We start from the raw sequence: 288358 nt of genomic DNA on the forward strand, positions 1-288358 counted from the left end.
TGCTAAAAATGTTAACACGTTTAAACATTTGTTTAAATAAGACCACCAACCATTATGAAACTAATTATTTCTTTAATGTGACAGTATTTTTTTGTTTTTCTGGGGGGGGGGCACACCCAACTGCACTCAGGGCTTACTCCTGGCTCTGCACTCAGTAATTATTCTTGCCAGAGCTGGGAAAATGTCAGGGGAGTCAGGGGGCCAAATAGGGTGTCATGGATCAAAACCAGGTGGGTTGCATGTAAGTCACATGCCTACACTCTGTACTATTTCCCAGGCCCTGACAATAAAATATTTTAAGTTCAAATATAGAAACCAGAGAGAAATAGAATGCATGTTCTGGAGACAGACAGGGAGGGGTGGAGGAGGAGAGAAATTGTGAAAATTGGTTGGTGGAGAAAAGTTACACTGGTGAAGAATGATGTACATTTGGTGACTAAAACCCAACTACAAACATTCTTGTAACCACAGTGCTTAAATAAAAAATTATTAGAAAAACTATAGAGACCAGAGAGATAACTTGATGTTCTGAGAGTATCTTTTGCATGGCAGAGGCCTGCACTTAAACCTGCACTACATGGTCCCCCAGAACCACCAGGAACAAATCAGGAAAAGAGTCGAGAGTAATCTTTGAGTGCACCTTTAGTGGCCTACAAAAAACAATGGAAGGAAGGAAGGAAGGAAGAAAGAAAGAAAGAAAGAAAGAAGAAAGAAAGAAAGAAAGACAGAAAGAAAGAAAGAAAGAAAGAAAGAAAGAAATGAAAGAAAGAAAGAAAGAAAGGAAGGGAAGGAAGGAAGGAAGGAAGGAAGGAAGGAAGGAAGGAAGGAAGGAAGGAAGGAAGGAAGGAAGGAAGGAAGGAAGGAAGGAAGGAAGGAAGAAGGAAGGAAGGAAGAAAGAAAAAGAAGGAAGGAAGGAAGGAAGAAAAAGAAGGAAAGGAGAAAGGAAGGAAGAAAGAAAAAAGGAAGGAAAGAAAGAAAGAGGAAAAGGAAAGAAAGAAAGAAAGAAAGAAAGAAAGAAAGAAAGAAAGAAAGAAAGAAAGAAAGAAAGAAAGAAAGAAAGAAAGAAAGAAAGAGAAAAAGAAAGAAAAAGAAAGAAGAAAGAAAGAAGAAGAGAGAAAGAATGAGAAAGAAAGAAGAAAGAAAGAAAGAAGAGAGAAAGAAAGAAAGAAGAGAGAGAAAGAAAGAAAAAGAAAGAAGAAAGAAAGAAGAAGAGAGAAAGAATAAGAAAGAAAGAAGAAAGAAGAAAGAAAAGAAAGAAGAAAGAAAGAAAGAAAGAAAGAAAGAAAGAAGAAAGAAAGAAAGAAAGAAAGAAAGAAAGAAAGAAAGAAAGAAAGAAAAGAAAGAAAGAAAAGAAAGAAAGAAAAAAAAGAAAGAAGAAAGAAAGAAAGAAAGAAAAGAAAGAAGAAAGAAAGAAAGAAAGAAAGAAAGAAAGAGACACTAATGTAGAAAGTTACAAAGTTGTGACTAAAACTTAGTTCTTTTACTTTTGGGAAGGCACAGTCCTCTCAAATAACCAAAGACCTGATAAAGATAACATAACACACAAGATATAATTTGGTCAGAACAAAATCTTTGTTTTATAGGCAGATTACTGAAAAAGAAAAAAAATCACAATCTCTTATCAAGGACAGAAAGGTCCAAAAATGTTTGGCTTCTTGATAGAGAGAAAAACAGGGGGCAGTTGAAGGCCCAGGAACCATTCCTGGGTTTACTCAACCAACTGGGCAACCAAGTGAGATTCCAAGAATGAAATGTTGCTTGTGTCCACAGTACCAGGCAACATCATGGCCATAACTAATGGGCCTCCAGAGCTTCATCTGACAGTGCTGGGGACAATTACCGTATTTTTCGGCGTATAAGATTATTGGGCATATAAGATGACCCCCTAAATTTTCAGTTAAAACATAGGTTTAGGCCTATATTCACTGTGTAAGCAACCGTATGTACCACAGTGAACCAACCAAAGCAAAGGTTCAACGGTTATACTGTAATAGACTTCCTCTCTGACTCCGGCCAATCTGAGCAGGCTTTTTACAGTGTAGATTCGGGTCCAAAACATTGTTTAATTTGCATGCATAAAAAGCCTGCTTGGATTGGCTGAGTTAGAGAGGCTGTCCGAGCAGCCTTGCAGTGATTGGTCCCTTATCATGAGCACCTTTTCTGGCAATTCCCTGGTGGTGTCAGTTAATCTCCCCACTACATGAACCAAACAACACCCCATCCTCGGACCCTAGCACTGAACCACCAACACGGTTAGCTGGGTTTTGCCAGAGGTGGCCCCCAGATCTCCTGAGTACTGTTTTGGAACCCCCAAGAAAGAGATTTGGAAACTCTGTGGCCTGATTTTTTTTTGTTTCTTTTAGTGGCATATTGAAACATTTTTTGGGATATACTCGGCGTATAAGACGACCCCCGATTTTCAGTTGACTTTTTTTTTGTTTCAAAAGTCGTCTTATACGCCAGAAAATACGGTACACAAAATGTTGGAAATTGAACCCTATCATGTAAAAGCATGTATCCCTGACCCCTGCACAATGTCCTGAAGCCCCAAATTCTAACTTTGTACTAAAGGATTATTAAACTAAATTTTAGTTGATATTCCCTTTTTAGTTGATATTATTGGAAGGGTTCACACATGGCTCTGACTTTTGCAAAATTAGTTGCAATGCTTTCTGGAGGTTGCTAACCTTATTTTTGCTCATATAGATCCTTGGTTTTGGTGAACTGTAAAGGCACATTTTGTGATGGTGCCAAGGAACACAAATTAAAATGCCACTGATTGAACTCAAGCCCTTATGACTGATGGTAGGTGTGGTCCTGAGACACAAGCCTGAACCCATAATTTTTGTTTGCTTTGTTATTGTTGTTGTTTGTTTTTATTTTTATAAAGATATATTTTTAAATGATGGGTTAGGGGCTGGAGAGACAGTAAGGCAGGTATGGTACCTGCATATAGTCGACCTAGGTTCCAGCTGTCAACACCATCAGGAGTGGCCCATGGGCATAGATCCAGGTGTAATTCTTGAGCACTACCAGATCTGGCCTCCTCAAAATACCAAAACACTATGTCTAGACTCGCAGGGGTCCTCAAACTTTTTAAACAGGGGGCCAGTTCACTGTCCTTCAGACTGTTGGAGGGCCAGATTATAGTAAAAACAAAAATTATGAACAAATTTCTATGCACACTGCATATATCTTATTTAGAAATGAAGAAACAAAATGGGAATAAATACAATATGTGGCCCGCGGGCCGTAGTTTGAAGACCCCTGGGAGAGATGGTCCAAGGGTCGCCTAGCATGTAACTGATCCTCATCCCCATCAGCTCATGGTCCCTCAAGCACCAAGGAGAGTGACCCCTGATCAAAGAGCTGGGAGTAGAAACAGTCACGATCCCACCATAGCCCTAAAAATACACTCATTTTTTATTTTAGTCAGCTTGACCTCACATAAAATACTTTTCTCAAGATTACTTTTCTAAAAATCTTCTACAACACTTAAATCTATACATTTGAGTACAAGAAATGGCAGAGGATTAAGGCAACTTAATTTGCATGTGAACAACCCTTGTTCTATCTTTGGAACCACATGTGGTCTCCTAAATAGTACTAGGAATGACTGCTTAACACTTTCAAGTGTTATCAAAACAAACAAACAAACAAACAAAAAATAATAGTATATACTTTCTAGTTTTGTTCTGTATTTTCCTATTTCTCATTCTGGAAAAATCAGTAATTCTAGTTTAAGACAAATGCCCACTTTTATTACTAATAAAATCATGTACTTTATATCTTCCTTAATTCAAAAATCACACCCTACTTTCCTTACCAACATTTATACAAATATAATCCCCTTCTACTTATTATCTCTAGTATTTTCGTAACATAAAATTCTTATTAGTTTATTCACCCTCTACCTTCTGTTGTTTCGATGTCTGGTGGTGACTATTGTGTGTGAACTGGTTGCTGCTACATTTGAGAGTTTAGCTGTAGTGCTTCAATACAGTGCTTACACACTTGCCTAGTGCTTGCCAATAATTGAAGTCCCTTAGTTCTAGTAATCACACATTATTCTGGCTGTAGTGCTCACTGAATAATATAGTGGTGTTCAGGGATGCACTCCTTAGTTGTAGTGCTTGCCAGAGGTCTCACATTTAGTTGTGATGATCACAAAAATCTAGCTGTGCTATGGCTGGAAACTGCTTTCAGTGTTAAGTATCACAGCAGAGCTGCTAGACAAAAACAGCAGATCTATCAGTATCATCCATTGAGCAAGTGGTAGCTGGCACCAAAGATCAAATCTTTGTCTAATCCTAACCAATTTAAGACACTGAGCTACCCCAGTGACAATCTAAGCCACTGATCTATCCCTAGACCCAATATTAGAATTCTTCATTTTTTAGTGCCTGGGATCAAGTATATATCACACATAGGCAAAACAAATGTTCCAGAAATTTTATGCTTAGAAAACTTAATTTCTAATGAAAACTAAGAATTAAGTTGCAATATATCTTACAATAACAAACTATGAATTACAAATGTATAAATTTCATAATTTTAGAATGTTCTTGTGAAAAATTTCAATATGCAAATATGTTTACTAACAGATCTAAAAATTTTCCCTTTATACTATGAAACCCAAAGTGGATAAGTCTATGAACAGTTATTAGCATTTCAATTGATAATATCTTTTAGAAGTGACTTTGAATATTCAACAAAGATTAACCATTAACAGTATAACTTTAAGTTTATGGAAACTATTTTTAAGTTGACGTGCCACAAAATGTAACTACTATTGAAAAGTTCATATATACATTTTACTTATAATTATACTATTAACTTGTTGACAATTATATTTAGGTTAAGTTTTCATGAGGCATTTAACAGCTAATCATATCATATTTTTCTTATTAACAAAAACTAAAATACAAAAATAATATTACTTGCCGAGAAAAAAGATCAGTGATAGAGTAAATGTCTCACATATATAAGGACCTGTATTATATTAGTAGCACCAGAACAAAACTAAACTAACATGACAGTAAATTACAATAAAAAGAATAGTTATTTATTTTACTATATAATGGTGATAACTATGAAGACCTACCTATATGTTAATAAAATCAATAGCTAACCCTTTACCTTAAGCAAATAAAGAAATGTTCAACTTTGCTTCTATCCCCTTGTTTTTTTGTTAAAGTTAGGTGAGGGGAGTCTTTAGCTGCCTGCCCCAAAGCCCCTACCACACCCACCCAAGGAGAGGTCAGTGGGAACTCTACCTTCCAAATCTCGCGGACAATTCAATTAATACCAGATGGTTCTAAGCAGATTGGTCCTAAAATTTCTTTCCCTTAGAAAATATAGAACCCCCAAACAAGAAAAACAACCCAACTAACTAGTTTGCAATATTTCTATCATACTTGGATAACCTCACTTACTTAGAATAAATAAACCCTAAAACAGATATACCTCTAACGATCTCTTATACAAACAGATAAATATACCACTTTTTAAACACCCTGAAACTCTAGTATTACAACTCACCAAACACAAAAAACAATGGGGGAAACTAAAGAAGACACCAGCATCTGGGGTTATGGAGAAAAATCCTAGTAAATATCCAAGTCCTCCAAAGTACAGGAGGCTTATAGATAGAAACTAAAATCAGCCTTTGATGTCTTAGCAATTGAAATCAAGGAATCACTAGCCAAAAAAAACCTGAGCAATCCATAGATGAACAAGTCAACCAATTCAAAGAAGTACTCTCTCAGAATATGAGAGAATCTATACAAATGGAACTAAGGGAATTAAAAAAACATTCCAGCAAGCCATAGTAGCAGAATTAGACACAAGAGAATTGCATGCATGCAGACGAAGAAAAGTACAAGCCAGCAACAACAAAGAAATCAATAAAGACTGAGGAAAGAAAAACATTGGAGTGGATATTGAAGATGTGATATATATACACCATGGAATACTACACAGTGGTAAGAAATGATACAATCATGCAATTTGCAGCAGCATAGATGGAGCTAGAAGATATTATGTTAAATGAAGTTAGCCAGAAAAAGGATAAATACAGAATGGCATCCCTTATATGTGATATTTAGAATAACTGCACTAAGAAACACAATGCTTTAAATGATAAGATCTTGAACAGTGTAGGTGCCAGGATATATCGAGGAGAAGGAAACAAATCAAGCAAAAGAGAAGAAACAGGGGCCGAAGAGATAGCATGGAGGTAAGGCGTTTTCCTTTCATGCAGAAGGTCTTTGGTTCGAATCCTGGCACCCATATGGTCCCCGAGCCTGCCAGGAGTGATTTCTGGGCATAGAGCCAGGAGTAACTCCTGAGCGTGCCTGGTGTGACCCAAAAATTAAAAAAAAGAGAGAGAGAGAAAGAAGAAACACAGGGACTGGAGAGATAACATGGAAGTAGGGCATTTGCCTTGCATGCAGAAGGACGGTGGTCAAATTCCGGCATCCCATGTGGTCCCCTGAGCCTGCCAGGAGCGATTTCTGAATGCAGAGCCAGGAGTAACTCCTGAGTGCTGCCGGGTGTGGCCCAAAAACCGGCTCCCAAAGAAAAAGGACAGCGTCCCACCCCCACCTCCCCATCTCTCACCCCAGGGAAGAAGCTGCAGCCACTGTTCCTGCTGACTCATTCTATGAGGCACTTTTCTTGCACCTGCCTTCATTGTGGACTGTTGCTTGCTATCGAATTCAGCTCCAGAGAGACCTACAGCTCAAGAACACTACCTAATCCATGACTGCTGCAAACCATTTCTCAGAGTCCACAAGACCACGATGTGGGATAAAATGTGCCCTTGTTCCCTAATATCCCCAATACTTAATGTGTCTATGCAGGAGGAAAAAGAAAAAAAAACACAAAATAATCATCTTTCCACACATTTATTTATTGATTGATCGATTTTTTGACGTATTTATTTTGGTGTAGATATTGAAGTTGATATCTCCAATTTTATTTTATTTCATTTCATTTCATTTCATTTTATCTTATCTTTCTCTTTCTTTTTGCACTCTGGCATGATTTGATTTCAGAACCGAGACTATTGTGTGGTGCTTGTCTTTATTGCTGTAGTGTTCACTGGATATTTAATTTGATATTTCTTTCTGTATTTTTGTGGTGTTTCAATTACCTTCTTCATGTCCTCTCTCAAACTGAGATTGAAAGCCTCTAGAAGGTCTCCGCCCATTTTCAAAGTATTTGACTTCTTTTTTTATTTATTTTTTATTTTTTCTTATTTTGTACCCCATTCTATTGTTTTTCTTTCCTTCAAACAAAACCACATAACTCGATGTATCTAGCTCCGCCTCTTAAATAGAGGGGGAAACAAGGGAGGGTACCAGGACCAGATATATGACCTCTAATAGTAAGCTAGACAAAGAGGGGTCCACCTACTCTAGCAGCCTTGGGGGGTGATGGTGGGGTATATGGGTTGCAGAATGGGAACTGGGATGGAGGAGGACAAATTTGGTGATGGGTATTCCCCTGATACAATGTTAATATGTACCTAAAATACTACTGTGAAAGATATGTAAGCCATTATTATCACAATAAAAATTTTTAAAAATGTGCCCTAAATTTTTATCTCCTCCTGACTATCTCAAAAGACTTAAAGGGGATATCTATATCCTTTATATATAGATATATGAATATCTATTTTTCCTTTGTATGTTTCTGTAGACTCATTTTCTTAATAGTTACAATTCTTAGTGTTTATTTCTATATGCAGAGGTAGCTTCGCCCATTCCTTTTTTGGATCCTCTTAGTAGGAAATTCTAATAAAAAAAAGTCTTGTTTGGGATACTTGCTCATTCTAATAAACAGTTCATAGAGATTATTTAGCTTGTTATTTTTACCCCAAATGCACCACTAATATCAAATGGCATTGTTCTTTTTTTGCATAGGCACACTAAAATGGAAAAACAATATATAGAAAGAAGTTTTAATCTAATAGAGAAAAGAACCCATGAATTTTATAGTGAAGGGGTGACTTTGATCCTGAACATTTGTCATGGGGGCTTGACTTGGGCCTCAATTGACTGGATATTGACCATCCAACACCTACCCTTGGATCCCATCCTCAAATCAGCAGTTTTCTGCACTAGCACCAGGAATCAAACACACCCCCCCACCTTGGGGAGGCTCTAATGCTGCCCTGGCACCAATTTGCTCAAGGATAGCTTCACCCTGACATCAGGACACCTTGACAAGGAAATAGCAACAACTTGATCTAAGGGCAGGTTTCCCTACCTCACCACCTACGGTGAGATGAAATCAAAAGATGCTCCATGACACACCGACTTTGACATAGAATCTGTGCAAAAATCAAGATTTCTAATTACAGAAAACTGACTGCAACAACCTCAACTGAATAGAACTTTTCCTGAGACCATAAAGAGATAACTTGGGGTTGGGCAATTAATATGCCAGAAGCCTGCAGTTGGTCTTCTGACAGTATGCTTCATGGGTAGAGACCCCCTGATTCTTTTAGGCCAAGGGAATTTTTTTAATTTCCCCAATGTTTACTGTGCCTATGCAAAAAAAATACAAACAAAATATCTGCCACACCTGCCCCCCTTTTAAAATTCATTTTCATCTCCTAGATAGGGCCCCAACCTTTTTCATAGAACCTTGGAACATAAATAACTTTGTTTTACCTCATGTTTCTATGCAGTTCTACAAATTGAGGAAAGAAAAAAGTGGATGGGGCCCAGAGGTCAAACGGTCTCAGGTGCATTAGTTGAAAAAAATGGTCAGAACTAAATACTCAAGCCAAAATTAATTACAATATTATCAAGAGACCCAGACTATAATAAGCTAAACACAAAATGGACTTGTTACACTGGTAGACCAGGGGGGATAAGAGTGGATTTATGGGAGGCATGGTGGGAACTCTGGTGGAGGGACGTCAACACTGGTGTTGGGAATGGCCTCAATTCCCTGTCACTACATGCCTGAAATAAAACTATGAAAGACTTGTAATTCACAATAGTCTCAGTAAAAAATGTGAAACAATAAAATAGTATGGTGGGTTCTCAATAAACTCAGAATTGAGCTGCCATAGGAACAGCAAACCCACTTTGGGGTATCTATCCTCATGACAGAAAAAAATGTTCTAAGAACTAGGTAGAAGAATATTATTGGGGATAATGTGTTTGCCTTGCTTACAGATGATTCTGGTTTTATCCAAAGCACTTCATGGTCCCCCAACCAAGCAATTTAAGGAGCCATGAGTGACCCCCAAACACAAAACAATGAGTAATCCCTGAGAAAAAGAGGGTGCAGCTCAACACCGTCCCCAAACAAAAAATGAGTTGGGCCAGGATGTCGTTTAGGGGTTAAACACATTTTACATGCATGAGATCTGAGTCCAGTGAACTCATGGAGTTAAAAAAAAAGACTAGGCTAGCACATAGCATAGCATAGGCCTGACAACAGATGAGTGCCTTAAGAAGTTGTGGTACATACACACAATGGAATCCTATGCAGCTGTCAGGAAAAATGAAGTCATGAAATTTTCCTATATGTGGATGGACATGGAAATTATTATTCTGAGTGAAATAAGTCAAAGGGAGAGAGACAGATACAGAATAGTCTCACTCATTTGTTTAAGAAAAAGAAAAAATATAAGAAAAATAAAAAATATTATTGTAGTACTCCCAGAGACAATAGAGATGAGGGCTGGAAGGACCAGCCCATGATATGAAGCTTACCACAAAGAGTGGTGAGTTCAGATAGAGAAATAACTAAATTAACAACTATTATGACAATGGTAATGAGTGAGAGAAATAGAATGTCTTGAAGACAGGCAGAAGATGGGGGAGGAGGGAGATGAGGGGCATTGGTGATGGGAAGATTACACTGGTGAAGGGGGATATTCTTATCTATAACTGAAACCCAACTACAAACATGTTTGTAATCATGGTGCTTAAATAAATATATAAAAATAAAAAATAGTCTCCTTTTGGGTTCCAGTGCCATCACTGTTCATCTGCCTTTTGGAGCCAGCCAGACTTCCTTACAGATTAGATCTAGCACTTATTTCAACAGCCTGAGAAATATAGCATTCCAAACCACCAAATGCAAAGTTCAATGGGTAAGCTTAAAAGGACATATATTGTGGAGAATACAGAGAAAAATCCTGGCAAATCTCCAAGTCCAGCAAAATGCCTGAACCTTATATATGCGGACCTAAAATAAACACTTAGTGGTTTAGCAATGGAAATCAAGGAGTCACTAGCCTATGAAATTGATAAATCTATAAATGAACAATTCAACCAACTCAAAGAAAAACTCTTTCAGAAGATGAGAGAATCCATATAAAGTAACTTGAGGAACTAAAAAGCATGTTAGCAAGCCATAATAGTAGAATCACACAGGTGGAGAGTTGCAGACAAACTTAAAGACAAATTACAAACCAGCTAGGATAACAAAGTCAAAAAAGAAAGGAAAGACAAAACCCCAGAAAAATGAATAAATATAGGAGAAATAGTCTTCGAATTATAGGAATTCAGGAAGGGGAAGAAAACGGGAAAGGGGGGAAGGACAAGTAGTGAGGAAGATAATAGCAGAGAACTACACCACCTTTGGGAAAGAGGTTTCTCTAAAACTCCCAGAGGCAAAAAGAGTGCCAAACAAAATAGACCATAACAGAACAAAACCAAGACATTTGGTAATCCAAATGGCAAAAAAACAAACAAACACACACACACACAAAAAAACAAAGAGAGAGATCGACTATTTAGATAAGTAAGGAAGAAAGAAATCTTAGGTGTAAAGGAAACAACATAAGAATCAAACTAGATCTTCCATTTGAAACAATCCAGGCAATAAAAGAGTGGAATGATATATTCAAACCACTAAATGAAAGAAACTTTTAACCTAGAGTCCACTACCCAGCAAAACTTTCATTTACATGGGAGGGAGGGTTAAAAATATTCCCAGACAAAAAGAAATCTCAATATTTGTGCTAACCAAATCAAACCTAAATGAACTACTGAAAGAGTAATTACATAAGCCAAATCCCCAATTGTAACAACTCTATACAATATAAAAGCACAACAGCCCTTTCTGTCAATAGCTTCATTAAATGTCAGTGAATTAAACTCTCCTATCAAGAATAGAAACAGCTGTTTAGTTTGAGCAGGCATCCAATCAACTGATCTTTATAATATCTACAATAATGTTCTAATGCCTTTTCTACAGAAACGGTACAAAATGCATCTGGAAGCATTTGGACTCCCATTACAGTGTTTGCTATAAGTATTTTTAATATCTTAACTTTACTATGTTTATAATAATTGCAAAATCTTTTTGTCCACAGTAGTACTTGGAGATACAGGTAGGTCACCCCAGTTCCACATCGCAATGGTATACTATATTAGACTTAGAAGACAGGGCTCATTATGATAATGTCATGGCAAAAATTCTAACCTATTCATTTTCTACTTGATTATTCTGCTAATATAATCTAATGCTTATGTCCACAGATAGCAATGGAATATGTAACTGCATGCCATGAACTCCTATTACAGAGCTCATTCACTATATATGTTATTGTAATCTGTTTTCAATTGTAAGTAGTTTACCATTATATCATAATGCTCATAATTTTAGATTGCTTTTAGGTAAGAAAACTGGGTGCTCAAGACCTCTAGACAATATTCCATGGTAATGAGATCTTACAGTGCTCATTACCATATCACTTAATTTTCTAGATTTGAAAATTATGATTGTTTGTAAGAATGCTCTATACACAATCTAAACCATGAAGCCTTTCTTCAGTAATGTTTACCCTCACCAATCATGATTGTCCTATAAAATGGAAAATCTTTCCATTTGACTTGTTGGCTTTATGTTTTTAAGCGTTCTGTCCCATTTCACCTGGGTAAGATGTTCAACTGTAACCCATGGATGGAGCCTCATTGTCTATGTGTGCACATGAGTATATGTGTTTGCAATCTCAATCTGTCTGTAATATATATCATGTCTATGTTGTATATTGTCCTTCTCCTGCCATATATAACCCATCCTTCCCCCATTTGCTTACCACCTAACAAATTTTTTCCTAGCCCCTCACTCTCTCGCCTCCCATTTGTTATTTTCCCCCATTTAACCCTTTTTAACCCTCAGTTCTTAACTCCCCACGAAGCAGAACATTCCCCCACCCAAGCTAGCTGCCAATCAGCTCCCAAAGTGAAAAGATAGATTCTCAGCCTGAGAAAAAGTTGATACCCCGCTGCTACTGATTTGTTCTCAGCAGCCCTCTTTCCCCCACCTCCCTTCACTGTGGATTTTTGCTCACTACCAGATTCGGTTTCTGAAAAGCCCCCAGCTTGAGGACATTTCCTGATATGTGACTGCTGGGAACCAATTTTTAGACTCCACAAGACCATTCACAGGCTGAAACTGTGCTCTGGATTTTACACACCCTGACTATTTCAAAAGACTTAAAGAATACATGTGTATCTCCTCTGAATATTTCTTTGGATGTATTTCCTTAATAGGTATAACCCATATTGAATATTTTCTTTCTTTCTTTTTTTTTCTTTTTTTGGTTTTTGGGCCACACCCGGCAATGCTCAGGGGTTACTCCTGGCTGTCTGCTCAGAAATAGCTCCTGGCAGGCACGGGGGACCATATGGGACACCGGGATTCGAACCAACCACCTTGGGTCCTGGATCGGCTGCTTGCAAGGCAAATGCCGCTGTGCTATCTCTCCGGGCCCAAATATTTTCTTATGTGGCAGAAAATTCCCCTATTTTTTAGAAAAAAAGAAAAAGAAAAAGAAAAACTAGGCCAGGGAGATATTTCAAGATGCTGAAATGCATACTTTGTATGAAGGAGTCCCAGGTTCAATAATGAGTAACACATGATCCTATGAGCACTTTGAGGAGTGACCCCCCAGGAACTGTACTAGGAGTAGACCCCCAAATACCAAGAGGTATAAGTAAATCCTCCACCCTACCTGATAAACAAGCAAAAGAAAGAAAACTCACAGTTGTTAGGCAGCTGAAAAAATCCCTTCCTGGAAGTAGCCTCATTGTTATATTCTTCATTTTTTAATAAACTTAGAAATCTACAAATACTGGGGCAGAGTGATAATGCAATGGATACGGCACTTGCCTTGTAAATTAACAACACAAATTTGATCCTTGTAATCCCATATGGTACCATGAGCACTGTCAGGGTTCATTTCTGAGTTCAGGAGTAACCCCTAAACTTTATCAGGTATGCACCCTCCCTTAAAAAAAGGAACTTGACAAATACTAGTTTTCTAAAACTCCACCTTGGACAAAACAGCTCTGAAGAGACTGTACAGTGGAGTCTTTCTTGACTCATAGTCACCTACTTCCTCACTACCATATTAAAAACACACTCTTGATAAATTTATTCTGTATTTTCTGGACATGTGATATATGAGTGAGTATATATGTTGTGTATGGGAAAAGTGGCTCTTTACAAAAGAAGGTTTCCTGGGTGGTTTGTGAATAACTTTTGGCTATATTAACAAGGGTTGTATGTAACTTGAGTAAAGCATAGTTTAAGGTTTTAAACTTAAAATGAGTACTGCCATATCCATATTCAACCTACCTGTCACCCAAAGGAGTCACCTCCAAACCTGGCATGGTTAAAGACTGGTAAAGTGTGCTATGATCACCTTATGAAGCAAGGATGCTAGTGTACCATCAGTACCAAAAGGCAGTTATCAAGATAAACTGATAATTCACTTGATTTTACATGACATGGGAATTCATGGGATCCTCAAACACAGTCTGAAGTAAGGAATTGTTCTTCATAGGAAAGCAAATTCAGTCCTAATTCCTGCTCAAGTTTCTAATAACCCTTATTTACAGAAAATTTCAGTGATCCAAAGTAGCCTTATTTAGAGAAATATGAAAGAGAAGAGAGAAATATTTTAAATTGAGATGCAAGCAAATCTGCAAGATAAAGTGCATCCCACATGCCTTTACAAAGTTGGTTTTAAAATAGGGCTTCTCCTAAACTGTCCCCATTTGAGATTTTTTAAGTAACCAGGGACATTGTTAAGGAGATTTGGACTATTAAAGATCTTTTCATATTTTCGGTTCTATTGAAGCTCCTCCTTTCCAAGGCCACCCTTCACTGGTAGTGCCTCAGTTTCTACATATGGTTGGCGTCTCATTTTTTACATATCTAAAGAGTTCAGTATTTGTGTCTTAAAGGATTATGATATTCATAGCTTAGGTTACTTTTAGGGCAAGTGACCAGGTCATTTCTTCTTGGTTTTATTATTTTTCAAAAATATCATCACTATTGCCTATTATAACTATGCATACATAAATATACATTTTTATAAAAAAACTATTAAATACATCTGTTATTTCACACCAAATCTATTTGCATAAATAAACAAGACCACACTTTTTCCTTTCTAAAGCTTGCTCTATAGTCTATGCTGGCCAGAATAGTTTCCCAACATACAAATTGTATTCTTACCTACAAAGCTCTTCTTCTCTTTTTATTTGCTCTGTGATTTTAGGATGATATATCTAAGGGCCCAGAGGAATAGCACAGTAGCTTAGAATGTCTGTCTTGCAAGTATTATTGGTGGAGTGAATCAGGTAGAAGTCTGTACAAGTTTTTGAATGACATAAGAATTAAAGTCCTTCCAGCCTCACTAATGCATACATCATGCTGTATTTGCAACCAACTTGAGCCCTTACATCCAAATTTTCAAGATCTTTGTGATGTAACAGATAAAAGATCACCATGAGTCATAGATAAGATAAGAGAACAGGTAAAGAAGAAAGAAAAGTATGGAGACAATGAGCATAAAGTGTACATAGATGTGAAGAGCATGAGAAATCATGGAGATTCTCCAGCTCCCAAGAAGATAGCTATGTAGGATTATTTATATACTCAGATAGTTTCAAAGGTTTTTTTCCAGAGATAAGTACTTTGAGAACAAATGAAAATAGTAAGAAATATTGAAAAAAGAAGTTTTTAGAGCCAGCCTTTTATTCTCCAGGTTGATAGTTGGAAGCTGGGTCAAAAATAAGCTAAATCTACAAGGTCACTTGAAGTTTTGAGCTGCCTGTTGAGTTGCTCTGCAAGATAGTGTCAGTGTTATCTCTAAAGGGGGGTTCACAGAGTGCTTTGTTTCAAAATCCTTGTTAAAAAAGTATATAAAATCAGGTTACAAAGCTATGTATACATGGATTTAAGTCTAATTCTGCCTCAGGCAGAATCATGTTTTTCACAGGAAAAGAAGCTAATTCCAATAATCAGATTTAGGCTTGTCTTTCAACATAGGGAAACATTTCCAGAGAAGATGAATGGTGAAATATATACCATTATTTAGTTAATACGAGCAAAAATAAAGGGAGGAAGAAAGAAAGGGAAAGAGGAATGAGTAATCCTATAAGTATCGGGAAACTGATTATATAGACCATTTCCAAACAATCATATGGTGGGGTATGTCAGATAAAAGTCCCAGGCAAGAACGTTGAATTCTGGTAGTCTTTTCATTCAGCGTCCTATAATGGCCCTTGTTACAGCCGCCTGAAAGTTTAAACTGACCAGCTTTAAATTGGAGTCTCAAAATGATCTTAAATTTTGGCTGGGTACCATTTTAGCAAGATAACTCCTTTTCAGGTACATCTTTATCTTTATGGTTTTCTGAAATTTATTGTCAAGGATATCCTTCCATAAGCACTTGTCTACTTTATGATTTTATGTCAAATCACCGGTGCCTATATATAGTAAGTGTAATACTGTCAGCTCTGCTATTTAAGCCTTGAGTTATGCCATCTGTAACTATTACCAGCCCTACAAGAGATTTCCAGCCACACCACTACCAGGTGAAAATAAACATCACAGAAGAGGTATGACCTTTGGAGAAGACTGCAACTGAAAATAAAGCTTGGGAATGCCAAAGCCAAGAAGTGCCATCCCTGAGTGAGCATATGTGTGAGTACCAAAGCAATCCCCATCAAGTGTTACAGCCATAATTCGTGGTGCCTCAACGAGAGTGACCTCTTCTGAGAACATGTGGCAGTGTTGAAGGAAGATAGATGGTGGGTGGGGGTGTGTATTGATAATAAATTTGGGGGAAAATAATAAAACTGATAAAAAAAACTGTCTAGTCCTGAAATAGCCAAAAATCCTCAGGGGCAAACCCCACAGAGATGAAAATATTGAGCTCCATGGAGATGAAGAAATGAGACAACCTCTCAGAAGAGTTGATCTAATCCCAAAATTGTTTTCTGTGGGGGAAGACTACTTTCTTGGGGCACGAGTACTGAGGTTAGGATTGATATCCCCATTCATGCAAAGAGAAATTCCTTGCTCTAGCCCAGTTCACAGGTTCCCAGAGAACTCAGGTGGTGGAGACCAATCCGCATGCTTGCAGAACAAGTGGATTTTAAGTGCACCTTGACAGCTGCCTCATGATCTTTTCCATGCCACATAAGTGCTAATAGCAGGTTTTCTTTTTTTTAATTTATTTTTTTATTTAAACAACTTTATTACATACATGAAGTCATGAAATTTTCCTATACATGGATGTACATGGAATCTATTATGCTGAGTGAAATAAGTCAGAGAGAGAAAGACGCAGAATGGTCTCACTCATCTATGGGTTTTAATAGCAGGTTTTCCAATACTATTTCACACTGGCATTGCCTGGGTGGCTGAAGTGTGTCAAGCAGAGATGGAAGCATGTTTCTCTAACTTCTTCACTCCACACTTCATCCAAGTCAGCCACATCATAAGCATAAAAACTAAAGAATGAAAACGTCAGTGAGTACTGAAGATGAGTGTGCCAACAACACAACCCGATGCAGTTCCTGAAAAAAAAAAGATCAAGTGTGTGTGTGTGTGAGAGAGAGAGAGAGAATGACATCACAGATAACAAACAAGGAAGGAGTAAATGAAGTAAATGAAAACAAAAGCCAAAACATATCCTATATTATGTGAATTTTAAAAATATTTGGGTTAATTTCTCTACTTTTCTGATATTTTTTTAGTTTTGTTATTTTGATCCACACAGGGCTTTGCTCAGGTCATACTCCTGGCTCTGAGCTCAGGGATCTTTATTGGCAGAGATTTGTCTTGGAACCAGATAGGATGCTGAGATTGACTTCATGCAAGGCAAATGCCCTACATACTGTGCTATCCATTTGGCCTCCAATATCTCTACTACTGAAAGAGCAGTTAATGTATATATACTCACATTTTGATTTAAGAATAAAATAGAACTCTATCAATAAAGTTTTAGTAATGCCATCTGCAAATAAAAATCTCACACATGTTTAATATGTATAGAGACATGCATAAACATATATACTCTACAAACACGAATATTATAATTTTGTTTTTTAATATGAGATAAATATGATAATATAATACTCATTGGTTTATAAAATAACTTAGATTCAAATTGAGCTTCTTGCATATAGAATAAGCTAATATTTTTCACACAAATAACTTACACTTTTACTAATTTTATTGTAGACATTTACCTACTTTTCAGATAACTTTTTATTTATTCCTTCGTATAAAATTAAATTCTTGAAGTTTTCAGTTGAGAGAAAGAACAGCCAATAAAACACAAATTAGAGTAGAAATCAGATATACTAAAATCTAGAAAATAAGACAAAGGTCAATGAAACGATAATTTTTAAATATAAAAACAATATGGGAAACCATTAACTAATTAACATGGGAAAAAGAGGGAGAAAACTTTCAAACAATATAAGAAATTAAAGAGAAGTTGTTAAAGAACTTTTAAGAAATGGATGGACTTTTAGAAAAATACAAATTCCAAAGTTTGCATTAAATCACAATGAAGTACAAAATCTGAAAAAAAAAAAAACTGAAATAGCAATCAAACTCCTTCCTGGGTTTGGATCCAGATCCTCCAGAGAACTGTAAGAACAGAATTACTTCTATTAATTTCAATGAAGCCAACATAACCCTAATATTAAAAGCAGAGAGGTTACTAAAATAGATTAATATAAATCAACATCACTTAATAACAATAAATATGAAGGTTATAAATATAATTTTAGTGAAATGAAATGAACAATTTATCAAAAGTAATCATATAATAGGGATGTTTTCCAGGGATGCAAGGATTATTTATTATGCACAAATCAATGAATATAATATGCTATATCAACAAATGTAAAGATAAAAATGTCTCATATCAATTGCATTTCCCTTATAAGTGATAGTGAGCACTTTTTCGTAGACCTGATTATTATTTATATTTATATTATATTTATTATTATTATAGACATATTGATCTGATTATTTTGGTTTGGGAATCACACCCCATGGTGTTCTGGGTTTACTCCTGGATTTACTACAAGAATCAATCCAGGAATCAATCCTGATGGGCATTGGGGACCATATGGGATGCCAGGGATCAAATCTAGGTCAGCTATATTAAATGCCCTACCCTCTGTATTATTGCTCAGCCCCACACTCTGATTTTTAAAGTTTTATTTTAACATTGTGATTTACGAAGTTGTTCATAATAGGTTAGTTGTTTCAGAAGTTAAATGTTGAAACACCAATACTAATAGCAGTATGACCTTGCCTTCATAAGTATTCCCAATTTCCCACCCACCACCATAGCCTGCTTCTGTGCAAGCACAAACAAATTCAGCATATATTACTTGTACAACAGCAAACACATGGAACTATCAAAACTTAACTCAACAAGAATCAATTTGAAATGATTGTTTAATCTCTCCATAGTGTTACTAAAGTCAGTGTCTAAGGATTTACTGGACTGTATTTGGTAATAATTGAGCCTTCTATGTCGGTGTTCAGGCTCACTGAGCTTGGTAGATTTAGATGTAACTTTCCCATCAGATTTCATGTTAAACTAATGGGCTGACACTAATTTAAATATTGTGCTGTCAAGGATCTGAAATAAATTTGGTGCCTTGACAGTTTGATAAGGTTAATTTGTGAGGAGCTGTAAAATTTCTGTCAGGGTGTAGGTTTGGTGTTGGGCTGCTGTAGTTCATTCATTAGAATGCCACAAAGGTAACTGCTTTGAGTGGGATACAGGGGAATTATCAGCAGACAATATTTTCCTTTGGAGTTCGTTGAAGAAACCAGATTATTTTTCTGCCTAATGCTCATATTATTTAATTTTAGTATCAGATCTGGACAAATTCTGTTGGCGAGTGTAGAATGCAGTTTTGGGATGTTGCAGTTCTTAAAGAAAGGGACATTTGCACCCTTTCTGAGAATGGCTGAAATTATTTTCTTCTAAAGAATGATGGAGGGCTTCAGAAAATTTACCTGAAAAAGTATATATTCAGTTATTTTCTTTATTTTGATTGGGTTCTTTTTGTTCATTAAGTTCACCTCACATGGGTGATATTGGCATACCAAAAAGAGTAGAAAAGAAAGAAGATAGGAGAAAATTAACCCTTAAGTATTATTGCTGGGAACAGTGGCTAGTTTAAATCTGTAGAAAACAATATTAAGATATTATGAAAATTAAGAACAGAGCTTCCATTTGACTCCTTATTTCCACTCCCTGATGTTTACATAAGGACCCAAATACAGTTACAATAAAACATTTACTTTCTGCAGATACTAATGCAAAAATTGCATATATTTATTGTAGCACTATTCACAATAGAGTTGAGCTGAAGTCTGTGAGACCAGGAAGAACAGCTATAGACCATGGTCAGAGTTTGGACTTAAAGAGCACCACTTATATTTGAGCTGAAGTGTGGGACCAGAAAGAGCAGTTGTAGTTATGGCCAAAGTTTAATCTTAAACAGCAACAGTTTGGATCAAAAGAGATATGTGCCTGACCCCAGCCCCAGCAGCCTGTCAATTGTAGGCCAGTTTGAATCCAGCTTCAGTGTGTAGGACTAGTTTGTATTGAGCTGAAGTGTGTGAATAACGGAGTGGCTATAGGTAGTTCTTACTCTACATTAATGTAATACTCCTGTAACACCACAATAGCACACAAAAAAAAAGTCATGCCCCTTAGGAAGAACCTTAAATAACTGACACTGGCTAGCAGTTGGCTGGGGATATAAAAACCCACCTAAAGTGAGGCTTAAGGAGGCAGTTGGGGAAGAGGTAGTTGTGGAAGTGACAGTCGTGGAGTAGTGGTCTGGTGAATTGTTTCTTCTGGACATGCTGCTGGATTTATACAATCTTTGTATATATTTTCTGAATGGTTTTATCCTTTTGCTCCTCTTGCCTGTTCATCATACTTGGCCCTCTATAAGACCTTACACTGGTCCCAAATCCATCCATCTCTGTCTCTGTCTCTGTCTCTGTCTCAGTCTTCTCTCAGCTTAGGGGTTTGTCATAAGGCCCTTTACCTCTGTACTTCCCTGTTTATTAAAATGGGCTTAAAGAAGCATCTTGTCAGAGTCTTGATTGCTTGGCCTACAGTAAGCACAAGACTACCAGATTCACACAATTGGTGTACCATACAAGATGACAGTTAAAACAGAAAAGTTAACCAAAAAAAGTAAAAAAAAAATCTTGGGGCCACAGTGGTAGGGTTTTTGCTTTGCACATGGCTGACCCAGGACAGATGCAGGTTTGGTCCTTGGTATCCCATATGCTCCCCCAAGCCAGGAGTGATTTCTGAGTGCAGAACCAGGAGTAACTCCTGACCACTACCGATTGTGATCCCAAACAAACAAACAAACAAAAAAATAAAACAGCAAAGTTATTTTTATCTGGATTCTACAATTAATTATAGAGTGGACCCAGGCAGTAATTTTTTCTTGCATTAGGACCCTGATCCCACTGTGAATAAAATCATTTTGGTGTCCTCGATATTAAATGACTTAGATATTAAGGCTATAATGATATAATAAATTATAATAATAATGATATGTTAAAATATATACCTCCAGTTTATCTAAGGAAAAATAATAGACTGATAATTGATTTACTGAAAAACACTCCACCAGTAATTGAGACCAGGTCAAAAACTGTAGTTAATGTCACTCTCTCAGTAATCCAAAATCCCAAACAAAAATACCTTTTCATGTACACATAAAAATCAAACCAGATGAAGGATCAAAGGAGGTTTCCATTGAATTGGTGTTAGCACAAGGTAGAGGAGTTTACCCATTAGAAAACAATGCACAGTCTCAAACTAAATCAAGGCCAGAATCTATAATAAGTATAAATGGAGGCAGCCCCAAAAGACCCGCATCTCCCAGGCCTGATAATAGTGCCCCTCTATGCCTCCCTTTCCCAGATCCTCAGTCTATCTCTGACTTAGAGGGGCGTGGCTCGTGTGCACCTGCCTCTGAATGCTCCTCTCTGTGGCCTGCTCCATCATCTCCCTGGGTCGCCCCTAACCAAGGTCTGACTTTTGACATGGGATGTAGTTTGGAGGATGTGCCTGCAGGCACCAGGGAGCACTGACCGGGTACAGGTGTGCCAAACCTCCCTTCCTGCCGTAGCCCCTGATCATGGCTTTGCCTTCCATTGCGCCTTCCTTCACTTCTGGTGCTGGTTGTTGCCGGCTGAAAGCTCCTGGGCCTTGACACTGGGACCCCGAGATTAATATGCCCCCTTGTTCCAGGGTGAGTTATGGCAAGTGCGAGGGGGGGGGAATGAAGCACGCAGGAGGCTTTTATGGTGTACATTGTCAGTCCCTGCTGGAAGTGATAGTGATAGTACCACAGATAGTGCTGTGATAATACCACAGATGATAATCCAGTCAGCATTTACTTGGAATCTGAATCAGAAAATACCCTTCCAATTAGATCAAAATTAGTCTATCAGATCTAGGCCTCATGATTTGACCTCCTATCAGGGATTGAAAATTAATTCACTAGGTAGCTTCAAGAAAGCCTGCGCAGCTTATGGGCCTAGATCTCCATAATGAACTGAATACATTTAAGGCTGGAGCAAGAACACACTTTGGACCCTAAGGACTAGTAAATGCCCTGTGGCCTAATTGATTCATAGGCTGGCTAGAAGACTAGAATACCAACAAAAAGATTATAGAGCCCAATGCTGCATTTTCAAGGTCACCACCTGATCTTTGCCCTAAATGTTGTAGAGACAATCAATGGGCAAGAGCCTACCGTTCTCTATGGAACATAAACAGAGGACAGCCGAAGACATTTCAAACATGGGTAGATGTTTTAGCTGTTGTAAATTTGGACATCATAGAGGAAATACAGGGCCCTTCTGTAGACTTCACTCAGACCATGCCTACGATGCAATAAAGAGAATCACTGAGCAAGGAACTGCCATACTAATAAAAAAAGTATCAGGAATATGGTCCAGGTTCTAAAAATTCTGGGATCCCAAGTCATGCAGGCCTATCACCCATAAGCTCATTGTAGCCAGCCACCACAGAAAGTGATGCCCTAGACATATCTTGCCCTAATAATATAACCATGACACCAGTGCAATACCTGTATAAATTGCATTTGTGCATTAATACCAGGCACAGTTGGTCTATTGTTAGGTAGACACAGCTTAACAATCAAGGTTGTTAATGTCCATGTATGTATAATATACCTGGACTATGACAGAGAACTGATAATTGTGATAATGGTCCCTATGATTTGGACATTTAAAAAAGGAGAACATATTGCACAACTGTTGCTTTTCCCATTTTTCATACCTGGCCAATATGATTGCACATGGATTGAATAATTTGGCAACACCAACCCAATAGCAGCTACTACAGATCTTCTGGTGGCATTCACCTGCAGCCTACATAAGAATGTAGTATCAGTTCTTAGAAATTTATGGTAAGCAATTCAGAGGTATGATAGATACAAAAGCAGATCTCTCTATTATATGTACCTAATACTGGCCCCATAATAGGGCTTGTCAGTATATACCTATGGCTTGCAGGGAATAAGCAATATGCTTTCTTTCTCTGTCCAACAGAGTGCTAGATTAATGAAAACCATTACCACCAAAGGAAATATAGCTGCATTCAAACCTTATGTGGCTCCTGTGTCCCTGAATTTATGGGCTCAGTATCTAAACAATCAATAGGATCATTTGGCCCATCCATGACCACAAAACTGTGCAACAATTACAGCTCTACACAACAAGTAGATATTTCCACCTTAATGTATCTACTAGCACATATGTCAGGCCTTTGTAATATTCAGCCTACATTGTTAGCCTTTTCCAGAAATTGTTATGACTTCAACAAATGCTCACAACCCTGTGGTACAATATTTACATCAACAACTGTAAGCCCTATTACAAAAGCCCTCAGAGCCTATCTTTATCATGCATGAAAGATCTCATTCTGGGGGCTGGAGAGATAGCACAGCGATAGGGCCTTTGCCTTGCATGCAGCCAACCTAAGACGGATAGTGGTTCAAATCCCAGCATCCCATATGGTCCCCTGTACCTGCCAGCGACAATTTCTGAGCTCAGAGCCAGGAGTAACTCCTGAGCGCTGCCCAGTGTGACCCCAAAACAAAAAAACAGATCTCATTCTTTTCTTCCTGTCTTTCCAATGACTAGAAAATGTATTATCTGATTGTTTGACAATGACAATGCTTACAACACAGGTGGAAGAACCTAATGATCTACACATAAATGCCCATGACCTTCATGTAAAATATCATATTCCACTAAGACAAGCCAGATATATTATTCAAAGCTGCTCAGTCTGTGTTCTTCTGCACTGCAAATTTCATATTGCAAGAACTAACCCTTGAGGTCTGAAGACAAATGAATAATGGCAAATGGATGTGACTCATATTTATTTCTTCCCAAACAATATGTTCATGTGGTTATTGACACATATTCTCATTATATATGGGCAGTCCCAATGACTTCAAAAAGAGCTAAAGCAGTCTGTTCATTTTGAATATGCATTTTTAATTATGAGAATTCCTAATACAAACAAGGCAAATAATGGACCGGAAAAACTTTCCAAGGTTTTGCAATGAGTGTCAAATAAAGCATATAATAGGAAGTCCATAAAATCCACGACAAGACTGGGTGGCGGGAAACTTAGTCATCAGAGGAAAAGGATATGCATACATTTCAACAGTAGATACTTCTTAAAAGAAGCTATGGATTCCAGTGCACCTTATAAGAACTTATCAAATTTAAAACACTGATAGGCTTTTAGCTCTTCATTATTTAAAACATATAAACATTTATTTTATTTTGAATTTTGAACAAATAAAATTTCAGTCTGTTGTTATTATCCCCTCTCCCATATTAGTTAGTGATTAAGAAGAAAAGCTCTGAAACCTCACAATGCCCCCATGTCAGCAGAAAGTAGCTAGAAAGATCACTCCATCATAATCTCTAATAGCAGAACTTACAACGTAGTTATAGTTTTAGAATTTATTTTTGTAATTTTTTATTTTTGTAAAATTTTAAATTTGTTGTAGTTTTTTGTAATTAGTTTCTTTATCTCTCAAATTTTCTCTTTTTCAGGTTGTTCTTATGCCTGCATTCAACATAGAGGAACAGGAGTCTAATTCTAGATAAGTAAGCACGTTGCTATGGCTACCTTTGCTAAACAAAGTTTATTTTCCCTTTCTGTTTCCTTGGCAATGGATCACAAAACCCCACCTGGAGCAAAAGAATAGCTACTTAAGTACAATCAGATGATGTAGTTTCTCTGAAGTCTACAAGCTCCTGATTTTCCAGTGCATATCTGATACCTTCATAAGATGAAACCCCTTGGCTACAGAAAGCAAGCAGTTCCTGAGTCATCTGTGCAGATGAAGATGCCAGTAAGCTGCAGCCTTTCAGATCTGATATACCTATAACTACCTACCATAAAATATTTTAATTATAAAGAGAAGGTGGAGGAGCCGGAGTGATAGCGCAGCAGTAGTGCATTTGCCTTGCACGTGGCTGACCCTAGACTGACCTCGTTTGGTCCCCAGCATCCCATATGGTCCCTCAAGCCAGGAACAATTTCTGGGAGCATAGCCAGAAGTAACTCCTGAGTGTCACCGGTTGTGGCCCCAAAACCAAAAAAAAATAAATAAACAAACAAATAAATAATAGAAGGTGGAAATATTCCCCCACATCATTGTGATACTACTTTAATGCCCTGGTAGCTCCATCCTTTGACCTGTGCAGATACCAAGAATCTCTAGATACAGAGGTCTGATTTTATTATCCATGATGGACCAGAAGGTTTCCATACACCACAAAAGGACCTAGGGAAGAGTAAATGAACATGTATGGAGGCGGTAGTTATTCCCATGACAGTATACTTCAAGGGTGGAAAAACCCTGTATCTCTTAGGCCAAGGAAATTCCCTTTCTAATCTCCCCAATATGTATTGTGCCTATGCAGAAAAAAAAAGAAGCAGCACAAAGTAATTTTTTTTGGTTTTGTTATTGTTCTTGTTGGGGTTTTTTTCCTATTTTTTTGTGTTTTGTTTTGTTTTTATTTCAGGACCGTGGTTATTGTGTGGTAGTTGTCTTTATTGCTGTGGTGCTTTTTGGATTTTTTGTTTGATTTTTCTTTTCTTTTCTTTTTTTTTTCTTTTTTCTTTTTTTTTTTTTTTTTGGTTTTTAGGCCACACCCGGCAGTGCTCAGGGGTTACTCCTGGCTGTCTGCTCAGAAATAGCTCCTGGCAGGCTCGGGGGACCATATGGGACACCGGGATTCGAACCAACCACCTTTGGTCCTGGATCAGCTGCTTGCAAGGCAAATGCCGCTGTGCTATCTCTCTGGGCCCTGATTTTTCTTTTTGTATTGTTGTTATGTTTCTCTTCTTTTTTCCCTTTCTTCTATAAAACTGATATTTATAGCCTCTAAAAGGACTCCTCCCTTTTTTTGCTTGTTTGATTTTTGCCCCATTTTATTTTTTTCTTTCCTTCAAACAGAACCACATAATTTGAGCCATCTTGTTCCGCCTCAGAAATTGAGGGATGGTGCAGCAGCAGTGTATTTGCCTTGCACGTGGCTGACCCAAGACTGACCAAGGTTTGGTCCCCAGCATCCCATATGGTCCCTCAAGCCAGGAGCGAAATAATGAAAATAAAGGAGGGTACCAAGACCAAACAGTTGTATGATCTCTAAGTAGTAATAAAAATGATCAGATGTAAACACCAAATCCAAACCCAAAAACAACAGAATCAATACTCAATCTACAACAAGCTAGACACAGAGGGAACCACTTATACTAGCAGCCTGGGGTTTAAAGGAAAGGAATATGGGAGGCATACTGGGAATAGGGGTGGAGGGAGGACAACTTTGGTGGTGGGAATTCCCCTGATTCAATGTCATTATGTACCTAAAATATTACTGTGAAAGATATGTAACACACATTGGTCAAAATAAAAATTAATACAAAAAGAGGTACAAGAAAAAGAAACTTATAAAAATGGTTTCATAAAAAAGGGCACAAAGAAATAGAAACATATACCTTGCTCATGGGTAAGGGGGATTAGCATTATTACAATTGCAATAATTCCCAAAGCATTGTACAAATTTAATGTAAACTCTTTAAAGGATATCCTTGCCATTTTACAAAGAAGTGGATCAAACACTCCTAAAATTCATTTGGAACAATAAACTCTCATGAATAGTTCAAGAAAACCTTGTGAAAAAGATGGGAGGCATCACTTTCCCCCAACTATAAAATGTAGTATAAAGGAATAGACATTAAAACAGCATGCTATTCCAACAAAGACATATCTTTAGATCAATGGAATAGATGAGTATTCTGAGACTGACCCCCAAGTATACAACCAATTAGTCTTCGATACATGGGAAAGGAATACAAAATGGAGCAAGGAAAGCGTCTTAAACAATAAGTGTTCAGATAACTGGTCAATTACCTGCAAAAAGTGAATTCAGACCTCGCTTTAATGCCATGCTAACGATTAAATCAAAGTAGATTAAAGACCTTGATATCAGACCTGAAACCATAACTTACATAGGCAAAATCTGAAGTTAAAGTGATCTTCAAGGAGGAAACATCACTGTCCATACAAGTGGAAGCAGCAATGAACAAATGGGATTACTTTAAACTGATAAGCGCTTGCACTTTAAAACAATAATTTGGATACAAAGGTTACCCATGGAATTGGAGAAACTATTCACCCTATAACCATCTAAGAACCATATGTTCAAAATTCCTACCACCAATAATGGTGAATAGGAGCTGTTCTTTTTATGACTGAAACCCAACTACAATTATGTTTATTATCATGCTGCTTAAATAAAAGATATTATTTGGAAAAATAACCGCATGCAAGATATATAAGGTACTGGCAGAACTTAACAAGAATAATATCTAACCCATCAAAAATGGGGATAAGAAATGAACATATATTTTCTCAAAGAGTAAGTACAGATGGGGGACCAGAGCAATAACACAGCGGTAGGTCATTTGCCTTGAAAGTGGCCAATCTAGGACAGACCCAGGTTTGGTTCCTGGCATCTCTTATGGCCCCTTGAGCCTGACAAGAGCTATTTCTGAGCATAGAGCCAGAGTAACCCCTGAGCACTGCCGGGTGTGGCCCCAAAACAAAAATAGTTACAGATGGCCAAAAGGCACATGAAAAATTCTCACATCACTAATTTTCAGGGCGATGTGATTCAAAACCTCAATGTGGTATCTTCTAATACCACAGAGAATAATATATATCACAAAGAACAAGAACAACCAGTTCTGGCCTGGGTGCAAGGATAAAGGGACTCTTATTCACTGCTGGTGGGAATCCATCTAGTCTAGCCTTTTTGGAAAACAATTTGGATATTCCGCCAAAAAAAAAAAAAACAACCTGAAAATTGAGCTTCCTTTCGATCCAGCAATACCACTCCTATGAATATACCCTAGGAACACAAAAACACACAATAAAAAGCCCTTTGCACTCCCATTATCATTGCAGCACTATTTACAATAGTCATAATCTGGAAGCAACTCAAGTGCCCAACGATAGATGAGTGGCTATAGAAACTGCGGTACATTGACACATGGAATGCTATGCAGCCATTAGGAAAATAAAGTCATGACATTTGCTTATATGTGGATGGACTTGGAGATTATTTTGCTGAGTGAAATGAGTCAGAGGGAGAGGGATAAACATAAAATAATTTCAATCATCTGTGGGATATAAGGAAAATAAAAGACTTTGTGGGGAGACAATAGAGATGAGGATTAGGAGAACACGATTATAGTATGAAGCTTGCCACAAAGTGTTGAGAATGTAGTTAGAGTAGATAAAAGACTATTATGAAAGTTATAGTTGACACTGATCACTCTGGACAAGAACTGAATTCTGAAATGTGATAAAGTGACATTTGTGGCACCCCTTCATTAACAGCACTGCAAACCAGAGTGTCAAAAAAAGAGAGAAAAACAATATGCTTGCCCCAGAGCATTCAGGGGTGAGTGGGTGGGAGAAAAGTGGGCATCAGGGAGGGTGAAAGGGAAACTGGGGACAATGGTGGAACGAAATTCATGCTGGTGAATGCTGTAATATTGTTTGACTGTAACTTAATTATGAACAACTTTATCTGTGAAAAACTATTATGAACAACCTTGTAACTATGGTATTTGGATATAAAAAATTTTAAAAACTATAGAATGATTTATGTCATCAGTAAAATAAAAGGAACATAATAAGAGTAAAATTATGTAAAAGTGATGCTGAAAAAAAGTGATGCTGAGAATTATACTTACAGAGAACTAAGTTTAACAGGAGTGTTAAAGTGTTTGATAGGGTAAATTGATATATTGATGAAGGAATGATGACACGATGGTGCTGGATGTGGTGTTGGAATACTGTGAGTAAATCTATAGGCCTTAATCCTTCAGGGAAAGAGGAAACAGATCTGCAGCAGGGCAACTGAAAAAAAATAATCCAAACCAGGTTGAAGAGGTATGAAATATGATTTCAAGGACATTTCCATCTCATGAAGTTACTGGAAGATGCCAGCCAGAACCACAGTATTTATTGGGAAGATAGGACAACCCCATTGGAGGGTAAGAGGTTAATGTAAAGAGCCTAACAGTCTTTTATTTTAAATGTTGTATTTTTTCCATTTTGTTTTTTCTTCGAAATAAGATATGTGCAGAGTGCATAGGAATTTGTTCATATTTTTAAACTATAGTCTGGCCCTCCAACAATCTGAGGGACAGTCAATTGGCCTCCTGTTTAAAAAGGTTGAGAATCCCTGATCTACACAATGGTATACTATGCAGTTACTAGGAAAGATGAAATCGTGAAATTTGTTTATTCATGTGTGGACATGGAGAATATTATTCCAAATGAAATAAGCCAGAGGGAGAGGTATATACATAGAATAATTTCACTCACTTATGAGATATAAGTAAAACGAAAAGTAATGTGGTATTAATATCCAGAGACCATGGAGAGGAGGACCAGGAAGACCAGACCATGGTTAGGTGTTGCTAGCTAGTTTCTGTCCAACAACGCCAGAGGATTTCATTGAATCCTGCTTCAGGGAAGTGAGAAACATGAACCAGCATATGAAAAAATATGAAGAAAATGAGACCATACAATGAATGTACGGAGAAACACATTCAGACAAGCATGTTCCAAATTTAATCTCCAAGATGGAGCTTTTAAGGATTAGATGCCAGTCTAATGCTCACATTTTGTTTCCTTGCAAAGTACAGAAACTTATCACTGTACATTGTTTGATCTTTAAGATAATATATATACACACATATGTACCACAAAGAAATCATATTCCTAAACATAGATACACCAATGTGGGGCCAGCAATATATTGAAATCAACTACTAACTTACTTGAAGTAAGACATCAATAGCAAACACAACAGTAGTTGGAAACTTTAACACTACTCTATAAATTTTTGATAGATCAACAAGGCTAAAACTGAACAAGCAGTTTTGAAGGAAGAAATGGAATAAAAGATAATAGATATTTAGAGGGCTTTATATCACCCAAAAGTTGAATATACATTCTTCAACAATGTACATGGGATGCTCTCTGAAAGACCATATTCTGTGCCACAAAACACATAGTCATAAAAGCATCATGGGGCACATCCTTGTCACAATGATCAAATACATACATACAGATATAATACTGAAAGCCACAAGATCAAGAAAAGAAATTACATAAAAAAGCAGTATCCTTAAGATTTATAGCAGATTATTCAAAAGTAAACCTTCAAGCCCAGAGGTAATAGTGGGATGTAGTGAAAAAAAATCAGGGAAATGAATGCATCACTAAGAATTATTCACCCAGCCATACATTCGAGTTTGAAAAAATACACAGCTTCATGAATAAAAAACAGCTAAGGAAATTCACAGAATCAAAACCAATCTTAAAAGAAGCAAAGTGTCTACTTTAAAATGAGATAAACATATGCAAAACCTTCTATAAAAAGATGGCATAAAATTCTGTGACTAAAATATCTCTCAATCTCTATAAACTAAATGTACCAATGAAGAGATATGCAGTGGCAAAATGGATAAGATCATTGAATCCAATATTTTGCTACCTACAAGAAATACATTTTAACAGTCAGAACAAACACAGACTCAATCTCAAAGGTTGGAAGACAATACTTCAAAAAACAAATCTCTTTAAGACTAGTGGCCACACTAATATCAAATGACATAAACTTCAGGCTCAAAGGGGCTGTAAGAGATAAGAGACAGTAATTTCTTAATAATCAAAGGATATATACATCAGGAATAACTTCTAAACATAAAACATCCAATGGCAGTCCAGAAAAATACTTAAAACTGCTAATATATATACATACATACATATATATACATACATATACATATATATATATTTGGTTTTTGGGCCACACTCAGTGGTACTCAGGGGTCACTCCTCGCTCTGCACACGGAAATCGCTCCTGAATTGGGGGACCATATGGGACACCAGGGATTGAATCCAGGTACTTCCTGGGTCCGCCGTGTGCAAGGCAAATGCCCTACCACTGGCCCTACCTCTGGCTCCTGATACTATATTTAAAGAAAGATATCTAGAGCAAGACAATAATACTTGGAGACTTCAACACCACTATGTCACATCTTAACAGATCAACCAGGCTAAAACTCATAAGGATATATGAGCTTTGAAGGAAGAAATGGAAGAAAGAGCTTAGTAGTTTCATATAGGCATTGCATACCCCAAAAGGGGCCAGGGGTCCTCAAACTTTTTAAACAGGGAGCCAGTTCACTGTCCTTCAGACAGTTGGAGGGCCAGATTATAGTAAAAACAAATATTATGAACAAATTTCTATGCACACTGCATATATCTTATTTCGAAGTGAAGAAACAAAATGGGAATAAATACAATATGTGGCCTGCGGGCTGTAGTTTGAAGACCCCAATGCACGTGGGACATTCTCCAAGGTAGACAAGAATTCTGGGCCACAAAACATACCTTCATTAAATCAAGAGGAGAGAAATTGTATCAACTATCTTCCCCGAGTATGATACACTGAAAATAAAAATAAATTAGAAAAACTGAAAAATAACTTTAATACCTGGAAATGAAAGAGCTCAGTACTAAACAACCAGTGGGTAAGAGATAAAATCAAAAAGTAAATTGAAATGGTAATCAAAAGGTTTCCCAAAAACAAAATCCCAAACCCAGATGTAAAGCAGAAAAACATCACCAAAAAAGAGAGTTACAGGCCAATATCCTTGATTAACAGATATGCAAACATCCTCAACAAAATATTAGAAAATAGTATCCAACAATTCACCATGAAGTTCATATACCAGGAATAAGTAGGATTCATCCCAGAAATTATGACATGAGAGGCTGGAGAGACAGCACAGTTGTAGAGTGTTTGCCTTGCACACAGTCGACCTGGGATGGACCTGGGTTCAATTCCCAGCATCCCATGTGGTCCCCCAAGCCTCCCAGGAGCTATTTCTGAGTGCAGAACCAGGAGTAACCCCTGAACACCTCCAAGTGTGCCCTCCCCGCAAAAAACAAAAACAAAAAATTAGAAATTATGACATGATACATATTTAGAAAATCCTAAAGACTATCAAAAAGCTTCTAGAAACAAAATATTTGTATAGTAAAATGACAGACTGTAAAATTTATATGCAAAATTTCATGGCTTCTGTATATACAAATAATGAAAAAGAAGAAAAAAAATATTAAACACACAGCCCATTCACAATTGTGCCTAAAAACATCAACTATGTTGAAATCAACTTAACTAAATAGGTGAAACTAAAATACACTGCTAAATAATAAACTAAAATAACTAAAACAAACTGCTTCAAGAAATAAAAGAGAAGAGGACATGGAAACACATCATCTGCTCATGGATTGGGGAGGATTAAAATATTTAAAATGGCAATATTTCCCAAAGCATTCTACAGATTTAAGGTAATCCCTATAAGGATATTATGACATTTTTCAAAAAAAATGATAATGCCTGAAATTCACATGTACAATAAACCTCCAATAATAGCTAAATTAATCCTGGTGAAAAGAACATGGGAGGCATCACTTTATCTAACTTCAAACTATATCATAAAGAAAAAGTAATTAAAACATCATGGTATTGAAATAAAGCTAGACCCTCAGAACAATGGAATAGACTTGAATATCCTGATATTGGCCCTCGGTTTCAGGATATTCAATGGCCAATTAATCTTTAATAAATACAGACCGGAGCAAGGACAGCCTCTTCAACAGTAACTTAGAAAATCTGGTCAGCTACATTCAAAAACGAATTCAAACTTCTTTTTAACAGTGCACACAAAAGTCAAATCAAAATTAATTAAAGACTTTGATTTCAGAACTGAAACCATATGGTAAAAGGAGGAAAATATTGGCAGCCCCCTTCAGGACAGTGAAGCTTAAAGCATCTTCAATGATAAAACACCACATTACAAGCAATTTGTAGGAAAGATAAACAAATAGAATTACATTAAACTATAAAGCTTCTGCACCTCAAATGAAATAACCAGAATACAAAGATTTCCCACAGAGTTTGAGAAATGATTCACTCAATACCCATCTGATATGGGGTTAATATTTAAGATATATAAGGCATTGGTTGAAGTTAGCAAGAAAAAATATCTGATCCTATCCAAAAATTGGGAGAAGAAATGAACAAACATTTCCTCAAAGAATAAATACAGATGGCCAAAAGGCACATAAAAAGTGTTCTACACTATTACTCATCAAGGAAATGCATATCTAAACAACAATGAGCTATCATCTCACACTACAGGGAATGGCACACATCAAAAAGTAAAGAACAAACAGCCCTTGGGTGGATTTGAGAAGAAAGGGACTTTCATTCATTTCTGGTGAGAATGTAGACTGGTCCAACATTTTTTTTTTGGAGGAGGGAGCACACCCGGTGATGCTCAGGGGTTACTTCTGGCTATGCACTCAGAAATTGCTCCTGATTTGGGGAACCATATGGGTCGCCAGGGTATCGAACCGTGGTCTGCTCTAGGTCAGCATCATGCAAGACAAATGCCCCACCACTGCACCACTGCTTCGGCCCCTGGTCCAACATTTTTTGGGAAAACAATATGAGCATTCTTTATTGAACTAGAAATTGAGCTCCAGTATGACATAGCAACACTGCTAGGTTCTGGAGTATGCCATAGGGGCACACACACACACAAAAAAAACCAATACAAAAGAGAACCAGTACTTCTACTATGATCATAGCAGCATTAATCACAACAGACAGTATCTGGAAACAACCATGATCCTGAGAACAGATGAGTGGATAAAGAAATCATACTACATCTACACAATGGAATACTAAGCAGCTGTTACAAAAAAAATGAAGTCATGAAATTTACTTATACAAAGATGGATATGGAGAGTATTAAGCTGAGAGAAATTGATCAGGGGGATAAGAATAGTCATAGAATCATCACACTCATTTTGGGATATAAAAAGATAGTATGGTTGTAATAAACAAAAACAATTAGAGGTGAGGGACAGATGACTGGTCTATGATAGGAAGCCTGCCACATATTTTGGGGGAGTACATTTAGGGAACAGAAAAAATCACAATGACAATGAGATTTTGAAATGACCTGTCTGGAGAAGAACTGGATGCTGAAACAGGTGAAGTGACATGCATGATTCCTCTTCAGTAACAATAGGGCAAGCTACAGTATCTTAAATGAAGAGCAGAAGAGAGAGAGCGCAAGTGAGAGTAAAGAGGAAAATGTCTGTCATAAAATAAGGCAGTGAGAGAGCAAGGAGGAGGACAGGAGGGCAACTGGGACATTGGTGGCAGGAAATGTACAGTGTAAGTGGATGGGTGTTGGGCATTTTATGACTAAAATTCAACCATCAACAACTTTGTAACCATTTATCTTACAGTGATTTGATTCAAATATATATAATGAAAACAACAACAACAACAACAAAGTCTTGACTATAAATATGTCCAAAGAAAACATAAACATGGGTGGCAAATGTGAAACAATGTTCACAATTTATTATTATTGTTAGGTGCATACAAATCAAAACTAAAAGGATTTACTCAAAACCTAGAGAAACTTCAATGGAGCGTCTTTTCAGCAAGCAAGCAGGAAAAACTGTAGCTGTGAGTAAAATAGGACTCCTCTTGTAAAGAAGTCATAAAAAATGAAGTCAAACTTGGAAGAAAAGAATAGATACAGGAATTGAAGAACTCAAAAGACCAATGTTTTATATGTGAGAGGTCTGGGTTCAAGCCCTGCCATGGTATGTTCTGTAGCAATATCAGGGCAGGTAGGGATTTTGCCTTGCAGGTAGCAGACCCAGGTTTGATCCTCGGCATCCCATATGGTCCCCAAGCATTGCCAGGAAAGGCCCCTGAGTGCAGAGCCAGAAGTAAGTCCTGAGCACCACAAGGTGTGCCCCTCCAAAATGCCCTGAGGTTCAAGTTGGGAGTAACCCTGAGCAACACCACATGTGGAAACAAGAAAAAAAAAAAAGAATAAAGACACAGTGAAACTTGGCTTGACAGACAAATTACTGAAAATTTTAAAGTAAAAACAGTTATGGAAAAGATATAAAGGTGAATTGATATGCATAATTTTATCTCGATAGAAAGTAAATTAGATGTTGAAGTGACAAAATGCATACAATAAGAAATTTCATAAAAGAATCATTACTTACAGTTTACTAGACAGTCTGGATTTAAAGAAAAATCTCAAAATCATGAGCTATGATGCCCACCTACCCTGAATATGTAGCAAATGCAGAAATGTATGTTATGCTTTCTGGAAAAGAAAAACAAACTGCATAACAAAGTAGCCCCTAGGCAGACTGAATAGGTTAGACTCAGGAATGAGGTTGAAAATCAAATATTAGATCAAAAAATAAATACTTGCAATAATAGTGGAATGTAGTAGCATGATTTTAATCCTAACTTTCAGTGTATGACCAACTGAATTGCTGCATGGTTTAGTACAGGATATCATTTGTGATATTTCATCAATTTTGTGTCCAATAATTCCACCACCCAAATATTTAGTTTTAACAAATATGATTCCTTCCTTCTTTCCCTCCTTCCCTTCTTCCTTCCCTTCTTCCCTCCCTCCCTCCCTCCCTCCCTCCCTTCCTTCCTTCCTTCCTTCCTTCCTTCCTTCCTTCCTTCCTTCCTCCCTTCCTTGCTTCCTTCCTTCCTTGCTTCCTTCCTTCCTTCCTTCCTTGCTTCCTTCCTTCCTTCCTTGCTTCCTCCCTCCCTCCCTCCCTCCCTCCCTCCCTTCCTTCCTTGCTTCCTTCCTTCCTTCCTTGCTCCCTCCCTCCCTCCCTCCCTCCCTCCCTCCCTTCCTTCCTTCCTTCCTTCCTTCCTTCCTTCCTTCCTTGCTTCCTTCCTTCCTTCCTTTTCTTCTGTTTGGGGCCACACCCAGTTACTCCTGGCTCAGAGCTCAGAAATCACTTCAGAAATCGCTCCTGGCAGGATTGGCACACCATATGGGATGCTGGGGATTAAACCCAGGTCAGCCACAAGCAAGGCAAATGTCCTAAGTTGCTGTGCAATCTGGCCCAACATGAAGTTTTTCAAACAGCAGAACCAAGAGGGTGGTTTAGAGTCCCATACAAATCTCTTGTAATATAAATAAAAACTACTAAATACTAGTATTGCAAACACATGCATGTCTACTATTTTGTTATATAGAAACTGAACCACAGAATGAAAAACAAATTATCCAGTACATCTCACAGATGTAAGAACCAGAACATTAAAGGAACAGAAAATACATTATTTTATATGTAGAAAACATGTTATGTATATTTTTAAAAAAATTATACAATAATGCTACACTCCACCAACAACCCCGTTTCATTGTTTTCAGATTATTTATACTCAGATGGAAAATGTATTTTGGTTTATGCAAATTGAAGTACTCAGTTTCTTTAGATTAATGCCTCTTATAAAACGTAACCCTTCTTGTTCTAAATCTGACTAGATCAGAGACTCAGTGATATGGGGTGTGCAAAGCATGCAATTCTGAAGTCACGGGTAAAGTTTATCTATCATGAAAATGACTATAACAGAAAACCATATTAGAGACCTAGATAGATGGATAGATAGACAGACAGACAGACAGACAGACAGACAGACAGGCAAGCAGGCAGGCAGGCAGGCAGGCAGGCAGGCAGGTGGGCAGATAGACAGATCGATAGGATGGAATTCTAGATTAGGCAAAGTAGTTGAATTAAAGGTAGGAGCTGAAGAAGGAGGGAAGAAGGGACAAATGAGAAAAGAATGCAGGCGGTTAGGGAGGATTCAGAGAAGCTCCCCAGAGCAAAAAGCAAGCACTCTCAAGACTAGAGAGACCTTCAGTGTGCAGTAACCAAGAAAAGAAAGCTATAAACTGAGGTCAGTAAAGATGCCTGTTGTTTTGGGAGTCAGAGCAACAAGGATAACAACAACTGCAGGTCCGCGGGTCAAAGTGCTAACTGGGGATCGGAGCTTGCAGTGACGCGGCCCCACGTGACCAGGCGCCTGTCTGCCCAAGTCCTGTCGTCCTGGTCCTCTGGCCCGTCTAAACACCGTCTGCCCATTGCCCTTCAGTCGAAGGGACAAGCAGAAGAAGTAAGTTCCCCGGGTCCTTTGAAATCGGCCTGAGCTGTCGGTGCCGCCTGGCGCTTGAAACCCGATAACGGAGAGTTCAGGCCTTTCCTTACTCCTGTCCTCGCCCCTCGCGTCCTCATTCTGGCCCCGAAAACGGTGGTCTTGGGGGGTAGGCGCGAGGTGAGCGGGTCTCTCCTCCAGAGCGCGAGACGGGAACTCTTGGAAATCTTTTCTAAGTCATCTTTGGCCTTCCCCCACCCCCACCCACGAAACAAAAGCTAGGGGCTATTTCTAGGAAAAGGGAGGAGAAAGTGAAGGGGTCCTAGCCCTAAGCGAGTCAAGCAAGCACTGAGCGGGAGAAGGGAAGAAGAAGGGGTCAGTCTCAGGGTGGGGGCCTTGTCCAGAATCGGGGCCTGTGTGACCATGAGCCCCAATATCTCTCCTCTCCCTTCGCCCTCCCGTCAATGCCTCTGTTTCTAGGTCTGCTGGCACCTGGAAGCGAGGATGCTTGCCAGCTCAAGAGAAAGGGTGGGCAGAGGCTCAGAGAAGGGAGCGGGAGGACAGAGGGGCGCGGAGTCCGCAGAAGCAGGTGGCAGTGCCAGCTGGGAAAATGGTGGGTTTGACAAGGGAGGGGCAAAGAGTGGGGCGGGTACAGGGGGGTCCCCAGGGCCAAAGAGTCTGGGGATCTTAGAGGGTGGAGGATCTGGTCTCCCAATAAAGCTCTGATGGCTAAGAGCTGGGTCCTGCCACCAAGTATTCTAATCTCGACTCTGTCCTTCTTGTTTCCGATGACAGACGGTGCTTAAAGGAGCCGGTGGTCAGCATGGACAAATCCTGCCTAGAAAACGAGCAGGCCCAGAGAACGGCCGCTCCGGAGGACGATCTGCCTCCCAAGGAGTCCTCTTCGGAAGAGCAATCCTCAGAGGAGGAGGAGGACGACGACGACGAGGAAGAGCTGGAGGAAGAGGAAAAGGAAGAAGAGGAAGAAGAATTCTCTCCCGAGGATCTCCTTCCGGAGCTCCTTCCAGAGATACTGGTCTCGGAGGAGCGCCCGGTTCTCGAGCGCCTTTCTAGGAAGGAACTTTTTGAGGCGCGCCCCCCCATGGAGCAGCCTCCGTGCCGAGTGGGGAAGCACAAGCTGGAAGAAGGCAATTTTAAAGAACGGTTGGCTCGCTCTCGCCCCCAGTTTTCGGGAGACATCCACGGTCGGCATTTAAGCAACGAGGAGATGATAAAGGTAGCCGAGGACATGGAAGAAATGAAAAGGGTGCGAAACAAAATGATGATCATGCATTGGAAGGCAAGACGGAACCGTCCTTACCCCATTTAATTGGTTGAGGTTCCTTGATTTCTGATTTGTTTCAGAGCAGTGTTAACACTTGACGTTGTTTTGTGTGGTCCAAAATCACTCCCCTTGCCCGGCCCCAGTCTCTTTCATTTAATGTTTTCTATTTGGCTGTGTCTTGGGTGTTTTGCTTGTTACTAGCATAAAAATGCACCATGACCAGACCATCCACACGTCTCTTTCAAACCACAGTTGCATGGAAAAGGTGTACAGTATATATTGTGAGGTGGGAAAAGATATAATTTTCAAAACGTATATGTACTTTATCATTTTTGTTAAAAAGTGTATATATAATGCAAAGAAAACACAAAAAGCATATATGTAAAAGGCTTAACAGTGGCTAACTGGTAAGCGAGTTTTACTTTATTTTTCACTTATGCTTTGTAAAGTTTTCTCCATATTTCAAGACACATTCTATTTGTGCTGTAAAAAAAACACGACAATGTGTTGTAAAAAAATACGACGAACAATGTAATTGGAAAATGTAAAACAAACAAAACTGTCAATTGGCTTATAAAAGTAATATTCTTAATAAATATCTACGGAAACTTAAAATTAGAAAGTTAAATATTATGTTTCTTCTGAATCTTTTTGTTATATAAGACAGCTATTAGTAAAGTGTTATTTTCCAATTTAAATAGGAATAATACTAGACTTACAGAGATGCAAGAGAGCCAATGCGATAAAGATCAAGTGAAATATATATGCTTCCCTTCACCTGTGCAAGCAGCGTGGAGAAATTGAACTCCTATATACTGCTTCCAAACACAGGGGATAGACCCAAAGGTTACACTTACTTTTTTCTTGGGGGGGGGGTCACACCCAACAGTGCTCAGGGGTTACTCCTGGCTCCACGCTCAGAAATCGCTCCTGGCAGGCTCGGGGGACCATATGGGATGCCAGGATTTGAACCAATGACCTTCTGCATGAAAGGCAAACGCCTTACCTCCATGTTATCTCTCCGGCCCCTACACTTACCTCTTAAAAAAATATTGATTGAGTTATTTGCAGTACTGTTAATGATGGTTTTCTGTGTACATACTTTCAACCCCACAACGCATCACAGGTGTATCCACCTCCCTTCCTCAAAGACCCCAATGTCCTTCCCTTTCAATACCCCTTTCCAAAACTAGATTGTGTGGATCCGTTTTGAATTTATGTTGCCTTTGACCCTTTGTTACTTACCTTGTAGTCTATTTTTCTATAGAGGTGGGTGAGGCACATTCTGTGGTACTCAGGGCTTACTTAGAGATCTATGCTCAGTGATCACTCCTGGAGGAGATCAGAGAATCATATGGGTTGCTGGGTATTAAACTTCAGTTCGCCATGTCCAAGGCAAGTGCCCAACTGACTATATTATCATTTAAAACCTTTGATGTTTATCCTTAATTCCCATATAGTGAGTGAGATCATTCTGTGTATAGACCTTTCCTTCTGACTCACTACACTTAGCATGATATTCTCTAGTTTCATCCATGTGGCAGCAAATTACACATTTTTGTTCTTTCTTAGAGTTGCATAGTGCAAATATATTGTGTATATATACCACAACTTCTTGATTCATCTATTCAAGTTGGGCATCTGGGTTGCTACCATATCTTGGCCATTGGACTTAATGCAATGAACATAATTGTGCATACGAAGTCATGTTTTGGGGGTTTGGAGTCAGTACAGCACATAGGATGCTTGCCCTCCTATGGCCAACCTAGAATTGAGTACCCCAGTACTCCAAAACTCTGTAAAAAAGACTTTTTTGTATTTGGAGAATAGATTCCCAAATGTCATCCCTAAGCCATAAAGAAGTTATATTCCTAAGTTTTTTTTGGATTTTTGCCAGAGGCTCCCAAGAGTTACTCCTGGCTGGCTCTGCATTCAGGAATTACTATTGGGAGTACTTGAGGTACCATATGGGATGCTTGTGATCCAACACTGCTCAACTACGTGCAAGATAAGTGTCCTACCTGCTGTATTACTTACCCAGTCCCATAAATTTTTGAGATATCTCCGTAGTGTTTTCCATAGAGACTGAACCAGACACCATTCTAACCAATTATGGGTGAGGATTCTTTTTCACTACAACCCCTCCAACAATGGCTATTTCCAGGCTTTTTGATATATGCCATTATCACAGAAGTAAGATGATATCTCAATGTTGTTTTGATTTGCAATTCTATAATCATGAGTGATGATAAACACTTCTTCATATGCCTATTGGACACTATATGTCTTCTTTGGGAAAGTGTTCATCTTTTCACGTGAGTTTTGGATGCTACGGTTGGATTTCTGTTGTTGAGTTTTGTAAGTGCTTTATAGATTGTGGATATCAACCTTTTAATGTAATATGTGCAAATATATTTTCCCATTCAATATGGTGTCTAAAATTTTTCATAGTTTGAATTTTTTCCTGTGAAGAACCTTTTTACTTTATGTAGTCCCATTAGTTTCTTTTGGATTTGGTTGTCTTGCCTCTGCATTCATCTTCTTGAAGCCACTTCTGTGAGCAATTTTCTTAAGAGTTCTGCCTATATTTTCTTCCATGTATTTTATGTACTCTAAATTTTATTTCTATTTTTGTTTTTATTTTCTGTTACATGCAGCTATGTATAAGGTTTGCTCCTGATCTTCACTCAGGAATCATATCACATACCAGGGATGAAACCCAGGTTGGCCACCTGCAAGTCAAGGACTCTACCTACTGTATTTTCACTCCAGTCCCCAAAATCTTGAAGCGTTTTCTCCACTTTGAGTTTATGCTTTTGTAAATGGTGTGAGAAACACTTCTAATTTCATTTTTCAGCATGTGGCTCTCCAATCTTCCCTTGTTAAGTTGATTCCTTAGGTATTTGATGTTTTGGGCATTATTTTGATAGTCTTAGTTTCTTTTAGTTGTTTTTTTTTTTTTTGTCTACAGGAATGACAAGGTTTTTGATGTATTAATTTTGTAACCTGCTGCTTTGTATTGGCATATTGTTAGAACCTGTATTGTTTTATTATTTTAATAGCTTATTATTTCTTTCTTTCTTGGGGGGCGGCACACCAGTAGCACTCAGGGGTTACTCCTGGCTATGGGTAAAATATCGCTCCTGGCTTGGACGCCATATGGGATGCTGGGGATTGAACCAATGTCCGTCCTGTATCAGCAGTGTGCAAGGCAAATGCCCTATCACTGTGCTATCACTCTACCCCCCTGGCTTATTATTTCTAAGATATTTTTGTGTGGTATATTTAGGGTTTTTATGTATAGTATCATGTCATCTGAAAATCGTGATTTTGGCTTCTTGTTTACAAGTTGGATACCTTTGATATCTCTTTCTTTATATAATTGCAGCATTGAGGACTTCCAAAACTATGTTGAATAAGAGTGGGAACAATGGACATTCTTGTCTTGTACCTGATCTCAGGTGAAATGTTTTCAGGTTTTCACTTTAATAGTCTGTGGGTTTGTTGTAGATGGCCTGTAGAAGGCCATTACTACCTTATTACATATAAGTTACTATAATTAAATACCATGAACCACATAGTTGATGATAATAAATGTTTTCAGGTAAGTAGAAACAAAATTATTTACAAAAAGAAAAAATAAGAAAGGCAACAAGAAAATTTGTTTATATAATTGTACCTAAGAAGATTTATTAAGCTCTTGTTGCTAACTGATTATTCTGTAACTTCTTTTGTTTCTGAACATCAGGTGACATCAAATACAAATTGTGTTCCTATGAAGATAACAGTATTAAAAAATTAGAGTTGCTGCACACCTGAGAATTTGACCATGTGGTTCAGAAATTCCAAGCACTATTACTGATACTGTGGCTTTTGTGGAGTGTGTTTTCAGCTGCTAGACCTCTCGGAAGTATGAGAGGGTTGGAGAGGGTGTCCTCACTCACTCCAAAAAAAATCCTGGTGAAGTCAGCCTATATACCATCATACCTGTAGTTTTAGTCAGATTTAAGTGATGGGTGTAGCTGGTATGGCATTGGGAGACCAAGGCCTTGGCCTACCACTCCTCCAGAGTTTCCCAGCTTTCAGCTGCATGGCCAATGTACCACTAATTTTTACAATTTGGTTTATATATCTTTTGATGAAAGAATGAATCTATGAAGCTAGCCAAATGCAGACATGATGACTGCATTTATAGGATGTGGATTTGGGTTTCAGGCCTTCTTGAAATATCCATTACTATCTTGAGTTGTTTCTCATATCCCTAATTTTGGAGGGTTTTATAATGAATATCCTGCTATTCCTCTCCCTTGGATACTGTCATGTCTGTTGATCACAGCTACTGCTTTGTGATTCTGCTCCTTCTGAGGACCCTATCACTGCCCAGTGCTGAATTCTCCAGATGTAAAGCTTCACCTATGCTTAACTTTATCTCTTACATGTATATGGAAAATGTCTATTGTTTTAGCTTTAATATTTATTATCTAGGTGAGTGCTACCTCAGTTCTACTTAAGCCTCAATGTATTAAAGATTATTAGAAAAAATCTTTTCTATATTTTCTGAAACTCTCCTGTCAAACAACTGACTCGAACATGAGTTCACTGTGACCTGAACTAGTAGAGAATTTGTGAATCATACACAAGACAGTGTACTCAGAATTATACTCCCAAATAATCTCCAAGAATAGGGGCTGGAGAAATATAACAATGGGTAAGGTGCTTGACATGCCCATGCCCAATCTGGGTTTAGGATCCAGCATCAATGATACCCTGAGCACTGTCAGTAATAATTCTTCAATTTCTGAATTCCTGAGTGCAGAGCAAAGAATAAGAAGCTCTTGAACATTGCCTGGTGTGACCTAAAAAAACCTGTAAAGAAAACTTAGGTTTTGTTTTATTTGGGAAAGGGGCTCTCATGCAGTTCTCAGGAGGAGCAGAAGCCCCACATTGTGGTTTTTGGCCAATGAGGCCTGAAGTTTCAGTGATATTATGGGAGTAATGTTCCAGGGACCATGTGGTGCCAGAGTTGGAGGGGATGGAACCAAGGTCAGCGGTATGCAAGGCATGTGCCTTGATTTCTATTTATCTCTCCAACCAAATAACTTTGGTTTTAATTGCCTAATATGCTTGGGAGAGTTCTCACTCAAGGGCTTATGGCAGCTTTTTCTAATCAATTCAGCTGACTTTCTTAGCTTGTACAAACTGAAGAGGAAATATTTAGAACAAGCTAAGACAATCCCCCTAAATGACACGCCACTTCAAAGAGAAATATGCCAGAGCTGGGAATGTGGTTCAAGTGGTTTTATGTGTGACACTTGGGTGCTTCAGAAATTCATGTCCCTCAAGCACCTCTGTATGTGGTTTTACTCACCTCAGTACCTCTAGGAGTGTAACTAGAACCTATAAAATGGGAGCAGGCCTCTCTGGACTCTGTTCTACAGGAAGTCAAAGGAAGAGCCTTCCTGTTTCTGCTAGAGAAGAGGAAGCCTCAGCAGGGTACAGGGATTCTTGGACCAGAAACCCACCTCTAAGCTTTTTCAGATTCTAGAGGTTAATGTCATAACAGCATCTGTCTAGGGCAGCCAGCCTTGCTCCTGGCCTGCCTGCCTGACCTGCCTGCCTTTTGATACTTTCAGTTTCTGCTACCTAAAGAGGCTTGTGATTCACCGAGCCCATTTTCCTGGGAGCATTTTTCTCTAAAAAAGAGACCATTTAGTATATTCTGAAAAACTCTGGAAGATGAGATGTAGAAAGTAAGTCCCTTCTATCCTACACAGACTGGTAAAGTAGTTTAATAGGAAATGCCAGGGGTCTAGGCAAACTTCTATATATCAACTCTTTTTGTTTTGTTTTGCAGACATAACTGACAGTGCTCAGTGCTCCTGTCTCTGCACTCAAGAGAACACTCTGACAGGTCTGAGAAGACCATATCAGGTACCAGGGATATATTCTGGGTCAGCTACCTGTAAGAAAAGCACTCTACTCATTGCACTATCTCTCTAATCCTAGGAACTCATATTTATTAAACTTCTAATCTTCTATTCTTTGTAAAGCATGTCTCTGTCAAGAACTTAGAAACATAGAGCAATAATTATTTTTCCACCACTATATCTGTGATTATGGTGTGGTCAAAGATCAGTGGTGTTGCTAGCCCATGTAACATAAGATGATTTTTAAACTGCCAGACCTATCAGCTCTCAGAATTTTATGCTAATGTTTTCAAACAGTGAAACTGAAAGAATGTGACTTCCTGGTGAGGACTACATAACATGTGTGATACTTAGTCATTAAAATAATCGAAACAAAGGAAGGGATGGGAAATCATTTTAATTTTTCTAATTTTTTTTTGGTTTTTGGGGCCACACCTGTTTGATGCTCAGGGGTTACTCCTGGCTAAGCACTCAGAAATTGCCCCTGGCTTGGGGGAACCATATGGGATGCCAGGGGATCAAACCGCAGTCCTTCCTTGGCTAGTGCTTGCAAGGCAGACACTTTACCTCTAGTGCCACCTCGCCGGCCCCATAATTTTTTATTTTATTAAAGCACCATGATTTACAAGTTATTTATAGTTGAGTTTTAGACACACAATATTCCAGCATTGACTCCACCACAAGTGTCAACTTCCCTCCATGTGTATTCTCAGGTTCCCTCCCATGCCCACCTTATAGCCTGACATCTTGATAAGAATCTTTTTAAGATTGGTTGTTAAAAATTTGGATCTCATGGTTTCAGTATTGCTGACTCTGTAGTCTGACTATTTTGCTTTAGTCTTCCTTAACATCACAGATGTACCTGAATCCTTTTTGTTTGTTTGTTTGCTTTGCTTTGTTTCGGGGGGCCACACTCGGTGATGCTCAGGAGTTACTTCTGGCTATGCACTTAGAAATCGTTCCTGGCTTGGGGGACCATATGGGATGCTGGGGGATCAAACCACAGTCCATCCTAGGCTAGCACCAGCAAGGAAGATGCCTTACCACTTGCGTGACTGCTCCAGCCCCCCTGAATTCTCTATTGTTTCTCATCAGTCTCTTCTTCCCCTCCCCACACTCTATTTCTTTCCTCCTCTTTTCCATACTCTGGGACCAAGAGTGATATAGGTGTTCCTTTTCTATACCATTGCATTTCATAATCCAGGTATTCTATGTCAGAAGAAGAAAAAACACAGATTATATCATTTATATGTGGTATTTAGAATAGCTGGATGAGGGGTAAATTTTAAAAGCTTGTGTGAAAAGGCAATAAATTAACATCATAATAAAGGGATGAAATAGGATAGGAGAAGAGATAAAAATATTGAATGTGTGGGCTGGAGAGATAGTACAGGAGTAAAGAGCTTGTCTTGTATGCAATCAACCCCAGATCACTGGCACCACTCTTAGTCCTACAAACACTGCCACAGGTGACTCCTGAGTACAAAGAAGTCAGGAAAAGCCCCTATGCAGTGTGTCCCCAAAACTATTCAAGAGAAACAAAAGAATATAAAGAGGGTAAAAAGAGATAGAAGAGCGGGAAGGGCACTTGCCTTGTATAGAGCTGACCAGGATTTGATTCCCAGTACCCTTATATGGTTTTCCATGCCCCACTAGAAATTATCCCCAAGTACAGAACCAAGAGCAAGCCCTGAGTGCTACTGGGTGAGGCCCAAACAACAAAAAAAATTGAAGAATTAAAGGGCCTAAGTTCTAAACTCTGCATGTGGAATGCCAGAGTTTGATATGAATAGTGTGCAACTAACCGTTGAACACCTCTCAGTTTGCTCCCCCACAAGAATGTCTGCTCTAAAGAGCATTTAATGTGAAAGAGATTCTATATTTACAAGAAGTGAAGAAATCAGATGTAGACTACAAACCAAACAATGGGTCTATGTTGTTTCTGTAGTGATGCCTTATTGACTAACAAGGGTTCTAAAATGATTCTTGTTTACTAATCTGACCTAAGTTATGTGTTCCCCTCTTAAAGGAACAGGACTATGCAATCTTTGCAATCATAGGCCTGACTACTTATAGTTTTAAACCCCTGTGGTATGTTTCTGTGCTCCTGCATTATCCCAAGTAGCAATACTTTTATAAGAAACAGCCCTTTATAGTACCAGACCTGAAAGAGATACTCATTTTAGGATAAAGTAAGAGCATCACCAATACTGATGTATAAAAGCTAAAACTGTAATAAAAGATTTTTGAGTAGCTTGTAGAAAGTACAGGAATTAGGGTATATGTCCCCAACCTGGGTTTGATCCCTGGAAATGCTGAGGTGGCCCTGGCTGTTCCCGTAAATCACCACAGGGCGAAAACACCATATTCTTGAGTCCTGGCATTGAGCTGCTGACCTAGTTGGACAGTATAGCCAGGAGAGGACCTTGCACTCCCTAAGACCTATTAGGAGGACCCTACTCCCAGAATACTTTTTAATTCTAATTAGCTGTGCAAAAAAAACCCAATGAAATTATCTTTTTTTTTCCTCTAGGAATTCTATTTTAAAATAGAATATTCAGGGGCCAGAGAGATAGCATGGAGGTAGGGCGTTTGCCTTTCATGCAGAAGGTCAGTGGTTCAAATCCCAGCATCCTATATAGTCCCCTGTGCCTGCCAGGGGTGATTTCTGAGCATAGAGCCAGAAGTAACCCCTGAGCACTGCCAGGTGTGACTCAAAAACCATATAAAAAATAGAATATTCATTGACTGTCAGAGTTTATAGCAAAAAATTGTATAAATAAAAAAGAATATCAGGCAACTAATGTTATTTGGGATACATTCTTTACATACTGAATGTCTGAATTTATCCCCAATACCAAATGGTTCTCTAATCACTGCCAGGAGTGATGCCAGGAGCATGAGGTAAGTGTAGGCCCTGAACATGCCAGAGATAGAAAAACCCCCAAAATATCATTTTGTACCCAAAGGAAAAGTTCAGTGGCTTCTAGTGCCTGCCTTGTAAGCATAAGACCATGAATTCAAATCCCCAGTGATACCAATATACTGAGAAACATTCTGGCAGCTCTGCTGTTAGTGGTTGGCAGCCCCACTATGTGTGACCCCTCAAGCTACAAGTGTGTGTGTATGTGTGTATGTGTGTGGTACTACAGTGAGCCTAGACCATACTTAACTATAAGCAAAGTATGATATGCTACCCCACAAGCATATACATTGCAGTAAAAAAGTACAACCCTCAGCAATCACCTTGAATGCCACCGTAAATGTGGTACCACAACTGTCACACATGTCTGTGACCCTTGACAATTGAAACAATGAAGGCAGGGGAGTTGTAAAATATACTACTTGTCTGAAATTTTTGTTTTATGTGTCAACTGTTAAAATTTTGTGATTTCGTTTCTCATTTTAAGTACATTTGGGATTTCACTACCTGCATTTTCCAGACCTTTTTAATATTCTTTTAAAAAATTGTCTTCCCTCAAGATCTTAGTTTCAAGTTCCATAAACTAGATTTAAACCTGGGTTGGTAAGCAGTAGAAGGAAATTTTTAGTTGCATTGGAAAAGGGTTAACAGGAACACGTGTTAGAGAACTGGAAAAATGAGCAATTGTTACAGTTGAATTAATTTTGAGAACACTGTCTCCTTAAATTCCTACAAGATCAAAGAAGAGATTATAAAATCTCAGATTTTATAAAACCCTGCCAGTCTCTGCAATTAGACTCTGCAATTGCTCTGTACATTTCAGAGTTATAAAAAAAAAAAGTGGCTGCAATGAGAATCTATATTCATTCATATTGTTACTAAGGAACAAAATCAGGTGACTAGGTTGTTTAGCAATCCCAGCCCCCAATCCCAGACCATTGAATACACTTCCTGCTTTCAAAATGACGATGTTAATTCTTTTCTATTTTTTAATGAGCAACAGGATGTAGATTGATAAACCATAAGAAACAGAATTGACAAATAATAGTTAGTGAAAATATCTTTCTCACCTCCAGTCTCATTTCTTGAGGCACATTTCAATTCTTTTATAGAATTTATTTGAGAGTAGGTGACCTCAGAGTCTTGGAAGAGGCTAGAGGGAGAGCCTAGGGAGTGAGATAAATGATTCATAACCCCCAAGAAGCTGTTCCTTCTTGAGACTCAGAAAGATAGTGAAATTCCAGGGAGGGGATATATATTTCAAGTTTCTGCCAAAACTGAGAATATGAACAACTGGTATACGGAGAACGGGGCTGGAAAGGATGAATGTGTTCTTGCTGCAGAGCTGCCCCGCTTCGGTCCATTTGAGGGTAAAAAAAAAGGTGAGGGAAATAGGAATAAGAGGCAGGACAGCAGTCAGATTTGCAAGCCAGCTCCTTAATAAACTGGGAGCTGGCTGGTTTCTGGCTCAGGGAAAAGAAATGCCCACTATCCTTGCAAGTCAGTGACGAGACACCTACAAAAATGGGCTAAGTGGACCTCAAAGGAAATTCTGCGCTGAAAATATCAAACCATAGTCATACTCTCTATCAAGTTTGATTCATAAAATGGTGGACAGTAGGGGATGCTGGGTCAGTGGGTGCATGGAGGCCCGCTTGTTATTGCAGAGGAAGCCTGCAGGACTTGTGGAAAACGAAGAAAGCCGATAGCTTGGATCCCTGCAGAGGGCTGATGCTTGTTGCCCTCAAGGATGGGAGCAGGCCCTGCCACAGGGAATCATTTCCAGGACCAGGGAGAGTGTAAATGAGCTAGCTAGAGAGAGAGAGAGAGAGAGAGAGAGAGAGAGAGAGAGAGAGAGAGAGAGAGAGACAGACAGACAGACAGACAGACAGACAGACAGACACAGACAGACAGACAGACAGAGACAGACAGACAGAGACAGACAGACAGACAGACAGACAGACAGACAGACAGAGACAGAGACAGAGAGAGACAGAGAGCGAGAGCAATAGTGCCACTGAAAAGCAAGTGAGAAAGCCAGAGCAAGTGTGAGTGAAAGAGAATTCTTGACAAAACATACTAGGAGGTTAAGTATATCTTTGCATATAGTGTATGTCTGTGTTTTAATATCTCCTGTTTGCTTTATCTTCTTGCTCTTTTCTAAATGTGATATCTGGGTAGTATATAATATTATTTTAAGAATAAAAGTATTTAAAGTATAAACTTCAAAATATATGTCAATCAGTGAAGAAATTGAGAACAATTATTGAATAATCCATGACAGTGCCCCAATATGATTTTGTCATCAATATGGCTTTCAGTGGTATTCTTATTTTGCTCTAAGAGCCATGGCTACATTGAGTTTAACACAGCAAAAGTATTTCTGGCACATAATAAATGCCAAACATGTGTTGCTGCAAGCTAGGATTGCAGGAATGCTGTTTAAACAGGTTCCTCGAACTGGAATATTTTGGGTCCCCTGTGACAGCAAAAAGAGGATTATGGAGGTCAATTACTCGGGATTGTTTCTTTGCTTTCATTTTCTGTTTGGGAGGATCACACCCAGTGGTGCTCAGGACTAAGTCCTGGCAATGCTGGGGGACCATATACAGTGCCGAGGGATCATACTTTACAGCCTATTCTTTCAAATACACTTCAAAAGTAAGTACCAAAGTAGTAACAGAAGTCATATCTAGCCACATGAGATCATCTAACAGCAAGAGACTGGGATTTAGGGGCACCATTGTTTAGTGTATGCTGTAAACCAGTGTTTCCCTACCAAAGACCATGTGAGCCAAAGGGGTCAAGGGGCCCCAGGTTAAAGTTTTGTAAATAGAGCTGAAGCATGAGACCAGGGGCTGAGCTGGTCAGATAGGCGAGGCACAGAAAGGAATCAAGGTTAAAAGGAACCACAGTTGGGAAAAGGCTAAGAAACACATATCTAAGGGAGGTAAAAGAAACTAGAAAATACAGAGATTTCAAGCAATTGGGGTCAGAGAAATAATACAGGGGTAAAGGTCTTGCTTGTGGTCATTGATGGGTTGATCCACAGAACCATATATGTGGTCCCCGAAGAACCTTTAAGAGTGATCACTGAGCACAAGTCAGTCCGGATTAAGCCCAGGACATCACCAGGTATGCCACCCCAAAATAAAAACCAAACAGCACAACAAAACAAAAAGAATTTAAGAGGAAATACGTTTTCTGAAAACACTGAAAATGTTAGTTCCAGAGCTGGTGCATGCATTGGTGCATAGTTCTCTGAGCTCCTCCTACAGGAGTGACCCCTAGCACAGTGCTAAGATTAAGTCCTAAGCACTGCCAAGAGTGGACATAACCTCCCATCCAAAGTGCCCTATTGTAGAAAGCGATAAGTGTAGTATTAGAAAATTAAATTTCTATGAAGAAAAATAAGAATGAGAACTTTTCTTGTTCTGGAAAGCCAGAGGCTTTTTGCCGGCATGAGGGACTGAGAGGCTTCAAGCCGGATGCCTTCTACCAAGCTTAAATGGAATTGCGGGACCTCTGCTCCTCCAACAGCCTCCCCTCATTCTACCCCTGGAATCCAAGACCATGGGGGGGCAGCGAGATGGGGGCGGGGGAAGACTTTAAAGAGGATCTCAGGCATTCCTCACCTCCCACCCGGCACAGGAGGGGCAGGCTTGGGGAAATCACTGGCAACTTTCCTTCCCATAAGTCTCCATTCTCAAAACTGTAAAGTTTAGATAGTTTAACAGGATTTCATAGGGCTCATAATCTTAGAATGCTTTTAGGAAAGGAAACAATATTCTCAAAATACACTGGACAGTATTTCATGGTAGAAACTCCACATACAGGGCCTACTACCATATTACTTAGCTTTATAGACATAAAAATTATGATTGTTTTTAAAAAATGCTCGATACACAATCTAATCCATGAAACCTTTCTTTAGTAAAGTTTACCATCACTAACCATGTTTTGTCTAGAAAACAGAAAACCAGACTAGCCGGCTTTATGCATATATTTAGATATTTTCTTTCTTTTTATTTTATTTTAGTATATCTTGTTTACTCTTTTCTTTTAAAAAGAGCATCCTTTCTCACTGTACCTGGGTCAGTTTTTCAACTGTAACCCATGGATTTATCCTCAGTGTATGCCGATATAAGCGCATGAGTATATGTGTTTGCCATATCAATATCTGTCCAATGTCCTCTGTGACATATGTCTATTTCATGGTATTCACTCCACATAAGTGTTCATTACCATTTTACTTAGCTTTCTAAACTCGAATACTATGATTTTTTCTAGAAAGGCACTATACACAATCTAATCACGAAGCCTCTCTTCATTATAGTCTATACTCACCAAGCATGATTGATCTAGAAAATGGAAAACCTCTATATCAGACTTGCCATCTTTTTCTTATTTTATTTTTTAAGCATTCTGTCCCATTTCATTTGGGTCAGCTTTTCTACTGTAACCCATGGGTCGATCATTAGGGTCTGATGATGTATGCGCATGAGTGTACAGGTCCGCTATACCTATGACTGTTTAATGTGTATTTGCAATATACAGAATGCCTATTATGTATACTGTCTTTCCCCCCTTGGCTCACCACCTTATAAGCTCATTTCTAGTCCTTCTCTACCTCACCCCCACCAGCTATTACCCCACATTTTTACCCTCTGTTCTTGGCTCCTCAATAAGCTGATTATTATCCCCATTCAAGCCAGGTGCCAACCAGCTCCCAAATTGAGAAGATAGACTCTAAGCCTGAGAAGAAACCAATACTCTGTTGCTATTGATCTACTTTCAGTGGCCCCCTTTCCTCCACCTCCTTTCACTGTGGACCTTTGCTTGCTACCAGATTCGGTATCTGAGAAGTCCCTGCTCAAGGACATTTCCTGATATGGGACTGCTGGGAGCTGTTTTTCAGACTCCACAAGGCCAAATCACAGATCAAAGCGGTGCCCCGGATTTTACACCCCCCTAATTATTTCTATAGACTTAAAAGGGACACGTAAATCTTCCTTGAATATTTTAGATGTATTCCCTTAACAGGTATAACCCTTATTGAATATCCTCTTTTTTTTTTTTTTTTTTTTTTTTTTGGTTTTTGGGTCACACCTGGCAGCGCTCAGGCTTTACTCCTGGCTCTATGCTCAGAAATCGCTCCTGGCAGGCTCGGGATACCATATGGGATGCTGGGATTCGAACCACCATCCTTCTGCGTTTTAGGCAAACGCCTTACTGCTGTGATATCTCTCCAGCCCCTGAATATCTTCTTATATAGCAACAATTTGCCCCAGTTTGTTTGTTTGTTTGTTTGTTTATTTGTGATCTGTTCAATAAGAAATTCTGGTAGAAAAATCTCTCTGTTTAGAATTCATGTTAGAACCAAGTTATGGGGATTGTTGGACTTGTTCTCTCGGTCCCCATATGCACCAATAATATCTTGTGGCATTGTTCCTTTTTTGCATAGGCACATTAAAATTAAAAAATATTACATACATATGCAAATAAGTTCTTATCTAATAGAGATAGGAACACACAAATTTTGTAATGCAGTGGGACTTTTCACCCTGAACATTGTCATAATGATTTGGTTCAGGTCTCAGAAGAATAGTCATTGTCCATTCACCCCTGAACCATGGATATCCATCTACAGAAACAATCACAGTTGTCTATAACATCACAAGGAAGCAAGTGTCTACCAGGGAAGACCCTACCACTGCCCTGGCATCAACTTCAAAGAGGGTTCTATTAACACCCAGACTATTTAGCAATAGCAACACCTGCTTTCAGGGCAGGGCTCTCCACATTGCCCTGTAATGAATGGTGAGGTGAAACTAGAGGACATTCCACATCATCCTGATTTTGATGTAGAATATGCACAGAAACTAGGATCTCTAACTATAAAAAGGTGACACCAATAATAGCAATTGTGCAAAAAAATTTACTGGGACCATAGAGAATGACTCAAGGGTAGGACAATCTAGTATGCCTGGATCCCAGAGTTGGTCTTATGTCAGAATACTTCAAGGGTGGGGCCGGAGAGATAGCATAGAGGTAAGTTGTTTGCCTTGCATGCAGAAGGCTGGTGGTTCGAATCCCGGCATCCCATATAGTCCCCTGAGCCTGTCAGGAGCGATTTCTGAGCATAGAGCCAGTTACCCCTAGGCACTGCCGGGTGTGACCCCCAAAAAATACTTCAAGGGTAAGGTCTCCTTGTATTTAAGCCAAGGCTTTTCTTTTCTATTTCCCCCATATTTTGCTGGGCCTCTGCAAACAATAACAATTACCACTCTCACACCATTTTTACTGTATTTCTTTAATTCTTATCTTTTAAAAAAAGGAGAGCTTACTAAACCTTCTGCTAGTGCTTTAATGAGTTCATTAGTGATTCAATAATTTTCAAGAATATACTTGCTACTGAAAATTTTCTTCTTTCCTTTCTCTTTCATTTTTTGTTTTCTTTCCATTTTCTATTTTTAATAACTGCTCTTCATCATTTTAAAACAGATGTATTATGATCAGTGATGTCAACTATGTGTGCATTTTCTTTAAATAATTTTTTAAAAAATGAATGTTCCCTTTTTTCTCTGTGATGCCATTTAGCGGATCTTTGTTTCTTCTGCTCTATAAGATTGAAATATGCTGATGGATGCAGGTTAGATGATTCCACTGGAGGTAAGATGTGGGTCCAGGGACTTACTGTGCAAGTTTTACAATGATGAATGTGTCCTGTAGTGCTAAGACCACACAGACAGGTTGTGGAAGAGCTTCCTCCAACTCAATTCCTTATTGTACTCTAACTTTCTTCTGCCCCAGTAATGCAGCATCCTACTGGGTTCATGGCTGGGCTTTCTTGAATACATACCTAGAGGACCACATTGCAAGCACAGTTTTTGACTTGCAAACCTTTTTGACTTGCAAACCTTTTCTCTTTCTCCTTTGGGGTGGGAGGAGGTGGTGCAAATCTTTTATGAAACCCTGAGGGTGCCTATCTAAAAAGTTTGGTTGGGGAAGTCTCTGAACAAGCAGATGTCTTACCTGGACAAGACTAGGAAATTTTGGAACCAAAGCAGAAGGAGCTGGCATTTCTCTCAACAGTCCAGTGAAGTATTTTCCCCATCCTCATATTGGGTGAAACTGCAGATATGGCCTCTTACAACACTCTATCACCCACCTTATCCAGAATTCCACAAAGAACATCATGGAGGACTATCCCAGCATGTTTTGATGGTTCTTTTGCAACTTTATTTCTTTATTTCCCTTCTAATTTCTGTGTCAGACAAGACTTGGGGATACAGGAGAGCCAGGCAAATGAGCTTGGTTCTACAGCTCAAAAAAAAAAAAGGCTGCGACCTTTGATCTGAATATGTCAGTGCACTGTGGGCTCATCCCGTGACTTGAGTACCAAGAGAACTATGAGTTATAAATTGGTGTAAAGATGCTTTGGAAGGCAGCATCAGGTCAGCAGCATTCAGGATCTGATTCTCTGATCCCCTAAGCACCTCTTAATCACACATGAAGCTAGTGTCCCAATCACATGTCCAAGATAAAATTTGCCTGGTTAGTTCCAGTACAGAGAGCACTGAGGTTCTGCACGGGGGCAGCCCCTGGGTGCCTGGCATCTTGGCTTTTAGAGTACTGAGAGTCCTTCCAGTAAACAACATATTCTTGGTCATAGAGGGATCAAGTTCAGGTTCTGTTGGGGTGATTGGGATCAGATAACCCATGTAATTCCATAGAAAAATCTTTAAAAAAATTTTCCCTGATATTTATGCTAAGATATCTTTTCTCAGAAATGTTCCAGTCTACGACAGGACACAGCTGGGTACCTATAGGGAGGCCATTTGTTTGCTATCTATTTTCTTGAGGGGGGTCTACACCTGGCAGCGCTTAGGAGTTACTCATGGCTATGCACTCAGAAGTCGATAGTGGCAGGCTTGGAGGACCATATGGGATGCCGGGATTCCAACCAGGGTCCATCCTGTGTTGGCTGCATGCAAGACAAATGCCTTACTGCTGTGCTATCGCTCCGGCCTCTGTTTGCTATCTTTGGGGGATTCCCATGAAATACTTCAAGTGGGCTCATAGCCACTCCCAGTGATAGTCAGCCTGGCTCTTTGGGCCTGAAGACTCAAGCTTGAACTTGTCAATGTATGTAACCACACCCCCCCCATTTCATCCCCTGTAATCTTACCTACTAATAGATCCTCCCATTTCTGGGAGGGGTCTTGGAAGGTTATAAAAGGTTTTGCCTTAGGGGAAAAGGGGATTTTGCCTGAATGGAGAAGGAGGCAGGAGAAGAGATGGCTGAGGGACGAGGTACAATGCAGGGCTGAGTAGGATCCAGCGTAAATGGTTATGATAGGCCACACATGTGGTTGTTTTGGCATGAATAAAGCTGATACTTCCTGAAGCTTGCCTGTGAGTGAGTTTTATACCCTCCACTTTCCTGAATCCAGATACCTGCCTGTTGGAGAAGGTGAAGCCTTTTTTGGGCCACACCCTGTGATGCTTAGGGGTTACTGAGCTATGTGCTCAGAAATAAAAGTTTTTGCAATATACTTGACAGGATATGGAAAAGCCGATTGGTTTAGTGTGATGTATTTATAATCTAACCTATGACGCTTTTACAACCAAGTCTAAACCCCCCACTTACTTGCTCACTATTTCTTTAAAAAGCACTTTGATCCATTTACCACCCTATATGGGTCGGTTTTATAGTTGTAACATATTGCTCAATCAATTATGTATGTATGTGTGGTGACCACATTTAAGCTAAGCTAATGTCCGTCTGTGTTGTACAGAATGTCTGTACAACCTCCTCTGCCTGTCATTCAGCAAAATATTTTTTATTGTTTCCCTATGCTCACCTACCCAAGACTTGTTGCTTTCCCTACTAAGCCCCTTTACCCCTATAGCTCAACACCCCTTGTAACCTGGAACACGATCCCATTCCTATATACTCACCTTGCACCCTTTCAGCTCTTCATAACTGAGGATTGCCATTCATGACCAGAATCAGCTTTTCAAATGGGTCCTGGCCAAAGAATTACTTATCCTGGCTTGTTACTTTGCCGAGCAGCTGCAGGAAATCATTAACACTTCCATTGCCTCCCTGACCACTCTCAGCCAACAGATTACCTTGTTAGATGAAGTAGTTATCCTGAATCATCCTATCTTGGACTTGCTATCAACAGATTAGGGGTGTAATGTGTATATTTCTCGGGGAACAATGATATTACTTGGACTTGATTCAGCAGTCAAACTGGAGATCTATATATGTATATATATATATATATATATATATTTATCTATGTATTAATTGGGGTACAATGTCATTGCCTTGTACTTGATTCAGCAGACAAATGGGGACATGTTTGTTTTATTTATATATGTTGTTACTATACCTATGAATCAGGAATAGTGTACTACAAGCTATCTTTAGTACCCTGGCACCCAAATATTACCTTGTGGCAATATCATTTTCTCCTTTTTGCATAGACCCAGTAAAGTGGGGAAACCTTTATGAAAGAGAGAAGTTCCCATCTAAGAGAGATAGAAACTCCAAAGTTTTTATTTTGCAGGTGGGCTTTTAATGCTGAAAGTTTGTCATACTGGCTTGAATTAAGCTTCAGTTGCCCTGAAATTTACCATACACCTCTAAAATTTGGGTCCCATCAACAGAACCAGGGGTAAGTTTTAAGCCACCATGCAATGAACCAGGGACAGGCTTCAAGTCACCTTGGAAATGATTTGCAATCCAAGCATGTTTTGTGATATCCTAGCAATGACTTGTAAGCATGGGCATTCTTTATGATGGCCTGGAAATGACTTAAGGCTTGTGAGAGCCCAAAGAAATCTAGTGCAATGCCTGTCAGCAACAGCCACCATAAAGAAGATGGAGAGAGAACCTTTTACTTTTTTTGGAACCTAGAAGAACCCACTGGGCTTAGGCAAACTAAAGACTGGCCTGAAGCCTGCAGCTGAAATGTATGATTAGATGTTTCTTAGGAAAGGCCACGCAGCTCTAAATCTAATCTAAGTTAAAAAGTTTTATCCCAGCTTTTTCTGCACCAATACAAAATAACAGACACTTTTACTATTTTGCTGTAAGCTCTGATCTTGGATTCCCGCATGTAGCTGAAGACAATCTAGCATGACTTATCTATCCCTTATCTATTTTTGTGTGTGCTAAACAAACCATCTCAATTCTTGTTTAGCAAACAAAAAAGGGGGAGATGTAGCTAATCACCTTATGCACACACCCTGCTTCCCCCAAACCCTCTACCCTGTCTTCCCTAAACACAATACACACCATTTTAATCCCCTCTCACATCCTAGCTGATTGCCCAACAAAATTTATATCCTGCTCTTCCCTAATATAAATATCCATTTCCCACCTACAATAAACTGAGTGACCCTCCAGAAGTGGCTGGTGAATGCTTCCTTGTGAGTACTCAGATCGCCCGGAATCTGACCTTAACAGAGTCTTCTACATCTTGGAATTTAAAATCACCAGCGTCATTACAGTGAGCTGTTTAATTTCCAGGTATTGATTTTTTTCATCTGTGTCTGTTTGTAATTCACTTTTGTTTTCAGTGCATCATGGTCGGAGAATGTAGCCATCCTCTTGATTTTATGGAGGTATGTTTTGTGGCCAGCATGTGATCTATCTTGGAGAATGTTCCATGTGCATTGGAGTATGTGTATTCAGATTTTATAGGATGCCCTATATATGATATATGCATATATATTTATACATATGTAAGAGAGTTGCTTAGTGTATATATACATATATTTCTTCATTCAGAACCAGTATATCCTTGTTGAGTTTTAGCCTGGCTGACCTATGGTGACAGGGCGATCTTGAAATTTCCCACTATATTGTGTTGTTATTGATGTCCTTTTAAAAAAAGATATCAGAATTTGTTCTAAATATTTTGCTAGCCCATCTTTGGATGCATATATGTTTAAAAGTGTGATTTCTTCCTGTTGTATACATCCCTTTATTATTAAGAAATGCCCGTCTTTGTCTCTTATAAACATTTAAACTTAAAGTCTGCATTGTCTGACATTAGAATGACCACCACAGTCTTTTTAAGGGAATTATTTGTTTGAATGATTATCTTTATCATATAATGATAATATAAGTATCATATAATGTAATAATGATGATCATTATCCAATGATTCTTTTTTTGGGGGGGTCACACTTGGCAGTGCTCAGGGGTTACTCCTGGCTCTATGCTCAGAAATCACTCCTGGCAGGCTCGGAGGACCATATGGGATGCCAGGATTCGAACCACCATCCTTCTGCATGCACAGCAAACACCCTACTTTTATGCTATCTCTCTGGCCCCATCCAATGATTCTTACGTTGTTTCTATTGCGTTTACCTGAGTTCTATTGTCATCACTTCACTTTCTCAGAGGATTTTTATAGCCTTTTCTGTTGTATGGAAATTTTATGCAGCTCATCATTCTAACTCACTGATTCTGTCCTCAGCAGCTGTTACTCTGCAGGTGAGGTTTTCGTTTCACCTATCATGTTTTTCAGCCCTGATTTTTCTGTTTGAAATTTTCTCATTTCTACACTCATAGCCTCTTGGGTTTTATAGGATGCCCATTCCAGGGTTTCTTTGAATAACTTGAACATCCTAAATATTTCCTCTCTAAAGTTGTGATCATAAAAAATATGTAGGTGGCAGGTGTTGGTTGGTTCTCCAGAAACAGCATCTTCAGTCAAAAAAAATTTTTTTTTTTTGGTTTTTGGGCCACACCCTGTGACGCTCAGGGGTTACTCCTGGCTATGCGCTCAGAAGTTGCTCCTGGCTTCTTGGGGGACCATATGGGATGCCGGGGGATCGAACCGCGGTCCGTCCTAGGCTAGCGCAGGCAAGGCAGGCACCTTACCTCCAGCGCCACCGCCCGGCCCCTTCAGTCAAAATTTGTGGTGGGGTTCTGCATAAGTTTTTCCATTGGGACTTTGTTGTGTGGTACTGATATTAAGTGTTGTGGTGCAGCTCCTTTACTGAAAACAATGCATAACCATGGAGCGAAGCAGAGCCACTGTACTCTTGCCGGTCTCAAACACCTCAACTCAAATCAAACTGGAATTTCCTTGGCCCAAACTCTGCCGACAGCTCAATTCAAATTGACACTATTTTAGCCAAATTCTGGCCACCACCTACAGTCACTCTTGCTGCTCTCACACACCTCAGCTCAATTCAAACTATCACTGTTTAAGTCCAAACTCTGGCCACCGCCTACAGCCCCTCTTGCTGGTCTCACAAACCTCAGCTAATTACAGACTGGTGTTTTGGCCCAAATTCAGCCCACAGCCCACGGGCTGCTACGGCCAGGTTCAAGTACCTCAGCTTGATTTTATCTGGCATTTTTTAAGTCCAAAGTATGGCCATCGCCCACAGCCTATGGCTAGTCTCATACACCTCAGCTCAATTACAACTGGGCTTTATTTATTTTTAACTAAAAGTTAAGAGTCAAGGAAAAATGCACTAGTTAAATAGTATGATGATTGTGTCCCTTACTTTTAATTCCATTACGTGAGTTACTCCTCATATGGGAATGGTACAGCAATATCGTACCCTTTCCTATACGATGTCAATAAGCATAGATCTAAAAGCTTCTTGGTTGGTTTGTTTTTAGTATTGCTCCAGGGCTATTCCTGCCTCAGAGCTGAAGGAAGTCACTCCTGGTGGTAATCAGGGCAGCATGTTTTGTGCTAGAATGGAGTCAATACCTTCAACATAGAAAACAAGTGCTCTTGTGGCTGGAGCAGTAGCACAGTGGTAGAGTGCTGCCATGCACGTGGCTGACCCAGGATGTACCTTGGTTCAATCCCCGGCGTCACATATGATCCCCCAAGCCAGGAGCAATTTCTGAGCGCATAAGCCAGGAATAACCCCTGAGCATCACCAGGTGTTCCCCCACAAAAAATTAAAGAAAAAAGAAAACAAGTACTCTTACCCATTAAAAAATATTTTCTTCCCTAACTTAATATGTAGTACAGACTTGGCACTGGAGATTTGTTAGTCCTCCTTGTTACATTTACAATTGGAACACATTTTATGATAAAGTGTGCCAATGTTGTTTTTTACTGATTTTCTGGCCACACCTTGCTGTTCTAAGGGTTTACACCTAGCTCTGTGCTTAGGAATCACTCCCGGTAGGTTCAAGTCACCATATTGGTTTCTGGGTATTGATCCTAGCTCAGTTACATGCAAAGCAAATGCACTATCCACTGTATGATTACTCACCAAAGGTATATTTCAAGGTAAAAGGCAGGTGAAAAGGATGCAGTATAGATGCAGTGTTAATGTTAGATTATTTGAGTTATTTGCTCACTGTAACAATCAGGGATGCCTGTGAGGTAAATAGCATAGTTTCTGTTGAAGAAAAAGTATTCAAAAAATTTGAGAGATTAAGTAGTATTTCCATCTGCCTGCATTAGAAAATTAAAGCTTGTATTCTAACCTAGACTTGTCACCATTAAAGCCCCTTACTGTATCTTTAATTTTTTTTAAATTTTAGCTAATGGTCTTTCAGAATTGAGGGTGGGCTGGTTTAAAATTATATGACAAGATATTAAATTGGAAGCTTCTTTTCCTATACCAAGATCTGAAATTCTATAGCCAGATTTTCATAGGATTTTATACTTTTTTGGATTGGGTTTCCAAAGAAGTAGAACTGATGTGCTTTCTCTGTCAACTCAAGTTTTAACCAGACCCACTGAAGCTATTATGAAGACCCTGGGTTTGGGAATTACAATGCCAGAGGATCTGACTCTAGTGGGAGAAATTTTGTGGATTATAAAATGGTGACCAAAGAGCACAGAGTGCAGTTAGAGTAGAGAAGGTCTACTATGAAAGTGATAGTTGGAATTGATGAGTGCTGAAATGGGTTAAAGTGATAAGTATTGCACCCCTTACGAGTAGTACAAACCACAGTGTCAAAAAATAAAAGAGAGAGTTAGTGAGTGAAGTAAAATGCCAACTCCTGAGTCAGGTGAGTGAGGGTGGGTGTGTGAAAAAAGGGCATCAGGGAGGATGAGAGGTAAACTGGGGATATTGGTGGCAGGAAATGTACACTGGTGAAGGTTGTTGTACATTGTATGATTGTAACTCAATCTATGTAAAAAAAACTGTTATGAACAATCTCTGACCTTAGGTGTTTAAATTTTAAAATTTTTTTAAAAAATTAAAAGGAAAAAAAATGGTGGCAACAAAGTAGAGGTGTCTTTATTGGAATATCTGCATTCTATATATATATGAATGATTTTTGTTCCAGAAGTGTATTGTGCAAGAGAGAAAACCTGGAGCATGCCAAAAAGAACTCTTTGGAAGTGTTTATGGATTCTACCATAGAAACTATATAAATTAAAAAACTGAATACCCAGAACTAATGTGAAGAAAGTAATAGGAACATTTTCCTAGTTACACATGTCGTAGAAGAATAAATCAGCTTTAAACATCAACTAAACCAAAAGAGCATGAAGCCAACTTCTGTGACTAGTCAAGTATTTTCTGCTTATAGCATTCTTTTAACTCCATGCAGAAGTAGAGTTAAAATTAGCAAATTGAGTCGTACAATTGTTAAGGTGTACGCATAGCATTGTCAAACCATGGTTCAATTCCATGCACTATGTGATTCAAATCATTACCAGGTGTGACCTTGCAGGTAGCGTGCACTGTCAGGGAGGTCTAGGTATCCTCTGCACTGCAGGTCAAGCAGCACTGCAATACTAAGTAGTACCACTGGCCTCTTGCACATGGTGGTCTCTTGCACTGGCTAGGTTGACTGGAGAAGATCCCAAACCTCCTGAGCATCAATTAGGAGGTTGCTCCCCCTCCTCAGAATTAGCATGTTTGGGTCTGGGTATATAGCTCAGTGGTAGAGTACTTGTCTTACATGTGTGACGCCTTGGGTACCATCACTGGCATTATAAAACACATACACATATAAGTGGGGCGAGAGAAGGATATGGTAGTTCAGAAATAATCCAGTATGAGAAATGAAAAGTTGTGTTCACTTTAGTAGTGGTGGTAAAATTCCCAAACTAACACAACTGTGATCCACATTGTCTGAAAACAATTTAAAGGAAAAAACCAAAATCTTGGGGTCTGGAAAACAGCTCTTAGGACTGGAATGTGCAAGTCCCAAGTTTGACCCCTAATATGCATGTACCCCTGAGGACTACCAGTTATTGGCCTGATGCTCTGTTTCAGAAAGAATAGAAATGACCAAGCTGGGAAAGATGAGATAAGAGCAGACAACCAGCAAAACCATTCCACCCAAATTGGGGTCTCATATGAAAAGGTGCTGAGGGAGGGCTTACATCTAAATTGAGTTGAGGTTTCCTTATTATTTGAAATTGGAGTCTCCTCTCAGAAAATAGATCTATTAGTTATATTTTTATGGTACTGTACAATAAAATCCAGAGCCTCATACATGCCATGCATGATTTGGACCACTGACCTCTGACTATGGCTTCCACTAATAATCTAAGTGCCTTTAAAGACAATACTTTCAGGAACCATTTCTATGTACTTAAAATGACTCTAGGAACCAATAAGATCGCTCAAAGGGTTCTTGTGCATGCTTCTTTCCATGCTAGAGGCCTTGGTTCAAGGTCCTGCATGACAGGTCCCATGTGACTATGTCACTGTGAAAAGCAACCCCTGAGCACCATGCCAATAGTAGCCCACAAGCATCAGTGGCTATGGAACTGAAATCAAAATTTAAAAGTTACTCACAGGGATCTGGAAAATGGCTTAAAGGGTTGGAATATATGCTTTGCTTGTGAGAGCCCTGGGTTCATACACTGCGCATCACTGCACATGCCAGTATCCATGAAAACTACCACACCACCACTGAGCACCATATTTGAAGCAGCCCAATCACCAAAGGCATGGCCACAAACCCCGCATAGTAATAAAGTGACAATAGGACTCTACCAGGTAGCAAAAACAGGGAACTTATGAAAAAAATAATTTTAATTAGACAAAAGTAAAGTTGCATTTTGATTACATCTTTACATCTCACCAGCAGTACAACTTTAATATAGTGACTATACCTGGCAGTATATATGGTATTTGTAATGTATCATGCTCCTTCAAATGAATACTTTTTTTTTAGTACCAATAGGTCTTTATTCATTGTATTTTCCAAGGGGACAGAAAGGGAATGGGAAAAATAAGCATCTATGTGGCAAAATGATAGGAAAAGGGAAAGGAAAGGAAGTAACCAATTCAGCAAAATCAATCATCATATAAACATTTCCCAAGGATGGGGTCACCAAAGCCCATGGGCTCCAGTCCCCTGCAGTTCAAAGATGAGGGACAAGGACCATAGAATGAACATACAGGTACATTCCTCCCTACTACCCTCCCTCCCCATAAATTCAAGATTTCACACAAAGCTTTGGTTTCTGTCGTAAACATAGAGTTACATTTGTCCTATTAAACAATCTTGTGGCCACTTTGACCTAAATTTCTTGCACCTACACAAAAATTCCTAAATGACTTCGATATACATTCATCTCCCCTTTCCTTAGTCTCCCAATCTCACTCATTGCTGCTCTCTACCCCCAATTTAAGGTAATACAGCAGTGTGTTTGGCATGAAAAATAGTGATACTCTTTCATCAGAAATTGGGAAAAGGGATAGAGTTTTCTTAGTTTCTAATTTTTTTTTTTGCAAAAATCATTTCAAGACTTAGTGGGATATACTGAAAACTTTCACATGCAAGTTTGTGTGGGTTTTGGAGGGGACAGTGGTGGGGGAAAGAGGAGAATCAAAGAAATGGTAAGAAAACTAAGGAGAAAAACAAGAGAAAAGGTGGTTCAAGACCCCCATTTCAAGAAGGGTCCCTAGCTTATTTCAGATTGTTTTTCCTGGTACAGAATCTTTTGTCAAAGATGCTTTGGCTATTTTTCTCATATAAAATCAATAAAAATCCCAAAAGAACATAAACCAGAGCATTATATTTACACAAACTAGACCACCTAGTAATCATGAAATAAATTCTACAAAGCCCAAATAAAATAACTAGAGGGGGGCTTCAAATTGGGGGAGACACGAACCCAGGATCAGAAACGTATCTCCCTATGTGGTCTACTGCAATTGCCCCATTTAAACAGTTAGGTAGAGGTTTGCAACTATCACGGCAAGTAAACCCCCAAATCTTTTCTCCTTTGGCTGCCACGATATGAATCACCAATACAGCAGGGCAGGATACTGGCTCTGGGCTCCACAAAGGAAACATCTGGAAGCCAAAGACTTAAAGGTTCTAGATTTGGGTCCCTTTTTCATTTTATACATACCTGGGCATCTCAGATACAGAGATATCCTCTGAAAAATACCCTTGCGAACTCAAACTTTAAATTGTTTTCAAACACACATACATCCTGTTGTGCATAGTAGGCCTAGTCCAATCCAGAATGCTGGATCTGGGATGTAAAGAGTCCTGAGCTCTGGGATTAGAAGTCTGGAAATTCTCCATCACACATAGACCTTGCCTGATAGTGGCTTCTTCTCTGTGCCTTTAACCTGACCCAGCTTCCCCTAACTTCTCTGCACCACCTTTCCTGTTCAGACCAGTTTCCAATCTTAGGGAGACCAAGTCATAGGGCCTCTGGGGAAACCCAGGGAAAACCTTGCCCCCAATGAAAACTTTAAAGATGGAGAGGTTTCCAAGACGACTTAATAGCAGAAAAGGCAGCTCATAAGTGGCCAAAAACTGAGGTAGTTCAATAGTCTATCCACTTCAAATAGTTTTTCTCCATGATTGATCAAACAACAAAATTATTCCTGCTGGGCAGACCCAGAGCTGCTGCTGATTTATCCCTGAAATTGCTCACCTACCTGAGAACACAGTGCAGATATGAGGGCCTTAGATTAAAATACACAAAAATACAACGCCAGAATATTTATATTAAAAATATTAAAATGCACAAGATAAGTCACTCACACAAAGCTATGCAGTTTGCATTCTGCAGAAGGTAGGACCTAGAGTGCAGCTATCCAAGGCAGCAAGTAAATTAAATCATATTGGTCCAGAATAGGGACAGAGCTTAGGAACAGATCAGAGCTGTTTAATTGCCCTTTCGGCATTTTATCATCACCCCATGGCAGGGAACAATTCAGTGCCTTATTCTTAAGAGTGGGTTATGAGGAGACAAGATGTGGAAAAATCCTGCCTTAGCCCTGAGATTCTCTCCCAAGGAATGCAAAGCTTTCAGGTTGAGCCCAACAATCTGGTCTCTTATCTGATCAATCTGGCATGGAAAATAGTTACATAGCCTTCTTCAAAGGAAAACCACTTCCGTGTCTAGAACATTTCAAAAGCTAGAGATTCTGGCCATAGAGACACAGATAAAGCATGCAGAGGGGACTGCCCTCAAAGTCCTCGAGAGCATTTAGACAGTGGTTGCAGTTCCTCTGCCACTAACCCACTCCACCTCCCACCAAGAAGAGAGGGTGAAGCCTGGACCCCAGCTTGAGATACATACAAGGCAGGGTCAGCTGTCTCCTTCCCGTCCTACCCCCACTTTCTCCTCTCTGCCGATTGATGCCTGATCCTTGAAATCTGTTGATCGCCATAGGATAACCCCACTCCCACTGGCTCAATTCTGGACCTCAGGCACAGTAGGAAGGCTTCTCCTGGGAGCTGGGGGCCTGCTGGACCTTCGGTGAATGGGAGGCCATTATATGGCTGATACTCTGGCAGAAGTGGCGCTTCTTGGGCTGGGATGGAAGTTTGCATTCTTTGGCATGATGGTCTAAACCACCACAGTTGTAGCACCTGTCTCCCTTAGATATCCGTTTCTGTCTGTTCTTCCCTTTGGGCCTCCTCTCACTCCCAATACAGAGCACCCCCACCAGGATCAGTGGTTGGAATAGATTCCAGGCCCTTGGCAGAATTCTATTTTTTTTTTTTTTTTTTTTTTTGGTTTTTGGGCCACACCCGGCGTTGCTCAGGGGTTACTCCTGGCTGTCTGCTCAGAAATAGCTCCTGGCAGGCACGGGGGACCATATGGGACACCGGGATTCGAACCAACCATCTTGGGTCCTGGATCGGCTGCTTGCAAGGCAAACGCCGCTGTGCTATCTCTCCCGGCCCCCTTGGCAGAATTCTTAAAGGTGAATTTCCCAGCATCACCCTCCTTCAGGCTCCGGAAACCTTCCGTGTGCTGTTTATTGTGGTACACAAAGACGTCCACCAGGGGTCGCCCGCGAGCGGTCGGACAGGAAGCTGAACCCCATGGGCAGGTTGAACCACTTACAGATGCGGCCCGGGCAGCAGCTGAGGCTCCTTGGCCGCTAGGGCCGAGTTCTCTCACGCCTCCTGGGGCGCCCTGGCGCAGTTACCAGCAAACTACTGGTTTGACAGCCTAGCTAGGGTCCACGGCTGAGACATCAGCCCCGGCACCAGGTCCGGCGGCTGCTGGCCCCTTAAGTCGGAGGCAAAGGGGTGGCTTGGAGGTGAGGCAGCTACATCTGCCCCAGCACAAAAGCAGTGGGAGGGCCCACAGAATTCTTATCTTTTGGATCAACATTGCTAAACTGGCTTTCTTTTGCTTAATCTTCTTTCAACTTTTCTGAATGAAAGCATGCAACTGAATTGTAACAATCTGAGGGGTTGTTTTTAAAATGAAGGCATAATTGAAGGACTTTCTTTTCTATTATGTAGTTTATTTGCCATGTTTTTATCTTTGCATTGCTCCCATTTTGTTTTCTGTTTAATCAATTGAGTTTTCTATTTGAATTTGCGTTCTATTTTTATTTTGTGCAGTGCTCTGGCATGCATTCTGTTGCTGAGCCACATCCCCAACTCTTACAATTTTTAATCTTTTATTACTTAGATTCTTCTGTGTGTATGCAGGTTGCTGGTGATCAAACAAAGGGCTTCATACACGTGAAGCAAGCACTCTGAACACTGAGCTATTTCCCTGACTTTATATTTCTAAATTATATAACTTATTTTCTAAACAAAATCTAAACTATCTTCAACTTCTATCCTTTCACACTGCAAACTTGTATATTTAAAAGTAGCATATTAAAGTATATATAACTTCTGATAATTTGTGCAAACAAGTGAACTATTAATCATTAAATTCAGTCTGACTGCAATTTTTTAATTTTGTTTTTGGGCCACATTCAACAATGCTCAGGGTTTATTCCTTGTCCTGCTAGTAGGGATCACTCCTGGCTGGGGTGCTTCTTGATTAAACCTGGATCATGTGCAGGGAAACACCGGACCCACTTTACTATCACCCCAGCCCCCAGATTGCACTTTTAAATAGCTCACTTGAGTCCAGGAAAAGTTAAATGTTACTTTATAGTACATTATAAAAAACAGGTAATAGAAAATTTGTGGAAGACAGTTTCAATTCTTAATGGCCTCTTAAAAGACCCTACGAATTTGAGGCACCTCAGGTTGAGGACCAATTCTTACAAATACAAATACATTTTTTACCCCGTTTAACCTTACCTTTCAGTAGACAAAGACTTATCTTTAAACAGATTCTGTACCAGAAACCTTCAAATTGCTACCTACAGTAATGAGTGTTTATTTCATAATATGCTTCTATACTTATTCATATATATTCTATTAAATGGAAAACTCCTTATGTTGATAATGCTATTAAGGAAACTAGGCAATATTAATATCCATTTATTGTGAATATATCATGTGAGCAAAGCAACAGCTCTTACATAATAAAGCATGCTTCAATTTTAGAAGTCATTTAGTATACATTATCTAGATGGCTATATAAAACTATTATCACCTAACACTTTAGGTATAATTATCCTAACAAAAATTAAAAGCAAGGCCTTGTATGTTAGGCCTCTGCTAAATATTCCTAATATAATAATATTTTTTTTCAGTTTTGAAGGGAGTGTATGGGGAAACTAAGGGTGTGCTCAGGGCTTACTCCTGATGGTGCTTGGGGACCATGTGTAGAACAGGATGTGGGTCAAGTCAAGGTCAGCCACATACGAGGCAAGCACCTTACACTCCTGTACGATATCCGTCAAGCTCCAATACGTTGTTCAAAACAAAATAATAAAGACATTAGCTATAATAAAAAGAAACCCACCTATGAACTAAACAAAAATTAACTGAATTCTCAGTCACAGATATTGACATATGTATTGTGTTTTAGTTTCAGCATACCAGTTCTTACAGAGATCCGAAAGGGAGATATGCGGTTAAGCAGGAAGCAGAAGCTGTAACCAGTAGCTAGCTTTGTTTGGAAGAGAATTGTATTCCTTTAAAAATAAAAACGAGTTAGACTGAAGTTGGGTTGCTCTACATGGCAAATGCATCGGTGGTCCTGGCACTAAACCAAAGAAAATAAAGCCCCAAATGTCAAGTATAAGATGTCCCTGGGTAGGAATGAAGGACATTTAGGGGCAGCAAGAGAAGAAAGTTCACCTTCTGTGGGTCCTTCCAGTAATAAATATGAATAAATATATATATATATTTATATATTTATATAAATATAAATATGAATGTCTCCCTATCCCAAAGGAAGTACTACAATGAATTCAGAGTAGTAGTCTCTGACCCACATGACTGGATGGAAGCAAAGAGGTGACTGGGAAGTAATGGAGAACAGGGATTAAGGGCCTCGAGTTTAGCAGCTTATTGGTGGTAATGCTATATATCCAAACTGTAAGAGTCAGTAACAATGAAAGCAGAACACCTAGACCACAATCAAAATTAAAAATGTGCCTGTTGGCTTGCTCTTCAAGCCTATGTTCTCCCTTGAATGTATCTTGTTTCTTTGCTTGCCTTTTTCCACTCTGAAAAAGCTTATGTTCTCTTTTGAACATGTACTCACTCTTTCCCCTCACATCTTTCTAAATAAGTTTCAATAAAACTTTGCTTCACCAAAAAATGTCTGTTTTAAGAGGCAGGCTGGAATTGGAGGGTGGGAGGGGGAATCTGAGGACCCTAGTGGAGGGAAATTGACACTGGTGGTGGAATTGGTGCTGGAAAACAGTACACCTAAAACCCAACTACAAATAACTATAAATAGCGGTGCTTTAATAATCAAGTATTTTAGGGGCCGGAGAGATAGCATGGAGGTAGGTGTTTGCCTTGCATGCAGGACGATGGTTCAAATCCTGGCATCCGATATGGTCCCCTGAGCCTGCCAGGAGCGATTTCTGAGTGTAGAGCCAGGAGGAACCCCCGAGCGCTGTCGGGTGTGACCCAAAAACAAGCAAAGTATTTTTTAAATATTTTAAAATGTGCCAATTCAACAAGCATTTCATTCTTGACTGGCATGGCTAAGACCTCTGATAACTGGGACTTTCTCTGGTTTTGATGCTAGAATAGGCCATAAGATGTTTGTACATCTAAATAAGATGTAGGATTCCTAATAAAAAACTGAAGTTGCTATTCTGTAACGTATCATTGGACATAAGGGTCATATTTATGTTTATTTAGGGGATTTTAAAGTGTGAGATTGGGTTTTTGGGCACACCTGGAAGTGTTCAGGAGTTACTCCTGACTGTTCTCAGAAATTACTCCTTGCAGGTTCGGGGAACCATATGGGATCCCAAGGACTAAACCCATATCAGTCACAAGCAAAGCTCTGGCCCGCAAAATATGGGTATTTCTAACATAAACTAAGAACTATTTAGTGGCTGGTTCTATTAAAATTTTAAATCCTAAAGGAAAACAAACACTTATTGAGCATTTTCTGAAATCCATGTACTACTTCAGAGCTGTCCTCACCTAGCGGACCAGGTTCTTGGACCCATATACATAATCCTAAAATATATGAGAAAATATGATCACGTCAGAAATTAATGCCTGCTTTGTCTTCCTCCTGTGTTGTCTCTAGACTATCAAGAGACTTCAACTGTTCTGACGTTTACAGCTGACATCAGGTGATTCTTTTTTATGCAGATGTTATGCCCAAAACATTATCTACCCTCTACTTCCTCTCACCTCCATTCTCCCTTCTCTCACACCCTTATCTACTCCCACTTCTTTGCCCCAAAGAGCTGTTACCTTGGCCTCAACTTTTTTTTGTTACCTCCAAATTCATTAGATGAAATCCCAGTACCTCAGAATGTGACTATTCATATATAATAATGGAGACAGATTTAGAGCTAAGTCTGTTAAAATGAGGTCATTATGGCGATTGCTAATCCTGTATGATTGGCATCCTAATGAGAAATCAGGACATAGGTACAGACCATGTGTGAACACAGGGCTGGAGATAATATAGTGGGTAGGGCATTTGAATTAGCCTGGAGAGTCGATTGATGGCACAGCATTTTATCCTTTGAATATTGACAGGAACAATTTCCCAAACAAAAAATATGTGAAGTCCGTGACTCGGATGTATCAAGGAAAAATGTCTCAGAAGAAACTAACCCTGACACTTAGATTTCAGAATATATTATTAAAGGATAAATTTCTGTTGCTTAAGATATCCCACCTATAATAGATACTATGAATTAACATTCTAGAAAAACAATATATGCTACAAGTGCTCATGACAATTTGTGACATTTTCTTCTTATTCTGAAATAACCATTGAGTTACTTCTTGTCAGTATCCCAACTCATTCAGTGGAGTTTTATATTATTTCATATTTGTTCACATGGTCATCTGAGGTATGATCCAGGGTACCACATATGGGCATGTGATCCATGAGCATTACCAGTTTTCCCAGAGTGCAGATCCAGAAATAAGAGCTGAGCTCTGCTGCCTGTAGCCCCCACAAAAATTACTTGTTAAAAAATTAAACTTGGTCTTACGGGGAAATCTGCATATAAAATGGATCACTGCAACATGGAACTAGAAGATATCATGTTAAAGGAAATAAGGTAGAATAATACAGGATATCACTTATAGGTGGTATAACTGCATAAGGGATAAACTATGCATAAACTATGGTTTAAATGGAGGCTGCCTAGAATACTCTTGGCCCCAAAATATAGTGAAAAGGAAAGTGGAGGGAGAGGCATGTGAAATAATTGGGGACAGGAACCAGGGGATTCAGGTACTTTGGTGATATTAAGGAAGGACAGAACTAAATATCCAAATCATGGAAATCATGAGAACCAACATTTAACAACCAATGCTGGAACTAAGAAATGGTACACTGTCCTTCTAGAAGTAACTGCCCATGCATCATGTCTGCTGACAGAAGACCAAAGACCTGCAAAGATCTGTTTAAGCATATGGGACATAATGGGACTAAATAGCCCATTACCAACTAAACTCAGAAAAAAGGTACAGAAGAACAAAGACGGCCCAATTGATGAGTGCCTAAAAAAAACTGGTACATCTACACAATGGAATATTATGCAGCCTTTAGGAAAAATAAAGTTATGAAATTTGCCTATACATGATGGGACATGGAAATTATTAGGCTTAGTAAAATGAGTCAGAGGGAGAGGGCTAGATATAGAATAATCTCACTCATTCATGGGATATAAGAAAAAATAAAAGACAGTATGGTAATAATGTCTGGAGACAATAAAGATGAGGGACGGAGGACTAGCCCATAATATGAAAGCTTGTAAAAGAGAGCAGTGAATGAGAATAGAGCACTAACTACACTGACAACTACCATAACGATAGAACAATAGCGAGAAATAGAATGCCTGTCCCAGAAACAGGCAGAGGGTGGGATGGGGGAAATGAGGGACAATGGTGGCAGAGAAGCTGCACTGATGAAGGGTGGTGTATATTCTAATACTGAAACCCAACTATGAACATTTCTGTGACCACGGTGCTTAAAGAAATAATTTTAAAAAAAATCAGCAACACGAAGAAATTCCACCTTGAGATGCAAAAGAGAAATATGGACTAGGCCAGAGAGGGCACAGTTTTGACTGCCACAAGCAGCAATAAATGTATTTCTTGGCAGGAGATGTAGCCTAGAGGTGGAGCGTGTACCTTGTTTACATGAGACAGTGGATTTTGATCCCCAAGCACTACCTCCCCCAAAATGGGAAAAAGAGGAATTCATTTTGTAGGGGATCAAAGCTTTTCTTTGATACTACATCTAGATAATTTCTGAACCTATTGACTTCTCAGCTCACAGAAACAATTAAAGGCACATTGCAAATTATTTGCTTTGAAATTTAGAAACAAATTTTATTTAAGATCTGAAATACAATTCCTAAAATATCAACTTCTCCAGAAAACCATGGCTACACAATAATGCATTGCCTCTATCATGTTAGAACGTGCATTAGACCCAATTACAAAAACCATGAAACAAATCCCCATCCTTCAACAACTTGAGCAAACAGAGAATGCCTAAGGAATAACAAAGATGGATTTGCAAAGGATGGGCTGTTTACTTCAAGCACCATTAAAAAAAGAGCACAAATGCATGGGTTTCCGGGTATATACATTAACTTGAACCTTTGGCACTAGGAATCAGGGCATTTTGTCACATAGTAGCATTAACACATATTAGAAAACTGTAGTGTCAAGGGATAGAACCACCAGCATTCAAGCAATGTTGTTGACTAGGCAATATAATGTTCTACTGAATGTTCTTTGTCTAATTACTGCATACACTGGTAGCAACTTTGAAATGAGAAAGGAATTTGCACTCTCCTTTATTCTGTTTCAAACAGAACAGAAAAACTGAAACATAAGCCCTGTTATACATTAACAATTTCAAAGGACATCAATTATACAAGAAAAAGACTAGAAACAAAAAGTGTTTACAGATACCAGACGTAAGAGTGAGTAGTCTGTAGACCCTCACAGGGCTTTGCGGTGGTACTCAGCAGAAGCCACCTTGTAATCACTGGCAGTAAAGAGTGACCCCGCATTTTTTGCCAGATACTTTAAGAAATCATGCAAATAGCCTAACAATAATGCCAGGCTCTTCTCATCAAGTGGTGTATAAGCCAGCATTGCTCCGATTCTCACAAATAATCTCAGTAGGTGAGGGGCTCCATACACCTGGGACATTGGAGCATCGGGGTGAGCCAAGAGGATTTCGGCATATTGGGGCCTCTCAAATTTGTAGAGCAGCTGAGTGCCCAACATCACATTGAAATACTCCTTTATTCCTGCCACCACTTCGTTAACAGCATATTCTTTATTATCAACATTTCCCTGTGACCTCTTGCAATCGGCATACTCTTCAAGAATGGCATCCACATTTTTCTTAGCAGGGAGCTGAAACAGCTGTTTCTGCCTAGTAACTAAGTCCCAGTCCTCAACCAGCCATGGCTTCAGTTCTTCAGGTATCTTCACCTTAACTTCCATTCTGTTCTTGAATATTTCCTCGTTCTCAACAGTGGGGTCAGCCCGGGCTCTTTTCTTCCTTGGGGGCTGAGGTGCTTCGCTGGTACTGCCACCTTCTCCACTGTTTCCAAGAGCCTTCTGCTTGTTCTTTCTTGTCTTCCTCACTGATCCTGAAGGGGGGTTTTCTGCAGAGCGACCTCCCCATCTGCCTGGAAGAGCTGGATCAAGGTTCTTCGGCTGAGGGCCAGCTGTCTTCTTTCCAGAGGAGGCCCCTCTCATCTTACTTCTCTGCATGTTGCTTCTAGTTGGCTTTTTGAAGTTGTCTTCTTCTGTAGATTGTTGTCCACGAGTTAGAGAACCCTGCTTTCTGGAACTCATTCAACCCTGTTTTTATTCCAACCACTGTAATACATAAAGTATTTTAGTTGGTTGTTTTCCTTGGTGATTTTTAGCACACTATACTTCATAAAGGTCTACCAAAGAATAACACATGCCACTCTCATGGAATTCATATTTAAATACTACCTCAGAATCTTGACTTTCTACTCTATTCCCCCTATTTTTTTTGGTTTTGGGGGCCACACCCATTTGATGCTCAGGGGTTACTCCTGGCTAAGCATTCAGAAATTGTACCTGGCTTGTGGGACACTAGGGGATCGACCCGAAGTCCTTCCTTGGCTAGCGCTTGCAAGGCAGACACCTTACCTCTAGCGCCACCTCACCGGCCCCTACTCCCCCTATTTTATCCACACTGCTTCCCATTACCTTCACTCCAACACTCAATTCTTAAGACCCATTCATAAACCAGTTTTTAATGCCACTCATAAGACAGAAGTATATTTTAGGATAAACAATTAATTAAATGGGAAACTACAAAGGACTAAAATTGATATCCAAACATTTTAAACATAACAGGCAAGATCAAATAAATAAGAACTATTAATTTAGCTGAATGAAGTAGAAAATATTTGTTAGTGAAGGCTTGTGTGTACACTTAATAAATCTAAACTAGGGAGATGACAAAGTCAAGAGAAACCATATACAAAAAGTGGAAGAGGAGAGGAGTGAAAAGTGGCTCTACAATTTCAGCTTGAAATTGAGTACTGAATGAAAAATTAAGACAAGAACTAATTTTTAGATAATAGCAATCACTGATTTTAATGGATGGTTTGTAAACAATAAAATAGAAAATATGGGGCTGGAGCAGTGGTGCAAGCAGTAAGGCTTGCCCGTGCTAGCCTAGGACGGACCACAGTTCAATCCCCTGGTGTCCCATATGGTCCCCAAGCCAGGGGCCATTTCTGAGTGCATAGCCAGGAATAACCTCTGAGCATCACCAGATGTGGCCCAAAAGCCAAAAAAAGGGAAATAACCAATTCATCTATTAGTAAATCTATCAAGTCATCATATTTAACTGCCATGTCTTGGGCATTAGGGATTCAAATATCCAATATGACATCTATAAAACAAGGTTAGTACAATGATGGTTACAGCCACTGGGTATTTTAGAAAAAATAATACAAAATCCTACTTTCAGTGATAGCTTGTTGAAAAGGCAATACAGTGGTAAAAGTGAAATCAGTAAGAATTCCCAAGTTTTGAGAGTGATTAGACAGTTATTATTATGCAAGAAGACTGTATCAAGACTAAGAGAAAATAATTCAGTGTTAGATTTATTAAGTGTGGTGAAATTATGACTTTGAAAGATCAGGTAAGGAGTTTGAGCAAGGAATGGAGACCTTAATCTTTTATAGTACTGGACACTAAAATTCAGCAGAGCGGCTAGAAAAATGAATTGAAAGATTAGATAATTAATTTAACTTACATAATTATCTTCTTTCCCTTCTAAGAACTCCTAGTTTTCCCAAATGGGATCCTATAGGTTTTCCAAGATAGTCTAGAAGGATGAGGTGGGAGACAAAACCTAGGAAGAAAAACAGATATATGCAATGATAAGCTTTAAGAAAATATGAAAAAAAATTTACAGTAAGCACAATTAACAAGACAAAATGAGTTTTAATATATATTTATAAATAACTAACAAAATAATTTATAATATACATGAATTCTGCTATTTAAACAAAAATCTGACTTTACTTAGGCTGACATTTAAGCTGTGAGGTAAAATATGTAAATTCAGTCCCCTCCCAATTATAAACATTGTTATCTTTAGCCTTCCCAAGTTCTTTTTGAACTTGGATACAAAGATGCTAATTGCAGTGCTATTTGTAATAAATCTCAAACTAGAAACACCTAACCATTCTTTAATAAGGAAATGCTACCATAAATTATGCATGCACACTATGAAAGAAGTCATACCAATAAAATATCTATGTACTGATATGCAAAAATGTCCAACATATTATTAAGCGAACTACATAACATGGGCAACAGGATAAACTACAGCCTCTGAATGTGATTCGATCTGTTTTCAATCAATATGTATAGGAGGTATCACAATTATGGTAACCTTTGGAAAGAAAATGCGCAATGGAAGTAAAGCACTTTGAACTGACTGGGTTTATCTGGTAACCACAATTTTTGTTCACAGAAAAAAACCTTTGTTCAATTCTTAGCCACTAAGACATAGCTATGTGTCAAAAGGAAATATAGTCAAACTCTAAAAAATTATTAATAAGGATTATAGCAAAAATCCCCAGGCACTGGTGCCTTCCCCAAAGAAACAAAACCCTATAAGCAAAATAAAGAAACAGAATAAAGCTGAGTTGAATTTGGGACATTGGTGGTGGGAATGTTGCACTGGTGAAGGGGAGTGTTCTTTACATGACTGAAGCCTAATCACAATCATATTCGTAATCAAGATGTTTAAATAAAGATATTATAAAAATTTATCATAAAAAAGCTGAGTTGATATTAAATGGTAAAGGAGGCTCAGCATCAAAATCTGTGAGAATAGACACTGATTCCATGGTCTTCTGGATCTAATCATCTTGACTGTGAAGAAATCACAGTGGCCAGTATGTCACAGATATTGCAAAATGTAATACAAAAATGTTTCTATAATAAATTCATTGTAAATGACATGCTGTATCAGATATGAGAATTTGGGGGCACCAGAAATTGAACCCAGGACCTCAAAACACACTGCAAATTCTACTATTCATATACCAAGTTGAATAAAATCATCTGGCATCTTAAATACACCTGTATTTATCTCCAGCAAGAATAGTTAGGGAGATAACCTTCAGAAAAAACTGACTCAGTGATCTTTATTCTCATCTGAGATATCCTACCTAACAAGCATGAGACTTTCACTACCCGAATATTAGAAATTAGAAATCAAAGGAAAGAAATATTCATGCTTTTGGTTTTCTGACTTCTATTTCATGGACTATACAAATATATTACAAGATTTACTCTACCCTGCATTTTGTACCGTCCTTTGAAAGCTTATGCTGTTTATAAAAAAGTGATAAAAAAGTGCTATGCAATATTTATTTCAATTTTGGGTATTTGAATAACTGCATGAAGAGATGCAATGATTTAAATGGAGTTGTCTCATACACCCTTGGCCACAAGTATAACAAGGATAAAAACTAAGTCGAGGGGACAGAGCGGTGACACAAGCAGTAGGGCATTTGCCTTGCCATGTGCTAACATAAGATGGACCTCAGTTTGATCCCCAGTGTCCCATATGGTCCCTCAAGCCAGAAGGAACCCCTGAGCATCACCAGGTGTGGCCCAAAAAGCAAAAAATAAAAAAGGAGAAAAATAAATATGAAAGGATGGGGGCCAGGGGACAAGTGGTCTCAGGTGTATTGGTGTGCTAAAAAAGGACAGAATTGGTCTCAGGTGTATTGGTATGTTAAAAAAAGGCAACAACAACTTTGTAAATCACACAGTTTCAATAAAATAGAATTATTTTTAATTTGGGACAGATAGCTCAATTTATCTAAAACACTGTTTTCCATGTGGGAGGCTTGGGTTCAATTCCTGAATCAGAGGCAGTCTCCATACCACCTGGTATGGCACAAATACTAAAACAAATTTGCATTACACATTATTTTATGTTGAGATATTTTAAACATCCAACCAGTTTCCATCTTGTGTTTCAGGCTCTAGCACTGTTTGCTTAGTATATCTATTCTTTGTCCCAATTAAGTTTCTTCATCTCAGTACCACAAAAGCTATGCCATTTTATCATTTTATCCACAAAATACATTTCTTTCCCATTTCTAATCCCATATAAAACTGACACTAGCGATTTGGGGCTTAGCTTTATTTCACTATAACACTGTTTTATGTTCTAAGTTTTGCTCAGAGAACTCACAAATTTAGTTTCCTGGTCTTGTATTAGTTCTATCTTGCATCATTTGTAGCAGCACATATGACCCAAAATGAGTACAGAATAGCCCATCAATGCAGGGAAGTGATTCACCACATGGAGAAAAAGGAGGTACATTAGGGAGAAAGGTTATAAAATATTTTCTCATTTTATAACTACAGATCAGTTAGGGTAAATCAGAACTCAAGGAAATACATTTGCATGCAAACCATTAACTTCTACCTTAATTCCATTGCAAAACTCTAGTATAAACTCAACTCACAATAGATATCAATGCATAAATAAATCTTAACTTCCACCAAAAAATGAAGTCCGCATTTTAAAAATTCTAAGAAACTATGTCCATAGGTTATTCTAACTTTCTCTCCAAGTTATATCAATTACTATTCACAAACTATATACATAGAAACATTTACCACACCTTCATTTTATGTATGAATATGTGGGGAGTGGGAAATGGGGTCTTTTAGTCAACACCTGGGCTCATGAGACCATATAGGTGCTGGGGACAAAGTTGATAATATGTAAGGAAAGCACCTTAATATGTACTATCTCCTGCCTTTGGCTATCTTTTTAGACTTATTTTCCTATTTTAATATAAAATATAAAAATTATATATTCTGCTTTTGGGGCCACATCCTGCGATGCTCAGGGGCTTACTCCTGGCTATGCATTCAAAAATCGCTCCTGACTCCGGAGACCACATGGGACTGGGACGTCAGGTATCAAACCAGTCTGCCCTGGATCAGCCATGTGCAAGGCAAATGCCCTACCACTATGCTATTGCTTCAGCCCCAGATATTTATGTCTTTTATAAAAATATAAAAACGGCCAAAGAGATAGCTCAACGAACTAAGCACATAGTGGAAAGCCCAGTTTCAATCTCTGAAACTACCAAACGATCCCCCACCCACAACACTGCCAGTATGGTAAAAAAAATAAATAAAACAAAAAAACATCAGTTCATTTAAAGAAATTGTTAAAAAGCAGGTTTGTTTTACTGATGCTTTTTTGTTTTGTTTTGGCGCCATGCCTGACTCTGTACTCATAAATTGCTCCTGGCAGGCTCGGGAGACCATAGGGGGTACTGGTCAAATCCAGGTCTGTCCTGGGTCAGCCTCAAGCAAAGCAAACACCCTACAGCCTGTACTATCACTCTGTCCCCTACTGATGCTTACCTTAAGGTTAGTCATTTCATTATCATTGTTTATTCACTCCTTTCAAGTTCTTAAGTCACATCACTTAAAATTCTCTTTAGTTACACCCACCATATGAGTTGCCAGGAATCAAACCCAGGTTTACTGCAAGCAAGTCTACTGTACTACGCACCATGCTGCAGCCTCATAACATTTTTTGCCAAAGATTTTCCCCAGTGTTTAGCTTTTTATATTGATGTTTTTCTTTTTAGAGGGAAAGGCCTCCCAAGCAGCACTCAATGGATGCACGTGGTTCAATGCCGAGCACCTGGAGCAGCTTATCCCCTCCCCCTGCAGTGCTGAAGGGCCATTAAGAACTCCGGTAGACAAGCGATCCAAATTTTTGTCCTAGTGCATCCAAAGCATACCCAACTACTGTTTCTTAGTCCCTGATCCCACCAGTGTTTGTTATAAGCTACCAAGTAACTTTGTTTAGCACCATTAATATTTCCTTTATATACCTATAAATACAAAATTAAAAGATATTAACATTTGGGGGAGCATACCCACTTTGTCCAGAGCTTACTCCTAGCAGAGCACAGGTACCATATATGGTGCTCGGTATTGAAGCTGGGTTGTTCAAATGCAAGGCAAGTGCCTTACCCACTGTACTACCTTTAGCCCCAAGATGTAAACATTCTTGAGGCTAGGAGGTAGCTGAAGGGCTGGAATACATTTTGAATCTGGAGGCCACAAGGTTTGATCCACAAAACTGCACACACATACACCCCATAGCACCTGGTATAATCTAAAACATTTTTAAATAAATTGAATACAAGTTAAAGGATGTGAACATCCCTGAATACCTCATACTCCTAGGCACTATTCCAGATTAAGAGTGCATTTTTTTCAGAATTTATTTATATTCACACAAAGAAAATGTATATTATATACAAGTGTGGATATATACCATGCACTTAGTGTACTGGCAAAATTAAGATACCCATAGCTCCATGTTTTCTCTTCATCATGGGAAGCTCTTTTCCCTTTATCTGTATATACCAAAAATCAACTGGCCCCACATTATAATGTACACTTCATATGGCTAATACATCAACATACATAGATATTAAATATCTCTGAAGGGTAGTCTCAGCAATGTCCAAGAGATTAACTTATTTACAATCTTGATGACATAGGCAAACTCAATCTGTAAAGAACTGCTTTAATTTGTTCTCCTGGCAAAATATAATTCCATTCACCCACAAATTTAACACTAGGTTAAACAACTTTAAACATACTTGCCCACATTGAATTCTTATATTTTATTATTTACATATTTGTTTTTCTTATGGATTCCATTCCTTTTCCACTAGACTATGTTTTTGTAATAAATACTAAGTATTGTATATGCAGACTTTTCATTTCAAATTGTATTTGTATAAGTCAGTTCCTATATGTATACATATCACATTAATATTTATTTCCTTTATTAATTTTGGTACTTACGGCAGATATAGGGATAATAATCACAGATAAAATTCGTAAGAACTATTCCCTATATTATTTATTGGTATTGTATTGCTTCCTCCAACGACTTTTCCTAACATTGATAGATTATCCTTTCCCCACTAATATGAAATGCTTGCTTTTATGGCATTTTTAATTCCTATTTGGAATATAGGTCTGTTAAGGTACTTCTATCCCAATGAATCATGACTATTCCATTTTTAGAGATATTACTGTATATAAATGATCAGGTTTAAGTGAGTTCCAAGGATGTTTGATGCAACATTACTTGAAATAGCATAACACAGGAACCAAATTTGAGGATTTATCAATGATTTTGTTAAATGATATACCCATAAAATGGGCTCTCCTATGCTAGTTAAAGGAAAGCCACTGTGAAAGAAATCAAATGCTATGAACAAGATGATCAAGGCATTTTGAATATAAACAGATTGTAAAGCAATACTTTTAGAATGACAGTATTATTTGTACTTAATTCCATAATTTCAATGAATAAAATGTTAAAATCATATTAATATATAACCATGTACATTTTGTAGACGTGTACATATTTAGAGATCTTAAGAAAATCAGCCCAATAAGAGTGGCTAATTTTGAGGGAGAATAAGAGAATTGGGGGTGTTAAAAAGAAACCCGAGGGTAATCTGTATTATTCAAACTTTACATTACAAGGGAAATATATTCACCTATCAATTATGTTCCTAATTTGGGGCTGATGTGGGGCATGCTGGAAGTGTTGGGGAAAGACTCCCAGAACTATGCTTGTGGAAATTTATTATAATGGGAATAGAAACAGGGTTGATCATTTGCAAGGGAAGTACCTTAAGCCCTGTAAGATCTCTAGCCCACGATTAAAATAATTGTATTAAATTATATATATTTAAGATCCACAATTGATTTTCTGATCTATTAATACCAACTTATCAATCTCACATGTATCTGAACTTAATTATCACTGTGTGTCATATACTGAATATGCATACCAGTGATACCATTTTTCTCCCTATTTCTAGGTCTGACAATCTCCAAAAGCCCAAGTTAAGGGTCCATTTTCTCAACGTTTTCTCTAAGACAAACAGCCCATATTTAGTTCCTTTTAGCATTCTCCAAATGGCTTCGTATAAAGGATTTGTTCATAAACATCTACTCTGTCTCTTCCGTCAGGAAAATACCATCCTCTCAAACTGGCTTTTTGATGTGGAAAAATTTAAGAAAATACAGTGACTTCCTAAGAAAACCAAACTGTTAAAAGACCATCTTCATCTCTACATGAGTGATGGGTTATACAGGTAAGTAGATCCCACATATCTTCTGACTGTCAAAAGTGAGTATAAATAACATCTAAAGCTTGCTGGAATAAGCATTTAAATATACATATACCATAGCAGTTATATTTATATCAATTCCTCTGAATCTCAGAGCACTTCCTTTATATTTATCAGATAATTTGAGACAAAGGGTGAATTTTTCTATAAAATCAGTTGGCAGAACTGATTATATTGAAATTCTCTAGCTAAAGTTATTGCTCCTGTAAATCTTTTAATATGATCAACATAAAAAAAATCTTTCTAGAATTTTAGAATAAGCCAGAAGTCAAAATTTCAGATTTCAGTTCTAGTGGTAAACTGCTGCTTCTTAAAAAAATGAGAAAAACCTACAGCATTATTTTTACAATTCCAAAAATAGGAATCTATCGCATTTAGAAGTGTGTATACGTATTACAGTCTGTACCAGAAAGAATAACAGAGCCATAGTTATTACTAAACAGCTATATTTGCCAAGTACTATCCTGGTACTTCATATTTCTAACCCCTTTTATTTAAATTCTAGGAAATATTAACTCTTGCTATCTGACATATTAGAAGATTTAGGATCAAAAGGGTTTAAGAATTTTTCCCAGGATCAAACAACAAATGACAGCATTCAAATCCAGTAGATATTTGTTCTTAACCAAAAAAATATGCCGCATATGATATGCCACAAAGAAAAAAAGCATAAGGATAGTATGTGTGGTAATTACAGAAGATCAATTGTGGGTATCTTTACTCAATGGACATTAGATTTAAGAGTGCTGTCCCAGATATTTTTTATACTGTAAACACAAATGGGAAAACTCTATAACTCATTTTTTGAGAATTTAAGAGTGTTTTGCCCCCTGCCTGATGGACACAATGTTATCTTCAATATATTCTTGGGACAAATAGGAAAAATATATGGAATTACCTTGAGAAGTCGGGCCAGGCGAAGGGAGAAACTTACCCAAAATTTCTGTAACTAGAGGTGGTTCTGCAATCAGGATCAGATGTTCTGATCCTTAGTACACAACAAACTGAGCTTTTCTGATGATAGCCTAGAAGGTCAAACAAGGAGAAAGGAAAGGATACAAAAAGATATGTGATATTTTTCTCCTCCCTTAGCCCAAGCATTTTATCAAGCACAAAGGACAGCAAAGCTGATAAATAATGTACAAATGTTTCTTTTTGCTATCATTTCCCTTGTATTTTCAAAGCACTCATTGTCTATGTATCTTAATTTCTTTTTACAAAGCACCTTACTTTCTGGTGAAGGACAATTCCAAATGAATAAAAAATTTTGCAGAGAAATACTACTATACACCTACATGAATCCATCATGCAGCTCCAACAATTACCAACTGAAAGCCATCTTGTTTCATCTGTAACCCCACCCACTGCTCTACCCCCACTCCCGATTTTAGATCACGCAATAGCAGCCTTTCTGTATTTTATTATGGAAAATTTGAAATAATACCAAAGACAATCATGTAAACCATCCATATACCTATCACTCAGCTTCAGCTGTGCTTAAATAATTAATTCTGCTTAACCTATATCCCCCTTCCAATATCTCCCCGATTAGATTATTTAGAGGCAAATGCTAGGCAACACTGTTTTGAAGCCAATCGCAGGCATTTTTCAATGGAGTTACTCAATATTTTCATATACGTGTATCAAAGATTCACAAACCAAGTACCATGACTAAGTCAAAAAAAAATCCACGCCAATTCCTTTAAAAAAAAAAAAGAGAATCCGTTTTCAATTTTTCTCGACGTATCTTACACCATTTTTTCCTCCTTTTTACAGTCGGCCTTCAGGGTTTAGGATCGCAACAAGGCCTACCACTCAGAACATGTGGCTTATCTTCAGCTTGCTCCCCTTCTCCATACCCCCCTTTTTATTAAAAAAAAAAAGAAACACCAACTTTTATGTAGGGAAAAATTCCAACCCCCACTAATTGGAGTTAATGCCTAAACAATGAATGATTACAGTGGCAACGCTGGATACGTCTCACTGGTCTCCCTAATTTCTTCTCGAGAAGTTGCGAGGCAGGAAAAGCCTTAACACGAACGCAGCAGAATAATTTCAATGGCTTCTCCCTCCATTCTGCTACCCACTCGGCTTTTCCTGCCCACAATCTTTGCCTGCCTGGTCCCCAATCTAGGATCTGTGGGAGTCAGGATTCGCCCCCCCCCCGAACCTTCTACGCACCCATAAAATACGCCCCACGCCTCTGAAGCCCACGTCTCCCAGATCCATCCATCTCATCACCCATTTTGACAAACATGGAAAACCCGCGGCAGAAAGAACGGGACTCAGTAGCTTCCCGCAGGGGGATTTGGCGAGCAGGAAATCTCCCAGCCAGTTTTTTTGGGGGGGGGCCCGACATGAATTCATCTTATTTAATCAACACGACGCAAAGGAGCACCCCCCAACACCCCCCTTCCTCCCCACCCCCACCCCGAAACCTGCAACAAGAATCCAGTTCTTCCCAGCAGCCGACGTGTGATCAGCGCAGTTCCTCCAACCGCCATAGTAAAGGCAGGTTTCTCTGGCAACTGATATCCCTAGGCAGACACGTCACCCTGGGGGCCGGCTTCGGGCCGTCGGCCAATCAGAAGCGGCTGCTGGAAGTTTGAGAAGGTTCCATGCCCCCGGGATTGGACGAGAGCCTCACGTCAGCCGTGACGCGACGCCGCAGTCGAAGGCGGGGCCTAGCAACCTGCTTCTTCCCGGGGAAAGCTCGGCAGGAAGCCACGCCCCTTCCGCTCTGACGCCGGGCGCCGGCCTCTGAGCGCCTGAGCCCGCCCTCCCGAGGCGCGACAGCCGTTGGGTCCGAAGTCCATAGGGCAGGCTGGTCACGTGGCCTCTTTTCACGCCCCAGAGTTCCCCTGACTCGTTTTTTTTTCCTCTCTAGCGGGAGGCATTATGGGTTTTTTTTCCCCCCACTGGGAAAGGAAGTGTCTACGTGGCCTGCGGAAACAGCAGGGCGGAAATGAACTAAGGCGCCCGCGAGTGGGGAAGCGCGAGGTCAAGTGTGAGGCCACGCCCCCGAGCGATGGCGCAATTCTTGGAAGCACCTCGCTTCCGCCCCTACCCCCCCCAAAAAAACCCAAGGCAGGTGGAGCTTGGCATGGGGATGCAAGCGGAGATTGTGGGGGCTGCGTGGAGGCCGCTTTGGACCTGCCTGGCCAGTCGGTGTGGCTTTGGGGCTCCGGCGTGCGCACACGCCTTCCTCCCTGCGCGGGAGCGAGTGGGCGTGCCCTGGCCGGCGCCCCCTAGTGGTGGCGCCGGTGCGTCCCGTTGCGCGTTCTCATTCAATGTGCGTGAGGGGGCGTGGCGCGAGCAAGGCACGACGGGAGGAAAAGCTAAAGGCAAACCTATTTGGCCTTTACATACGCATCTTTTTCGGCTTTTCCATTTCGCTCTAATGCAAAGGAAAATAAGTTGAGGCGACCGTAGCAAATATCGCCTTTGCTGGGAATATTTCAGTTTCCCCGAGGGATTTTTTTTTAAAGAGATTGCATTTTTTTGGTGGGGGGAGGTCACACCCAGCGGCACTCAGGGGTTACTCCTGGCTCTGCACTCATAAATCACTCCTGGCAGGCTCGGGGGACCACATAGGATGCCGGGAACCACCGTCCATCTGCATTCAAGGCAAACGCCTTACACCTCCATGCCATGCTATCTCTCTGGCCCCTGATTTCATTGTTTTTAAGGAGATTTTATTTGAGACCCAAAATACCCTTGTGTTTCTGTCAACCAAATCCTATCTGAACCCCACAGTGTTTTTGAGACCAGCCTTTCCATTCTCACAGTATCATCTCCAAGAAGAAATTTCTTTCCTGTTACTTGGTTGTTCTCTTATTTCCCCACTTTCCTCCTCAATTTCTAGCATTTCTCCAGCTGCGCAGAACTTTCTACTGACTACTTTTTTATATATACAGCAGCCCCCTATGGCCCTCTCACCTTTTTTGCCCAAAGTACTTGTCATCACACAGTTAATTTTCCAGAAAGTTCTGTGGGTGGTATCTATATCTTTGCCACTAGATGCCGCCAAATTACAGAAAAGGATGGAGGTTTAGGGCCCTAGAATCCTCCTTCATGATTTGCTGAACTTTCAAAATATTAAAGCTTTAATTGTCAGAATAAATCAAATTAATGTAGATATATCACTATAAGATGGGCGAATATATCCCTATATCCATGTATTTTTCCTTGTTGCTTTCCTTTAAAAACACACACACCCTTCTTTGCCTTTTAAAAATTGTTAAGATCAAATTTGATGGGCAAAACCAAGCATTTATGCTGCACAAGCTTTTTACTATTTCTGTGCATGTTTTTGAGTACTCACAGACCTCCCTGGCCTACAAGTAAAGTAAACAAGTGGGTGTTTAGTCAATATGTGAAGATAAGCTTGGATACTGATTTTTGGTCTTGCTTTTAAATTTGAATTTATACTTTGCTTTTGTTTTTAAAACACCATGGAATACAAAGTTATTCATAATTTAGTTTCAAACCAAACAGCATTCAATCTAAAGAAAATAATTAGAGATAGATATGGACACTACTTACTGCATACTGATTTTGAAAGAGTATTTTTCGCTTTTGAAATTTTATTAGATTTGTTTTGTAATCCTGTTTTCTCTAGTGGTACAGCAAAATTCTTATTTTTGAAGTAAATCCTCATTAAAAATCCTTTCCTTAGTAAAGTCATATGCATGATATCCCTTCAGTAACAATATTGCAAAATGGTGCCTAAAAAAAGAGAGAGAAATCCGCCTGCCATAGAGACAGACTGGTATGGAGCGGGGCCCGGGAGAATGGAAAAATAATTGGGGGAACTGGTAGCAGGAAATAAATATTGGTAAAGGGATAAGTTTTGACCCAAACTAAACCATCAACAGTTTTTAAACTATCTCACTCTGTAAATCACAGTTTGAGACTCTATGATTTAATTGATAATAAAAATTAATATCATTAAAAAAAAAAACCTTACCTCCACTTACTATCTTGTCAGATGATTTATTATTGTTGTTTTATCCTGGTGTTTTGGATGCCTTTAATAGTTTAGGTACTGTGTCTTATGTCTTATATATTCTTTTATTCCTCTCAAAATCATTAGATGGGTCCCAGTGTATCAAAATCAAGTGGTAACGATTGCTACCATCATATACAGACACAGAAAAAAGGGTAGAGTTTCCTAGGAAACAAATAGTTTTATCACCTGAGAAGATGTCAGGAATCCAGGTTCTCAGGCTCCATTTCAAATTTAATGAATAAGAAATTCTAGTAGTGAAGTTTAGTTGTTTGTGTCATAGCAAACTTTCGGTGATTAAAGTACATACTGAAATTAAAACTTTGAGAGCCGGAAGTGCAGTGCTTGGGGTTGCTAAATAATATTTTTGTTTTGTTTTGTTTTTGTTTTTTGGGTCACCCAGCAGTGCTCAGCGGTTCCTCTTAGCTCTATGTTCAGAAATCGCTCGGGTGTGGCCCCCCCCAAAAAAAAAATTGCTCCTGGCAGGCTCGGGAGACTATAAGAAATGCCAGGATTCGAACCACCATCCTTCTGCATGCAAGGCAAACGCCTTATCTCCATGCTATCTCTCAGGCCCATACAAATCAAATACTTACTAATGAATAAAATTTATTTAAAATATTTATTTTCATGACCATTTTATTCAATTAAATGACATGACTTAAGCAGTAGGCATTAAGTGATAAAATGTTAGCTAAAACAATAAATTTTGTTTTATTGAGCTAACCTTCCATATTATCAATCCTGCTTTACTGATTAAAAACTAATACGTAGCAGTGCAAAATTATTTCCTCAGTGCCTGTTGTAAGTATGAGGACAAGGATTTAAACTCAAGGCCAACCATGGACATTACACATTACACCAATAAACCATGTAGCTTTTACCTTTAGACCTTTCCCTGCTTGATTAAGTGGATCAAAACCAAATAAAGCAAATAAAATAAACCAAGTAAAGGAAATACTTTTGATAATTTGGACTAAATTTTTAAAAATATTGTTTTAATTTAAACATCATGGTTACAAGGTTGTTCATAATATAGTTTTTTTTAATCACAGATAAGATGTTCATGATTGAGTTACAGTCATACAACCTTCACCAGACCACATTTCCCACCACCAAAAGATTTGGACTAAAATTTAAAAAAAAATCAGGTGTAGGGTATCCGTTCCCCCGAGGTCCTTGCCTGCAAGCTTCCTGTTGATGTCAATTCCACCTGGGTAATCAGACCTCCCACACCGGGGGTGGGGCAGGCTATTTTGAAGAAAGAAAAGGAAGTTTGGCTGGAGGAAGAGAAGGTAGACAAAGAGGGAGAGAGCTAGAGGAAGAGGAGCAGACAAGAAGCTGCTTGGAATGAAAGAGCTTAGCATAGAAGCCATGTAAGGAAAAGCATATGGCAGTTAGGGCCTTGAAATAAATCAAGTTGATTGTAAAGAAACTCTGACTGCTTGTGAATTAATTGATTGCAGTTACCCTGCAATCTTTAGACCAGTCCGCCAAAAGGGCTAAAGGTGCCCGGGCTATGCTGTGCTTAGGGAGGCCTCACCAGACACATGGACTATAGGCATTATAATTTATTTCTCAGGGACTGAGAAATAGTACAACTATCAGGACACTTGTCTAGCATGTGACTGACCTAGGTTTTATTATTTTTTACATTAATTACATTTTAAGATAAGTTTTAGTTGAATCACCGTGATATCTGCGGTTACAACGTTCTTCATGATTGTGTTTCAATAACACCCTTCAGAATGCATTTCCTACCACTCACCAATGTTCCCAGTTTCCTCTCCCCACACCCCACCCCCAACCCTCTGCCTTCCCCATGCCCTCTACCTCTCTTACCTCTCTGCCTGCTTCTTTAGCAATTTTCTCTCTCTCTCTCTCTCTCTCTCTCTCTCTCTCTCTCTCTCTCTCTCTCTCTCTCTCTCTCTCTCTCTCTCTCTCTCTCTCTCTCTCTCTCTCTCTCCTCTCTCTCTCCTCTCTCTCCTCTCTCTCCTCTCTCTCTCTCTCATTAGACATTGTGGTTCACAGTATTGTTAGTGAAGGGCTATCATGCATATCACTTTATCTCCATTCAGCACCCATTTCTTGTCTAGAGTGATAATTTTCAACTGTCATTGTTAAAATGATCCCTTCCCTGCCTTAACTGCACTCCCCCGTTCTTTGTGGCAAGCTTCCTACCATTGACTGGTCCTCCTGGCCCTCATCTATATTGTCTTTGGATATTAGTACAATCCTGTACAATCCACAGTTCTGATATTGACCTGCCAGTGCAGTTGGCTGAGAATTGCCCAATCCTGAGAACCACGTGAGAGGCCCTCCCTCCACAAGAAAAGTATTTTCAATCCAGTTGATAGTGCTGACCTCGTTTCAAGGGGTTAATAGCTAGTTAAAGCTGGTATTAATAACATATTAGATATTAATAAAGAATCTACCATCACCAAAAGTTTTGACAATGCAGATTTAGAGTATGTAAGGTACATAAAAGTGTGTTTCATGACAGGGGACCAAAGAAAGTAATTTCCTCTGTTCTTTCAGTCTCACAGCAGACAGTGTTCTGTTTCATTGGCAGAATCAGGAAAGAGGAGTAACATTCAAGTTACCTTAACAGGGGTACGTGCTTGGCTTTGGGACACATCACTTTTAACTCTCCAGTGTTTTATCTAGTAAACCATACATATTTATACTCTACTGAGTAGGGCCTTAATGCTAAGAATATAAGGTGAATTTACTTTGGAATCTGAGTAGTAGGAGAAAAAGACTGAAGAATTAAATATTTTCTATAATAATAGGTAATACTGCATATCTTTTATACCTGTACACCTGAAGGCTTAGTGAATCCATACTTAAGTTAGAGAAGTTAAAGATTCACTGCAATTGCCAGCAAGTATGTGGCAAAACAAAGATTCAGACTTTTTCTCTGATTCCTAGGTGTGTGCTATTTCCCTTCTATTTACTTATTGAGGTGAGGGTTTAACAGATTCCTGACTATTAGAGTATGGGCTCGGAAAATGCAAGTTATTCTTCTGTCTTTAAAATTTCAACTAGTGGGATTAATATTGAAATACTATATACCTAAAACTCAACTATCAATAACTTTGTACATCATGGTTCTTTAAATGAAAACTTTTTTTTAAAAAGGCTGTTACAACTGAACTACAGTCTTCACGATCTATATTTAATGTAAGGGAAAGAGTTTGTGCTAGAACGATAGTACAGCAGTAGGACATTTGCCTTGCATGCTGCCAACCTGGGACAGACCTGGGTTCAATTCCCAGCATCCCATATGGTCTCCAGAGCCTTCCAGGAGCGATTTCTGAGCTCAGAGCCAGGAGTAACCCCTGAGTGTTTCCTGATGTGGCTCAAAAACAAAACAAACAACAACAACAACAAGAGTTTATGTCAGTGTATCTTTGGGGTTAAAAACCTAAGGCTAGGAAAGATTGTTTATGATCCCTGCCTTCACAGAATTCTAGTAACTACAAAAAGTTTTTAAGGCCACCATCTGCTCAGTACCTTTGTGTTAATTAGAAATATGTGCCACCTGGGGGCAGCCTAATTATAGAAAAATGTTCACCCCAAATGGAACACTGAGAAAAATACAAGATATAGGTGTATGTATGTGTGTCCATATCTACATATAAACATCTAATCACCGAGAGTTACAAAGTTAGTCATGATTGAATGAGTTTAAATTGTATAATGTTCCAATGAAAATCCCTTCAGCATAGTCTATTACCCTCCACCAGTGAGCCCAGTTTCTCTCCTGACCATTAGCCTGCCTCTATTGCAGGCACTTTTTCTTTTTCTTTTTCTTTTAGACACTCTGGTTTAAAATATTGTTATATTGCTACTTATAGGGCATCGTACATATCCCTTTACCTCCTCTCAGCTATCATCCAAGTGACCATTTCCTTAAAAAGCTTTTTTTTTTGCCAAGGATGTTAACACCACCACCAGGGAACAGTTTAAAAATTAATTTCATTCTCTACTTGTACCTGTTGGGTACATTTATTCACGCCGCAGCTTGCATTAATAGTGGTTAAGAGAGCCTTCCTTGGTTTGTGAGGCAGAGATTGGTCTTATTGTGACGAACGGGGAGGGACACCACTGCCCTCCCATGACTCTGGGTAACAGATAAAACTAATCCATTCTATGTTGAATTTGCTGTTGTTTCATTTGATTCTGAGTATATGATTTAAAAAGCTGTTTAGAGATAGAGACAGTATGGGGCTAAGGAGCTTTCCTTGTGTGATAACAACCCCAGTTCAGTCCTGAGCGCTGCCACGAATGATCACTGAGCATTGACTGTTGTAGTCCCCAAACAGTCTCCTTTCAAACAAATGGATAAAAGATTGTTTGGTTACTTTAAAAGTTATAGGAAAATTTTGGGCCGGAGAAATAGCATAGAGGTAGGGCATTTGCCTTGCCTGCAGAAGGACAATAGTTCGAATTCTGGCATCCCCTATGATCCCCCTGCTGGAAGTGATTTCTGAGCATAGAGCCAGGAGTAACCCCTGAGTGCTGCTGGATGTAACCCCCGAAAAAATTATAGGAAAATTCTTTTATTTAAAAGCTAATCAAAATAGTATTTATCTAATAATACTTGTTTTTGCTTTTTGGGTTACACATGGCTTTGCTCAGGGACTACTCTTGGCTCTGTGCTCAAGGATCACTACTGGTGGGGCTCAGGTGACCATATGTGGTGCTGGGAATAAAACCTGGGTTGGCCATGTGCAATGAAGGTGATTTACTCACTGTACTTTTGCTCAGGATCTTTTAATTATGAATTTTAAAAGTATTTGTACCTACCTCACTTCATATGAATTTTATAAAAAACCAGTTTAACAGATTATTCTGCATTAACCTAATTAACTAGTCTGTGGGAAAAACATAGACAGTCATGCATGGGAAAAAGTTATCCTGTTATTAGTTCCTATTCTAGGTTCTCTTTTCTCTTGCAATTAGCTTCTCTCAGTCTCCCACTTTATTTTTTCCCACTCTATTTTTTGTTTAATGTTTAGAGACCATAACCAATGGTGCACAGACTTCTGGCTCTGCATTCAGGGATCACTCCTGGCAGGGATTGGGGGACTAGATGGGATGCGATGGATCAAACCCAAGGCAGATGCATTCAATCCGACACCATACTTATGATGCTATTACTTCAACTCTACTCTATTTGATTAATCTGGGAGGAAGAAGTCCTTTCAAATTATTTATAACTTAATCTAATTAATATAGACTTTGAGTAATGTTGGGATTCTAGACTTGGACAAAATTTAGTGTGCAATTATTTTAATGTGTGGTTTTGTAAACCATAGACTTGACTTGGAATAATCATTTCAGTCAACTAGATATATTAACCAGCAGAGATAAGAACTGAATTCTATCAGTATATGCGCACTCCTTCAACTTGATCAATGAAGATGGAAATTTCGATTTATAAAGCTTCCCTGTCATATATTCTGATACTGTCTCTTAGAAGAGAATTCCCTGGCTACTATTACCCTCTATTAGAAACGGAATATGTTGTGTTATAATGACCAATGTGTTGCTATAATAAACTTATTTAGGTGAATAAGTTTGTCCTATCCCTTAAGCATTTGGGAGTAGAAGAGAAGCTTCAGCCTTGGAACTCGTGCTTCATCTAATTGGTGGAACTGTTTTTCCAGCAGAAAAAAACATTGCCAAAGGGAATTGGGGAGCAAGAGACAGCATGACAAGACTTACTTCTAACACTAGGTGGATGCTAGAACAAAATTCCTAATGAAAGAGCAAATGGATGCAGACTAAGTGGCAAAGAGACCATCACTGGGAATCTCAGGGAATATTTTTGATGGATCCCACCTAATTTGCAAGTTCTAAAACAGCAGGAAACTTGTCTGAAGACATAGGTTACATGCGTACATTTGTTGAAGCACCAAGAACTTGAGTGTTCATCTCAGAAAGACACCATAAAGTGCACATTTGAAGCTTCTTTCTTTTTGTTGCATTTTCAGTTTGCAACTGAGAAAATGAGAGCATTTGTAACTACTGGGAATAAGATTATTTAGAGAGTCAGGGCATTCTCTTAGATATGAGACATATTTTTAGATCCTGGGGTTGAGGTAATGAAATTAGAAACTGGCTAGAGAGGAGCACTGAAGAAAAATTGTAAAAGGTACAAAGGCAAGATTCACCAGGCTGCTCCCAGGCCAGAATTGTGGGTGGGATGTCAGTGAGACCCAGGCAGGTGCAGCTTGCTTTCAATAGAGCTGGTCTGTGAAGCTTGGCTGAGAGGACAGAGAAAGATTGATATTTCCTCTAGAGCAGGGCTGTCAGCTGTTCTCACTGCCTTACCATGGTCTCAGCTGTAAACAAAAGCCCTAGCCCTTCATGGCACTGCAGAGCAGTCCAGGCTGGTGTAAGTCTCTGAGGACAGCTAGACCATTTTCTCATCCTGGCTGACAACCAGAAGACAGAAGACACAATAGAAGGTGGTGGTGGTTGGAGAAAAATATCAGAAAGGGGTGAGAAGCAATGACCAGTGGAAAGGAACTGTCAATTTCAATTCACAGGTCTCAGGATGCAAGTAATAAATGTCTGATGAGGAAAATAAATTTACCGTCAGTTTGTGAGATGATCGTAAACTACTAACGAAGATTTATGTGATTCTAGTGCTCATTAATTTATTCAATGAGGGGTTGTACATATAGTACAATGGGTAGGACACTTGCCTTGGAAGCAAATGACCCGGATTTGATATGGTCTCCTGAGTCCCTCCAAGGGTGATTCCTGAGTACACAACCAGGAGTAAGCCCTGACCACTGCTGGGTATGGACCTTCAAAAATAAATAGTTGTTCAGTGAGTAACCAATGTGTCTATTGCTGTGCTAGAAAACCTGAAGGATGCCAAAGAAATGGAAGGCAGTTCCTCATAAGGAATTTGAGATTTTGTGTGAAGTGAAATAACATACCTATGTAGTGTATCAATTTTTATCAACAATTTATATTATTTCAATGTTTACTAATACATATGTAAATGCTATGTAACAAGCATGGAATAAAAGCTTAAGAAGTAAGAGGAGCTAGAGAAGCAAAGAAGTAAGCATGGAATAAAAGTTTAGAAGCAAGAAGGCTGTAATCAGAGAACTTGAGAATGACAGTTTAGGTGAAATAAGAAACAGTACTCTAGGTTAGGATTAAAGTGTTAGCAAAAAATAAGAACTGCTGTAGATAAAGCAAAAGGTTCCTGACTGTCAACACTTAAACTTCCTATATGGTGGATGGGACAAGCAGGGCTACCCCAGTAATACCAGGGAGGCTAGATGTTTCCAGGAATTGAACCTATGATTCTGCTTGTCAGGCATATAGTGCAGCACTTTGAGTTATCTCTCTGGCCCCTGGGTCATACCTTAACATTTCTTTTTGTTAGTTTGTTTTGGGGGTCTACATCCGATGACACTCAGGGGTTATTCCTGGCTATGCGCTCAGAAATCGCTCCTGGTTTGGGGGACCATATGGGATGCGGGGGATTGAAACCAAGCCCCTGGGTCAGCCACTTGCAAGGCAAACACCCTACTGCTGTGCTATCGCTCCGGCCCCATACCTTAACTATTTTGTTGTTGGTTTTTGGGCCACACCCGTCAGCACTCGGGAGTTACTTCTGGCTCTGTGCACAGAAATCGCTCCTGGCAGGCACGGGGGACCAAATGGGATGCCGGGATTTGAACCACTGTTGGTCCTGGGTTGGCTGCTTGCAAGGCAAACGCCCTACCACTGTGCTATCTCTACAGCCCAACATTTCTGTTATAACCATTCCTTTCCTAGCACCACTGTAAATTCGACCAAATACAATGATAAATTACATTCATCTATTTCCATTTCCTACTTATTTCTATTTATTTTTTTATTTTGGGGCCACACCCAACAATGCTCAGGAATTACTCCTGGCTCTACACAGAGGAATTATTCTTGGCAGTGCGTGGGAGCCATATGGGATACGAGGTATTGAACTCAGGTTCACAAAGCAAACGTCCTCCAGTCCTTTCTATTTGAGCCAAATCATGCAGTGCTTGGAAATTTCTCCTGACTCAGTACTAGGGATTATTCCCAGTGCTGCATGGAGGTATATATGATGATGATGATGAACAAATCTGGGGCTCCCTCTTGCAAAGCATGTGTTTCAGCCCTTTGAGCTATTCCTTTAATTTTTTAATTTGAGGCACAGTATAGTATTCATGATAGGGTTTCATGCACATAACACTTCAAAATCACATCCTCCACCAGTATTTTCTTCCCTCCCATAGTCTTAGGACTGCTTTCCATCTCATTCACCCTCTGCTTCCTGCCCATAAAAATAGACTTCTGTATGTCAGTTCTCAGGCTCTTTTGCCTTTGGACATTTGTTATTCCCTTATTATAATTCTTTATATTCCAAATATGAGAGATAGTTGTGTATCTGTCCCTCTCATACAGACTGACCTCACTTAGCATTAAAATCCTCTAGCTTCATCCACTTAGAGTCCTGACCTTTTTTATTCTGGGGGGGGGGCGGGGGTGTGTGGTTCTTGGGGCTTTAGATCACTCCCTGACAGTGTTTAGTTCCAGATATTGAACCCAGGAACATATGCAAGGTAAGTGCTCTATCAATTGAGCCCTATCCCCAGAATACTCGTTTTATTAATTTTATTATTCTCCAATAATAGTGTAAATTATTGCCCCTGCCAGAATATAAGTTTTCTGAGAGCAAGGCCTGTGTTTCTTCTTTATTGTGTAGCTCATATACAGTGCTTGGTATATTGCAGTGGATACTCCACAATTTATTGTTTTTGTTTTGTATTCGAGACACCCATTTGTGCTCAGAGCTTAATCCTGGCTCTGTGTTCAGATGTCACTCCCAGCTTGAGGGACCATGTGGTGTCGGGGATCAAACCAGGCTTGACTGCTTGCAAAGCAAGTGCCTCAACCCTTATGCTATCTTTCTGGACCAAATTCTTGTAAAAGAAAAAATCCAAGGCAGACAAGTTAATATTGTTCATTTAAGTGCAAGCTAATATAAAGAGATTTTTATTACATATGTTAACTTAGGTAAAACTGAAAGCTTTGATTACAAGAGGAAGAAATAGTGAGAGAATACTGACTGAAAAAATAAGCAGTTCAAACTAATAAAACCCAGCAGCATACCTCAAACCCAAGGCTCTCTGCTATATATTTGTGGTTTTAAATCCTTTGCATATCTTCCAAAACACTGGACAATTTACACATTGGGCCTCTCAGCTAGAGAAATTTGCAGGAGGGTCAAATGCACTCATAATCATATGTACATTTACTTATTTGGTTGGTATTTAATAACTTCCCCCAATGCTCCAAACACTGAGCTCTTAGCTACAGATGAAAAGTCCTTTATCATGCCTTAATGGAGTTTACAATTAAGTGAACCCATACTTATAACTCACTAAATAGCTTCACATTTCTTGTGAAGGACGTTGGAAGGACCCAGAAGGCTTTTAATGGCAAATGAGAGCCTACAAAGGACCTAACTTTCAAGGCGAAGTCTTCTGTAAAAATGGAGACTTGATGAGACACTAAAAATGGATGCTTATGCTAATCTGCCACAGATTTTCATTTTTATGATATTATAAATCACTTTGTGAAAGACATCTTAAAAGATATTTAATCGGTAATCACTACTTAATATTATAGAGATGGACCTAATAAGGCAAAAATGTCATCAAGTTGCACCCGTTGAAAGAAAAAAGTGAAGGGACACAGGAATAACAGAAAATATGATTTAAAATTCCAAATTAAAAATGAGTTGTACATTATCCTTAAGTACAAAAACTAGTCATGTAACTAAGAATGTGGCATGAAACCCTGTGCCTTACACATGAAAAGTTACATTCTACAGTGACCTACATTCCTGAAAAATCCTTTATCTGAATTTGAATCTACCACCAAGTTATCAGGGAAAAAGAATATATAAGTAGCATACAAACAGAAACTATATTAATTTCCATAATTTATTGCTCTTTTCTCTTAGCTTACTTTGGACAAAGAGGGTTCATACCTCTGCTGTTTGATATTTTAATAGATGGGACAGGAAGAGTCATTGCCAAAATCAATAGAGTATGTTTCTTAAAAGGCTCAACTAATAAATGAGAAACCACAATGTCTCTTTCCTTAAATGAACAACCTGAAACTTAGGCCAAATGGTGACAATAGGTTGATGTTTCTATTAGGGAAAGACTGAAGAAAGTAAAAGACCAGGAGTTAATGAATTCAAAGTGAAATCCTGGAGAATTTGGAAATCTTAAAACTTGGCACAACCTTTTTACATCCATAATTTCATAATAGCTGTTGCCAACATTTGTGCTCCCCCCCAGAACTGGACAACTAATATGGATATCAGCCAACAAACAGATTAATATAACAAAAACTGGACCCTCTATGACTAATAGATTGTGGCATACTCTGGCCCTTCACTTTTTTATTCTAATATTTCCCTTCACAGCTTTAACTAATTTGACTAAAGGGGCAACACCTGATGTTTGCATAGTCCAATCAGGTCCTCAGGGTCCCCATGTTGTCTGAACAGACCAGACTAAATGATCTAGTAAAGCCCTTCTAGTTCTGTCATACCAGATTCTAGCATTGTGATCTACAAGACTTATAGGATATCGCAGGGAAGATCATGTAGTTCAAAGAGTCATTTTTTCCTTTGTAGGGATAGTGTTAAATACAACAAAAATAGAAAAATATTTACTGTAATCAAAGATCAATTCTTGTCCTTCTGTGGTTAAAGCTGTCTTTATAACAGTGACTTTTACTTCCTGAAATAGTTGGGATTTAAATTGAAGGCTGTCAAGACAGAACAGCCAGCAAGCCACACTCCTTCGAGTGCCCTTGATTTGACCTACCCTTAAAAACCATTAACTTTCTATACTATTATCCAACTAATACAGTTGTGATAAGCCAGAAATATGGCTCAAAGCAGTGGAAAACAAACTTGGAATATTTATGCTTTCAGGTTTAATCCCCAGTATTTTATTCCCTTGGGTATAGTCTTAGTGTTTCCCCAAGCACCATATCACTGGGCCAGTGCACTGAAATCTCAGATACTTACTTTGTAGAGCATCACCAGGAGTGGCCCCTAAAATAGTTTTCTAGATTGTTCTAGTACTTGTATAATGGATTTTCATTCAAAGTTGTAGGTGGTACCTTTTGATTTTTGAATCTCTTTTGGGGGCACACCCAGCTGTGGTTGGGGTTTACTCTTGACTTTGTGCTGTCAGTTTTGGGGGATAATATAGGGTGCCAGAAATTGATCTTTGCTGGCCACCTGTAAAAGAACCACTGTTCCAGCCCCGATTTTCAAATATTTTAAAGCAGCCATAAATTTCATCCTCACTCCTGCTACTCAAATAAAATATTATGAATTGAATATTTCATCTAAAAGTAAAATATCTGAGAATCAGAGTATGCTATTTATCATTATTAAGCACTGTAAGCATGTTCTATGCCAGTGGGAAGAATTCAGAAAGAGTGGAGAGAAAATATATGAGAGATCATTTTTAACTTAGCATTTTTTGTTGTTGTTTTTTGGGTCACTCCCGGCTCCACGCTCAGAAATCGCTCCTGGCAGGCACGGGGGACCATATTGGATATCGGGATTCGAACCAATGACCTTCTGCATGAAAGGCAAACGCCTTACCTCCATGCTAGAGAGATAATTTTTAACATGTCTCTTTGTGAGTGTGGACTGAACAAGGTGAAGAGGTTTGAAATTTAAATATGAAGCTTTAGCAAGTGCAAGAAATTTGACAGGTATAGAACAAAGACTTTGATGATGTGGCTTTACTGTGTAATGACTAGTTTTTTTTGTAATTACTAGTTTTTACTGAGCGCTTATATGTGCCAAGCATTGAGCTAAGCACATTTTCTACACTGCTTTATATTATTTGTTTGTTTTTGTTTTGGAGCCACAATGTTTCGGGGTTACTCTGGGCTTTGCACTAGGCATCACTCCTGCTGTGCTTTGAGGAATTTAGAGTATGCCAGGGATAAAGCCAGTTTGCCACATGCAAAGCAAGTAGTAATTTTGCTTCAGCTCCACTGTTTCACTTTAAATTTCCACAACAACCCTATGAGATAGGTATTGTTATTGTATTCATTTAGCAGATAAGGGTAATTGAATTACAGAAAGTTTTCATGATTTGCACAAAGTTACACCATTGTGTGCTAGATTTTTTAGAATCTTCACACAGTCCCTTACAAGAGGAAACTTGAAGAGGTGAAGTCATTTGTCTGAAAACCCATATCTGATGAGGGATATTAGGCTCAATTTGGTACCAAAACCATCCTAGTAATTGCTACTCTGTCATGAATAAAATAAATTAAAATAGAGACTATATCTAGATTTTTCCATATCCGGTTCTGTGAGTCAAAGTATTCCCTGAATTTAAGTGATAATAAGAATTGCTCTTATCCCGATTTGTTCATGGTGAGCATGTTACTTCCTTGGTAATGTAGTCAGTATATTGTGTACAGTATGATGCAGATAAGGTATTTCTGAAAAGTCTCCTGATGAATAAAGAGACATAAAACCCAGCTATTTCTTCAGTGTACAAGTTACTGCATTTTCATGTGATTTTTGAAGGCGACTTCATGATCGAAGTCTTCATTCTTCCATGGAGAGTATTTCTGAAAGCAAGAAAGTCCTTGACTTAGGTGGCCTGCCTTCTTGTTGCCTAAGATTTGCAAACAAATTATTCTAATGTTCTCAGTCTAAATTGTAAATGCTATCTTTGATGTGAAGAATTATGGAACAAGAGGTGTAAGTCTGAGACCAGAGCAAGTGGCTAGTGTTTGCCTTGCATAAGGCTCAATTCCTGGTCCCCCGAGCCTGCCAGGAGTAATTTTTGAGTACAGAGCCAGGAGAAACCTCTGAGTGCTGCCAGGTGGGTCCCTAAACAATAAAAAGGTGTGCAGCTGAGAAGAATGGCCTAATTGTTCTATATCTTCAAGGAATAATCTTCAAGGAATATCTTCAAGTAAGAATAATGTGTAGCAGGTAGAAGCAACTGCTTATGCTTTACTACCTTGTCACTGATAAGAGTTTTCCTTTGGTGATGGGAAATATAGCTTTATTCAAATCTTATTAATAGCGTTATTAATGTTTATAAACAGATCATTATCTTTTACTTATGGATTACACCTGATGGTGCTCAGGGATTATTGGCAATTCTCTCTTTCTTTCTTTTTTTTTTATTTTTTTTTTATTTTTTTTTATTTTTAATTATGAGAACAAGTGTGCAAAGAAAGAGGACAAGGTAAAGTTACAGTGGAAGGACAATCACCCATAACATAATTCTCAGAAGTCCCCTCGCTGATATCTTAACTTTGAAATTTCAGCCAAAGAACATTAAGATAAATAAGACAGAATCCATGTACAATTGCTTTGTCCCTCAAGTCCCCAGATTGTAACACATTATAATATTTCTTAACAGTACACAAAGCAATTTAAAGCCATAAAATTTACGTAACTCCTTAAACATTACAGGCATAGTATTTTCTTACATTTCCATATACATGCATATTAGCTTACGTTAACCTCAAATTTTAAGTGAGTTCTTTTTAAGGATTAGAGTCAAAGGAGCACAGTAAAAAATGGTGTTAGAGTGGCAATTGTTGTTTGCATAGGCCCACCAAAATATGAGGGGCATGGAAAGAAATAACCTTGGCCTAAGTACAAAGAGACCCGACCCCTGAAGTTTCCTGGCACAAGACCAAGTCTAGGCTTCAGGCAAGCTAGATCGTCCAATCCAATACATTGTCTGTAGTGCCAACACACTTTTATTTTTCACACTGTCTCTGTTGTTGGTATTATGTTTCTGTATTAAAGATCCTGGAATCTGCATATCTTACATTGAAGTCAGGATGTGGAGCATCCTCTCCTTTCACCTCACAATCAAAGGGCAATGCAGGGAGCCCTGTCCTGTAAGCAGGTCATTGTCATTGTTAAGTCTTCTCAATGTTAAGGGAAGTCTCTTTTGAGCAGGTCAAAGTCTGAGCAGTGTAGGTCTTCCGTGGTAGAGGATTGCTTCCAGGTGATGTTATAGACCAGCCTGGATGTTTCGTGGATGCTTCCCTGGTTCAGGGGAGAATGGATTATGCCCTTTCTTCTGAGGTCTGTGCCAGGTCGTTATGTCAATGTTCAGGGTGTAAGGTCTCTCTGCACTACAAGATTTGTGTGTTCCAATTTCTATTAAATAGGATCTTATTTGTATGTATAGTATTTTCCCATTTTAATGTGCCTATGCAAATAAAAAAGCAATGCCACGTGGTGTTATTGGCGCATATGGGGGCCCTAAGAACAATTCCAATGATTCCCATGACATGGTTCAATCATAAGCATTAAACTGGGGGACTCTTCCACCAAAATTCCTTGTTAAACAGCTCAAAAAGAGAAGATAAAAAGTGGTTAGAATCATCACTGTATAAGACAAAATTTAGTAAGAATTATAGCTGTCCGAAAAAAAACACAAAATATTCTAAAGAAATACGTGTCCATTTTATGTATCTTGAAATAGTTTGGGGTTGTCACACACAATGGACAGCTTTGGACTGTGATTAGGATTGTACACTACTGAAGTTAAAAAGAGTAATGTAGGTTAGTGATGTTTGAGAGGGGGTTAGAGAGTTAAGGAGTAAAAAAGAGTTTTGTATGGGTGTGGGAAAGGGTAGAATACAAAGTGAACATTCTATATATGCAAAACATAACATAAGAATAAGGAATATTCTGAAAACATGAAGTATATGAAGTATGCGCGGGGGCATGAGCCCCCGCGCGATTCTGTAGTTTTTGGATGCCTAGGGAGGAATTTCTGCCCCCCTCCCCCCAGGGCCCAATTAACCAGGTGTGGCCTTGAAGACCCACCAGGATTGGGGGGACCTTGGTCCCCTGGACTAGGTGTTCAGCCCAGGGGGCCTGTGGCTAGCTGTCCTGCCCAGAGCCCCTAACATACCAGGCAAAGACACCCAGAAATCCTGGCATGCGGAGTACTCTGAGCCCAGCCGAGCCTCTGTAGTTTTTGGATGCCTAGGGAGGAATTTCTGCCCCCCTCCCCCCAGGGCCCAATTAACCAGGTGTGGCCTTGAAGACCCACCAGGATTGGGGGGACCTTGGTCCCCTGGACTAGGTGTTCAGCCCAGGGGGCCTGTGGCTAGCTGTCCTGCCCAGAGCCCCTAACATACCAGGCAAAGACACCCAGAAATCCTGGCATGCGGAGTACTCTGAGCCCAGATTATTGGCAATTCTATACTCAATGACCACAGCCGATTCTGGCTGTGCTTGGAAAACCATATGTGGTGCTAGGGATCAAACCCAGGTTTGCCGCGTGCAAGGCAAGCACCCTCTCTGGCCTCAAAGCAGACCTCTCTGGCCTCAAACCATTATCAATCAGTGTTTCTCAGTGGGAGTATATGGCCCCCGCTAGGCCACCAGGATATTGCTAGGAGACTTACCAATAGAATGGGGCAGGTCACAGAAAGAAACCAGGTCAAAAAGAGTGCCAGAGTAAAAAAAAAAAGGGAAACACTGTTCTTAAATCAAAGATGTGTGCGTGTATGAATTCTCTTTGATTGTAAGATTTGGGATTATGGTTTGCGATGATCAATTAGTTGATAGAAAGTGAATTTATAGAAATGTAGCATATAACAAGCAGATGAGAAGTCATGTTTTCATTCTTTATATAGATACTGTATAGTATTGCTATATACCACAAGTTCTATGGACTAAAAGATGTAGTTCATGGGGCCAGAGCTGTGGCGCAAGTGGTAGGCTGTTTGCTTTGCATGTGTTGACCTAGGATGGACCATGGTTGACTCCCAGCGTCCCATATGGTCCCCCAAGCCAGGAGCAACCCCTGAATGTCACCAGGTGTGCCCAAAACAACAACAAAAAAACCCCACCAAAGTATTTTAAATATTTAAAAATTAATGGTTTTCCCTGGGTTACTAATTCTTTGTAATCCCAATCCTCATGACTTCCAGGCTTGGTTGATTTGTCTTTCACTAGTGGAGTACCCTAGCGTATCTTCAATGCTACAATAGTGTACGTGAATTCAAGAATTTTTAGAATCCTTAAATTTTTTAAATCCTAAAACAGTCATAAATGATAATACAATACTTCCAACACTGCTAATAGTAAATTTAGAATGAATAAAACTATTCGGATACATATAAAAAGATTCACGTGAGATAAATACTGAACAAGACTGGGATAATGGCATAGCTCAGTGAAAAAAGAAAATAGCTTTGGAGTCAATATTTCAGTTAGAAAATTATTAATTCTTTGGTGAGAGATGTGGAGAAAGATTATAGGAGAAAATAAAAGGAAAAATGTCCATCACTTTTCCATTCATGAAGATCTTTATTTCATTATGAATTCGGGGAGACCAAGGAATCCTATGTATAAATTGAGGAGAAACAGAATTATAGATCATTGATTTTCCAAAAAGCAGAACAAACTGAAAGGAAGAGAGGAATACCGATATCTTCACAGACCTGAGTAAAGACTGGAAATAAAAACTAGAAAAAATATAAATTAAAGCATTTTGTAGGGACCTTTTTCACTTTAGAAAATAGAGTGTTTTAAAACTTAAAATCACCTCATGTATGTGACCCAGGCAGATAGCGTGGGTCTCTATAAAAATGTGGGTAAATATGAGGCCAGGATGATAGCACAATGTGTAAGGGCACTTGTCTTACACATGGCCCACCTGGGTTCTGTCTCCTGCATCCCATATGGTCTCCTGAGCATTACCATGGATAAGCCCTGTGGACTTCTGGGTGTGCCCCCCCAAAAAAATACCCCAAATAATGAATAAATGGAATAAAGGTAAATGAGAGTAAATAGAATGAGGGTAAATGAACATTTAAGTAAATCTCTCATATCACCTATTGCTATTGATTGTGATAACAAGAGTTCAAATTCAAGAATTCCATAACTGACTATACTGTTATATGTCAGATGATTCCACTGAAAGCTAGCACTCCCTACCCTCATATATATGCTTGGGAAAAGTGAGCAAAACCAAAACCATTTATACCTGATGCTGAAATAATGTGTCTCCCTTCTCCATTTACAGTATCTTCCATCTAGTATTGCATATGAGTAGATTTTGAACTAATTTGGGCTATTATGATGGTACTTTGGCTGCTTTGGCTTCCAGCACCAGCTGATGCCCGGAGCTTATTCCCAGTTGGGCAAGCTCTATTGCTCAGTGCTGTAGCTCTCTCTAGGGCATTGTTCTTGAGATTTCCAACAGGGCAGATTTGTGCAGTTGGCCCATCTGGACACCATCTATAACAAGTAAAGCTCTGTGCAACAAGCTCATCTCCATAGTCTGCTCCTCCATCATCCCCCGGCCTGCCCCGCTATCCCCACCTTCGGGCTGCAGTAGCCTGACACCCCAAGCCCCATCATGGAGAGTATCAAAGAGATACTCTTTGCTCCTTTCAAAGGGGTATTTCTTCTGTCCTCTCGTTGATTGGCACTAACTAGAAAGAAATAATGGAAAAACAGAGGCTTGCCCTCTCAATTCAATCTCTTTTCTTAACCCTGTTCCTTAAATGGATTTCCTTAGCACCATAAATATAATTAAAATAATCAATAATAATTTTTCATCCAGCTACTTTGCTCAATTTGAGATGCTTTCCGTAAAGCCAAGAGAAGTATATCAATGGACAGGAAAGAGCAAACAAGCTCAATAGGAGGAACAAGGCTATTTTATTGGTTTGACTATAGGAATTTCATTGGCCACCGGATTTATTAACTTTGTTTTTCTCAGCGTTTTTAGATGAAGATGCATAAAAGGGAGTAAAAGATACAGGGAGGCAGGAGTAAAAAGATGCAGGGGTGGGAGAGTGAAATATTTGAGGTCATTAATCACCTCAGTCTCCTTGAAGTTTTCCTGCCTTACAGGGTTTTTTGTTTGTTTTTGTTTTGTTTTGTTCTTGTTCTTTTTTGGTTTTTGGGTCACACCCAACAGCGCTCAGGGGCTACTCTGGGTTCTGTGCTCAGAAATCGCTCCAGGCAGGCTTGGGAGACGATATGGGATGATGGGATCCAAACCACTGTCCGTACTTGATCAGCTGCTTGCAAGGCAAAAGCCCTACCTCTTTTCTATCTCTCCGGCCCCTCTGCCTTACAATTTTAGCTTTTATATTAACTTTTTTAGTTCATTGTGAGTGGGCCATTTCAAAGGATTTATTGTGCTAGATTCAGTCTTCCATTGTATAACAAACAATTTTGACTTAGTGCTCTCTACCTAATGCAATTATTCTAAGTTTCATCAAGTTGGTGTACTCCAAAATGTATACTTTAGTCTTGGAAAAATATCTTGGAATTATTGTTTGATTATCAAAAGAAGATTAAGGAATAAATTGGAAGCAAAGTGTCATGGGAAATAGAGAGACAGGAGGAAAATAAGAATAAGAAACAAAATTGCAAATAAAAGACTTAGGACAGTTTGTATGTCCTACTCCTTCTGGGTCCTACATGGATCTCATTTTTCTGAATGGCTTTTTAGCACCATGAAGTAAGTTTCTTATTAAACATTTTCACATTTACCATCATTTAAACATCGCCTGCACTTTGCTGAATTAGCAAGTAAAATACTATCCCACACTCAAGTAATCTTCACTGGATTACTTAGGATACCACTGATGGATGTGAAAGATCTCGCTCATATTTGATTTTCTGGTAGCAGTGACAGAAAACAGAGTAAAAGCCAGGCTCTAAGTGTGAGATGGAAGAGTAAGACCTGGTGCAGTAAGATGAGAAATGTGAGGATCTTATAATAGTAATTTGAATATTATCCACTGGAAAAACTGGAGAATAGATAGACTCCCCCAAGTGAAGAAGGCTAAAACTTACTCTTCAGAAATGAAAAATAGAAAAGATAGATTAGGGTGATATACCATGTAAGTACAGTCATCATTGACACTTTGCAGGGTAGATCCATAGTTTTGTGATTGGTCATTGAATTTCTCATGAGGGAGGCATTTTAAAGCCCCCTATGAAATATATTTTAATAATATCTTTATTTCAGCACATTATTAAAAGTTTGTAGTTGGGTTTCAGTCATAAAAAGAACACCTACCCCTATGAAATATAACAGAGGGAAAGACCACCCTACAAAAAGCAGGAAACCAAAAGCTTCTCTAGGATTCTGTAACACACTATTCTACTCATAGTACCTGGTAGGTACCCTCTAATCACAACACTTTATAGACAACCCAATAGATGTTGAAGACGAGGGAAGTGAAAGGGAATACAGCTTGGTAGATGGTATTAATCCTCTTGGATTGGTCCATGAAGAGTCTCTGCATAGTTTCTCTCTCCCTCTGTGGAGGTTGGGGACTATGAATACTAGGTCCTCCCATTGGACTTCTTTCCCTTGCCTACAAATAGTAACCAAGGCCATAGCCTTGAAAATGAAAATGGGTTTCCTGGACGATATCTTCCCCCCTGAAATTTCATGAAAGAAAAAGTAAAAAGATAGAAATCAGACCACACAGAAATGTCTCATAGTTGATGCTGTGAGATTTGATGGTTGGGTTCAGAAGCCCATTGCATGCTTTTTATAACCACAAAATTACTCACAAGATAAATATTGTGTGTATGTTATACTTCCACGTGTAGATAGGCTCCAAGCTGCCTTTTTAAAATACATAAACTTTGTTTAGAATTATCTAAAATCCAGTGAAGTGTCATTGACAACAAGAAGGACTTCAGAATGTCAAATTATCTCTGATTAGAAATAAACAAAATATCCCTCTAGGAGGGACAATTGGGATATTTAGACTTTATAAAATTGACTTAATAACTTTTAAAATATGTAGAATTAAATTATTTTTGCTTAGTATCATTTTTGTTTGTATATTTTATTTTTGTTTTTGTCCTTGGGCCACATTTAATGGAACTCTGGGCTTACTTTTGGCTCTCAGCTTGATCATTCCTGGTGGTGCTTGGGGAACCTCATGCGGTGTCAAAGATCAAACCCAGGTGGGTCATATACAAAGCAAGTGCCCCACCTGCTGTACTGTCAATTTGGCCTTTTGCAAAATGTCTTAAAATTTATTTATCTAGACTCAAAGAGTTCAAGTCAGTTTAATCCCTGGTACTGAATCAAAAATAATAAAATCAAAAAAACCAAAAACCAAAATAAGGAAAAAAACATAACTTTGTACATAATCGAAGCAAATATTTTTTGTTTTACTTCAGAACAAGTAAAGGTAGAGGGTTTGCTGGTTATGGCCCTTGTAATACCCAATGACACCAGGCCTAAGTGCTGAACAATCTGGGACTCATAGGCTATTTCTGAGAGTAACCTTGAGCCCCTCCCCATATTGCTTGGGAGGCCACCACCCAAAAACTAAAATGGTTTTCTTAACTTAAAGTTGAAATAAAAACCAAAAGGTTTTTTTTTTAAATACCTAGTGGGTTACCGAAATTAGAATAACAATGATTATTCTGTTGTAGCTATGTATACTTCTCTACAGATTTTTATACAGAGATCAGTAGATATAGACCAACTTTTATTACCCAATACACATTATATTCATGTATAATTTATGCATTTTGATTACTATAAGAACACTGATGAGATCAATTTTATGTAAACCATAAGTAGTGTAACAGACTACAAAAAGTTCATTTATCTATTAACCAGTTGGCGATATTGACTGTAACCCAACTATAATCATGTTTGTAATCATGGTACTTAAATAAAAATATATATAAAAAATAAATAAATAAATAAATAGCTGTAAAAGAGTTGAGAACTAGGAGTAAGGACAGAAAGATGTATACTTATGTGCATATATATTTATATATTCAAAACTTGAGAACTTTTATATAAATATATTTGAGGGTGAGAGAGAACCAAAACTTGTGATTGATCAATAATCCCCCACACCAGAACAGATTTCCCCTGTTTATATATAAGCCACTTTTGTCTACTTCTAAACTTTAGAATCTAAAGGATACACTGTCATTAGAAACAGTGTTTCACTTACTTGACATTAGGTAGAGGGAGGTAAATATATATGCATCAACACCTATAAATACTTAAATAAATACTTATATTTTCTTATTTTTGGTTCTTAGGTCACCCTGGTGGTGCTCAGGGATTGGTCCTGAAAATGCAGCCATGCTATGCCCATGGTGGGACCAAGCAATGACAGGGATTGAATGTGGGACTCCTGCATGCAAAGCATGTGCTTCAGCCTTTTGAACCTGCTCTCCAGCTCTCTCCAACTTAATGGTTATAATTTTTTTTTGTGGTTTTTGGGTCACACCCGGCAGTGCTCAGGGGTTACTCCTGGCTCCATGCTCAGAAATTGCTCCTGGCAGGCACGGGGGACCATATGGGACGCTGGGATTCGAACCGATGACCTCTTGCATGAAAGGCAAACGCCTTACCTCCATGCTATCTCTCCAGCCCCGGTTATAATTTTTTAAAACACTGAGTTTTATAGAAAGAAATTATTCAACTATCCCAAGAAATCACCTGAGGTAAAAACTAGGCCCTGGGGAAAGGTGAAATTCGAGCCTTGTAAATATAATGACATTTTGAGCCATTTTAGGGTCACTTGGGCTGGGGAGTGAGGCTTTTGGCTAGATTATAGGAGTTATTTAGCAGTGCAGTATGCTTAACAATGTATTTTTTGAAGGATCAGGGACTCTCCAGTACCTTCATGTGACTATATCAGCTTCCCCAAAACCAAACCCATACTTGTTATTCATACCCAGCAAGGATTTCAATTTGTTTAGAAAGCCTTGCTAAACTCTTTCAAAATCTTGTTTTTTTCTTAGTGCCCATACTGATCAATGTTTCAATCTAAGATTCAAATACTTAAGGAAGTAATATAGCAAGGTAGGGTCAAGGACCTTGGTTGGTTTCCATCAATGCTATAGGGGAGTGGATAGCTACACATTCAAATCACAGAGTCAAAAACACTGAAAGCAGGAGATCCAAACATGAAAAAAGTGCCCGTCAAGTAGTGTTGAGGACTGGGACTAAACCTGGGGACACTGGTGGAGGGAAGTTGACACTGGCGGTGGGACTGGTGCTGGAATACAGTATCTCTAAAGCTCAACTATGAATAACTTGTAAATTACAGCATCTTAATAAAAATGTTAAATATTTTAAAAGGATTCCAGATTTGTTTCTACTTTATCCTGGTCAGGTGAGCCTGGGTGGGCCATCATTCCTTTCCCAGTATCAGTTTAATTATGCACAAGATAAGAAAATTCTGTTTGCTTACATTGTCTTCTACAAAACTTTTTTTTTATTTTTTGGCATATATTTCAATAAAATCTATCATTGTGTATATTTTGGGGAAAAAGAAATTGCCTGAGTAAAATTTTCCCTTTGTGGAATCATGATAACTACCATTTTGATTTGTTCAGGATTGAGATGTTCTTGTTACATTAGACTTTTCTAAAACCAAGGAATAACAAAGAAAATCACAAAAAATTATTTACCTTAAATTACCTAAGTTAATTGCTATAAATTATAAGAATTAGGTATGTATATTTTTATAGACATGACATAGATATACATGAAATGTGGATAAAATAAATGTCTCATGTGCTGTTCAGTCAGGATCTTCATGATGGACTCTGCAGATAACACAAAATATTGAAAACTGACTTTTTAGATGAGATGTTGATCTGATAGCTCCCAGTAGTCCTTGGCATTGCATATTAAAGGCCCATCCTGTCACTGAACATCAAAGATAAGCTTGCCTAGGCCAAAGATTCCCCAACAGATCTCAGTGGTACAAACCAAGGAAAAGGCATTGATCATGTTCACTTGGCACAGTGCTTGGTGTCTAATAGGTCCTTAACAGATATCAAATGAATCAATGAACATACTGATGAGTCACATGCCTTAGAATACAGGATAGGAGATGACATTTGTTCTCTTGAAGCCAGGGTCTGAAACTGAAAAGTCTATTCAGAAGATAATCTTATTCAGTTACAAAGTTCTTGGCAGAAAAAATTTCTACCCAACCCTGTACAATTATACCATTCAGCCTCTTGGTGGTGGGAAAAGGCTCCTTTGATATAGGAAAGGAATTTCTATCTGTCCATCAGAGATTCATTTTGGGGGACGGGTCCTAATCTGGAAGTGCTCTGAACTTTTGGCTCTGTGCTCAATAATCACTGCTGGTAGGGGTAGGGAGACCCTCTAGGATGCCAGGGATCTAACATGGGTTGGCCGCATGCAAGGCAAACACTTTACCCACTGTATATCTCTTTGTCCCATGTTACCTAATTTTTGACTTTGTCCATCTCTGGAATTGTGGAGAGCTGTTCAGTGTAGGTGCATCTTCAGCTCTGAGTGACTGGACTGATAGTACAGTGGGTAGGGTACTTGCATGCAGCAGACCTGGGTTCAATATTTGGCATCTCATATGGACCTCTGAGCCTGCCAGGAGTGATTCCTGAGTGCAGAGCTAGGAGTAAATCTGAGTACTGACGGGTATATCCTTGAAACCAAAAAAATGGGGGAAAGTTCTGAAAGAGACCATTGATTCATTTTTTTTCTTTTTATTTAAGCACCATGGTTACAAATTTGCTCATGACTGAGTTTTTTAGTCATACAATGAATACCACCTTTCACAAGTGCACATTTCCCACCAACCATGTCCCCAGTTACCCTACCATCCCCCCACTGCCTGCCTCTTGGGCAGATATTTTTCTTCTCTCTTTTCATTTCTTTCCTATTTAACACTGTGGTTTGTACTATGAATAGAGTGGTACCATACATATCACTTTATCCCCTTTCAGCACCCAGTTCACGTCTAGAGTGTTCAGTTCCAACAATCATTTTCATAGTGGACCTGTCAATACATTAAATGCACTTCTAGCTTTTGTGGCAAGCTTTCAACCATTGACTGCCCACCCTGGCCCTTATTTCTATTGTCTTTAGATAGTATTACCTTACATCTTTTTTTTCTTGTATCCAAAAATGAGTGAGATTATTCTACGACTATCCATCTCCCTCTGAATTATTTTACTAAGCATAATACTCTCCGTATCCATCTATATAAAGCAAATTTCATGACTTCATTTTTTCCTAACAGCTGCATAGTATTCCATGTGTAGATGTACTATAGTTCTTTTAGCCACTAATCTGTTCTCAGACAATTTTGAGATTCTGGCTATTATAAATAGTACTGCAATGAACAAAGGAATGCAGAAAGCTTTTCTGCATGTTGATTTTTGGTTCCTAGAGTGTATGTATATATTTGTATATATACACATATGTATATATATACAGACACCCTAGGAGTGAGCCCATTGACTCTAACTGATGTTTCTATGCATGTAATCCACTCTTTATCCAGTCACAGTAAGTATAATGGTAATTATGTAAAAATAGTTCTCAAACTGGAAGGTGGAGAGGTAATACAGCAGGTATGGTTCTTATCTAGCATGCACCCAACACAGGTTCAATACCTGGCACCCCATATGGCTCCCTGAACCCTCTGAGTGCAGAGTCAGGGAATAAACACTAAATACAATTGGATATGACCCCAAAACAAAACAAAACAAAAATTTCTCATACTGTATAAAAATCTATTTTACAGGATAATTGGGGGCGGAGAGGAGGCAGTCCTCTCTGACTCTAAAGTGTCTCTGGAGATGTCAGCTACAAAACCGCATTACACATTACTGGAGTTTAGGGCAGTTAGGAGTCTTTGTAGAGGTTAATGGAAGAGTGGTGAATCTGGGCCTTTGGTGTGGCAGCAGTTATAGAATGTGTCTTTGTATGCAGCCCCTAGGGCTTCAGTAGGACAGGGCTCCAGTACTATCAGCTGGGGACTCATGGTATACACATGAGATATTGAAGCTTGATTGGTCTCTTTTGAGAGCTAGATGAGTGTGTGGAGCTGGCCAAAGTGCAGACTTATTGGTCATCTCCACTCAAATTTCCACGTATGCTGGTTTTGTGGCTGACATCTCCAAGGACTCTTTAGAGCCAGGGCGGGCCACCTCTCCCCTATGTCTCTCTATTTCCAGAAGTCCCAGCAACCATACCCATATCTAGAGCACACCCCCATGTCTGCCCATCTGCCTATTCCATTGACTCATCTAATTCTCAAAAGAATTGCCAGTCAAGCCACAGTAGCTCATGAAAATTCTAGTCTTGCAGCTGATCACACTGGGGCTCCTTGGGAGGAGTTGCTACTGTTGCTGTCATATGACCACATTGGCCCAGCTGTACAAGTGATCACACAGCATGGCACCTCCATAATTTTAAAACTGACTTCCCAGTAGGAATACACCAATGTAGATGTGAAATTATCAGAGAAACCACATAAGCTTAACAATAAAAGCAACAACAGAATGTTCAACTAACAATAAACAGCTTATAAAATCTCCAGATAATGACATAATGCCCCCCCATTATAAGATATAATCATTTTGGGGCCAGAGCAATAGCACAGCAGTAGAGCATTTGTCTTGCATACAGCCGATCCAGGATGGACCTGGGTTTGATCCCTGGTATCCCATATGGTCCCTGAAGCCAGGAGCAATTTCTGAGCACATAGCCAGGAGTAACCCATGAGCATCACGAAGTATGGCCCCCCCCAAAAACAAAAATAAAATAAAATAAAAATAAAATATTTAAAAAATAAAGATATAACTATTTTCACAAATTTTCTTTAATAAAGATTTTTATAATTCTATTACCATTTATGTGTACCAAGCAATATCAAGTAAATTATTCATACCTGCCATAGGGTAGGTTTGAGGAGGTTGAGAAACTGGGGACAATGATAAAGGGAAAGTTACATTAGTGGTGGAATTAGAGTTAGAACACTGAATGCCAGAAATAACTGCATTATGAGCATCCCTGCAAACCACAGTATTTAAAATAAAGAAATTTATTTTAAGAAAAGAATGGAGAAATTTTAATCACTAGATGATGTAGGACTCCTGCCCTCAGAGAAAAGAAAGTATCATAACCAGGAAATTAAGCAACGATATACTGATGAGGCAGTTTGTTTTAGTGTGACTCCATGGTAAGGGATACATACCCCTAGGAACATTTAAGTGGAAGAGGGTTGTTAGAAAGAACCTCAGTGCTAGAATAGCCCAATGGACCAGAATAAGGACTTTATTTTTACTTTTTATTGAATGACATTTCATGGTTTATAATAATGTTAATGGTTTTTCATGCACATATTTCCACCACTGCATCCATGACCAGTGTATTCACCACTCTCTCTTCAGGACCCCAGCATCCTTCCATCTCAAACCTCCCCCAGCAGTATTGTGTGAATCAGTTTTCTTATGCTGAATTTGGACCATTTTTGCTACCTTGTTGTGTGTATCTTTTATCTATCTATCTATCTATCTATCTATCTATCTATCTATCTATCTATCTATCTATTATCTATCTGTCTGTCTGTCTGTCTGTCTATCATCTATCTATTTAACTACTTACTTTTTTCTTTAGGAAGCATTCAGTGATGCTCAGGAGTTATTCCTGGCTCTGTACTCAAGAATCTATCCTATAGCAGTCAAGGGACAATATTAGTTGCTGAGGATGAAATCCAGGTCAGCTTTGTACAAAGCAAGATACCCTACCCATTGTGCTATCACTATAGCCCCCTGTTGATTATCTTTAAGTCCCACACAAAAGAAAGATCATTATGTATGTATCTTTTTCCATCTGTAGACTCAGAATTTCAAGAATTCAGATTCAATGCTATATCCATTAAAATTTCAATGACACTTTTCAAAGCTATGGAATGAACTTTACTAAAATTTGTATGGAACAATAAAACTCCCTGATTAACCAAAACAATCATAAGAAAACAAAGACGTAAGCATCAATTCCCCAACTTTAAACTATTTTAAACTATGCTAAAATACATAATAATCAAAACTACATGGTATTAGTATAAAGACAGGTTACAGGCCAATTGAACAGAATTGAGAGTCCCTAGTTAAGACTCTAGATTTATGAATACCTAATCAAAGGAGCTATACATATGAAATGAAACAAAGAAAACCTCTTCAACAAATTATTTGGGAAAACTGGATATCCATATGTAAAATAATTAAATTAAAGCCATATCCCCTACTCTTCACAAAAATAAACTCAAAGCAGATTAAAGTTTCTGAGATTAGACAAGAATCCATATAATATATTGAAAAAAACATCAGCAGAACTCTCCAGGAAATTGACTTTAGAGGAATCTTTATTGAGATTTTTATAGTTGCAAGGACAACAAAATCAAAAATAAACAAATATAATTACATCAAATTATAAAATACCAAAGTAAACAAATTTGATTACATCAAATTATAAAGCTATCACAAAGAGAAAGAAACCCAAGCTCTAATAAAAAGACACCCAACTGAATAGAGAAAATGTTTCCATACAATATATTAGATTAAAAAAGTTATCCAAGATCTATAAAGTATTCACAAAACTAAACAACAAAAACTCCATGGAATCATCTATAAATGGGGCAAGGAAATGAACTTTCACAAAGAATACATACAGATGACCAGCAAGCATATGAAAAAGTGTTCATGTCTCATGATAAACAAAATACAAATCAAAACAACAATGAGATATCTCACGTCTGTGAGAATGGCACATATATAAAAGTCTGGAAACATCCAACATTGATTGGGTTCTGGTGAGAAAGCAACACACATCTATTGTTGGTAGTAAGGCTTTCTAATTAGTCTTTATGGAAGGCAATATGGAGAGTTATGAGAAAAATAGAAATATAACTGCCACGTGGCCCAGCTACATGACTTCTTGGCATCTATCTCCAAAACACAAAAACATTAAGTTAATCACCACACTTAGTACAACAGCCAAGATAAGGAAACAACCCAAATGCCACACTACAGAGCAAGAAGTAACACTAAATATATTTGGTGGACTATTATGCAGCTCTAAGAAAGAGCAAAATCATGAAATTCGCAGCATAGCATCATAGATAGAACTAAAGGATATCATGACAAGTGAAGTTAGTCAAATGGAAATGGATAGATACTGAGCAATATCACTCATATGTAAAACTTATAGCAAGATTGCAACAAAGGTCCAAAGGCAACATAAAGGAAGAATTGATCCACACAATTGAATTGTGGGGAGGTTGAGAGATAGAGATGTTGGGATACTTGGGAGGGGCTGCACTAGTGATGAGTATGTTGTTGAATTTATGGGCATGAAAATCACCATTAATAATATTGTAAAACAGAATCTCAATATTTTTGGATGATCAATGAAAGTGGGGAGGTGGCAGTGATGTGACGTAATGCAGAGTAGAGCACAGGCCTTGCAACATGAGCCCCTAGGTTTATTTGTGACCCTGCAAAAAAGAAAAAGAAATACGGGCTTAGATAATCACTTTAATTCTTTCCCTGTAAGAGTTTTTTTATACCCTTGCACATTTGGCTTTAGCATATTCAGTTAAGCAGAAAAAAATAGTTCACAAGAGATCAGAACTCTGTGTGATGAGTAAGCAACCACTATGTAGCTCAACAAAGATTTTGTTTGTAATTGGGCACTTTTTCTGATGAGAGTATCCCAGGGACCTCTATTGTCATGAAAATGTACTAGCCCCTATTGTCGGGGAAACAAGATGCTGTTGTTATTATGACAAGATTCACTCTGTCCCTTCAGGTGAACATTCTTCTGTGAAAGAATCAGAATTAACAAGAAAAAAGTGTAGAAATCAGAATTAACAAGAAAAAAGTGTAGAACAAAAGCTCACACCAATGACGGTAATAGACACTAAAGACCAAAGAGAGAAATGCAACAACCAGTAGAGGCAAGTAGCTTAGCAAAGAGGGCTTTTGTATAGGAAAGCTCTAAAGACTAGTTCTTGAATTCTTAGTAAAAGCGATTTTAATCGAAGATACTGAGGAATAGAAGGGAGAGGATAAGAGAGAATAATAATAAAGTGGTCGGGAGAGACGATGAATCTCTCCAACAGTAAAGAACGCTCTGATATACAATTCACCAGGAAGGTGGGAAAACACACATCTCAAGAGAGGAGATGCAGGCCATATGTGCTCAGGTACCATGTGCCCAGGCAACACATATGTACATATTCTTGAAATCTTAACCACCAATCAATGTATGGCATTGATATTTCTTGGGGTTGAGAGAAGAGTTAAGAAGAACCATTACTAATTCTCAAAGCAAACTCTTACTAATTTATTTGATAAGGTTCTAATACTAACATGTTGGAATAGTTACTATGTGCTAGGTTTGGATTATTAGCCTATTAGCATTCGCTACAAGGATTTCTGTCTTATTGAACTGACAAGAACATGGAATAAAAGAGTTTAATTCTGTAACTAGAATATAGAATTCCTATTTGCATGTCTAATCCTTGCAGTTCTAGGTATCAGGGGCTGGGGGAATGGTCTTTGTGAAAAGTGTGACAAGGAGGAAGAAGTTCCATGTAATAAGGACAAAGTCCACTCACCATGTGTTGGTGACTCTGCCATTTTTGCAGTCTCATGAATTCTTTATGCTCAGGGATTACTCCTGGCTCTGCACTCAGGGATCACACCTTGTGTGTTTGGAGACCATATGGAGTTCTGCAGATAGAGCCTATGAAGGCTGTTTGCAGGATAAATGCCCTATCTGCTGTACTATCACTTTGGCCCCATAGCAAAAATTTTTTGGTTATTCGGGCCACACCCGTTTGATGCTCAGGGGTTACTCCTGGCTAAGCGCTCAGAAATTGCCCTTGGCTTGGGGGGACCATATGGGACGCCAAGGGATCGAACCGCGGTCTTGATCCTTGGCTAGCGCTTGCACCACCTCGCCGGCCCCATGCAAATATTTTTATAAGGTTTACATCAAGTGATTCTCTGCCCAGTGGTTTAGTGATCCTTTCCCTCAATACAGTGCTTAACCTGGCAGTGCTTGGGGGCCACTAAGTAATTCTCTGGGGTCATGCAAGAGTGAGAATCAAATTGGGTTCTCAAATATAATAGATATGTGTTAACTACTTCAATTATTTCCCTACTACTAACCTCAGTAAATAATTTTTGACCGAATGAATGGACGATTGTCTTAAATTGGATTTGCCTCCAATGGCTTTTCTGCTGGTTTTCTTTGTCATTCCTAGTCCAAGAGTTTTGGATCATTTTGTTTATGGTATCTTGAGAGAACTTAATCCACTCTCTCCTATAATTTTACTATATTATTTACTATCTCTTGGTCCTTATGTTCTGCACTACTCCACTTGTAGAGGTGTAGACTAAGAGCCTGATAAAGACAGTGATCTCTGCTTTTGGGGACCACATAAGGGGAAAGAGGGGAGTGATTTCTTGGAAAAATTAACAATGACCACCCTAACCAAGTTCCCTTACAAAGTGAGTCTCTGCTTCTCTCATCCTGACACTAGAGTTATATTAGTGAATGGGATTTGTGTGGTTTTCAGAATCCGCTAACCTAAGCTAGCAGAAATTCCCTGACTTAATTGTTTTCTCTTGGAGTGAGGATTGCCAATGAGGCTCATCAATTCAGTTGCCTGCTTGAAATTTTGTTTACTGGCTAATGAGGCCACCAAAAGCTAATGAGAATGCTTCAATCAAGTACTGCAAATAATACTCCAACAGAGTCTAGGTTCTTTATTTTTTGTTCCGTTTTTTTTTTTTCAAACGAGGAAAGTAAGGTATTTTTTAAACGGATTGTGCTTGCTCACAGTATAGTAGAGGAAAAGAAAGTTCTTTTGTTAAGCATAAGGGTATAACCTTTGAGTTAGAGAAAATAATCCTCTTTTTCCTCTTTTAGTTTTTGGGTTACACCCGGCAGCGTTTAGGGGTTATTCCTGGCTCTATGCTCATAAATGGCTGCTGGCAGGCTCAGGGGACCATATGGGATGTCGGGATTCAAACCACTGTCCTTCTGCATGCAAGGCAAACACCTTACCTCCATGCTATCTCTCTCTCTCCCTAAAATACTCCTCTTTTTGAATTTGTGGCTATGCTTAATTATGTGCAGGGCTTACTCTTGGCTCTGCACTCAGGGGATTAAATGTGGTGTGAGAAATTCTACCTAGAACAGTAGCATGCAAGAGAAGCTGCCTACTTGTACTATCACTCTAGCCCCAAGAAAAACCCCCTTCTTCTGCAACACTGTCAATTAACTAACGAGAACAGGATTTGTACTCAGTTACTCATACAGAACCATTACCACCACATTGCCATAATAACCCTCAGCCTGATCCTGTAGCCTTCGTTGAAACACATTTAGTTTCTCAAAAGGCTTCAGGATCCTTGTCTGGGAAATACTTTCGTAGGAAATATTTATGTAGGCTTCCTCTGGCATATTAGATTCTGTTCTGAGTTTTGTAACTGTATATATCTAAAGGGCTTTGCCTTGCTCAAATGTTTTCCAGTACTTCTAAAATAATTTAGATTCATTTATCTCTAATCCCATCACTAAGTTCTTTCTATCATGATCTTTAATTACTACAGCAATATCTAATGTTTATTAAGTGGGTTATTGTATACTAAACACTTTTCTGTGTCAACATATTATCTTTGTATCCTATTACTTTCCATATGAATGGAGCAGAATTTTTATTTCCATGCCATTGGCCAGGAATTTGAGAGGCTAGGGAATTTACCTACAGTCACTATTAGTAAATATCAAGACTGTGACTGTGACCAAAATTTCCTTAAGCACTATAGTGGTTCCATATACCAAATTTGTAAATTCACTATGTATCCTTATTACCACTTATCTAAGTGTTCAATAAATAATTTACAAGTAAGATCGAGAAGACTGTTGATGAGAGGACCTTGTTCCCAGAAAATCAAAGCAAGAGACAATATCTTCACTGTAAGATTTTTAAGGAATTGTGCTGCTTTTGCTTTTCATTGTTTCTTTATGGCCCAGTACAATGCCTGGTACATACTATATGCTCCACAATTCTTGAGGGAAAGAATGAGTTTGCTCCATTACTTTCTCAGAGACTTATAAGGTGAGGTTAGGTGAGGTGAGGTGAGGTGAACTATTGATTTTCTGCATGAATATACAAAGAATATGGCTCCAGGATCATAAGCACAAATTTCTCTGCATAATTGAACTACCATCAAGCCCCAGAAAATGAGTGGCTACACTGATTCTATTATTTGAAACCCCAAAATTTTCTCACCCCAAGAGTTAACAGTGTCTGTAGAGTTATTTTTATTATCTGGCTTTGAATATTGTTTAAAAACCTTTGTAGTTCTTTAATTGTGTACTATGGGGCTGATTTTGAGGAGGTCATTCTCCCTGGGCTAGTTTTTCCCTAGCTATACCATGAGGGAGAGGGATTTTCTTCTTGATCAATATATTTTTGATCTTGGACATGCTAGTATTTCCCAGTGGAAGTCAAATTAACCAGGGATTTTATTTTTTCCTTACTTATCCAGACAGGATCCATACTCTAGTTTCTGCATTGTTAGCAATGTTATTAGTAATCTATTGGTGAGGAGAATACATGCCAACTGTTCTTGCTAAATGTCTCTTTTTCTACATTAAATCCAAGAAAAACAGTGAGGATAGAGGAAACAGAATATTAATGGAATATAGAAAGCTCTATGGCAAATAAATTCTCTTTTACATATCTTCAATTTAGGCAGAGACCTGAGAAACAGAGCTCTGTGTTGTCGTGGTGAGAAGCATAGATATTCTTAGGCCAACACGGGCAGGTGCAGCATCTATGTTGATCCAGAAGGAGGCCCAGGAGAAGATGAAGATAAGTAGGCTGGGGACATATATCTGAATAAGACAGTAGCCTATCTGCCATTACATATGAAACTTTATGTCAATGCAAGTAAATTTTCCTACAAAGAAAGAGATGAAGTGTCAAGCCATGAGTCCTCAATTTAAAACTCATTGTGAGAGGCAGATTAGGTCAGTCCTGTCTCTCTGGGTTAGCGTTTTGGGTACCTCAGCTATGTCAGTAAATAAGCCTTTCTTTTTTTTTTTAGTAAATAAGCCTTTCAAAATGCCTTCAAAGCTTGAGATGTAGCTAAGAATGACTTGCTTTTGTGAAGCTCTGGGTTCAATTCTTGGTTCAAAAAAATACAGAAACAATACAAGTAAACAAACAAGAAATAGACATCAAAAAGCTCTCTGTATATTCACAGTGAAAAAAATCAGGGGCCAGAGCAGTGGCACAAGCAGTAGGGCATTTGCTTTGCATGCACTAACCTAGGATGGACCATGGTTCGAAACCCTGATGTCCCATATGGTCTCCCAAACTAGGAGCGATTTCTGAGCGCATAGTCAGTAGTAACCACTGAGTGTCACCGGGTGTGGCCCAAAAAGCAAAAACAAAACAAAACAAAAAATCAATTGCAAAAATAGTGACAGGTTTATAAAGAGGACCCCAGGGAAAGTTTCTGAGAAATTTGCTCCAGTACTTGCTCCAGTACTTTAGTTTTCCATATCAGTTCTTTCCTGGGTCTTTCTTACGTCTTTCTTCAGACACAGCAAGTGACTTAAGAGGACTTCAGACACAGACTACCTGGGTTTGAATCCTAAGCTTTCCACTTTCTGTCTCCTCAGGGGAAAACCTTGATCTCTTGAGTTCACCATTCTTGTCTGTAAAATATAGTAATAATATGGACTCCATTGACGGGTTATTGTAGGAATTGATTGAAATCATGTGTTTGAGGTGTTGAGTACATGAGTAGCTGGTACTATTATCATTGTTAACAAAGCAATGAACTTAGTTGGCCTCAAATGTCAGTAGACTTGCTTGAACTTGCTGGTACCCTTAAAGCTCTCTGAAAGCAACAATTCACGAAAATAAATTCTCCCTTTGTCTTAAGCAAGTGAGAATTGCTGGACAGCAAACATCTGTAAACAATGTCCAACAGAGACAGGTTTTTGAACAGTAGGCACTGGGCTTTTATAGAATATCAGGAATTGGCATTCTGTTTCTACATTCTCATCCCCAAATAATTGCATTGGCTCATTTTAGATACATGGACCAAAGTTCTGCCTCATCAACTATCCAGTTTTACTTTATCCTATTTTCTGTAACCTAATACTAACAAAATGTTAGCTCAGAGCTTTGCCCAGAAGTGGAGACTTAGGATAACCAAAGAAAAAGCAAAATACATTGTATAATGTGTATATTGTAACATTATTCTGGTATAGACTTGCTTTTACAAAGACTTTATTTTTCAGGGTAGTGATTTTAGCACTGAATTATGACTTCTGTATGCTGTTCAATGTTCTGATCCATATCACCTCACCCCACTGGGTGATGGAAGGCATTGAGTGAGTGCAGAGAGGTTTGGAACTGGCAGGAAAAAGATGAGGATTAACATCTGCTATTATCACTCATTTGTGAGATATAAGAAAAATAAAAGATAGTATGGTAATAAAAATCCAGAGACAATAGAGATGGGGGACAGGAGGACCAGTCTATGGTAGGAAGCTTGCCAGAAAGAGCAGTGAATGCAGTTAGGGTAGAGAAGGATCCATTATGACCATGATAGTTGGAACTAATCACTCTGGAGAGGAACTGGGTGCTGTGAAGTGATAAAGTGATATGCATGGTACTCCTTCATTCATTTGAAATCCCTAGTTCAAAAATTAAAAAAAGAGAGAAGTAAAATGTCTTCCCCAGAGGCAGGGAGGGGTAGGGGTGGCGACATTGGTGGCAGGAAATGTGGACTGGTAAAGGATTACATATTTTCTATCAGTGAAACTCAATCAGAGTCCTTTTCATAGGTGGTCTGCCTACTATCCTCATTCCCTTTCTCTCCCTAAATCAATGTTTTTCAACCTTTTTGTGCAAAGGCATACTTTTTTCATGAAAAAAATTACAAGGCACACCACCATTAGAAAATGTTAAAAATGTAACTCTCTGCCTATATTGACTATATATAAAGTAATTCCCTTGAATAGGAATCGAATAAACACAAAGAAATTATTTTATAATTACTTTATTATGAAATAATAAATGTTATGAAATAATAAATCTAATGATTGGTCTATTTGTGAGCCAAAGCAGCATGTTATGGATGAAATTAAAATTTTCCCCATGGCACACCAGACAATATCTCACAACACACTAGTATGCCGCAGCATAGTGGTTGAAAAATGCTGCTCTAGATGCACTTAATTTTCTCTGCTGCATTTCTTCATTCAATGTTTCATTTTAGTGGATGTCATTTTCATTTTATTTGTTTATTTTGTCAGAGGTAGAACATTGTTCTTAACATGGGAGACACAGACTCCACCAAGGAGCTAGATGCCAGACCCTGATCTTTTCATTTCTGACCTTCTAGAAAATGTTCTGTTTAAGAACACTTACACACTTATGTATATACCCAAAGGACAAAGTGCCTCAATAATTCAGAAGTTACTTCTGACTTTAGGAACAAGTCCCTGAAGCTCCCATTATTCTCCAGTACAAATATCACCCTCCCCATTGACCAATACAGGATTCTCTTTTCAGCCCATAGGTCTGTGCCTCTGTAATAGACACCTCATTGCTTCTTTCTCTTGCTAAACTGGGCAATGAAATCATTTGTATCTGACAACTTCACTCGGGCATAGGTAAGAATGTGGGCTCACGGTTATGGAAAATAATCTTGCCACAGCAACTATAGGGCCTTGGTGCTGAGAATGTACCTAGGGTTTCCTAAGTCTCTGAAAACATTTGTTATCTCTGCACAAAGTAGATCAAAGGTCCTTGTGTGGTGGTTTCCTGTCATGCTATAACTCTCCAGAGAGGCCGGATATACCTCCAGCATTAAGCAAGGCAGCTCCTTCAGGTGATGCAACACTTGGACCAGGGTGGCCATGGACACGCTGTTCTCATGGTGTTACAGGACCCTGAGTTGGGAGCAGAATTTCAGCCCAGGCAGAATAGTCTCCAGGTGGGAGTTCAAGGAGCCCCCACAGCCCAAAGTCCAAGACCTGCATGGTGGATGCACAGTTTTCCAGCAGCACTCACAGTGGGGTACTGAAAATCACAGGGAAGTTCCATTCATACTCAGCTTCTTCAACTGAGTAAGAAAGGGACACTGGGACAGATGAATCACGTCTGGTTTGAGAAGTGCATTCTGTGATGGGCAAGGTCTCCAAATGGGTCCTCAGGTACCTGAATACCTGGTTCAGATGTCTCTCGGGGAAGGTGGCTGTGTCCAGGTAGAGCTCCTGAAAGCTGTTTAGCTAAAGAAACTGATATGAAAACAGGACCACAGACTGCTGTTGAACATCCATGATCATGGAGAAGGTGCTGTGAGGTGCCTCTGAATGGAAGATTAGTCTCTTGTAGATTCTTCATCTGGTCCAGTAATGGAGCAAACAATACCAGGGTATATACATTTTCCAGCATTAAATTCCCATCTACTTCGTGGGCACAGGTCACTTCAATGACTTTAAGGCAGGTGACATAAACAGAATTGTTCAGAAACATGATCTTCCTACAGCACAGGTGAATGCCCATCCTGTCCTTTACCCAGTGAAGAATGCGGGCCACTAACTTTGGGAGGGGACTGATGCCAGTGTGCCCTTTCTGGAACTGCCCACAGACAATCTTGGCTTTACCTCTTTGCTCCATCAAACAGAAATATCACACCATTGATTCTAGAACTGAACACCAGAAGGACACAGAAATCTAGCACCTGCAGTTTGCACCTCCTAGGGCGAACTTCCTGAGCAAGCAGCAGGTAAAGTCCATCCAACACTACTTCTAAACTCTTCATACAGGGAAAGACATCATCTAACAATCTCCACAGTGATAGAATGAGAAAGAGCCACACCTGCCTGTTGGCCTTAAGCATGTCTGTGCATCCAAAGTAGAAGTTGTACAGGAAGAGCTGTGAAATAATTCTGAGGGAAGAGACTCCAGAGCACTAATGACCAAGTTTGGGTGCTTTAATAGGGTCCATCTTGCCAAATCCAGGAGACTATTCATTCCCATTCCTGTTTTTCCCTAGGGAAAACCATGTCAGACATGCTGGACGTGTCTTAGGGCTCCTGATGACCCTGAATCAAGACTCCTGGATGGTAAGATATAGCCTAGATATATCTTTTATAGCAATTTCTCCTTGCTAATTCTTCCTCCTAATTTCTTGTGAGCATTACAGTCTGCAATCCATGGGTAAAGAATAAGTCCTTTCTGAATGTCTCTGTGCAAAGATACCCACTAAGGAACCAAGTGGAGTATGATACTCATGCCTTCTCTGTTGAACTCACTCTCTCTGAATGAACTGGCAGGTCACTTTATCTACTTTGGTTACTTCTTCCTGCTCTCAGACTGGAATTGAATGTTTGGCATAATATAGCCATTCTGATTGTTCTACTGGTACAGTTAGAGTCACCAGCTTCCAGGTAATTTCACATGTAGTTTCCTTTATCAAGGTTCTCTTCCTGCTGTTCTTATCCATCCTTTGAATTGTTTTGCTATCACTTTCCAAGAAAGAATTTTATGAAATTATCCCATTACCTAACCCTGTGCACCTTAGGTCTGGGTTAGGAGATCCATTGTTTCCAATAGGGACTCTGCCTTTCTCCCTTAGATCACTGTCACTTCATTACAATGTCCTCTTTATTAGCCTTTTTATATGGCTCTTCTTTAACTGCCTAAAGGCAGAGATACAAAATCCAACAAATCCCATAAAGGGTGGACATTCCCCTCAGCAGTGAATAAGAATTCCTTTTTCCCTGCATCCACGCCAGTACTGCTTATTTCTTTTTCTTTTTGGAGCGTGAGTGGTGAGTTTATACCTGGCAATGCTTAGGGGCTTTTCTTGGCTCTGAGCTCAGAAATTATTTCTGGAGGTGCTCCGGAGTAATTGGGATGCCAGGATTAAACCCAGGTTGATCTCATGTAAGGGAAAATGCCCCATCCATTATACAATTGTTCTGGCTTTTGTTATTTTTGATGTGTGCCAGTCTCTGTGGTGTGAAATGATATCTCATTGTTGCCTTGATTTGCATCTCCATGATTGGAGGTAAAACGTTATGTATGAAATCCTATCAGCAACAGTACTGTAAAGCACAATGCAAAAAATTATATATTAAAAACACACCTTGTAGAAGCAGACTGGTCAGAGGCAAATAAGGTTGGGGGAAGTGGAAATTAATGAAAGTATTGGTGTTGAAACACAGTGTGGATAAAACCCAATTATGAATAACTTTGTAATTTCACTTTGACTGTATTTAAACAAAAACAACACAAAACAAAAATAACCCCAAACCTACCAAATCTCAATAGCAAATGCACATGTTAGCATGCATTTGTTAAAAGACATATTCTGGGCTCCTAGAAACATTTCTGTAAGCCAATTGCTTCTGAATTTCTATTTCGCTTAGGAAATATAAGTTAAACATGCAGAAAAGGGTCAGTATGAGGTAATGGTAATAAGGAGAAAAGAGGGAGCAGTTTTTATGCCTTTGCCAGTGGCCTTGCACTTGCTCATTGAGATTATTGGCTAATAGAAAACATAGGCCACTAGAGACTGGTTCATTATCCTAGTCTTACCTCCTATGTCCCTCGTGAGATAGCATAGACAAAGTGCATAACAGGGTTAGCTTTTGAAGAGGAAAATTCTTTTCTGGGATTTTGGGCCACAACTGGCAGTATTTAGGGTTTATTCCTGTCTCTGATCTCAGGGGTAACTCCTGGTGATATTCGGGGACTGTATGTGGTTCCAGGGATAGAACTTGGGTTGGCTGTGTATACAATCTCTTTTTATGCAAGCCTGTAGCAATGAGAAAATGTCTAACAGGTATGAAGTAAATATCTGATATTTCGGGGCCGGCGAGGTGGCGCTAGAGGTAAGATGTCTGCCTTGCAAGCGCTAGCCAAGGAAGGACCATGGTTCGATCCCCTGGCGTCCCATATGGTCCCCCAAGCCAGGGGCATTTTCTGAGCGCTTAGCCAGGAGTAACCCCTGAGCAGCAAATGGGTGTGGCTCAAAAAAACAAAAACAAAAACAAAAGATCTGGGGCCGGAGAAATAGCATGGAGATAAAGTGTTTGCCTTGCATGCAGAAGGTCGGTGGTTCAAATCCCGGCATCCCATATGGTCCCCCGAGCCTGCCAGGAGCGATTTCTGAGCAAAGAGCCAGGAGTAACCCCTGAGCAATGCCGGGTGTGACCCAAAAACCAAAAAAAAAATCTGATATTTCTACGGTGCTGATAGAAATACCTTTGGAAATACTTTGGAAAAAAGGCATAAAGGCAGGCAAAGTGTTAGAGAAATTCCTCCTAGACATTGACCAACATCAATGGAAAGGCCCACGTGTGTGTTACCAGATCAACAGGAAACCCTACTTCAGAGAAGATGTTCTTAGTAATTTCTGGTCTGGGAAGGGCAAAATGTTATGTCTAGCTTTATTACATATTCTTATTATCTTCCTTTTTTATTGGGCCACACCCATTGACACTCAGGGGTTACTCTTGGCCATGTGCTTAGAAATCGCTCCTGACTTGGGGGAACCATATGGGATACCCGGGGATTGAACCGCTGTTCGTCCTAGTCCTAGTCCTTACCTATCCTTACCTAGTCCTAGTCCTAGTCCTTACCTCTAGTGCCATCACTCCGGCCCCTCTTATTATCTTCTTATCCCCAATTTCTTTACTCGAATTTCTGTGTTCCAAACTGTAGTCCACACTTTTCCTGTTTTGCAATTAGCTGCAACATTGGCCTGGGAACTGTGGTATTGGATATTATTTGGATAAATATTATTTTTTCACCTCCAAAATACCCAAATGAGATACTCAGAATGGTTAATCCCATGACAGTACACTTCAGGGGGGAGAAACCCTGCATCTCCTAGGCCAAGGGAATTCCCTCTATAATATCCCCAATAGTTACTGTGCCTATGCAGGGGGAAAAAGAAAAAAAAAGCACAAAACAATCATTTTTCCACATATTTATTTATTGATTGATCAATTTTTTGATGTCTTTATATTAGTGTAGAGATTGAAGTTGATGTTTCTTTTTGCACTCCGGCATGAGTTGATTTCAGAACCGAGACTGTTGTGTGGTGCTTGTCTTTATTGCTGTGGTGCTCACTGGATATTTAATTTGATATTTCTTTCTGTATTGTGGTGGTGTTTTAATTGCCTTTTTCACATCCTCTCTCAAACTGAGGTTGAAATCCTCTGGAAGGACTCCGCCTATTTTCAGCATATTTGACTTCTTTTTTTTCTTATTTTGTACCCCAATCTATTGCCTTTCTTTCCTACAAACAAAGCCACATAACTCGATTTATCTAGCTCGCTTCATCAATAGAGGGGGAGACAGGGGAGGGTACCAGGACCAAACAGATATATGATCACTAATAGTGAGCTGGACAAAGAGGAGACCACCTAATCTAGTAGTCCAGTCCAGAAGGGGAACTGGGATGGGGGGAGGACAAATTTGTTGATGGGTATTCCCCTGATTCAATGTTGATATGTACTTAAAGTACTACTGTGAAAGATATGTAAGCCATTATGATCAAAATAAAAATTAAAAAAATGATAAGAGAGAATAACAATAATATTAATAGAACAATATAACAATTATAATAAAAGTTGTAAGTGTGGGTCTATCAAAAAATAATTTCATATATATTTTATTCCAAGAAAGAGACTTTTCCATTTCATCCTTATGCTAGGAAACTTAAAGTGCTTCCTGGCAAGCAGGTTTTCTCACACTTCAGTCTAAGTTTGTTGGAAAAGAAATTATTTGTGGGTTCAATGATTTCTAGGGCTAGATTTTGGGGACAAATTTGGAGATTTATTTGGTATATCCTCCTAGATCCAACTTTCTGATATTCAGAATGTACTTTTTAAAAAAAATATAATATCTTTTTTTAAGCATCATGATTACAAACATGTTTGTAGTTGGGTTTCAGCTATAATAAAAGGACACCCCCCTTCACCAGTGCAACACTCCCACCACCAATGCCCCCCAACTCCCTCCTCCCCCACACCTGCCTGTATTTGAGACAAGTCCGCTATCTACCACTAATGTCCTCAGTTTTTCTCCTCACTCCCAGCCTACTTTTTTGTTAGGTATTTTCCTTCTCCCCTATTGTCCTAGTGTTCCTTTCCCTAACTTGTCCTCCTCCAACTCCCACCTAGTGGTAAACTTCCTACTAAATATTACTTCTCCTACTCTTTGTTTCTATCACCACTGGACATTTGATATTCCCCTACAAAGTGTCTTTATATCCCACACATGAGACTGTTCTGAGTCTGTTCTTTTCCCTTTGGCAAATTTCACTCAGCATGATACTCTTCAGTTTTATCCATATGCATGACTTTATCTTTTCTTAGAGCTGAGCAGTATTCCATTGTGTACATGTACCATAGGTTATTTATTCACCTGTTCATGGGAATTTAGGTTATTTCCATATTTGGCTACTACATATAGAGCTATATACTATACTACATATAGGGCTCTGAGTCACAGAGAACTTCAATTCCTAATTTATTTGATAAATTTCCATGTTATCTCCCAAAAAGGCTGGACCAGTTGGCATTCCCACCAGCAGTGAAAGAGGGCCTTTTTTTCTACATTATCACCGACATTGGTTGTTAATTTTTTATGTGGTATCAAGTGATAGCTCATTATTGTTTTGATTTTTATTTCCCTGATGATTAGTAATATAGAGCAATAATGCTTTTTGGCCATTTGTATTTCAAAACTCAATGAAATGAATGCTTCATAAAGAATACTTCATGCAGCAAGACTTATATTCAGGTTTGAAGAAAAGATACACAGCTTTATGGATAAACAACAGATCAAAAATTTACAAACTCAGAACAAGCTTAAAAGAGCTAAAGTTTCTACTGTAAGGCAAGGCATACCTAACAAACACACCAAAATCCTACAAAAAGATGATACTAATCCATTGAAAATTATCTTTATCAATGTCAATGGACTAAATGCACCAGTAAAGAGAACAGAGTGGCAAAGTGGATCAAAAAATGAATCCAACATTTTGCGACCTAAAAGAAACACACATGAATAGTGAGAGAAAACATATACTATAGTACAGTTTGAAAATGGGGATTAATCAATCTAACCTTTTTCCTGAAGATTACTTAAGCTATTCAAAGGTTTATTGTTCATATAAAATTTAAGAATATTTTATATTTATTTGAAAATATACCATGGGTATATATAGAAATTGCATTGAATCTGTAATAGTTTGTGGGCATTTTGCCATTTTTAATAATGTTAATCCTCTCAATCCATGAGCAGTGGATACGTTTCCATTTCCTTGTATCCATTTTTCATTTCTTAAGCAGTCTTTTTTGTAATTTTTTTAATTTAATAAAGAAAATGTATTACATAGTTGACATAACTGATAATAATATGTTTGTTTTAGGAAGACCAAAAGGAACATGATTTAAAAAATAGAAAATTAAAAGAAAAACTAAAGAGATAGAAAAGAAAGGAAAGAAGAATATTTTGAAAATTATTGAATCACAATGAATTCATTAAAGCACAAGCAGAAAGTTTAGTAAGCTCTTCTTTTTTTGTTGCTCTCTTTGTATCTCTCTAGGCCGTTTCTTTGGTACTTGATTACCTGAGGCTCAATTGTGAATTTTTTTTCTAAAAACCTCTCACTTCTATTTAATTTTTTACATACAGAATAGCCATGAGATTTTGCATGTTAATTTTGTAGCCTTCCTCTTTACTATACAAATCAACTGTTTTTAGTAGCTCTAGTGCAGTCTTTAGGGATTTTTTTACATATAGTATCATGTCATCTGCACACAGGGAGAGTTTAATATCTTTTTCCTATCTAGATGCCCTTAAATATTTTTTCTTGCCTAATTGTATGGCAAGTGCTTCCAATGCTATATTTATACATCAATCAGTTTTGTCTTGTACCTGTTCTAAAGGGAAGGCTGCATATTTTTTCTTCGAAAGCTTACTTTTTCAGGGTTACCTTCAACCTTTAATGCCAGTATACTTGACATTATGGCTTCCCTTTGAGTACCGAATGAGCAGTACTCTCACAGTTCAGAAGCCCTTTTGACTTTAAGTCTCATAAAGACGGTGTTCTGTATTAGAATAGTAGTGGTAGTGATGTGTTCAGAGACTCTGCCAAAATGGAAAGAAAATAGAGCAAAATGGTAGCTGCTTTAGAGATGCTCAGTCCTCTCTTAATACTTTTGAGGACTCACTAGTATAAAACTGATATTTTATTTTATTTATTTATTTATTTTTTGTTTTTGGGCCACACCCAGCATTGCTCAGGGGTTTACTCCTGGCTATCTGATCAGAAATAGCTCCTGGCAGGCATGAGGGACCATATGGGACACCGGGATTCGAACCAACCACCTTTGGTCCTGGATCGGCTGCTTGCAAGGCAAACGCCGCTGTGCTATCTCTCTGGGCCCAAAACTGATATTTTAAAGAACAAAATTACTTCTTATATGGACTATTCAGAATGTCTATTTTTCCTTCTCCCCATTTTTGGATGAGGTTGGATGTTTTTTCTTGCTGCTCTCTACTTTCTACCAATGACTTGTATATCTTTAATTTTTTTTATTTTTTTGTTTTTTGGGCCACACCCTGTGGTGCTCAGGGGCTACTCCTGTCTATCTGTTCAGAAATAGCGCCTGGCAGGCACGGGGGACCATATGGGATGCCGGGATTCGGGATTCGAACCAACCACCTTAGGTCCTGGATTGGCTGCTTGCAAGGCAAACACCACTGTGCTATCTCTCCAGCCTCTGCCTTGTATATCTTAAAACAAATAAAAAGATCCTTATTTGAGGAAATATGTGTAGAAAGAGAGCAGGTACTAGGGGCCTTTGGAGGCTAGTTTCTGTGGTGATACTCTGTGATTCCAGCAGGCAACTGATACTATTTAATCAGCACTTGATATAAGTCCAGGGCTAAATCTTCACAGAAGCTTTGATATTTCTATTTTCACTATTTTATTTTGGAGAACTACAGTACTATCCTATTATCATGGCTCCTTTTTAAATGCAAAATATATTGAAGTGATGATAATTTATAACGTTATTTATGCTTCAGTAATACAGCATCATACATCAACCGTGGTATGTATTTAGCACTCAAAAAACAATTTTCAATATTTTCTTTAGGGGGGGGTTGGGCCACACTTGGCAGCACTCAGGGGTTCCTCCTGGCTCTGTGTTTAGAAATAGCTCCTGGCGGGGCCGGCGAGGTGGCTGTAGAGGTAAGGTGTCTGCCTTGCAAGTGCTAGCCAAGGAAGGACCACGGTTCGACCCCCCGGCATCCCATATGGTTCCCCCAAGCCAGGAGCAATTTCTAAGCGTGTAGCCAGGAGTAACCCCTGAGCATCAAATGGGTGTTTCCTGAAAAACCAAAAAAAGAAAAAGAAAAAAAAAGAAATAGCTCCTGGCAGGCTCGGGGGATTATATGGGATGCTGGGGATTGAACCCAGGTCCATCCTGGTCGGCAGCATGCAAAGCAAACACCCTACAGCTATGCTATCAACCCAACCCTACTTTCAATACTTTCTTATACAGCTGACTCTTTCTACCCCATGGCCCCTTTTCTTTAGAAATCTACTATTTTGTTCTTAGAGTCTAAAAAATGGTTTCAGTTTATTTTTGCTTTCATTATTTTTGCTTTTTATTCTGTGAGACAATTCATAATGTTTTCATTCACCTGATATATCTCACTTAGCATAATATCTTCTAGGTCCATTCATCTCATCATAAAAGGTAGGATTTCACATTTTTATTGCTCCATAGTACTCTTTATGTGTATACATAAATATATGTGTATATGTACATATATATGTGTATATATCATAGCTTTTTAAATACTTTAAAATTACTTATTTATTCATTAATATTGAGGTGAACCTGGGAAGCCATCTATGAAACATCCAAAGTTGTTTATAACATCACCTGGAAATAATCCTCTACCAGGGAAGACCCTACTGCTGCTCTGACATCGATCTACTCAAAAGAGTCTTCCCTTAACACTGAGAAGACTTAACTACAACAATGACCTACTTACTGGACAGGGCTTTCTTCATTGCCCTTTAATTGTGAGTTGAAATTAGAGGACGCTCCACACCATCTTGACTTCAATGTAGGATATGCAGATTCCAGGATATTTAATATAGAAACCTGATGCCAGGCCCGGAGAGATAGCACAGCGGCGTTTGCCTTGCAAGCAGCCAATCCAGGACCAAAGGTGATTGGTTCGAATCCCGGTGTCCCATATCGTCCCCCGTGCCTGCCAGCAGCTATTTCTGAGCAGATAGCCAGGAGTAACCCCTGAGCACCGCCGGGTGTGGCCCAAAAACCAAAAAAAAAAGAAAAAAGAAACCTGATGCCAACAACAGAGACTATGTGAAAAATAAAACGGTATTGCACTACAGACAATGACCTGGATTGAGCAAACTAGTTTGCCTGGAGCCTAGAGTTGGTCTTATGCAAGGAGACTTCAGGGGTAGGGTCTCCTTGTATTTAGGCCAAGGCTTTTCATTTCCATGTCCCCCAGATTTTGGTGGGCCTATGCAAACAATAATTGCCGCTCTAACACCGTTTTTACCGTGCTCCTTTGACTCTAAACCTTAAAAAAAACCACTTAAACTTTTGAGGTTAATTTAAACTAATATGCATGTGCATGGAAAAGTAAAAAACTACTATGCCTTCAAGTTTAAGGAGTTACATAAATTTTATGGCTTTAGATTGCTTTGTGTACTGCTAAGAAATGTTATAATGTACTACAATCTGGGGTCTTGAGGGACAAAGTAATTGTACATGGGTTCTGTTTTATTTTTCTTAATGTTCTTTGACTGTAAGTTTAAAATTAAGGTGTCAGCAGGGGGATTTCTTCTGAGAACTCTGTTGTTGGATGATTGTCCTTCCACTGTAACTTTACCTTGTCCTCTTTCTTTGCATCATTGTTCACATAATTAAAAATAAAATAAAAATTAAAAATATGACTCCTTTACTCACTCCTGACTGGATGGCTTATTATTTCTTCATCACTACCCTGCTTTTTCAGACCCCTCTGCATGGGGTTTAGAAACAGGTACCTGGGGTGATCTCACAACTCATGGACTATATTTATTTATTTGGTTTTTGGGCCACATCTGGTAACGCTAAGGGGTTACTCCTAGCCATGCACCCAGAAATCGTCTCTAGCTTGGGGGACCATATGGGACACCATGGGATCGAATCACAGTCCATATTAGGTTACTGTATGCAAGGCAAATGCCCTACTGCCTATGCCACTGCTCCAGCCTCTCATGAATTTTATTTTACAACTGGCATTCATTCTTGGCTGGTTCTTGGCAAGGACTCAAGAAGACCCCCAAAATGGTGAGTTATTTGATCTTCTGATAGATAATCACTATGATGACTTCTTGAACTGGACTGAGTGTGCAGTGCCTATCACCAGAACATCGGTGGACATGGCCCCTGTTCTTAAAGTGGCAGAGGTCCCTTAAAGTGGGACAGAAGCAGTCAGTGAATGGAGAGAGATCTGAAGACTCTGAGCAGCAGTCTAGAGGCCAAGGTCGATCACTTTTCTTCTACCAAAGGTGCTTTGTTTGAGGATATCATCCTCCCAATCTGCTGCAGTTTCTGGAGTTCACTGATGTGGTAGAACCCAAAGAGAAAGCGCCATTGAAAGAAGATGAGTGGGTGCCACAACCAAGATTCTAGCCCAGGAATCAGAGGCCTTTCTGTCCCAGATGATCTCAGCAGCCTACTAAAGCAGGTGAAGATGAAAGAGAAGATGGAGGATCCTATTTGCGTTGGTCATTTCCTGGTTAAACTGTGTATTCTATCTGTATTAGATTTTAATAGCTACTGTTTTGTTCTATGCCCCACTGCAAACAGAAAATTTTGTATCCAAGTTTAGTGGTTTAATATTAGTTTGCATAGTTCCAGGAAAATGAATAATGTTAGATTTTTAAAAGTTCTCACATAGCCTAGTGAATGGTTTCCACTTATAATGATGTTTGATAGTGTATATTATGTAGCAACTTATCCCCAAATTATGACAGTAAAAAATGAAATAAAGTCTTTGTCCACAGAACTCAGTGGAAAAGGAATTTGGATACTCTAGACTCTTATTACAGTGCTCATTATAAGCATGTTTTAGTGAGCTTGTTTTCAAACTGTATGTGTGTGTATATATATATATATATTTGTGTGTGTGCAGAAATGTTCTTGTAATTTTTTAAGGAATTTGGATGTTCTAGACTCGTATTACAGTACTTGGTGTAAGATTTTTTAAGAATTTTCAAATTGGGGCTGGAGAGATAGCATGGAGGTAAGGCGTTTGCCTTTCATGCAGAAGGTCAGTGGTTTGAAGCCCGGCATCCCATATGGTCCCCTGAGCCTGCCAGGAGAGATTTCTGAGCATAGAACCAGGAATAACCCCTGAGCACTGCCGGGTGTGACCCTAAAACAAAAAAAAAAAGAATTTTCAAATTAAATGTATCTGCAGAAAGGTTCTAATGTTTATGTTCAGAGAAGTCTATGGAAAATTTTGTCATCTATAAGACAAATATAGGGAAAACGCTGATTGTTTTGATAATGATGTATACAATTTAACCTTTTATGCTATTAGAACCAAATTTTACTGTGCTTATGCAAATTAACAACCACTTTTATAAGTTAAGATCTCACCTTTGGCAGAGAACAGTAGAACAAAACTTGTCATATTTTTGTTTTGTTTTAAACATAAAAAGTGGAATTGTAAGATGACACCCAAAAGTAAGGAGTTCCCCATCTTCCTATTTCCCATAAATCATATTTGATATGTATGCCCACCTGGATTACTTGACTTCCCCCCTCCTGGTATTGGGAATTGGTTTAATAAAGAGGAGTTCTAGCTTTTGGCTCTGGCAGCCACCACAAGGGAGAAGCCATGAGAAGCCACCGACTCCATTATTTTCTTCTTACTGAATTGGCTTATTATTTTTTTCAATGCTACCCTGCTTCTTCAGACCTCTCTGCATGGGGTTTAGAAACAGGTGTCTGGGGTGATCTCGCAACCCATGGATTGTTACTTTACAACGAATATAATTCAATCAAACTAGTATGTAAACAGAGACTACATATAGAAAGAAGTGAATTTTCATGTCACTGTTCTAATAGGGTTAATATATTTACTGTGTTATGCAGATTCATCAAATTTATCCTAGCATCATATTTTTTATTTTTTATTTATTTGTTTTTTGTTTTGTTTTGTTTTGTTTTGGGTCACACTCGGCAGCACTCAGGGTTTATTCCTGGCTCTACACTCAGAAATCGTTCCTGGAAGGCTTGGGGGACCATATGGAATGCCAGCTGGGATTCGAATCACCGATCTTCTGCATGCAAGGCAAACGCCTTCCCTCCATGCTATCTCTCTGGCCCCCTAGCCTCATATCTTTAAATTTGCTCATGTAAGTGTATATATCTATCCATTTGCTATTATACTTACATTTGTATATAAAAATATTTATTTCAGCTACCTAAGACATATATTAATCACAGAGACTTGTTATTATACTGCTGGTAAAACAAGTTATGTCCATATTTATATCTACTACTAGCCAAATGGGAATCTCCAACTGAAAAAAGACTGATGCTTTCCCAAATATCATAATGCAGAAGATACAACTGGAACACTGAGATCTGAGAGGAGGGCAAAACTTTTTGTAGCTGTTGAACTATTCCTGGTGGTTCTTAAGGGCTATTCCCAGTGTCACATTCTGAGGTCTGTTCCAGTGGTGCTTTGTCTCTTTAGATCCCTCAATGGTGCTTTGTTTCTTTATATTCTTCAAATGTGTGAAATCATACACACATTTGTCTATTGATGGGCATTTAAGTTGCTTCTAATTATTGGTATTGGGTATGATACTATGATGACTATAAGGATCACTTTTGTTTAGTATTTTTAAAGTGTTTTATCCACTACTGAGTAATATAAAATTTCTCCATAAAAATTTGTGATGATTATTTACAATGTTTTACAATATGGCTACAAACAATTCCCATTCACATTAACATTGTGCAAGCATTCCTATCACTCCATATTCTCTCCAATACTCTTGTATTTATGACCATTTATAGATTCTTTTGTGATGATTGTTCTGTTCCTAAAAGCAAGAGAAGAGAGTACATTTTAGGATCTGGAGATAGAAGCATTTGGTACACCTCTTTTTAGAGGAGTGAAAAATAATTAGTAGATATGGAACACTTTTTGTGTGGATTTACTACTTCTCCATTTTCACAGTGAATGTAAGTGGGTAATTCTCTAAGAAACTATAATAATCATTTATCTTTGCCAAAATTTGAAATTCTTTTAGGAAATGAAACTATAAAGCACATTTTAAGAAATACTCGCAGAAAATGGGGCAGTTGGGAGCTCTGAAATAAAACAATCATAAAGTATAATAAAGCTAAACACTCAGAGCTCACACCTTGCTATTCCCCTAATCACACAGAGTTCACACCTGGCTTTCCCCTAAACACACAAAGCACACACCCTATTTTCCCCTAATATGATTGTCTGAGGAACATTATCAATATCCCATTATAACATGAAATAAAGAGAGCTATTCCCCCAAAGTTGTTTGCGGATGGTTTGAATCTATAAACGCTTGAAGCCACAGATTGCAAAATCACCTGGGATATGCATTCCTGGCCTCATCTACAGTATAAGGGCCACCTTAACCTGCTTAATACAAACTCTAGGTAGAGAAGTAGGCACTTGATCAGGCAACTCCATTTTATCAACATTTCTAGAAAACTCTGACGCAGGTGAAGGATATGCACTGAAATCTCAAACACTCAGCCAGGCTTTGTCTCACAAGGAAAAGTCAACAAGTAAGCAGAACTCAGAGCTAACACCACCAAAGCAGAAGAGTTTCTAATTGCCTTAGCCCAGGAACAGTGGCATTCCTCTCTTCCTATAGGCATCTCAACTCTACTCTTGGCCTGACCTGGACCTGTTATTCTGAGGTGCAGGACCAATCATGCCCTTAGCGTTCTTCATTGTCCTCTTATTCCATCTTATAGAAGCACACAAATACTGCTTTGTATTTAGTTCTGTTGAACATAACAGTAATGACTCTCTGAGTGGTTCTCCATAAGTTCCTCCCTCACTAGAGAGTAAGATGCACAAGATCCAGGTCCCAAATCTTGTCTCATTGCCAAGTAGCACACACACACATAGGGCGGGGCCTAGGTAAAGAACATGGGGCAGCTAAATATTTTTGAATGATTGCATAGAGAGGCACACATGGCTCTCTACATGGAAGGGAGGCTGAGGCCAGATGTAACATGGAGTCAGTTCTCTCTATTCTGTGGGCAGGGTGGTTTTCCACACCTTTATTATCTTGAAAGGCTGAAAAACAGGGCCTAGGTCCTTTCTCCATAGGTTCTAGCATCTTGGAGAGGAACCTTAGGTTACCCTTGAGTTGAGAGCAAAGGAGACAAGCCTGCATTAAGGGGTCTTTGGAAGTCACACAGCAGATGATCTGGTGTCCAAAGGTTGAAGGGAGAGAATTGCTGACCCTTGATGCTATCTCTCCAATCATAGAGCAAAGAGTGGTGGGCAGGATGTATCTAAAGCCTGGAGGCTTTGTTTCCATGGCACTGTGTCCAAGGTTCTTGGAAAATCAGATAGCAACAAGAAACTTGTCATAAAATCACATGCTTTGTTTATTTATCACATCTATTCTAGGTGTGACTCAGAAAGCTTGCAAAGCACAGGTGTTCATCACCAGAATATCAAACTTTCTATTGAATTTAAAGCCAGATCTCAGTGAACGGGACACTGGTACATGTGACAGAACAGAAAATTTTCTATTCAACAGAGCCAAATCCAGAGCAATTGGCTGGAGAAGTGAGAGGGATTCTGAGATGTTTAAGGAAAGTTTATGCAGATTTCCTACTTGCAGCAGCAGGATTCTTGACAGTCCTCTGTGGAGCTTATTACAGTGGATATCCCTGTTGCTGTCCTTATTTTTGTCCTTGCCTTGCCCTTTTGTCACTATTGTGACTGAAGGCTGCTCTCACTTGTTTACAATGCACAGACGATAGCATAGTTTTGCTCTGGGGATGCCAACTAACAAAGCATTGTGCCTGAATTACACTTAGGCATGTGGTACAATACTGAGGATACAACTCCCAGATTTGTGTTCGCAAGGTGGGCACTCTACAACTGAACCATGCCCAGAGTCCTAGTGTACCTGTTTTACATATGAGGACCTGAGGCAAAATAAGTTTTCCATGTCACCTATCTCAGGAGACACAGAACTAGGAAGGCTGGCTCCAGACCCTATGTACCTAGTAGTCACCCCATCCACACTGCTTCCTTCTCTCATGCCAGGATGAATCAAACAAAGAGGAACCAAGAAGAGTGCTGTGTAGGCTCATGAAGCTGGTTACAGCTGAGCTGGAACCAGATAGGAGGGGGGCCCTGCCTCCCACTTCATCTCTCTAATCTACACTTCAGCCCTTGAAATTATCCAGCCCTGCTGGCTGACTCTGGACACTTATAGCTAATTCTTAGGTCACTCCCTGCTTTTTCTTTCTTCCATGGACCTTTTTGTGTAGTAAAAACAAGCCCACCCAACTGGTTTGATTAGAGACTCACTTGGGCTTAATTAGCATAAATAGTTCTTGGTAACTACACCTCCCAGTTGAATTACCTATCTTCTGGTCAATAAATTTTGGCAGGAAAAGTACAGTAATAGCTCAGCTCTATCCAGGAATCTGGAGGCTTCCATAGCTCTGTGCTTTTCTCCTTTGAATCTGTCACTGCTGCAGACTCATTCATCCAGGTTAGGACTAAAGCAGCAAAGCTGCAACATCTGGTGCCCAAACAGGGATCCGAAAACAGAGACTTCAAAACAGTGAGTGGGGGGTAATAAGTTTTCCGGGTTACTGGGTAAATAACAAAAGTAGTATCACCATGGCAGCCCCCTGTGCTGCGCTGACTGTCCCATGCTATCTACCTTATAACAGTTTTGTCCTGAAGTCTCTTGATGCTTTAAGTTTCAGATTCAAACTATAAGAATAAGAAAACTGCCACTTGCAACTAGATTTCCCACATGAATTGGCTTTTTTGAGCTTTTTTGGCTCGATGAATGATCTTTTGAACTGTGACTCTAATCAGAAAGTGCAGGAGAGCATCACCTCCCTGACTGCTCTCCAATGACAAATTACTTCAATTGAAATAATCCTCCAGATCTGACCTAACTGGAACTTGATTGGCAGTGTATTCCTTGGAGAACAATGTTCAATGGCATAAGAAAGGAGAATTCTTTTTTCATTCTCTCCCCTATAGTACCCTGCCTACACCAATTTTCCATGTGATGTCTCCCTGCTTCACGTAGATTTCTAAACAAATAGAAAAGGGAGAGATATAGACGCTTGCAGCTAATTCTAGGGTTACTGCCTGCTTTCCCTTTCTTCCATGGATCTTTTCAAGTTGTAAAAATAGAGCCTACCTAGGCTTGATTAGCATAATTACTTTTTGTTTTGTTAATTACAACCCCAGATGAATTACCTTTCTTCTGGTTAATAAAAATTGGCAGGGAAAGTACAACACTGGTTCAGCTCAATCCAGGAAGCTGAAAACCTTCACATAACTCTATGATTTTCTCCTTTAAATCTGTCTATTTTTGTACTGGGTAGCACCCCTGCTACAGATCCATCCATCTAGGGTTGGACTACAGAGTGGGAAGCCCACTGCCTAAGACTAGCAAATAGTTATCCACAACCCTGTGACTGTGTTTCCTTAGACTTCTCTGCTCTGGAAGACTAAGAAACCTGTGTTGGCCATGTGCAAGTCAAATGCTCTACCTGCTGGACTATAACTTCAAACCCTACCCAGTGGATGTGCTTTGGAGTTCTAGAATAAGAAAATAATAGACTTTGGCTGGGGAGATAGCTCAATGGACTGAATGTATGCTTCTTCAGTTCTAGAGATTTATCCCAGGAACTACATTGTCTTTTCAAGTACAATAGCAAGTGACCTCTGGCCACATTTCCAGGAATATCACCCAAATCTTCCAGGTGTGACCCCAAAACAAAATATTTTTTTTAAAAAAATCCAAGAGTTGCATTTAGTTGCAGGTCTGTTTCCTCTTGGCTGTGTAACTTTGTGCAATGTATATTAAGCCTTGGTGCCCTTATCTATAAAGTAGGACTGTCTTTTATGTTTACACTGAGGATGATAAAAATGTTTTATAAACTGTCAGTGTTTGTATCAGTATAAGTGAAACAGGCATTCAAAGAGGTAAGTAAACACAGGAGGAATTCCTGATAATGTGGATTAAAGATTTTACTTTGTAGGCCAACAGAGAGGCTGGATATCTATTGAGATGGATAAATAAAGGCTGTCAGCATTGCCCCTCAAAACCAAACTCCTGAGAGGTTCAATAGATACAAAAATTAGTATTATAAAAGAATATGAAAGAACACCAATATTTCAAATTCTTCTCTCTGCCAATATTCTATCAACACTCTTAGCTTCACAGACCCAAGATGGGGCATTTTAGACATAAAAAATCTATGAATCCAATATTATAGAGGCCATCAGGGTACATATATATCCTAGAGTCTCCTGTCCTTCAACATGGCTTTTTTTTTTTTTTTTACTCTCCTCTCTTCATTTGGAGGTCACATTCTCCCTTGATTTTGAGTCTGTAAAATTCCTGAGTTGTTGTTCATATGTGAGCCTGTGTATCCTTCCTTCAAGGATGAGAGTCTGAGAGTCATTCCTTCATTAATGAGAGTCTGGGTGTGTGAAATTTTCCTGGTGAGGTGTTCATTTCTTTTAATATTTTTTTTTACTAAATCCCTCCACAGCCTTCCCACCATTGCCTGCAAGGTGGCTTGTGGTCAATCTGCAGTAAATCTTTTTTTTGGGGGGGTGGGGAGAGTTGGGCCACACCCAGTGACACTCAGGGGTTACTCCTGGCTCTATGCTCAGAAATTGCCCCTGGCTTAGGGGACCATATGGGATGTGGGCGAATCGAACCACGATCCGTCTTAGGTTAGCTGCCTGCAAGGCAAACACCTTACCACTTGTGCCACCACTCTGGCCACAATCTGCTGTAAATCTTAAGGATAATTCCCTGTATTTAATTTCCCTTTTTGATTTTGCTGCTTTCAGTATTATATCCATATCTATTATGTATTCATTGTAACTATGATGTGCCTTGGGTACTTTTGGGGGTCTCTTTTATCTTCTGTTGCTCTCATGGCATCCAGGATTTGGTTGCATGCATTCTTTAGGTCTGGAAACTTCTCATTAATAATGTCTTTGACTATTACTTCTTTATTGGGGTTTTCTTTCTGCCTCTCTAGGACTCCAATAATCCTTATGTTGTCCCGTTGAATTTATCCCTAGTACCTATTGTTGTCTGTTCACTTACTTTGAGGACCTATGTCATCTTCTGTTCATTTATATTAAGTCTCTTTTCCATCTTCTGTTGTATGCAGTTGTTTTGTAGCTCTTCTCACTGATTCTTCCCTCCACTATTACTCTGCTGGTGAGGCCATTCAGTGAGTTTTTCATTTTGCATACCAAATTTTTCAGTCCTGTTATTTCAGTTTGAAGTTTTCTTATATCTATTTTCATATCCTCTTAAATCTTATTGGCTCTTCGTTCTGTTGTTCCATGGTTTCTTTAAATTCTTTGAGCATCCCCAACATTTCCTCTCTAAATTCCTTTTCTGAAAGGTATATAGGTGGATGTTACTAGTTGAATCTTTCAAACTAAGCATGGTAGTGTTCTGCATTGTTTCCCCATTATGATCTTTCTTGTAGTGGTGTTTTCTATGTGTTATGCTGAGGCTCATGGTCTCAAAGATATGTGAGGCTGCAGAGCAGAGCAGCCATGCTCTTTTTGTGATCCTGAGTGGTGGTGGCAGCAGTTTTGGCAAGGCAGTGACTTAAAGGCACTGGCATGGATACTGATGGGGCAACAGTGTCATGGTGCTGGTGGCTGTGATGGGGCAGCAGCAGCTTTGGACACTGCTAGCAGCTGAAGAGAGGCAGTGGCCTAGGAGCACCTTCATATCTTCAGGTCAGAAAAATACGTTTATTGAGTATTAGCACAAAAATTGAAATCAGGCCAGTGCCATAGTATAGACGTTAGGGCCTTGCCTTGCATGTGGCTGACCTGGTTTCTGGCCCTAATAAAAGATATGTCTTACATGGGATTCAGGAGTGATCCCTAAATGCAGAGCTTGGTGTAAGCTTTGAGTACTACCAGGTGTGATCCAAATTAAAAAATATGTAGAACAGGAGAGAAATGGGACATTTGATTAAATAATGTAAATATGTATAACAATAAATATTTTATTTTATTATTAATAATTCTTCCCTCAGCCACTATTATTCTGTTGGTGGGGCCATAAAATAATGTAAAAATAATATAAATTAGCAATTGAAAGAAGGTATTCTCAAATAAGTAAACAATAATAATTTGGAGAGACATTAAACCTCAATATATTAAGGAAAGGCAAAATAATACATCAACAAGATACTCCTGTTGGTGCTGGAGAGATAATACAGAAAGTAGGGCCCTTGCATTGCACAAGGCTGGCCTGGGTTTGATCCTTGGTATCTCATATGGTTTCCTGAACACCATCAGGAGTAATTACTAAGTGCAGAGAATCCCCTGAGCATTACCAGATCTGTCCCAACCTTCTCCCCCAAATATGCCTTTATGTTTATTAGCCTTACAAAACATTAAAAATTAAGCTATTAATAATAGTTGTTAATAATTTAGGGAAACAAGGATCTTCATAAACTACTAGAAATTATGTAAATAGATGCAGCCATTTTGGAGGTAAATTTGGAATTATTTAGAATTTGAGTTTGTTTATATGTTTTGTATATATCAGAAAAGTTCCACTTCTAGGTACATCTCCCTCATGGACTGTAATGGAGAGGAACTAAAAACAACATAAATGTCCATCAATAAGGAAATCGCCAAAAGATGCAAAATTTGGAAATCATGAAATTCTGTACAGCAGTTGAATATAACATACTGCATAAATGGATATCAACATAATGAGTTCTCTATATATGTATTAATGTAAGAAAACTAGCATAAATATACACAAATCACAGCAGGAGTAGTTTGTCCATCAAAAATGAGATAGCATTATGAAGGCCATAAAGAGGGAAAAAAAGTAAATAGACAAAACAAAATAAAGTGGGTCAGTCATATGAACTAATAATGTTAGTGTGATTCCTAACAGAACTCTTGTGAATGCCATTCTTTGTCCCTACATCTATACCCCTTCTCCAAGCCCACTCATAAAGTGGAATGTGTGGGAACAAATGTGAGAAGATATAGTAAATTGCCCAAGACAATATCTGGCAACCAGTACTTGCTTAGAAAATGTGTTTCCTTTTTCCTTGTGAGTCTTTTTTCTTGTGTGAGAGGAAAGTGACAGCAAGTAGGAATGACTAACAGCCCAGAAACCAAACTCCTGGAAATTTGAATCTGTCCCTGGTTACCAACAGAAGATGTCCCTGTTGGGGCAATGAAAAAAATGAGGGCACCTTATTAAGAGACTGGAGGAGGCAAGAGGCCTCCATATCCTAAGAGTTTCTTATTGAGATATGAGCTCCTTTTTTTTATCTTTATGTCCCTAATTCTACCACTTTGTGCAGAGAATTTAATACAATAAGCAGATTTGCCAGCCATAGATCCAGGGAGATTAAATTCTCTATTAACTCAAAGGTGAAGAGGAAATTTACCTGACTTCCTGACTGAAGCAATACTGAATTTACCTGGAACCACTGATTACTCTGAGAAATGGGCTCCATATCTCAGGTAGTTTAGAGCTAAAACATCTCACTAGCTCAGGGCAATGTTCTTCGCTTCACAGGGACAAAGGAAATGAAGCCCAAAAGTAGGGTTTGTTTTGCTAAAAAGGTTTAGCTCACTAGCTGGGTTACAGGATCTGTAGGAGGGAGATCCTTTGAAAATCTTTTGTGGTCCAGAAGCAACTCAGCGTTATATAGTCCCATCTGTTTATCTCTGCGTCCACTTGTTTGGACAGTGCTGTTTCCTCCTCGAAAATCCCTTTTGTGTCAATGTCATGTTGTGTTTTACCTACATGTTGTTCTACATACCTTATTGCTTCAGATTAATATAAAGGTTTATAATTCATTTGGATTTGACCTTTGTGCATGGTGTTAGATGGAAGTCTGAGTTCGCTTTTTTGCATGTGCCTGACCAGTTGTCTCAACACTACTTGTTGAAGAGGCTTTCCTTGCTCCATTTTGCATTTCTTGACCATTTATGAAAGATTAATTGATTGTATTCTGGAAAACATTATCTGAATACTCAAGTCTATAACACTGATCTGCAGGAGAAGCTTCTGCACCTCAAAGGAAATAGTTTCTAGGTCACAAAAGTCACCCACAGAATGGAATAAACTCTTTACCCAATCAGTATCCATCAGATAAGGAGCTAATATCTAAGATATACAAGGTACTGAGAACTTAACAAGAAAAAAATCTAACCCTATCAAAAAATGGAGAGAAGAAATGAACAGACAATTTCTCATAAGAAATACAAATGGGCAAAAGGCACATGAAAAATTACCCTCATAACTAATCATCAGGGATATGCAATTAAAACAACGATGAGGTATCATCTCGTGCCACAAAGACTGGAACACATCACAAAGAACAAGAACAATCAGTGCTGGTGGGGATGTGGAGAGAAAGGAACTCTTATTCACTGCTGGTAGAAATGCCCTCTAGTCCATCCTTTATGGAAAATAATATGGAAATTCCTCAAAAAACTGGAAATTGAACTACCATATTATCCAGTTATACCACTCCTAGGAATATACCCTAAGAACACAAAAATACAATTCAAAAATCCCCTCTTCACATCTATATTCATTGCAGTGCTATTTATAATAGCCAGACTCTGGAAGCAACCAAGATGCCCTCAACAGATGAATGGCTAAAGAAACTGTGGTACATATACACAATGGAATATTATGTAGCCATCAGGAGAGATGAAGTCATGAAATTTTCCTATACATGGATTATATGGAATCTATTATGCTGAGTGAAATAAGTCATTGGGAGAGAGATAGATGCAGAATAATCTCCCTCACCTATGGGTTTAAAAAAATAAAAGACATTTTTGCAATAATCCTCAGCAACAAAGAGAAGAGGGCTGGAAGATCCAGCTCACGACATGAAGCTCACCACATTGAGTGGTGAGTGGAGTTAGAAAATAACTAAACTGACAACTATCATGACAATCGTAGTGAATACAGGCAGGGCAGAAGGCGGGAGATGGGGGACATTGGTGATGGAATATTACACTGGTGAAGGGTTTTTTTTTATGACTAAAACCCAACTACAGTCATGATTGTAATCAAGGTGCTTAAATAAAGATATTATTTTAAAAAACTTTTGTGTAGTTAGCTCAACCTAAACAGGGCCAATTCTGCAGATACTAGTCTCCAGGGACATGGATAAATAAAAGAGAAGCAATGGGAAATGCCTTGCTCCCATGGGCCTTGTTTAGGAAGAGCAATTCGTAAGATTTTTCTTGATAATGGAAGAAAACAGGAATGCCTGAAGTCTCCACTTTGGTTATGATCTATTCTGTTGCTGAAGAATCACATTTTTTGTTCAAGAAACAGAAATCAAGCCAGTGTTCTAAAAACCACGCTAAAGATATAGATTAAAAATAACTGAGCCACTCATCTGTTTTCGGGCATTTGGATTGTTTCCAGATTCTGGTATTGTAAATAGGACTGCAATGAATATAGGTGTGCAGAAGGCATTTTTATTTTGTATTTTTGTTCCTAGGTTATATGCCTAGGAGTGGTCTTGCTGAAACTGTAGTACATATATGCAATGAAATACTATGCAGACATCAGAAGAGATGAGGTCATCAAATTTTCCTCTACATGGATGGAAATGGAATCTATTATGCTGAGTGTCAGAAGTCAGAAGGAGAGAGATAGACATAGAATAGACTCTTTCACCTGTAAGTTTTAAGAAAAATAAAAATCATTATTGTAATAATACACAGAGACAATAGAGATGAGGGCTGGAAGATCTGGAACAAGATATGAAGCTTGCCACAAAGAGTGGTGAGTTTAGTTGGAGAAATGAATACAATGACAACTATCATGACAATCGTAGTGAGTGAGAGAAATAGAATGCCTGTCTTGAATGCAGGCAAGGGGTGGGGGAAGAGGGAGATGTGTTGCACTGGTGAAGGGTATGCTTGTTTATTTATTTATTTATGTATTTATATAACTAAAACACAACTACAAACATGTTTGTAATCATGGTTCTTAACTAAATATATATATTTTAAAAAGTAATTGAGAACTATATATGGAAGCATAAAGGAGAAAGAATTCTGGAAAGATTTATTACTTATCATTTCCCCACCCCAGTCTCTTGTGAAATATGCGCCTGGTTGCTCAGGCTCCCAAGAGATCAGTTTTAGGATTTGACAGTCACTTTGGTTTGGGTGGTATTAAAGGAGATGGATGCCAGATCCCCTCAGGCTACAAAGCTGCCAAGATGACTGGTGGGAAAGAGACTTGGTTACATGATCAGCATTTGTATTTAAGTATACCTTCCTTCTCACCTTCATTTTATTTTTGACTCCAACTTCTCCCTCATCCCTAAGCTATAAAGTACTCAATTGTCCTGGCTCTTTAATATACATCTTTTGTCTATCTCTTTACCTCCAAGTTAGGCAATCAGACTGCTGATATCTTCCTTTTTAGTTTATGCTTAAAGATTTTGCAGGCTGCCTGTGCTCAGGAACACAAATGGGGTGATGTGCACCAGTCTACTAATTGTTCAGTGTCCTTGTGAGAAGTAGGAGTTGGAGACAGTTGAGGGAGTGAGACTGCTGACCCAGAGTTCCCAAGCTCATTTTTTCAGCTTTAGTTCTTAGCTGCCTCCCAGTTCCACTGGCCTCCTTTTGAGAGATAGGCAGTGAGGGGGTGGGAAGGTGCAGGGAGAAGGAAGACATACTAACCCTTATAGAATGGGTACTAGTACTTCCAAGGCCAATGCTGTTATCAGTACCCAGTCCCGAGCTAAGAAAACTGAGAACAGACGAGGAGAAATAAATTCCCTCAGTTCTTATGAACAGTAATCTGGAGATAAGATTAAAAGCCCAAGATTTTTCTGACTCTAGATATGGCATTCTTAAGCCCTTTGCTGTCCGGTTGGGAGTACTGGGTTATGATGTAGGTCATGTCATAAATATTTGTGGCTATTAAAGCAAAACTCTTGCTTGGCCTCGTTTTCTCTGTTACAAAAATGAAATTTTCTCTGTTATAAAATTTCTCTGCTGCCAATCTTATTGGTGGTATGGGTATCATTGACATATTGGTGGTGTTGAGGTGCGCTAATTTGGAAAATCGGTACGATAAGTGTTAACACTATTATATGAACCTTATATATATATATTTGGTTTTTGGCCACACCCGGCGTTGCTCAGGGGTTACTCCTGGCTGTCTGCTCAGAAATTGCTCCTGGCAGGCACGGGGGACCATATGGGACACCGGGATTTGAATCAACCACCTTTGGTCCTGGATCGGGCTGCTTGCAAGGCAAACACCGCTGTGCTATCTCTCCGGGCCCAGAATAATATATTTTTAAAATAAGTAAAACACAGGGATCTGGCCAGATAGTTGACTCAAAAGGTAGGAATTGCTTTTGCTTGTGATAGGCCTGGATTCAATCCCTGACACCACATAGTCACTCAGCACCTTCTACTGGTAACAATGCACTCCTAGCCAAGGACCAAGTTGAATGTTCCCTGAACATTGCTGTGGTGTTCCCACAGCACTCCCCCTGAGATGCACCAAAATACAATATCACTTGTCCTGACTAAATCCTGGGACTGTTGAGATGATTAAATAGATTACGAGATATGAAATATTAAGCAATTACTCCCTGATGGGTAAATGGGGAATAGAATGAGCACTAATCTATGAGTTGCAGTTTCTGTCCCTGTACTTTTACCTGCACATTGTTGGCTTCAGGTATTACTCTCTGACTTCCTGTCATTGTAGTATTCCTCTCTTCTCTGTGCTTTTTCTTTCCTTGATTCTAGTTAGCCATAGTCAACCCTAGTCTGGAAATACTTTGTGTAACAATATACTATGAGCAACGCATAACTTTTATTACGTAAATTGTTATAATCATTCTACATTAGTATTTGTTATTGTTGATCATCTCTGGTGTTATCTTGTAACAAACTTTATCATAGGTACAGGGAAAAACAGTATACATATGATAGGTGTTTGATTTTAGACATCCTTTTGGGGTCTTAAACATAGCTCCTATCGATAAGGGTGAACTACTATGAAGGGGTGCAGAAAATGTACCCTAGACTCCTCATACTCTCTAGAGCCCACCACAACCCCACTCACTCTGGACACTCAGAAGAAAAATGAATAAAACTGGATTGATTTGGTTTTACCAAATGCTGCTATTGGAGATATCAGAAGATCCTTATCCTAGGTGTAGGCTATAAAGAAACTCAGACTAATAGAAACTTGGCAGTCATTTATAAGTCCAAAATGTCATCTGTCATATCTGGAATTCATGAAGCACTGGTTTAATTAGGTCTTTGCTAGGTATGCAAAAATTACTCTGCTAGAGAATTGAAAGGAACAATTAGAAACCACTCAAGGATTATGGGTGAGATCAGCATAGCTCACTCATGCAGAACTCTGTTATTTTCAAGAACATCAGGAACTTGCTTTCATTAGAATCTCAAAGGTTGTGGGAAATACACAGAGCATTATCACCTGATTTTTTAAATTAAATGAATTGAGTTTTTCAATTATATATGAGATCATGGGCCTGTAAAGCATAAGTGTAAGAAAAGAATACCAGCAGGAACTTGCAGATTTGTCTAATAATATGAGGTGGATAGGATTTAATGCATATACAACAAATGTGCACTGTTGCAGCTAGCTTGTCCAATTATGTTAGAGAATTTCTTTGAATTCTCTCTAGGAAAGTGGGTGCACAAACAGTGAAATATGAAGAACCACACAAGCTTATGTGGGAAAATAAATGTTCTGCTTTAATGTGAAGAACATGGGTATATATAGGGGATTTTTGCCCATCACAGTTTCTTTCTATTTTTTTTTATGAAAAGAATGGTATCCTTTGTTTCTTTACAAATTACAACATATCTCTCTTGTTAGCAGAAACTATCAGTGTACATAGTTTGATCTACAAAACAATTCACATGGGTCTATGTGGTATGCAGACCTAATGAATAAATACATTTCAATTAAGAGGCCAGAGGATCAGAGGTTTGGGCATTTTCCAGTCATCCCTGAACCAGGGAAGCCATCTATGAAACATCCAAAGTTGTCTATGACATCACCTGAAGCAGTCCTCTACCAGGGAAGACCCTACTGCTGTTCTGATATCGATTTACTCAAAAGAGTCTTCCCTTAACACTGAGAAGATTTAAACAAAAACAAGAACCTGCATACTGGACAGGGCTTTCTGCTTTGCCCTTTAATTGTGAGCTGAAATTAGATGCCGCTCCGCACCATCCTGACTTCAATGTAGGATAAACAGATTCCAGGACCTTCAATACAGAAACATGAGACCAATAACAGAGACTGTGAAAAATATAACTGTATGGGCACTACAGACAATGACTGGAATTGGACAAACTAGTTTGCCTGGAGCCTAGAAATGGTCTTATATCAGGAAACTTCAGGGGTAGGGTCTCTCTGTACTTAGGCCAAAGTTTTCCCTTTACCATGACCCCCATACTTTGATGGGCTCATGCAAACGATAATTGCCACACTGACATTGTTTTTACAGTGCTCCTTTGACCTTTAAGAAACCACTAATAAAAATACCTGGAACTGCAAAAAAATGGTTTACATTAGTGTTAACATATATGCTTTTAGTTACACTAGCATTCTGGAGGATAAAGGAAGGAGATAAGGGATATATGCTTGGGAACAGGGATGAAGGGAGGACAACACTGGTGGTGGAAAGGCCATCATTTATTGTCACTGTGTACCTTAAATATCACTGTGTAAGATTTTTAATTCACTTTGGCCACAATAAAAATAAAAAATGAAATAAAAAGAGTCCAGAGGACAAAGAAAAGGTGAATTTTAACATTTCAAAACAGTTTCTGGCTAGCCAGGCCCTGGGTGTCAATTCTGATATAGATTAAGGGATTTTGCAAGGAGCAAGGTTTTCCTATGCTATTTCCTGACCAAACTTTGCATGCTAATTCTGAGGTAAAATTTAGTTAGCAAGTCAATAAAAGTCCCTTAGAGATGTCCCAAAACAAACATTCCTTTCATTTTATAGAGCAGTCTGTTTAAACCTGCAGGGTATTTAAAGAGATTGTATTGCTATGAGTTTAACCCTGATTACTGCTTTTGCAGGAATAAAGTTGTTTACAGGAATAAAGTTGTTTTTAAGTGTCTTTGTTGCTGAGTTTTCCAGGTAAAGAGAAATTTAATCAAGGCAATATTTACCTGTATAAATCCTTATGTTTGGAAATAAATATATACACACTTAATATAGCAGAAGGGAGAGTCATATTTAGGCCAAATAAATGTAAGTAAGCATGAGAAATATTATCCTCACTATCAGAAGTCTTGGTTAGCCATCCACGCTGAGGAAAAGCTTCTCAGTGGGTCTTCTGATATGACTTAGTAGATCGCAGGGGCAATAGTTTCCTCTTTTTGATTTTTTAGAAATATAGTTGCAATCTCTGTTTTAAACTCCCTGCCTGTTGAGAAGATCAATCTAATAAGAGTTGGAAAACAAATAGCACCAAGAATTATAACCAGCAATCAGATCCCAGCAGTAACAAAACAATGGTGCCAACTGATAGGATTCAGATGCTGTAGACTTGTCCAAATTCCTTCCACCAATATCAGTTGTGTCTAAATGTGACTTACTAATAATAGCTATATCCTGTTGAAGCTGCTTTATATCTAAGGGCATAGCATTATGATGCCATACACTCAGTAAATGTATTTTCACCTTATCCCGTGATTATGACTCATTGTACGAATAGGTTATAACACACACACACACACACACAAACATATTCATAATGACATCTCATGGACATTTGAGCCTTAATACTCAGAATTTCATTATCTAACCAGATGACAGTATCTCCCAGAGCATTGATATTTGTTTCTAACAATTGGTCAATTAATTTCTATCCAACCAGAGGAAGAGAAACATTTCTAGATAAGTCATGTATGTGAGACAGGCTACAGCCAAAGGTGTAAAGATGGTAATCAAGACTGAAATCCCTAAAATTAAGGCTGATACAAACCTCTTATGTCTGGCTAATGCATCTATTCTTTATAAAACCATGGTGGCTGAGTTATCATACTAATAATTATTTTTACAGGGACCATAACATAGGCTAGTTCTTTTAACAGTATAAAGATCGAAAACTTATTTGACACTGAGGAGTCAATACAATTAGTTAAAACACATTTTTTGCAAGAAATGTTATAAGAAACAAAAAACGGAGTAATACTAACATCTTCCATTCTTAAGGAGAGATAAACAGATGGGACTATATTAAGCTGAGAAGCTTCTGTATCTCAAAGAAGATAGTGCCCAGAATACAAAAGCCACCCACTGAGTGGGAGAACTTATTCACCCAATACTCATCAGATAAAGGACTAATATCCAAAATATACAAGGTACTGACAGAACTATACAAGAAAAAAAACATCTAACCCCTTCAAAAAATGGGGAGAAGAAATGAACACTTTGTAAAAGAAGAAATGCAAATGGCCAAAAGGCACATGAAAAGATGCTCAACATCACTAATCATCAGAGAAATGCAAATCAAAACTACTATGAGGTACCACCTCACACTACTGAGATTGGCACAAATCACAAAGAAGGAAAACAAGCAGTGCTGGCAGGGTTGTGGAGAGAAAGGAACTCTTTTTCACTGTTGATGGGAATGCCGTCTAGTACAACCTTTATGGAAAGCGATATGGAGATTCCTCCAAAAACTGGAAATTGGGCTCCCATATGATCCAGCTACACCACTCCTAGGAATATACCCTAGGAACACAAAAATACAATACAAAAACCCCTTCCTTACACCTATATTCATTGTAGCACTATTTACAATAGCCAGACTCTGGAAACAACCAAGATGCCCTTCAACAGATGAGTGGCTAAAGAAACTGTGGTACATATACACAATGGAATACTATGCAGCCGTCAGGAGAGATGAAGTCATGAAATTCTCCTATACATGGATGTACATGGAATCTATTATGCTGAGTGAAGTAAGTCAGAGGAAGGGAGAAAAATGCAGAATGGTTTCACTCATCTATGGGTTTTAAGAAAAATGAAAGATATTTTAACAGTATCTCAGAGACAAGAGAGATGAGGGCTGGTAGGTGCAGCTCATGACATGAAGCTCACAACATAGAATGATGAGTGCAGTTAGAGGAATAACTACACTGAAAACTGTCATAACAATGTGAATGAATGGGCCCGGAGAGATAGCACAGCAGCCTTTGCCTTGCAAGCAGCAGATCCAGGACCAAAGGTGGTTGGTTCGAATCCCGGTGTCCCATATGGTCTGGTCCCCCGTGCCTGACAGGAGCTATTTCTGAGCAGACAGCCAGGAGTAACCCCTGAGCACCGCTGGGTGTGACCCAAAAACCAAACCAAACCAAACCAAAACAAAACAAAACAAAACAATGTGAATGAATGAGGGAAGTGGAAAGCCTATCTTGAGCACAGGTGTGGGTGGGGTGGGGAGGAGGGAGATCTGGGAAATTGGTGGTGGGAATGTTGCACTGGTGAAGGGGGGTGTTCTTTTCATGACTGTAATCATACAACTATAATCATATTTGTAATCACTGTGTTTAAATAAAGATAATTAAAAAAAAACTTCCACTCTTACCATAAGAATAGCATATGAAAAATTTCAACAAGCCTCGATAGGAATTTCAGTGGGTTTTTTTTTGTTTTTTTCAGGCCACACCCGTTTTGATGCTCAGGGGTTACTCTGGGCTAAGTGCTCAGAAATTGCCCCCTGGCTTGGGGGGACCATATGGGACAACAGGGGATCGAACCGCAGTCCTGATCCTTGGCTAGCGCTTGCAAGGCAGACACCTTACCTCTAGCGCCACCTCGCCGGCCCCTTCAGTGGGTTTTGATTGCTGTCCTCCTTTTCTGTATAGAACTATATTAGCAGCTGTTATTAAATTGGGAAAAAGTTAGTCAAATTGTAGTGAGGAGATATACTAAGATAACTGGCTCACCCATCCTGAGGCAACTCATGACATTGAATAGGGATGTTAATAGAAGTTTATGACTAGACTTATGAGCATTACTTCTTTGGTATAGGAATTTTCCCTAATCTGGAGATGGAGCAGAGAAATAATGGATCTTCAGATATGTGCCTAAGGGCTGGAACACAGCATCTTTGGTGGGAAAGTCACACTCAAGCCAGGTAGAGAAGTTCCTGAGAGAGCTTCTATTGTCTTGATAATGTTCTCTGCAGTTGGCTATTATGCTGGGGCCAAGCACCACCTGAAAGGATCATTAAGATTATCATACCCCAAAATTACTATCTAATCTCCTAAAAGTCTGAAATAGGTTGCCTTTCCTTAGGGCTATTATCTTTAAGTTCCTAGCCAGTTAAAAGGACACGGAAGCTAGTGGGTAGACACCCTATGGGTATATGCTTAATAGTGAAAAAGCAAATGGGAACAATGCTGCGCAGGCCAGTATATTAACTCTGGCAGACAAGTCTTCTAGGCAACTTGGTCTCCCTCAACCCCTCATTAGCCTTGTGTTGTAAATACCTTAAGATGTTTGTTATCTGTCCATGACAGGAGTTAGAGAAGTAGGGGAAAGTGGGGACTGGGCAGATACTGTCTGATTCCATTAGTAAAGGCATTAGTCACTCAGGTGACTGTAGGGTTTGAACATAGCAAGATAACATAGTAATAAACATAGGTACATGAGAGAAAGAAACATTTCGGGTGTTGACAGCTTATGAGATGCAGTCAGAACACATTTGGTCTCAGTTACCAGCTCTGAAGTCATTTGTCTCCAGATGGTTTCCAGTAGTCTCTGCTTCAGGAGTTTCAGGATGGTATGCATTCTGCCCTGTGGGGAGCTGAGTAAGCTGAATCTGCAGGGGGTCCTTTCTCTGTGCAGGTCAAAGTCTTTTGTGTCATTATGTTCATAAAATTCCTGAATGTCCTGCCCCACCCTATTCCAGTCTCTTAGAAATAGACTGCCTTCCTGAGGGAACCATGGACTAACCTTGTGTACAAACTGAAGAAATTCCTGTAATTGGTGTTGAGTTATTCCAGATCCCCTATCTCTGAATATGCACTTTAAAACATCAGAGACAATTTGCTCATTAGAGTAACTTTGTCCCATGTTACCCTTGTATCTTCTCATCTTCCTAGCCTGGTCTTACTAGATTGAGGAGGAGATAGTGCACACTATAGGGAAAGAAACAGTAGGTAAGGACTTTTTTTTGTATGTTTATCAAGCTGATTCTTGTGAACTGAGGTTTAATCCAAAGGACTGATTTTTTTTTCAGGTGGTCCAAAGCTAAGGAACTGCTTGAGTTTGAATGTGGCCTTCAGGCACCCCACTGGCTGATATAGGGTTTCCAGCAAAAGTCAAGAGTACACAGGGTGAATCTTCTTTAAGCTATCTCTATTATGTCCATCTTCAGAAGGTTCCAGAATGAGTAATAAGATTTAATAAGATATCCAAGAAGATTGTTGCAAAAATGTATTGACAGAATCGATCAGAATTGCAGAACAGCAGATTATCTTCTCAGCAGCTGCCCTCACTGGTGGTTCTTAGAACTCAAGCAATTGTACAGTTCATACATTCCCCTAATGCCCAGATGTTCTTTCCTTTCAAAGTAGATCTCAAGGTCACATTTGCCAAGATTATCACTAACAAGCACTCTCCTCTCTGTGTTTTTGCTGAAAGAATAGAGCACAGAACTATTTTCTTTTTTGTGTGTGTGTGGTTTTTAGGTCACACCCGGCAGTGCTCAGGGGTTATTCCTGGCTCCAGGCTCAGAAATTGCTTCTGGCAGGCACTGGGGACCATATAGGACGCAGGGATTCCAATGACCTCCTGCATAAAAGGCAAACACCTTACCTCCATGCTATCTCTCCAGCCTCATTATTTTCATGAGTGTCTGTAAATTTTGAAGAGGGTTGAGTGAAGTAGATGCATTGCCTGGGGACATGAGAGGTTATTATTTGTTGCCTTCCAATTACTTTGTTGTTGTTATCTCCAGACATTTAATTCACTAGCCCCCTCCTTTACTTTTCTGGCACCCCTCAGGCTTCCTGCTCAAAGCCCTAAAGTTACAGCTGTCCATTACTAACTATGACAGAATAGTAGTGTTTTCTCTGAGGCAATTGAAGTTCTTAGTTTTAGATTACCTGTTCTGAGGAGACAAGGATTAAATCAGGACGTGGAGGACTAGGGAGGGAACGTCCCTATAACCAAACACACTAGCAAAAATAGTTTGAATGGTGCTGGGGATATACTCAAAATATTTTCACCTAGATACTAATAACTGTAATTATTTTCCCTTTTCTGTCCTCTACCCACAGTAATATCTGCTGTGACAAGGATCACATGAAAAATAATACAGGTAAATACTTAGCATAATGCTGAGTACACATTAGTTAATGAGATGTCTCCCAATTTCTTGTTTTTCAATATGGACTTGGCTATCCTAGATCTTTTATGTTATTAATCTTTTAGAGTACTGCTAACCTTTCCTCTAGTTCCAGACCATCTTCTTTGATCCATCTTTGTCTTCTGTTTTCTGTTGGTCGGGTAGAGAACTTTGTCACTGACTAGCTCTTGAAGTCTGAATGCATGCAGGGGTCTCAAACTCAATTTACCTGGAGGCCGAAGGAGGCAAAGTCAGGGTGATCCTTGAGTGCAGTCAGTAGTAAGCCTTGAACATTGGGGGGTGTGACCCAAATAACTAAAACAAAACAAAACAAAAAAGATTCCTCTAGGGCAGGGCCACAAAATGTACGGACTTCTTTGAGTGGATGCATGGGCAGTGAAATATGAAGAAATGAGGCACACACAAATGTGTGTGGATAACAGCATTCTAATTTTAATCTTTAAGCTAGGAGTGTTTTTTTGTGTGTGCTTTTTGGGTCACACCCAGCAGTGCTCAGGTTTTTTTCCTGGCTCCGTGCTCAGAAATTGCTCCTGGCAGGCACGGGGGACCATATGGGACACCAGGATTCGAACAGATGACCTTCTGCATGAAAGGTAAATGCCTTACCTCCATGCTATCTCTCCAGCCCCTAAGCTAGGAGTTTTATAAGGGGTAAATCCCAGTCAAGGGTATAAAAAGAATTCTCACATTTTGTTTCTTGGCAAAGTACAACAGAAACTTATCAGTGTACATTGTTTGATCTTTAAAACAATACACATGGCTCTAGGTGGTTTGTAACCTTAGACTAGAATACAGTTCAGAGGATAAAAGGAAGGCAAGTTTTAACAGCTTAAGTAGTTCCTCTCTAGCCAGGCCCTGAGTGTCATACTTATGTAAATTAAGAGACTAGCAAAAATCCAGGTTTCCTTATCAAATTTGTTGATCTTTGAAATGGTTTATCAGGAAAGCATCTTGTTCTAATGCTAAGACTAATCCAGACAGACAGTAGGTGTCAGGCCTCATTTTTTTTCTGTTCAGTTCCTTCATGGTAGGCAAGGACAGGAGAAATCCTGTGGTGGGACTTTACTCAAAAATATATAGATTTTCATCACTGGAAAACTTACTAATTAAGGAATTTTTTGAGAGTTGAGTCTGCAGTAGGAGTAGGATTTGTCTATTCAGCACATCATTTTAGTTATAGTTGCTGAGTCTTTTAATGTGACAATTATAGGTAACATTTGACATTCTAGATAGGATATAGAAGCCAAATATAACTATCATAATCAAAATGATTAGTCCAAAAAATAAGTGGTTTTTTTCTTATCTATTTTAATTGCCATATAGTGAATAACCATAGTATAAGTAATTGCTATAACTAATCAAGTTTCTCCTTGATTAGTTAAAAAGAAGCCAGAAATTGGGGCCAGAGTGATTGCACAGCAGTAGAGCATTTGCCTTGCATGCAGCCAACCTGGGATGGACCTGGATTCGATCTCTGACATCCCATAAGACCCCCTGGCCTGCCGGGAACGATTTCTGAGTACAGAGCCAGAAGTAACCCCTGATCACCCCTGAGTGTGGCCCAAAAATAAAAAGAATAATGAAGCCAGAAATAGCAAGGTTTTTAATAACTGCCCCGGCTACTGAATTTGAACTAGTTTCTTGGGCATTCAGATTAGAGTTTATATTACTTATCTCCTTTTCTTAAGCCAGAAAGGTGCTTCAAATTTTCTTTGTCAATGCTTTCATTCCTAATGTGGGGATCAGGTTGAATAGTGTGCATGGAGAGGCAATCAATTATTCTTTTTGGGAGTTATTTAAAGTAATTTTGCATATATCTAATTTTTAAATAGTTGCATAATTTGTAGTATAACTTAAAGTTTTTATTAAGGAAGCAATTCTTGAGAAATGTTACTTTTAAATTTCTTAACATCTCTAAATGTAATCCTGAGTACCCAGAATATGTTATTGTGATATCTGATGCCCACACATGAAGAAATTCATGGGGACATATGGTATTGAGAACAATGACCTGTTTTATAGCCTTCTATCAAAGTATGTTTGGGGTCAATTTAAATAATTCTTGCAGACCAAGCTAAAGTGTCTCTGAAAGTTTGTGTAGGGTATGAAGAATTCCCTAGCAGAATTATCAAATATAAGTTACTATTAATTCAAGTAAACTAAGAAACTTGACTGGACTTTGAGATTCGTTGCAATTAATGTGAGGAGAGAAACCATAGTTCTAAGGCTATCTGACTGTCAGACCGAAATTTTCTGAAAAGAGAACATTTTTTTGTTAGTAAGAGTTTACACAGCATGGTGAGCTATTGAATATAAAGGCAGTCTACAACTAAGCTAATAGAAGCACTTACCTGTTCAACTATTACTGTTCAAGCTCTTAGAGAGGCAGCTAGGTTTACCAACTAGATTTACTCAAAGACTCAAGCAACTTACCTTTGACTATATCTGTCTAAATATAGTATCTCTAGTGCCGATTCCCAAATTCTATGAACACCTTTTTTCTTTTATAGGTTTTATGGTTTCAGTTCTCCCATTCCAGTCTTTAATACACTTTGAGTTAAATGATATGTATGGCATCAGACAATTGTTTATTATATAATATTATAGAATTTCAGGATTTTAGCTTCACTATACATGCAATTTTAACACTCTCACTACCCCAAGTTCCAGTAACATCCCATCATTTCAAAGACCTTTGTGTCAATCTTTACACCTCCTTCCCTTTCTTTCTGTTAAGTGTCACAATTTTCACCAATTCTATGGGTTAGGTTTTTTTTGTTGTTGTTGTTATTTATTGCTAGCCCATTTGCTAGTTCAATTATTTATGTTCCACATATAAGTAAAGTTATCTAGTAATATATTTACTTTCTTTTTTTTTTTTTGGTTTTTGGGCCACACCCGGTGATGCTCAGGGGTTACTCCTGGCTATGCACTCAGAAGTCGCTCCTGGCTTGGGGGACCATATGGGACGCGGGAGAATCGAACCGTGGTCTGTCCAAGGCTAGCGCAGGCAAGGCAGGCACCTTACCTCTAGCGCCACTGCCCGGCCCCATATTTACTTTCTTATTCAGCATAATCACCTTACAATATATCTATTTTGTCATAAATAGCATGATTTTATCTTTTTTAAATGTCAGAGTAGTACTCCATTGACATAATAGAAGATCTTTATTTAGTCATCTGTTGAGTCTAAGTTTTGGCAATTGTGTATAATATATCTATGAACATTGGTGTTTAAATACATCAAATATTAATATATTAATATTAACGTATTGAATATATTAAATATTTTATATCCTTTGAATACCAGCCTAGGAGTAGTATTGCTGAATCATTTTGAAGTTTCTTATTTATTCTGATTTTGGGGACACACCCAGAAGTGCTCAAGGCTTACTACTGAGTCTATACTTAAGTATCACTCCTATGCTTAGGAAAAAATTTCTGGTACCAGATCTTCACTCCAAGTCAGCCTCATGTAAGGCAAGTGCCTTATCTCATGGCTCTGGGTTCAGGGAATACTCCTGGCAGAGCTCTAGGGGATGCCAGGGATCAAACTCAAGTCATCAGTATTCAAGTCTCACCATACAATCAATCCAGCCTCTTCTTGTTTATTTTTGGGGGGTTTTGGGTCAGACCTGGCAGAACTCAGGGATTACTCCTGGCTCTATGCTCAGAAATCACTCCTGGCAGGCTCGGGGGACCATATGGGATGCCAGGATTCGAACCAGCATCCTTCTGCATGCAAGGCAAATGCCCTACCTCCATGCTATTTCTCCAGTCCCTCCTTATTTATTTTGGAAAGGAATTTCTAAACTTTTCTCATAGAGACTGCATCGTTGTGCATTGCTGCCACCAGTATAACCAAGTTACTTTTCCTTAGCATCTTGCAAAATCTTTCAGATACAGGCTATTCTCACTCATATAATGTGATGAACTTTATTTTTAATTTAACATGCTAGCTTAATATTAAGTTTGGTGAAAAAGTTCTCTTAACAATTTGACTTTGTAATATTTTTAAAAAATTCATGTATAGGAAAGAAAAATATATTTTAGACATAAAGATTATCTTAACAGCTTTATTATTTTCTATTTACTAGAAACAACAATTAGAGTAATTAATGTTGGATCGGAACAATAGGACAGTAGGAGAAGGAACTTGCCTTGCAAGCAACCCATGTAGGACTGATCCCTGACATCCCATATGGTCCCTCAAGCCTGGCAGGAGTGATATCTGAGCACAGAGCCAGGAGTAACTTCTGATTGTCATTGGGTGTGGCCCCCAAACCAAAATACAAAAAAAATGTTAATGTTGACCCAAACCACAGGACAAAACATACTACTCTGCCAGGTGCTTACTATCTCTCCCAGGTGAGACTTATCTCCTGTTGCAATTGCTGGAACTGCTCCATTCTGGCTAGGTCTCTGCAACATCCATACCTACCCTATACCATATAATGCTCACACACTATATCCTGAAGCAACAAATAACAACAAACTACATGTTGCCCACAATTACACTTCCTGTCATTTGGTGAAAACTGGCAGAGACAAAATCAACCCCAAGCCTAATTTCTCAGCATCTTCCAGAGGTAGAAACTATGAAGACTCATTCCCCATACAGAAAGAACATTAAAAAACAAACCAATGGGGAACACATAGAAACCCTCTCACTTCCATGAGTGAAAACATTATTACTAAAGACACTAAAGACATTATCACTAAAAATCACGTACTACCTCATGATGAGAAGACACAAGACAAGAAAAATAAAACCTCAGAAGCATTAGAGAAGTGTAGGAGAAAAAAATCAATTAAAAATTGGAGCATTGAATGAGATTTAAGTATAACTCAAAACACTTTCAGGACTAAAAAGTCATAATTTTGTAACAGTAAAATTCCGTAGATTAAACAAAGGAGAGGTAAATCATTGTGGAGAAACAACATAATGAAAAAATCAAAGAAAGGCAAGATAAAATAGGTAGAAAACAAGTGGAAAAGGGAAAGAACTTGGAAGATAGATCCTTAATCTATGACTATGAATATTAGAAGCAGAAAAAAATAGAATACAAAAGAGGAGATGTGGGGCTGGCGAGGTGCCCCTAGAGGTAAGGTGTCTGCCTTGCAAGCGCTAGCCAAGGAAGGACTGCGGTTTGATCCCCTGGCATCCCACATGGTTTCCCCAAGCCAGGGGCAATTTCTGAGCACTTAGCCAGGAGTCACTCCTGGGCATCAAACGGGTGTGGCCCGAAAAACCAAAAAAAAAAAAATAAGAGGAGATGTAACCATTATACTACCAATAAAAGGCAACTTCCTTGAAAACATTTCCTGAGATATACAAATAGAAAATTATAAATCTAGGTTAATTAACTATCTGTATCTAACTTAAAATGCATTTAGGGAAACTTGGAGACATAGTATAGCAGGTAGTACTGTGCTTAGTCTACCCATATTTGATTACCAGCAGCCTATATGGTTCTCCAAAACCAGCAGGAGTGATCCCTGAGCACAAAGTAAGAAATAAGCCCGTAGTACTACCAGGTTGCTCACCTCCAAAAGCACAAAAAGTTGTTTTGGAGGGGGTTTATTAGATTGTGTAGTGCCTAGGTTTGTCTTGTGTAAGGTTAGTCCCATATGACCCTTTCACTGACACCAGAAATGATTCCTGACAACAGGGCAAAGGGTACACCTTAAACACCACCAGTGTGACCTAGCAACAATTTAAATTTATAGATGATGATGATGATAATAATAATAATAAACATTCATAAGGAGCCAGAGAGATAGCATGGAGGTAAGGCGTTTGTTTGCCTTGCATGCAGAAGGACAGTGGTTCGAATCATGGCATCCCATATGGTCCCCTGAGCCTGCAGGAGCAATTTCTGAGATTAGAGCCAGGAGTAAACCCTGAGTGCTGCCAGGTGTGACGACCCCCCCCCAAAAAACAAAATAAACCATTTAAATTTATAGATAATGTATTAATTATATTATCATACTAAATACATATTATTTATTTTAATTTTCATATTAAATAAAAATAAACTTTGCAAATATATTTATCTGCTACTTTGACCACAGTTTTTTGTTTTTGTTTTTGTTTTTGTGTTTTGGGCCACATCTGGCGTTGCTCAGGGGTTACTCCTGGCTGTCTGCTCAGAAATAGCTCCTGGCAGGCATGGGGGACCATATGGGACACCAGGATTCGAACCAACCACCTTAGGTCCTGGATCGGCTGCTTGCAAGGCAAACGCCGCTGTGCTATCTCTCCGGCCCCGACCACAGTTCTAATTTTAATCGTCTCCTGCTTTTCTTACAGGTAGTGATTGCTATCAAATTGTTGTAACTTTCATTAAATTTCTTTTTACATTTTCCTTTTAAATTTTTTTTAAATTTTTTCAGTGATATGAGATCATCTATAGTACAGTAGTATTAACATGTAACAATCTTCAAGACCTTATATTTAATGAAAGGACATTGAATACTAGTATATTTTGTTATAAGAGATTTTACATTCAAACACACATATATGGAACAATCAAAATTCCTAGGTATGTAATGTACAGCATAGCAGTTGTAGTTATTAATACTGTGCTATATAAATATATATGCTATGCTATAGATTGCAAACTCACTATGAAAGATTTTAAAAGTTCTCATCACAAAAAAACCTCTATAAATCTGTAGCACATTGACTAAACATTGTGTGATCACATTACGATATATTTAAATACCATATGAGTTGCTTTGAGATGTTGGCTCTAGAGATAAAAAAAGTTGTTTATCCTAACTTTTTTTTGGGGGGGGTCACACTTGGCATCACTCAGGGTTTACTCCTGGCTCTATGCTCAGAAATCGCTCTTGGCAGGTTCGGGAACCATATGGGATGCCAGGATTCGAACCATTGTTCTTCTGCATGCAAAGCAAACACCTTACCTCCTTGCTATCTCTCCAGCCCCTATCCTAATTTTTTTAAATATTTATTAAACATACCCAGTTATATTCACCTCATCTTAATATTATGAATAATGTTGCTTAGTATAGGCACTATAATAAATTTTATGTTCAGTACATTGTATTATATTTTAATTTCCATGTGAGGTGATTATTATTATATCTTTCCTAGGAATGATAAAATAGAGAGTTAGAGAGGATGAATTGCCCAAAATTACAGAACTGCTCTTCAATGGAGTTGACATTCTAGCCTGTGTGCCTAATATCACTGTCTATGTTCTTTTATTTTATCCTTCCCCTTCCATTTCTATTTAATATTTGAGACACTTGGAGTTTGCGCACCTGATTACAATGCACTAAAGATCGTATCTTTTGTGGTGATAGGGATCACAACAGCAATGCTGGTGATTGCACTCAACAATTCTGGCAAGTACTGGGGTTTGAACTCAAGGTCTTGCACATGCAAGAGGCACTCTAACAGTGAGCCACATTCTAGGCTCCCAGATCTTATGTTCTTAATCACATGCTTCTCTGCTCATAGATAGCTCGGATTCTTTGTGAGGTCTGTTTGATAACGTAGATTAAGTCATTCCTGCTTCTATCTCAATACTTACTTTGTTTAAGTACCCCCAGAGAGAGGTTGGCTACCAGGAAAACCAGGACTAGGCCCTCTCTACAAATCTAGTTTTAACATTTTTACTATTATGGTTTTTTTGGTTTGTTTTTTGTTTGTTTGTTTTGGGGCCACACCTGGTGACGCTCAGGGGTTACTCCTGGCTATGAGCTCAGAAATCGCTCCTGGCTTGGGGGACCATATGGGACACTGGGAGATCAAACTGCAGTCTGTCCTAAGTTAGCGTATGCAAGGTAGATGCCCTGTGCCACTGCTCTGGCCCCAACATTTTTACTATTATTCTTTTATTCTTCTCTTTCCTTTATCGTTGTTGTAGGGACTGAGGGTGGCATGGCTATGATGCTTATTAGGGTTCATATATCAGGTTGCAGTTCCCAACACCATCAGTGTTGATAGCTATTGATACCTGCACTGCCCTAATTGTGGAATTTGCACGTGCTCCCTGAGGTTCATGCTTTTAGTTAAAACAGACAAGTTTTGGTACTCACTGAGGGTCACTGTAATGCTTACAAGTGATCATTGGAAGTTGTACTTCCAGCTTATTGTGCCTGCACAAATTTTTTTCATTGATGTACTCCCTGTGAGTCACACTCCTTTTTTAAAAACAGTGATTATACAATGTAGGCTGTGATGTGGCAGGAAACTGCTTGGTTTTCAGGGTTCACAGATTACAAAGCTACCACATTTAGACAGTAGAGCTGGATCTGATAAAGGGATAATATCTAAGATATCTATATCTGAAATACAGAAGATACTGAAAAAACTCAACAAGAAAAAAACACCTCATCCAAGAAGAAATGAACAGACATTTCTTCATGGAAAAATTAAGATGGCCAAAAGACACATGAACAATTGCTCCACACTAATCATCAGGAAGACACAATTATGTCTCATTAACTAGGTCTCATCACAATTAGGTCTCATCACACAACACAGAGACTGGCACACATCACAAAGAACAAGAACCATCAGTGCTGGCGTAGGTGCAGGGAGAAAGGAACTCTCATTCACTGCTAGAAGGTATTATCTAGTCTAGCCTTACTGGAAAACAATATGAATATTCTTCAAAAACTAGATTTGAACTCCAATATGATCCAGCAATACCACTCCTAGAGATACCCTAGGAACATCAAAACACAATACAAAAATGCCCTCCTCACTCAAATATTCATTGCAGCACTATTGCAATAGCCAGAATGTGGAAACAACCCAGGTACCGGACAACAGATGAGTGGTTAAAGAAACATGGTGCATCTGCGTAATTGGCTACTATGCAGCCATTAATAAAAATAAAGCCATGAAATTTGCCTATACATGGACGGACATGGAAATTATTATGCTGGCTGAAATGAGTCAGAGGGAGAGAGCTAAATATAGAATAGTCTCACTTATCTGTGGGATATAAGAAAAATAAAAGACAATATGGTAATAGTATCCATAGACAATAGAGATGGGATCTGGGAGGACCAGCCTATGATGTCAAGCTTGCCACAAAGAGTGGTGAATGCAGTTAGAGTACTAACTATACTGACAACTACTATGGCAGTGACAGTTGGAACTGGTTACTCTGGTCAAGAACTGGTGCTGAAAAGGGATAATGTAATATGCATGGCACCCCTCATGACAATAGTCCAAACCACCATGCCAGAAAGAAGAGAGTGTGAGAGAAAGAAGCACAATATGTTTCAGAGACAGGCAGGGGTAAGGGTGGGAAGTAAATGGGGACATTGCTAGCAGGAAATTTGCACTGGTGAAAGCAGTGTACATTCTATGCCTGAAATCCATTTCTGTAACAACAGTTCTTAAATAAAAAAGTATTTAAATAAACAAAAATTGCCTCTGTACCCTATCAGGGAATTAAAAAAATAACATTGATCCTCAGAATTTACATGAATATTAGACAGTAGAGGAGAATTGTCCTCTTTCTTTTGTCTTTAGTTAGATATTTTATTAGGTTCCTCTCTGCAGGGAGACATCAATGTTCATATGTGTAGACATGGGTTATGTACACAACTGATTTCTCTACATTTCTTGACTGCTGTTTGGTGCTCTGTAGGGATTTTCCTGAGCTAATTTATCTGATTATTTTTACTTCAGCCCACCATTTGTTCTATTGTCAAGTCAAGGGCATATTTCCCTTCCAAGAGCATATATTCCACTCATACCCTGGCCCCATCTCTTCTTATAATATTACCTGAATCTTTAGCGAAAAAATTTCTTCCATTCTCCCCTCCACAATATCTCAAACCAAATGTCTGGCCTTCAGCCCTCAGTTCTTTTGGCCACATATAGACATGCCTATCAGCATTATATTAGGTGTGGGATGTATGAGGTGCAAGCAGATAGGACATGGTATGTTGTTTGTTTTTAGTGGTCAGTCCTATGTTTCAAAGTTAGAACGCTATAAGAAATAACTTGGCTTCTTAAATTAGTGGGTTTGTCCCTAGAGGTCATTATCTTGGGGGAGAAGCAAAGCCTCACCTCCATAAATACAAATGTTGGCAGGTGATCTCAAAGTTAACTTGTACCAGGCCTTTTAGTTTTCTTGTATAACCCTCTATTGAACATGGAACAGTGAGAGCCGTATTGGGCATTGAGCCCTCATTTAATTATATAGGATACAATGACTGGATTTCTTTGAGTTTCAGTGTTCAATCTATACAGTGAAGCTAAGAGATCTCACTTGTCCAGTATCCTTTCAAGAATCTTGTACTGTGGGATCAGAGAGCAGAGTGGAGGTAATATCTAAGTGGGACTTATTTACAAGAAAGCTTCAGAACCAAAGCCAGGCACCCCAGACCCTCAGAGGTGCTATCAATATTGCATGAAGTAAACTGTTTATGAATTTTGAACAATCTAGCATTGTTCCCACAGGCACTCTGGGCAGGCAGTAAATTGCCTCTGAGAAAACTGGTAGTGCCCTCTTGAGGAATCCCTGAGTCCAGCAGGACTCACAAGAACATTTTGCCAGAATTACTCAGCAGAAGCTTTGGAAGCACAACCGTAGAAATAGGCAAGAGATGGTGGATAAAAAAAAATAAAATATCCCTTGGGGACATGCAAAACAAGACTACTATCATGATCTGTTGGGGTGGTCTGGAATGATATACGAAGTGGATGTTGAGGAGCCTTCAGGCACTGGAAACACTGAATATGACAATCATTTGGTCAAACCCTTTCCCATTTTGTTTGTGGCCATAACATCAAGGTGGAGACAGGAGGACACACTCAGTCATGAAATGTGGAGAGACAAAAAGACATATAGATAGAAACACATGGAGGAAAATAAACAAGGAATACTTGATAATTGGGGAGAAGAAAAAATAAACAGTAAAGGCATTGTAGATGAAGGAAAGGGGGGGATAAAAATGTTTGATGGGGTAAAGTTACTGATAATTTGGTATCTGTAAATTTATTGGCTGACATATTTTCTTCCAAGCAGACTAATAGTCATGCTAAGAATCCAGGTGAAGATTTGAGAGAACAGTGATTTCTCCTGTGTGCAGAACTATATCATTTTTGCATTAAAACAATCTCTTTCTTATCCTGAATTAGAACTCTGAAAATGACTCAGTCATCTGAGCAGTACAGAGCACAGAGTTAGTGACCTCTTCCTGTAGGTTTTATCTTCCTCCACCAGTATTTTGACAATAAACACCCTGAAGTTAATTGTTGGCACAATTCTATGACTTAGCTTCCTCAGCAGACAAGATTTATGACTGAAGATAGAAGATGATAAATTTAAAGATTGTGGAACTAGACTGCTGTGTTTTGTTCTTTTCTTTTAAGTTTTGCATCACATATGACAGTGCTCAAGTATTACTTGTGGCTCTGTACTCAGGAAGTATTCTTGACTGATATGGGGAACATATGGGATGCAAAGGATCAAACCTGGTTTAACTGCGTGCAAGGCAATACCTTACCTGTTGTACTATTGCTCTGGTAGTAAGTCTGCTCTGTTATTTAAAGCTTCTATTATATTATTATTCCAAAGATGACTATGTATTTTGGGGACTTGTTCTAGAACTCTAAAGAGTCTTAGGCATTAAAGGATTCAGGACCTAGTTGACACAAAGAGACATCTTCAGAAAACACCTATTTTCTAAGAGCAAATGTCAAGACAGACACAAGTCCAATATCACAACTCAAAGACAAAACTCTAACTGCCTCTGCCTTTATTTTTCCCCACAGGAAGATTCTAGGCTCTGCTCCTTACTCTCCTTTTAGACCCCCAAGTAAGAGCTGTAGGGAAAATCTAGTGCCCTACTATCTTTCATGGAGTATTTTAGCATATATTCTTTTTTTTCTAAGCCTACAGCACCCAGTATACCCAGGAGGTCTCCCACCCAAGTACTAACAAGGCCCGACCCTGCTTAGCTTCCGATATCAGACAAGATCAGATTGGGCGCGTTCAGGGTGTTATGGCCATAGACAGCATGTACTCTTTCAGTTATATGCCAACCAATTTTTATAGGATACTCATGGAAAGATGGGTGTATCAAGGTCAAGAGAGTTGTATCTCTCTGATGTTAGTGTTCTAACTAGCACTAGCAAGGCACCTAGATACACTTTGATGAAGATCCACATCTTTGGGAAAATCTGGACAGGTAATCCTACATAGCACTGGCCACTAAAATACCTGTACAATCTTTCTTTAAAAATAAAACTATTAAAGAAAGCTTTTAATTTTTTCTGCTTGGCTATCCTTTCTTAGTGTTTTTTTATCTAAGACACAAATATATTTCATTTTTCCTTCTCTCTATCCTCTATGGTTCTTACTACTTAACCCCAGTCCATTTTTTTTCTCTCACAGCTTCACTCCAGTTGTTTGATGAAAACACTACATTTTCAGAATGAGGATTGAATACCTGACATTCAAATAATGTCCTTGGTATGTCTCAATTCGGATTACCCTTCATAGAAATCATCCACATTGTTATATCTGACCTTTTGTCTAGTCTGTCCCTTGAACCTGCACAACTCTTGCTACTCCTTGAATCTCTGTTATATTATCTATAAAATGATTACAATTCTAACCTCCTCTAACTGTTTGTGGAGTCTACAGTTGTATTTTGTCTTCACTTCAGTTTGAACCAAGAAAGATTTGGAGAGAACTATTTTAAAAGTTAAGATTTTCTTCTTTGTTGTGTTTCTAGAATGAGTGATTAAAGGAGTGTCAAGAAATGAGAGGAAGGGAAAAAGTAGACATGGGAAAGAGGTGCTAGGAGTGAGGCACTGGGGACGAGGCAAAGTTGGAATGACTCTGAAGGATAGCATCTAGATGTTTTATCCTGACTCCCTCATGAGTGCTCCCACTTTCAGGACTTCTGACACTTGTGCTTTCACATTCCATCCCACATCACATAGAACCACAGGATCATTTGGAATCTTCCAGAATATCTTCTTATATCCATCCCCAAAACAGATTTTCAGGTGACTTTGTAGCCAAGTAAAATTACACAAAGTTAGGTATATTGGAAAGAGGGAAAAGAGTTAGTTGAAACAATTGCCAGTGAAAGAAAGAGAAAATGGAGCCCTTGGAGAAGGGAGGAGGTGGGGAAATGAAGAGGACAAGAGGAATAGAGAAGGGGGAGGAGGAGGAGGAGGAAAGCAGGCCTGTCCCTTTAAGAGGGATGGCTGTGCATCAGAAAGCCCTTTTCATTACAGGAGAAGAGGACAAAGATACTCAGAAAAAGTAAAGGAGACTGGAGAGAAGAGGATCTTTCCAGTTGAACCAAGTCAGCCCGCAAAGCGGACTAGCCAGCCGACTACAACTGAAGTCAGAGTCCCAAAGACATGGGTGAGTTTCGAAAACTTAAGCATAATACAGTCTACCAGGTACTGTAATTTGAAAGAGAATTTTCAACTTTGGGATTTGGGATTTCCAATGTTTATAATGAGTTATGTGTCGAAGTTATTTCTTTTTAATTATTTAGTGGTCAATTAGATGAACTCCTCTGCTATACTGAAAATGATGTTTTAATTCAAAAGAATTCCAGCAGTACATGGAGAATCCCATAGACATTTGGACAAAGTACCCAGCAGGTTGCATATGGTCATGTGCCTTCCTAACCCCTGTTCTCTCTACTTTCTCCTTTTTGCTGGTTCCTAGGTTCACTAACGGTCAGGTCATATGACATTCCTGGTTCTCCTGGAGGCAACAGAGTATTGCACAAAGGACTGCTTGTTTGTATAGCATTTGGACCATGTTTGGCATCAGTAGGAAATTAAGGGGATTGGGCAAGATGGACTCAGATTTAGCCATGAATGAAGGAGTCAATCCCAGTTTTAGAAAGTAATAATAAAGTCTTTAATGACTTTAGACCAGGGAACAGATATGGGCAGGTGTGTGTGTTTGTATTTGTGTATGTCAGTGTTTGTGCACTCTTTCATGCATGCCCATATGTGTGTGAAAACCAAATCTAGGCAACATCATAGCATTTGCCTTCCTGAGTGCACAGCTCAGACTCTTAACTCCTGACCACAATAAGGAGGCTACAAGGACCTTAGGATTTTTGGCTACTTACTGGTGTTCCTAAGGATTTTGCAGATTGCAGGATGAAAGAAAAATACTGTATAATTCTAGTCCCTGTTAGAATGTACTCAGAAGAAAAAATGCATAGAATAAGGGTTTTATGTTTACACAGGATCTCACAGAGACATGTAAACATTGTTCACATTTTTCAAACAAAACAAGGCCTTAATGAATAACACAAAATGATAATTCATTAACTTGTGCATTCATCATGTAGTTTGTCCAGAAGATAACAATAATATCCAGGAACATAGGTTTTCAATTACACTGAATTTGTGTTAGCTTTTAGGTTATTTTCTCCTAAAATAGACCTAAAGAGATTATTTCAGGATTGGGAAATTTTTGAGGTTTGAACTTAAGTAGTATAATAAAGAGGACAGAGCACTGGGTACGTCTTTACAATCAGATTGAAATTCTTGATATGCCACGAAAGAACTTTATGATTTTGATTCATGACTGTGAATGATCATTTAACCATCTGAAAAGTGAGGCAAACAATAAATAATTTTGTGTTTTGGGTGGTTGTGAGAAAGAAATAATATTGATGCAGGTTCTTTGGAATGAGCAAGCTCTATAACACTTGTAAATCATGATAACTCTGATTATAAAGCATGACAGATGTCTGTGCAGGTTAACTTAATCTTTCTTAAATGTGTGTTTATATTGTGTGCTTAGGGAAGAATCATTTGGCCAATGAATTGTGACCAGACAAGAACTAATTGCTGGGGGACTTAAATTCCTATGCTAAATGACATCAGATACTCTACCTAAAATCAGGACAGCTGAGTGAATAGAATTTGAAATTAAACAGAGGGCTGGGGCCTAAGTGATCTGACAGTGTGTAGAGCATTTACCTTGCATGCTGCTGATCTTGGTTCCATGCCCAGCATCCCACATGGTACCCTGAGCACAGTCAGGAGTAAATCTTCAGTGTAGAAGCAGGACTAATCCTGATCATTGCCAGGTGTGGCCCCAAAACAAACTCAAACAGCAGGAGGAGAGATAACAAAGGAGATTGGATATTATTGCCTTAGAAGGATGAAAGTCCTGTGGAAAAAGAAGTAGTAAAGAAGGTGACAACAGGTTACTTTCTTATAAAGGAGGCAAGATAGTTTTGTCAAGGGAGATTGCCAATATAGGGGATAGATGAGGTCATAGTTAGATCCCAGAACTTGGGAGTCGAAGGTCCATGTATATGGTATACCAGTATACATGATAGAGTAGCAATTTTAAGTTATTCAATATAGGGTGTCACAAATACTTTGAACTAGTAGGTAATTTCTAATAAGAAACTAAACTGCTATTACTTTTGGAATGTGTAACACTTTAAAATTGTAGTATCCAAACTCTATCATGGAAACTGGACTTAAAAAGAACTTTAGAAGTCTACTCTCAATGTGCTCATGATTCTGTTCTACAATAGACAGTTATGCTCCTACTAATTTTGCATAATCACCTCCAGAAACAGGATACTAATTATCTCAGTCATATGGAATTCCCAAAGATTGGGAAAGAAAAATAAACTTTGAAGTTAGTAGTATATGCACATAAAGTTTATGGAGGAAATTACAGCTCATTAATCCTTATCTCTGGGATAACAATGGAATCAGAAAAGAGTCAAAGATCAGGAACTGATTATTCTTTGCTCAGAAATACAATGACATTATTGAACAGCAAAACACTGGTTCCTGCAAGCCTATTGTTTGAGAATAATGGTCTTTACACTGGTAACTAGACTGATGCTTTTATCCAAAGGTGGTTTTGTGTGTGTGTGTGTGTGTGTGTGTGTGTGTGTGTGTGTGTGTGTGTAGTACAGAATTTTAGCTGGTTCAGAGTAATGGACTTAGTTTAGGCAAAGAAGTGTGGAGATAGAATAGGGGTCCATCTTTTTTTTTTCAAAATGCAAGAGGACTAGCTGAATCCCACCAAAATGGCAGCTAAAAAGTAATCAGATCCATTGAGGCCGGAGAGATAGCATGGAGGTAGGGTGTTTGCCTTGCATGCAGAAGAATGGTGGTTTGAATCCTGGCATCCCATATGGTCCCCCAAGCCTGCCAGGAGCGATTTCTGAGATTAGAGCCAGGAATAACCCCTGAGCACTGCTGGGTGTGACCCAAAAACCAAAAAAAAGTAATCAGATCCAAATCAAATCAGTACATTCACTTTTTGTTCCATATACACCGACTAGAATGATCAGGAACAAGCTATCTTTCCCAGGCTATTCCTTGCCTCAAATCTTTAATACTTTAGAATCAGAGGAACTCTAGGCAAGTCAGAAAGATGGATGAAAGTTTTGCTCTTCTTCAAGGACCTTTGGCCCTAGCTTTGCACATGTTGATTCAACAACTAGACATCTAGAACTACTTTCTCAAAGCTATTTATATAGTAGCAAGATCCAAGTAATTTTGGGGAAATAGAAGACAGAGAAAAATAGTCTACAACCCCATTAGGACAAGATAAAGACAGTGTGTTAGGTGTGTTAGACAGTGTGTTAGTGTAACAGTCAAACTTCAAATTCTACTCCATATTACTAGTATTTGGGCATATATTGGTGCTCATGTGTATTAACACAAGCAACGCACACATGTACATCTATGTCCATGTGCTTTGCAGGAGTGGGAATTATGTAATTGATGTGGTCTAGATCCTGCTGACAAAGTAATGATAAAAATAATAACTATCTAAAAAGGAAGCTGAGATTCCACATTATTTAACTCTGTCCACTGATTGGACTCTCATGACTGCTGAGGCTGTGAGTGCTACTTTTCAATAGTCATAGGGTAATCTCCAGAGGTTTAATGTGATGTAAGTTCTGATTTCATGTAAATAATACAATATTATCTTTGTTTGACTAGGGTAATGCCAGAAGTAAATGTCTTTGTCTCTGGAACCTCCTGTTGACTGTTATTCTACTCCTAGGTCCAATCTATCAATCCCCAGTACCAGTCACAGCTACTGTAGTGCTATAGTGTCCTGGCTCTGTCAACTGCTGTAGGTTGTGATCAAGGAAGCTTCTGTTCTTGGAGTGAGGTTAAAGAGTGGATTCTAGGAAGAGGGTAATGCTAGTGCAGATTAGATATTTCGGGAGATGAGACCATTTTATCAATGAGCCTGCTTGTTATTTAGCTCTATTGATTAGGGATCTTCTATCTTTCTCGTTGTCAGTTAGATTTAAGGGACAGGGTGGGAATTGTACAAGGCACAATCAGTCTTTTTCTACAATTTCTTTCTATGGTGAAAGCCTTTCCTATCCTCCTTTAGAGGGGCTTCCAGATTCTCAGTGAATTTTCATTATGGAACTGATTCTTAAGACATTCTCAGGGCACGACAAAGAAGGGTTTGGGAGGTATTAGCTCTTAGTTAAAGATACAGTAAGTCTCAGGATCAACAAAGTCCTTGAATGGACATGCATCTAGATAAGCATTGCAATGTTCCTATTGATCTTTGTTCGAATTCTGTGAAAGTATTAACAAGAACTTGAAGTTTTATCATAGACTAATCAGACTAGCTTTAGGAGTATACAGATAAATCTAGACAATACTGTATATTTCCTTTTGCTTACATTTTAACCATAGAGATATAGTTAAATATGTATTTATACATCTATATTTCAACACTGGGTTATGGGTAGCTTTGGTCTTTGATTTGAAAATATAAGATTGTTTTCCATAACAACAAAAGGGACTGGACTTATAATTCCCTTTTATTTGTCATAGAGTCAAGGTTACTGCTAATATAATCGGAAGGTAAGGAAAACACTGAGGAGGATCCTTCTTTTCCTTTCTCTCCATCATGCACAGGTGATCTAGTACAATTGAGTTGCTGTGGGAAAGTTGGCTATGTAGTTATTTTATGAAAACTACCACATTTAAGCCTATTCTTAGTCTAGAACATGAGACTGTATCTTGAGATAATAAAAAGCTTCTCTAGAATCCTTCATAGCTTCCTGAATCAACCACAACCCTTTTGATCATAACAAATTAAACCATAAAGAAAATGAAAGTCATGTGGCATTAGTTACATTCCAAAGAACACTTCTTTTGCTGTGAAAATTAACTCAATAAAACTTTCTCAAAATGTATTTTATTATCAGCTACTTTTGAGTTTTCTTTTCTTTTCTTTTTTTTTCTTTGGTGGGGGGATCACTCCCGGTGGCACTTAAGGGTTACTCCTGGCCCTGGGCCCAGAAATCGCTCATGACAAGCTTGAGGGACCTTATGGGATGCCGGGAATCAAACCAGGTTCCTCTGTGGTTGGCGCATGCAAGGCAAGCACCTTATCGCTGTGCTATCCCTCAAGCCCTATTATCAACTACTTTTATGAAGACTGATTTTCTTTCATATTCTTATTTTTTTCGTCCAGACAGTCAGATTCATTTATACTTAACTTAAATGGTTCTAGAATAAATTTTCATTTTTTATTATAAAGATGTATATTTAATTGTTGAGCTATTTGTATCCCAGGTATGATTTAAATGATCCATACTTCCAACTTCATATTTTAGAGACATTAGCAGTTAAGGCCTATATTATTTTTCTCCTTATGTTGAGTGGCAATGAAGCAGAAAAAAGAATTCTCTGATTAGCAAGAGTTCAAGTTTCTCTGTCTCTGATCACACATACACAACTATTTAGTACTTCTCAGAGTGAAAAGGCTGGGGTGAGTGAGTGGGCCACTGATAGTCACTTGCTAGGATAGATCCTCCCCTTACTCCAGACTAAACAAAGTTATGCCATTGTTCCCTGGTTTTGACCCCCTCCACACCCTAGGCCTGTGAATCCCTACAAAATACTAATTAGGTTCCTGAGGTCTCAGTGGGGAAACAAGGGTTCTTTGTCCCAGGAAGCCATGGAGGGCTCTGTGCAAGTTCTGACCCTGTGTTATGGAGAGATGGAACAGTAGGGTCACTGACCTTCCCCTCCACCACCCCAAGCTTTGGAGACCTTCTTTTTGACAACAGTAAGAGTTTGGGGGTGGGAAAAAGTTGGCAACGCAAAGAAGAAAAATGCCAGCACTGTTTATTTCCAAGCTCCTTTTCTTGATTCACAGGATCCATTTAGCAACTTAACCTGTTAAGTTTAAGAGATAGCCTTGGGTTAGAGAGTTAGCCTAAGTTTTGGGATATTTTCTGTGAGAAAATACATTTCATCTGCTTCATTTTTCTCTTCAGTGTATACATGCAGAGATGTACAGATTTTTTATATAGGCACAAGTTCAAAAACACATACAATCATGTACGCACACCATGGGCCAGTTCTGATGGGGCAATTTTTGTGTGTTGGGTGGTATGGGCCACACCTGGCAGTGTTTGGAGGCTATTCCATAATTTTTGCTTGAGTGTTCCTTCCACAGTGCTAAGGAGACCTGCAAGGCAGTACCTTATTCTTTACACTATCTATCTTGTCCTTAGTAAGATATTCTCATCAAGTATTCTTGCACATTTTATGCCAAGTAAATTGCCAACATCTACAGCAATATTGGTACAACGTGAGTATTTCCTATGGAGGCCAAGTCTTTACGCAGAAATACTTCTGTTTTAAAAATGAAAAAAATTAATTTTTTGCAAAAGTTAGATATTTTATTTGGCTTTGACCTTTGAGCATCACCTCTGCAGTGGCATACAATAATATTTGTGCTGTGGTTATAGTATAGTGGCTAGGGCTTGCCTTGCAAAACTTGTCTTGCAAAAGCCTAACACTATTTTCTATTCCCTGAGCACATCCTATGAATATAGAGCCAGGATTAAGCACTTAACATAGCCAGGTATGACCCCAAAATAAAAAAAATTTAGGGGCTGGAGAGATAACATGGAGGTAGGGCATTTGCCTTGCATGCAGATGGATGGTGGTTCAAATCCCAACATCCCGTGTGGTCCTCCGAGTCTGCCAGGAATGATTTCTGAGCGTAGAGCCAGGAGTAACCCCTGAGCACTGCCAGGTGTGACCCAAAAACAAACAAAAAATTGTAGGAAAAAAAATTAAAAGAACCTCTGAGGACAATGGAAGGGCTGCCACTATAGGATGTTGCAGTTAAAAGGACTTACATATATTTTTGGCTCTAAAACAGACAAATGCCACCTCATTTTTTCTTGATAATTTTGTCATTCAAAATATATTCATCTTAAGGCAATTCAATCATGAAAATTATTAGATATCTATATTAAGGGGTAAAAGAAACTACTAGATTTAAGAGGATCAGGCAACGGGCTCCCTGTAAATAAGCTTGGAATAATCTATTGATTAGTGAATAAACTTGGAATAAAAACAAATAAAAATTAATAAAATAATAAATAAATAAAATAAATAAATGAAATTTTATTTTCTTTCTACAAGAACTTAAATACTTTTAGTCAAAAATAGCAGCTTCTAAACAGATTTGTATTGATTATTTGCATGTTTATCTGCAGATACCTATATATTCTATATGATATATGAATAGATATGTAAATTCAGAAAATGCATACTTACAAAACTACATACAAATAAAGAACAGAAGGAAGGAAGGAAGAATGGAAGAAAAAAAGAAAGGAAGGAGAAAGAAGCTAACAACTTCATTGCTTCCATTTTGGGGGGATCTGGTCAATTGACTACATAGAGCTATACTTTCCCTAACTAATCAATCAGTTATCTAGCTGATTGATATTTATGAAGTTTCACTCCATGTGGCATCCTAGAGTGTGAGACTTATACTTGGGATACAAAGTCTTTTAGAGCCCTTGAATTCTTATATGCCTTTCCTGCTACTCAGCAATACTCTCAAGGGTCCTGGGTACCAGATGTGGGTTTATCAGGGATTTGTAGCACATGTTTTCAAGAAGTCACACCAGAAATATATTTCATGCTTTGCTCACTTTGTATAAAGTCTCTTTGTATTTGTTTGGACAGAACCTCAATTTAGGACTGTGATTAGGGTGGGGACATTGACCAAGATTCAGTATGGCAAACAAACCAGCCTTGTAAAGTCCCCCCAAAACATTATGCCTACATTTCTTGTTAGCATGAAAAATAGTAATCTTCTTATTGTCTACTTTTTGTCCTCTACCAGTTTCCTTCTTCCCTTTGAACTGGTCTCCTCCATATATCTTGGTTAAAATTAATCAAAAAGTGTACCCTCACTAGAATGCTCTTATAGGCTCAAACCCAGGGTAATCATGCCAGGATCTCTGCACTAGTACCTTGCTGTAGCTCTAAGCTCTTTAACTTTTTGTAATCACTTATTTGGCTCCCTAAAATTATTGCAAATATTTCCTATACCTTAGATGATTCTTGCTCGATAAATGAAATACTACCTATCATATGGCAATGCTTATGTCTTTTATGTTTTCATAGCCCACAAAACACCTAGCACAATGATGGGCACATTGTGAGTATTCCAATAGTTGATGAATGATGAAAACAAATCAGAAAGAAGGGATTGCAATTTTTGCTAGTTTGCCACTGAACAACTGATGGTAAATTCTGTAAATTAAAGTTAAGGATTTATTTTTGAGAATGGATCAAATAGCATGGTTTGTTTTCTTTTTCTTTTGGAATAGGTAACACTCAGCAGTGCTCAAAAATACTCCTCACTTGATGCTTTGGACTTGCTTTTGGCAATGTTTAGGGGACCAGATGATTTTAGGAATCAAACTCTAACACTTGGGTTTTTCTTGGTGTCATTGTCATTAGCATATTACAAAAACATAAAACTCTAGTCTCTCCTGCTTTTGGACTTTGTGCTTTCATGAGGAGCTGTGAGTGGAACAAGTTACAATTTATTATACATGGCTGAGTCTTCCTCTTTCTTTTTCCTCAGGTTTGTTAGAATGCTGTGCAAGATGTTTGGTAGGGGCCCCCTTTGCTTCCCTGGTGGCCACTGGATTGTGTTTCTTTGGAGTGGCACTATTCTGTGGCTGTGGACATGAAGCACTCACTGGCACAGAAAAGCTAATTGAGACTTATTTCTCCAAAAACTTCCAGGACTATGAGTATCTCATCAATGTGTAAGTATACCTGTTCTTGACATAAGTCCATTTCTTTTTCCTTAGTCTACAACATGAAGACATAACATTAGAATTAATTAAGTCTTAGAATTTTAGTTTTTAGAATCTTAGTAAGTATAAGGTGATTATTGTGGTAGTTAAGAGTATTGTAGAGTCTTCATATGATAATATAGACTCCACATATGCCAAATGCAATATGAGATAAGGGGAAGTGTCAAATTTATAAAGCAAATTTGTCATTCCATTCTTCATCCCACCTGTCTTTCTTTCTTCCATGTGTTCTAGTTCTGATATTTAGGCTTATCAGGAGTTGCTCAGGTGTGACATAATGAATGGACTAAGAAAGAGTTACCATTATTTGTTTGGCACACTTCTAGAGCAGCTTTCTCAAACAGGATCCATATGCCTTCTTATGGGCCCACAAGTATTTCAAGGGCCCCAAAGTGAAAATCATATACATGAAAAAAGTTTGAAAGGGGGTCACAGTAATAGAAATATTGAGAAACAATACACTAATGTCTTCTTATGTGTTTACTAAGAACCATCATCCCTGATCTTATGTCTTCCTTCAGAACTCGCTCCTCTATTCTTTCTTCCCTTTCTTCTGAGGGAGCATATATGAAGGTTCAGACCAAGTAGAAAAGAAACCCAGTTTTTCAGGTTACAAGGTTACCTACTTGTGGGTGGAAGGGCTTGTGCTTTCAGCCACTTGTTCATATCTTCCTTATTTCAATATAGAGAAAGATAAACCATAGAGAAAGAACCTAGGCTCCTCTAAAAAAATCCCAACATTGTTTTGGTGTCCACTCAAGTGTTTTCACTTATTAGAAAGGAACTTGGTCCTCAACTAATAGGATTTCTTTCTCTCTCTTGTTTATCTCTTAATGCAGGATCCATGGCTTCCAGTATGTCATCTATGGAACTGCCTCTTTCTTCTTCCTTTATGGGGCCCTTCTGCTGGCTGAGGGCTTCTACACCACCGGCGCAGTCAGGCAGATCTTTGGCGACTACAAGACCACCATCTGCGGCAAGGGCCTGAGTGCAACGGTAACAGGGGGCCAGAAGGGGAGGGGTTCCAGAGGCCAACATCAAGCTCATTCTTTGGAGCGGGTGTGTCATTGTTTGGGAAAATGGCTAGGACATCCCGACAAGGTGATCATCCTCAGGATTTTGTGGCAATAACAAGGGGTGGGGGACAATTGGGCATGCGTCTGTGGCCTCAACCACACACAAACCTGGGCCCCCCTCTAGGGGCCTGGCTTTTGAGTGAGGAAGTGATGGCTACAGCTAAATGAGATTAGGAAGAACGTGGTGCGCAGCTGGCTCAATTTAACCTTTTAAACATTCCCTAGAAAATTACATCTCAAAATGAAAGCATGACTTTTGTGGAATGCTTTGTACAATTAGACTATTTCTAAGCCATCTGTTTGTGTGTCTTTATATCCTTTCTATCATATGTCACACAAAAAATCTGAGTTCCCTTAAATCTAAAATGCTACTCATGAGATTAAAATAAATGTACCTGGTCTAAGAAAGAGGGTGAATCAGGGAAAAAATTAAAAATTGACTCATATTGAATTATAATATTCTGGAATTCTATACTGTTGAGGTTACTGGAAGGAGCAAGTATAATTCTGTACGTTTAATGTTCTATTTTTTTTCTGAGGACTAGTGAGGCATGTATTGGTTTTCAATCTCAAGAGTAAAAGGTCTTTTGGGGTCTAAAACATATGGATGTGGTGATGCTTTCATTGGTCAGCAGTTGGCTTAGAAAGGTTTTTGGATCTGGAATTGATATCTCCTATTGGCTTTCTAAAATGACTAGGGAACAAAAATCTGTGATAAAGAATAATTTTAAAGCTCAGCCTAAGGCAAGAAATAGCACGACTTTCTTTCAAGATCTGTTTTGATTTTTTCACACCTTATCTGCCAAAAATTCTCCTGAAGCTTCTCTAACCCAGGGATCCTTCTCACTCCACCCCTCCCCCACCCTGTATCATATTTAGGGCCAGTTTCTGTGTATGCTGCCAATTACATTTAGAAAAGGGGTCCTGCTTACTAATTTCATTTGCCAAAGATCCCTGGAATCTGGCTTTATGTCTAGTACATGCCACTCCAGGATCTCCCTGTTTGTGCTTTAATATTTGCAGGCTAATGCTAATATCTAACCACCTGATGTCAATTGTTATAGTTTGTGGGCATCACTTATGCCCTGACTGTTGTGTGGCTCCTGGTATTTGCCTGTTCTGCTGTGCCTGTGTATATTTACTTCAACACTTGGACAACCTGCCAATCTATCGCCAACCCCAGCAAGACCTCTACCAGTATAAGCAATCTCTGTGCTGATGCCAGAATGTATGGTGAGTTAGGGATGGGTGCCTTGGTTTCTTTAAATCTATGGAAGCATGACATATTTGGTTCTTATTTAGGGAATGGAGGGTGGTAATTAAGCATATAGGATTTGGATGCCAAAATATGTTTGTTAATCTATCTCAAAAGAAACTGAAGGGACTTATTTTTTCGAAAGACAACTTTGTAGAAGTTATGGAAGGTTTCTTGGATGCTTACAACTTGGTTTTATTCTAATTATCCAGTGTTGCTAGCCAAGAAAGAACACATATCTGAAACAGGCCTATGATCTCACAAATTTTCAATACACATATTTTGAAATTTCATTTTTAGAAATGAGGATTATGCTTGCTTATATATTCTGACTCTATATCCAGGATGATTAAACATGTAAGATGAATTTAAAGGAGAATCTTGGGCCAGAGTGATAGCACAGCATAGGGCACTAGCCTTGCACATAGACGACCCAGGACAGACCCGAGTTCAATCCCCGGCATCCCATATGGTCCCTTGAGCCTGCCAGGTGTGATTTCTGAGTGCCACTGGGTGTGACCCAAAAACAGAAAAGAAAAAATTAAAAATAAATAAAGGAGAGTTTTCATGTAGTACCATAATTTCATGAAGCTCCCTCTTGTTGACTTGTGTGTCTGATTTAGGTGTTCTCCCATGGAATGCTTTCCCTGGCAAGGTGTGTGGCTCCAACCTTCTTTCCATCTGCAAAACAGCTGAGGTGAGTTTGGGTTTTTTTTAACAATGAAATCCATACAAATTCTTACTCATTACCCTTTATTTTAAGAGTTGTAGTTTATCCTTATTGGTTTTCAAATTACTAAATTTCCTTCTATAAAGCACTGTCTGTGTATGTCTGAATCAGTGAGCATGTTTTTACCATAGCAAGAAATAGTTATCCCTTTTTATACTTTCTTGCAGTTCCAGATGACCTTCCACTTGTTTATTGCTGCCTTTGTGGGAGCTGCAGCCACACTGGTATCCCTGGTGAGTTGTCTTTGAATCATCTTGACAAATAAAAAGTCCTGGGATAGCTTGGATACAAACATATTGAAAGAAAAAAAAAGAACACCTTCTTGTCTTTCAATATAGAAGTTAGCTACTGAAAAGAGACTACATGTCGGGGCCGGGCGGTGGCGCTAGAGGTAAGGTGCCTGCCTTGCCTGCGCTAGCCTTGGACAGACCGCAGTTCGATCCCCCGGTGTCCCATATGGTCCCCAAGCCAGGAGCGACTTCTGAGCGCATAGCCAGGAGTAACCCCTGAGCGTCACCGGGTGTGGCCCCCCAAAAAAGAGAGAGAGAGACTACATGTAGAAACTATGCACTTATACTTAGATAGACAAGGGAGAAAAACATCAAAAGTTTTGAACCAGAAAAGTGGTGTGAGAAAAGAAGAGGTAACAGATTTATAGTCAAGAATGGCAATACATTTTATTCATGGAGAGTATAATATTTACAAGTACATTGTAATAATAAGTTATAGTTAATTTGCTACACATTTTGATATGATCAGCCATTTATTCCCCACACTGAAACATGGGATCAGGGATGTGACTCGGTAGATCACCTGCCTCACATGCATGAAGCCCTGTGTTTGAACCCAGGTAGTGCAAAGATGTCCCAAACAAACAAGAACAAAACATATATAAATCTCTCTGGTCTTTAAATAAAAAGCACTCAAACATTACCAAATATGAAATTACTATAGCTAAAAATTCTATACACAGTAGCCTGAATTCATCTTGGATACTTTCTAAGAAACTTACTTTCTTTTTTTTTAAATTTTTATTTATTTATTTATTGCAAAATAACATCTTTATTTAAGCACCAAACATGATTGTAGTTGGGTTTTGGTCATAAAAAGATCACACCCTTCACCAGTGCAACAATCCCACCACCAGTACCCCCACATCTCACACCCCCTGCCTGTATTTGATTGAGACAGGTATTCTACCTCTCTCACTCATTAACATGAAGCTCACCGCAAAGTGTGGTGAGTGCATTTAGAGACATAATTGCAGTAACAACTATCATGACAATGTTACTTACTTTCTTGAGAATACTAGAACTTCTGAGTTTCCTATCATTATCAGAATTATTACTACCACTGTTTGATTATGTGTTCTCAGTTGTACTGATAGTGTTGTCGACCAATGTCAATTCATTGTTTACATTAAAAACTCAGTGCCCTGAATGGTAAAGCAGTTTATTTTTAGTCACTGTATAAGTAGTAAAAGGAAAGGGTTAAGATCTCAGAACTCCTTGTCCCTATTGCTTAGGTTCTTTATGAAGTTGTTGCTCACCTTATAAAATAAATTGATGGATTAAACAAAGAAGAATTATGTTGAACATTGTAACCATATTTCTGTAGCAAAAATCCTCTCACTTTAGATCACTCAGACATGTGCATATGATGCAGAGTCCATGAATTATCATGGTATTTAGTTTTTAACCACAGCCTGTAGTGCTCAGAGCTTATTCCTGGTTCTCTACTCAGGTATCATTACTGGCAGGATTTGGAGGACCATATGGAAAATCAGGGGGCAAATCCTTGCTTGCAAGGCACTCTACCCACCATTCTCTCTCTAGTCCTAGAGCCCATATATTTTTTGTTCACTTTCCTGAGTAAAACTCAAAGCCAGACAAAGCACATGTGCTGGGAAATTTTTTTGTCAGATTGATTCTCTGGGTTTAGGACATTAGAAGGAAATGGTACAGAAAAGTACAATGCCTATTAAGGAGGCAGGTTGGGGGTGGGAGGTATGAAAGACTGAGGATATTGGTGGAGAAAATGTCATATTGATGGTGGGAATGGTTTTGGAGCATCGTATGCCTAAAACTTGGTTATTAACTGCTTTGTAAACCATGGTGCCTTAATAAAAATTAAAATATAAAAGATTAGGGACCGGAGAGATAGCATGGAGGTAAGGTCTTTGCCTTTCATGCAGAAGGACAGTGGTTCGAATCCTGGCATCCCATATGGTCCCCTGTGCCTGCCACGGGTGATTTCTGAGACTAGAGCTAGGAGTAACCCCTGAACGCTGCCAGGTGTGACCCAAAAACCAAAAAAAAAAAAACCAAAAAACCAAAAAAAAATAAAAGACTATAGGGTCAAAGCATAGAAGATGCTTTATTTTTGCAGGGCAGGAGTTGTTCGCTAATTTAATTATTATTTATTTTTACCTTACCTTGTTCCTAAAATGATTGGAAAAGAGAAAGTTTACTTTTCTCTGCTAATTATTATTATTTCCTTTTTCCTACAGCTCACCTTTATGATTGCTGCCACGTACAACTTTGCTGTCCTTAAACTCATGGGCAGAGGCACCAAGTTCTGATCTCCTGTAGAAAGTTCCATTTTTCTAACAGCTAGGCTCTAACCACACAGCCTACAGTGCTGCATTTCCCCTGTTAACTCTTTGCCTTTGCCACTGACTGTCCTCCTTCCTATCTGATGATCGTAACAAGAAAGGAGAGTCTTGAGGTGATTAATGTCTTCCCATGGATTCTCCTCTCTTATGTACTTCTAGTCATTTTGCTTCACAACTGTTTCCTGATAGAAACAGGAAATGCTTAAATGGTAGCTCCCTACAGAGAAATGGAGGCTCTAATTTTATTTTTATGCATCTCTTGAAGGCCAGGAAATGCTTTTTTCTCCTCAAAGGGCACTTTCATTAATGGAAACAAGAGAAAAGAAAGATGCTCAGGATGAAGGTTTGTGCCTGGTCCCCTTGTCTTCCACATGAGCCAAAATATTCCTCTTGGTATGCAAAACAGAGAACAACTCCTCTTCTTGTTTCTACTTTAGAAGAAGAAAGGAATGTCAGCAAAACATTCCTAAGATCACGTTTCTAAACCTACACCTATTGCAGCTGGGAGAAGGGGGTCAAAGCAAGGATCTTTCACCAACATAGAGAGAGAGCAGTGACCCCAAGGGTAATGGACAATTTAAATTTTAATTCAGCAAACCTTACTTATAGCATAAGAGAGTGTAGTGTTTGTGTAGACACAGGCAAAGCTTGGCCTTACACCTTTTTAAAGAAGAGAAACAGGGTGTTGTCAGTATTTTCTTACTCTCTTCTTGATAACAGCTACCATGACAACCTTGGAGCTGAGCAAAGAGAGAAACTCTAGCTTATCGAAAAAAGACTGGCCTAAGAAGCAGCAGTTAATGGCTTATAGTATAAAGTGAGCCAGCCCTCTGGTAAACACAGGATAGGTAACTCTTTGGATAGTAGTCTTTTTTTTCTGTTAATTATCTGTATACATTGGACTTTGTCATATCTTCACAATGGTGCTCTTTTCATGGGGTATTATCCATTTGGTCACAGTAGGTGATTTGAAGATCTTGATTTGTTTCAGATTGATGCAATTCTCACATTTTCCAGTTAGATTTTTTATTGAATTAGGGTTGTGCCAGAAAGGCCTGGAGAATTTTTGCTGATAATATTTCTTTTAAGAAATGAAAACTGGACATTGAACATAACAAAAAACATTTAAAATTAACTAGCCCCATTGATTTATTTGGATTATCTTTAAATGTTTATGTTCTGTTTCTTTAAAGAAGCAGATTTGGTCAAATTGAAGCTTAATTTGAAAACCAAACTTGCTGGGTATTTTTTTAGCCGGTGGATGATTTGATTAAGCAACCTTTTGTGTGTTAATGATCTAAATTTAACATATAGCTTTTCTCCCCTGGTATAGATTACATAACCACCTTCATAACTGCCATATAAGTTGGTAAGCATCAATGAAAAAAGAAAGATAGGAAGAGTTTTATCTTACCCAAAAGGTCAAGTGATAAGGTGGGAAGATTTTGAAGCCTGAATAGAAAATAAATATGTTTTAGGTAACTTTTTGTGCTGCTTAACTTGAGGTTGAAAAGTGAAAAATTAGTTAACTTTCTTTGAAAGAAAGATATTATGAATATGATTTTAATTGGTTCTTTTGTTATAAAAAGTGGTTTCATGCCCCCACCCAATTAGTTTCAGCAATGTTTAAGGACATGCAAAATTTTTACAAAAATGCACTTGATAGTTGTTTTCACACCAGTATACAAAATAAGTTTCCAGGATGCTTAGATGGAAAAGCTCTGTAAGAAACCAATCAAGAACAAGAAAAGCAAAGTACTCCACACCTTGTGTTTTATTTTGATTTAGTCATATAACAAATAACCAACCCTTCCCTGAAAATTTCCCAAACATATATACACACACGAAGAGAGTTAATCAACTGAAATTGTTTCCTTCATATCTGATATATAATTTTAATTTTAACACAGATAAAATATAAACTTTTAGAAACTTATCTTACAAAATGTATTTTATAAAATTAAAGAAAATAAAATTAGGAATGTTCTCAATGAAATATGGTGTCCTTGGAGTGAATTCTGTTTAACTCCAAAATAGAAACTAAAATTACTACTTTTATTATGCTTTGTTCAAGCAATTTATTTATTTTTCAGATAATTCAAGTCATTCATCCAAAGATCCTTTGAACTAAAGAGCAAATGAATGATTCCTATTATAGCTGGAGACACTAAGAAATAGAGTCTAGGCAAATCATCCAAAGAAACCCAGTAAATTTGAGAGTATTTTTGCCACACCCAATGCTCAGGGGTTACTCCTGGCTCTACACTCAGAAATTATTCCTGGCAGGCTCAGGGGACCACATGGGATACCAGGGTTTGAACCCAGGTCGGTTGTGTGCAAAGCAAAAATCCTATCCACTGTGCTATTCCTTCATTCCCAATAAATTTGAATTTTGATTTACATCTTGATGTCAATTCACTGTCTGTTTGCTTTAAGGTCTTTTATCTCTTACAAATTTGGTTTCATATTGCTGTGCTAATTCTGAGCCAAATATGGTTGTTTCTTCAATACATCAATGATTGAACTTAGTCCAATACTGACTGAGTTCCTCCCCACATGGGGAGTTTCTTTTCTTTTTTCTTCTACTTTGAAATAAACTTTGTTATTTTCTAAAAAAAAATACATACAGCAATGATAGTGTGGCATTGGGTTTTAAATTATTATTTTTCTTGAAATTGTTTGGATATGTAGTCATGAGTCCTTGGTGCTACATACAGGAATAGTTCTTAGATTTATTGGAAGGCGATAGATAGATTATGGGTTTAATGAAAAATCAAAGAATATTCAGAAAGAGCAATGTAAAATTGCTGTGTCAAGACACTTAAGTGAGTCACACATACTACTCTGGATTCTAGCTCACTAATTCACCTGGAATGCAGCATCAAAAAACCCATTACAGGATAAACAGCTAGTACTAGTGTTGCATGAATTTGATCCTAGTTATACTTCCAGTTTTCATAAGATCTCCCAAAGCACAACAGTCAAGGGTGATTCTTAAGCACCAAAAACAAGTAATAAGCTCGGGGTTATAAAGGGGAATACACAACACAGAAACTGGTACTCTCAGACAGCACTGTAATGATGAGCTTAATGACTTAGCTAAGTGAAATTTGCTGGATATTTATACTTATTGTCCTGTAGTTGCAGCTGGCAAGAAGCATGAGATAATAGAAAGGTAACTTTAGCTAGGGAAATAAGTCAATCATGAGAGCCCAAGAACTCAGTTGAAAAGTACTTCTAATTAATCTCTGATTTGTTTCACCACAATTTTCTTCAAGTGAGTCCAGTTGAATGACTTTAGGACAAAAAGAATAAAGCTATAACAAGAACTTATTTTTATCACCAGCAAAGAGAGCACACCATATTTTGGAGAATTGATTGAGGGTGCTATAGAGTGAAAGCATTTTTCCTCAGAGGAACAGCAAGAAAGTTCCCAAGAAAGCTATGCTTTCCATCTGCCCTTCTTCAGTTCTGTCCTCTGGGACTGATCTATAGATGGAGACTTCAGGCTCTCAAGAACTGAAAGCATCTCCAGTCCCTCAATTGAGACCATTGTTCTTCGCTCCCCCACACATCCTAAACCTCCTTTCTCTGAAATGAAAGAGATCTCATTGTGCTTAGATCAGCCAAAGATCAAGATGCAGAAGTATAAACAAGAAATATTTTCTTACAACATCACTTGTATTGCTTTTCCTATCTTCAGTGTTAGTACTGAGTGCAGTAATGCAGGGTTTGGAAACTTTGTCAATAGTAACATGCTCTCATTAATTTGCTCTACAAACTTTTCTTGAAAATTCTACTATTTTGTGCTAAACTTTGGAAGCAGTGTGAGTAAAAATGTGATAGAGTTAACTTTTCACTCAAAACACATACAGTTTTAACCAAAGCAGAGAGATGCCCAGGGTAGAGCAGAGCAGAGACAGGGAGAAGTACTCAAGAAACAATCTGGCTAGCTAACTGCAGTGGGCATATGAATTCTCTTCCAGTATGTGGGTGAGGTTAAGGGGCATGACTAACTCTGGCTCTGATTTGCTAAGAATCCTGATTAAAAACAAAACTTCAATTTAGAACCCTGACAACTTGTGACTTGCTCTCTATGTCACTCTCTTTCTTGCCTTATATGTGACAATATTTATGCACACACTATCACAATGCATGTCCATACTCCCACCCACTCAATCATCTGGGGAATCAGAAGGCACGTGGATCAAGACTCATATAAACACAGGCTATTCAGCATGACAGTTTTCACAGGCGAAGTTTGAGAAACCAAACAAGTGAAATGTAATACACAAGGAACTTTTCTCTTTGAATTTCATTACTGTGAACACAGTATATCTAATTTTACATTAATAGTTTTGAAATAGGAAGATACAAGGGGTGGAGGAGGAAGCACTTGACATTTTCTCTAAAAGCAGTAAAAGCAAGATAGGGTTTTAAAGAAATTACTTTGTTTCTAGCCCTAAAATATCCAAAAGCATCATGGTCAGACCCACTTTATGAGCTCCTGGCCTGAGGTTTGATAAGAGTCTAACTTACTCCAGTTCAGATCCAAAGAAGGCTGGAACCCCTTCTGGAGATAAGTTCTAGCAGCAACAAAGGGTTTAGTACATGATATACTTCCAACCACCTCTTATACAATTAAACAGACCACTTTCATAAACACCCTGAAACTCCAGCACCCCAACCTACCAAATGCAAAGAACAATGGGGAAACTTCCCTGTCACCCCTTGATATGTTACCCAGGCTGAAATTCAACAACGATACACTGGCTATGAAGAAAGCAATGGAAGAGAGTGGCTTGGTAGATAAACATAGGGCATTCCATCCCCAAAAAGCTGAATACATATTCTCCTCCAATGTACATGGTACATTCTCCAAGATAGATCACATTCTTTGCCACAAAGCATACCTCCATAAAATCAAGAGGATACAAATTATATGGACTACCTTCTAAGATCATCATGCACTGATAATAGAAGTGAATTACAAATAGAGAAATAACTCTAACACCTGAAAATTAAACAGCTCATTACTGAAGAGTGAGTTGGTTAGAGATGAAATCAAAGAGATAATCTAGAGATTGTTGAAAATAATGAGAATGAAGACACGCAGCAAAAGAGGTACTAAGAGAAAAATTTATAGCCTTATAATTATTACGAAGGAAGAAATAACCCACTTAAATAACATAATGGGACAGATTTAAAAGTTAGAAAAGAATCATAGGCTTGGAGTGATAGTACAGCAGTAGGGCATTTGCTTTGCATGCGATACTCGGGATGGACACTGAACCTGCCAGAAACTATTTCTGAGCATAGTGCCAGGAGTAACTCCGGAGTGCTGCAGGGTGTGGTCCTAAAGAAACAAAATTAGAATAGGATAAAAACTGAACCAAAACTAAGCAGATGAAAGGAAATAATGAAGAGCAAAATTAATGAACTAGAACCCCCCCCAAAAAACCAATCAATTAAATTTTTGTCAATAAAGGCAAGAGTTGGTTCTTTGAAAAAAAAATAAACAAAATTGATAAACCACTAGCAAGACTCACAAAGAAAGAAAGAAAAATTTAAACTGAATTAGAAAGGAAAAGGGAGAGATTACCACAAAATTACTACAAAATTTCAAAGGGCAATCAGTGATTACTTTGAGAAACTCTGCCAGAAAATTAAGAAATTAAGGTTCCTGTAACCTTCCAAGATTGATTCAGAATGTTCTAGCATATTTGAACAGACCTATCACTATAGAGGAAATAAAAATGGTAATCAAAAGCCTTCCCAAAAACACAAGCCTGGGCCCAGATGGATTTACTAGTGAGTTCTTTCAAACCTTTCAAGAGGACCTACTGCCAATCCTTTTCAGGCTCTTCCAGGAAATTGAAGAAACAAAAACACTTCACAATAGGTTGTTTTTTTTTGAGGGGGGCACACATGGTGACACTCAGGGGTTACTCCTGGCTCTGCTCTCAGAAATCGCCCTACCGCTGTGCTATCACTCCAGCCCTCCAAATATTTTTTATGAAGCTAATATCACCCTGATACAAAAAGTAGATAGAGATGGCACAAAAAAGGAGAACTACAGACCAATATCCCTGAAGAACACAGATGAAAAGATTCTCAACACAATCCTAGCAAATGGGATCCAATGACTCATCAAGAAGGTTATCACCATGACCAAGTATGGTTTATCTCGGGCATGCAAGGATGGTTTAATATACAATTCAATCAATACATCATATCAACAAAAGGAAAAATAAAAATAATATGATCATACCAAAAATGCAAAGAAAGCATTAACAAGGTCCAAAACCTGTTCATGGCAAAAGGAATAAATAAAAACTCTCAAAAAGACTGGAATTGAAGGAACTTTTCTCAATATAGTCAAGACCATTAACAACAAACCCATAACATATATTATACTCAATGGGAAAAACTAAAAGCCTTTCACCCAAGTTATGGCATACAACTTACATACTTATTGACTCACAATTTGTTTTGTATATATTGATTAGGCTTGTTTTTAATTTGTCTATTATTCCCCTGTTCAGTAAGTAGTGTCCATCCTTGCCTGTCATTAATTTCTTGAGACTAAACGCAATTTGGTCTGATATAAGGATGGCTGCCCCATTTTTTCCCCAGTAGCTTATATATGGATAATTGATATTTTTTTTATCTTTTCTTCTAATCCAGTGTCTATCCTGAGATTTCAGGTGTGTTTCATGAAACCAGAAAATGGTTGTGTTTTGGTTGTTTTTGTTTGTTTTTAGGCCACATCCGGTGACGCTCAGGGGTTACGACTGGCTCTGAGCTCAGAAATCGCTCCTGGCTCTCAGGACCATATGGGATGCCAGGGATAAAACCCAGGTTCGTCCTTGGTCAGCTTTGTGCAAGGCAAACTCCCTACCACTGTGCTATTGCTCTGGGCCTCCCCCACCCTCTGTAAATTTTGATGGGATAATTTGATGGGATAATGCCAATGGACTCATTGACATTCAGGGAAACTATATTCACAAAAAAGGCTGTGGTGCCATTATGTAATGTAGCGTTGTTGCTTCTATAATTGGTTATTTGGCTTAAATTAGTGGCCTTTGAGTACTTCACTTAGAGTTGATATTTTATCACAAATACTGCCAGTTCTTTTTTATCTGAGAATGTTTTTTATCCATCTCACCTATATATGTATATACATATATAAAGTATGTATATGTATATATATTATGTATATATAATGTCTCCTTGATTTCTGTTGCTAAAGAATTAAGTGTTGACTAGGTCCTCATCACACAGGCTCAGACGTTTTCAAAAGGTTAGAGATATACTTAGGTTTCTCTCCATATCCGCAACTGCAGTTGACTCTGTAGAATACCCATAGTTCTTTGTATTTTTTGTTAAAATAGTGGAGTATCAGGTTTCCCATTAATTAAGATGTGATCTATTCTATAGAGTACAATAAGAATGGCTATTAATACACCTGACTTTCAGAGTTATTTTAGACCATCTCTTAACACTGCTTCTCCAGAAACAGGTAAGTAAAAGTAAAGAAAATTTGTTATAGCTCAGCTCTGAGGACCCTCTAGCCAAAGAGATTCTAAAAGCCCCAAGCAGTTTTCATACACACATTATATGCTTTCCTTGCACAGGCTAGGGAAGACAAGGCCACATTTCTACCTTATCTGAAGCAAGGCAAAGGTATAGAAGCAAATGCAGTGGTTAGTGCATCTCAGAACATCCTGACAAGTGTGTGACATAAATCATGCTTATGAGCACATTCCCTTCGCTTGACCGTGTTTGGTTTTCTTTAACATAGACATTCTCATTTCTGGCAGGCTCTAATTTTGGCTTCCCAGCCATGAATGGCCCTGTTGAAGGTTAGTTCTTATTCTTACAGGACTGTACTGTCTCACAATTTGAGAACACTAAAAAAGAAAACTGCCAATAAATTTGTTTGATCGACCATTTATGAGACTGTATACTGTAAGAGAGAAAGAAGTGCAAAGGTCCACATACTTAAAATCCAAGATCAAAATTGAAATGTCTCTATGCAGAAACACTAGAATCCACTAGACTGGAGTCCAAAGTTTTGGGATAAAAGGTAAATGAAAGTAAAGGTGGACCTGGAGAGATAGCACAGCGGTGTTTGCCTTGCAAGCAGCCGATCCAGGACCTAAGGTGGTTGGTTCAAATCCCGGCGTCCCATATGGTCCCCTGTGCCTGCCAGGAGCTATTTCTGAGCAGACAGCCAGGAGTAACCCCTGAGCACCGCCAGGTGTGGCCCAAAAACAAAAAAAAAGTAAAGATGAGAGACTTTTGTGCCTGCACCCTAGAAGGTGGAGTTATGGTGCAGGTAGAGAGGGGATACTGGGCATGGAAATGAAACTCCAAATATCAGGTTCCACCCCTAGGCTAATGCACCTGGGATGAGAGGACAGGGCATATAAAGACAGAAGACTTTCTGTCTTTTAGCTTTGAAAGTGGAATGACAGGGCAGGTGTCATGGATACCTTGGGCATGGGGATTCAGCACTAGCATATAGCACCCTGAGAATGAAGCACCTGGGATGGGAGAGCAGAAAGATGTATGGACAAGCTATCTTTAAAGGGGAGTGATTTTGAAGGTGGAATGGGGAGTCTTGATTTAGAGATTCAGCTCCAACAGTCATGTCCCACCTAGAGCATGACTCCCCTGGGATGAAAGGACAGAGGGACATCAGGATGGGCCACTATCAGGCCTACAGTCTTGAAAGGGGAGCAGGAGTGCAGGTGTCATAATGGATCTGAGACATGGAGTTTAAGCTCTAGCATTCATGTCCCATCTCAATAATGAAGCACCTGTGAAGAAAAAGTAGATTTCCCTAAAGACAGGCGACTTTCAGTCCTACAGCTTTGAAAGAGAAAATTCATCTCAGCAAGGAGAGTGTGGGAAATGGAGATTCAGATCTTTTAGCCAAACCCCATCCCAGGCACCTGGAAAGAGAGGGCAAAAGAACATCTAGATGGACGATTATTGGACCTAAATCCTTGAAAGGGGAGCAATAGTATAGGTGGTATGGGGAGTCCAAGGAATGGAGATTCATCTCCAACAGTCAGATCAAACCCAAAGAATGGTGCATCTGGGATGAGAGGAGAGAGGTACCTAAGATAGGAAACCTTCAGCCCTTCAACCTCGAAAGGGAAGAGATGGTGTGAGGAGTCTGGTAGATTCAGCTCCAGCTATCTGGTCCCACTACTACAATGACACTTCTGGAAGGAGAGAACAGAAAGATGTCAGATGGGCAATTTCAGGCCTAAATCTTTGAAAAGCTCCGGAGCAGCAGGGCAGGTCACATTAAAGTCAGGGGCATGTTGATTCAACTCCAGTAAGTAGTCAGTTACCACCCCTAGGATGAGGCACCTGGGATTAGAAGACAGATATATGTAAAGACATAAAGACAGGAGACTTTCAAACCTATAGCTTCATAATATCAGTAGCCATGCAGATGACATTAGAAGCATGAGAATTAAGCTCAAACACTTGGGTCCAACTCTTAGGATGATGAACCTGGGATGATAGGACAGAGGAACATCAGACCTATCAGACTTTTGGGCCTAAAGCCTTGAAGGAAGATAAACAAAAAAGTTTAGTCAGAATATCTTGGGCATGGGTGACTTTCAGGCCTACAACCTCGAAAGGGGACTGATGCCACCTAAGATATGAGGAATCTAGAGCATGGAGATTCAGCTCAACAGTCAGGTCCTGTGCCTAGGATAATTCACTTGGAATGAGTTGCCTAACCACAGTCAGCCTTTGGGTTTACAGCTTTGAAAGGGGAGTGATGGCACAGATGGCATGGGAAATTTAGGGCCTGGTGCTTCATATCCATTAGTCAGGTCCATACATAGGATGCCACACCTAGCCAAAGAGAGCAGAGGGATGTGAGGATGTGTGACATTCGAACAACAGCTTCAATAGGGGAGTGATGGCACAGGTGGTGTGAGGAGTCAGGGGGCATGGAGGTTCATCTCTTGCAGTCAATTCCACCTGTAGGATGATGCACCTGGGCTGAGAGAGCCAAGGGCCGAACAGATAGGCGACTTTCGGGAATACGTCTTGAAGGGAGTGATGGTGCAAGTGGCTTGGGGATTCTATGGCATCAAGATGTCCTGCAGTCATCCCATCCCTAGGATAACACACCTGGGATTAAAGGGAAGAAGGCAGTGAGGATAAGCATCTTTTGGACCTAAAGTGTTAATGGGAAACAATGGTGTAAAAGGGTGAGAGTCTATGGTATAAGATTCAACTTCAGTAGTCAGGTCCTTCCCCTTATATCTAGGATTAGAGGTCCCAGGGATATTGACAGGGAACTTTCATACCTACAGCCTCAAAAAGAGAATGATGGTGCAGGTGGTATGAGGAGCCTTGAGCATCGATATTCAGGTCCAGCAGGGCATGAGGATGAGAGGGCAGAGGGATGTCAGTATGGCTTTCAGGACTACATCTTTGAAAGAAGTGCTAGGACAAAGGTGGCATGAAAAGTCTTGGACTGGAGATTAAGCTCTAGAAGTCAGGACACACTCAGAGCATGACACATCTGGGATGAGAGAGCAGAGTAATATCAGAACAGGTGACTTTAAGGCTTCTAGACTCAAATGAGCACTGACAACAGATGTGGTGTGGAGATCATCAGAGGAATGGATATTCAACTTCAGCCGTAAGGTCTCACATATAGCATGATGAACCTGAGATGAGAGGGCATACAAATGTCATGATGATCAACTTTAGGGCTTACAGTCTTGAAAGATGAGAGACAGCACAGCTGTTGTTTAAAATCTGGGGCATGTTGATTCATCTCTAGCAGTTAGGTCCCACACTCAATATAAGGCACCTGGGATGAGAGGGTAGAAGGATGTTTGGACAGGTGACTTTCTAATTTACAGCCTTACAAAGGGAATGACAGTACAGGTGGCAAAGTTATCCAGGGTATGGAGATTCAGATTTAGCAGCCAGGTCCCACACCTAGGATACTACACCTGGGATGAGAGGGCAGGGAGATATAAGGGTAGAAATCTTTCAGTTCTATATCCTTGAAAGCTGCGTGATGGCTCAAGTAGCATGGTAAGTCTCGGGTATAGGGATTTAACTCCAACAGACAGGCTCCACCCTTATCATAATGCACCTGGGATAGGAGGGCAGAGAGATGTCAGGAAAAGAATCTTTTGGGAAATTGGTCTTGAAAGGGGAGCAACAGGACAGGTGGCATGGAGTATGAGGCATAAAGATTGAGCTGCAGTAATCAAGATACATCCCTAAATGAAGCACCTGGGATGAGAAAGCAGAGGGACATCATAGGAGAGAGACTTCTGTGCCTACGGCTTGAAGGGGAATTAAGGTTCAGATGGAGTGGGGAGTCTTAGCATAGAGATTCAGCTCCTAAAGTCAGGCCCCAGCCCTAGGATGATGCACCTGGGATGAGAAGGCAGAAAGATGTCAGAATGGGTGACTTTGGGGGCCTAAAGCTTTGAAATGAGTGTGACAGTGCCTGGATCGTTAAGATCCAATTCTAACAGTCACTTCTTACCCAGAGACTGATGCACCTGGAGTGAAAGAGAATAGAAAAGTGAAATAGTGAAAGAGAACTGTCAGGACAGTTGCCTTTTGAAATACAGTCTCAAAAAGGAACTGATGGTGCATGTGGTGTGAGTAACCTGGGGCATAGGGAGTCAACTTCTGCAGTCAGGTACCATACAGAGCATGACACATTTGGAAAGAGAAAACGGAAGAAACTTAGGAGGGGTGACTCCAGATTTACAACCTTAAAGGGGAGCAATGATGTAGGTGGCCTGGAAAATCTAGATCATGTTTATTCAGCTCTAGCAGTAAGATCCCATCCGTAGAATGATGCCCCTGGAGTAAGATCCCATCCGTAGAATGATGCCCCTGGAATGAAAGAGCAGAAGAACTTCAAGTAGGATTACTTTCAGGCCTACTTCCTTGAAAGGGAGTGGTGGAGCAGGTGGTGTGGGTTCAGGGGCATGTAGTCATGTCCTACCCCTAGAAGGATGCATCTGGGAAAAGAGGGTAGAAAGTCAACAGGATTGGTAACTTTTGGGCCTACAACCCTGAAAGGGGAGCAGCAGCACAGGTGGCATGGGTCCTCTGGGGCATAAAGATTAAGATTCAACTCCAGGATTCACACTTAGGATGGCATACATTGGATAAGAGGGCAGAGGGACATCAGGATATGCAACAGTCTTGAAAAGGGAGCTATGGAACATGTGGAATGGTAGTCTTGACAAGGATATTCAGCTCCTGAAGTCAGATCCCACCCTGAGCATTATTCCTGGGAGAGGGCAGAGGGATGTTAGGATGGGTGACTAGTAGGCCTTCAGTCTATAAAGGGCACAGATAGTACTATGGTGTGAGGAATCTGGGGGATGCAGATTCAGCTCCAGAAGCCAGGCCCTACTCCATGATGACACACCTAGAATTTGAGAGCAGAGCGAAGTCAGAACAGGAGACTTTCAGGACTATAGCCTTGAAAGGGCAGTAATGGTGCTGGTGGCATGGGGAAGTGACTATGTAGATATACCTCCAGCAGTCATATCCCGGTCTCTTGGATGATAAACTTGGGATGACAGGACAGACAGACCTCAGTATAAACATTTACAAACTTAAAGATTAAAGGGAAGTAACAGCAAAGGTAGTATGGGATTTTGAGGCATGGATATTCAGTTCTGGAAGTCAGGAACTACCCCAAGTAGGACACACCTAGGATGTTAAAGCAGGAGATGTCTGTATATGTGACATCCAAGCCTATACCTTTGGAAGGGAAGAGGTGTCACTGGTGGCATCATGGGAATTCTGGGGCATGGTGTTTCAGTTTCAGAAGTCACATCCCATACCCAGGGTGATGAACCTTGAATGAGAGTGAAGAGGGACCTAAGAAATGGTCACTTTTGGTCCTAGAGCCTTGAAAGAAAATTGAAAGTGCAGGAGGCATGAGGAGTGTCGGTCATAGAAATTCATCTCCATCAGTCACTCCATCCCTGGGATGAGAGGGCAGAGAGATGTCGGGAAAGGGAATGCTTGGCCCTATAGGCTTGAAAAAGTTTTGATAGCATGGGTGGAATGGGAGACTGGAGTATGGATACTCAGCTTCAGAAGTCAGTTTCAAACCTAGGATGATGCTCCTGCAATTAGAGGGCAGAAAGATTGGGTAACTTTTGGGTCTATAGGCTTGAGTGGGAGTGATGGTATTGGTAGTGTGAGAAGTTTGAGGCATGGACATTCAGCTTTAGCGATGAGGTCTTATCCCTAGAATGATGCAACTGGAATGTCAAGGTAGGGGACATCAGTACTTTTCATCTATAGCCCTGAAAGTAGAATGATGGCATAGATGCTGTGGAAAGACTTGGGCATGGTTATTCATCTCCAGCATTAGGTCCCACCCCTATGATGATGCAATTGGAATGAAATGGCATAGGTACCTAATGGCAGGCAACTTTCGATACAGCAGGACTGAAAGGGAACAGAAGGCATAGACTGGTGGGGAATCTGGGGCATGGAATTTCAGCAATAGCAGTCAGGTCCCATCCCTAGTATAATGTGCCTGGGATGAAAATACAGAGATATGAAAGTACTTAAGACTCTCAGACCTACCACTTTGGAAGGGGTGCAACAGCACAGTTGGCATGGAAAGTCTGGGGCATGATGATTAAGTTCCAGCAGTCAGGTTCCACTCCTAAGATAACTGATCTGGGATGAGAGGGTTGAGAGACGTCAGAACAAGTGACTTTTGGGAAATCAGCCTTGCAAACTGAGTGACAGTGAAGGTGATGTGGGGAGCCTGGGGCATGAAAATTCATCTCCCTCAGTTAGATTCCATCTGAAGGATGAAACATCTAGGATGAGAGGTGTCTATCTCATCTACAGCCTTGAAAGTGAAGCTATGGTATAGATAGCAAGGGAAATCATGGCATAGTGATTAGGTCCAGCAGTCAGGTCTCATGCCTAGGATGACACACCTTGAATGAGATGACAAAAGGATGAGAGGGTTGTTGATTCATGGCTATACATCTTGAAATTTAGCCACAATGCAAATGGTGTGGTGATTCTAGGGTATGAAGATTTAGCTCCAGCACTCTGGTCCCACTCCTATGATGAAGTATCTGGGATAAGAGAGCAGAGAGACATCAGAGCAGACAACCTGTGGAACTATAGCCTTGAAAGGTCATATACAGTATGAGAAATCAGTTCCAGCAGTCAGGTTCTACCTGTAGGATGACACTGATAGGATGAGAGAACATAAAGAAATCAAGAACAGGAGACTTGCAGGTCTAAAACATTGAAAGAGAAGCAATAGCAAGGCTCTGTGGAAAGTTTAGGGCACAGTGATTCATCAGCAGAGGTCAGGTCTCACTCTAAGAATGGTATTGGGGAGTTTAGGCATGGAGATTCAGCTTCAAATATCAGGCCCACCCCATGTATGAAGCATCTGAAATGAGAGGTCAGAGGAACATCAGTACGGGAGACTTTGAGGCCAACAGCCTTGAAAGGGGAGCAAAGGTTCAGATAGCATGGGGATTCTAGACATGGAGATTAAGTCCCAGCAGTGAGGACACATGCCTAGGATCACTTACCTTGCACAAGGTGGCAGAGAGATGTGAGGATGGAAGACTTATGAGCATAAGCTATGGAGGGGAACTAAGGTACAGATTGCATGAGGATTTTGGGGCATAGAATTCAGCTCCACTAGTCAGGTCCCATCCTTACTTGATGCACCTGGGATGAAAGGGTAGAGGGATATCAGAAAGAGCGACTTTCAGACTTAAAGCCTTGAAAGTGCAAAGATGATGCAGTATCATGGAAGTCTAGGCCATAGAGATTCAGTTCCAACAGTCAAGTCTCACCTAGAGACTGATGCACCAGGAATGAGAGGGAAGAGAAATGTCAGGATAGGCTACTTTCTAGCCTATATCCTCGAAAGGGGATTGATGGTATATGTGGTGTGATGAATCTGGGGCATGGAGATTTAGCTCCAGCAGTCAGGTCCAAAACATGATGAAACTGGAATGAGAGAATAGAAGGAATTTAGGAAGAAGACTTCAAGCTTACAGTATTGAAAGTGGAACTATAGCCCTGTTCATGATGGGATTCTAAGGCATGGAGATTCAGCTCCAGCAGTCAAGTCCCATCCCTGAATGGCACAATTCAGAAAAGAGGACAGAAAAATGTCAGCAAGATGACTTTTGAGCCAACGATCTTGAAAGAGGTGAAATGGCACAGGTGGTGTGGGCAGTTGGGGCATGGAGATTAAGCTCTAGTATTCAAACCCATGCCTGGGATAACCCATGTTGAATAGGGTGGCAGAGGACGTGAGGATAGTTGACTTACAGGCCTACGGCCTTAAAGGGTACCTAAGGCACAAATTTCATGACAAGTCTGGGCTTGGAAATCAGCTCCAGCTATTAGATCCCACTGCTAAAGATCCTGGGAGGAGAGGGCAGAGGGACCACAGCATGTGCACCTTTTGATTTTAAAGCCTTGAAAGGAGAACTATGGTGCAGGTGGCTTGAGGAGTCTTGGCATAGAGATTCAGTTCTAGTAGTAGTCAGGTCCCACACTGAGTGTGATGCACCTTGGATGAGAGAACAGAGTGATGTCAGGATGGGAAACCATCGAGCCTACAGCCTTAAAGGGGAGCAACAGCAAGGTGATTTGGTTTGAATAGGAATCATAATTCAGCTCCAGCAGTCAGATACCACCCCTAGAATGAGACACCTTGAAAGGGGAGTGAGGGTGCAGGTGGCATGGGTCGTCTGTGGCATGGTTTTAAAACTCCAGCATATATTTCCACCCAAAGGATGATGCACCCAGGATAAGAGGTATATAAGGACACAGGACTTCCCAGTCTAAAGTCTTGAAAGATGAGATATGGCATAGGTAGCTTGGGGAGTCTTGTCATGGAGATTCACTCCAGTAGTCAAATCCAAACTTGACCATGACACACTTGAGATGAGAGGGCAGAAGGATGTTACGAAGGGTGAGTTTAGGGCCAATATCTTTTAAAGGGCACTGACACAAGTGATGTGAGGACAAAGATTCATCTCCATTAGGTAGGTCTTAACCCTAAGGTGATGGACCTAAGATGAGAGGGCAGAGGAATGTCTGAACATTCAACTTTGACGAGCCTAACAATGTGAATGAATGAGGGAATTAAAAGCCTGTCTTGAGTACAGCTGTGGGTGGGGTGGAGTGGTGTGAGGGATATTTGGAACATAGGTGGTGGGAATGTTGCAATGGTGAAGGGGGATGTTCTTTACATGACTGAATTCATACAACTGCTATCATATTTGTAATCATGGTGTTTAAAGATAAAAAAGAAAGGGGGCAAAGTCACAGGAGGTGTGAATGGCACATGAGACAGGAGAATGGTGATTCAGCTCCAACAGACAGATCCCACAAATGGGATGATGCACTTGGGATGACAGGGCAGAAAGATATTCTGAAAGGTGACTTTCGGGCTTGGAACCTCATAAGGGTAGTGGCGATGCAGGTGGTGTGAGGAGTCTAGGGCATGGATATTCAGCGAAAGCAGTCAGGTTCCACCCCTTGAATGACTCATCTGAGATGGGAGGACAGAGAGACATCTGAACGGGAAACTATCAGACTTACAGCTTTGAAAGGGGAGGAACAGCAAGGTGATGTAGGGTATGTGGGTATGGCAATTCAACTTCAGATGTCATATCCTATCCTAGAATGATACACCTTGAATGAGATGGCAGTAAGATATCAGAGTGTGGGAATTCGGACTTAGAGCTTTAAAAGGGGAGCAACAGCAGAGATTACTGGGCATGAAGATTCAGCTACAGCACTAAGGGCAACCCCTAAGATGATGTATTTGGGATGAGGAGACAGAGAAATTAATGCCATGTGACTTTTGGGACAACAGTCTTAAAAGGAGAGTGATGGAACAGGTGTCATTAAGTACAGGCACAGTCATGGAAAGTATGGAACATGTTCATTCAGCTCAGCAGTCAGGTCCAACACCTAGGATGACACATTTGGGATGAGAGTGCAGAGATATCACAACAAACATTAGCTAACAGCCTTGTGAAAAATGTGAAGGCATCGGTGGCATGGTGAATCTCTGGCATGTAGCTTCATTAAGATATGGAAGTCAGAAACCCTAGGAAGTCATCACCCCTAGGATGATGTAACTGGCATACAGGGCAGAGGGACATCAGGACAGGTAACTTTCAGTCCTACAGCTTTGAAAGGGAATGAGAGAGAAGGTGGCATGGGGAGTGTGGGGCATGGATATTTAGATCAAACAGTCAGATCTCACCCCTAGGATGACATACTTGGAAAGAGAGGGCAGAGAGACATCAGAATGCAAGATGTGGTCCAAAAACCATAACAATAAGAGACAGCACAGGTCACGTGAGGTGTGGGGGACATGGAGACTCAGATACAGAAGTCAGGCCCCACACCCAGGATGAGGCACCTAGGATGAGAGGGCAGAAGGACCTCGAGATGGGCAGTTGCAGTCCTCCAACCTTGAAAGAGAAGTGAGGGCAAAGGTGACATGGAGTATGTGTGGCACGGCAAATTCAGTTCCAATAGTCAGGTCTCACCACAGAATTCTGCTCATTAGATCAGAGGGCAGTTGTATGGCATGACAAGCAACATTTAGGCACATTCTCAAAAGGGGAGAAATGGGGGAGGTGGCAGGGAAAGCATGCAGATTTAGCTTCAGCAGTTAGGTATGATAATGTACCTTAGATAAGAGAACTTATGGAGAACAGAACAGGTGCATATTGGTCCCACTGCCTTGAACAGGAAGCAATGACATAGATTGCATGAAAGTTTGGAGCATCAGCAATAGTTAACCCTCCCTCATAAATGATTCACATGTGATGAGAGGCAGAGAGACCTCAGAACATTCCACTTGGAAGCCAGAATCCTTGACAGGGATTGACTTGGCAGGTGGCTTGGTGAGACTGGGGCTTTTATATTAACTCCAGTAGACAGGTACTACCTCTATGATGAAGCAGTTGGGATGAGAGGGAAGAGAAACATTGGTACATTAGTCTTTTGGGAAAAGATCCTTGAGAGAGGAGCAAAGTAATGGTGGCATAGGTAGTTTGAAGCATAAAGATTCAGAAGTAGCCATCAAGTCCTACCCATAGGATGATGCATCTAGGCTTAGAGGGCAGAGGGATATCAGGATAGGCAACTTTCAGACCTACAGCCTTGAATGGGGAGCAAAGGTGCAGATGGCCTTGGTCATCTGGCGTATAAAGCTGAAGCTCCAAAAGTCAGGTCCAGAGGGATATTAGAAAGTGTCACTCTAGGGACAAAAACCTTGAAAGGGTATATGGTGCAGGTTACTTGGGGAGTCTTGGCATGGAAATTCAGCTCCAGTAGTCAGGTCCCAACTCGAGCATGACTCACCTGGAATGAGAAGGCAAAGGAATGCCAGGACAGGTGAATTTTGGAACTATGGCATTAAAAAGGCTCTGATGGAGGCCAGAGAGATAGCATGGAGGTAAGGCATTTGCTTTGCATGCAAAGGACGATGGTTCGAATCCTGGCATCCCATATGGTTCTCCAAGCCTGCCAGGAGTGATTTCTGAGCACAGAGCCAGGAGTAACCCCTGAGCGCTGCTAGTTGTGACCCCCCCCAAACAAAACAAAACAAAAAGGCTCTGATGGCATGAGAAATCTAAAGATGGAGATGTAGCTCCAGCAGTCAGGTCCCACCCTTAGAATGATGCACCTGGGATAGGATGACAGAAAAAAAGATCAGGACAAGGGAATTTTGGGCATACAGTCTAGAAAGAGAGCAAGAGCAAAGGAAGTGTGGAGAGTGTGGGCAAGGAGATTCAGATCAAGCAGTCAGATCCCACACCTAGGATAACACACTTGGAAAGTGAGGGGAAAGGCCCATTGGACAAGAGATATTTGGTCCAACAGTCTTGAAAAAGTGCAGAGGGGCAGGTGTTGTGGGAGTCAAGGGCATGGAGATTCAGATCCAGCAGTCAGGTCCCACCAGTAAAATGAAGCTCCTAGGAGGACAGGGCAGAAACTTTAGGACAGATTATTTCAGTCTGACAGCCTTGAAAATAGAGGGACAGTGCAGGTGACACGGGGTATGTGGGGCCTGGATATTCAGCTCCAGTAGTTTAGGTTCCACATCTAGAATGACGCACCTTGGATGAAAGGACAGTATTATGTCAGGACAAGCAATTTAGGCCTGCATTCTCTAATTAGAGAGAGATTAGGATGGTGGCAAAGAAAGACTGTGGCATGGAGATTCAGCCCAGCTGTCAATTCCCATACCTAGAATGAAACACGGGAATGAAGAGGGACATCAGGTCAGGTGTCCTTCAGACCCATAGCCTTGGGAGATATGGCATAGGTGGTGTAAAACATCTGGGGCATGAAAAATCAGCTAAAGCAGGCAGATCCTACGCCTACAATGATGCACTTGGATGAGCAGGCATTAGGACTTCAAAACTGATGAGTTGTGGGCCATAGCCTTGAAGGGTAAGGAACTCTGCAGGCACCTCTGGAAGTCTGAGGCATAGAGATTCTTCCCCAATACTAAGTTGCCTCAGCTAGAAGGATGCACATGTGATGATAGGTCAGAGTGCAGTCAGGTAGGGCAACTTTTGGGCCAACATCCTTGAAAGGGGAGCAACTGCACAGATGGTGTAGTTGTGTGGGGCATGACAAATTGGCTTCAGCTTTCAGATAATACCTCTAGGATGATAAACCTGGAATGAGAGGGCAGAAGACATGATGATGGGTGACTTTTGGGTCTACAGACTTGAATGGACAGTGATATTACAGGTGACATTAGAAGACTGTGGAATGGCTATTTTGCTCTACAAATGAGATCACACCACTAGAATGATGTACCTGGTATTGCAGGGCAGAGAGACATCAGGACAGATGGCTTTGGGGCCAACAGCCATGAAAAGGGAATGTTGACTTGCCTTGCATGGAGTCTAGGTCATGGAAATTTACTTCCAGCACTCAGGTTCCACCCCTAGGATGACACATCTAGCATGAGAGGTCAGAGTAAGTAATGAAGGGGGATTTATAGGCCGAAAGTATTGAAATGGAAGAGACAATCCAGGTGGCACTGGGAGGATGAGGCATGGAGGTTCAGCTCCAGCACTCAGGTTCCACACCAAGGTGACACACCGGAGATAAGAAAGCAGAGGGCCCTCAGTGGGGGCTCTATTTTGGGGGGGTCACACTGGCAGTGCTCAGGGGTTACTTCTGGCTTTATGCTCAGAAATTGCTCCTGGCAGGCTCGGGGGACCATATGGGATGCCGGGATTAGAACCTCCGTCCTTCTGCATGTAAGGCAAACACCTTATCTCCATGCTATCTCTCTGTCTCAGTGGGGGCTCATTTTGGACCTACAGCCTAGAAAAGTTAGTGAAGGCATTTAATTGCAGAAGTGTCTGGGCACAGAGATTCAGCTCCAGGAGTCAGTATGATGATGTACCAGAAATAAGAGGACAGAGGAACATAAGGTCTGGTGAATTTCAGGCCTACAACATTGAAATGGGAGAAACATCCCAAATGGCATGGGGAATATTGAGCATATATATTCAACTCCTGCAATCAATTCCTGCAAGTTCCATTCCTATGATGATGTGCATGGGAGAGAGGGCAGAGGCACTTCAGGAAGGGCGATTGTCGGACCTACAGCAAAAAATTGGAATGACGGCATAGGTGGCAAGGGGAGTCTTGTGTATGGGGATTCAGCTGCAGCAGTTTGGTCCCAACCCTAAAATGAAACACCTGGGTTAGAGGACAGAGGACCTTGAGGACTGGAAACTTTCTGGCCTATATCCTTGAAGTGGAAGCTACTTGTAATGGTATTATTGGGAGACTGTGGCATAGCAATTCAGCTCCAACACTCTGTTGCCTCACCTAGGAGGATGATCTGACATGAGAGGGCAGAGGGAAATCAGGTAGAGTAATATTGAGTCTACAGCCTTGAAAGGGGAACGGCTGCACAGATGCCCTACTTGTGTGGGGCATGGTGATTCAGCTCTAACTTTCAGGTACCTCCCCTAGGATGGCACACCTAGGCTAAGAGAAAAGAATGCAGAGGAGAGTCCAGAGCAATAGCACAGTGGTGAGGCATTTGCCTTGCACGCAGCCAACAAGGAAAGACCTGCTTCGAATCCCTGCATCCCATATCGTCCCCCGAGCCTGCCAGGAGCGAATTCTGAGTGCAGAACCAGGAATAACTCCTGAGTGCAGCTGGGTGGGACAACCCCACAAAAAAGGGAAAAGAAAGAAAGCAGAGATGCATAAGGATGGGTGACTTTTGGATCTAAACCTTGAAAGGTGAGTGACAGAGCAGGTGGGGAGTCTTGGATATGGAGATTCAGCTAAAGCATTAGGACTGAAACATACAATGAAACACCTGGGATGAAAAAGCAGAGGGACTTTAGGACTGGCAACTTTCGGGTACAGGTATCAGAGACCCAGCTCCAGCATTCAGATCTCACCCCATGAATGATGCACCAAGCATGATAGGCAGAGTTATATCAGAATGGTTGATTTCCATGCCTATAGTCTAAAAGAGGTGGCATTGGAGAATGAGGCATGGAGTCTCAGCTCCAGCAATCAGGTTCCACCTAAAGATGACATACCTGGCATTAGAGGGCTGAAGGAAGTCAGGATGGTCAACATTTCAGCCAAAAGCCATAAAAAAGGAGTGACAGGAGAGGTGGTGTTGGTTGTCTGGAGCATGGAAATTTAGCTCCACCTGTCAGGTTCAACCCCAAACTAACATACCTGGAATAACTAGACAGATGGCCATCAGTTCAGATGACTTTTGGGCCTAGAACCTTGAAATGGGAGCTATGGCCCACATGGCATTGAGAAAATAGGGCAAGGAGATTCAGCTGCAGAATTCACTTCCCACTTGTAGGATTAAGCAACGTGGATAAGAAGGCAGTGGCACTTTAGCATGGGCAAGTTCCATGTCTACAACCTTGATAGGGGCATCTGACAGAGTGGCATGGGGAAAATGGGGCATGGATATTCAACTTCAGCCCTTCAGGTCATATCTGTGCTCATGCCAAGTCATGAGATTAAAGCAGGCAGGGATAACTCCTTGAATAGTGCTCCCATGATGAGAGGGCACAGGAAGTCAGGGCCCACTCCTGGAATGACATTCTTTCATTGGAGGGCACAGGAAGTTCAGCACAAGCTTATGGACCTACTGACTTTAAATGGGAGAGAAAGCTCAGGTGTTGTGTGGAGTATGGACTCCAATTATATTGTTCTATTCCTAGGATGAAGCACCTGGGATGCAAGGGCAGAGTAACTTTAGCATGGGAAACTCTTGGAAGGGGAATTATGGTGCACGTGGCATGAGATTCAGCTCTAAAACTCAGTTCCCACTCCTAGGATGATACTTCAGTGATGGCAGATATTCAGGCCTGCAACCTATTTAAATTTTTTTTCTTTATTTAAGCCCGATAGCTACAAACATGTTCATAATTGGGTTTTAGCCATAAAATGCACACCCCTTCACCAGTGCAATTACCTGCCACCATTTCCCCCATTTTTATACTCCCACCCCCTGTCTGTCAATACAATATACAATACAGGCATTGTATTTCTCTATCATCGTTATTGTATCTATTAGTGTAGTTATTTTTCTAACTGCATTTTTCTTAAACTTTACTTACGAGTGAGACTATTTTGTGCTTATTTCTCTCCCTGATGTTGGGTTACTGATCCTACCCTAATCAATAATTGTACTCTATCCTAGGGTGTGACCTGGTGAGAGTATATTGGATTATTCCTGACTTGGCCACAGACCTTCTTTTTCCTGTTTTCTCTTCAGAAATTAGGCTGCACCACTTTCCCTAGACTACATTTCTATGATGGGGTGGTGTGGTTTAGGGTACATAACATATTGCAGGTTGGAGTTCAGTTTTTTTCCCAATAACCCTTCAAGCTGTGCATCTTCCTAAGAGGCAATCAATCTCATCTGTCACATAAGTTATTCAAGGGATTTCTGGATTCCACATAATCACTGAGGAATATGGTAACAGCCATTCCATGTTGCTAGTCTCTAGATAAATACGCCAGTAGGAAGATGCAATGATAAATTCCTGAAGGAGGCCAAACGAATGGCAGGCAGAGACTTTCTCAGAAAACCATCAAATGATCTTGGCTTCCTGGAGTTGTGCATCTCGGCCATAAGACAGCACACAGTGCAATGTGGCCATCTTCTCAGAATAGAGCTGAGCATTCCATAGGAATTGTAGTAAATAGGACTGGTTGAACAGCACTCTACAGAGCTTTCTAGAAGAGCCTTTCCTGTCTGAGAGCTTGGTGGGAATCAAACCTCAACCTATCTCCTAGAGAATGTGACACTTCATCTTTGACTTATTTCACTCAACATAATCGTCTCTAAATCCATCTGTGTATAAGAAAATTTTCTGATTTTATCTCTTCTAACAGCTGTATAGTATTCCATTATATAGATTGTATCAGTTTCTTTAACCACTCATCTTTTGTTGGGCATCTGGATGGTTTCCAGATTCTGGCTATTGTAAATAGTGTGCTGCTATCAATATAGGAGGGCTTTATTGAAAGGTGTTTTTGTGAAAACAGAGATAAACAAATGGCATTACATTAAACTGAGAAGCTTTTGCATTTCAAAGTAAAAAGTGACTAGGGTAAAAATGTCACCCATGAAATGGGAGAAACCATTCACAGGCCTGTAGCCTTAAATGGGAGTTTGGAGCGTGGAGATTCAGCTCCAGTACTCAGTTACATCACCACAGAGAAGGAACCTGAGATGAGAGGTGAGAGGGAAGTGAGGAAGAGTAATTTTCTGGCCAACAGCCTTGAAAGGGGAGCGACTGCACAGATTGAACTGTTGTCTCAGGCATAGTGATTCATCTTTAGAAGCTTTAGCTTTCACGCCTAGTATGACACACCTGGGATGAATCTCCATGTCCCAGACTGCCTCCAAAACTATACCATCCATTTAGGGCTGTAGGCCTGAAAATCATCCATCTTTATGTCCCTCTATAATCTCATCCCAGGTTCATCACTCTAGGGTTGTGATCCCATTTCTGGTGCTTAATCTCCATTCTGCGGACACACGTGCTACCCACACTGTCCTCCAATTTTAAGGCTCTAGGTCCTTAAGTCACACACCCTGATATCCCTCTGGTCTCTCATTATAGGTGCATAATTCTAGTGGTGATATCTTAATGTTTTATCTGAAACTCCATGACCCAGCCTCCCGATACCACTTGGCCATTGTTTACCTTTTCATGGCTATTGGCATGTCTCACTTCAAAGATGACTTATGTGAATGAGAGGTCTAAGGATCATGTGGGCGCTTGACCCCTGGGTCTATAGCCTTGAATGAGTAGTGATGGTACAGGTTGGGGCTTGGATTTCAGTTCAACCAATCAGGTCCCACACCTGGGTTGGGGAAAGTGAAGGATGAGGGACATGAGTATATTTGGCTTTTGAGCCTAGAGCTAGTATGTGCAGTGATGGCACAGGCGGGAGAATGGGGAATGGAGATTTAACTCCAGCAATGAGATTGTGCCCCTAGCATGACAAACATGTGATCAGAGAATAGAGGGTCTCAAAATGATTGACTTTTGTACCAACCATCATGAGAGCTTGATAGACTGCAGGTGGGATTGATGGGGAATAGAGATTCTGCTCCAGCTGACAGTTCCCACCCCTAGGATGTTTGGTCTGGGGAACACCATGATGGGCAACTTTAGGGCCTATAACCTTGAAAGGGAAGTGTGAGGCATGGAGATTCCGCTCCATATGTCAGGTTCCATCCCTCTTGACATATCTGTGATAAGAGGGTAAAAGTTCCCCAGGATGAGTGTGTTACAAGCCTACAGCCTTGAAAGAACATCAATGGCCTAAGAGGCTTGGTCAGTCTAGGTCAAGACGATTCAGCTTCAAGAGACAGGACCCACCCCACTGATGACAGACATGGGAGTCTGGGAATGGAGATTCAGCTCAAGCACGGAGGAAAGGAGCCTAAGATGATGAACCTGGAGTCAGAAGACACAAGAACCAACGTCCATGACAAGGGAGTGATGGTTTAAGTAGCTTTGGGAATGTGGGGCATGGATATTCTGCTTCAGTAGTAGACCACATCTAAAATGACCTTGGATAAGAGGACAGAAGGAAATCAAGACGATTAACTCTCATGCCAACAGCCATAAAAACAGAGTGATGAGCCAGGTAGTGTGGGAAGTCTACCGCATGGAAATTCAGCTGAATTTGACCCCAATATGACACACCTGGAATAGGAGGACTGATAGATTTCTGGACAGGTGACTTTTGAGCCTAGAGCCTTAAAATGGCAAAGAAGGCCTAGGTGGCATTGAGAGCATGGTGCATGGAGATTTATCTCCAGCAATCATGACCCAATCCTAGGATGAAGTACCTGGATGAGAGGGGAGAGGCACAGGTGTATTTCAAGCTTAAAGTCTTGAAAGGACAGTGATGGTGCAGTGACACAGGAAGTCTCGGCTTGGATATTAAACTTCAGCAATTAGCCTCCTACCCCAATGTTGAAGCAACCAGAATGAGTGGGCATAGGAATAAGAGGAAGTGTGATAGACCTTTAGCTTTGAAAAGGGAGTGATGACATAGTTTGTGAAGGAGTCTGTGGGGCATGAAGATCCAGGGCCAGCAGTCAGGGATCACTCCTTTGATAGCATTCTTTGGGTTAAATGGCAGAGGGATATTAGGATGGGCAACTTTGGGTCCTATAGCTTTGAAAAGGGAGCAATAGCACAGGTGGTATAAAGATTAAACTCTAGCAGTCAGATCCTACACTTGAATGACACACCTACGATGAGAAGATAGAGGGACTTCGGGACAGGTGACTTCCATGTAAAAACCCTTAAAAGGGAAGTAACGGTGCAGATGGCCTGATAAGTTTGAGGTATGGAGATTCAGTTCCAGCATTCAGTTCCTACCTCTAGGAAGACATATCTAGACAGAGAAGTCAGAAGAATGTCAGGACTGATTACTTTAGGACTATAGCCTTAAACAAGGAGTGATAGTGCCGGTAATGTGGGGAGACTAGGGGCACGAAGATTCAGTCCCAGATTTCAGGTTCCACTCCTAGGATGACACACCTTGGATAAATGACCTGAAGGATGTCAGCAAACACAACATTTGAGCATATTTCCTTGAAAGGGGGAGTGATGACATAGTTGGCAGTCTTGTTGGCTATGGAGATTCAATTCCATATGTCAGATTCCACCCCTAGGATGGCGCACCTGCTATAAGAGGGCAGAGGGACTTCAGAACTGGCTACTTTCAGACCTACTGTTTCAAAAGTGGAACAGTGATGCAGGTGTCTTAGGGCTTCCATAGTATAGAGATACAGCTCAAGAGGTTCGGTCCCAACCCTAAGATGACGCTCCAGCTAAGAAAAGGCAGAGGGGCTTCAGGATGGGAGACCTTTGAGCCTACAGCCTTGAAGACGAAGGGATTTTCAAGCATCAGTGGGAGTCTGGAGTTAGAGATTCAACTCCAGCACTCAGTTGCCTCACCTAAAATGATGCACTTAAGATCGGCCAATAGTTTTGAAAGTGGAGCAACTGCATAGGTGCCACAGGTGTCTGGGATATGGTGATTCAGCTTCAGCAGTCAGGTCCAACCCAGAGGATTTTATGCATCTGGGAATAGAAGCAGAGGGACATGAGGACAGTAATTTAGTGGTCTATAATCTTGAATGTTTACTATTTGTGTAGATAGTATTGGGATAGTTGGTGTAATGATTCATTCTTTGGGAGTTGGGTTGAGATTTGGTTATCCCACAGTTCCCAGAAGAGAAAAGGATATTCCATACTTCTTATCTGGGAAGGACAAGAGAAGCTGGTCAGGTATTAATTCCCCACAATAAGTAGTCCACACAGATATGAAATTTATATCAGGCAAGAAAACTTATTCTGCAAGCTATTCACCCACAAGCCAGTTGCCTCACATGTGGTGTGGAGTGTCTGGGACATTAGATTCAGCTCCAGTACTCAGTTCCCACTCCTAAGATGACACTCAGGTTCTGAGAGGGCAAAGAGACATAAAGATGGAAGACATTCGGGTATACAAACTTTCAAGGAAAAAGATGGCACAACTATATTTGGTAGTCTGAGGCATGGAGATTCAGCTCCCCCAGTCAGATCCCACAATTTGAAACAACACTTGTGATAAGAGGATGAGATGTCAAGATGCCAGGACTGGTGACTTTTGGGGAGTGATAGAACATTGTGGAGGAAAGTCTGGGGTATGGCATTTTGGCTCCAGCTCTAAGGTTCTATATAATGATGGTCATATCCTAGATATGACAGCAGAGTGACTAAAAGCAAGAGTTGGTACATTAAAATATAAACAAGATAAAATATTCACAATTTTTAAATAAAGAGAACCTTAGGAAACCTAATCAAAAATAAAAGAGGAATGTCACTACAGATATTATAGAAATGTGAAGATTAATCATAGATTACTTTGAGAATATTTATGCCACAAGGCAAGAGAGCCTGGGAGAAATGGATAATTTTTTTCAACTTCTACAACTTCACAAAATTGAACAAAGATGAACTAAGATGAACCTCAGAGGAAACAGTGACTAATGATTCAAAGACTACTCATGGAATGGGAGAAATGAGTCACCGAATACCCCTCTGATAAAGGATTAATCTCTAAGATATATAAGGCACTGGTAAAGCTTAGCAAGAAACAAGCATCTAACCACATTTAAAAATGAAAAGAAATGAGCAAATGTTCTATAAAGTCAAAATACAGATAGCTAAAAGGTATATGAAAAATGCCTCAAACCAGGATGATATAAATAAAAAACAATGAGATGCCATCTCATATTACAGAGACTGGCACACAGAAAAAAAAAACAAACAAACGAGCAATCAGTACTGTTGTTGCAGATCTGAGGATAATGGGACTGTCATTCGCTACTATTGGCAATGCAGACTTTCCAAATTTTCTTTTAAAACAAAATGGATATTCCTTAAAAAACTACAAATTAAGCTTCCACATGACCCAGCAATACCACTCCTAGGTATTTATCTGCGAGCCCCAAAACACAATGCAATTCAATAAACATAGAATGCCTTCCACATTCCTATGTTCATTGCAGCACTATTCACAATATCCAGAATTTAGAAACAACTCAAATGACCTAGAACAGATGAACAGATAAAGAAACCGTGGTTCATCTACACAATGGAATAGTACGCAGTTGATAGGAAAAATGAAGCCATGAAATTAACTTACACATGGATGAATATGGACAGTATTATGCTGAGTGAAGTGAAGCAGGAGAGGGATGTATAAATATATATACATATAGTATGGGTAATAGTATCCTGAGACAATAGAAATGAGAGCCAGAAGGACAAGTCCATGGTAGGAAGCTTGTTGCAAATAGTGGTATAATGCAGTTAGGGCAGAGAAGGGACTGCTATGACAATGATACTTGGAAATTTTTACTCTGGAAAAGAACTGGGTGCTGAAAGGAGATAGATAGGCATGACACCCCTTCAACAACAATATTGCACACCGCAGTGTCTAAAATGAAATAAAAAATAATAAAGAGAAAGAGAGAGAAGGAAAAGTTTGCCCCAAAATCAGGGGAATGTGGGAGGGAGATTGGGACATTGGTGGCAAAAAAAAAAATGCACTGATGGAAAGTGTTACGCATTGTATGACTAAACTCAATCATGAACAACTTTGTAACTGTGAAAAAAAAAACTGATTATGAACAACCATGTAATCATGGTGTTAAAATAAAGTAGATTTTTAAAAGGTGAAATAATACTTAAAGACCATAGTGATGAGGCCCAGGAGGTCTGATCCATGGTAGAGAGTTGTCAAAAAAGTAGGGGAGTGTTGTTAGAGCAGTTAAGGACCACTATGACAAAGATAGCTGGAAATGATCACAATGGACAAGATTGCTGAAAGGAAGTAGGTGCTACTCCTTCAGAAACAATATTGCAAATCAATGTCTAAAGGAAGAAATTAAAAAGGAAGATTGAGAGAGAGAGAGAGAGAGAGAGAGAGAAGAAGAAAGTCTGTCATAGAGGCAGATAGGAAAGAGGGCAGGGAGAGGCAAAGAATAGGAAGAACATAGGTGGAAATAAATGTGTTTTGGTAGAGATGGGTTTGGACATTGTATGATTGAAACTCAATTATGAAACACTTTGTACCTGCATTTCATGGTGCATCTTATCTCATTAAAATGTTTAAAAATAGGGGCCGGAGTGGTGGCACAAGTGGTAGGGCATTTACCTTGCACGTATTTAACCTAGGACGGATGGTGGCCCGGTTCGATCCCCCAGCGTCCCATATTGTCCCCCAAGCCAGGTGTGATTTCTGAGGGCACAGCCAGGAATAATCCCTGAGAGTCACTGAATGTGGCCCAAAAACCAACCTCCCCCCCAAATTTTAAATATAAAGAAAAATTATTTCAAAATCAGAAAAAAACCATTTTTTAGTTTGTGTCAATTTAATAACACAGTATGGTAAATCAAAGTATGCTAATTTATGACACTGAACAAGACATTTCCACCCTTCAGATTTCAGTTTTTCTGCATATGTTAAAGGAGAAGGGTGGCTTATTCAGACTATTTCTTTTTCTGTTTTCCTTTTTTTTTTTTTTTAAATTTAGACACCATGAGATTACAAAATTAGTCATGATTGATTTCGGGTGCACAACGTTTCAACACCAATCCTTCAGCTTGTTTGCCTTATACTCACAATTGTGTCTCTGCTAGAAGCGGTTTTAAACGTATGAAGCTCTATCAGCAACAGTGCTGCAAATCACAGTGCAAAAATTAAAATAAAAAATCAGGTAATTTCTCTCTCTCTCTCTCTCTCTCTCTCTCTCTCTCTCTCTCCCCTCCCCCTCCCTCCCTCCCTCCCTCCATCTCTCCCTCCCTCCCTTTGGCTTTCGGGCCACACCCAGCAGCACTCAGGGATTACTCCTGGCTCTGCTCTCAGAAATCACTCCTGGCAGGCTTGGGGGACCATATGGGATGCCGGGGATCTAACCAAGGTCTAACCATCCCAGATCAGCAGCGTGCAAGGCAAAGCTGTGTTACCCCTCCAGCCCCATCAAATGATTTCTTTCTTTCTTTCTTTTTCTTTCTTTCTTTCTTTCTTTCTTTCTTTCTTTCTTTCTTTCTTTCTTTCTTTCTTTCTTTCTTTCTTTCTTTCTTTCTTTCTTTCTTTCTTTCTCTCTCTCTTTCTTTCTTTCTCTTTCTTTCTTTCTTCTTTCTTTCTTTCTTTCTTTCTTTCTCTCTTTCGCTCTCTCTTTCTTTCTTTCTTTCTTTCTTTCTTTCTTTCTTTCTTTCTTTCTTTCTTTCTTTCTTTCTTTCTTTCTTTCATCTTTTCTCTCTTTCATCTTTCATCTTTCTCTTTCATCTTTCTCTTTCATCTTTCATCCTTTCTCTTTCTTTCTTTCTCTCTCTCTTTCTCTCCTTCCTTCCTTCCTTCCTTCCTTCCTTCCTTCCTTCCTTCCTTCCTTCCTTCCTTCCTTCCTTCCTTCCTTCCTTCCTTCCTTCTTTCCGTTTTGGGGGTCACACCTTGCGGCGCTCAGGGGTTACTCCTGGCCCTGTGCTCAAAAATCGCTCCTGACAGGCACGGAGTGGGGTGGGGGGAACCTTTTAGGTTCGAAATTCGACAGATCGGCTGCGTGCAATCTCTCCGGCCTCCTTCAGCTCGAGTATCGCAGAACATGAGTTGGTTTTTACTGCCCTCTTGTGGGAAAAGCTGGGCTCTACTGTACTTCTACAAAATAACACAACAATTTGTTGGTTGAATTAGCAACAAACCTGTGAAACCAGCAAATAAGTTGCACAAGTAAGTTACGTATACGATAACTTATTTTGATCTTCCAATAAATTATATTGATAAAAGTTTAGACTAACACCATATCATGCCATTTATAAAAAACAATCTCAAACGTGGTTAGGAAAAAAAGGACAAATCGTTTACACACCTTAATTTTAAATTTTATTATAACATGATCCTTTCAGGCATTACAGAGATAATACAGGAGCAAGGGCACTTGCCTTGCATGCAATCTATCTGGGTTTGATCCCCTGCACCCCATATAATCCCTATACTCTCCCTGAGTAATTCCTAAACACAGAGCTAGGAGTAACTCTGGAGCATTGCTGGTGTGCCCCAAAACCTAAATAAAACGTTAATATTAAAACAATAATTAAAAATCTAAATGGATGGGATATGGAAGAGGATTATTTAAAAACAGCAATATGGAGTTGATAAAAAGCATACCCATGGTATGAAATGCTTCTAAAAATACAAAGGCAGTCTGGCTAACAAACTAAATTTATAATAGAGAAATCATTCAAAACAAATATTGCCAATAAATATATAAAACTTCTCTCAAAGAATTAAGAAATGCAAACCAGAACATGATATTATTTTTCATCCACAGCACTGGGCAAGTATGATTAAAATAGGATATAATATTACATGAATGAGTCAGTGCTTGGAAAAATAGCACCCCTCTTCATATTCTAAGATCAATGAAATTTGAGTAATTTTCTACAGGGTGATTTAATTCTCTTAGCATTAAGATATATGAAAATATTTATGCTTTGCCTCCCTTTTTAATTTATTGAATTATCATGAACTACAAAGTTACCAAGTTGTTTGTGATTGAGTTTCAGTTATACGATGTTAGAATATCCACCTCTTTATTTATTTTATTTTATTTTTATTTTTTTTGGGGGGGTCACATCTGGCCGCGCTTAGAGATTACCCCTGGCTCTATGCTCAGAAATCGCTCCTGGCAGGCTCGGGGGACCATATGGGATGCCAGGATTCAAACCACCGACCTTCTGCATGCAAGATAAATGCCTTACCTCCATGCTATCTCTCCAACCCCAATATCCACCTCTTTAATAGAGTCCACTTTCTTCTACCAGTGTCTCCAGTTTCCCTACCACCCCCTAGCCTGCTTCTGTGGCAGACATTTTATTTTATTAGGCAATTTGGTTTGCAATATTGTGGCTAAAAGAACTATGTGTATCACTTTACTTCTTTTTAGCACCCAGTCCTATTTAGAATAATTATTTCCCACTATCATTATCATACTGGTCCCTTCTCTCTACCTCCATTGTGATAAACTTTCTTATATCAAGGCCCAGTCTTCCTGGCCATCTTCCTGTTGTCTTTGGTTATTATTTTGGTTATTAGAGCATTCTATGTATTTCTCTGTCCCTCTGACTGATTTCACTCAGCATAATACTCTCCATGTCTAGCCATGTATAAGCAAATTCCATGACTTCATTTCCCCCCAACGACTGTATCGCATTTCATTGTGTAGATGTGCCATTGCTTCATTATTCATTCGTTTATGCTTTCTAACCCCCCAAATTTTACAAATAGAAAAAAGAGAAGTGAGTTAAGATCACTGGTAAGGGGCCGGAGAGAATGCATGGAGGTAGGGCATTTGCCTTTCATGCAGAAGGATGGTGGTTCGAATCCCGGCATCCCATATGATCCCCTGAGCCTGCTAGGAGCGATTTCTGAGCATATAGCCAGGAGTAACCCCTGAGCAATGCCAGGTGTGACCCAAAAAATAAAACAAAACAAAAAAAAGACAAAAAAGAAAAAGATCACTGGTAAGTAGGAATATTCACTGCTACTTTATTTTATATAAAGGAAGCAGCTGGAAAACGTAAATGTGTTTGTTCATGTATATTGTAGTAAATTCTCTAATAGAATAATACATAAAGATTAATTCCTATATTGCCTAAAGAAAATTTTAGCAAATATTGAGTGTGAAAAATGGCAGCAATTTTCTTGTGTGCTTCTTCCTAGGTCTGGACTTGGGGAACAACATGTGGTGCTGGGATCAACCCAGATCAATTGCTTATAAAGCAAGTGCTTTACCCATTGTATTATCTATATTTAATTCCCTAGTTTTGCCATGGATGTGCATAAGTTTTATAGTTAGATGAAAGATAACATTTTAAAGTGTTTACTGAGGATGCTGTTTTTCAATTTGGGAGAAAAATGGGAAAAAAACAACTTACTGATGACTAACACTAGTTCATCTATCAGCAGATTCCATATTACAGTACATACTATTGGATATGATGTTTCTACAGAGCAAAGATGAGCTTATTCATTGTTTCTTTTTTCTTTTTTGGGGGGGTGTCACACTTGATGTTTCTCAGGGGTTACTCCTAGCTATGTGCTGGGGGACCATATGGGACACTGGGGATAGAACTGAGGTCTGTCCTAGGATGAGGCGTGCAAGGCAAATACCCTACCACTTGAGCCACTGCTCTGGCCCTGTGCATTGTTTCTTTATTAATGTGCCAAGAAAGGCCAGATTGATAATTATATTCTAATCAATTAAGATCATTTTTAATAAGAGATAGTTCTTTCATTAGGAAGAATTTCTTAATTCAATTGTAATTAAGAAGCACACTTCGCATGTCTGGTTAAAATTCAGGAGCTTTATAATAAGACTCATTATAATTTTACCCATAAGTAACATAGCATAGAAGGTATTGGCCAATTCCTTAAAAACACACATATTTTGTTGTCAGCTGTAACCACACCAACAAATGCAGTTCTCATGTTCAAACAGGGCCAGCTCCATAGACTCACTCTTTCCTTAAGTGAGAGTTAAATCGAGCTGTGAAAGATTATGGCTACACAGCACGTACAGCAGAAAGCTGGACATCTTGGGAGGAGAGGATGAGCCAAGCCCCGCCCTGCCAAAGCCACACTTGCTGCCTCCATCACTCAGAATCACCATTTTCCAGATGGTCCTGCCTGATCACTGACCCTCTAAGGATCAGACTGGGGACTCCAATCTGATCACATCTCAGGTACATCGGTTTGGGGTTTGATAGCACCAAGGCTTTTTGGAGCAAGTGTGTGCACACTCCTCCCATATTGTTCTTCTTCCAGGAGGCCTGGCAGCTGAATACAAGCCCCTAAGAGCCACAGTATCAGTAATAGTGCTTTGAATTTCTGGACAATTTGATTTGTTTGATACTGTCATTCCTAAATGAATACCCCAATTTGACAAAAAAAAGTACAGCTAACAACTAAAGCTTACTAAACCTTTTGCCATTGTATTAATATTAATGCCTTCATTGGAAATAAAACCATTTTCATAAATGTACCTGCAATTGTACTTTCTTTTTCTTTCTTTCTTTCTTTCTTTCTTTCTTTCTTTCTTTCTTTCTTTCTTTCTTTCTTTCTTTCTTTCTTTCTTTCTTTCTTTCTTTCTTTCTTTCTTTCTTTCTTTCTTTCTTTCTCTTTCTTTCTTTCTTTCTTTCTTTCTTCTTTCTTTCTTTCTTTTTCTTTCTTTCTTTCTTTTCATTCTTTCTTTCATCTCTTTCTTTCTCTATTTCTTTCTTCCTTTTTTCTCATTCATTCTTTCTTTTTCTATTTCTTTCTTCCTATTTCTTTCTCTCTCTTTTTCTTTGTCTTTTCTTCCTTCCTTCCTCTTTTCTTTCTTTTTATTATTTATCTTCCGTTTTAATTTTAATTTTTATTTATATTTTTCTATAACTTTTCTTTCACTTATCTGGAAACAACTGTATTATGATCAACTATGTCAATTACATGATGCATTTTCTTTTATATATAAATAAGTTAAAAACATATATGTCACTTTAAAATGGCAGTAAGTATAGTTTAACAAAAATTATTTTTGTCTTGGAGAAGACTTTATGAAATAATGTATTAAGACAAAGAAAAAATAGTGCAGGAGTCTGTATGAGTACAGGTGACACATTTTCACACCTTGATCTGTGAAGATGCTTGATCTCACTAGGAAAATACTAAGTTATCATTCATGTTCCTCAGAAACCTCACACAAAGATCATTACCTCAACAAGTAAGAACTGTGTTTTCTAGTTTTTGAAACTTCATATGTAAGAGTACTTTTAATAAACTGTCAATATGTTTGCTTTTTTGCCGCACCTATAAGTGCTTAGGGCTTACTCCTAGCTCAGTACTCAGGTCACTCCTGGATGCCTGGACAGGAATATGAGTTGCTGGGGTTCAAATCCAAACTCATGCAAGGCAAGTGCTCTACCCACTGTATTATTTCTACAGCCATAAATATCCATTCTTTAAATTGGCCTAGCATATATACATCAATATATATTATCATACCAGAGACAAAGTAATAAAGAATTAGAGCTTTGTTAATGATGGTAACTTGAGAAAATTAAAGACAGAAAGAGGAAGCTATTATTTTTTATATTTGTTCATTATTTGTATTGTGTTGATTATTGCACAGTAGACAGGAATATAAAATAATCAAGGTGAACCCTTACATCCACATTTTAATTGTTAATTATACTTCAACAAATCAGGAAAAAGAAACTAGTATGAAAATAGTCATTCATTGGTTAAATAATAATAAAAAAAGAAAATAGTCATTCACTAACAACACTTTAACAAAAAGTATATCACAAAATCAATATAGGAAAAGTACTTTTTTGTAGTAAAGCCTATTTTTTATAGCAAGCAGAGAACAAATTAAATGATTCTATGGATGATTGAGGCCCCCTTTTCCTTAATTTTTTCAATTAAAATTACTTTAATTAATTTGAATAGTGATGCCAACCCAACTGTCATGCTGAAATTACTGAACTCGATGCTTGGGCTTTCCAATATATTTTAAAAGTTCAAATATAGAATTAAGGGGAAACCATCTACTCCACATCCTTCACTTCCTGTGAGAATCATAGCCAAATACTTTCCAAAGATTGAGAGGCTATACAGACACATCTCAGAGATTGACATTTTAGGTTTATTTCCACTTCACCACAGTAAAGTAAATGTGGCAATATAGCAAGCCACATAAATTTTTGTTGGGCCAATGAATAAAAAGTTATGTTTAGAGGCTGGAGAAATAGCATGGAGGTAGGCCATTTGCCTTGCATGCAAAAGGACCATGGTTAGAACCCCGGCATCCCATATGGTCCCCTGAGCCAGCCAGGAGCAATTTCTGAAGGTAGATCCAGGAGTAACCCCTGAGCCTGAGCACTGCCGGGTGTAAACCCCCCCAAAAAACAAAAAAAGTTATGTTAATATAGTAGTGTAATTTATTAAATGTGCAATAACATTATGTCTGGAAAAGGCAGTTACTTTAGTGTGAAGATATTTTATTGCCAAAATAATACGAGCCATCATCTGTGCTTTCACCAAGTCGCAATTTCTTTATTGGTGAATAGGGGTATTATAAAAAACTGTAATTAGGGTTTAGAGAGATAAGTGAGAGGGCTAGAGCACTTGCTTTACATGTAAGAGCTCTAGGTTAGATCCTTGGCACTTCCTGGTTCAGCAAATGCTGCCAGAAGCAGCACCTGAGCTCCAAACTGGGAGTAGTTTCTGTGCACCTCTGGGTATGTACAACAAAAATACAAACACTCCAAAACATTGCCTTACATATATGTGAAGAATAATTAAGTCAAGCAAAATAATGTGATATACTTTACCATTAAGAAATCAAACAAAAGAACTTCCCACTGGGATATAAGATTGAAAACAGCAAAAATAAGTTAGTTTTCTGCTTTTAAAATATATGTCTTCCACTAAACTGAATGAAGAATTTCATCATTATTTTTTAGTAGTGTTATTCAATAGATAAGACTTTTAAAATATTTTATATTACTTTTTTGGTTCACAATATTATTAATAATGTTTTCTTATGGGCATAATTCCAACAACACACCCATCACCAATGCATGCATCTCCCTTCCCCAAGGACCCCAATCCTCCTCCTTCTCATCAATGCCCCCAAATTAGTTGTTTGGATCAGTTCTTTCGTTATTTTGCCTTTGGATCTTTGTCGCTACCTTCCTGTGCATCTCTTTTTTTTTTGTTTTGGACCATATAGGATGCAGAAGAGCGAACCCGGGACCATCCCAGGTCCATCCCAGGTCTGCCGCAGGTAAAGTTAACGCTCTATCACTGTGCTATCTCTCAGTCCCATACTTCTGGAATTCTAATGTTTTGATAACTAATGACATACCCATTAAAATGTAAGTTTAAGGGGCCGGGCGGTGGCGCTAAAGGTAAGGTGCCTGCCTTACCTGCGCTAGCCTAGGACGAACCGCGGTTCGATCCCCCGGCGTCCCATATGGTCCCCCAAGCCAGGAGCGACTTCTGAGCGCATAGCCAGGAGTAACCCCTGAGCGTCACCGGGTGTGGCCCAAAAACCAAAAAAAAAAAATGTAAGTTTAGAATAAGTAATTCATTTTACAAAAAGATGTATAAATATATGCCTTTATGACCAAAAGTATATTATGTTCTATAATTAAAGTATAGTCCGATAACTTAAATGATCATCTTCAAAGAAGAAATCATTTATGTGGCAAAAATAATCAAATTTATCCTGTTATTTTCATTTCCCAAATTCCAATATGTAAAGGTATAGGGAAGGAAGAAGAAAGTCAAATCTGTGGCAGATGAAATCAACTTAATGGAATTAAAAGCTCTGGCCAAATTTGCATCTGTAATTTAAATATCACAATCATAGGTTAGAATTATATACATGAGAAAACATCATTCAAGGTATTGTAAATCACAGAATGACAATAAATACAAATATATATTTTTTTAAAGTCACCATTATGTGGGGCCGGGCGGTGGTGCTAGAGGTACGGTGCCTGCCTTGCCTGCGCTAGCCTTGGATGGACAGCGGTTCGATCCCCCGGTTTCCCATATGGTCCCCCAAGCCAGGAGCGACTTCTGAGCGCATAGCCAGGAGTAACCCCTGAGCGTCACCGGGTGTGGCCCAAAAACCAAAAACCAAAAAAAAAAAAAAAAAAAAAAAAGGTCACCATTATGTATTTAGAATAACTGCATGAAGAAATGTAATAGTTTAAGTGGGAGTTGTAAAGAACACTCTAGTCCCCAGAATATAGTGTGGAGAAAGAAACTGAATGGAGGAGAAACTCATATGAAATGACAAAGGAGAAGCTGAGAGGTTTCAGATGCATTGGTAGTTTTAAGAAAGGACAGAACTAGTATCCAAGCCAGAGTCAACAACAATGACATCATTAGACCTAAACTTTAACAACCAAACTTTAAAAAGTGACTGTTACGATGTCAAGCTGGGGTAGAATGGTCACATGGGATGGACTCTGGGAACATTGATGGAGGGTGGTTGACACTGGTGATGAGATTGGTCCTGAAATACTTTATGTCTAAAAGCCCAGCTATGAATAACTTTTTGAATCACAATGATTTAAGTTAAAAAATTTAGAAAAGAAAAAAAATGTCACTGCTATGGGCATTCAAGCTGCTCTGCTAATACAAATATCTTTAAAATCTACTATATAAAAAATTTTAGAATAAATTATTTAACAGAAATAATCACTGGTTTACTATATTTTCATGATTTTCTAAGATTTGGACATCAAAGTAAAATAAATAAAGATGTTTGTGTATTGTGATGGTTTAACGTTTAAGAAATTATAACAACAAATCAAATGGAGAATCAAGGTTAATACTTTATGCCACTACAACTAGTGATAAAGAAACTCCACTACTTAGTCTTTTGATTATATTTATCAAAGAGTAAAATGGTATCTACCATTACCAGAGAGTAACTTCTTGGAGTACCATATAAACAAAATGATCCAGAGGTCACATGGAGGGTAACCTGACTTAAATAATAAATACTCTCTCTCATGTGAACTAATACTTTTGCTTAATAAGAGGAAGGGGAAAAAGAATCACAATCATTGTGTACTGATTATTCGAAATGCACTTTTATTGACTTTAAAACAGATAGTCTTTTACAGTTCAAATAAAATATCTGATACACAATTTTGAGTTTTTAGCAGCACCGGCAACAAGAGGATTGTGGAATACCTCAGGGTGAAGTTGAGATGGCTGAGGCAGGCACAAAGTAACCTGAAATTATTTCATTGAAGACAAACAAAATCTGTGTTTCTTAGAATGTCCAATACATGAAAACAAGCCAACTAAATATGTTTTAATGGACCACTGGAAAAAAATCACAAATCCAATTAAAAATATCTTCTTTAAAACATCAAGTGTTCATTTAAAAAACACCTACTGAAAATATTTCACTATACATTTTCAATTTCACAGTCAATTTCTAAACCTATATACAAAGTTCTTGGTACTCACAGATTTCAACTTTTGGTGTTTCTTTAAATCTTATTCAAACTATGTCAGCACCTCACTGAATGTGATTCACCAAAAAGTCACTGTTTGGTACTTTAGTTAAGATACTATGTTGTGATTTGGCAGAAAAAAATATGGCATGGTACATAAGGGACTTCAGTTTACCTGTTAATAAAATTAACACTTTGTGGATGGACAGGAGGGTTATGAATGGAATACTCATGTAATTGTTTTTACTCAAATGACCACATGCCATTATATAGACAAATACTTATGTGAGTGGATGGAGGTTTTGTGAAGACATGAGATTTTCAAATAGAAACTAGTAGAAGCAGAGTGCAAGTAAAAGAGAAGGCCCCAGATCTCATGCACTTAAAAATAATTGCATTTAATAGTTCTAACATGTAGATTTTTCACCCTAACATAACTGTAGCAAAATGATCATAGAACTTGGAAACCAAGTGTAGCTGGCTATAGGCATCGCAGGATAGGGACCAATACTTAAGAGCTGTGGGGTCCCTGGGCTGGCTTAGACTTCTGACATAAAAATTAGTTGGCCAATGGGGTCAGGACTATATTTAGACTTAAATACCTAGCATGCCTGTTGAAATATGGTTCTCTAATTGTCTGGCCCCAAAGTCCCAGAGCTCTTAAAGCACATAAAGTCCCATTATAAGGCTGATTCTATAAGTGACTGCAATGAAGATTTCCAGGTTGTATTCTTGTAAAAGTTCCTGCTCCCTTTCTATATGAGCTCTCTTTGGGAGGGTTGTTTTATGTTTTAAACTGTCCTCACTACATCGGGTCATAATTTTATCATGTGTTTTAAAAGTATTTATCAACCATTAGGAACTAGACCCTATATCCATAACATAGTGGTAATCAAAATCACAAATCACATTTGTATTTTAATATGGTATCTTTAGGATTTTTGTTTCAGGGCACTTTATGATTCCTCACAGTTTAATATATTTCCATACCTATTGCAAAAGCAAAAGGGAACATTCATCCTGTAATTGCTGTTATATGCTGAGCCCAGAATACTTTGAGAACTTTTAAAGTTTCTTTCCATAGTCTTAAGATATATCTAACTGAGAATGCCATTGGGATGTAGTTTGTAGGTCATAGCTTTTTAGGATTTAAACTAAACAAATCTATCCAGCACAGAAACTTTTTATGGTATATTTTAGTAGGTTCCATCCAGCAACTTCCTGAATATTTTAACTGGTAGGGAGTTCAATATTAAGGCAGACCATTACAATGCTGGACAAATAATCTAGAATTAAAATGAATTTTTCGTAAAGTCACTTTCATTGTTGTAGTTGACCATCTGATACACTGCAACATAAAATGAATCTGTTCCTTCTTCTATATTATTTGAGTTAAGGAACCTGTAAGTATAGCCTGCAATTCCCCAATCTTTTACAAAAGTTTCTCTGGGAACACGGCCTGGTGGACCAAAATTATAAGCAACGAGCACTGTATTCACAGCAATGTATTAGGTAGCATTGCTAAATTGATAAGAGGTTGTCAGAGAAGGAATATCTCTATGCAGCAAAAGTGGATTTATGAAGTAAAAGCAGCAAAACCAACCATTTCTTTTCAAAGGTGGTTGGCATATTTAAGTATAATCCATTCAATTAGTACCTTGTTACATAAAACACAAGGAGTAAAACCAATTTCCAATGTTATCACTGTTTCTCTTATTCAGGTGGTATTTTTTAAAAAAAAATCTCAGAAGGAAATAAATCATACGTAGGAAATTAAATACGGAATAAATTATTATACTTGTATTCCTAATAATTACAATGCCTTTGTAACTCAAGCTTGGGACACATTCGTTTATATTATCTTATTTATTGTAATACATCTAAGAGTCTTTATTTATTCCTTTGGCAGAAAGGCCAGAATATGCTTGATATGATTGGATGGTAACATTTGTAATTTGATAATGAAACAGTTTAAGGGATAGCTATCACTCTAACTCCTTCACGTGACTGGGTTCCAAGTTTAAAATGTGATTTTATAAATATTAAAACCACTCAGGACTAAAGCTTTCTGAAACATCCTGATACACGCAAGGAGAAAATAACAGAAGTCACACAAAATGTACTTGATAAAGCTTTTTTTTAAATGCTCTATAACTTCAACTTGAAAGGATTTGATCCACAACTTCAATCTTATTTTCTTACCCTTTTGTGTGTGTGCAGGCACAAACACATTCTTAGAGAGACACAGTTGTTCTTATACTACTCACTGTTCAACTTGGAATACATTTTTCCGAAGGCTTTCTATTTTTAACAGCATGAAGATCCTGCTTTGGAGCCACTATTCAAGTCAATAGTGTGACCTAACATGCAGTGCTCCAGTTGTTCCTCTACAGCCAACACCTGCCTGACAGCTTCTTCAAAGGCCACTGTCACATTAGTATCATCTTTGGCACTTGTTTCCAGATAGGGGTAATCGCCATTCTCAGTGCACCATGCTTGGGCCTCCTCAGTAGTGACTTGCCTATCATCTTTGTCTACCTTGTTACCCAGAACAACAAAAGGGAAGTGGTCAGGGTCTTTCACATCTGCATAGTAGATGAATTCTTTCTGCCAGTTACCAAGGTTCTCAAAGCTCTGTCGGTCATCCACGCTGAAGGTCAAGAGGCAGCAGTCTGCTCCTCTGTAGAAAGGGGTCCTAAGGCTCTTGAAACGTTCCTGTCCTGCAGTGTCCCAGATCTGGAGTGTTACAAAACGTCCATCTACCTCAAGATCTCGATTTAAGAACTCTACTCCTATTGTGTGAAAAGCCTGAGTGTCAAATTTATTGGTTACATAGCGATTCATAAGTGAACTTTTCCCAACGCCACCATCACCTAAGAGAATGACCTTTAAGAGCAGGGATTTCCCACTCATTGTTGTAGCACAGGGTGGGGGGGTTATAAACAAGAGAACCTGCAAATAAAAGGAAAGTCAAAGAGAAAACAGTTAAATCTGAAACTTAATTAGCCTTGCAGTAAACATTATAATTGTAAGGTGTTTTAATTTAACTTTTCCTGTTTCAAGGTCATTAACTGATGATATACTACAGTAAAAGAAATATAACACTTGCCTAAGAGGAAAAACAGGTATAATTTTTTGAGGTCTCTTGATTATCAAAAAATGGCTAAATGCCATGGGTAAACAGAACAGCAGATGTTGCTATAATTCAGTTAGGATCTGATCCTATTATAGAGGAAGTCTGAAACGGGAATGCTGTTCATAGTATATCTGATCTGGGTAGTTACAGACAAGTAGCAAGTAGTATAAAATTGATTGAAGATTATTAATGATATTTGCTCACAAAAATTGTTAATAAGATTGTTAACGAGTTATGGAGAGAAAACTATATAAGTTGGAATTTTGATTCTCTCTGTATAATTTTGGGCTAAGATTGAACTGAACCACAGAACTTGGAGAGAAGATATTAAAGTTTTTTTTACTCATTTGCCCCAGATACTTGCACATATATATAGATACTATCACAAGTAAAGAATCTTCCATAACCTTTTCTTCATGGAACAATGGCATGTAAGACAAAGATGTACCATTTAATAGCTATCATTCAGGAATTATACATTCAATTACTTAATTTTATTTAGGTTGTAATTAAATAGCATCAACTAAAACATACTTTTAATCCGAAAATGTTAATAATTATACAACATTATTCTTGCCATCTTGATAACATATATGAGGTATCTAGAGTGCAGCTTAAATACCAAATTAAATGCTTATTAAACAACTACACTATAGTTTAATCTTAACAATGGATGAGGTAAATTGGGTGTTATTAGGGAAGGGACCCAAAGAAAAGAAAAATAATAATAAACAAAAGAATGCACACAAAGGTATTTTTGAAAGCATACACATTTGAAATGTAGTTAATAATATTCAGTAGTACTTAAATTATGTTGGCATGCATGTGTAGCAATTATATAACTCCTAAATATTCATTTTAATGAGATCAAATGGAAAATGAAAAATACATACCTATCCAGTTGAATATAAAACATAAACCTACCAAATTGGATCTTTGTCAAAATTTGTCTTTTTCTTGTTGTTTTATTCTTTCTTTATAGAGTGCTAAAAAGATGGAAAAACATGATTTTTAAAGAATGTTAACTTACAAATATATTTTGTAATATATGGCCTGGAACCCCAGGCCAATCTAAATTAATTTAAATTTATTTATTTACAGCCTCAATTTATGTACAATTTATATTCATAAATATACTTAAAGGTTCAAGGGTCGGAATGATAGCACAGCGATAGGGCATTTGCCTTGTATGTGGCCAATCCAGGACAGGCTCAGTTTCGTCGATCCCTGGCATCCCATATAGTCCCCCAAGCCTTCCAGGAACGATTTCTGAGTGCAGAGCCAGGAGTAATCCCTGAGTGCTGCTGGGCATGGCCCCAAAACAACAACAGGTTCAAAATGCTACAAATGGACATGGCTTTTATGTGATATTTAACTTGTCCTAACATCTTTGTTGGTTTGTTTTTTTGTATTTTGTTTTATTTTGGAATATACTTCCCAATATTCAAGGGCTCCTCCTGGATTAGTGTTTAAAGGGGGACTTCTGGAAGTGCTTGAGAAAACATGTGGATCAGATATTAAACCTGGGCCTCCTGTATGCAAAGCATGACTCGAATCCTTTGAGCTATCTCTCTGGCCTCAAATAGTCCTACTCTCGTGTACTTTACATGATATTTTAAAAATTTTTACATTTCTGGGGCCAGAGAGATAGCATGGAGGTAAGGCATTTGCCTTGCATGCAGAAGATCATTAGTTCGAATCCCAGCATCCCATATGGTCCCCTGAGCCTGCCAGGAGCGATTTCTGAGCGGAGAGCCAGGAGTAACCCCTGAGCGCTGCTGGGTGTGACCCAAATAGAAAAAAAATTTACATTTGTATCCATTCAGTTAATCAAAGGAAGGAAAATATATTAATAATAAATGATATTCAGAAAATAAAAAGTACAGAGGAATGGAAAGAAATCTAAGACAGAATGAAATGTCATACTGAGAAACTTACTATTGTATTACACAATTTGCTTCAAGGCTGACTCTATAATTCATTCCACAAGATCAGAAAAGGAAAAAAAATATTTGGGGATACTCTGTTTATAATATATTCTCTTGGCTAATTACTTTAATCATTGATCGTTATGTTTTTAATACAAATTTTAACATTTTGTTGAATTTATTAAAGTAAGCACAATTTCACTTAATATAACAGTTAATTATATAGCAAGACATTATGCAGCCACAAAGTAAAAAAACTGTTAGATTTGTTTACAGTTCCTACTTATAAAATATAAAAAAAGTGAAAAATATATTTGAAAAAGAACTATCTCACAGTTTCTAAAAATCAGTATAATTTAAATGTAGGGTTAATTTTGGTCTGTTGAAGATTGATGCTATAGGATTATAATCCACAGACAATTCTCACACTCATGCCTTTGAAATGACTACTATTAAGGAAAATGAATTAGAAAACACACAAAAAATTTTCATGGTTTTTTTCAAATACTATAAAGCCTACACTAATAAATTCATTAGAATTCATAAATCACTGATTATTAATTCAAATAATACCTTTTAAATTGATATATTTCTTTTCCTCTTCAATGTGTATTATAAAGTGATCTTAGTTTCCCAAAATAAACAAGTTTTTTTATGGCAAAGGAATGGGCTAAAATGGAAAGAGAACAGAGACTGGGAGAAGATATTCATGTATGATATTTCAGAAAGAGCAACAAAATAACCCAACCACAAGAAAAATGCAGAGAAGAGATGAGCATATACTTCTATAAAGAAGACATATGGATAGCCAATAAGCATACAAAAAAGGTTCACAATCACTTAATATCAGGAAAATACAAATGAAACGGACAATGAAGTATTAATTCACAGCAATGAGAATGGCATATACAAAAAAAAATCTCTGAAAACTACAAATACTGGTGGAAGATATGGGGTAAAAGAACCCTTATTTACTGCTGGTGGTATTGTCATCTGGACCAGATGGCTAACAATACGAGATTTAAAAAAAAAAAAGACCGAAGCTCCCATTAGACCCAACTATCCCACTCCTAAGGACACAAAGCACACACAAAAAACATTTAAAAAGCTATCAGTACCCCTATGTTCACTGCAGCTCTTAGTAAAAATAACCAGGAAATGGAAGCATACCAAATAGTCAACAGATAAAAAAAAGAAGTTGTGGAACAACACTGTGCAGCCACCAGAAGAAAATTAAGCCATGCAATTTGTGTCAAACTAGATAAAATTGGAAGGTATCATGATGAGCAAAATAAGCCAGAGTCAGAAGGAAACTATAGGATAATATCATTTATCTATGATATAGAGAAACAATCAAGTATATGATTATATGAAGGCATAGAAAACCTTCATCGATAATAAACTCTGTATAGTAGAATACAGACCTATGAGAGTCAGGTTTGGGGGAAGAGGATTAAGGGGGAAATGTAATGCTGGAAATAACACAAGAACATAAATGGAGAGTCTCAAGTACATGGGTGGTGCCTTAGCAACAGTATATCTAGTAATAAAAAATAATAAGTAAATGGCTGGGTTACTTGGGGATGGAGGGGGGGCTTATGGGCATTATGGTGGCAGAAGTATGCAATAATTTTGTATATCAATACAGAAATGTAAACGCTAATGTAATCCTATTTCATAAATTATAGTAAGTTTGTTAAATCTCAAGTTTTGATTTTGCCTGCTTTTTCCCACCTCTGCTTAAAAATTGTTCTCTTTGGAATTAGCGCAAGTGATAAACATGTATTTAAATAGTGATAAACATGCATTTAAATAAAAATGAAACCATTATTTTACATTGGTTTGTAATATTATTATATAGAGTAAAATTTTAGATATATGATCACTAAGTAGTAAGCTAGACACAGAGGGGACCACTTATTCTAGCAGCCCGGGGGATGAGGGTGGGGGATATGGGATGCAAGATGGGAACAGGGGTGAAGGGAGGACAAATTTGGTGATGGGAATTGCCCTGATTCAATGTTAATATGTACCTAAAATATTACAGTGAAAGATATGTAAGCCAATATGGTCAAAATAAAGATCATATATATTTAAAATAAATAAATAAATTATTGTAAAATTTTTTTGTTTTGCTTTTGGGTCATACCCAACAGTGCTCAGGGGCCACTCTTGAAGGTGCTACGAGGAACACATCCAGTGCCAAGGATAGAACTTGAATTAGTGACATGTATGTAAGTATGCAAGGCAATTGTTTTAATCCTTATACTATCTTCCTGGCTCTCTAGAGCAGAACTTTAGAATTCTACGAAAAGTAAGAAAAAGTAAGTTTGGGCACATTACTAAGGTCCTATGCCAAATAAACTTCCCTAAGTTCCTAGCATTTACATTTTTTAATGACTTAGTAACTCAAATTACCCACCAGGGATAAGATCATATCTTAAGGACTGAGTGAATATGAAAATCAAATATTCAATCCAGGAATAATGAGGAAGTATTAGTAACTATCTGATATCATGATGCAGTTGCTTAGGTATTCCCTTTCCTTACTTGGTTTTATGCACTCATAACTTCTAGTATCATATATATCTATATCATTAAAAAGAAAAGAAAAAGCAATGTGTTTCTGTGGCAAATGCAATGAGCAGGCAGCAATCAAGAGATAAGAGTTATGCTAATTATGTCATGCTGTATTAATTTTATTAACATGGGAAGGCTATTTTTCTGTTTTAATATCTTGTTATAAAATTTGAACTGATAATACCTGACCTAATTAAGTCACAGGATTTGGGGGAGGTTTAATTTAGGAAATTTGCAAAAAAAATTAGGTGTTTATTGGAAGTTTGGTTTGAGATTTTTACTCTTCATGCTCCTCTATTTCTTTTCATTCAATAATGGTGCCTTCTGGATTAGTAATAATCCTTCTCAGAAAAGAACAGAAAGTGAGACTGTAATTATTTCTTCTTTGTCCTTACAGATATTCAGCACTGGCCAGGCCTTAGGAATCTTCCAGTCCAATTATGCTATGGATATTTGAGAAAACATTTTGTTCCTATTCTGTGTTACGTCCTTACTAAGGTAACCTTCCACTCTCCTTTGCCATCTATAATTCCTTATTTTCCTATAGGTCAAAATGAACAGTTTAAGCTTATCTCCTTGCCTTCACTCCTTCAGATTTTTCTTAGCAATATAATTTTCTGGCCCTCTGTTATTGGCTTTAATTTTGGCTCCCATCCCTTTGCATCTAATAATTGCAAATGTTTCCTGGCTTTTCTTTCTCCCATTTAATCTAATTCAAAACTCCATCATTTAAGCACATCCTGGGATAGACATGCTGGAAATGCACACACGTTTAAGACCTGCTCTTTCATTCAAGGATTTTACAAATGATCATAAAGTTTAGGATCTAATGGTTTACAGTTGAAATGATATCATTGTACTGCCTTGCTTTGTTAACAAAATCTTTTGCAAGTATGTATTTAATACACAACCAAAAATAAAATTCTTGGATAATAAGATCTTTAATATGTATTTATGTGTATATATGTGTGTATATATGTCTTTGAAGCCATTTCAGCATGTAGCACCAGACTCCTCCTTTTGAATGATGAGTACATATTTGACTATTAATGAACTGATGAGGTAGTTGCAGAAGATTAATACTTATAAATGGATGCCAAGGTCAATAGAGCCATATTTCTGTAATATGTATAAATTCTATTATTTCTAAGGAGACTCAAGAGAAGTTTTAAATTTAACTTTCTAGCTAGGATATAGCAGAATTCTTTTGAGTGAATGAAAATGTTTAAGTTTTTCTTCCCATCCACAAATACATATACATGTCTCTGTTCCTACAAAAATAGCAAAACAATGATCTCCACTTTATGGTTTTAGTAGATTCTGATATGCCCATCAACACCAGCATTATCATCATCGTTATCATTTGAAAAAGAATCTGACATCCTTTTATTAAATGTACATAAAAAAGAGTGCAATAATAAAGATAAAATTTTGCTTCCCAAAACTATGCCAGATTTTTTGTCAAACCTTAAAATGGTAACATTGAATATATCAAAAAATGTTGATAGCCCTAAAAGCATTTCATGGAAAAATCAAATATATTGTTTACTCTTTATGGATATTTTATAAGGTTATAATTTAGGTTAAATGGTTTTGTTATTTTTTTGTGTCTGTTCAGAGAAAGAACTGGCTTAACCTGCTCAAATACCCTATGGATACAACCTACCTTTCCTACCCAACCCTCTAAAGTAGATTAATAAGCATTGTCTAAGGATAAGGATTCACTTTCCCTACCTCCTTAATCATCTAAGTCTTGGACAGTATAGTGAATTTGCAATTCAAATGGCCAATACTCTCTAGGTTTCTTTGTTCTTCAACATACTTAAAAATCTTGAATGTGTTATGCCCACACCCACACGGACTTTTTACAATAATTGTATTTAATTGAAGATGTTTCAGGATGGGCTTGGACCTGAAGGAGGAAGTGCAATAGAGAAAAGAATATTGGACCATTAAAGACCTTACATTTTAAAATACTGATAAGGAGGAGAAAAGGCATATCGGCTATGTTAGTTACACTGTCAAGAGTGGACAAGTGCTCATATCTATAGTGTTGACTATTTGGGAGCAAGTCTTTAGAGAGATAAGTACTGGAGGTCAGAGGATGAGAAAGACTAACAAGGGAGAGATGGCGAGGCAATAGGTAAGAGTGGATCTGGTAACAACTTGTACCAGGAAGAAGCCATAGTTGAAGTTGTGGGAAGAACCCATATTGTGATCCACTGGTTAGGGCTATTCAATTTGTTGAGTCCTGGCACAATATTTGGATACTACACTGAGGACCTAGGCTGGGTTTTCCTTAAAATGTAGAAAATTAATACAAGAAAGAATTGACTTTTCAAGCTCTTTAAATGAGATGATCCAGAATGTTTCTAAGACAACCTGATACAAAATGGTGGTGGGGGTTCCTAACAAGGGGAGTCCTTTGACACATTGCATTCATTTTGTCGACCCAACAAGTTTTCAGCTGAACCCATGCTCTGAGTTCAAAAGTCACCGCTGTTATGCCACCGAAACACTATTCCCATACTCACGTCCACATTTAATTTCGCTTCCTACCCTTTACCCGAAAGACAGTTCTGACCCCAAAGGCACACTAGACAAGAAATAGTCGCCCACTAGACCACTTCTTCCTAAACCGACTTCTAGGATGTAAGGTTTGGGTATCATGAAGCAAGCAAAAGAGTCTAGAGAAAATAAACTCCCTGAAAAGCCCAGGAAGGCTGGCATCTCGGGGACAGGGCCACTGTTAGCTGTAGGCCCAGGAGAATGAGATGCTAGCCTTAATCCCATCTACCTTAGACCCAGGTCCTCTCACCTCCGGGCCGGCTTTTAGAACCAGGCAGGCTGCGGCGCAGGCGCACTGAGCCACACCCGCTCCCCACGGAGCCTTTTGCTTTCTCCACCAAGCTCCCCCCGCAGCTTGGGATTACTCAGCAACGCCCCCTCCACCATCACCTACCCCTCAACTCCGACCCTTCAACCCCACAGGCCTTCTCTCCAAGATACCAATGCCCAGAGGATCATCTCCATCTCCCTTTCTCCTTCTTCCCACGGCTGCCCCATCTCCCAGCCTCCCGGGTCCGCGGGTGGGCCATTAGCCTTTGCACGTTGCCCACGCACCAGCATCTTACCCGGTACAATGGCAGGGAGTCCGGAGAGGGCAGAGGGCCCAGGCAGGTCAGCTCTGCGGGCGCCGTGGGTCTGCTTCTTTCCGATCCCCAGCTACCGCCGCTCCTCCTGCCTCCTCCTTTTCAACCTGGTAGCAAGTGTAGTCTGGACCTCGCCGGGCACTCAGCAGCCGCTCGCTCCCGTCTCTGCCGCTGCCGCGCCGCGTCTCGCGTCCGCGCTCGCGCCCGACGGGGGAGGGATCCAAGGCACGCACCGCCTCCTGGTGGTGCCCCTTTCCCACTTGGGGGGGGGGACCCTGCGTAGCCTCCCTCCTCCAGGCCTCCTACGTGGACAGCGCTTCTGGCGGGCTCACTCTTCTTTGAAGCTCAATAGGCAACTCTGACCTCCCCTCCTCCTCCCCTGCCCTTGCAGATTGTTAAGACCGAATGAACAAAGAGCCTCTGCCTATGGGGGACAACTCCTTTCCCAACCCTTTCTTGCACCTTGGCCTCGGAACTCGACTGCTGTGTAAAGGCTAGTCCACCTTGCAAGAAACTCTTGTTTCAATGCAGAAAAATGAATGAACACATGACTATGTCTCCAGGCTAGCTAGCTGAGTAGTTAGTACTCAGGAACTTCTCGTGGCAGTCTTAAAGAAAAGGTTCACATCTGTAGCTCAGGCATAAAAGACACAGTGCCCCTTATCCTTTACTGAGTACCATTCTAGAGAAATACATAGATAGAACTAGTGAAAGGTGTTGGAAATGTTGCTGACATAGAAAATAAGTTCGGTTGCCCCTGTGTCCACTAGTACATCCATCCAGCTTTTGCCTTTTTCCCTGGAAGCAAAGTAATTTGGAGCTGCTGAAATAGTATGGAGCATGTATACTCCCAGGCAGCTTCCCCAATGTCTGAGAAACTGTGCCTATGTGACATTACCCTTCATTCATCATGTGAATACGTGCTGTCTTTTCATCTCTATCTACCACTGACCCCTCAAATCCCAGATAAATGTCTCCTCTTCAAAGTAACACATCTCAGTAATGTCAGAATAAAATGTCCTCAATTTACTCATTCGTGGCTTTCTGTATTTTTTTCTTTATAATATTTACTCATTTATAACAAGATATTTGAATGCATGATTATTTGTTTAACAACTTCCCTTTTCCACTAAATTTCATTGCATTATTAGGTACAGGGCAGTGACTGTTCAGGTTCACCCCAGAATCTAGAGTAATGTTTGTTACTAAGACATACTTAGGAAATAGTCGTTGAATATGAATGAGTGTTGGATAACCAGCAATTATTGCTATTTTAAAACAAAAGTAATGGATCTAAATTTGTGTGCTCTTGTTTGTTTAATGCTCCCATACAAACAGTAAATCCCCCATCCACACATCAAAACATACTTCTGCTACAGAGAGTTGGTCTACATACAGACTGAGATTACCTGGGTGGGGTAAGAAGTATGTGGTAGGGGTTGCTGGAACACTAATGGAGGAGCGCAAGCACTCGGGTGGTGGGTATGATCTTAGGACGAGGTATGTGTGAACTATCATTAACATTACCGTAAATCATAGTGCCTCAATAAAAGTTGAGAGAACCCCATTCTACTGGAAAAGAGCTTGAGCCAATCCTTTAAAGTCAATTTATCTCTCTTCCCTTCCTTGCTGTGATGATCAGAAGTTATACACGTGCTTGGCTGTGGTACTTGCAGAATCAGTTATAGTGCTCAACAGGTGTCTCACATCAGGTTGTGATGCTTATACATATGCTGACAGGAGCTGTACTCTTTCATTATGGAATTCAGCTATATTATGGTCAAAGTGCTCATCAGGCATTACATTTCCTCATCTTGGTGCTTATACATATTTCTTAGTGATGCTCACTGGGGATAATATTTTTGAGCTATAGTACTAAAACCCATTTTATATGTTTATAGAGTATATTATATATAACAATGTACAAATTATATATTATAATATAGTAAGGCATATTTCTTTAAAATATTTCAACATATTTTTAAGAATTGGGAAAGTAAATATATTAATGTTCAACATTTTTCTCTGTTCCCTAATGAACTCCTTTATTTTTCAGAAAATTCTTAATTAGAAAATTTTTTCTATTTTCTAGATATTTGAAGTTTACTTATAGAATATTCTCATGTTTTATTCGAAAATATAGGTAGACATATGCAAAAAGGAAATCAGATAGCAAAAATACGTCAAAAGTTTGACTACCATAGTTCAAAAGAATCTCATTGATTCTGATGTCCCAATATTTTATCACTTGATCTTTGGATAATTTTGTAAAATATAAATACTCTGCATGTATTTCTGTAGTCTGGAAAATTTTTCTTAAGATAATGCAATTAGAGGGCCGGGCGGTGGCGCTGGAGGTAAGGTGCCTGCCTTGCCTGCACTAGCCTAGGACGGACCGCGGTTCGATCCCCCGGCGTCCCATATGGTCCCCCAAGAAGCCAGGAGCAACTTCTGAGCGCATAGCCAGGAGTAACCCCTGAGCGTCACAGGGTGTGGCCCAAAAAAAAAAAAAAAGAAAAAAGACTGAATACTTTGGGGCCGGGCGGTGGCGCTCGAGGTAAGGTGCCTGCCTTACCTGCGCTAGCCTAGGAGACGGACCGCGGTTCGATCCCCCGGCGTCCCATATGGTCCCCCAAGCCAGGAGCGACTTCTGAGTGCATAGCCAGGAGTAACCCCTGAGCGTCACCGGGTGTGGCCCAAAAACCAAAAAAAAAAAAAAAAAAAAAAAAAAGATAATGCAATTATTAGAAGATGTAATTTGGACTTAGTTTTCAAATAAAATCATGCATTTTAAGCTATTTGTTGAAAACACTTATAGGTACTAAAATCAAAATTTCTCACAGAGCAATTATAGTTTCTAGATTGATATTCTTTTTTATGGTTTTTTAGATTGAGATTCTGAATATAATTTACTAATAGAAGAAATAAATGTTTTCTAGAGTACTCTGCCCTGAAAACTCTGATTTAGATTTGAAAGTGAAATAAAAGCATCCTTAGAAAAATAAGATCTGGTGATTTTTCTATAATAATTATGACCTTGAAAGAATGACTAAAAGGACACCCATACAAAGCAAATACAAAGAATCAACCAAGGTGGTTCTTCAAAATAATAAGCAATATAGACAAGGACAAAGTGCCTAGACCAGATAGATTCACTGGTAGGTTCTATCAAACCTTCAAAAAAATCTTATGACCTTTTCTCTTTAAACTCTTCCAAAATATTGAAGATGTCCTAATAATGTCTACAAAGCCAATGTTATATCAATATATAAGAGATAGAGATATTACTAAAATATGAACATTTCTGACCAATTTATCTGATAATCAACAATGAAAAAGTTTTCAACACAATTTTAGCTAACAAAAGTTAACATCATATCCAAAATATCATACACTACTATCAGATGTTACTCACTTTAGGCATGCAAGCAGTGTTTAACATAAACAAATCAATGAATATAATACATGTTATCAATTGATGAAAATATAAAAATTGTATGTCCATATTAATTATTTAGAAAATATTTTACAAGATCCAACATCAATTCACAATTAAAAACCCTCATCAAAATAAAGGCGCAATCTTCATCAAAATAAACACTGTAATAACAATCTATAACAAACTTCCAGCCAGTATCAGTGTCAATGGTGGCACAGGTTAATGGCATCCACCAACAAAACTTTCATTGATATAGTGTTCAAATTTGTAGCAACAACAATAACGCAAGATAAATTATCAATAGGATCAAGTTAGAAAAATGTTAAACTGTCACTATTTTCAGAAGACATGATAATAATAAAAGAAAACCCTAAAGTGTCTTCTAAAATGCATCTAGAAACAAGTCAATAGGTAAAAGTAGCCAATTACTAAGTAAACACAAAAATTACCATATTCTATATGCATATATGGAACTAGAAGAGAAAGATATCAAAGAATCTATTCCATTAAAAACAATTACAATCCCTGAGGGTCACTGGGTGTGACTCCAAAAAAAACAAACAACAACAAAAATCACATCAATTACCTAAGAGTCAACAAAAGACATGATAGAATTTGAAAACAAAAAGTCACTTAAGAAAAAGACAGAAGACCATAGGAAATAGAAAAACATTCATCTGCATAGAGTAGAAAAATAAATGTTGTCAAAATTACTCTCCTACATAAAATATTATGTAGATTCAAAACAATACCCCTGCAATATCATACATAATTCTTCAAGGACTTAGAATAGTCAATAAAATGTTTTATGAAATAACAAAATACATCGACTGGCCAAAGATATCCCAATGAATACAAAATTAGGAGGCATCTTTTTACTTCAAATGCATCGATAATATAAAGCTAATTGTGATTAATAGAGTATGGAATTAGAGGGGCCAGAGAGAAAGCACAGTGGTAAGGCGTTTGCCTTGCATGCAGTCCGAGGATGGATCTGGGTTTGATCCCCCACCCCTTGTGTCCCATATGGTCCTCCAAGCCAGGAGCGATTTCTGAGAGTATAGTCAGGAGTGACTCCTGAGCATCACCAGGTGTGGCCCTCAATCCCCCAAAAGATTATGAAATTAGAATGGTGATAGATTCTCTGTCTAATGGGTTAGACATGTGTATCTAAAGTCCAATCATCAGATCTATTGACCAATTTTAAACAAAGGAGCAGACTGTATGGAGTAGAGAAAAATAACCTCCTCAAAAATGGTTATGGGAAACTAATAATGTGTGAAAAATATGTGTAAACATAAGGCTGGAATCATATCTCATATATAAAAGACAATTACAAACTGGAACAGGAGACATGGCTGGCACAAGTGGAACCCCTACCCAAAAATACAAAACCAAGAATAAGGTCCAGCTTCATCCTGAAATCCCTGAAATCTGAAATCCCTGAGTGATGATCTGCTCAGGTGAGTGTCCCTGCTCAAAGGAACAAAGCCTTGGGTTGAAGACCAGCTCCCTCCATAGCCTCGCTTGTACCTTAATCCAGAGTTTTTTAACCACTGTGCCACAGCACACTAGTATGCCATGAGATATTGTCTTGTGTGCCGTGGGAAAAATTCCAATTTCATTTGTAACATGCAGCTTTGGCTCACAAATAGAACAATATTTTATTATTGCATAATAAAGTAATTATAAAATAATTTCTTTGTGTTTATTTAATTCCTATTTAAAAGAATTACTTTATATATAGTCAATATAGTCACAGGGTTAAATCTTTTTTAACATTTTCTAATGGTGGTGTACCTTGTGATTTCTTGTTTCATGAAAAAAGTGTGCCTTTGCAAAAAAAGGTTAAAAAACACTGTCCTAATCAATAAACACTAGCACAACATGTAGGAAACACCAGACTTGTTTGGACACAATGGGAAATCAATGCAGAACATCACCATGCTTAGAGAATGAAGATGTTCTGAAGATGTGACAAGTACTGGTCGCAAACATAACCTCTCTGAGAAGGACTTTAGGAAGGAAATTTGAAGAATCCATGAAACAAACCAAATGAAATGCAAGTAAGACTCAATAGGATATAAAATATAAATGAGAAAACTTCAAACTGAAATATCAGGGCTGAAATTTTTCACAGGTGTAATGAAAAACTCACTGGAAAGCCTCATCGGCAGAGGAACAGCTGCTGAGGACAGATTCAGTGATTTTGAAGATGAATATATACAGCACCACACAAAAGAAGAAGTAGGAATAGAACCTCAAAGAAAGCAAACAACTATAGAATTCTGGGATAAATTCAATGGAAACAACCTAAGAATTAATGGGGTCCCAAAAACCCACAAAGAAAAGCCTCATGAAAAAAAGCAGTCACCAACATTATTGTTGAGAATTTTCCAGAGTTAATGAATGAGTGCATGCAACTACTTCCCAGATGCCCAAAGAGTACCAGCTAAAAGAGTTCCAAAGAAAATCACTCCAATGTACATCTTAGTCACAATGTTGAAAACTACAGAATATGATATAAGCAAAATAAAAAATAAAAGTTATATACAAAGAAGTACGCTTAAGATTTATAAAAGATGTATCACAAATAACCTTCAAAACAGTGACAAAAATCAATGACAAATACTTCACCAAGGATACTTTACCTAGAAAGACTTTCATTCAGGTTTGAAGGAAGGATGCACAGCTACACAGACAAATGACAGCTCAGAAACTTTACAGACTCAAAACCAAACTTAAAAGAAGAGCTGAGAGGCTGGAGCGGTGGCGCAATCAGTAAGGCATCTGCCTTGCCCGCTCTAGCCTAGGATGGACTGCAGTTCGATCCCGTGTTGTCCCATATGCCCTACAAGTCATGAGCGATTTCTGAGCACACAGCCAGGAGGAAACCATGAGCATCACCGGGTATGGTCCAAAATCAAACAAACGAACAAACAAAAAAGAAGAGCTGAAAGCTCTAATTTAAGGCAAGCTAGACTCAAAAAACAAGCCAAACTGTTACACAAAGAAGACATTTAATTCCATGACAATCAACTCTCCAAATGTCAATGCACTAAATACCCCAGATAAGAAACACAGAGTGCCAAAATGGTCAGTAAAAAAAAAAATCCAAAATTTTGCTGACTGCAAGAAACACATCAGAGCAAAGAGAGACTCAATATCAAAACTTAGAGGACAGTCAGTCAAGCAGACAATGCCCTCAAAAAGTCTGGGTTGGGTGGCCGGAGAGATAGCACAGTGGTAGGGCATTTGCCACACACACGGCCAAACCAAGAAGACAGTGGTTTGATTCCCTGAATCCCATTTGGTCCCCTGAGACTGCCAGTGGCAATTTCTGAGTTCAGAGCCAGGAGTAACTCCAGAGTGCAGCTGGGTGTGACCAACCAAAAAAAAGTCTGGGTTGGCCATACTAATAACAGATGACACAGGCTTTAGGCATAAAAAGGTTATAAGAAACAATTGGGGCCGGGCGGTGGCGCTGGAGGTAAGGTGCCTGCCTTACCTGCGCTAGCCTAGGAGACGGACCGCGGTTCGATCCCCCGGCGTCCCATATGGTCCCCCAAGCCAGGAGCGACTTCTGAGCGCATAGCCAGGAGTAACCCCTGAGCGTTACCGGGTGTGGCCCAAAAACCAAAAAAAAAAAAAAATAAAAAAATAAAAAGAAACAATGATGGGCATTTATTATTAATAATTATTAATAATTAATATTATTAATCGATACACCAAGAAGGAATCACACTTCTAAACACATATACATCCAATGATGGGCCAGCAAATTACTTAAAGCAATTTCTAATATACTTGATGAACATGGCTGCAAAGATCCTCAACAAAATACAAGTAAATAGAATCTAACAACTCATCAAGAAGCTTATATACCAAAAAAGGGGAGGGCGGGAAAAAAAGAAACTTATACACCATGACCAGCTAGGATTCATTCCAGGGCAGAAAGGTTGGTTTAACATATGCAATTCTTTTTTGTTTCTTTTATAAAATCTTTATTTTAGCACCATAATTAAAAGAATGATTGTAATTGGGTTTCAGTCATAAATAGAACACCCCCACCCTTCATCAGTGCAACATTCTCATCACCAATGCCCCATCCTTCCTCCCCCACCCCTGCTGTATTCTAGACAGGCATTGTACTTCTGTCACTAACATTGTCATGCTAGTTGTTAGTGTAGTTACTTCCCTAACAGCATTCACCACTCTTTGTGGTGAGCTTCATATTGTGAGCCGGTCCTTCCTGCCCTCATCTCTATTGTCTCTGGGCCTTATTATAATGTAATAATATCATATTTTTTTCAAGTTGTTCTCAGAATCAATAACATACGGTTACAAATTAAGGGTTTCTAAGGGGAATCCCACATATGTAATTTTTGCTTCCACCTGCCCTCATGGGAAAAATGTTTCAGATGCATTATATGCACAGGTAATTTCCAAATTTTTATCTATTTTTAGGGTATCACGCTGCACTCTGTAGTGGCTACAATAAGACCTATTGTTGTCTTTGTAAAATAAATTGAAGCGATCCTGGAATGAACATTTGCTTGTGGATGCTACTGACAGAGATAGATACATAAAAGTCTCAAACATCCAAGATTTTTTGACAGGTGAGATACTGTACTATTTATTGGAACTGACCCTGAAAAAGTACAACAGTACTAGACATATTAGCTGCTTGTGCCTGTGCCTGCATACTCTGCAGCTTTCAAAATATTGAGATGTTATTATTTTCATATTTATACCTTTTCTGCCTATCAGCTTTATTCAGATCTTCATGGAGACAATTTATCAAAATGAAAGTAGTTCATGTGAATCTTTTTGGCTGTCGCCTGGAAACTGTTCATTGATATTACCAATTGTTATCTTAAAATCTTTTGGGCTTATATGCTTGTGCTGTCCTACCCACAAGTTTTTATATATAGACCAAATTCTTCTGACATTTGATCTTTATGTCCTAACAGATTTGATCTATTAATATCAACTTGGAATGGTTTCAGTTAAAATAATCAACCAAAATGCATAGGAAGTGCAATATAGAGTTTATGTAACAAGTGTCTCCTAATTTATGAAGTCCAGTGCAAGCTGAACCAATGCCCATACAAACGACTGAAATTTTGAATCTGCTTACTCCAAAACCTTGTAATCTGTGCTTTATGGTGGCATGTTGGCTTGTTATACTGATTCCCTGTTGGGGTTGCAACTGGTTTCCTTTTTTCTTTTTCTTGCTTTAGATCAAGGGAGGAGTAGGAACGTGGAGGAGTTGGAGGGGTTCCTAATCCTGATAAGCAGGAATTTGTGGCTTGGTTTTATCATTTGTAAGAATTCTGCTTCTGACTAGATATAATGGAATCCAGAACTACTCAGTGGGACTTTCATCTGTGAAATATAAAAAATACTCTTTTTTTCAAATGAGGAAATTACCAGATTTCCATTCTTTGTCAATTTTAATTCACCCAACTAGATGAATTAACTATTTTTTGAGCCTATATATTATCTTGGAAGGGTCTTTTGGCAGTTTATGAAGCTCTCCTTTCAGACGAGATGAGGTGTGTTCAGGGTGGAATGACCATAGCCATGAGGCTCTACTTTCAAAACATTTAATAAAAATATTGTTAAAGATGACAAGTCAAGTGCTGGCATATTGACTTTCCTCCGTTTTAATAACTGAGTTTTGAGGGTTCTGTGAGCACTTTCAATATTACTTTTTCCCTGTGGATTTTAAGGTATGCCAGTAATATGTTTGATTTCTCATTCTTTGCAGAATGATAGAAAAGTTTTACTAGTTTGGGTTAGGCCATAATCAGTTTGATGGTATGAGGAATGCCCATGTTAGATAAAAATTGTATTATAAAGAAAGAAACAACGTTAGCTATTTCATAAGCCATAAGAATAACCCACATAAAAGGAGAATAAATGTCAATTATCAAATGAATAAATGGCTTCTTTAGAAAAATGTTATATATATATATATATGTTATGCATATATATATGCATAACATCCATCTGCCACAATTCATTCTTCTGCAGATGTTGGGGGTTGGCTCTAGCTACATGTGAGGTACAGTTCAAAGGGACACAATATTACATTCCCTGACAATTTTATGGCTTACTTCCATGGGTTAGGATATTGTACATGAAGGCGGTGGGCCTTTGTGTGTAGGGCTTGATGCTCTTCTACAGATGATGTAAATTAGGTGTTGCCAGGCCATCAGCAGTTTTGTTTTCTTAAGCCATCAGCCCTGGAAAGCCAGAATGAGATCATATGTGAGTGACAAAAATGGGTTCAGAAAGTTGTCTTTTGGTTTGTAGTTGCTGAAGTAATTCTTGATCCACATTGTCAATTGTCATTTAGGAAAGCAATGACATCCCAGGAAAACGTCAATCATTTGTTGGATGGACTTATAATTTGTAGATTCTGTTGTGGTTAGTGTGGGGCCAGTGAGACCACTTTTCCCTGATGAAGAGCCATTTCTATTAAATATCAGAGCATCAGGAATGGGAGAGAAATGGATTATAGAAGAAATTATAAAAGTCAACTTTCTGAAAAAATTCCCAGACTTTTCCAGCCAGATATGGAAGGAAATTTCTCCTTAGAAATCAGCTAAGGCTCTTTGAAGAGCTTCACTGAGATGCATAATGGATTCAATTTCCTTTCTAGGAATAAGCAAGACAATGACATGAAGGTCATAACCCAGTAGGGCATATGCCCAAATTATCTATTTACTTACCAGAGCAGCTACCAATTCCAAGTACACCAAAAGGGTACCAGGCTGTTTCTTGCTTAAGAAGAGCCATTCTAATGGGCCACATAATTATGTTATAGAAGCCTTGGAAATTGGGGTGTAGCAAAAAGTAACAACCATACTTTATCTTTTGGGCAAACCTGGAAAGATTAGATTTTTGGAGCTAGTCCCTAATTCCTTTTCAGCTTTAGCAGCCTTGGGATATCCAGGGCAGAGTCGCCCTCCAGAATAATAAATAGGTTACTTAGCTCATTGTTGAGGATTCTAAAGAGTGGCAGGCCCATTTAATTTTGTGTTGTTAAGGGGTCACTGTAATGTCCACAGAGGATGGTGGGATTTCCACTGAATACAGAGAGGTGGTGAGTGATGAAGCACAGAGGCTCTAATAAAAAAGTGTGGCCTCTGAACTAGTGACCAAAGAGGGATCTGGGAAGGAATATGATATTCAGCAAACCACTGATCATATAGATCTTTATCCCATATATTCAGAAGTAGGGGAGCAAGGGAGCTACATATGGTAAGAATGTGGTCACATGTCCTTAGTAGAAATTTGTAGAATTCTTCACTGTGGTTACTGCACTAAGCTGCAAATCCTCCTGCTGCATGACTGATGCTTGGCTGTAAGGACCCAAATCTGCCAGGGCTGCACACTGCAGGGAGATGAATTTGCCAGTGCTGGAGGGATACACTGCAGAGCCCAAGTCTACTAAGGCTCAATGCTGCAAGGATAACAGGGTTTTGTGGGGCCGATATGCCAAGTATAGGCTCTTGCCCATCCAGGGATGCCAACTTGTAGCAACTGTCCAACTAGGACTGAGAGAGTTAGAAGAGAAAAATAGAAACTAAGTATACTATTTATTCCTCCTGGACTCTGAGGCCTTCTGCTGCTGCCCGTGGGTTTCAGCAAGAGGCAGATAGAGAGATTCACCATCCAGAGGTAGGTGTAGAAGGTCCGGGTTCAATAGAGAAAGAAAGAGGGATATATATATAAAGCAGGCAGCATCTTGCCAGTGATTTATCTCTACCACCCAAACTGGATGACACTGCACTGGTCAATATCCTGCCCTCCACTGGTCCAAGTTTTTCCTTTTATACCCAGAATGACAAGGGGCCATGTCTAGGGGGCATGTCAAAGTTCAACTGTCATTACAGTGGGGATATCCTAGATGCATGTCCAGTTCAGTTGGGAGTCCAAGTCAACAGATTATTGTTGGTGTAAGGGCAGTTGGACATGAACACATTCGTTGGATACCCCCACTGTAATGACAGTTGAACCTGGATATGTCCTCTGGACACGCCCCTTGGACATATCCTCTGTCATGCTGGGTACAAAAGGGAAAACTTGGACCTTTGGGGGGGGTCAGGATAGTGACCAGAACAGAACCTGCTAGTCCACAGGGGACCAGAGATAAAGCATTGGCAAGATGTTGTCTAATTTGCATCTGCTTCTCTTTCTTTCTCCATTGAACCCTGGCCTCCCCAGCTACCTTTGGCCAGTAAATTTCTCTCTCATTCTCTCTGAAACCCTCGAGCAGCAGTGGCAGACACCAGGCTTTAGGAGGAATAAAAAGAAACTTGATTTCTCTCTCTCAGTTCCAGGCAGGCGGTTGCTACAAATTGGTGTCTCTGGTTGGGCTCTTGACTCCATCAAGCACTCAGGCCCCACAGTCTCCTGTGAGCCTTGCAGTACTAGGACCTGGAAGCCTTGGGCCTCTGCTATCTTGCAGCAACAGAGCAGCAGGTGGATTTGCATCTTATAGCAGTAACGTGCAGAAGCCCATCAATCTTGCAGATTACTACAGTAACCACAGAGAGGGATTCTACAAAATTCTACAATTCTGAACCAATGCATTTCAGCTGTATGACACTCTGTTGAACACAGTAAGAAGGCAACGAACCTACTCCATCTAGGCCATAAGGCATTTCTTACAGAACCTGATTATGGGGCCAGTGTTGGGAAGAAATGATAGAATCATAAGCACCTGTGTCAAACATATCTTTAAATTTTTCCCATTAATCTAAAGGTTTAGAAGTGGGGTTTTGTAAGCTTAGAGGTAAAGACCACCTCTAAAGATTAGAAGAGGCAGTTAGGGGATTTGGTACTGCCAAAGCCTCCAATATTATGGTGTCAGAGTAACAATGCATTACACAGGGGAGTACCATATGCTGAACAAAGTGCTGTCCCTTCTCAAAAGTCCAAAATGTCACTGAAAAAAATAATCATTATTCCTCCAACATGATCAGAATCAATTACTCCCACATTAATGGTGATTCCATTAATAGTCATACTGCTTTCCCCAGGAGCAGGCCTACAGCGCCTCATGGGTTGGCTCCTTTATGCCAGATCTTACTTTGTAGGGGCACTTAGCATTGTTATGATTATGATCTCAGGGCAGGGGATAGCCAAGGCACAACTTCTTGCAGTAGCAAGCTGTGGTGAATCTATTCTTCGTAGCTCTGTTGGTCTGGGCTGGGAAAGAGGGGGACGCCAAAAGGAGTGTTCTCTGGTTCTGAGGATGCGGCACTTGTCCAGTATCCAGTTTCCTGAAACAGGACGATTGGGTAGTGGTCTCAATAAGGCAGACCCAGGAAGAATTCTGCAGTTTCTTTGAAGATGTCCTAGTTTGCCACTGTTAAAACATTTGCCCTGACTCTGTGAAGCTTGAGGCTGGCCTCATTTACATTTACTCAAGACAGGATTACCATTTCAGTGGTAGTCTCTAGCCCAGTGGTTTTTTTCTTACCATACTTCAAACAAGCTTCAGGTGATGCCCTCCAAGGAGCTGTGTTAGGAAATGCTCTGGATTCCCTGTGGAAATAGCCTTACCCACTTCAATTATCCTGATCATGCCTCTGAGCTGAATAAACCTCAGCAGCACGAATGCATGTCTGATGTTCAATTGAAATGATATTTTGACATGCATTTAGGTACCTCATAACATCCTCTCTGTCTCTGATAGGGCACAAGATCACCTGGCAATCTTCATTGGCATTCTCAAAGGCTAATTCCATTATCAGGCGCTATTGTATTTCTTAACTTTTAACCTGCCTCTGAATAGCATCTGTCAGTTTCCAGAGAAATTCTGATAATGACTCAGAAACTCCCTGGAAAATCTTTATATAGCTATCTTTAAACTCGGCATTTGCATCATTTTTTCCCAAGCGTATACTGCTATCTCATGGAGTATGCCAAATTATCATGAGGTAGGGTAGCTTGCCTTTTTACATCAGTATAGTATTCATACCCAATTAACATCTCAACCCCTGAAATTCTCCTACCGGAATGGCTTCAGTAGTAGTGTGTAATCTTAGCCTCATCACTAACCACATCTTTCACTGCCAAAATTGAGAAGGGTCCCGGCAAGTCCTAGGTATTGTATGAAAGTCCTGAGGAGTCCAAAGCACACTCTCACTGCAGCCAGTAAAGAACTCAACACAATACCCAGATGTTGGTCCATATGAGGTGCAGGCCTTTTTGAACAGGCTGAGTGAGGCCATGTGCTATGTCCCCTGTGTTAATAAATACTTAGATTCATGAAGGCACCAAGTTTATGTAGGTTCTAACTGCCAAAGGGAAGGTTTTTAAAATGCTGTTTGCTATTACAGGAACTTTTTCAAAGCAGTATGTACTTGCAGAGAGGACGTTTGAAAAAAGTAGCACCTATAAGAAAAGATGCTTGAAAAAATAACCTGTACTCACAGGTATTAGGGCACTGTAAAGATCTTGGTTGCCTGTCCATGAAGCTTTCAGGAAATACAAGGATGTAGCATAAATATTAGTTGAGACATACCTTCAGCTGACATTTCAAGGTTACTCATATTTAATATTTATATGGATTCAAATATTTTTATCTAATAATTATTACTCACTTTTCTTAGAGTCTCTCTTAAAAGTTACTCATATATATAAACACACCTCTGAGAAATACTTGCATATTGTAGTAATTTTATTTAGTCTTACAGAATAATCACTCACCCTCAAATTTAACTTTGCTTTTTAACCTAGGTGCAGTCATAGTAAGAGTTAACATTTAGGCCCCAGTTCTGTATCCATAAAACTAAAACAGTTCTCAAATAACCTTGCTACTGAGAAACTACTGATAGCAAGAAGCAGCCTCAAAAGTGAAACTATCCTGCGTCAGAAATATGTCCCAAACAATTTGCCCCTATGCCTTTTTTTTGTAAATTAGCCTTATGATCTGTCAAGAAATTGAGTATAAGTATTCCACCTTGTGCCTTGAATATGGAACAGAGCTTGAACCCAACTTAGCTCGTTGACCTCTGTTACACATTAGCCGACCTTGGTACACACCTTTCAAGGACTGCAGAAGATTTCTTTGTGTCCAGACCAACCAGTTTGTGACAGCCGTGTTCAAGAACTCATAAAATGGAGGCTGATTATTTTCCTGATGGGCAGAGGAGGAGCGCCTGGGTTCATGAAGCCTAGACATTTCTACAAAGCAGCTCACAGCCTGACTGAGAGCCTCACTTCATTATGGGTCTCTCCCTCACTCGAGGTGTTATAGATCTTTCAGATGGTGATTTCTCCAGTTTAACGCTAGGGGTGAACAATAAATTACTGGCCCTGGAACAGCTTCTATCTTAAGACTGTATCACCACTGGGAAGGTACTTTAGCTCTCTAATATAGAAGATATTTCAGAGAGTTTGTTATTCAGATTCCCGAGCAAGGATTTTATGTTCTGGAGAGAGATGCATGTAGATGCACCAAAATAATATCAAAAGTAATGTGGAGCATGCATATTACCACCCCAGTAAGAGATATACTGAAAGGTGTAGAAACATCTGTCAAAAACTGAGAAATTAGTATAGGTTTGGCCACCGAGGGAATTCTGGAAATGACCCACAAAGAGACCATGGCTCTGTCCAATGAGGGGATAATTTTACTCACTAACATTGGGGTATTCTCAGGTCCCTGTTCAGAGCATCTGTTTAGAGTTTCTGTTCAGGAACCAGGTTATATGATGCTGGTGGAGTTAGAACACAAGATGTAGAAGTTGCTGGTGAGGTAATAGTCGCTAGTGAAGTTGGATCCCAGGCTAATGGAGTACTCACAAAGAAACATCTCCTAGCCACTTTGTGAGAGTAAGAGTTTAATTTAGGTGGGAAAGAGATATTTATATTAGGGGAACGTAGGGTGTGGATTCTTTGTTAGCCAGTCAGTTAGAATGTGAGAGGGGATTAAAACAGGGTGTGTACCTCTATTTAGAGAAGACCATGTATAGGGGATTAGGGAAAGCAGGCTGAGTGTTCTGTGTGTTAAAACAGGGTGTGCATTTAAGGTGATTAGCTATAGTATACTATTCAAGTATAGACTTGAATATCCAGAAATGGACCACAGGTTTATAAATATTAATATTTGATAGAGGAGCAAGAAATAGAAAGTGAAGCAATGAAAGCCTCTTCAACAAAGGGTGCTTGGAAAACTGTTCAACTTACATGCAAAAACAAAATGAACACAGACCTCTCCTTAAAGCCATGCACAAAGGTCAACTCAAAATGGATTAAAGCCCTTGATATCAGACCTGTAACCATAAGGGGCATAGAGAAAAATGTAGGCATGACCTTGAAGCTAAAGGCATCTTCAAGGATGAAACAACAAATGGGACTATACTAAATGGAAAAGCATCTGCATTTCAAAGGAAATAATGACTAAGATACAAAGGCTACCCACAGAATGAGAGAAACTAGTCTTCCCAATTCCATCAAATAATAGTGTAATATCAAAGATGTACAAAGCACTGATTGAACTTTACAAGAAAAAAATGGGGAGGAAAAAAAAAGAAAAGACATTTCCTCAAAAAAGAAATACAGCTAGCCAAAGGGCACATGAAAAAATATTCCACATCACTAATCATCAGGGATTTGCAAATCAAAACAACAATAAAATAACATCTCACAGAGACTGGCACACATCACAAAAATACAATAACAATCAGTGCTTATGCGGATGAGGGTAGGAAGGGACTCTTGTTTATTGCTGGTGGAATGCAGATTGGTCCATCCTTTTTGTAAAGCAATATGGACATTAATCAAAAAGCTAGAATTTGAGCTCCAAATAATCCACCAATACCACTCCTAGGGATATAACCTAGGAACACAAAAATACAATACAAAAATGCCTTCTGTACGCCTATGTCCATTGCACTACTATTTTACTATTTCCAGTAGCCAGAATCTGGAAACAACCCAGGTGCCAGACAACAGATGAGTGACTTTAGAAATTGGTATATTTACACAATGGAAAAATGAAGTAATGAAATTTTCTTATCCATGAATGGAGATGGAGAGTATTATGCTGAGTGAAATGAGTCAGAGAAAATTGGATCTATATAGAATAATCTCATTTACTGCATATAAGAAAAGCAAAATATAATATGGTAATAATATCCATAGACATAGACAATAGAGATAAGGATCAGTAAATCCAGCCCAGGTAAGAAAGATTGTCACAAAGTGTAATGAGTGCAGATAGACTAGGGAAGGGTCTATTATGACATTGGTAGCTGGAACTGTTGAGTCTGGACAACAACTCTACACTGAAAGGGGAGAGTTGTTTTGCAAGGAACCCCACCATTAACACTAGTGCAAACCACAAACAGAAAGTGAGAGAGAAACAAATTGCTAAAGACAGGTGAGGGAGGGTGGGCAGCAGGGATGCAATGGTTAAGGGTGATGTACATTTTATGAATAAAACCCAACAATGAACAATTTTGTAACAACAGTGCTTAAATATTAAAAGAAATCAATGACCTGATTGTTAGTTTACATTTCCATAAGAAAATTTTATTTTGAGTTTCTTGTGGGCACCAAGAAGGAAGTGCTAAATTACTAAATTTGACCCTTATTTTTAAAATCAGTTGATGGATGAGTAAAGAATGCATATCTTTTTCAATTTCAGGGAACTAAAAGAATCGCAGAGGTACTTTGTTATGAAAACTACTCAATTAATTATCTCAGAATTATTTACTAAGTTCTTTGCACACGCTAAGTATGGTGCTACAGTTGAATTCTACCCAATATGTCCTTAAAACTGACACTAAAAACTTGTATCCAATGTTACGTATTTACATCCATCTAGCACACTATCTGAAAGAGAGATTTATTGAATAAGATTTTTAATTCAAAAAAACAAATTGGATCAAAATATTAAAATCAAATTAGTAAACTACATTGAGGAAAACAAGTATAATGCTCCAAGATTTGGGTCTCAGAGGTGTTTTCAAAAATTACACTGCAAAGACAACAGAAATAAAATATAAGCAAATGGGACTAAATAAAATATGAAGATTTTTTTCTTTTTTTTTTTGTTTTTTGAGACACACTCAGTGGTGCTCAGGGGTCACTCCTGGGTCTGTGCTCAGAAATCACTCAGGGCAGGCTCTGGGGAATTACATGAGATGCCGGGATTCGAACTGGAGTCTGTCCAGGGTGGGCCACATGCAAGACAAGGCCCTTTCGCTGTGCTATCTCTCCAGTCCCAAATATAAGGATTTCTAAGTAACAAAAAACTTTAGCTAAAACTAGAACACACTCAACTCAATGGAAAATCACAAAGATCAACAAGAACATCTTGGATCTGGAGGGATACTACTATAGTAAGTAAAATACTTGCCTTAAATGCATCTTATACAGGTTTAATTCTTAGGATCCAATACTGTCCCTTTAGTGCTGCCAGGCACAGGAATAATTTCTGACTGAGTAGCCAGAAGTAACATTGAGGATCGACAGTTGTGACCCAAAAAATTTAAAGAAAAAAATGCCCTATCAAAAACTTGATAAAGGAAACACACTTTTCTGAATTAAAAAAAACCCAGACAAATAGCAAATAGACACAATTAAAAGTTCATATTATCCCCTGTTATTAGGAAACTCCAATTCAAGGTGAAAATGAGATATGTCAGACAAGTGAGAAGGTAACATAAAAATACTGGAAACAATCTGTATTGGTGGGGAAAAAGGAACTCTTACTCACTGCTTGTTGCCTCATAATCCCTGTATAAAACAGTACAGAAAAACAGTCTCAGAAAAACAGAATTTCCATGTGACTGAGAAATTCCACTTCTTGTTATCTATACCCAGGGCATAGAATCCTTCATTTAAAAGGACATAAGCACACCATTATGTATTACATCACTTAGTAGGTTATGGAATCAACCTAGATGTCCAATGATGGTTTTGCAATTAAATACTTTGCAATTGCAAGAAGAAGAAAACCATAGAATTCACTGCAATTAGATAAAACAAAAGGATATTGGGGCCAGAGAGATAGCATGGAGGTAGGGCGTTTGCCTTGCACACCGAAGGACGGTGGTTCGAATCCCCCAAGCCTGCCAGGAGTGATTTCTGAGCCTAGAGCCAGGAGAAACTCTTGAGCACTGTTGGGTGTGACCCAAAAACCAGAACCAAAAAAAAAAAAAACCTCACTAACTAAAGGATATTATGTTAAATAGAGTAAGTCCGAAGAAGACAAATACTGGATGGTATCATATATCTATGATACATAGAATACATAGAATAACAGAACAAATCACATATCAGTTGAAAAATATTTTTGTAGCAGTGATGCTTAGGCCAGCTTTACCAAAACTGGATCAATATCTCTGAGGATAGGATTTTGGTATGTATAAGTTTTTAAATTTTTCCAGTGAGTTTCATGTTCAGCTATGTTTTAGAACCACTGGTCGAAGAAAAGTATGATAAAGTCATTAGGTAGAATATGTGTAGCAAAAATGTGTTTTCACTCATCTGTGGAATATAAAAAACAGATAGCATGGAAGTAATATCAAGAGACAATAGAGACAAGAACCAGGAGGACCTTTGTAGAAAGCTTTCCACAAATTGTGAAAGAGTGCAATTAGGGCAAATAAGAGACATCTGTGACAATGAGACTTGTGTGTTGAAAGGGGATTAAGTGACAATAACAATATTGTAAGAATATTGCAAATGACAGCATCTAAAAGAGGAGAAAGAAAGAAAATGAGAATGAGAGAGAAGAAAGGAGGGGGAGGCAGAAAAAGAGGAGGAAAAGAGGAGATGGAGAAGGAAGAAGATGAAGAAGAAAGAAGTAGAGAGGATAAAAAGGAGAAGAAAAGAGAAGAGGAGGAAAAGAGAGAAGAAGCAGGAGCAAAAGGCAGATATATACAATGAAATACTGTGCAGCTGTTAGGAAAAGGAAGTCATAAAATTATATATATATGTATATATGTATATATATATCTATAAAACTCCGGGGCCGGGCGGTGGCGCTGGAGGTAAGGTGCCTGCCTTACCTGCGCTAGCCTAGGAGACGGACCGCGGTTCGATCCCCCGGCGTCCCATATGGTCCCCCAAGCCAGGAGCAACTTCTGAGCGCATAGCCAGGAGTAACCCCTGAGCGTTACCGGGTGTGGCCCAAAAACCAAAAAAAAAAAAAAAAAAAAAACTCCCATATGACCCAGCAATTACACTCCTAAGTATCTGTCAAAAATACAAAAACACTAATTGAATGACTATTTGAGAGGACACACACCTATGTCTAAAAATATTCATAATGTAGAAAAAAATCCAAGTGCTCAAAAACAGATGAGTGGGTGGAGATGGTTAGAAACACAAAAACAATAAATATAGCAGGAAGAGCACTTGCCTTGTACTCTGATAACTTTGATTTACTCCCTGGCTTATGTTCCCCTGAGCCTGCTAGGAGTGATTCTTGAGGGCAGAGCCATGAGTAACCCCTGAGCACCTTATAGTGTGGCCCCCAAACTAATAAAAAAAAAACCCGAAAGATGATGTCTAAACTTTTGAAAGAGCAAGAGTGTAATTGCATGTGGTCATGCATAAAAACATCATCAAGAAGCAAAAGAACAGACAAACATGTAATGTGAATTAGTTCTGCTCGTTAAGTTATAAGATAAAATAAATATTTTCAATAGTTTCTTGCATTAGCAATAGTTGTTACTTTAATGGATATGATATTGTACTCTCAAAACATTTTTAAAACTATGACGTGTAAAAAATTTAAAGAAAAGAAGCAAAAGAACAAGTACCAGATTATTTCACTTACATATTAGGAGAGACAATGTTTAATGAAAGGAAACTTTTAGACTGTGAACAAATAACTGATGTTACCAAGGAGAGTAACTGAAAGGATCCAGTCAACAAATATTTACACTATAAGCCAATGTTCCTCAATAAAATAAATTAAACATAAAATAACTACTACAACATGTATGAAATATCAACAATATCAATTTTATTAATTATAAAGTGGAATCTGGGCCAGTGTGGGGAATCATTACAACAAAACCTACTGAACTTTTGACACTGTCCAACAGAACCTGTTGATGAGAATAAGACATACACAGTTGTTTGTTGAAGCAGCAAGTTAGCGTCAAGAGCCCCCAAACAAAGGGTTCTCTGTGCTGTTGTTGTTTTTTTATCTGCTGCCTCCTTCCCACCACATATAACATTTGTAATGTGTTAGTATGTAAGACAAAGACAAAATGGTTAGCACAGCTGTCGACAAGTGGAAAAAGTGTAGTGAAAAGAATCAAAGAGAGAGAGAGAATAAAAAAGTGGCCTTCTAATGCTCACCTACTGTTTTGGGGGGCCTTGGGGGTGGTAGATTGAGACCAAGAGAGAAAGCAAACAAGAACAGGCTGGGTTGGGGTGGGGTGATGGAGCCGCATGTCCAAACTACTATGCTTTGTGTGCAAAAAGAGAAAGAGAGTACAGGGCAAAGTGCATCAGGCAGATGCTTAGTAGGCCAGGCAGTGGGCCCCCATCAGGCCTACCTGCCCACTGGTTCTCCCCGGTTTCTTCCTGGACCCCCCCTTCTAAGAGTCAGGCGTCCACTTTTATACTCAGTCTGCTGACAATTACAATTACAGGAGGGCCAGGTCCATTCCCAGTCTGTTGACAGTTTCAGGATTTTTTATAGGTGATGTCATAATTCCTTAATAAAAATTTTAATTAAATGTTATAAAAACATTTGTACAGTACATTGTACCCCCTTTATGTTTGGTAAAATAACTAAATAAATAATAAATAAAAATAATATTATTGTTCAAGTACTGATCTACATTAGTTCCAGGTAAGTCTAATCTGAAGAGTGAACTCAGAGGTCAGTGGAGAGCAGTCAGGGAGGTGATAATCTTCTGCAAGTCCTCCAGGTAAAGCGGTCGCAAATGGCATTTCACCTTCTTCTGCAGTGCAAATATGAAAGCTCCAGAGCTGAGAAAAGTGTAGGGAAAAAGAAACAACAATTATTACATAGGGATAAAATAAACAGTAACTAAAGTTACACCTATTTTAAGAAAGTGAAAAAATGACCTCATAGGTAACAGGAAGATAAAAATCTTCTAGCTGCTTCCTGCTGACAAAGGACACATGGTGGAGTTATCAGAGTTTTCAATTTTTATTTTCTATCTATGGTATAAATATAAAAATGAGAGATATATCCTAATTCATTGATATTTATAAACCCCGGTACATCTTCTGCCAGCTAAATTCTCAACTAGTTTCTTTTTATCATTTTCTTCATTAAAAAAATATACCACGCCGCATCTTGTAAGCAAAAATAAATCCCTCATTGCTTTAACTTTTTTCAGCATTATGCCACATAAAAATGTATTTTGCTCATTTTCACTCTTTTCTTTTTCTCTCGTTATGCCATTTATAAAAAGTCTCATTCACACTTTTCTCTCTCATGTAGTTTTTACTCTCCCCATTTTCTCTTTCTCACTCTTTCATTTTCACACTCATTTCTTTCTCTTTTTCTACATCCATACTATAAATCACATCTTTGTCTCCATAAAGTCTCTGCTTTCAGGTCCTTGCAAAGTCCAGTGTTTAACTGGGCACACCTGGGGATGTCAAACGAGTCAGACCAAGAAAGAGGGGAAAAGAAAGAACGGAGCCTTTTAATGCTCACCTAATGTTTGCTTTTAGGGAAGGGAAGAGAGAAAACAAGACAGCTGCATTAAGAAGAAATCAAACAAGAAATAAAGAGATTAGACTAATTATAATGAATAATCAAATTACCAAAATCTATGGGACATAGCAAAATCAGTAATTACAGGTAAATTCATACCAATACAGGCCAATACAGGCCTAAATAAGGAAAGAAGAAAAATATAAAATAAATAACCTAAAGTATCTGGAAAACTAACAACAAAGGAACCCAAACAAAAGCAGAAGAAAATAAAAACAAGAGCAAAAATCAATGATATAGCAACTATGAAAATACAAAGGATCACTGAATCCAGGAACAGTTTTTTTCTTTTGAAAGAACAAACAAGATAGACAAACCATTGGCAAGATTCACAAGAAAAGTATCCAAATAAATTCAATCAAAAATGAAAGGGGAAAAATTACAACAGAACCTCCAGCAATTAAAGACATCATGTAAGCTTATTATGAACAACTGTACTCTGATAAGCTAGGGAACATAGAAAAATAGACAGATTTCTGGAAAAAAATAAAATCTCCCACAACTAAGTAGGTAATAGTCTAAACAGGCCAATCACAAGCAAAGAAAATGAAACAGTAAAAATCTCCCCAAGAATAAAATCCTTGGGATACATGGATGGTTCAATACATGCAAGTCAAACACCCTCATAAACCAAATCAGTAAAAACAAAGATAAAAATATATGATCATATCAATGGATGCAAAGAAAGCATTCAACAAGATTCAATCCACATTCTTGATTAAAACGCTCAGTAATATAGGTGTTGAATGAACCTTCTTGAATAGCTATCTATAAAAAACCCATAGCCAATAGTATTCTTTTTTTTTCTTTTTTTTTCTTTTTAATTATGAGAACAAGGGTGCAAAGAAAGAGGACAAGGTAAAGTTACAGTGGAAGGACAATCACCCATAACATAATTCTCAGAAGTCCCCTTGCTGATATCTTAACTTTGAAATTTCAGCCAAAGAACATTAAGATAAATAAGACAGAATCCATGTACAATTACTTTGTCCCTCAAGTCCCCAGATTGTAACACATTATAATATTTCTTAACAGTACACAAGGCAATCTAAAGCCATAAAACTACGTAACTCCTTAAACATTACAGGCATAGTATTTTCTTACATTTCCATATACATGCATATTAGCTTAAGTTAACCTCAAATTTTAAGTGAGTTCTTTTTAAGGATTAGAATCAAAGGAGCACAGTAAGAATGGTGTTAGAGTGGCAATTGTTGTTTGCATAGGCCCACCAAAATATGAGGGACATGGAAAGAAATAACCTTGGCCTAAGTACAAAGAGACCAGACCCCTGAAGTTTCCTGGCACAAGACCAAGTCTAGGCTCCAGGCAAGCTAGATCGTCCAATCCAATACATTGTCCGTAGTGCCAACACACTTTTATTTTTCACACAGTCTCTGTTGTTGGTATCATGTTTCTGTATTACAGATCCTGGAATTTGCATATCTTACATTGAAGTCAGGACGTGGAGCATCCTCTCCTTTCACCTCACAATCAAAGGGCAATGCAGGGAGCCCTGTCCTGTAAGCAGGTCGTTGTTGTTGTTAAGTCGTCTCAGTGTTAAGGGAAGTCTCTTTTGAGCAGGTCGAAGTCTGAGCAGTGTAGGTCTTCCGTGGTAGAGGATTGCTTCCAGGTGATGTTATAGACCAGCCTGGATGTTTCGTGGATGGCTTTCCTGGTTCAGGGGAGAATGGAATATGCCCTTTCTTCTGAGGTCTGTGCCAGGTCATTATGTCAATGTTCAGGGTGTAAGGTCCCTTTGCACTACAAGATTTGTGTGTTCCAATCTCTATTAGATAGGATCTTATTTGTATTTATACTATTTTCCCATTTTAATGTGCCAATGCAAATAAGAAGCAATGCCACATGGTGTTATTGGCGCATATGGGGGCCATAAGAACAATTACAATGATTCCCATGACATGGTTCAATCATAAGCATTAAACTGGGGGACTCTTCCACCAAAATTCCTCGTTAAACAGCTCAAAAAGAGAAGATAAAAAGTGGTTAGAATCATCACTGTCTAAGACAACATTTAGTAAGAATTATAGCTGTCAGAGAAAAAACACAAAATATTCTAAAGAAATACGTGTCCATTTTATGTATCTTGAAACAGTTTGGGGTTGTCACACACAATGCACAGCTTTGGACTGTGATTACGATTGTACACTACTGAAGTTAAAAAGAGTAAACTAGGTTAGTGATGTTTGAGAGGGGGTTAGAGAGTTAAGGAATAAAAAAGAGCTTTGTAGGGGTGTGGGAAAGGGGAGAATACAAAATAAATAAATTTTTTTTTTTGGTTTTTGAGTCACACCCGGCAGTGCTCAGGGGTTATTCCTGGCTCCATGCTCAGAAATTGCTCCTGGCAGGCACGGGGGACCATATGGAACGCCGGGATTCGAACCGATGACCTTCTGCATGAAAGGCAAACGCCTTCCCTCCATGTTATCTCTTCGGCCCCTTACACAAATTATTTTATACAAATAATGACTCAGAAAGAAAAAGATTGGAGTCTATACCACTTAAAATAGTGTCAAAAGCATCAATTACCTAGTAATCTACATAACAAAAGAGGAGAGACCTATCCAAGGAAAACTGCAAAACACCTAAAAAGAATTTGAAGAAAACCCAAGAAAATGGAAAAGCATTCATGCTCATGGATCAGAAGTATCAATGTTATCAAAATGACCATCTTACCTAGCCTACTATATAGATTCAATGTAATCCCTGTCCAAATTCAGATAATATTCTTCAAGGACTTGGAACAATTAATTATAAAGTTTGTGTGAAATCATAAGAGATCTTGGATAGTCAAAACCACACTGTAAAACAAGAAACTGGGAGGCATCTCATTACCTAACATGTCATAGTGATCAAAACAGCATGGTATTGGAACAATGACAGACTTTCAACAATGACAGACTTTCAGACCAATGGATCAGAATAAAATATTCAGTGACAAACCATTAAGTATATGGTTAATTAATCTTTGAGAATGGATCCAATAACATGAAATAGAATAAAGACAATCCCCTTAACAAGTGGTGTTGAGCCAATTGATAATCAAGTGTGAAAATTAATGATTAAAAATTAATGATTAATACATATCTCATACTATAAAATGTCAATTTAAAATGGATCAAGGTTTTGAGATTAGAACTGAAACCCTAAATTTCATTGGAGCAAACTTAGGCAGAACACTCCAAGACTTAGATGTCAAAGGAGTCTTCAATGATAGAATGCCAATGGCAAGAGTTATATAATCAAGTCTGAATAAATGAGATTACATCAGCATAATGTGTATACAAAAGAAACACTGGCTAAATCTAAAAGACAACTGAGTGGGAGAAAATATTTTCATTCAACACATCAGATAAAGGGTTATCTAAGATATACAAAGTACTCACAAAGTACTCCACAGACCCTAAAAACCTCATCAAAAATGGGGAGAGGAAATGGACAGACACTTCTCTGAAGACCAACAGATGGCAAAAAGGCATATGAAAAATCATGACTTATCATTAGGAAAACCCAAATCAAACAATGAGATATCATCTGACACCAGTGAGAATGGCCATATCAAAAAATATCGGGAGCAATTTTAATTGGTGGGAATGTGATAAAAAAGGAAGTCTTGTCTACTGCTGCTAGGAACTCTCCCTGGTCCAACCCTTATAGAAAAAAAGTACGGGGGCCGGAGAAATAGCATGGAGGTAAGGTGTTTGCCTTGCATGCAGAAGGCCAGTGGCTTGAATCCCGGCATCCCATATGGTCCCCTGAGCCTGCAAGGAGCAATTTCTGAGCATAGATCCAGGAGTAACCCTTGAGCACTGCTGGGTGTGACTCAAAAAACACAAAAAAATAGTACGGACTGTTCTTAGTAAACTACAAATCAATCTGCCATATGACCCACCATTTCTGCTTTTGGGTATCTATCCCTAGGACAGAAAAATCATTGATCCAAAAGAATGTATGTATAAATACTGTTATTCATCAAAGCACTCAGTACAATAGCTAAGAGTTAAAATCAACTTAGATGCCCAACAGCAGATGAGTAGATCATGCAGATGTGGTCATATACACACTGGAATACTACATATCTGTAAGAAATGATCCAATCATACAACTTTCTGCAATGTAGATGAAACTGGAAGATACTCTGTTAAGTAAAATAAGACAAAAGAATAAAGATAAATACAGAATGATATAACTTATATGTGGTTTTTAAAATAACTGTATGATGGATAAATGTAATTGCCAAATATTAACACAGAATAGTATGCAGCTATTAAAATGTCTGCCTATGCAGATTATTAACTGACATGAAAAGTGCTTCTCTTGTATACTTAGAAGTACAAAGACAATGTCTCAAGGTCCCTATGTTTGCTTGGATGCACAGAAAGCTATATTGAAACAAGAGAACAGAAACCTTTAATGCGAGTTGGTGTCTTAAAAGAGGTAGATGTACTTCTTCTATTGTCCATGGTAGAGTATATAATTGATCATTTGTTGCAATAAAAAATTGTTGTGTGGGCCATACCCCACAATCCTCTTAAAAAAACATAAAATAACTGTATGAATAAATGCAATGACTTAAATGAGGGTAGTCGAGAACACTACAGGCCCCAGAGTATAGTGAGAAAAAAAGAAAATAAGTTGAGAGGAGGAGGAAAAACACCAATATGGCAGGCATAATCCAAGAGGTCTCATATGTATTGGTGGTGTTAAGAAAGAACAGAAATAGGGCCCGGAGAGATAGCACAGCGGTGTTTGCCTTGCAAGCAGCCGATCCAGGACCAAAGGTGGTTGGTTCGAGTACCGGTGTCCCATATGGTTCCCCGTGCCTGCCAGGAGCTATTTCTGAGCACACAGCCAGGAGTAACCCCTGAGCACCACTGGGTGTGGCCCCCCCAAAAAAAAGAACCAAAAAAAAAAAAAAGAAAGAACAGAAATAAATACCCAAACCATAGTCAACAGTACTGAAATCCTAATACCCAAACTTGAACATCCAAAATTAAAAATGGGCCTGTTATGCCGGCAGGTGGCAGGGACAGATGACATCAACTGCACTTTGGAAGACTTGGTTCAGGGAGATTGACATTGGTGGTGGAATTGTTTCTGAAACATTGTTTTGACTGCCCAACCAGTGGTATTTCTCTGTTCTTTCCTTGGACTCCTTTTCATACCTACTCTTTTTTCAATATTATTGAAACCATTGTGAATTACAAGTCTTTCACAGTTGTATTTCAGGCATATAGTGACAATGAATTAAGGTTAATCCGACCACCAGTGTTGACCTCCCTCCACCAAATTTTCAGCGCACATCCTATACCAGCACCCTTAACCCCCTGGTATGCCAATATAACAGGACTATTTTAAGTTTAAATTGTTATATTATGGATATCTTGATTCTATCATTATGTCCTTTTTTATCTCCACCAGTGCACCTGAGACCACTTGGCACATGGCTCCCATCCCTTTTTTATTCTCAATTTTATAGAACAATGCATAAATGCGAGGTAAAACAAACAAAAACCCCACCAGTTTCATCAGCAGTTTGGCAGCAACCATCCAGCAGGAGCAGTCCAGCAGAGGGAACCCCCTGAGAAATTCAGTCAGGGGTTTATATGATCCTCTGCTAACTGACCCTAAATGACAGTAACTAGGGGCCCCTGCAGACTTATTTAACCCTTGAATGGACAGATCCCTCTTAAGACTAACTAGGGACCATAACAGTCTGTAATTTCTTAGACCCCGATATGCATAGTGCATCAAGAGTATAGTTCTGATGACTGAAAAAGTATCAAACACCTCTATTACATCTCTCTTATAATAACTTTAGGGAGAATATGTTGAGGATATACAAGGAACTCGAATAGATTATGGAACATACTGCCAAAATGAGTCAAGAATATTTCAGAGTAGGAAAGAGAAAATCTGAAAAAAGTCATGACAGAACTGAAAAGCTTGGTAGGCAAAATGAAAAACTCACTGGATAGCCTCAGCTGCAGAGTAAAGGCTGCTGAGGACAGAATAAGTCAGTTTGAAGATGATATGCATAACACCTCCAGATACAGCAGAAGAATGAAAGAGTCTTAAATGAACAGAAAATGGAAAAATCCTCAAATTAAATGATCAGATAACAAGAGATCTTCAGGGTAAATTTAACAAAAGCTGCACAAGAAACATTGGAGTTCCATAGAGCCACAAAGAAACCTTTATGAAGAAGAAACAGTCAAAGACATCATTATTGAGAAGTTCCCAGAGCTGGAGTGCATATAACCACATCCTAGATGTCAAGAGTACCATCTAAAAGAGATCCAAACAAAAGAATATCAAGGCACATCCTAGTCACAATGATGAAAAAGTATAGAAATATAATACTGAAAGCAGCAAGATCAAGAAAGGGAACTATATATAAAAAGTGCCTTAACATTCACAGCATAGTTATCTCAAGTACAAATGCAGTGGTAGGATATAGTGAACAAATTCAAATACATCAGTATTACCACAAGAATCCTTAATCCACCTAGGTTCTCATTCTGGTGTGAATGAAGGATATACAGCTTCATGGATAAAAAACAGCTCATGTAGTTTACATACTCAAAATTAACTATAAAATAACCGAAGAAATTATTTAAGACAATACAGTCCCCACTATCACACCAAATTTCAACCAAAAGATAGCAAGATTTTCAGAACAATTATCTCTCTGAATTCAATGGACTAAATGTACAAATTAAGAAAAACAGTGGGAAATGGATCAGAATTTTGAAAGTAACATTTTGCTGCTTTCAGTAAATAGTTTTGAATAATAAGAGAAAACACAGACTCAAAATAAGAGGTGGGAAGGCTGTGAAGAAATCCACACACCATAACCCCATAGGGAAGGGAAAGTGGGTCTGGATTAGGCAGGAAATAATCCAAACCAGTCAGGAGAGAGATGAAACATCAGTCTGGGGACATTTCCACTACATGGACTGATATGCATATGCTGTCCTGCCCATGGGGATTTCATAATTAGGCCAAATTCTTCTACTTTACCTTTATGCCTCAACATTTGACCTGTTAATATCATTCTAGTAATGGTTTTGGTTGAAATAATCAGCCATGAAATAAATATTGGGCATTATACAGGCACAGTAATATTGAGTTCATGTAACAAGTGTTCCTAAGTTTTGAAGTCCAGTGAGAGTTGGAAAAGTTCCACCAAAACAGAATTAAATTTTGAATCTGACTACTCCTAATGCCTGTGAATCTCTGCTTTATTGTGATATGTTGGCTTGTAGTCCCAATTACTTGGTGAAGTTGCTGTGGTTTCCATTTCTCTTTATCTCTTTATCTAGTCTGTGCTGAATTTGGGGAGGAGCAGGAATGCTTCATCTTGAAGGGCTCCTTTTTCCCATACAGCAGGAATATTGGCTTGTTTTCATCATTTGTAAGAGTTCTGCTTCTGGGGCCGGCGAGGTGGCGCTAGAGGTAAGGTGTCTGCCTTGCAAGCGCTAGCCAAGGAAAGTTCGCGACCGTGGTTCGATCCCCTGGCGTCCCATATGGTCCCCCCAAGCCAGGGGCAATTTCTGAGCGCTTAGCCAGGAGTAACCCCTGAGCATCAAATGGTGTGACCCGAAAAACCAAAAAAAAAAAAAAAAAAAAGAATTAAAAAAAATTAAAAAAAAAAAAGAGTTCTGCTTCTATAGAGGGGTAATGGGACCCAGAGTTTCTTGGTAGGACTGCCATCTGTAGAAATATAAACTTATCCTTTACCTTTAATGAAAAGATTACAAGCTATTCATTTTTGGGAAAAAAGATTAATATGCATAACATTCATCTGTCATAATTCATTCATCTGCAGACTTAGGGAGTGGCTCCAGCTACATGTAAGGTACAGTTCAAAGGGGTGCAAATATTACATTCCCCAATAATTTGTCCATCTTGCCTCCTTGGGATGAAATAATGTACTTTAAGGCAGTATGGCTTGATGCTCTACTATAGGTGTCTAAAAACAGGTGATACAAGATGTCTAAAAACAGCACTATCATTTCCTTGAGCCATTGGCCTAGGGAAGCCAGAATGAGAGTGTGAATGATAAAATGTGATATAATGTGAGTGATAAAAATGATAAAATGTGAGTGACAAAATGGGTTTAGAACACTATCTAAAATGGATTTGTAGTTCCTGAAATAATTCCTGAACAACATAGTTTTGGGCATTTAGGGAGTCAGTGACAGTTTCAGGGAGATGGCCACCAGCATATGCTGAATCACCATGCAACATGGGCCTGACACATAAGAAAGTAGGTAAATCAAAATGGTGAGTTTCACTTGATGGACAGACCTATAATTTAGACAATATTTTGGTTAGTGAACAGCCAGTGATCTTACCATTTTATGATGATGAGACATCTATGTAAAACACGGGAGCATTAGGGATGTGAGAATAATGGATTATTGAAAAAAAATTGCAAAAGGTGTCCTTCTGAAAAAAAATCCCAGGCTCTTCTAGCTGGGTAATAGAAGGATATTTCTCCTTAAAAATTAGTTAAAGCTCTTTGAAGAGCCTATGTAAGGGGCAGAATAGACTCAGTTTCCTTTTTTGGAATGGGCAGTAATATGATATGGGGATCATAACCCAGCAGGGCATACACCCACAGACTCCCTTTAAATATCAGAGCAGCTATTAACTCTAAATATGGCACAATGGTGTGAGGCTGTTTATTGTGTAATATAATCATTTAAATGATGCAGATAATTGGGCTATAGCAGTGATTGGGGCTTGGGGCTAACCACACTTTTTCTCCAGGGATGAACCTGGAAAGATAGAACTTATGGACCTGGTGCATAAAAAAGTTTAAAAAGTTTAATTACTTTGAGCTTCAGAGATTAACTGCCTTGGGATATCCAAGGCAGATTTCCCCTCTAGATTGAGGAATAGGTTGTTGAGCTCAGAGTTGGGAATTCCAAAGGAGGGATGAATCCAATTAGTGTGCCCAGCAATTTTGAAAATTATTAAGAGTTCTGAGATCTTTCTGATAGATGTAGAGTTTTCTGGGGATGCACTGTAGTGTGTTCCATGACATAGCCCAAATATTCTTACATGAGTAGTGTTTGAATATTCTCCGTGGTTGGTTCAAAGCCAACAAGCCTGTCATTTCATCCTCATATAACCTCAGAAACTCTGTAGTTAGAACATACAATAAAGGTATCATCATATAGTGAATAATATAATTATGGTGAATCTTTGTTCTAGCAGGGAGTAAAACCAGATCAACAAAATATTTACACAAGGTAGGTGAATTGGTCATTCCCTGAATTAAGACAGTCCACTGAAATCTATGCACTGGGTCCAATTTTTAAGAGAACAGAAAAAGATAAGCATTTACTGTCCTCTGAGTGTATGAGAATGTTATAGAAAGAGGTTTTTTTTTTTTTTTTTGGTTTTTCGGGCCACACCCGTTTGATGCTCAGGGGTTACTCCTGACTAAGTGCTCAGAAATTGCCCCTGGCTTGTGGGGACCATATGGGACACTGGGGGATGGAACCGTGCTCCTTCCTTGGCTAGCGCTTGCAAGGCAGACACATTACCTCTAGCGTCGCCTCGCCGGTCCCAGAAAGAGTATTTTAAGTCTATTACCAGTGTCCTGTCTTAAGTTATAGTCACAGGGGTATGGAGGTTGGGTTGCAAGGCGCCCATAGGAATAAAAATAGAATTAACATTTATTTATTTATTTTTATTTTTTGTTTTTTTTTTTGGACCACACCTGGTGACTCTCAGTGGTTACTCCTGGCTATGCACTCAGAAATTGCTCCTGGCTAAGCGGACCATATGGGAAGCCAGGGATTGAACCGAGGTCCGTCCAGGGTCAGCTGCATAAAAGGCAAGTGCCCTACCACTGTGCTACTGCTTCGGCCCCTAGAATTAACATTTCTTTCTTTTTTTTTTTTTTTTGGTTTTTTGTTTTTGGGTCACACCCGGCATTGCTCAGGGGTTACTCCTGGCTGTCTGCTCAGAAATAGCTCCTGGCAAGCACGGGGGACCTTATGGGACACCGGGATTTGAACCAACCACCTTTGGTCCTTGATTGGCTGCTTGCAAGGCAAACACCTCTCTGGGCCCAGAATTAACATTTCTTAGGCCAATTAACAATGGCCATTTCCCTGACTTCTTTTGTATAACAAACAGGAGAGATTCATTCTGAAACTGAGGTTTCAATATGTTCAAGTTTAACTTGCTCCTCTACCAGGTCTATCAGTGCCTTTAATTTTTCATAGTTTAGAGACCACTGCGAAGTCCACATGGGATTATGAGATTTCTATTGAAATCACAGTGGTGAGGAAGCAGAACCATAGTGGCCCCAATAAAAAAAAATTGGTGGGCCAGGGCTGGAGAGGCACTGGTTTGATCCCCGACATCCCATATGGTCTCCTGAGCCAGGGGCGATTTCTAACTGCAGAGCCACGAGTAACTTCTGAGCACCACTAGTTGTGGCCAAAAAAAGTGGTGGGCCCTGGATTAGGAACCATAGAGGGAGCTGGGGAGGAATATTGTACTTGGTGCATCACTGATTGTGTGGATATAGACCCCATAGATACAGTGGTTGGAAGGTAGCCACTTGTCTTTCTGGACTAATGCTTTTCATTCATCTAGTACTCTGTCAAACAGAGGAAGACAGCAATGAACCTGCTCCTTGGAGCCTATAAGGTATTTTTTCCACAGCCCAGTTATAGGGCAAGTCTTGCAAATAAATGATGGAAAAATTGTCACACATGCCTTTAAATTTCTTCCCAAGAATCTCAAGGATTATCAGTGGGTGCTTGTACTGTATAATATTGCTGGCAAGGGCCACCATATGATCAGTAGAGGCTGCTAAGGGATTGGTACTACGAAAGCCTCCAATCCTAAGGCGATCAGAGTGGTCAGAGTCTACAAAGGGAAGAAACAAAAGCTGGGCAATGGACTCTCCCTTCTCAAAACTTCAAACAGTTGTCACAGCATAAAGATTACTATTTCTTCAACATGATCAGAATCTATTATCTTCACATGTATGGTGATTCCCTTAATAATTTGACTGCTTCTTCCCAAAATCAGGCCTATAGTGCCACTTTATGTCAGATTTTAATTTGTAGGGGCACTGGTCCAATGTTATGGTCACAGTCTCAGGGTAAGGGACATCCAAGTCATAACTTCCTGCAGTAGCAGGTTGCAGCAAAGCTATTGATCACAGCTATGTGGGACATTGGAATGGCCCCTCGCCCATTTTCCTGAGACAGGATGATTGAATCTCAGTCTTGAGAAGGCAGGTCCAGGAGGAATCCTGCTGTTTCTATGAAAATTTTCTAGTTTGCCACAGTGAAATATGTTCCCTGAACTTGTGAAGTGTAGGGTTGGCCTCTTCTCTAGTTTTTCCAGACAGGATTACCAGACGAACAGTATTCTCTTGTGAATGATTTCCTTTACCACATTCGAGTAAGGTTCTGGTGGTCCCCTTAATAGGGGGGGGGATATTTGGTGAGGCTCTGTATTCTCTGGAGGAATACCCTGCTCAATTCTGATAATCCTGAGCTTGTATTCATACAAAAAAGACCTCTGTGGCATTGGCACAAGCCTTATGTTTGATGGAACCAACATTTTGACAAACTTTTAGAAATTCCATAACAGCTTCTCTCTTTTGATAGGGTGCAAGATAGCCTGGCAGTCTTCACTGGCATTCTCAAAAGCTAATTGTCTTATTAGATGCTGCTGTCTTTCTTTACTTCTAACTTGTCTCTGTATAGTCTCTGTCAATTTTCCCAGAAATTCAGCATATGGCTCAGAAACTCTCTGAAAATTCCTTGTATTCCTTCAAATTTCTCTTACATCCCTGTATTCCTTTAAATTCAGCATCAGTCCATCTCTCTTCCCCAATTTTCCCCTTTAAACACTGTGATTTGTAATATGATTACTGAAGGGGTATCATGCATATCACTTTACCTCCAGTTTTTGTCATGTCTGCCCCAAACTCAGCCAGGGCGGAGGGCAGGAGGAAAACGGGATATTAGGGGCCTGAGTGGTGGTGCAGCAATAGGGTGTTTGCCTTGCACGTGGCTGACCTAGGATGGAACGCGGTTCAATCTCCCGGCATCCAATATGGTCTCCCAAGCCAGGAGCAATTTCTGAGTGCATAGCCAGGAATAATGCCTGAGCGTCACTGAGTGTGCCCCCCCCCCCCAAAATAAATAAATTGGCTGTGGGAATTGTGCACCGGTGAAGGAAGTTGTATATTGACTAATACTCGGTCATAAGCAAATTTATAACTGTGAAAAAAAAAACCACGACTGTATTCTGAACAATCCTGTACCATGGTGTGTAAATAAAGTAATTAATGGTTTTTTAATAAGGAAAAAAAAATCAGCATCAATCTTTTCCCAAGCCCACAGTGCCACCTCCTGGACCTGGTCTAAAATAACACAAGGTAGGACAGCTTACATAATTCCCTTCCCTGGTCAAGAGTTCATAACTTAACTGAATCTCTGAAATTCTTCCAAAACTACCTAGGGGTGGAGTTTGGTCTTAGCCTCATTACTAATCCACACTCTCCACTTCACATATTGTGAAGGGGTAAGGCAGATCTTAGTTATCATATGAAAATCCTGAGACATCCAAAGCCCACCTCACTCCAAAAGTCAGGAACACAATACAAAATTGTGAAGTTTGATCATATGAAGTACAAGCTTTTTAAAACTGACAGATTGAGGTCATGTTCATGCCTTTGTAAGATTGAGATTATTTACCCACCTGATAGTTGGGGATGATGAAGCTGTGTCTAGAGCATGCTCTACCAGGCTGCAGTGGGGGAAGAATAGGGGACATTCTTACAGAGCCTCTTTCAGACCCTGAGTCCAATGAGAAAGTAGCCAGCTCATATTCAGCATTCCCTTCATCTGATATATTAATCCTAACAGATGGTGGTTTCTCTGGTTTAATGCCTTGGGATGGCTTCCAGTTTAAGAATAAGTCACCACTGGGAAGGCACTTTTACTTTCAAATATGGAAGACATTTCAGAAAGTCTGTCCTATATGTTCTGTGATGCATGATATATATGTATATGTGTGTGTATATATATATATCATGCATCACAGAACATATATATATATATATATATATATATATATATATATATATATATATAAGCACTAGGGTAGCATAAATACCCCTAAGAGTAACACCAAAAAAAAAAAAAACCAAAAAAAAAAAAAAGAGTAACACCAAAATGCCTAGTATCCATTTCCCCACTCTGTTATACAATATAATAAAAATCATGGTATAAGGCCTAGTGACTTCATTCCCAAACCAGGACACTATTATAGACTTGATCCAAAAGGGAATAATGGCTCTAATCCAAGAGGGAATTATCAACCTACTCCACCAGGGGTTCATCTCAACCACTATTGTTGAAGTCTTCCCAAGTCTGTTAGAGGCCAGATGTAAATAAATCGCCATATGTAAATGTAAATATGTAAATACACCATAATCCCAAGAGGAATGGGGGAGCAGTTCTGAAGCAGGGTTGCCACAGGAAATAATTCATTGCAGGCTAAAGAAAGCTGAAATACAGGTCTGGGGACCTTTTCACCATGCAAAGCAAGTTGAAGGGTCTGCTGGGACCAAAGTATTTATTGGGAAGATAGGACCACCCCTATGGTTGGGTGGGAGAATTAAGGTAAAGAATCTAGAAATTCTTTCTGCTCAGGTGGGTCTTTGACATGTAAAAGAAGAAGCCATACTTGTTAAGGGTGAAAGCCAGTACAGCAATAGTGTTTAGGATAAAGGTTGGTTAACCCAACAGAAAATAATCCTTCAAGAAAACAAACACCCTTTAAAAAGACAGGGGTGGCCATATTAATATCAGAAGATATATATTTCAGGATAAAAAAGGTTATAAGGAACAGAGATGGTCATTTTCAATAATCAAGGGATATGTACATCACACTACAAAAAATATGCACCTAGTGAGAGACCAGCAAAATACTTAAAGCAATTGTTAACAGACTTGAATACAGAAAAAGCAATATCATAGTAGTTAGATACTTCAATACTTCTCTGTCACCTCATGCTAGATAAACCATATTAAAACCCAACAAGAATATTTTGACTTTGGAAGAAAAATGAAAGTGAGTGTTTTAGTATATGCTTAGAAGACTTTTCATTCCCCCCAAAGCTGAATGTACATCCTTCTCCAATTGACAAAGAACATTCTCAATGACAATCCGCATATTGGGTCAAAACACACTGCCATAAAATCACTAAAATAGAAATGATATCAATTAACTTCTCAGATAATGATGGAATGAAAATAGAAGTGAACTGTAAACAGAAATGGAGAAATAATTTTAAAACCTAAAAATTAGGAGTCGGAGAGATAGCACAGTGGCATTTGCCTTGCAAGCATCCGGTCCAGGACCTAAGGTGGTTGGTTCGAATTCCGGTGTCCCATATGGTCCCTTGTGCCTGCCAGGAGTGATTTCTGAGCAGATAGCCAGGAGTAACCTCTGAGCACCGCCAGATGTGGCCCCAAAACAAAACAAAACCAAAAAAAACTAAAAATTAAACAGCTCACTACTGAAAAACCAGTGGATCAGAGAGAAATCAAAAGATTCCTAAAAGCAAATGTATAGCTTTGCAATAATTTATCAAGAAGGAAGGAAGGACCTACATAAATAACTTAATGACACAGATTATAAAATTAGAAAATGACCAACAAAATGAGCTGGAAGAAGTCAGGTGAAGAAATAATCAAACTTACATTAAAAAAATAATGAACTGGGGGCTGGAGAGATAGCATGAAGGTAGGGCATTTGCCTTTCATACAGAAGGATGGTGGTTCAAATCCCGGCATCCCATATGGTCCCCTGAGCCTGCCAGGAGTGATTTCTGAGCGCAGAGCCAGGAGTATCCCCTGACCACTGCCAGGTGTGACCCAAAAACCAATAAATAAGTAAATAAATAAATAATGAACTGGAATGTAATATAACAATCCAAAAATTTAGTGAAAACAAGAGTTGGTTCCTTGAAGAAATAAATAATATCTATAAACCATTAGTAAGACTCACAAAGAAACAAAGAAGGAAAACCAAAGTAAAGAGTATCAGACATGAAAGGTGGGAAGTCACAACAGATATTACCGAAATTCAATGGTTAATAAGGGATTTTTTGAGAATCCTTATGCCACAAAATTAGATTCAAGAAGAAGTGAATAAAGTCTTGAAATTTCCAAGCTGAATCACAATATGGAATACCTGAACAGACCTACGATTACCGAGGAAATTGAAGAGAATTATAGGCCAATATTTTATTAGCATAAAAGGAAAGATCCCCAACAAAAGATGAACTAATAGAATCCAACGGTTTACTCCGAAGATCATACACCTTGGACAAGGAGGATTCATCGCAGAGAAGCAAAGATTGCTTAATACACACAGGTAAATCAACATAATACACCAAATGAATCAAATAAAATATAAAAATCACAGGATCATATCAATAGCTACAAAGAACACATTTGACAAGATTCATCACTCATTAATTATAAAAATTCTAAACAGGATGGGAATTGAAGAAAATTTCCTCATTATACTCAAAGCCATTTACCAAGCCCATTTCCATTTCCCCCAATGGAAAGAAACTAAAAGATTTCTCTTATATATGTCACAAGACAAATTTGTCCACTATTACTATCACTACTTCTATTCAGCTAAGGACTGGATGTACTTGCAATTAGGCAAGAAAAATATATCAAGGCCCTCCAAATAGGAAAGAAGTCATTTTCTCATTATTTGCAGATGACATGATATATATTTGGGAAACCCTAAAGATGTTGTAAAGAAGCTTCTAGAAAAATAGATTTGTATAGTACAGAGTGATGATAGGTCATAAAATTAATATGCAAATATCCATGAATTTTAAATATACAGATAAGGAAAAGTAGAAATAGGTACTTAAAAACAATCTTGTTCAAAATTGTGCCTCAGAAAATCAAGCATCTTGGGATCAACTGAATTAAAGAAGTGAAAATATATATATATATATATATATATATATATATATATATACATACATGCACACACACACACACAAAGGAAACTACAAAACACAGCTTCAAGAAATAAAAGAAGACAAAGGAAATGGAATCACATACCCTGCTCATGGATTGCAAGGATTAACATAATTAAAATAGCAATACCTCTCAAAGCATTGTACAGATTTAATGCAATACCTATAAGGATACTAATGCTATTTTTTTTTCAAAGAAATAATTCAAACACTCCTGGAAGTAATGGGTAAAAAAATACCTCTAAGTATAAAGCAACCTTTGGGAACAAGAAGATGGGAGGCAACACTTTTACCCAACTTCAAATTGTACTATAAAGTAGTAGTCATTAAGACAGCATCATAGGAACGAGAGAGATAGCACAGCAGTAGGGCATTTGCCTTTGATGCAGCTGATCCAGGATAGACCCAGGTTCAATTCCTGACATCCCATATGGTCCCCTGAGCCTGCCAGGAGTGATTTCTGAGTGCAGAACCAGGCATAACCCCTGAACTCTGCCAGATGTGGCCCATAAACCTATATATATATATATATGGTTTTTTGGGCCACACCCGGTGGTGCTCAGGGGTTACTCCTGGCTGTCTGCTCAGAAATAGCTCCTGGCAGGCACGGGGGACCATATGGGACACTGGGATTCGAACCAACCACCTTTGGTCCTGGATCGGCTGCTTGCAAGGCAAATGCCGCTGTGCTATCTCTCCGGGCCCACAAATATTTTTTAAGAAAGGATGAAACAAGAGTGATCAAGTAATTTGAAACAAAGATAAACTGGACTACATTAAACTATGAAGCTTCTGCACTTGAAAGGAAATTATGTCTAGGATAGAAAGACTGCACAATAAATGGGAGAAATTATTCAACAAATACCCATTCAATAAGGGGTTAATACCTAAGACATATAAAGCACTGATAGAGCTTAACAAGAAAAACCACCAAAACTGTTCAAAAATGGGAAGAAGAGACACTTCCTCATAGAAGAAATACAGATGATGGTAAGGCACATGAAAACTGCTCTACATCATCAATCATCAGGAAATTCAAATCAAACCAACAATGAGATTCACGCCACAAAGTCTGGCACACATCACAAAGAACAAATAAAACCTTTACTGGCGCAGATGTGAGGAGAAATGGACTCTCATTAACTATTGGTGGGAAGGTATACTGGTACAGCCTTTTGGGAAAACAATATGGATATTCCTTTAAAAACTAGAAATTGAGCTCCCATATGATCCAGTAATTCCACTCCTAGAGATACAACCTACGAATACACAATCACCAAATAACCCAAGTGCCTGAAAACAAATTAGTGGATAAAGAAACCATTGTAGGTATACACAGTGTAATACAGCACGGTTGTTACCAAAATGAAGTCATGGAATTTGCTTACATATGGATAGATATGGAGAGTATTATGCTGAGTGAAATCAGTCAGAAGGAGAGGGATAGACATGGAAAGTTTGTACTCATTTGTGGCATATTTAAAAATAACAGTATAGTAATAATATCCAGACATAATAGTGTTGAGGGTCAGGAGGACCAGTCCATGGTAGGAAGCTTGCTAAAATAGCATAAGACTGCAGTTTGGGCAGAGAATTTACCATAATTTCAATGATAACTAAATAATCATTCTAAACAAGAACTGAGTGGTGAAAGGTGATAGAATTATATGCACAATACCCCTTTAATGTCAATATTGAAAACCATGCTGTCTAAAAGGAAAAAAGGGAAGAAAATGTGTGAGAGAGCAAATATATATGTCTGCCACAGAGGCAGGTAAGGAAGTTAGCAGGCAGGAGGATAGGAAAGAAACTGGGAACATTTATGGCAAAAAAATCTGCAATGGTAAAGGGTTTTGTATACTACATCACTGAAAACCAGTCACAAACATCTTTGTAACTGTTAAAAATTACTGTATTATAAACAAACTTATTAGCCACTGTATATAAGCAATATTTTAAATTAAAAAAGAAAACAGAGTGCTAGATAGTTGCTCAATATCCTAAGGTACTTGCTTGACAACTTTTGCTTTCAATCCCTATATAGCCAAGAACTGAGGCAATTTTGACAGCTCTTTGGTTAGAATTCCCAGTGAACAAGTGTCTGAAACACATGGCCCAGGGGCTAAGTAAGTGCCCGTGACAAGCATAAACATTTAATTTCATCCCTGTGACTCAGTTGCTGAGATCATCCCGTTAGCCCCAGTCTGAGGTCCCAGAGAGGAAAAATATTTAGAAAGAAATTAAATGGATATCTTCTATAGAACTTAAAAATAGGGATGTAAGAAAGCCAAAATTAAAGAATGAAATGAATACAAAGTAAGAAAGAATTATCTACAGACCTAGATCTGTGATTTTCAGAGTTTTGTGTGTCTCATAATTTCTAGAACACAAGAAACTTACAAAAATGAAACCACCTATGTCCTTCTCCCAAGGATACTGATTTAGTATCTGAATATAAGGTTCCGAAAAAAATAACAATTTACCAGTAAACCACCTTACATCTACTTCCCATTCATGCTCACATCACAAGGGAAATGTGATGAACAATATATTTTAAACACAATTTTTTACTTTAATAACATTTTAATATAAATTGTGGTTTACCAAATTGTTTAGAAGGCAGTCATTTCAAGCAAGCATTCAATGTTTCAACACCAATCCCACCACCTTGTGACCTTTTCTTTACCTGTGTCCCAATTTCCCACCTATCACCCTAGCCAGCCCCCTTGGAAGCACAAATTTACTTCGTATTGTTTGATACAACACAAAGGCAAATGTAATTATCAAAAATTAGATCAGCAAAGTTCAATTTGAGAAATTGTTATATTTCAATGTTGTTAACTAAAATCACCAGATTTACTGGTGCTAGTGAAGTCTTCTGTTACCATTTAGGTTTATTGAACTTGGAAATATCCATGTAACATTCCCATCAGATGTGCTGTGGTCCTACTGAGCTGACACTACTATGAGATTTGAGGTATCACATGATCAAAAGCAGTCTCACAGTCCAGGATCTATAGATTTAAAACAAATTTGGTGACTTGATAGTTTGAGATGGTTAATTTGTGGCACTGAGTTGTTTCTGTCAGAGTGAATAGAGTGTAGCACTGGGCTGTTGTGATTCATGCAGAAAGGTACAGAAAGGGGACTCTGCCCCCCACTCATTCTGAGAATGCTCTAGAGTCATCAGCCTGCAATAGACTACCTGAGAAGATTCACTGGGTATGATTTTGTTTTTGAGTGAAGTAGAGAAGTTGGACCATTTTCTGGCTGGCAGCTTGGTTTCACCCATGCTTTCAAGGAAACTAGGAGCTTAAAGACAAATAAGAGTTAAGGGTTAAGAATTCTATTGTGAGACCAGAACAGGTTTCTAGCAATAAAAGATAATAGAAGAATCAAATGGAACTTAAAAATTTCTTTTTTAAATATAAATACTTTATTTTAAGACCATGTATTACATAATAAACATAGTTGATCTTAATACATGTATTTCCAGACAAGTGGGAATAAAAATATTTAAAAAGGGAAAAAGAAGGAAAAATGAGAACAAAAACAATAAGAAAATTTGTGAAAATTATTATATCTTGTAAATAGATCATGAAGTCAGTGTCAGAAGGCTTATTAAAGTGTAGTTGATAGTTGACCATTCTTTTATTTCTGAACACTAGGTAGTTCTGGTACACTTTGGCATCTAAATTGGTGTGGTCCTAAAGGGATGATAATATTTTAAAAATTGGAGTGGTTGTGTAACTGAGAACTGGTTACAAGGTTCAGAAATTTTAAGTACTTTTACTGATACTGAAGTTTTTGGGGGTGTGTTTTCAGCTGCCAGGACTCCTTGAAGAATGGGAAGGTTGAGGGAGGGTGTCCGCACTAACTCCAATAAAGTTCTGGTGATGTCAGCCCAAATACAAGTATGCCTAGAGTTTTGATCAGATTGTTGTATCTGCAGAGAGCCATAGAGAAATGAATACAGGGCCAGTGGTGACAAAGAAATTGCTGGTGATGCATGTATCAGGTATGGCATCAGCAGAGCCACCCTCTTCTCCCATTTTGCCACTTTCAGGTGCATTGCTGGTGTACCCATACTTTTTCCTGGCTTGTTTTACATTTCTCTCAAGAACAGAGGGAATTCATGGAGCTGGCAAAATCCACAATACATTTTAAGAACCATTGAACCATACTAGGGAGGGTGTAAAGTCTCCAAATATTTTCTTATCCTGTATATTAAAAGTGCTAGTAAGTAGCTAAAAGAAAGGAGTTCAGATGTTATGCACCTATGAAAAAAGATGAACAAGTATTTACCACAAGACATAACTTCATTAATGAAAACTTCACTAGGGTATTGAAAAAAGAGTGAGTTCATAAATTGAGTAGTCAAACTAATGAATAATTTTATATAACTAAGTATTAGTATTTGGGGATTAGTAGGGCATATATTAATTTTACAGTTGATATGAATTTTAGAGTTGAGAGCACTGAGTCTGAGTAGTTAGCATAATTCACTGAAGGCCACCAAAAATAGTAAGAATTTAGATTAGGCAGAAGATTATTTTCACTGGACCTGAAAAGAAAATAAATATTGAAACTAGCAAAGATATAAATATAATGAAAGTTAAGTGAGAAGTCCATGCTTGATAGATTTAGTAAGAAGAATATATCCTGTGAAATTGAAAAGGTCTACTTCAAATTAATGAGGACTTCATAGGAAAGAGCAAGTTATGTAGGATTCATATCAAAAGGAGCCTAGGATCCAAATATTAAAATCATTGGATTTAGAAGGAATAATATAACCTTAGATAACCTGGACTCTGATGCTGTTATGGGGAGAGAGAGAATGCATGTGTACACATGTGTTTTGGAAAAGATGGGAATTATACCATATATAAGTCAAAGATATATGATCAGAAGATCCTAACGCCAATTTCTAGCCTTTCTTTATTACATTTTGCCACATCTCTTAGATAGAATTACTGGTTATATTTACCTTGTGGAGTTGTTTAGATTTAACACAGATAATGGGTGAGGAATATATGTTATGGTATTAAAACAAATAAACCAGGTAACATACTAACAAAATAGGTAACTTAACATAATTTATTGTGAACTATGTTTTGCTGAAGTTAAATCCGTTTATAAAACTATATAGCTTTCAGATATATACTCGATTATTAACATCTCCTTGCATTACATTCTGTTCATCATCAAAATCTAGTTTTATCTTAAATAAAAAGCTGACAATTTTGACCTAATTTATCCCTTTTTTCCTCCTCTTTTGCATATCGTCAATTTTTTTTATGTCTAGATGTTTGTTTTGGTTCCAACAGAGAAAAATATGTGTGGCTTGTGCAAAGAACAAATCCTTGCTATTCTTGTGTCTTGTATGATGGCAAAGAGGCAAAGCTATTTGGTAACAGATATTGAGAGAACCTGCTACTAGTTACTGTGAACTTCACCATCTCATAATTATGCTATAGAGAAGGAATTGAATGAGTAAATACCCTGACCTTTTTTCCTTTTTTCCTTCTCAGTTCTCCTCATAAGACTTCCTAAGACCCATGGGAAGTAAAAATATAAAAAAAAATCTACAAATCATATCAATACTAGTTAAATTCCATTCTGAAAACAACGCATGGGGAAGAAAATGGGGAGGGATGAAGAGTGAAACTAGATATCAGTAAATATTCTTCCAATATTTAGTAATAGCGAGGAGTTCTTTTACTTTCTTTTGAATTGTGGCAGCCCAGGTTGAATGAGTAAAACTTGAATGATTGCAACTCAGAAACTTTGTAAGTAGTAAAAATCTGTTTTACTCCAGAGAAGAATCTAAAATGAGTTCACAAGATTATTTGGATTCTTTCCAGTATTATTTCCTGATTGCACTTATAAAAGGTGAAGAGTTGAAGATAATAAAAGAAAGCCAAAGCATGGGAAAAATTATTAGATTCTGTAGATGTGATGCTTATGTAAAAAACTAAAGAACATTTAGCCAATGACTGTGAGTTTTTGCTTCCACTATTTTTTACTTTCTCCTTATGCCTCTTTGACATGTGGTTCACTTTATGTTCTAAATTAACTTTCAGCAGATAAAGGTTGGTAGCCCTGATTTCTCATTTCAGTGCTCTATCATATTAGACTCTAAGTACAGTGCTCATTATGACACTGTCTTGACAACATACTCTAATTTATTCATTTCATTTTGATTACATCAGCTATTATGATCTAATGCTTATATCCATAGAAACCAAAGAAATAGGCAACTGCACACCATAGATTTTTGTTACAGGGCCCATTCATTGAATATGTTCTTGAATTTTTTTCAATTCAAGCTATGTTACTATTATGTCATAATGCCCATGCTGTCCATTTCTTTTCTAGAAAAGAACCTGGATGCATAAGACATGGTAGACGATACTACCTCTTATGCACCTCTTATAATGCTACTACCATATTGCTAGATCTGAAAATTATGTTTATCCTAAAATGCTGCAGGCACAATCTAACTCAGAAAGCTTTATTTAACAGTTTACCCCCACCATTAATGAAGTGCCTAGAAATCGGAAAACCTTCCACCCCAATGTGCCAGCCCAATTTTTTAAGAGCTCTGACCCATCCCATGAGGGTCAGTCCTCCAACTGCAACCTATAAATAGATCTACAATGTCTGTCTGTCTGTCTCTATATATATATATGTGTGTGTGTGTGTGTGTGTGTGTGATGGACTCCTCTATGTTTGTCTAATCTTATTGTACATAATAGTCTAATCTTATTGTACATAATATCTCCTTATATTGTATATAATCCCTGTTATATATTATCCTTCCTTCTTCCAACCCCTGCAGTCACCACCTTACAAATCCACTTCTATCCCCTTACCCACTCAACACTGAACCATTATCTTTCCCTATTTAATCCTCTGTACCCTCAGTTCTTAACTCCTCAGGAACCAGGACCTTCTCCCATCCACGCAAACTTTCCCCCTGGCTCCCAAAGCAAAAGGACAATCTCCCAGGCCTCCGTCTCTTGCCAGAGCAAAAAACTGAAGCCACCACTCCTGCTGACTCGTTTTATGTGGCCCCTTTTCTCCCACCTCCCTTCACTGTGAACTGTTGCTTGCTACCAAATTTGGCTCTAGAGGGACACTCAGCTTGAGGACAGTACTTGCTCCCTGACTGCTGCAAATCTTTTCTCAGACTCCACAAGACCACAATCTGGGATGAAAATGTGACCTAAATTTTAGACTTCATCAGACTATCTTGAAAGACTTAAAGGGAATATCTATATTTTCTTTGTATGTTTGTGTAGACACATTTCCTTAATAGTTATATTAATAGTTTATTTCCATATGTAGAGGTAGTTTCCCATAATTTTTTTTGATCTGCTTAGTAGGAAATTCCAGTAGAAAAGTCTTGCTTGGGATATGAGCTCAGGCAAAATCCAGGGCATAGAGACTGTCTAGCTTGTTATTTTTACCCCTATATACACCAGTAATATCATATGGCATTGTTCCTTTTTGCATAGGCCCACTTAAATGGGAGAAATCTTACATAGAGAAAGAAGTTATTATATAAGAGGGATAAAACCCCATAAATTTTATAGTGCAGAGTAGCCATCCATCTTGAACAATTTGTCATGGTAAATTGACTAAGGCCTCAATTAACTGGACATCAAACATCCAACCCTGAGCCCTGGATCCTAACTTTAGAACTCTCACAGTTTCCTGCACTACACCAGGAATCAAATCCCCTGGATTAGGCCCTAATACCACCCAGGGTAGATTCATATGACACCCTGACAATGAAGAAATAGCAACAACTTAATCTAAGGGGAGTTTCCCTACCTTGCCACTTAATAATGAGATGAAATCAGAAGACGCTCCCTTAGCGAAAAATTCTAAGTGGAGCAAGGCAAACCTCTTCAACAAGTGGTGCTGGCAGAACTGGTTAGCCACTTGCAAAAAAGCGAACATAGACCCCCAGTTAGCATCATGTACGAAGGTAAAATCCAAATAGATTAAAGACCTAGATATCAGACCTGATACCATAAGGTATATAGAAGAACACGTAGGTAAAACTTACTCCATGACATTCAGACTAAAGGCATCTTCAAGGAGGAAACTGCACTCTCCAAACAAGTGGAAGCAGCGATAAACAGATGGGAATACATTAAGCTGAGAAGCTTCTGCACCTCAAAAGATATAGTGCCCAGGATACAAGAGCCACCCACCGTGTGGGAGAAACTATTCACCCAATACCCATCAGATAAGGGACTAATATCCAAAATATACAGGGCACTGACAGAACTTTACAAGAAAAAATATCTAATCCCATCAAAAAATGGGGAGAAGAAATGAACATACACTTTGATAAAAAAGAAAGACAAATGGCCAAAAGGCACATGAAAAAATGCTCCTCGTCACTAATCATCAGGGAGATGCAAGTCAAAACAATGATGAGATACCACCTCACACCACAGAGATTGGCACACATCACAAAGAATGAGAACAATTAGTGCTGGTGGGGATGTGGAGAGAAAGGAACTCTTATCCACTGCTGGTGGGAATGCCGTCTAGTCCAACCTCTATGGAAAGCGATATGAAGATTCCTCCAAAAACTGGAAATTGAGCTCCCATTTGACCCAGATATTCCACTCCTAGGTATATACCCTAGGAACACAAGAATACAATACAAAACCCCCTTCCTCACACATATATTTATTGCAGCACTATTCACAATAGCCAGGCTCTGGAAACAACCAAGATGCCCTTCAACAGACGAATGGCTAAAGAAACTGTGGTCCATATACACAATGAAATATTATGCAGCCATCAGGAGAGATGAAGTCATGAAATTTTCCTATACATGGATGTACATGGAGTCTATCATGCTGAGTGAAATAAGTCAGAGGGAGAGAGAGAGAGATGCAGAATAGTCTCACTCATCTATGGGTTTTAAGAAAAATAAAAGTCATTTTTGCAACAATCCTTAGAGACAATGAGAGGAGGGCTGGAACTTCCAGCTCACTTCATGAAGCTCACCACAAAGAGTGGTGAGTGCAGTTATAGAAAATACTACACTGAGAACTACCGTAATCATGTGAATGAATGAGGGAACTGGAAAGCCTATCTAGAGTAAAGGTGGGGGTGGGGTGGGGTGGAGGGAGATTTAGGACATTGGTGGTTGGAATGTTGCACTGGTGAAGGAGAGTGTTCTTTACATTACTGAAACCTAATCACAATCATATTTGTAATCAATATGTTTAAGTAAAGAAAAAAGATATTAAAAAAGAATATTTATATGCCTTTAAATGTTTCTGAAATATAATTATAAAAATCTTCTATTTTAAATTGTAAAACAGATATAGAAAGAGCTTGCAGTAACTAAAAATAAATACATCTGTTATTTATGTTTTTCGAATTATATTGTTTACCTAGAAGAAAGTTGAAAACCTGTGGCTAGCATTTACAGTTTTTCTTTATAAACCATAATTTTTCCACATTAAAAAAAAGAAGATGCTCCCTTGACACCCCGGCTTTGTCCTAGAATCTGTACAAAAATAAAGATCTCTAATTACAGAAAACTGTCTACAACAACCATAACTGAGTAGAATGTTTCCTGGAACCATAAAGAAAGACTTTGGAGTTGGACAACTAACATGTCCAGAGCCTGTCAGTGGTCTCAAACTCAATTTACCTGCGGGTCGCAGGAGGCAAAGTCGGGGTGATCCTTGAGTGCAAAGTCAGTAGTAAGCCTTGAACATTGGGGGGTGTGACCCAAACAACTAAAACAAAACAAAACAAAAAAATATTCCTCTGGGGCAGGGCCACAAAATGTTGTACAGAGGACCGACCATTTGTGGCCTGCGGGCCGTGATTTTGAGACCCTTGTGAGTCTTATGACAGTATGTTTCATGGGTGGAGACACCCTGTATCTCTTAGGCCAAGGAAATTTCCTTTTTAATTTCTCCCAACATTCACTGTGCCTATGCAAACAAAACAAAAACAAATACAAACAAAACCAAAACAAATCAACCATGCCACATCTGCCCCCCCTTTTAAATTTTTATTTATACTTTCTAGATAGGAGTTTCCAACTTTTTCATAGAACCTCTGGACATAAATAATTTTGTTTTGCCTCATATTTCTTTGTCTCCTTACAAATTGAGAAAAGAAAAATAAAGTGGATGGGACCCAGTGGCCAAGATCTCAGGTGCATTTAATGGTGCATTTAAGCCCAAGTCAATGACAGTGGAATCAAGAGACCCAAACTACAGTAAGCTAAACACAAAGTGGACCTTTTACACTGGTAGACTAGGGCTAAGGGTGGAGGTCTGAAATGCATGCTGGGAACTCTTGTGAATGGAGGTCAACACTGGTGGTGGAAATGGCCCTAATTCACTGTCACTACATGCCTGAAATACAACTGTGAAAGACTTGTAATTCACTATAGTCTCAATAAAAAATTTAAAAATCTTTCTCCCTGCCTGTTCTGTCGTTCCTTTCCTTTACCTTAGACTATCAATAGCTATGATTTTACTGAGAGAGTATTTGCAGTACAATACCACAAGAACGTGAATTGGTATGTCTTCTATTTGTGAGGCCATGGCTTCAATTTAAGAGGAGAAGGAGAAAAGAGAAAAGGAAAAAATCTACTTCTCACAGTGGCTGCATGGCCATCTTGTAATAGAGAAAAATTAAATACCATATATTAGGACTTAAGTTTTCTTGATTTTGTTAAACTTTTCTTGATTCTCCTTCAATCTTAAATTTCCCTCAGACCACAAACACAAAACAATGCTATTACTGCTAATTTCTCAAGTAGAATAATTTAGCTCCAAGTTTTTTCCTAGCTATTATTCAAAGGGTTACTAAACTACAGACATCTTCCTTTAAGAATAAAATTTCAGGGGCCGGAGAGATGGCATGGAGGTAAGGTGTTTGCCTTGCATGCAGAAGGTCAGTGGTTCGAATCCTGACATCCAATATGGTCCCCTGAGCCTGCCAGGATGATTTCTGAGTGTAGAGCCAGGAGGAACTCCTGAGCGCTGCCAGGTGTGACACAAAAACAAAAACAAAAACAAAAAAATAATAAAATTTCAGGGGCCAGAGAGATAGCACAGCAGTATCGCATTTGCCTTGCATGCAGGACAGTGGTTCGAATCCTGGCATCCATATGGTTCCCCAAGTCTGCCGGGGGCAATTTCTGAGTGTAGAGCCAGGAGTAGCCCATGAGCGCTGCTTGGTGTGACCCCAAAACAAACAAACAAACAAAAAGAATAAAATTTCAGCTCATTAATACTCACACTGACACTTGCAATTTTTTCTCCCTAAGTTAGTTTGGTTGTTTTTGAAGCAAGAGTTGACAAGCACTTAGTCTGATAAAACAGTAAGAAAATTGAAAACAAAGAGACAAATTTGAGGTACGTTAGATGAAGAAAAAATCAATAAATTTAGTGATGACTAATTAAATATGAAAAAGAACCCTGGAGAGGGAAGAGGGCTGTCCAACAAGGTTTGAAACCTGGGTGACTGAGAGTCTGGATGTTGTAGGCTCATATTTTGTTGCAGAGAACTATGCATCCTTTTCTCCATCAAATAATTTGGTCAGCATAAAATACATAGAACAGTAGATATGTGGCTATTCTCTTTATCTCCTCTCTCTGATCCCTCAGTAATGTTAAGATTAAATGAGAATGGGGCTGGAGAGATAGTATGGAGGTAGGGTGTTTGCCTTGCATGCAGAAGGACGATGGTTCGAATCCCGGTATCCCAAATGGTCCCCCGAGCCTGCCAGGAGCGATTTCTGAGCATAGAGCCAGGAGGCCAGAGCCAGAGCCCCTGAGAGCTGCTGGGTGTGACCCAAAAACCAAAAAAAAAAAATTAAATGAGAAAATCTTGTTAGAGAACACTTCAGTAAGATTTGCCTGTCCCAGGGGCCGGGCGGTGGCGCTGGAGGTAAGGTGCCTGCCTTGCCTGCGCTAGCCTAGGACGGACCGCGGTTCGATCCCCCGGCGTCCCATATGGTCCCCCAAGAAGCCAGGAGCAACTTCTGAGCGCATAGCCAGGAGTAACCCCTGAGCGTCACAGGGTGTGGCCCAAAAACCAAAAAAAAAAAAGATTTGCCTGTCCTTGACCTTGTATTATACTTTGCTACTATTCAGTTGTTGTTGAAAGGGGAAAGTAACAGTGACAGACGGTAACTGTTGTGTCACCATTTCCATCAATTTAGAGTTAAGTTAGCCCTCTCATTCTGGTCTCCTTTCATAGTTTCTTTTGGTTTGGTGTGTCTATTCCCAGAAGTGTTTGGTAGCTCAGGGTTTGAGGGAATCCTGTGGTACTAGCATTGAATAAAGTTTTCCTACTTGCAAAACATGCATCATCCCATAGAGTTTTCTCTACAACTCTCGGCAGATCTTTTTTCTTGGAAATTGTCCCCTTTCTCCAGATTCTGATCCTGAGACAAAAACTGCCACTATTTTAACTCAAATCCTATCATACATCCTCACACTAAAATGTATTTTCTTGCCTTAAGAAAGTACGTTTCTTTTGTATATTTCTTTAGGTGTATTTCCTTAATAGGTATAGGTATAATTCTTATTGTGTATTTCCTTATGTAGATGTAGTTTTACCCACCCGTTTTTGGGATTTGTTTAATAGGAAATTCTAGTAGATAAGGTCTTCTGCCTTTTTATAGAAACTTGTAATACAAATTACTTTGTTTTCCCTCATATTTCTGTATTTTTCTATAAAATGAAGGAGGAAAAAAAGAAAGGATGGGGGTTAGGGGCCAAATGGTCTCAGGTGCATTGGTGGAGATAAAAAAATAAGCACAGACTAAATATTCAAGCCAAAGTCAACTGCAATGGAATCAAGAGACCCAAACTTCAACAGCCTAAACTTTAAATGAGCATGTTATACTGGCAGGCCAGGGGACCAAGGGTGATGGTATAGGATACATTCTGGTAACATTGGTGGAGTGAGGTTGACACTGATGGTGGGATTGGTCCTGATCCATTGTATGACTGAAATCCAACTTTGGGTTGAAATTTGAGTTGGATGAGGAACTTTGAAAATCGCAATGGTTTCAATAAATTAAATCAAACTTTAAAACAGTAGATTTTCGTAGATTTCGTACAGTTGACCCTGTAGCACTGTGAGATTCTAATTGGCTTGTCGATTTGAGGAGGAGGAGGAGGAAGAGAAGGAGGAGGAAATGGGGAAAATTTAGAGTGGTATAATGACTCAGGCTTAAAGACACGTATTTCACTGGGGGACATTTTTAAATGAAGTGACTCTTTTGCAGTGGCCTATGAAGTGGCAGCAGCCAAAAATATCCTTTTCTGACTTATGACTGGAAAAATAACTGTAAAAGGCATTCCTAACATTTGAGGGAATATAATGTCTTCCCATCTTTCTAAAGATATGAGACTCAAGTGCACTGTGGAACCCATGCCCATCTGAGAGAATAGTCAATTTCAGGTTGTGAGAGGCCTCTACAAAAGTTAGCAAAATGGCAAAGTAATCAACTTACAGAAAAAAATCTGTATTCTACATTGAACATTGGAGAAGGTGAATGGCAGAGCTGTCCTTCATCCTGTGATTATCACTAGACTAAAACTGGATGCCAGTGCCCCTCCTTTTTTGCTACCTCATTGTGTATCATTAAGTTCCATATATGAGAGATAATTCTGTATTTGTTCATCCCCTTCTGAATTACTTCATCAACATATCCTATAGTTCGATGCATGCTGCTATGAATTTCATGATTTTTATTTTTAGGGCTGCATAGTATTCCATTGTGCTTATATACCACAACTTCTTTATACATTCTTCTGTAATTGAGCATTTGACTTGTTTCCATTTTTTGGCTATTGTACTAAGTGTGGTTTGTACATTGGTGTGCATATATCCTTTCAAATTAATTTTTGTGTTTTATAGATAGATGCCAAGAAGTGGTATCACTATTTAATAATGCTTTACACACAGATTAAAGCAGATGACATTCCCATGAAAAAGTCGCTTTTTCTTCTTTCTCTTGGTCAGCCTCTCTGACATTTCTTATGGTCTTAATTTTTCTCTATCATCTCGATTCTAGTTCTCCAGGAGTGTAGTGTGGAAGTTTTAGTTCTACACAGTACCATAAAAAGGCAAACAATTAAATATTTTTCAAAGTAACCCAAATTATCATATAAATGCAATGTTATCACGCATAGCAAAACAATGAGTTGATGAATTTTCTAAGACAGAATTCTCCTCTTTATAGCAATGAACTCTGCAAGTGACATTTAATTCCTTTTTACATATCTGAGTTTATTATTTACATAAAATTATATTTTTACTTTTAAAGCACAAAGTTTCAGTATTTGTGTGTATTCCTCAGTATATTATAATCTTTTATTGAGAAGTATTATGAGCAATGTCTTTTTGAACAGTCATAAGGAACTGTGAGCCACAGCTCTTAGCACAGTATGTCATGGGGTGACTGACAATCCACAAAATAAAATAACTTAAGCTTGAGAGGATAGATTACTCCTTATCTTCCATTGCTTTTAATATTTATCTGTGTTAAATCTTGGTTATTTAATATAGGACTAACAGTTAGAAAGGACAAATATTTTTCTTATTTATTGTATTATAGTTCAGATAAATATTATTAAATTTTATGGTATCAATATACACAATTATTGTACCCTACTACTTATAAGTTCCCTTGAGCCTCTGTCACAGTGCCTATCTCTTCTGTGCTTGTCATTTCTTCCCTCTCTTCTCACCGCACTGCTAGGTGTATTGCAAGGCCAAGGACTTGTCATTCTCCAATATTTTCTATCTCTTCTTTTATCTTCTTTCCTTGATGAAATATAGATTATTATATACTTGAACTTCTCACATGACTTATTTTGCTTAATCTGACACTCTTCAGGTCCATCCACTTTGCATTGACAAACATTCTTTAATCTTATTTTATAATTGTGTATTATTTCTTTGTATATCTATATATTAAAGTTTATCCATATGGGTTATTTTATAATGATGGGTTATTCACATTTAATAGCTATTGTAGTAGGCACTGAAATAAACCTATATATATATAAATATAAACTTATATATACCTATATATGTATATGTATATATTTATATATAAACCTATATATACATATATATATATATATTTCCAGTGAAGGCTTTTGTTTTGAGAGTAGCTGCCAAGATGTAGAATTACTGAGTTATACGAGTTCTTACTTTCTGAGAAAGCTCCAAACTTCATTACATAGGAGTAGAGCCATATGGTCTTCCAACCAACAGTTGATGAGTATTCCTTATTCAGCACATTCTTACCAATAGAGTTTGTTTCCAGTCCTTTTGATACATGCTATTCTCACTGGTAGGGAATGTTATTTATTTTTGAAGCTTGCCATTTTGGATAAATGCCACTATCCTTGATGTGAGATATCTCACTGTTTTGATTTGCATTTCACATATAAGTGACAGTGAAAACTTTTTCACATCCCTAATTAGTGCTGAGGAGCACCGTTTACTTTTTCATAAGGTATTTGTCCTTACTGTAGAGTCTCCTAGTATCTTAGTGGAGTGAGTGTTTTGTGAAAGAAAAAATAATTGTATTTGAGAAGGGATGTGGGCTCTAAGGACAAAAGCAGTAGAAGTGGCAGGGAAGGTATGTAGGCAGATCCTCTGGAATATAACTGGAATTGAATGGGACCTGGTGGATTAGATTTAGTCACACCCATCAAGACACTGTCTTGGGTATTTATTTACACTTGTTTAAATGTAAAAAAAATGCATATCAGTCTGTCCTGAAAGAAGCAAAGAGCCAGACTTGTATGGCTAGAGGATGAAGGGATGAAAAAGCAAAAATGGCTGGGGCAGGCAACTCCAAGATTTTTTTAAGTGTAGACACATGGAAAGAACAAAAACAACCAGTGCTGGCATGGATATGGGGAAAAGGGACTCTGAGTCTCTGTTCATTGGAATACCAAAAGGTTCAGACTTTTTGGAAAATAAAATTGACAGTCCTCAAAAAACTAGAAGTTGAGCTTCCATTGACCTAGCAATATGGGGTCCAAAAATACAGTGCAATAAAACATCTGAACTCTTATATTCACAATAGCACTATTCACAATAACCAGAATCTGGAAACTATTCAAGTGCCAGAAAACACATGAGCAGATAAAGAAAAGATGCACAAAATGGAACACTACACAGCTTTTAGGAAAATAAAGTCATGTAATTTGCTTATACATATATAGACATAGAGAGTATCATGCTGAGCAAAATGAGTCAGAGGGAGAGGGATAGATATAGAATGACCACACTCATGTGCAGATTATAAAAATATGAGAATAATATCCAAAGGCAATACAAATTACAGGAGTATTGTCTGAGAAGGTCAGAGAAGAGACCACTATGACAATAACAGTTAGAAATGGTCATTATATACAAAGCTGGGTAATAAAAAAAACTAAATAGATATTCATAATATGCCTTTGGTAACAATATTGAAAAGCACATTTCCTAAAAGGAGAAAAGGGAGGAAAAAAGACAGAGAAGTAGGGTGTCTATCATAGATGTAGACTGGGCTGGGGAGAAGAGGCATGAGGGAAACTTGTGGTGGGAAATGAGCACTGATAAAGGAATTAATGTTGGAATATTTTATAACTGAAACTCAGCTAAGAACAAATTTTTAACTCTATCTCATGGTGATTTAATTAAAAATTATAAGTGTAGAGTTCATCACAAGAAAAGGTCAAGGATCTTTTGGAGGA

The 288358-nt window shown here is 38.8% G+C and overlaps 4 protein-coding genes and 2 pseudogenes across 7 annotated transcripts; 2 read left to right on the forward strand and 4 right to left on the reverse strand.

Moving 5' to 3' along the window:
- Positions 1–37815: 37815 nt before the first annotated feature.
- TCEAL1 (transcription elongation factor A like 1) lies at positions 37816–38789 on the forward strand. The gene has a single exon (XM_049766641.1). It carries the CDS (start codon positions 37838–37840, stop codon positions 38342–38344), a length of 507 nt encoding a protein of 168 aa, XP_049622598.1. The 5' UTR covers positions 37816–37837; the 3' UTR covers positions 38345–38789.
- Positions 38790–65800: 27011 nt separating this feature from the next.
- LOC125998907 (protein lin-28 homolog A-like) lies at positions 65801–71328 on the reverse strand (annotated as a pseudogene).
- A 939-nt stretch (positions 71329–72267) lies between these two features.
- On the reverse strand, positions 72268–233458 carry MORF4L2 (mortality factor 4 like 2). 3 transcript variants are annotated; one of them, XM_049766626.1, is made up of 4 exons: positions 233289–233458; positions 82641–82731; positions 75235–75333; positions 72268–73811 (listed from the first exon to the last, which is right to left on the reverse strand). In XM_049766626.1, the coding sequence occupies exon 4, from the start codon at positions 73785–73787 to the stop codon at positions 72918–72920; it is 870 nt and encodes a 289-aa protein (XP_049622583.1). In that variant the 5' UTR covers positions 73788–73811; positions 75235–75333; positions 82641–82731; positions 233289–233458; the 3' UTR covers positions 72268–72917. The 3 variants fall into 3 exon arrangements, with proteins under 3 accessions (XP_049622583.1, XP_049622581.1, XP_049622582.1); XM_049766624.1 differs by lacking the exon at positions 233289–233458 and adding an exon at positions 84145–84227; XM_049766625.1 differs by lacking the exon at positions 233289–233458 and adding an exon at positions 84137–84202.
- Positions 167378–167501, reverse strand: LOC126000083 (uncharacterized; annotated as a pseudogene).
- On the forward strand, positions 168716–185306 carry PLP1 (proteolipid protein 1). 2 transcript variants are annotated; one of them, XM_049766631.1, is made up of 7 exons: positions 168716–168868; positions 177398–177584; positions 178475–178736; positions 179776–179944; positions 180590–180663; positions 180864–180929; positions 183206–185306. In XM_049766631.1, exons 1-7 carry the CDS (start codon positions 168865–168867, stop codon positions 183275–183277), a joined length of 834 nt encoding a protein of 277 aa, XP_049622588.1. In that variant the 5' UTR covers positions 168716–168864; the 3' UTR covers positions 183278–185306. The 2 variants fall into 2 exon arrangements, with proteins under 2 accessions (XP_049622588.1, XP_049622589.1); XM_049766632.1 differs by having other exon boundaries at positions 178475–178631.
- Positions 222123–225651, reverse strand: RAB9B (RAB9B, member RAS oncogene family). Its single transcript, XM_049766634.1, has one exon. It carries the CDS (start codon positions 225421–225423, stop codon positions 224818–224820), a length of 606 nt encoding a protein of 201 aa, XP_049622591.1. The 5' UTR covers positions 225424–225651; the 3' UTR covers positions 222123–224817.
- Positions 233459–288358: the final 54900 nt, after the last annotated feature.

The sequence above is a fragment of the Suncus etruscus genome, chromosome X, assembly GCF_024139225.1.
Source record: "Suncus etruscus isolate mSunEtr1 chromosome X, mSunEtr1.pri.cur, whole genome shotgun sequence".
Lineage (NCBI taxonomy): Eukaryota > Metazoa > Chordata > Mammalia > Eulipotyphla > Soricidae > Suncus > Suncus etruscus.

What these genes read in the sequence shown, in the direction of transcription:
- TCEAL1 (XM_049766641.1), top strand. Translation starts at nt 37,838, where the DNA reads ATGGACAAATCCTGCCTAGAAAACGAGCAGGCCCAGAGAACGGCCGCT.
- MORF4L2 (XM_049766626.1), bottom strand. Translation starts at nt 73,787, where the DNA reads ATGAGTTCCAGAAAGCAGGGTTCTCTAACTCGTGGACAACAATCTACA.
- PLP1 (XM_049766631.1), top strand. An exon ending in GGCTAGGACATCCCGACAAG is followed by an intron (nt 178,737 to 179,775) that starts GTGATCATCCTC and finishes CAATTGTTATAG; the next exon opens with TTTGTGGGCATCACTTATGC. An exon ending in TGCTGATGCCAGAATGTATG is followed by an intron (nt 179,945 to 180,589) that starts GTGAGTTAGGGA and finishes TGTCTGATTTAG; the next exon opens with GTGTTCTCCCATGGAATGCT.
- RAB9B (XM_049766634.1), bottom strand. Translation starts at nt 225,423, where the DNA reads ATGAGTGGGAAATCCCTGCTCTTAAAGGTCATTCTCTTAGGTGATGGT.